Consider the following 237,295-nt stretch of genomic DNA (forward strand, 5'->3'; position numbering starts at 1 on the left):
AGTATGCTGGGCTCACTGAAGTCTTACCTTTGAACGTGCCGAGCAGTAGAACGGGAAAGGAGGGCCCGAAAGAAGCCGAGAAGTCAAGGGCTAATTGTGTGGCTGCTCCTTGGAGTCTGACTGTAGCGCAGAGACATGAGACAAAGACAACTGTCGCCCTCCTGTGGTTGTGATGGGCATAACTAGACTTCTCTGATGGCCCCTGAAGAGCTTGATCACCTCAATATTACTTGAATAGACTATGAAATACACGAACGGTTGAAAGTTTAGGACAGAATAAAACAGAATGTATTTCATCTACATAAAATGGAAAGTTCTCTACACTACACTGTACAAAGAACACAAAAAAACTAAAATAATTCATCTCTTAAAGGTGCAGTGGGTAAGATTTAGGGGATCTATTAGCAGAATATAGTATATAGTAAACAGAATATGGAATATAGTAAACAAAACCATGTTTTCATTACTGTATAATCACCTGTAACTATGAATTGTTGTGTTTTCATTAGCTTAGAGCAAGGTCTTCATATCCACATGTGAAGGAGCTCCTATTCCAACAGAGGCCGGCGGTGTGTTTCTACAGTAGCCCAGAACAGACAAACCAAGCACCGGCTCTAGAGACGGCTTTCACATTTTTACATTGAAGCGGCAGCTTGAATTTGGTGGCGCTGTAGTTCCAGTCGGAAGACGCCGAAAGAAGAATTCGTGGTTGCTGCCGGTGCTGGCTGACCATTCTGTGTTGGGAGAAGTTTGAGAACCTGAAAAGCGATGGAGGGAGAAACCTCACTGTCAAAGAAGCGAGAACATAAAGAAGCATGATGAAACCAGGACAGGTGGCATCGGCAGAAAAGGTAGGGTCTACCACATGCTTGGAAAGGGAGGGGTGAGGGAGGGGGACTCAGTTGGTTGCAATCTCACCACTAGATGCCACTAAATCTTACACACTGAACCTTTACAATGCATGAAAGCAGCAAAAATCTGCCAGAAAAATAATAACAATAATAATAATAATAATAATAATAATACGAAGAAGAAGCTTGTAAATCAGACAATAATAGTGTGCACAATGCACAATCACTAAGACAGTAAATGAATCTCTACGTTGTTGAGGAGTAAGCAGTTGGCGATTTAGCCATACATGGTCAGAAGTGACCCGCAAACATTAATGATGTAACCGATTTGTGAACGTAATTGGAGGGTCAATACATTAAGTCACTGAAAACCATGTGTACCTACACCTGAATGGCCTAACGTCTATCATACTTCCTGATCTGTGTTTGTGTTCTCTCTGTTAAAGTTAATCCACTAATCTTGCCTTCTGCTCTGACTCTCAGCTCTTATGCAACCGTGTAGATAATAAAAGGCCCTCGACTGTGGTGCAGTAATGACATTAGTCAAGTAAGAGTGATTCAGTGTGGAAAGTCCCTCCAGCAGGAACGGCCTCGGGACGGGAACAAACCACAGGGATCTGAGGAGGGAAAAAGCCACTTGTAACCAACGATCGGTTTCATTTAATCAGTAATGATGGCAACGTGCAATGGACCAGCTGTCAGGGTCTAAAAGTTAACTTGAAACTACTTCTTTTTAGAGCCCGAGGGGAGTGAATCATCTTTCTCTGACGCGAAAGAGAACACGGTTAGTTCGGTCTGCAAGGAGTCAAACGCAGCACACTCTCAGAAATGGGCCCAATCCCATTTATATTTACCCCTACCCCTTGATTTCGAGGGTCATCTTGCCCCTTGGAACTTAATTACAAGTTGGGTTGAGATCTTCCTTCTGAAACGGGACCCCCAAATAAAGAGCATCACTTCATTATCAGCTACCAGCGCCGCTCTGTAGGCGACCCTGCCCGTCTGCAGGGACAGCAGAGGAGGGGAAAGTTCAGCTCCTCACTGCTGGGCTTTAGTTACATTTAGGGATCATGCGCCTTCAAAGAGGGGGGCAGTTATTCATGATCACCCACCCCTAATTCTTCAGTGATGTGAAGCTGAAGTCGGATATTCTCCATGTTCTCGTTCGAATTTTCCCGTTCCACCTTAAATAGAGCAGCAGGTCTGAAGCCTGAGGTGCCAGAACGTAACTGCTGCACCATTTAAGACGGAGCAGATGGAAGTAAGCTAGCTGGCTACTGAGACTTCAGCATATTATTACCGATTTTTCTGCTCGTTATGAAGAAAAGGACCATGACACACTGAAACGACGTTAAACTAAGATAAATCGATGGTTATTTTCATTGTTTAACAGAGAAAATTCTCACGTTTGAGGGCTTCTGTGGTCTCTTGTGCTCCATCTTGCCGTTTTTTCTGAGTGAATCTCTGAACTCTGGGGGGCTTTGTAGCCCCAACACTTCTCCCTACCCCTCTATCTCAACAAGAATCGGGACACCCTACCCCTAGACGTGAATGCACAAACTGGTAGGGGCGAGGGGTGAAATGGGATTGGGCCTTAGTTGTGGCTGTCACAACTGGTTTGATCTGATTGGTCTAACTTATCTACAGGTACTTCACAAGCTCGGTGTTATTAGGTTAAATTTGAAAAGTAGGCTACAATTTTTAAAAATGCCGCTCTAGTGATCGTGTTAGCCCCCTAAATGGCCAGGGCCCACCAGCAGATCCAACGTTTTATTACATACTTACTTAACCTAAGATCAGTTCAGCCTGTTTGCACTTAAATCCCTGTAGTTACTGAATAATACGTCTTAGCATGGAACAAACCTGGGATTTTAACGGTTTAAACTCCAATTTCAATATAAAAACGATGAATCTTTCAGCCCTAGTTACACTCGGCTTGATCTAACCCTTCGTTTTCTGTCTGACAACCGTTACCAGGCCTCATCCCCTTCTGGATTTCGCATCATGAACAGCTCTCGGACCAATCGGGGACAGCCTACTGACAGAGGTGGAGCCCTCTGTCTCTGATAACCCAGCTTGAGAATCTGAAACCTGGATTAACAGAGACACTGCCTTCGTAAAACGAGTTGCGGTTCCATCAGGCCCCGCGAGCACGCAGCTCCAGAGGTCTGACTCACAAAGCAGGTTCAACTTAAACAGGGTTTCTAAGCTTCAGCGTCACAAAACCTAAAAAACACAGCTGTGATTGACTCATTTCACGACAGCAGTTAACGATTTTCTCTGTTTTTCTCAGATTTAGATACTCAGGCTCTGATCAATCCTCTTGAAATGGCCACATGAAAGTGTGACCTTTATGACGAAACAGCCAATCGCGCAAAACATGTGGAACGTATGTAAACACGCAGAAGGTGAAGCCTTCATGATAAAAGCTGCACTGCCACCAATAACAGCGCATTAGTGTTTACTGCGGTAATAACTGCTTTATATGCTGAACATCTGGTACGATTTCCTTCCTCCTTCCTACCACAAACATCCCTGATGAGCCAGCACCTCAGAAATGATCGATCCAAGAGCTGTTTATGATCAGAAATCCATTCAATTTGTAAAGACCAGAGGTGGACGAAGTACACAAACCAAGTACTTGAGTTAAAGTAGAGACCCCCAAGGTAAAATATTCCTCCAGTAAAAGTAGAAGTTCCTCCCTTTAGACCTCCACTTGAGTAAAAGTACTAAAGTATTTCCCTTCAAATGTACTTAAGTATAAAGTAAAAGTACTAAAAGAGTAATTCTGGCTCTGATCTGGTCCTGTTATCATTTTTATAACCAGACTGGCTTCATGAACTCATTTCAGGTGAAAGTCCTCCAGCGTCTCTCTTGGTAAACCAGTCTTTTAATAGAACGTCATTAATTAGTGACGCTGACGTCTATTAAAATGATCAGAAGCACAAAACACTGAAGGTAAACAGTTTCCATCAGGGAGAACCGAGTGGCTCTGAAATCACTTTTTACACACAAGCAAAGTTTCAGTTTCAGATTTATTTACAACTTAGTTCCAAGTTTAAGTTGAATAAAAACTGGCTTTAAACTCAGGATCACAGATGAGCTCCTTTACTATGTTGATCTGTAGGCGTCTGTTCATAAACATAAACCAGCCCAAACTCATTTACTATAAAATGAAATGGTGTTTGTAGAAATTCAGAAAAAAGCCGCGTCAGTCTCGACTGCATATGTGGACATATTTCTATATTGAGCTCTATTTACACAAAGTTAGGTTAGTTCATCATTTATGATGAACAGACTCTCCCAAAGTTTTACGCTGCTGCGCTGACGTTGAACCGCGTGCTGCACTGGGTCGGTATGACCAACAGGTCAAAACCAGCTCTAAACAAAGTGACCGCTGGGCCCTGATTGGTGCTCTGGCTTTGCGCTTCTTTCGTTTTGACATGTTAGGAAAATGTCAGATATTAGACTCTGAAATGTAGTGGAGTGAAAGGAAAAAGTCCAGAACAGAGAAACTTCAGTACAGATACACCAAAAATACTAAAGTACAGAAACTAATTACATTTACTCAGTTACTCAGTTACTGTCCACCACTGGTAAAAAGTGACCCAGCATCATGAGACAGAAGATCGAGGGTCAGACTGAACTAATTTAGACTGAAGCTCTGACTAAACACTTACCTCGTCTTTACAAATACGGAATAAGAGCCGTGATCCTGGGAACGCGTCTGTCTCACAAAGACACAACATAGCACACAAAAGCACGGGTCAAGCACTCGTATGAATCATCATTTATTGATTATGAATAACTCACAGGTCATGATCACCCATACTTACTGTAGTGCAAGAATAAACTTCAGTACAGCTTCTCACTTGCATTTCACTAATTAGCTCCTTGCACAAAATTATTAGTGAATTGTTGAGTGTTAAAAAAAATATTTAACATTATTTACAAAATGTGAATAAGTCTATATAATAGAGAATACAGTACAGGTGGAACAATCACCAGGCTAGAACCGATGAATCACTCCATACATAACAGTCCACAGTAACGGGAAGGATCTTCAGAGCATATCAGCACTTTGAGTAACTTCGCTTCCAAACTCATCTGTTCACTTTTCAGGGGAAAGAAACTTAATTATATGCTTAAATTAAATGGATTTACATTTAAAGATCTAAAAACTTTTTTTTCACTCAGGATTCCATTGATCCATTCATCTTAAAAGGGACTGCCTTACAGCATTCATTAACTCGCAACTTCCATCGTGCGGTAAAGTAGGCGCGTCGAATTTTGCCGCGCGTCTGCAGCGGCCAGTGTGCAGTTTAAGTTTTGTCATGCTGATAGAAATGAGATTTCACAGGAGCCTGTATTGTTATGTTTGTCCCACAGGCATCCCTTACACAACATAGTATCTGCATACCTGTCTACCTAAGAAGAAACTTTGAAAAATGGGTGGGATTGCCCTTTGACTTTGGCGATGCATTCTAGCAATGTATTCTACGTTAGGAGTTCAGAGGAAACCTTGCCTGACTGGGTCTAACTTACGTCCAGCTTTTTATCAAGTAACTGTATCTCCTTCTCCAGCTTCTTCATCTTCAGCTGCCGGTATGCGACCTCCTGTCTGAGGTACCGCTTGTACAGGGAGGTCACGTCCTCATCGCTCTGAAAAGGCAACGTTTCCATCAGCATCAGGGTCAAGCCGGCATTAGGTCACTGTACAGTACAAGTTTGGGTCAAATGTTCTGTTGACCTTCTAAGTGAAAATACACACGACTGTGCATTCAGTTTAATGTACACTCTTAAAACAGATTCTTCAAGGGTACTTTAGCAAAGAAAACACACACACACACGCCACTTTATTAGGTACCTGTTCAGTTGCTTGTTAACACTAATAGCTAATCAGCCAATCACACGGCTGCAACTCACTGCATTTAGGCGTGTAGAGGTGGTCAAGACGACTTGCTGAAGTGCAGACCGAGCATCAGAACGGGGAAGAAAGGGGATTTAAGGGACTTTGAACGTGGCGTGGTTGTTGGTGCCAGACGGGCTGGTCTGAGTATTTCAGAAACTGCTGATCTGCTGGGATTTTCACGCTCAACCATCTCTAGGGTTTACAGAGAACGGTCGAAAAAGAGGAAACATCCAGTGAGCGGTCAGTTGTGTGGACGAAAACGCCTTGTTGATGTGAGAGGTCAGAGGAGAACGGGCAGACTGGTTCCAGATGATAGAAAGACAACAGGAACTCAAATAACCAACCAGAATCTCTGAGGAACGTTTCCAACACCTTGTTGAAAGTCTGACACAAAGAATTAAGACAGTTCTGAAGGCAAAAGGGGGTCCAACCTTTTACTAGCAAGGTCTACCTAATAAAGTGGCCAGTGAGTGTATATGTCACTGTTGTCAGAGCAAAACCTCATATCTCCAAAATGCTAACCTTACAGGAGAAGGAAAAAGCCTACTTTACTTTTAATGTAAGTCAATGGAACCAGACGTTTTTCCAGGTTGATCTGGGTCGTTTCTTTTAGCCCATTCATCATGAAATTTACACACAGTGTAAAGGGCGAACGGCGTCTTCAAATCATGTCAAAAACTGAAAAACGAAGTTTTGTTCCAACAGTAGTGATACAGAACCTCTACAGCACATTCTCCACAATGCAAAGAACCCATTAGCCATGCAAAGGGTTCTTTGAGTGGGCACAGGTCTGTATAGAACTATTATCTTTACTAAAGACCCCTTGAGGAGTGTACAGTTACTGTTAGTTTTCCAGCATGTTAAACTAAACAGAAATGACTAAATGACTCTGAAGTTGAAAAGGATGTGTTGAACTGGGGGGTCCAAACTTTTGCATACAACTGTTAAATAAATAAATAAATAAATAAATAAATGAATGAATGAATGAATGAATGAATGAATGAATAAATAAATAAATAAATAAATAAGGATGATGACGAAGAAAAAGAAGATGAAGATACCTCCTCATCAGCATGTCGAAATGGGCCTGAAGGACCAGGTTCCTCATGGCCTGTAAAGGCATCATTCCCCTGAGGAGAGGAAAGGGTTCGGACCAGTGTGAACGAAGTAATAAACTGGCAGTTGTAGAAACATTTTAAGGGGGGGGTTCACACTGCATGCTGAAAAAAGTGAGGAGCACCGGACAGTCTTCTTCTTTTTCTCTCTCTCTCTCTCTCTGTCTTGCGGTTTCTGGAGCGCTGGTTACAGCTGTATAAATGTTTGTAAACTGAGGCCTAATCCCATTTCCTATTTTTACCCCTACCCCTTGTTTTCCAGGGTCATTTTGACCCTTGGAACCGAGTTATAAGAAATCTTCCGCTATAAAATGGGACATCCCTGCCAGAACCCCCCCACACGTCATCAGCTACTGTTCATGGCTTTTACACAAACAGATGTCGTGAGTTCTGACAAACATTTCCAGCCAATAGGCATCCATAGGAGGGTGTCTCTGAAAATCCTTTGTTTGGAGGGCCACGCTGTAATGCTTCACATTACAACAGCTACAAAATAGGCAAAATAGAACCTGTTGTGCTACATCTACTAATACAATAATAAGAGCAATAATAATAATAATAATAATAATAATAAATATAGCCACTTCAGAATTTGGTTCAGTTAGTTTCACATTACAACCGTTAAAATGCATCAAACTACACACGAGGCTGTTCGGCGAAAACTAGAAATACAGACACCTACGGCACGGGCAGCACAATCAAAACAAACTACTTGATATCTACGTATGACGTATGGTTTGTCAATTTGAGTGTAACAAATCAGGTCCCTGCTGATTCACACTGTATTGTTTTGCCATTGTTTCAATGCTCGTCCACCGTTATTAGTGGAAGGGACAATATGAGCTTCTATGAAAAGTGAGATCTGGCAGATTCTGAGGACAGGACAGCGCTGGTGTGCTGCTGGAAGAAGGGAAAAAGACAAGTGCTGATGTTGATGTCCCTCACCTGTAACGACAAACCTAGAGACCTAAAGAAAAAGCTCTACAGGGCCGCGCCAAACGACGACGTGTGTGAATGCGGCCTCAGAATAATTTGAATTCATGAAATCAGACGGTTCTGGCTCCTAAATGACCGCGACCGTCACTGACAGCTCCCCTTTCTTTTGATCCCTTTGGTCAACACGGATTAAAAACGCTGAAAAGGCCACTTGACCGCTTGCAGTTATTTCCAACTCAGGCTGCGTTAAACAGCAAGCGGAAAAACATCCGTCTTATTAAAAATGATCAGAACAACGCGCCTCTGTCCTCATAAATGAGTACAATGTGAACCCCCCACCCAGTAAAAACCTAAAATATTACCTCTTCAGAATGAGAACACACTACTATGTTCTTCTCATCATGGTCTGAATCAGAGTGCTGCCAACAAACAGAACATCTGTGTTAGGAGCAAAATCTCAACTGAGCCTTTACGTGAAAAGAGAACGAGCAGCATCGTCTTACATCAATGGGCTCTTCTGCGCTGTCGATAATGGTTGGCACTGGCTGTATAAGAGGGCCTGAACTTTCTGCCTCTGCAAAACAATTCAACAGTCAACACTGTTAGACTTACAAAACAACACTTATCAGCAGTAAGATCACTGTGCACGAGCTCTAGGGCTGCCCAGTATGGAGAAAACCCATCAGGTAGCAGTTAGAACTCCAGACTCCAACACTGATGCACCTTACAGTGGTTTAGAGTCCTGCTGGTGTCTGATGGTGACATAAAATACGATTGGCCTGCCTTGGTTTTATTAAAAGGTGCCTTGATACCATCAAAAGACCCACTGAAAGGTTCTGAGATTAGTCAGGACATGCCCTGCATACAATAATAAGATGTAGTGATTTGTCACAATGCTCATTTGCATACTGCAGCCTCCTGCAACATACCTGAAAAAGTGGTTCTTCGAGGGTTCTTCAACAAAGGCAGTGGCTACATATACCCTTTGAAAGTGGTTCTTCAAGACTTCTTAATCAAGGCAATGGATTTATATAGAAGCACGACATTTTTATGTTCATCTGATTTCAATTTGACTTTTAATTATATGGCATAGAGGTGGGCGATATGGCAAAAATGTTATATCATGATACTTCAAGATATTTTCATTATATATGATGGACATCGTTTTTCATTTTTTCTTAGATTAGTAGGTTGAAACAGACAAAATAGAACCCATTGTGCTGCATCTAAAAAAATACAATAATAAGAAGAAGATGAAGAAGAATAAATATAGCCGCAAGCGGCAATCTGCGGGGTCAAAGCACCATAAGGTTAATGATGGCTTATGTGTTGGCCTTTGGTCGTAGAAAGGAAATAAAAGGGTTGGGTTTTTAAGAAACTCCACAATTTCTTATGATTAAAGATTGCGTAATCATATGTCCATTAGAACGTATACAGCGCCATCCACCATCTATGATGGGGAAATCGAACCCTGGACCTTCGTGTTCAAAGGCAGATGCTTACACGGTGAGCCACAAGTGGCCCATGTACTTTTTGGGACAATTTATTGGTATGGATGAACAAGAAACTAGGCACCATTTTAGGAACTAGTGCCCAAATTTCAAGTATTGTTATTACTGAGTCATATATTTTAAATTAATTTATAATACACTCTCAATTTGCCATTTTGTGCACGTTTCAAATTTGGTAATAATCAGGCAATCATAGATCAATCTGATTTATTTTTAACTTTTTCGGGGCAGTATACGGCAGGTAACACCGATTTGGTCAAAACTTGCGACCACCCTGTGTTTAAAACTCACGATGCTGCACTTGCAAACTTGTCAGGCTTGGTGGAAAGCACAACTCTCAGGAAAGCTCTTGTGCTGTGGCTCCCACTGGTGGCCAAAAAATATATAACGTCTGATTCTGTGTTCAACATTTGTTCAGACGCTACAGTGCTTGGACCCCTAACACTAAACCTACAACTAAAAGGATTTTTATCTGATGTTTCACAAACTCCACTGCACTAAAGTCAATTAAACGAGCCTCATTTGCCACTCATGTAGTTATTTAAATACTGAGAATATTCCCGATATGCTCAGAATTGAATACCGTGAAATGATTTATCACAATGATAATAAAATATTGCCATATCGCCCACCCCAATTTCAAAGCCAAAACAGCTCTTTGCAGTTGTGTATCTGCTGTAATCCTGGTGTATGTGCTTCTTCAAATAATCGTGTAAAAATATAGCACCAAAAAGGGTTCCGCTTTTGTTCACGGAACCTTTTCTGGGACTACATAGAACCATCTCTGCTATGAATGAACTATTAATACACACACACTGTGCAGCCCTCGTTTGGTTTCCTATTCTAAAGGGCTATGCTGGGCGTGAGTGAACTACCTGTGGAACTGGGGCTCCTGACGCCTAAGCCAGCCTGCTCAGACGAACCGGCCCACGCGATGCCATCCAGCACGGGCCGCCCTCTGATCTGCCAAAGCGCCAGCTCCTCAGCGGGGGTGAAGCCAGACGCAGGCAGCCGCCCCCCACTGAGCATCTGCTTTTGCGCCCTCTTCCTGTTTGCTGAAATCAGAGCACGCGTTTCACATCAACTGCTTCACAGAGCACTCCGCCAAAAAAATGGAAACACTTACCACATTGCACGATGTTCTTGTACTTGACTTTGACCTGCTGCCAGGTCCTTTTGACGTTATTGGGGTTGGAGCTAAAAACGAGGCAAACCAAAACACAGAGGAGTTACTACAGTCACTCCAGTGCAGCGCAGCCGACGTTACGCCGGCCAAGAACCGTTGAAATGTGTCTTTAGAAATGATTACAGCAGGAGGAACATACACTCACTGCCACTCTATTAGCTAGTAAAAGGCTGGACCCCCTTTTGCCTTCATAACTGCCTTAATTCCTCATGGCAGACTTTCAACAAGGTGTTGGAAACGTTCCTCAGAGATTCTGGTTGGTTATTTGAGTTCCTGCTGCCTTTCTATCATCTGGAACCAGTCTGCCCGTTCTCCTCTGACCTCTCACATCAACAAGGCATTTTCATCCACACAACTGACCGCTCACTGGATATTTCCTCTTTTTCGGACCGTTCTCTGTAAACCCTAGAGATGGTTGTGTGTGAAAATCCCAGCAGATCAGCAGTTTCTGAAATACTCAGACCAGCCCGTCTGGCACAAACAACCACGCCACGTTCAAAGCCCCTTAAATCCCCTTTCTTCCCCGTTCTGATGCTCGGTCTGCACTTCAGCAAGTCGTCTTGACCACCTCTACACGCCTAAATGCAGTGAGTTGCTGCCGTGTGATTGGCTGATTAGCTATTTGTGTTAACAAGCAACTGAACCTAATAAAGTGGCTGGTGAGTGTATAAAGCTACAGTTGAATGTAAAAGTTTGGGTGAAATTATTTGTTTTGTCGATATTCTAATTGAACATCCACTACACAGAACACGCTTCTGCACAACGTGACGCACAGTTACCGTTTACTCGCTGACTTTCATTTAATGGAAAAAACCTCTGCAAAAGTGGCACAATTTCATGTTTTTATCGTTTCCCGTTTTTTAAAACTCGGCGGAAAACAAAGAAAACGTGCTAAAATCGGCAGAAAGATTACATTTATTTATATAAATCAACAAAACGTGTAATTTGCCTGGGAGTGTTTAAACTTCTGCATCTTGTCCACGTCTTCAAGGGTTTTAAGCTCCTCAGAAGAACTCAAGATTCAAGACCTCTGTTTTACGTTATCCAGCTAACTAACTAACTAACGATTCCTGGCTCTTAAAGGGGACTTCCACCATTTTTTCTAAATTTCTGAATTATTCAGTCTTTCAGATGTAAACAAAGTCATTGAGAGTGGTTTGACATCAGCTCCAGATTTCTTTACAGCGGTGGTGACGTGTGTAATGTTGAGGATGGTTAAAAAAAGTCATGAATCTAAAAAAACAAACAAACAAACAAACAAATAACCAGTTTTCTTTGGGGCACTATTTTGCCTCAAAATGAGGAGCTTTTAGAGGTGGACGTCTGGTTCCTATCACCACCACTGTGAACGGTTCTGACTCGGTAAGCTTCTCTAGAACAGAGCAAACCGCTCTGAATGACTCATCTCTACCATTTAGTTATGCAGAATTCCGCAAAAATCGGTGGAGTTCCCCTTTAAACATTCCTACCCTTCCCACCTCATAATTAAATGGAACATTATGAGCTCTAGGTGCTCACGCAGGACATCCGAACGGAACTCACGCGTTCAGCCTCTCCGCTATCTTCTGCCATGCTTCCACTCTGGATTTGGCAGCAGCCGCTGTGTTGCATTTAGCCGTTATGATGGCTTTGTACTCCTCGAAGGTCTTCAGGATGATCTCCTGCTCAAACTGGCTAAAGAAAGCTGCTCGTTCCCTGGCCATCTCGGAGGGTTCTCATCGTTTCACGCCTCCTGCTTCTGCACCGAGACAGAAAAACGAAGCAGGTTACCTCAGCCTGGCGTGAACTACCCTTTACCCTCCTGCACGCTTAACAAGAGGGTTCCTCAAGGGTTCTTCAGTAAAGAAAGTGGTTCTATATAGAACTATTTCATGTTTAAATGGTTCTTTCCACAGTGAAATTGTTTCTATGACAGATTGATAGAGATTGTGTTCTAAATGGTTCTATACAGAACCTTTTTGAAAAGGGTTCTATTTAGAACCTTTTTGAAAAGTGTTCTATGGAGCACCCAGAAGGGTTCTGACATTGTTTACAATGTCAAGCTTGTACCAATAGAATAAGCCTTGGTTCTGTATAGAACATGAGCCTAAACAGAACCTTTTTGAAAAGGGTTCTATGGAGCACCCAGAAAGGTTCCATCATTGTTTACAGCGTCAAGCTTGTAACAACAGAATAACCCTTGGTTCTGTATAGAACATGATCCTAAACAGAACCTTTTTGAAAAGGGTTCTATTTAGAACCTTTTTGAAAAGGGTTCTATGGAGCACCCAGAAAGGTTCTGTCATTGTTTACAGCGTCAAGCTTGTAACAACAGAATAACCCTTCGTTCTGTACAGAACCTTTTTGAAAAGGGTTCTATTTAGAAATTTTTTGAAAAGGGTTCTATGGAGCACGCAGAAAAGTTCTGTCATTATTTACAATGTCAAGCTTGTACCAATAGAATAAGCCTTGGTTCTGTATAGAACATGAGCCTAAACAGAACCTTTTTGAAAATGGTTCTATGTAGCACCCAGAAAGGTTCTGCCATTATAGGATATGATCTTATATGGTCCCTTTTCGAAAGTGGTTCTAAGCAGCACCCAGAAGAGTTCTGATATTGTTTCCAAAGCCATGATTGTGATGACAATAGAACCTCTGGTTCTAAATAGCACCAAAAAGGGCTCCACTATTGTCACAATGTCAACCTTGCAGCAACAGAAGAACCTTTGGTCCTATATAGCACCAAAAAGGGTTCTACTACTGTCACAGTGTCAAGCTTGTAACAATAGAAGAACTATTTTTGGTCCATAGAACCCTATTCAAAAAGGTTCTAAATAGAACCATTTTCAAAAAGGTTCTGTTTAGGATCCTATTCTATACAGAACCAAGGCTTATTCTATTGTTACATGCTTGACATTGTAAACAATGGCAGAACCTTTCTGGGTGCTCCATAGAACTATTTTCAAAATGGTTCTAACATTATATAAAACCATAGACAACACATTCTCCAAACTGAAGAACCATGGCGTGAAAAGACTCTCTACAGAACTCATGGTTCTATATAACCATTCCCTTTATTAAAGAACCCTTGAAGAACAAGCAAACGAGGCTGAAGTTGACCTGCTATTCACCAGCTTCTTGTCCAAATTTCCCGGTCCACCTTAAACGGTGCAGCAATTACATTTTGGCGCCTCGTTTAAGGTGGAACCGTTTAAGGTGGAACGGGAAAATGGGAAGGAGCAGCTGGGGAATAAGCGGACTTCAGCTTCGTTAGCAACAAAGACAGGCTTCACATATCTGGTTAACCGTATCGGGCTAACGCACGTCTCCTCCGCTCAAACGCGTCTGTTAGACGTTACAGCGCGCAACTCTTCTCTTTTCTGATAAATTCACCATTTTTATCGGTGGTGAAAATAAAAACGCTCATTAACTCGGTTTGGCACGGACTTACCTCAAAGCGGACAGGGCAGAGGGTGTCAGAGCAGAAGCCCGAGAGGCCACGTGACCGAGGAGAAGCCCGAGAGCGCCGCGCTTATTGGTGGAGAGCTGGCGTGACGTCGGCAAATCCACAGCGTTAACGGGATTAAAAAATCTGGTTAAATCTGGTTTGGGTCTTTTTTTTATTTATTTTTATTTTTTTCTTGCGCTTTTCTCTCCGTGCACCGCGCCCATTTATTTATTTATTTATTATTTTTAAAAAATCGCTTATTTATGTTGCTATTACTGTATGTAGCAACTCAAGAACCCCGTTTTTTTTTCAAATAATAATAAACAAATTGTTATAATAAAAAATTTATATAATAAAAAGCAAATTATACATACATTTCTACGTCGTGGTGGAAAAAAACTAAAAACAGTCACCTTAAAACTTTTTTTATTATTATTATTATTATTTTTTTTTTTTTAATTCGGACTAGTTATTTAATCAGCAGCCAAGATGGGCTTTAAAGGGCAACTCCACCACTTTTTTCAAAGTGTCTGAATAGTCCTTGAGATGTGAACAGGGCGATTCAGGGTGTGCGAAATGATTGGGCTGATTGTAGAGACTCAGATTTGTTTGCGGTGGTGGTGATGGGAACCAACGCAAATATAGCCATTTTATTTACCATCCAAAACCACCACGTGTCATATAGAATGTTGACGATGGTAAAATAGTCAAAAGAATGAAGATAATGAGTTCTTTGGGGGCAGATTTACCTTGGAACATTTTTTTGTACTGCATGTATCGATCTGCCATGAATGGGTTAAAAGAAAAACATTTTAAGCCTCAATTTGATCACAAATCTATCATAAAACCATGCGTCAGCAGACATCAGGCAGTGGATTCATGGCCATTTAATGTAGGGACTTTCTGTGAGGGAGCTTTTAGACACGGACGTCTGGTTCCTATCACTACCGCTGTGAACAGTTCTGACATGGTGGGTTTCTCTAGAACGGAGCGTTTCACACCAAACCGCTCTGGTGCTTTGTTTACATCTCAACAACTGAATTATTGAATTTTTTTTTTTTTCAAAAATCCGGTGGAGTTCTCCTTTAACTACGTCTCCTGGTCAACTGCCTCCTGCTAACGTGAATTTACAGATAATGTAAGCACGTTTCGCGTTAGCCTCGACGTTATGAAAAGCGATATTTTTCAACGTGAAGAAAACGATGAAGGTTTTTTTATCACGCAGACAAAAACACGAAACGACCACCAGCACAAACGTGAAGTGGGCGAAGTGTGTCAGACGCCTGTGAGATCATGTGACGAAGGCGAAGCCTGAGAGCGCTTCGCCTATTGGTTTAGCGCCTACGTGACCACGCCCACCACGTTATCTGGTTATCTGGATTTTTAAAAGCATTTTTTGGTATTTTTATTATTTTGCTCATTTTTTGGTCTTATTGAAGAACGATTCAGTTTATCAAACCGATTCTCTCAAACTGTTCATTTCAATGAACCGAGAATCCGATTCAACTATCCAAACACAATATAAACAGCCTTGTGAATCAGTTCACTGGAAAGAACCGAGTCATTCACAAGTTAGGCATCGCCCTTAGTGGCTTGGCACGTACGTGATCTGGATTTTACAAATCTGGTTAAACATTTTTATATTATCATTTTTTTATTTAACTGTTGATTTATATCTGTATATACCAAACGTTATTTATATCTGTTATACCAAACGTTAATAACCCAGAAAATCAATTCAGTTTAACAAACCGATTCTTTTGAAGTATTCATTTAAATGAACCGAGAGTTCGATTCAACGATTCAAACACAAACACAAAAAGGCTTGTGAAGCGGTTCAGTGAAAAGAGCCGATTCGTTCACGAGCCGGGCATCGCAACTGTCAGAGCCCAGTTTTAGGCAGCTGAGCGATTATATTCCCAGTTTATTAAAATTTATTTGATTTAAAATAAAAACAGCGGAATAGAATGAGGATTAAAACAAGGAGACGTGAATTATAAACCGTTCGAGATTTTAAAAAATCCTTTCGTTTTTGTTGTCGCTTCGTTTCGTCCTTGTCTTTTTTTTTAAAAAATTAACGGTCGTTTTGTTTTAACCGACCGCTAGACTGCGCTGTCCGAGATGCCTCAGATTTCGGAGCCGGGTGTGTTGTTTCCTCCAGCGGGATAAACCAGCCCTAACCCTCCCTCCCTGTCCTCAGCATCCCCTTTCTGCATTGAGGAGGAAGGAGAAAGAGAAAAGAGAGAGATAAAGACACGAATGTAGGATTATGAGCCGTCCTTTCACCGACCTCTGTCACCGTAACGGTATCCCTCGTCCTCCTTGCTCCCGAAACACAGCGGAATGAGAAGCTGCAACCATGATGGAAGGTAAAAAAAACAACCAAAACGCTCTAATTTGACCATAATATCACACCTTTGCATCTTTTCCACGTAGAGAAGCAGCTTATGGTCATTCTGTGAGGAAGCAGCGGCGTGTCCTGTATGTCAGCTACGATAGGAGAGAGATAGCCTGCATGTGTATGTGTGGGTCTTCTCTCTGAGGTGGTGTGGTAACCTAACCTACATGGCCACTCTGTCAGGCAGCTATTCTTGTATTTTTGCCCTTAATTCATCCTTTATTCATTCTTAATTCTGCTCACATCCCTTCTCCGTCTATATTAAGGCCCTGAATCGTTCCTCTCTGATCCAGGGCCCTGACAGAGGCCAGATGAGCAAAAGACATGACAGAATTAAGCGTAAAACTAGATGTGATGCAACCTGTGTGTTGACCAGATGTTAAACGTTAAAGGAAAATTCCACCAGTTTTTCAAAACGTCTGAATAATTCAGTCCTCGAGATGTAAGCTCTGAAACGGAGTAGTTTTGACATGAAGTGGTTCATCACGGAGAAACTTGGAGACTCAGATTTCTTCACAGTGGTGGTGGTAGGAACCAGCATGTGTACAGCACAAATATAGGCGTTTTACCTACTATCCAAAAACACCAGTGGACCTGCGTGAGCCTTCTGAGCTTTTATATGGAATGTCGATGATGGGAAAACAGTCATACATTTGGAAATGATGAGTTTTCTTCTGGTAGAGTTTTGGTTTTAAGCCAAAGCTTTCTCAGAAAACTATCATAAAACAGTGTCTCTGGCATCAGGCAGTGAGTTCATAAACATTTCATGTGGGCACTGTGTGCGAGGGAGCTTTTAGAGGTGGACGTCTGGTTACCGTCACCCCCACTGTGGACAGCTCGGATTCTAAAGTTTCTCTAGAAGTGAGCGTTTCCCACCAAACTATTCGGAATGGCTTTGTTTACATCTTAGCCGTTTAATTATGTAGAATTATTGGAACAATCGGTGGCGTTCCCGTTTAATGTTCCAGCCGTACCTCGGTTAGTGCTTTGCTTTTTCGGCCTGGCTCCTTTTCCCCCCTTGTAGGAAAGTGCCTCTCACCAAAGCTCATGCCAGCCTCCTCCAGGCTGTGGATTCTTCTGTTTGGAGGGACTTTTTTGCACGATGCCAAGACCTGAGGGTGTGTATCTTGTCAGAAAAGGAAAGCAGAGAGCCAGAGCGAGGAGGAGGCCTCAGGCTTGTCCGCCCAAGACGGACGGCAGTTGTTGAGGCAAAAGAAAAGACCCACTTGTCACTTTTGGTGACTTGGTGCTGGTCTGAGGAGGGCGATTACGTGCTCTGTAGATGGGTTTGCTCTTTTGGCTCTTGCGTGTCCACTTCAACTCCTCTGTCTCCGTCTCTTTTCCTCAGGACTGAAAAAGCGAACCCGAAAGGCCTTCGGGTTACGCAAGAAAGAGAAGGACACTGACTCCACGTGAGTATTTCCAGTAAAATGGACGTGGTCAGCGTTTCTCAGAAATAATAGATAGGAGGAAATTTGAAAAATTAAAAATGACATTTGTACATATAGATTAACCGATTTAACCATTTGAGTTTTTTATATTTTGCAGTGCATTAGAACAAATATAGAACTGTGCAGTAGTGAGAAAGCGCCCTTTATTTATATAATTACCAGTAAAACCGCCGTTAAATACAAGTTATTCATTTTCAGGGGATATTGTTGAGAATTTTGGGTGTAATATAATACACTTGCACAAGGAAGAGAAAATAAGAGGGGGGAAAAAAAGCAGGAATTTCTAAAACTAGAGTTTTTAAGGTATAGCAAGGAAATGGGACTCCTAACAACCACCTGGAAGACCTGGTAGACGTCAAAACTGTCCCCATCAGGTAAAACAGCACGTAGATCTTTCATCTTTGTGAGAGAGGAGAATATCAAGCTTCTTCAGATCTGGAAACGGTGGCAGGCCAGACCTCATCTCCCACCCCTCGGACCCCCAACCCCCAAGGTAGCTTCTTTTCGTCCAGCCACAAACTCACCTGTTTAATTCAGTACGCTTTCTCGCTGTAAACAAGATATAACGTCCTTAACAGTAGCTCCCCTCATTGGTTACCTGGCTAGCATTAACGCATTACAACGAGCAAGTAGCAAGGCTTCCACAGAGTAAAACAGCTGACCAGTTCCTTATGACCCACTTTACTCACATTTCAGACCACCACTGTCTACAAAAGTCCATAAAATATACAACTGAACTTAGTAAAACTGCATAATAAGGTCAGCCCAACCTCCTCAAGGTGTGCTAAGTTAGCCAGTTCACCTGCTTGCTGAAACAGTTTGAATAGTCCGATCTGATGAAGGACGTTTCATTTGGCACTTCGACTCAACTTGGCTCTGACTATAGTGGTTGGTATGGTGTAGTGTAGTGGGTAACACCTCTGCCTTCTACGCTGTAGACCGGGGTTCAATCCCCACCTAGGTAACCACCCTACACTACACCAATAAGAGTCCTTGGGCAAGACTCCTAACACTGCTTTCGCCTACCTGTGTGAAATGATCAAACTGTAAGTCGCGTCAGCCAGATGATGTAGATGTAAAGGTAAATCGTCCTCGCAATGTTCCTCCACTTCCGGTAATCATTGTTCCAACTTAAAAGTCCTTTGTGCAGTTTTGTAATTGCAACTTCCAACGACATTTCATAAAATTCTAAATTAGTGGAGGCGATAATTTTGGGGAAAAGAAAAGAAAAAAAATGCACACATGTTTTTTTTTTTTTTGCCAGTCTTTCTGAGAAATATACATATAATATATAAAATCTTAGAAAGACTGGCAAATTGACACAAAAGATCAAAGAAGAGCATCTTTAGATCAATGGACTGACCACCCCAGAGTCCAGACCTTAGCACTGAATGTGTTTTGGGTTACTTGGATACTTAGAGAAGCAGTAATGTGAAACCGAGGTCTACGGCTGACCAAGGTGTGGAGAAATATCCCTGCGTATTCCTTTGAAAACCCGAAAGCGAGTCTCCCAAACAGTGGAAGCTGTAATGAAGGCAAAGGTTGAAAAATGGCTTGTACTTAATGGTTGTTTTGACAGGGAATGAAATAAATGAAGGGGGTCTCTGACAGTTGCACTGTACTGAATCATCATCATATCACACAATACACCGTGTGTATTGGGAATGAGTTTGGGTTCTGCGTGTGGATGTGAGAAGTCGAGGTAACTGATTTATTTGTGACCATTAAAAACATGCTGTTCACCAGCAGTGCTTTTTATTTTATTACAGGGGCTCACCAGACAAAGACAAATCAGTAAGTGCAGTATAGAACGTTCATCTTAATAAGCCTTTCCGTGTGACTGAACAAAAAAATAATGATTTATTTTCATTCCTACGAAACAAGATCGATCTTGAGTTGGTTTTGCTTTACAACCTGTTTTTTTGTCTCTCGCAGAAAAAGGCCAACGGAGCTCCGAACGGTTTCTATGGAGAGATAGACTGGGATCGATATGTAAGCATCTAAGCTCTCAAACGTTTGTGAAATGTTTGTAAAGACATGAGAAATGTTGCGTTTGTTCGAGTGAGATGGGTGTGGATGTAACAGTTGGGTGTATAATGTAGTTTGTGGTTAGTGTTTGGTGCTACTGTATTAGATTGTGGTGACAGCATTAGACCAGCATTAGACCATTAAACCCAGATTTTGTTTCATATATTGTACGTTTATAATGTTGAGTGCTCTAATATACTCATTATGGAAAGAAATTAACACATAAATGCAAGGCACATTTTCAGCCACCCCTTATTTTTGCTTGAATAAATTAATTGATACTTTTTTAATCCCACAACCGGGGAAATTCCACCTCCGCATTTAACCCATCCGTGAAGTGAAACACCACATACACACTAGTGAATACACACACACACTAGGGGGCAGTGAGCACACTTGCCCAGAGCGGTGAGCAGCCCTATCCACAGCACCCGGGGAGCAGTTGAGGGTTAGGTGTCTTGCTCAAGGACACCTCAGTCATGTGCTGTCGGCCCTGGGGATCGAACCGGCAACCTTCCGGTTACAGGGCCAGTTCCCTAACCTCCAGCCAACGACTGCCCCCAAATAGAGAATAGAGATAAAATTATACTTTATCGAATTAATACTGTGAATCAATACAACCCTAGGTTCTGGAAACAATTGAGACTCATGATTATATGTTCCTTGAGTTGGTTCTGAGACACATAAGCTGGACGTCCGTCCCACCGCCGTCTTTTAAAGATCAGAGCATGAACTTCGTCTCCTCTGCAGACCAGTTTCTGCTCCACCGTGTTGAACGGTATAAACTCTCACTGTGACGCGACGCACATGCAGAACGGACTTAAACTTTCCGATAGGGAATGTAATCGGATACAGACATTTACACGGATATTGTTCTTCTGTTTAACGGATTATTTACAGGATTACCCGCCTCGTTGAGTCGGATAGACATTGAGGCCATTCGGAACACAATCAGACTAGGATATTTTAATTGAGGTGTTTACATGGACGTATTCTCTTCTGATTGGGCTATTAGTCCGATTATTAACAGGTTATTAGGCTGCATGTAAATGTGGCTATTGTGCTTCAGCTTTTAGAGGGGATTTTATAGAAAAGTCATTCTTAAAAATATGCGTTTTGCTTGTGAATGTAGCCTGTATACCTTTTGACAACAATCTACAAAAAACAATAAAATTAGGAGAAATGATCTAAAAGTAAATGCAATATTAAGCATTTGTAGAAAGACGTGATGGAAAAGTCTGTTTTTACGTTCTGCATTGCCTAATCAAATACCATCTCTCTCTTTTTTGTTCCCAGAATTCCCCTGATGTGGATGATGAGGGATACAGCATTAGGCCTGGAGAGCAAGGGGGGAATATCCTTTAAACTGATACACCGCCTTGTGCACACACGTCATCACTAAAGCGCTTTAAAGGAGGATTCTTCTTATTTTTAAAATGTCTGCGTAATTCAATCCCTGAGACGTAACCAAAGGGTTGCAGAGTGGTTTGATGTGAAATGGTTCTTTGTAGAGAAACTGACTTATTTCTTTACAGTGGCGGTGGTTGGATCCGTGAGTCGCAGCGTCACGTTTGTTATTCACTATCCAACATGACCAGTGAACTGGCCCGTGTTGTCCGGGTTATTATATGTGATATTGATAATGGTAAATCATGTTTTCTTTAGGGGCTGTTTTGCCTCTCAACACCTTTTGTGCACCCCCTCCGCCATGAACAGTTAAAAAATATATTTTAGGAAAAAAAAACTCGTATCATAACCCAGTGTCTCAGATATCAGTGTATTCAAGCCATTTCTTGTAATAATTGTCTGTGAGCAGCTTTTAGAGGTGGACGTCTGGTTCCTATCACCACCACTGTGAACAGCTCTGACAAAGTTTCTCTAAACAGAGCGTTTCACACCAAACCACTCTGAATGACTTTCTTTGCATCTGAACCATTGAGCTATGCAAGAATTTTGAAAAATCTGTAGAGTTCCCTTTGAAGTTGTCTGGCTCTCATGTCCTGCAGTGCTGTTCATGTTGATATGGTTACCTGTGACATATTGTACACTATGCTATTTTTTCCACTGTAGTAAATGGTTTAACTGTACAAGAAATACTGGAAATCAGCTTGTGTTGTCACTTGGATTGGTAGGTTGAGGTTGGTTAGTGTAGTGGGTAACACCTCTGCCTTCTACGCTGTAGACTGGGGTTCAATCCCCACCTGGGTAAGCATCCTACGCTATACCAATAAGAGTCCTTGGGCAAGACTCCTAACACCGCCTTCGCCCACCTGTGTAAAATGATCAAACTGTAAGTCGCTCTGGATAAAATGCCGTATATGTAATTTAAGTTTGTTACTCCCACTCAGATTTACAGTGTTACTGATTAACTTATCACCTTTGGTGATATTAAGACATTATAATGAAAAATATACCAGACTAAATGTACAGAGGCTTCTGTAGACTGGACATGAGGAACGCTGCTTCACTGTGTCTGGCAGTGTACAAACGTTTTGAGAAGAGGTTGGAGGGACGTGAGAAGATGTTTTTGCGTCTTAGTTTTCGAAATGTGAAAAACGAATAACGTTGGTTTGGACCGTCATAGACCAGATATTACACACTGACCAAGACGGATGTCAAACCTTCCACTTTAAAGAGTAACACAAGCTCTTGGGACTCTTTATGAACATTGTGAAAGGTTTGGATCTCAGAAAGAATCCGAAGAATAACAGTTTGTTGTAAATCACGCAGACTTAGTTTAAATGCATCATTTGAAATAGTAAGGAAGAAAAAGAACAAAGAAATAATAGCTCCTTTAAATGGAAAGGTTCTGCATGATGCGCCAGGACTTGGATGACTTGTTTGAAAGATATGGACCACCCTTCGTCAAAACGAGAGGAGCAGTGTGTGGGGTTGTGTACTGTCTGCTGTATAAATATATATATTGTTGAGAAACCGTACAAATAAAGCAGTTAAACACGATGTAAATGTAGTGCTGTTGAGTGGACTCTGAGTCGCATGCACTCTTAGGCCAGTGTTCCTCAGTCCAAGTTTTGAAAGTCACAGCTCAGTCAGCAGCTGCCTACTGCTTTTCTTGGCTGGCTGTAAATGAATCCTCTTTCTGTAATGTTTCCCTTGTCTAAAAACATTTATTTATATTTATATATATATAAATGTGCAACTCACTGCATTTAGGCATGTAGAGGTGGTCAAGACAACCTGCTGAAGTGCAGACCGAGCATCAGAACGGGGAAGAAAGGGGATTTAAGGGGCTTTGAACGTGGCGTGGTTGTTGGTGCCAGAGGGGCTGGTCTGAGTATTTCAGAAACTGCTGATCTGCTGGGATTTTCACACACAACCATCTCTAGGGTTTACAGAGAACGGTCCGAAAAAGAGGAAATATCCAGTGAGCGGTCAGTTGTGTGGACGAAAATGCCTTGTTGATGTGAGCGGTCAGAGGAGAATGGGCAGACTGGTTCCAAATGATAGAAAGACAACAGGAACTCAAATAACCAACCAGAATCTCTGAGGAACGTTTCCAACACCTTGTTGAAAGTCTGCTACGAAGAATTAAAGCAGTTCTGATGACAAAAGGGGGTCCAGCCTTTTACTAGCAAGGTGTACCTAATAAAGTGGCCAGTGAGTGTATATGTTATATGTGTTTATGTTAATTATCAAAAGCCTTATTGAGTTGAAGCAGGAAAAGCAGTCTTCCTTAACAGAGCTTCACCAACCCTGAGAACCAAAACCTTCTACTCATCCAGCGAATCGGAGGGTGAGGATGAGCAGGGGAAGAAGTTTAAGATTAAGATCAAACCCTTGGCGCCGGACAATGGTACCGTGCCCACCATGGATGAACTGAAAGCCTCTGTGGGCACCTTGGCCATCTCCCCATCCCCACTGGTAAGAGCCAGTTTCTCTCAAGTCTTTCTGGCTATATTCACACATGGTGTCTGTCTCAAGTGATCACACTGGTATCTTGGCAATTTAAATGATTTGAGTGGAGTTTAAATATTTATTTCTCATTTTGATATTTTTAAGCTTATTATAAAGTTATTTAATGTGTACTTCATTTTTTAAATTTTCTAGATATGTTTTACTTGTTGTCAAGTAGGATATATGTATGTATGTAGGCTTGTTTTAAAGGGCCCATAATCTTAATAATATTTCTTGTATATTTTTCCCTTTTATGTACCAAAAATGGTCATAATTCACTTTTACATGACCAGTTTGCAGTCCTCTGTTTATCCTGTAGAAATCCTGTTTTTTGATACTTGTCCTGGTGAGCTATACGAGCCCTGTTCTGATGGGTTGTCTGCTTTTTGTTCCTCATTGAAAAAACAGACGTAAGAACTTCAATATGAGTGGGCGGGGCTAAATTGCTATAGGCTGAATAGTTAGATGTATGTAAATACCTTTGTTCTTATTAAAGAACAGAAATGAACTCCGAATGAGCCGTTTTTGCAGCTTACTTTCCATATATCGGCAGTATGGACTGGGTAGTGAATGGTACGTTTAGAGACTTTAACAATACTTACATGTTGTCTCAAACTTTTTAACTTTAAAGTGAAGGAATTTCTTTGTATTTTCCATGATGAGGGCCCTTTAAGAAATATGACTGAAACAAGCAGAATGATCTCTCAATGTAGTAATTTCACTTGTAAAAATGTCTGGAAATATGTTGATTAACCTCATTAAAAAGCGTTTCGTCGAAACGAGAACTAGTAGGTATATTAGCTGCGACAACTAAACTTAGGATTATATGCCAAGATGCCATTGTTTTGCAGTGCTGATCTTAAATGGACATCAAAACATAGTGATTTACACCTGGGTCTTGTGCACGTCTTCTACATGTGATTGGATTCCTTCCCCGAAGGAAGGGACGGCGAGTCCGTGTGTGATTGTTCGATGTGTCCACTTATGATTTAATCACCCGTAACGTCAGGTGTAAATGGGCCCTCTGTCTTTTCAATTCAAATTCTCTCATATTCCTGCTTTTCCTCTTACTGGACCTTGTTAACATGCATGAAATCACTAGATACAGTGGCCAGTGGTCAGAAGGACTAATGTTACAGTGTCACTCCAGTGTCTTTATTTTGGCTTTCTCTGTTTTTCTCTCGCAACAGAGGAGAAGTCCGGTAAGTGTGATGGTCTTCTGATATCTTGAGACACTGACGCATGACGTGAAACATATTTTTGAGTTTTACTGTGCGGTTGCATTAGCATGTTTTATTATTGTCTATGTGCATTAAGACTGGCTTGAATTCCATTTTACAGGCTTTGAATACTCTGTGGTAATTCTCAATATGCAAATGTATGGAGAGGAATTTGTGCCAAATTGAATTTCTCATAGAAGTTTTTCTTTTCATTATTGCCGCTATAGGACAGTAATGTGTGTGTGTGCTTTGTATTTCACTGTTTTCACTGTGACAATTGCATTTTAATGGAAATACGTTTAAAACACTGCACAATACAAAGCAATATAGCCTTTATTACACTTCAAAGTGCATAGTATTCAGATTTGATATGAATTCAGTTTACAATGCAAATGATTTTTTAGTAAAGTGACATGTAAACAATGTAACAGCGTAACATTTGGGAGCGATGAGGAGGCGGACGCATACGCAGAGATAAGCGAGGTTTATTCGGGGCAAATCCAGATTCGGGGTCAGAACAGTCCAGGGTCAAGGAGCCAACACGGAGAGATCGGGGTACAGACATTAAAAACAGATACACAGAACTACACGTCAAACAAAGACCAGCAAGGGACTAGGTGAAAAAACACAGGGCTTAAATACTACAGGGATAATGATGGTTAACAAGACACAGGTGGAAAACAGGTGGTTACAATCAGGGGCGGAGTCAAGAAACAAGGGGGCAGGACAGGGAAGAATCAAAACAAAGAAAGCACATGCACAAGTAAACAAAAGCACATGGATGACCGGGAAGGGCCAGTTGTGACAAACAGAGGGTTTCCGTATGTTCCGATTGACACTATGGAAAAATGTCATCCATGTATTGATTTTCATGGTTTTCCACTGTTGCTTTTTGCTTTTGCCCAAATTCCTCTCCATAAAAGCGTTCTCAAATAACCCTTAAAACAATAATATTTGAACTGGGTGTTTTTTGTTTTTGTTTTCTCATCTATCTGGTGGAAGAGAGACACTAGACGTTAACTAGATGCACGTTTTATATGTCATTTTCACGCACTCTTCCTTTCTATGGTGCTCTAAATTATAATCAGAATAATCATTTACTAAAACGTCTTGTTGGTGTGAGAGATGCAGAGCAGCTCCCACGCTGTACTAAGAGTGTGGATAAGACTCTTCTCAGATACACTGGGAAACGTGTGATTTTCTGGAAATAAACATTTTTATTATTTAGTGCTGTCACGTGAGAGACCGACAGGATATTGGACGGTCAATATGTTTTGGCTCATTAGGCCTTTGCTATTTGAATCTATTTATGGCTTAAAAAGGGCGATGCTTCCAAATACCGAAGGCAGCAACGTAACAGACGAATACTCAAGCATTCAGGTTATTTACAGGCATTACAGCATCGTCTGACCTTACAAATCAAACCGCCTCACTCAGGTTTATCCACGTAGAAATTCCCAACTGTTGAAAAATATTGGCTTCCCTTTTTTCCTTCTTTTTAATCATCAGATTTTATCTGAGAAAATATTTAACATGGGGGCGTCCTCTCCACCAAAGTAAGAACGCCGTTGCCGTTTTGGTGTCATAAAGCTGCTGTTACATGTTTTGGGGCAGTCGTGGGCTGGAGGTTAGGGAACCCCAGCACTCACAGTCCATGACTGAGGTGTCCTTGAGCAAGACACCTAACCCCCAATTGCTCCTCGGGCGCCGTGGATAGGGCTGCCCATCACTCTGGGCAAGTGTGCTCACTGCCCCCTAGTGTGTTTGTATTCACTAGTGTGTATGTGGTGTTTCACTTCACGGATGGGTTAAATGCCGAGGTGGAATTTCCCCGTTTGTGGGATTAAAAAAGTATCAATTAACTTAAAAGAAAATGTCGCAGAAAACCAGATCTGTGAATTTTTTTGTTTATGACTGTGACCGTTGTCCTGCTACTGTTTTGCTTTTGCCTGACCAGATTCAAATTTTTTTCTTAACTGATTTGTCACTCGCTCTCTGACCAGGTCTCTTCTTTCTTCCCTTTTGCCGATCACAGAGGCGCAGTCCAGTAAGTTTGCATTTTGTATTTGCAAAATAAATACAAATAAAGGTGTACATGTTAGCACGCTGCTGGATGGGAACTCATCCTGTCTAATATCTGCTGCATAAAACTCTCAGACCACATGTGTCATGGAGAGCTTTGTCTTGGGCCCAATCCCATTTCACCCCTCGCCCACACCACTTAATACCATACCTCCTCGGTTTTGCGTGTTCAAGCCAGGGGATAGGGTGTCCCGATTTTTGTTGAGAGAGGGGGGGGTAGGGTGAAGTGTTTGGGCTGCATAACCTTCCAAAAGAAGTGTTATGAGAAAAAAATCTAAAGAAGGCCACACAGGCCACCAAAGAAACCCACAAATGTGACCATTTTCTTTGTTAAAAAATGATGGTAAGCGTTTTAATGCTGTTTCAACGTATCATGGTCCTTTTCTTCATAACAAGAATAACGAATCACTGGTAATATGCTGACGTCTCAGTAGCTAGCTAGCTAAATTTCCAGTTCCACCTTAAATGGTGCAGGAGGTACATTCTGGCGCCTCAGGTGTCAGAACTGACTGCTCCAGTTAAGGTGAAACAGGAAATTTCAAACAAGAAGCCGGTGAATATCTGACTTGAGCTTGAGAAGAATTAGGGGGGGTGATAATAAATAATTGCCCCCCTCTTTGAAGGCGTATGATCCCTAAATGTAACTAAAGCCCAGCAGTGAGAAGCTGAACTTTCCTCTCCTCTGCTGTCCCTGCAGACGGGCAGGGTCGCCCACAGAGCGGCGCTGGTAGCCGTTAATGAAGTGAGGCTCTTTTTATGTGAGGGTCCTGTTTTATAGAGGAAGATCTCTACCACTACACCTTGTAACTCCGTTCTAAGAGACAGGACTTCCCTCGAAAGCAAGGGGTAGGGATAAAAATAAGAACTGGAATTGGCCCCCAGTTTTTTGTTCTTGTAGAATTCTTTTCTGCATGCGTGGTAAAAACGGTCACCATGCTGCAGTGGGGTGTTCTGTTGTAGACTGAATGAACACTGCATGATTTGTATCATCTAGTGTATCTGATACTGTTGCTTGTTTTTATGTATCTGTTACCTGCTCCTCTATTCTTCTTTGCAGTGTCAGCTGAAACGAAACCCATCAAGTAAGTGTGGTGCACAGAGATATGTGTGTGTGGGGGCCCATAATTTAGCTGTGATGTGCTGTTTTTGTAGAGTACGCATAGAAAGAAAGTGGCTCCTAAAGTCACCCTTAACCACAGTGTTCTGTATTCATTCACAATACACTTCGTTTGGCACTTTTGTATTCCAGGTGAGGACATCTCCAGGCCTAGACGTTCCACTCCGACTCCCACTCCAACTCCAGGGCCCGGTCCCGACACCCCCAGGTTAGCCAGGCACTAGCTTTTTATGGATTCCTGAGTTAAAGAGGAATCTGAAGGACTTGCAATGCCTATAAATACCTATTAGTGTTTGTGCTAATACTTAATCTTTGTTGTTTCCTTTATGTTCCTCAGCAAGAGGTTATCGGACAATGCTTCAGCTTTCTTTGGCCCTCCATTTGAGACAAACTTCGAAGCACAGAATTCCGAAGGTAAAATAAACATTTAAGACTTACATTTAAAAAAATCACCTCCGTCTTACTAAGTCAATGACCTTCACATAAGGTGGGTTCTGCATTTGTATAAAATTATAGATACAAAACACAGAAATATCCAAAGATTAAAATACATGCTGTGTAACTTCATGTAAGCCATTAGCATCTAAGCTGTGATTGCTCCTTGTCATATTGATTATAGTATTTATCTGGGTTTATATTTAAGTCTCAGAATACACTGACAAAGTCCTCTTCCCATATTTAGTCTTCATAGTGGAGCCAGAGCTTTGGTGTCAGTCAACTCCACAGACCACCTCCCCGTTGAACAGACCTTTCCCCACAGGAGGTAAACGGGCACTGATTGAGCGTTCCCACAAAGCTATTCTCTCGCTTATGAAGGCGACCGTTTTGTCTGATCGCTAACCTTTTCCTACAGCTCCACCTCCTCTTCCTCCAAAGAACATTCCTGCCACTCCATCAGCCTTCAGCTCCAGCTCTCTGGAATCTTCTGGTAAGTTGCACCAATTTCATAATGCCATAGGTAAGATTGTGCGTTGTGCAAAATCAAGAGAGATCAGCATCTTTTCAGGTATTTGTCCTGGATTTTGCTTGTTAGTCAAAGGACCAGGGGTTGTCATATCTCCCATCTTAATGCTGCCCTCCTGTGTTATTGAACAAAGCAGGCTGTGGGCTTCTGAATGTGCCACCCTGGATGTGTGAAGTTGCTGTGTAAAACTTGGAACTATCCTTTGAGTGCGTGTTTTGTGTTGTTCATAATAATGTGCACATCAAAATTTACATCCACATGGAAGTGTCTGTCTGGTCCGACCATATTTAGTTCTCAGAGACATTGTTCTGATATCTAGTACGGCGGCAAAATGAAACTGTCAATGGAAATATCGGTAGCTCCTTTCATGAAACTTTTCTAAACTGTACATGATTTGTCATAGAAGGTATTGTTGCTGACGTACACTGAATAATTGAAAATGCCAAGGAATTCAACACGTTTCACTGTTTACAGCAAAGCCTTTGACTATGTCAGCCACATCCAGTTAGGGAGTGTCCTCAGGAGCATCTTATTGCTCTGTTGAGGCATCTCCGCACTGATCAATGCAGGTTCCATCGGTAAATGCTGCATGCTATCGCCATACTTGTTCAACCCCAATGCTGAGAGAAGCAGGACTGGAAGATGATGATGATCAAGGATTCAAGATTGGTGAAAGAAACATTTATAACTTTCAATATAAGAACGACCTGACACTCAAAGCGAAAAATCAGAAAGACCAAATGGCCGTTATAAGAATAGACCGCGGTGGAAAGACGGGACCTCAGCTCAATATGAAGAAAACAAAGGTTATGACAACAGAAAAACTGCTGACTTTACCTTTAGTGAAGATGTAGAAGTAGCACCCTTTTTTGCCTACTTGGGTCAATTATTAACAGCAGACGATCCAACAGTCAAGAAATACAACACGGGTTTGGCACTTGGCAGAAAAAAGGATGAAGGAACTTAAAAAGATCTTTAAACGTAATGATGTGTTTCTATGAACAAAGAAGTGAATTGTCCCAGGTGTGGTCTTTCTGTTGTTCTTTCTGGATGTGGAAGCTGGACAATAAAAGCAGGACAGAAAATATATTGATGCTTTTGAACTTTAGGGCTGACAAAGTCTCTTGAAATCAACCCTGAACTCTCACTCAAATCCCAGATAACCAAACCGAAGCTCTTATTTTGGACATATTATTAGAAGATCCAATGCACTGAAGACTAATGATGAATCTTACCTGCTTAGATGTTCATACATATATTCGTTAAGCTTATGTATGTGTTGTGATTCACGTTTATTACTGATGTCCTGTCTTTTGATATAGACAGCCAGTGCAAGATGAGTAATGTATTCCAGTGGTGTCCATTTTCAGTCATAGAGGACCGTAGTCCAACCCAGATCATGTCCATCTACAGCCTCTTGCTGCCACTTATGTGCTTAAAATCCATGCTGTATTTACATTTTTTGGACAGGTTACTACAGTGTTGTTCCCAGCGTGAGAGGAGAGGGATCATCTTCTGCATATCAGGATGTCCTGTTATCAGACACCACAGGAGGGCCAGCCATGCCTGACCTGGACAATGTCTTCGGGCCTGCTGAAACCCCCAAATCTGGAACAGAGATGGTGCAGTCCAGCTGGGTCAGCTTCAGCGAAGGATCCCCTTCCAGACCTCCACCCCCTGATGAACCAGCGCCTTCTCCACCTCTCTCATCTTCCCCTGCGGACTCTCCCCCAACATCGCCCCTCAATCTGCCTCCTCCAGACTCGCCTCCTCCTCCACTGCACCCAATCCCACCTCCAGACTCTCCTCCGCCTCCTCCCCCCTCAATTTCTCCGCCTCCAGACTCTCCCCTGGCCCCACCCCCTGAGGAGCCAGCCCCACCTCTGCCTTCCACCTTTCATCTTCTAGAGCCAAGCATCTCCCCCAGCACCCCTCTCACTCCAGCCAGCCCTGGCCTGCCTCCACTACCCGCTGAACGATCTGTATATGGGCCCGTCCTGCCCCTGCGAGACGAAGCCAGGAGGACCCCGGACTCTGCAGGGCTCAGAGAGGAGCTCCTCGCTTACTCTGGTTCACCCAAAGACCTCTGCACAGGAGGCCTGCGAGGCACTCCACCCCCACTGCCCCCTCCCACATACAGGAGCGTGGTGGCTTCTCCAGGACCTGGCAGTGGTGAGTTTTCTGCCTCTTCATAGTTTAAGTTTACACTGATTTATATATATTGTGAAGATATACATGGATGTGTTTGCATACAGACACAGAGAATGCATTTTGACCTGTAATGTGTAAACAAATGTGAATGTCTCTGGAAACTTTGACCAGCTCTTCATTACTCAGAACATGTACTGCTGCTCGTAGTACCTTCTCTTGTTTTTAAAGATCTTGAGGTATGTAACCGGTTTGTGTTGTCCTCAGGTCCTTCCTCGCCTGCACGTCCTGGCACGCCACTCTCAGCGGGCAGTCCGATACCACCGCTTCCTCCCCGACCATCCTCACGACCTAAACTCCCACCTGGCAAACCAAATGTTGGAGAACTGGTACACTAAACTTCACTCAGCCGTTCCCGTCTAGTTATGCACCAACTTGGAGTTTTATTTTTCTGTATCTTGAAGAGTTAAAATGGAAGGGTCTTTAAATGGGCCCTCACTGTTTCCAGAGTGAGCAATTCAGATTTCTTTCAGTATGTTGTGTCAACTGTCAAGAAAATCCTCAAGGCTTTTAACAAGTAGTCAGTCAATGATTGTGCTGTGATAAGTTTTATGTAAGCACACCTTTAGAAAAAACCATCTATGTCTCTCTGAGTCTAATCCAGCAAGACAGTTATAGTAACAGTATTATGGCAGTGCTTGACCCTTGTTCCTGTGTGCTGTGGCTTCACAGGCTCGGCCCTTCAGTCCCCCCATCCACTCATGGAGTCCTCCTCCTTTCGCTCCTCTGGCAAGAGCAGAGAGCACCTCCTCCATCTCCTCTGTGACCTCCCTCAGTGCCGCCTCCACGCCCACGCTGGGCCGAGAGCTCAACCTCTCTGTCTCAGGTGAGCTCTCCAAGACCTGCTCCTGGGTCCAGTTTCTTCTGAGGAAGGGGTATCAGTCTCAAGTACTGGAAGGCCAAACCGCTGCTGAGTTTAGTGTTTACCCTGCCCTGTGGGAAAACACTAGACTATGCAGTGAAGGTCCTTCAAGCTAACAAAAAACAAAAAGCATTGGAATGTGCCTTTTTTTTGTTTAGGATTTCGTGAGGTTAAGTGGCTTTTGATAAGCTGTAATATACTGAAAGATTTGGATATATAATGTGTGATGATGGTTGTCCTGCTTTGTGTTTTAGCTTGTTCCAGAGGGCCGAGTCCACTCACCATGGGCCCACAGGACACACTGCCCGTTGCAGCTGCCTTTACGGAGACCATTAGCGCCTACTTCAAAGGAGCTGACCCCAGCAAGTATGTGCAGCACTGCAATGTAAACCTCCAGCAACAACAGATGAAAAATATGAGCCTAACACTGCTAGAAAATAATGTATAGAATGCAAATACACAGAAAAATATCTTGCCTATCATTTTACAGTAAGTGAAGGCAAGTGCTTGTAATAGGATTGCTGTAGGTTTTGTACTACACTCAAACTACAAGCATAAGATAGTATCTCAATATGTTTTTACAGGTAAACCAAAAGCATCAGTGATTTAAAACTATGCTTGTGTTTTGTAAACCCCCAGCAATGGAGCTGGTCTCCACTGAATGCATTATTCATCTCTCTCCAGTCATTTGTGTTTCTCTGTATTCGTGCATATTTTCCCTTCTCACATATTGGATTGTGTGGCTTACATTCCCTTACTGTGTGTGCTGTAGGTGTGTGGTGAAGATAACTGGAGAAATGGTGCTGTCCTTCCCAGCAGGCATAACGAGACACTTCTCCAATCACCCCACTCCACCCGTCCTGACCTTTACCATCAGCCGCTATAGCCGACTGGAACAGGTCCTCCCAAACCCTCAGCTCCTCTGCTGGTAAAATTGTCCCTAGCGCTGCTTTTTGTATCTTGTAAACTCAAATGTGTTCTCAAAATTGTTGCCTTAATATGGTTAAGTTCATAAAATTTAAACTCAGAAGTTTGTAGAACTTAGAAGTTTGGGGATAGCTACATATATACAAACCATATGGCCAAAAACATTTGGATACCTCTTCTAATTAATGGCTTTGGCAATTTAACAAACACTAATTGCTAACAGGTGTATAAAATGAAGCGTACAGCCGTGCAACCTCTATGGAAAGGAAAGACTCACAGTAGAATGGGCTGAGCTGCCCTAGGTAACTGTAAGTGCTGTTACTATAAAGTGAAAATGTCTAGCAGCAACAACAGAAGATCTAGCCAACAGAAGATCTAGTCAGTCAACTTCAGTGTTCAGAACTGCCTCTGGAAGCAACGCCAGCAAAAGAAGTGTCCATCAGAGCTTCATGGGTTGGTTTTCCATGGCATGGCAGTCACACAAGTCTTAGATCGCCATGCTGAATGAAAGTGTTGTGTGTAGATGAGATGTTTAAGTGTCTACATACTTTTGGCCATATAGACCATTTTAAGTGCACAGTGCTTCAAGTATAGAAAAAGGTCAAATAAGTATTTCCGGTTGATTCAGCTCAGAATTCACATTGTATTTACATTGTTCAGTGCAGTCAATGCAACTGAACTGTTGAAGTAAATACAACTCGAGCACTGATAAGAGTTAAAATTATACCGAAGACTACTTAAGTATTTTACATCAACTCGGTGCTTTAAATACGTTAAGTACTACTGGGAAAGAAATCTTTGGAATGGATTTGCATAACTAATATGATGTCGAACACAATAAAAGTAATAATAAAAGTATGTAAAAATGGACTAAAGTGTGATTATAAAGCAGGATATCGGGGCTTGTCGGCAGGATGTTCACAGCATATGTTGTGTCATGTGTGCAGTGACACCATGCCAACTGTCTCCGACTGTAAAGAGTTTTGGGTGAATATGCCCAACCTGATGACTCATCTGAAGAAAGTGGCTGACCAGCGACCCCAAGCCACATACTACAACGTGGACATGCTGAAATATCAGGTGGGGTCGTAACCTGACAATTAAAAAGATGTGCTAGCTACAGTATGTTCTGGTTCACTGGTATATACTTTGAGTGCCTTCAGATATAATGTGGTCTTTTTCATGCGAGTCATGTGTTAGTTTGATGGCAGGTAGTAGCCCTCATCAGATATCTATCTATTTCAGCAGGTGTGATACAGAATGTGTTTCCTCATCCAGGTGTCGACACAGGGCATCCAGTCCACTCCACTGAACCTGGCAGTGAGCTGGCGTGGAGACGTTAACAGTACAGACCTCAGGATAGACTACAAATACAACACAGAGGCCATGCCCAGCCCCATGCCCCTCACCAACATCCACTTCATGGTGCCTGTGGATGGTGGCGTGATGAAAGTGCAAGCCATGCTGCCACCAGCCACCTGGTGAGAGCCTACCATCAATAATTAAGAGTTCATTCATTATTCATAAGTCTCTAGTGGAAACCAAAGGGACGATTCATAAAATATTCCACCATTTGAAAGGGGTTAGCATGTGTAACTCAGGGATTACAGCAGCTCTGTTACATGAGAAGCGCTCCAATGTTGTCAGCATCTGGCACATGCTTCAGTGTTTCCTGCATCTGAAATTCTGCATCACTTTGCCTGCACTTCTTTACACGTGTAAGGTGCTTATGTAGGCGTGTAACGGTTGTGCATCAAATGACCGAAAAATGAAAACATCTCCGATCATTCAGATGAAAGTAGTGAGGAAGACAGGGCAAATGTCATTTTAAGTAATCTTCATGTGCTTCATAGTGCTGTGTTTGTTGCTTTGTCTTTTAAGGAACCCAGAAACCCAGAAGATACTGTGGAAGATATCTGAACTCTCACAGAAATCAGAAAACGGAGGTAACTGTGCTCTGGAAATGTTAAAAGGCCTATTCTCTTTGAAAAAATTGTAGTTATTTTTGTTTTTATCAACTTACAGCCAGTTCAGAATCTAGTAGCTAATATTGAGAATAGTACTGAAAACATTGTTTGATTTATTCACCTTAAAAATTACCTTGGAAAGTGAAATCATCTTAAATCTAGTCGACAGATCTTTGTCATTTTGAGATTGTTGTAAGAATATTGTAAGACTGTTTATCTTATTCCTAGTCAGTTCTTTTAGAGAAATTATTTTATTCTGTTGATAGATGTATCTAAAAATGTATCTACATTGCCTTCACCGTCAATTATCTGCCTGTAGAATTAAACATTTTCTGTAGGTTAAACTAAAATTCATAAGATAAAATAGTAGTATAATGTTCTTTCAGCAATCTTATGATAAATATTAGATATTTTAACTAGATTTGTAATGTCACTTGCCAAGATATACTTTTTTGCAGCATTTTCCATACAGAGCACATACTCTAATTGAGAAATACCTTAGGTGTATGTTCATGATTCATTGACATTTGTCATTTCTAAGCAAAATTTCAATTATCAGACTATCGGAAATTGTCACTTATTAAAAAAAAAGGAATTTGTACACAATTTTTTGTGAGTACAGTGATGTCACCTCCAGCAGAAAGAAGCAGTAGTAGAGATTTTTGGTTGTAGCTATAATAAAGTGCATGTCCTGTACAGTTTAACCCAAATTAGATCTCACGCCTCTCTCCGTTTGTCTGTCCGTGACTCAGGAGTGGGGGCGCTGCTGGGTCGTTTTCAGCTCTCAGAAGGCCCCAGTAAGCCGTCCCAGCTGGCTGTGCAGTTCACCAGCGAGGGCAGCACTCTCTCCGGCTGTGACTTTCAGCTGGTGGGAGCGGGCTATAGACTCTCTCTGGTCAAGAAGAGGTTCTCTGCAGGTATGTTTTACTAGAAGTGTTCTCAGGGAACATCGTGTAAAGTATTACAGTTGTTGACGTGGTACTGAAACAGACTGTTGAGCTAAATAGAATGTCGCTGTTGTCAGAACAAAACCTAATTTTTCCAAAATGTAAAAAACATACTTCTTTTTTTTTTACTTTACCCACAACGTACAGAGCACCAGGCATTTTCAAATGAGGCCAAAAACTGGAAAACGACAAAAATGGACATACGTGGTTTTGGACCAACAGCAGCGATAATAAATGAAGAAATAGAATAGACTTAAAATGGCTCATTTTAATGCGTAGCAGTACTTAAAGAAGGAATATCAGATCCTTATCAGTCTATACTCAACAGACTACAGGCAGGCGGATCAGTTTGGTTGGTTATGCTTGCAAGGTTAGCTTTTGTTCACCAAACTGCTGCACTCAGGCTCGAGGAGAGGGAGGTGAACAGCTGTGACCTTGTGGTGTGCTAACCAACCTCTACTGGAAAGATTGGAAAGTTATTCTTAGGACATACTTTTCTACGTGTGTGTGTGTGTGTGTGTGTGTGTATGTATATGTGTGTGCATATATATATATATATATATATATATATATATATATATATATATATATATATATATATATATACACACTCACTGGCCACTTTATTAGGTACAGTTGTTCACTTGATTGTTAACACAAATAGCTAATCAGCCAATCACACGGCCGCAACTCAATGCATTTAGGCATGTAGAGGTGGTCAAGACAACTTGCTGAAGTGCAGACCGAGCATCAGAACGGGGAAGAAAGGGGATTTAAGGGGCTTTGAACGTGACGTGGTTGTTGGTGCCAGACGGGCTGGTCTGAGTATTTCAGAAACTGCTGATCTGCTGGGATTTTCACACACAACCATCTCTAGGGTTTACAGAGAACGGTCCGAAAAAGAGGAAATATCCAGTGAGCGGTCAGTTGTGTGGATGAAAATGCCTTGTTGATGTGAGGTCAGAGGAGAATGGGCAGACTGGTTCCAGATGATAGAAAGACAACAGGAACTCAAATAACCAACCAGAATCTCTGAGGAACGTTTCCAACACCTTGTTGAAAGTCTGCCATGAGGAATTAAGGCAGTTCTGAAGGCAAAAGGGGGTCCAGCCTTTTACTAGCAAGGTGTACCTAATAAAGTGGCCGGTGAGTGTATATATTGTGTGTCCTTAAGAGCGAGAAAGAAAGAAAGCACAGATTTAGGTTCCCTGGAGCTTTAAAGAGCCACTTGTGTTTTAGAAAACAAAACCAAAAAAAGCAGTTGTGTCTGTTCTGGTTTGCTTCGTCTACCGTCCAGTTTTATTGTGTCTGCTTTCCTCTGACATAGTTTCATCCTCTACTTTGCAGGTAAATATTTAGCAGACAACTGACACTGCTGTTTCAGTGACAGACAAAATAATGGCGTCTGGAATGGATTGAGGTGGAGGAGTGAGGACACTTTAAATTTGCCACTGAAGAAACTTTTAAATCTGTTTTTAATCCTTGAAGGACAAAAAAAAAAATCCACAATAGTTTCTTTTTCGGTGTAAGATATCATCAGTGTGTTTGTGTGTATGTGTGTAGTAGCAAATATTGTATGTGTATACAGTCAATTTCAGGACAAATGCAATATGCAAGAAGGCAGAGTTTCCTTTTTGAGTGGAATGCACATTGCCTCTGCCCCCCGAATCAAGCGTGCCCAGACTGTGCACAGTCACTGATATCCTGTACTGTTGAAACCAGGGTTTGCTTTAGAGCAGAGATAACAGAATTAGTGAGGCCTCTTCATTTAGCAGCATATTTTTTCTTATTTTCTGCAAAAACCAATGCTCATAATATGTGATCTCTTTGAAAGGTGATCCTGAGCTTGAAATAACTTCTGATGGTGAGAAGAACGGTGGTAATTAGGGGTGTAACACACACACACACACATACACACTCACATTGCCAGGTACAGGTTTTGAATTTGATTTTGATTTTTGCTATTTTTTTATATTAAAGTCAAGATTCTGCAGAACTGTAGTTCTACACTAGGTCGATTGGTTTGGCCGGTCATAAACAAAATAAGCTAAAATTCTAAGCCAATTCAGAAAAAAGCCCAATGGGATGATCAGCCCCGCACACTTTAGGCTGCTTCAGTGCACCCAGATGCCTAGCTTTGATCATTATCAGTGGTTTCCACAAAAGATGAGAAATGAGAGCAGCCTGGAAGATACCAAGGGGCATGTTTACAAGACAACCAGGCATTATATCCTTTATGGTGATGGAATGCCTGGTTGCTTTGTGGATGACGTTAATTTTCTGCGGACAGGAGTACCTGAAGAGATGGGTGCCTTAGTGCCAAGCATTTGGCAATATAGTGTTCAGCTGGATTTAAGGGAACTCTCTCCATTGAAATACAGTGCAGTGCAAATCCAAGAGAACACTCTGTTTATTTCATTTCTTGACAAAACGGCCATTAAGTACAAGTTGTTCCTTTATAATGAGATGAGAGAGAAGATAATCTGCTTACATAAAGAAGGAGAAAGTCAAAGGAAAGTAAGTGGAACAAAAAAGCTACAGAGAAAATGGGCCTCCTAACAACCACCTGGAAGACCTGGTAGACCCCAAAACTGCCCCCATCAGATAAACAGCACTGAAAGCTTTCATCTATGAGAGAAAGAGAGGAGAAGATCAAGCTGCTTCAGATCTGAAAACGTCCACAGGTGTGGACAGGTGTCCATCCTTCCACCGCGAGAAGACCACTCAGCGCTGTGGGTCTGAAAGGACATGTAGCCGATCAAGAACCTCACTGAGAAAAGGAAACGGATACACCAAACAAAGAAGCTGAACGATGGACTGACCGCCCCAGAGTCCAGACCTCAACACCACTGAATGGGTATGCTTTTGAGTCTTCTGCTTAAAATAACTGCTTTGTCTGACACTGAAAAATGAATAACTTGTACTTCAAAACCGTTTTGACTGAAAAATAAATAGTGACAGCGGTCTCTGACCAGATTTAGTCAAGACCTGCTACAAATAAACAAAAAAAAATATAAATATAAGAAAAGTGACCAGTGTAAAAGCCTAAGCCCCACTGTTGCTCCAGCCGCTGTGCCCTAGCAGTATGAGATTTATTTTGTATTCATTTTATTACACTTTTAGTATGTCTGAGGTTAGAGAGTTCATTTGGTTGAACTGTGATGCTGACAAGACACATAGCTAGATAAGAGATGCTGGTACAACTCTGGAATTCACTTTTCAAAAGCAGCGCCTATTCGTTTTCTTATCACGCTTCTTGAAACAAATACTGATACATTGACTGAAACACGTTTGAATAAAAGTCGTTCCTTAATGTTAGATGCACTGTATAAAACTGTTCTCCGTTTCGGTTTTCCACAATGTGGATTTATTTATTTATTTATTTATTTTTACATTTTTCCTGTAGCAATATTGAAGAATAATGTGTATAAATGTAACATAAGAATTGTTATATGTATATCCGAATGGATATAGAGCTTCTATGTATTATTATTATTACTATTATTATATTATTGTTATTAAGATGTGTTTTTTTTTTTTTTGTTGTTGTTTTTTACATTTCGTTCTCACTGATGGTCTTTAAATTCATTACAGCACTTTATTTCAATTTCACACTTGTTTTTGTTTGTTGTTATCCTGTGAAAACTCTAACTCTGCACATTATATAAACATATTGTTATGGACATTTTTTTTATAACTGAAGCCCAAATCACTTTCCAGTCGCTCCTGGCTAGTACTGTACAACGCTATGGCATATTTTAAGCATTTGTTGATTCTCGAGTAGTTTGGAAATTAAGAAATCGGTTGTCTCTATTTACAGTGCTTTGTGGTTGCAGTGCTGTTTAGACCATAAACACAGTACCAAGTTGATATGTGGATCATTTGCTTTTTGAATGCCAGCCACTGTCCGTTCACTGCATTGTGTTAAAGGAATGGTTGATTTGCACAACTTTCCTCTCACCCCAAACGCAGTCAGTCGGTCCTGGTATGTTGGGTGTTTGACGTTCGCTTTCTTAGCTTTGCGCTGGAGACACAAGGCTAGTGTAATGGAAGTCTACAGCTGTGTCCCAATTCAGGGGCTGCATCCTTCAGAGGTTGTATTCGGAGGCCGATTGCGTCACAGCAGCACGGCTGAGCTGTCGCATTTCGAAGGCTCCTTCATATGCGGCCGAGAAACACGTCCTTTTCTATCAGAGCTGGTTTATGAGGAGCCTGGCCACTTCCGCTTTCCCCCATTATATCAAAAATAAGACTGCTAAACAGCAGAGGGCGCCTGCGAGACGGTCCTCAATGAATGGGAGTAAATGGAGCTAAACAACTAAAAACTAGTTCGACTAGTTTCTAATCACTCATTTTCATGTATTTCACTAAAAGAGAAATAAACCTCACCTGTATGTTTCATTTTTTTCTACCGCAAACGGGTTTTGGGCAGCAGGACGCTGGCATTACTGCTACTGAGTGCTGATTGGTTGGCGAGCGGAGCAGCTCACTGGCTGTTCATGCTCACTGACGTACATGAGGTGCTGTTTAAAAGCTGCTGTAAAAGCCTTTAAAAATATAACAGCTGAACAATCTTTAAGCATTCATAAATGATTTTACTCCATTAAGTGCTCCATATTAACCCATTCATTTTGAACTCGCCCAGGAGCGCCCTCTAGTGTTTGAGAAACCTGGAAGACATTAGAAAGTGGTGATTTTCTCCACAAGATCTGTTTTCCATGGCAACAACCAGTGGATCCTTTGCCAGCCAACATCTCAAGGTTCATTGTGTGCTGGCGAGGAATCAAGAGCATGGCTGCGTTAGCAGAAGAGCGAACGGCGGCTGAAGAGCGAACGATGCAAATGTTAAAAAAGCCAATGTGGTCTGAAGCAAATCGTTTTGTTTTGTTTTAGGGAGCAAAGAGCCGACAGAGAGCAGCATCTCCAGCTCTGATGAATGAAAAATTAAACTAAACTAAACGTCTTTCAAGAACTTTAACAGAACTTGACAGGAGCTGCGTTTCATGATGGACCGGTAAGGGAGCACTGGTGCTGTGATGCGATCAGGAAATCCGCCATAGAGCGAACTCATTTCGGTTCAGCCTTTACAGGGCACGCCTTCGTAGGCCGCGTCCTCTGAAGGATGCAGCCCCTGAATTGGGACGCAACCTGTGTCAACCAGAAAGATTTCCATTACCTGTTAGCTCCATTAGCCTAACAGCTAAAACCGAATGTCTAAAGTGATCGGACTGTGTTTAGCGTAAGAGGAATGAACTTGTACACGAAAGCCTCAAATAATCACTGTAATTATGAATGCGAATTTTCCTGGCATGGACAGAACGTTCTTCACGTTCTTGACGATGAATCTGGGTTGTTGGGGAACTGTATGCTGTACAATGGCTGTCATGGAATTAAGTGGACTTGATGATGTTTTTCGTCGGCCTTATTTGACCTGAAAGGGGACTTTTCCCTGTGGACGATCCGTGCCGCTAAAGTCATGTACGTACCATTCCGCAGAACCGTCCTGTGTCCGTTAAGTTTTCATCCCAGAGGTTTCCTCCGTGCGTGAGAGTTAATACTTGTATTTGTCGGCTGGTTAACTTGCATCGTGTTCATCACAGAGAAAACGGAATATGCAAACATTTCATGTGTAGGATATGTCCTTCCCAGGTTTTAAGACAATATAAAGGTCGAAAAATGATAGGTATATCAAAAGCGGAACATTATGTAATGTATCGACACAAAATAAAAAAAAAAAACCCAAACATAAAGCACTTGTCTTTCAGTTTATCTTCATGCTTTGTACGTTTGCTTGTCTGTTCAGGGCCATCACTACATTGGCTCTGTTTAAGGATTCCACTGTGAAATTATTGGTGTAGCCACGTAATCAAATTTGGACAGTCGTGGGCTGGAGGTTAGGGAACCGGCTTGATTCCCAGAGGCGACAGCACGTGACTGAGGTGTCCTTGAGCGAGACACCTAACCCCCCCAAACTGCTCCCCGGGCGCTGTGGATAGGGCTGCCCACCGCTCTGGACAAGTGTGCTCACTGCCCCCTAGTGTGTGTGTGTTCACTAGTGTGTATGTGGTGTTTCACTGCACGAATGGGTTAAATGCGGCGGTGAAATTTCCCCGTTGTGGAACTAATAAGGGTCACTTCATTAATTGAAAAGCTTTAAAACTTTGAGTAGAACACAGATACTGTATTTGGACTTGGTTATTTGGACGTCTATGTAGGATCCATATATTATGAATATACATTCATAATATGTCAATATGTAAATTCACAATTATTTGACATGTATATTCACACCGTGTGTGTGTGTGTGTGTGTACATATTCCCCTATATCAGAACCAGAATCTAGCTTTATTGGCCGGGTCTGCTTACCCATACAAGGCATTTGGTTTTGGGTGCAGGAGGTCACACAGGACCGGACAGACGTTCACATGTAGCGAATAAAGTAAATATAAAATAAAATACACAACCAAATAAATAAACAAACACATGGCCATATGCCAGATTTCTGTATGAATGCAGAAAGAAATTCAGGGGGAAAAAAATCCAAGTTATTTATTTATTTTTCTTGCACCGTTTGGCGAGAAGAGGCGGGCAGAGCACTGTATGCAAATGAGGGCACTGTGAATGCGCGCTTGGGTTGGCTAGGAGCTCTGCCGTTCTATTCTATTCCCCGGTGGAGGGTCTTATTAGCCAATCCTGGCGCGGGAAATGGGGTCAAACTAACCAATCGTAGCGCAGAGTTCGACCCTTACTCTATTTGCATACTGCTCTGGCCCCTCCCTCTCCCCCCCGCCGTTGCCAGGGCAACACGGTGCGACAACACAGGCTCGTCGCGCTGCGGGGTCAGTTGTTCAGCATGTCTGTGTGTTTTTCTCAGCTCTTGGGTTTATAAGCGGTTAGGCTTAAAGCAGCAGCGCTCAGACCGCGTCTGGAAAGTAAAGCCGGAGATTAAAGATGTCAGACCTGGCTAAAGAGAAGGCCGCCCGCCTGCTGAAGAAGAGAGGGAGCGTGTCCTCCCTGGGCAGCCATGAGGTCAGGGCCAAGGAGCCAGTTGGCAGAACCAAGGAGTAAGTTCTTCTCGCTCTTGATGTTCTACTCCAGATATCACGAAACGCGTTATTTCCCATACATTTGAAGGTACTCTCAGTAAAAGTGGTTCTTAAAGAGTACTTTAGGATGGGATGGTTTTCTTTAGATGCATGGTGAGTTCTGTGTAGAACCACCTGCATGCTAAAATGTTCTGTGTATGGTGTAGAACCTTTCTGGAGAATGGTTCTGTGTTGCATCAAAAGTGGTTCTTCTGTTGCGATGATGTGAAGTCACTCGGCTGCCGCTCTCCAGAGCGACTAACAGTTTCACCGTTTTACGCAGGCAGGCCAAGGCGGTGTTAGGAGTCTTGCCCAGGGACTCTTATTGGTGCAGTGTAGGGGGCTTGTCTAGAACCCCAGTCTGCAGCGTGGCGTAGACAGAGGCGTTACCCACTACACTACACCAACCACTGTCACAGTAGAAGAACCCCTTTTGGTCCCATTTTTAACACGGTTCTATATGGAACCATATACAACCCATTCTCCATCAATCTGAAGAACCAGTTCACCACACGAAGAACCTTTTTAGGCATGAAAATGGTTCTACGTAGAACTCCATCCATCTTTTTAAAGGGTGTAGAGCTGCATTTCTCTTTTCTGTTCTCTTAAAATAACTTGTTTGCACGATATAGGTAATATAGCACAATATGTACTATATGTATGTATACACCATGTGGACAAAAGTATTGGGACACCTACACATTACAGCTGCAGGAGCTTTTTTAAATTCCAATCTAAATCCGTAGGCATCAATATGAAGTCGGAAACCCTGCCGTGAAGCTCCACAGTGTGTGTGCTGATGTTGATGGCATAGGAGGTTTGAACTCCGCAGTTATTGATCAGCAGAGCGTTGGTGACTTTTATGCCCTATGCTCCTCAGCATTCGGCGACCCTCTCTGTAACGTGTTTACGTGGTCCGATACTTCATGGAGTCGCCGTGGATCCTAAACGCTCCCACTTTTCAGTAACGCCACTCACAGTTGATCGTGGAATATTTAGCAGGGAAGAAATTTCTCAAACTGACTTGTTGCAACAGTGGCGTCCTATTACAGCACCACACTCGAATTCACTGAGCTCTTTAGAGTGACGCATTCCAATGTGTGTGAGGGGAGACTGCAGGGCTAGAAGCTTGATTTTATACACCTTTGGCAATGAGACTAAATGAAACACCTCAATACCTGAATTAGGAGGTGTGTCCTCCCAATACTTTTATCCATATAGAGAGTAAATATATATATACATATACACACAACCCCAATTCCAGTTGGGACATTGTGTAAAACATAAATAAAAACAGAATACGATGATTTGCAAATCCTTTTCAACCTATATTCACTTGAATACACTACAAAGACGAGATATTTAATGTTCAAACAGATAAACTTTATTGTTTTTTGCAAATATTCACTCATTTTGAATTTGATGCCTGCAACACGTTCCAAAGAAGTTGGGACAGGGGCGTGTTTCCCACTGAGTTACATCACCTTTCCTTTAACACTCAATAAGCGTTTGGGAACTGAGGACACTGATTGTTGAAGCTTTGTAGGTGGAATTCTTTCCCATTCCTGCTTGATGTACAGCTTCAGCTGCTCAACATTCCGGGGGCTCCGTTGTCGTATTTTGCGCTTCATAATGCGCCACACATTTTCAATGGGAGACCGGTCTGGACTGCAGGCAGGCCAGTCTAGTACCCGCACTCTTTTACTACGAAGCCGCGCTGTTGTAACATGTGCAGAATGTGGCTTGGCATCGTCTTGCTGAAATAAGCAGGACGTCCCTGAAAAAGACGCTGCTTGGATGGCAGCAGATGTTGCTCCAAAACCTGTATGTACCTTTCAGCATTAATGGGGCCTTCACAGATGTGCAAGTTACCCCTGCCATGGGCACTAACACCCCCCCACACCATCAGAGATGCTGGCTTTTCAACTTTGTGCTGAAAACAATCCAGACAGTCCTTTTCCTCTTTGGCCTGGAGGACACGACGTCCATGATTTCCAAATGTGGACTCGTCAGACCACAGGACACTTTTCCACTTTGCGTCAGTCCATCTCAGATGAGCTCGGCCCAGAGAAGCCGGCGGCGTTTCTGGGTGGTGTTGATATTTGGCTTCGCTTTGCATGGCAGAGTTTTAACTTGCACTTGTAGATGGAGCGACGGACTGAGTTCACCGACAGTGGTTTTCTGAAGTGTTCCTGAGCCCATGTGGGAATATCCGTTACAGAATGATGTGGGTTTTTAATGCAGTGCCGCCTGAGGGATCGAAGGTCACGGGCATTCAGTGATGGTTTTCTGCCTTGCCGCTTACTTGCAGCGATTTCTCCAGATTCTCTGAGTCTTTTGATGATATTATGGACTGTAGATGATGAAATCCCTAAATTCCTTGCAGTTGCATGTTGAGAAACGTTGTTCTTAAACTGTTGGACTATTTGCTCACGCAGTTGTTCACTAAGTAGTGAACCTCGCCCCATCCTTGCTTGTGAACGACTGAGCCTTTCAGGGATGCTCCCTTTATACCCAATCATGACACTCACCTGTTTCCAATTAACCTGTTCACCTGTGGAATGTTCCAAACAGGTGTTTTTTGAGAATTCCTCAACTTTCCCAGGCTTTTGTTGCCCCTGTCCCAACTCCTTTGGAACGTGTTGCAGGCATCAAATTCAAAATGAGTGAATATTTGTGAAAAACAATAAAGTTTATCCGTTTGAACATTAAATATCTCGTCTTTGTAGTGTATTCAGATGAATACAGGTTGAAAAGGATTTGCAGATCATCGTATTCTGTTTTTATTTATGTTTTACACAACGTCCCAACTTCACTGGAATTGGGGTTGTATTTATATCGCTGCTGCTGGAACAAAACCTCATATTTCAAAAAATTGTAACTTTACAGGAGAAGGAAAAAACACGCTGTAATTTTAATGTAAATCAATGGAACCAGATATTTTCAAATATATCAAAGTCATTTTGGGGACCGTTTCTTTCGGTCCATTCGTCATGACTTTAACACAGCAGGGATTTTCAAAATATGCCAAAAAAAGTTTTTTTCCGACAGCAGCGATAAATATATATATATATATATTACACAGTGTATGGTCTCTATCTTTCTCCCATGTAAATATCATATTAAACACTGGAAGAGTATTAAAGCTGTTGCTGCAGCTGTAGAAAATGTTGCCTGCTATATTAAGTTCCATTTTCGTGCTTCAAGTGCATCATTGAGATGGTGTGTTTTGATAAACATGAATTAAAGCCGCAGTTTCCTGTGTCTGTGGTTTCCCTCTATAGCTCCATCAGTACTGTGTCCTATATCGATGAGCATGGTCACCATGATGATAACCCCCGACCCACAGTGCAGATGGAGAACACCTATCAGCTCGGTGAGGCCTATTTCCTTTTCCTCTGAATGTCTATAACTTGCCTGTGGTGTATTGAGGCATAAGTCCAGAGAAATAGACACTGTATATTTAGTCCCTTTTAGGGTCCAGCTCAAGTAATCATGTGTGTGAGATGATATCACGTATACACTCTCTAGCCACAAGTATGGACACCTGAGCATCACAGCTGTATGAGCTTGTTGGGCATCACACTCTAAAACCATGCATTAGTACCGAGATGACCCCGACTTTGTGGCTATAACAGCCTCCACTCTTCTGGGAAGCATTCCAAAAAATTTTGTGACCCTTATTATCAGAGGTGGACGAAGTACACAAATCATGTACTTGAGTTAAAGTGGAGACACCCAAGGTAAAATATCCCTCCAGTAAAAGTAGAAGCTCCTCCCTTTAGACCTCCACTTGAGTAAAAGTACTAAAGTATTTCCCTTCAAATGTACTTAAGTATAAAGTAAAAGTACTAAAAGAGTAATTCTGGCTCTGATGTCCTGTTATCATTTTTATAACCAGACTGGCTTCATGAACTCATTTCAGGTGAAAGTCCTCCAGCGTCTCTCTTGGTAAACCAGTCTTTTAATAGAACGTCATTAATTAGTGACGCTGACGTCTATTAAAATGATCAGAAGCACAAAACACTGAAGGTAAACAGTTTCCATCAGGGAGAACCGAGTGGCTCTGAAATCACTTTTTACACACGAGCAAAGTTTCAGTTTCAGATTTATTTACAACTTAGTTCCAAGTTTAAGTTGAATAAAAACTGGCTTTAAACTCAGGATCACAGATGAGCTCCTTTACTATGTTGATCTGTAGGCGTCTGTTCATAAACATAAACCAGCCCAAACTCATTTACTATAAAATGAAATGGTGTTTGTAGAAATTCAGAAAAAAGCCGCGTCAGTCTCGACTGCATATGTGGACATATTTCTATATTGTGCTCTATTTACACAAAGTTAGGTTAGTTCATCATTTATGTTGAACAGACTCTCCCAAAGTTTTACGCTGCTGCGCTGACGTTGAACCGCGTGCTGCACTGGGTCGGTATGACCAACAGGTCAAAACCAGCTCTAAACAAAGTGACCGCTGGGCCCTGATTGGTGCTCTGGCTTTGCGCTTCTTTCGTTTTGACATGTGACGTTTTTATACACACAGAAATCAAAAGGAACGACAGATTTCTCAAAATGTAGGAGGAAAAAGTCGGATATTAGACTCTGAAATGTAGTGGAGTGAAAGGAAAAAGTCGCCCAGAACGGAGAAACTTCAGTACAGATACACCAAAAATACTAAAGTACAGAAACCAATTACATTTACTCAGTTACTGTCCACCACTGCTTATTAGTCCCACAAGGGGGAAATTTCATCTCCGCATTTAACCCATCCATGCAGTGAAACACCACATACACACTAGTGAATGCACACACAAACCAGGGGGCAGTGAGCACACTTGCCCAGAGCGGTGGGCAGCCCTATCAATAGCGCCCGGGAAGCAGTTGGGGGTTAGGTGTCTCGCTCAAGGTCACATCAGTCACATACTGTCGACTCAGGGGATCAAACCAAGGCTGGTTCCCTAAGATTACGATTAAGTGATTCTTATTTGGAGTGTGTCTGTGGGAATTTGCGCATGGTCAGTTAAAAGAGCATTTGTGAGGTCAGGCTGATGTTGGATGAGAAGGTCTGGTTCACAGTCAATGTTCCAGTTTATCCCAAAGATGCTCATTGGGGTTAAGGGTCAGGGCTCTGCGCAGACCACTGGAGCTTCTCCACACCAAACTGCTCAAACCATGTCTTTATGGAGCTGCTTTGTGCACAGGGGCTCAGTCATGCTGAAACCAGAAAAGGGTCTTCCCAAAACTACTGCAACAAAATTGGAAGCCTATAATTGTGTAAATGTCTTTGTTCTGTATCTTTAACATCATCCTTCACTGGAACTGAGAGCCCAAACCCTGAAAAAGAGCCCCAGCCCATTATCCCTCCTCTACCAAACTTTACTGTTTATACTGTGCATTGCGGTAGGTGGATGATTCGCCCATCAGACTTTCAGATAGTAAGGCGTGAATCGTCACTCCAGAGAACACATTTCCTTTGCTCCAGCATGCTTACCACCACTCCACGGGGATCTTAGGCTTGTGTGCAGCTGCTCGGCCATGGAAAGCCATTTCTTTGAGCTCACGATGCACAGTTCTTGTGCTGTTGTTGCTTTCAGAGGCAGTTTGGGACTGTGCAGTGAGTGATGCAACAGAAAATGGGGTATTTTTACTTTTACTTTGCATGGTGGCTGAGCTGTTGTTGGTCCTAGACGCTTCCATTTCACAATAATAGCACTTACAGTTGCCCGGGTTCAGATCTAGCAGGACAGAAGTTTCACAAACTGAGCTCTTCAGTACGACCCATTCTACTGCCAGCGTTTGTCTAGGAAGATTGCGTGGCTATGGGCTATACCCCTGTTAGCAATGGTTGTGCCTGAAACACCTGAACGCAGTAATTAGGCTGGGTGTCTATATATTTAGTGTATGTGTATTTAGTACATATTGCAAAACCTTAGCTTTGAGCTTAACCCAGCTTTCTTTGTTCTTGTTTCTTTATGCCTCGGATGCTTGTGAAGGCCCCGCAAAGCGCTTTCCTGTGCTGACGGTGAAGGAGATCCTGAAGGACGTACTGGCCAACTACCTGCAGGAGGAGAAGTATGAGGCAGAGTTGTGCAGACAGATGACCAAAACCATATCAGAGGTGCTGTGGTTCTGCCTTTCATTAGAGTGGCATCAAAACATATTTGCATCATTCTTCCTTACTCCAAACGTAGGTGACCAGTCACATTTGGCCTCCAGAGGTTGCTTCATGAGACAAAGGCTACGTTCACGTATCCAAGATAGCTACTTTTGTTTTTAGCTATGCTGCATACTTTTGGTTCAGTTCATAGATAACAATAGCCACATTTATATGCAGCCTAATAATCCGACTAATAGCTCGATTGGAATAGAATACGTCCATGTAACCACCTAGACTAGACTATTCCGATTGAGTCCGTTTGGAATACAAATTCTGTCCGATTGAACGAGGCGGGTAATCCTGTAAATGATCAGTTAAATAGAAGAATAATATCCGTGTAAACGTCTGTATCCGATTACTTTCCCTATCGGAAAGTTTCAGTCCGTTCTGCATGTGCGTCGCGTCACCCGTTCAACACGGCGGAGCAGAAACTGGTCTGCAGAGGAGACGAAGTTCATGCTCTGATCTTTAAAAGACGGCGGTGGGACGGACGTCCAGCTTATGTGTCTCAGAACACGACGTCTTCCTCTCGACCTTCTTTAATAAGGACACGTGAAGGACGTTTTCCTGAGTCTGACGTCATTTTAAAGTAGTTAAAAACACAAACACTGCTCACTGCTGCTCATCTCACTCTGACTGGACTCGTGATGCTCGCTGTCATGGTAACGTTTACTCTAAGCGTTCCTCCACACACGTGTGTCATTTTGCATCGGATTACTTGTAGTGAGCATGTAAACAAAGACTTTCCATCAGTTTGTTGAATAGAGTGAGAATAAACACCTCAGTCTTCATCTGTAATCCAGTTGTCTTCAATCGGATTGGCAAAAGTCTTTGCATGTAAACACAGCCAATGTCAGAAAATACACAATCAAGTCTTACTTGACGCAGTTTTAGGCAGGTGTGTGATTTTAACGTGTAGTTTGTTTCATGCTAATTGGCCCCCCACCTTCCATATGTCCATTACGTCGTAGCTCCATTAGCCTCATGACTCCAGTGCAGCATTAACGAATCAAATTTCAGACACTAAACATGTCTCAGCATTGGGGCTATGGAGGAAAGTGACTCTAATTCTGGAATCATCACCTCTGACTCAGCTGCTTATGAAGCTCTTCTTGTTTTGCTGTTTTTAGGTGGTGAAGGCTCGAGTGAAAGACATGATGATCCCTCGCTACAAGATCATAGTGCTGATCAGCATCGGTCAGCTGACGGGCCAGAACATGCGCATGGGGAGCCGGTGCCTGTGGGACGCAGCCAGCGACACCTTTTCCTCTCACACGTTCAAAAACAGCTCACTCTTCGCCATCGCCAACGTCTACGGCGTCTATTTCGAATGATGGTTCTTGGCTCGATGCTCAACACGTCAAGCCTGTGAACATCATAACGTCCATATCAGCGCAACATTCAGCAGCCTGGAGATTCTCTAAGGAGTGAGAGGTCTTTAAAGGGCCCCTATTTTACATTTTGGGCTGTTTGGGGCTTTTAAAATGTTTTTTTTTATTATTATTATATATATTTTTTAAGTTAGATCCACTTATAACATCTTTTATGGTTTGTACCAAAAACAGTCGTAATTAATTTATACATGACTATTTTCCAAATACTTTGTTACTGTGCCTTTAAGACTGATATATGTAAATGACCTCAGTTAGGATTGGTTGCCCTCATTCAAGAAGCAGTCCAGGCTGAAACACATCAGTGCAAATGGGTAGGGCTAAAGGGCTGTAGGCTAAATTGGTGTTCATGTGTAAATGGGCTCATGCTTGTGACATCACAACCACAATGGACTCAAAACAGTTTTTGCAGCCTCCTTTCCATACATGGACGGTGTGAACGCTGGTATGATATGTTTTCAAACTTTAAATGCTTACATATTACATCAAACTCCTTAATTTTAAAATGAAGGAAAGTTTCTGTGATATAGGCCCTTTGAAGATTATCAGCTGGGCCATGAGGGGTGGAGCCTTCTTACTGGTTTCTTGCAGAGCCCTGCTGACGTGTAGGCACCTAATAATGTGGGCTTTGATAAAAAGCATGGCTGTGTCCAAAACTGCAGACCGCTATAGTCAGGCCTGGAGCATCCAGTGGGTGTTACTGGTGGGCAATTATGAGAAAATCTTACTAGTATTTACTAATATTTCTCATTATGAGACCTTAGAGAATAAATGGTTAAGTAGTTAAAAAACTATTCAAAATTTTTGTTTTAGCCCTTTTACTGCATTACTACTACTGAGTGCTGATTGGTTAACATTACTACTACTGAGTGCTGATTGGTTAACATTACTACTACTGAGTGCTGATTGGTTAACATTACTACTACTGAGTGCTCACTGGTTAGTGTTACTACTACTGACTGCTGGTTGGTTAACATTACTACTACTGAGTGCTGATTGGTTAACATTACTACTACTGAGTGCTGATTGGTTAACATTACTACTACTCAGTGCTCACTGGTTAGTGTTACTACTACTGACTGCTGATTGGTTAACATTACAACTACTGAGTGCTGATTGGTTAACATTACTACTACTGAGTGCTGACTGGTTAGTGTTACTACTACTGAGAGCTGATTGGTTAACATTACTGCTACTGAGAGCTGATTGGTTAACATTACTGCTACTGAGTACTGATTGGTTAACATTACTACTACTCAGTGCTCACTGGTTAGTGTTACTACTACTGACTGCTGATTGGTTAACATTACTGCTACTGAGTGCTGATTGGTTAACATTACTGCTACTGAGAGCTGATTGGTTAGTGTTACTGCTACTGAGAGCTGATTGGTTAACATTACTACTACTGAGAGCTGATTGGTTAACATTACTGCTACTGAGTGCTGATTGGCTAACATTACTGCTACTGAGTGCTGATTGGTTAACATTACTGCTACTGAGTGCTGATTGGCTAACATTACTGCTACTGAGTGCTGATTGGTTAACATTACTGCTACTGAGTGCTGATTGGTTAACATTACTGCTACTGAGAGCTGATTGGTTAGACTGTTACTGAGTGCGGATTGGTTAACATTACTGCTACTGAGTGCTGATTGGTTAACATTACTGCTACTGAGAGCTGATTGGTTAACATTACTACTGAGAGCTGATTGGTTAATATTACTACTGAGAGCTGATTGGTTAACATTACTACTACTGAGTGCTGATTGGTTAACATTAATACTACTGAGTGCTGATTGGTTCGGAGAGGAGCAGCTCATTGGCTGAGAGAACATATATGAGGTGCCATTATAAAGTTCTGGAATTAAAAAATGTAAGCGGTGTTAAAATGTTTTATGCTCTTGTTCAGGAAATGAAAGCGTTCCTGCTGCACCATGTTAACCCATTAACTCCTTCTGGACTTGCTCAGGAGCGCCCTCTAGGGTTAGACAAATCTGAAACACATTACAGAGTGGCAGTTCTCCCCTCTAAAACCTCAAACTCAGTTCCAGTTTTCTGGTTCCAAAGGTTCCAGTGAAAAAAACACCCTATTATAGCAAAAAAAAAGCCTTTAAAAACAAAGGTTTAATGTTCAATAATATTATTTACATAGTCGAAACTTTATTTATCACCTATTGTTTCTGCAAACGTGGTAGGCTTAGCTGTAGTTTGTTGGGTGAAATCATGAAGTGGTGTCATTATGACGGTAAAATATAATGTAGGGAAACCTGAAAGTTAAAATACTTCTTTTTCATGGGATAAAGGGATATGGAGGCCCAGTTATTTTTATATGCAGCCAACACGATTTTGTTCAAATTGCAAAGACGAAATGTATACATGTTTTTGTCCCAGCACCTTTAATGGGTTAGAGCTTAATACATTTTTAAAATCGTTATTTTAGGAAACGAGAGAAATGTTTCTAATTTATCTGACAATCAATTTGCTGCATGGTTTCTTTCTTCTTTTGAATTAAAAGCAGATATTCGAGCCTCCTTTGTATTTGTGTATGAGCATCATAATACAACTCCTTTTTTGCATACATTTCAGTAAATTAAAAGAAAAAAGAAAAATTGTATCAATAATTGCCCTGGACAAGTGAAAGTAGCTCAACAGAGCCTTTGGTTTTATCATTCAAATGAAACTAGTGACCGCATGTTCACTTTACAGCAGCACAGTGAAAGGGCAGTGTTTTTTCTCTCACTGCGACCTCTGAACATCACCGAGTCTTTCATATTATTATTCACGTTATTTCCGTTTCTCTCTTCAGCACATGAGAGCCAGGTCGTTTTTTCGACAGCCAACATTGCAGCACACCGCCGGCAGCACCGTGTCCAGACTCCTCCTGAGTCGCCCCGTTTCCATGGTGACCTCTGACGCCTGTCCGGCATCTGGATCAGTATCTGTAAAGAAAAGTTTATGTCTGAATTAAAGCATCTAAACGTATTTTTGTCGTCACCTTTTAAAGGTATAGTTCAGCCACCTAAAAACAACACAGCATGCTCCCTTAAAGCTCTTAAAGCTGCACTGTGTAAGATTTGGGGATTTGGAGACCTCTGTGGTGGAAATGTGTAACTGCACGCAGCGTGAGGAAAAACATTTTGTAGCAGGGGCTGTGCTTCAGCCCCCTTCCCTGAGTGGATGAATATGATGATTGAAAGAGATTTCAAAGAGAACAACTTGGTGAAGGACCGTCTTCCGAGGATGTGAGTGAATTATCTGCCGTTGTCATCAAATCTTCGTCAGTATAATGTCTCCTTGACATTTGAGGCCTAAACATCGAGTCAGGCCTTCTTTCTGAGCCTGTGTGCGTGACGTTAAAACGTAAAGACGTAGTAAAACGTGGTTGGTGACGTGCAGCTGAGACATGTTAAGTGTCGTAAGTATGCTTATATACTTGAGCAACGAGGCTAATGCATGAAGCCAAGAAGTAGATCCGTTTGAACCGTCAGCGGAGCTCAAACTGTATGTCTAAAGCAACACAAGCTCGCCTCGATCCGTGTTGAGTCGTAAGAGAGGTAATCCACAGATTTTTCAAAAATTTCGACATAATTAAACGGTTAAGATGAGCCATTCAGAGAGATCTGGAGAAATTCATAGTAAGAACTGTTCACAGTGGTGGTGATAGGAACCAGACGTCCACCTCTAAAAGCTCCTCGCAGAAAGTTACCGCATGAAGTGGTTAGTAATACGCTGCGTAATACATGAGACATTGTTATATGATATTTTTGTGATAAAACTTAAAATGTATTCGAAACCATTCATGGCAGAGGTGTATATGCAGGGTGTTGTGAGGCAAAATAGTCCCCAAAGAAAGCCTTATTTCCGATTGATGACTGTCCACCAGTAGCACACACACATACATCCATCCTCTAAGCTGCTTCTCCCTCAGGAATGCTGGAGCCTATCCCAGCTGTCATTGGGCAGAAGGCTGGATACACCCTGGACAGGTCACCGGTCCATCTCAGGACAGACAGACATACACATACACACCTAGGGGCAATTTAGCACGTCCAGTTGACCTGACTGCATGTCTTTGGACTGTGGGAGGAAACCCACACAGACACTGGCAGAACATGCAACACAGAAAGAACCCTGGTTGCCCGGCCGGGGACTCAAACCCAGGCCCTTCTTGCTGTAAGGCAACGGCGCTACCCACCACGCCACTGTGCTGCCCCCACCATTATGTATAAACACTCAGAAGTCATGTGTAGGTTCTCTGGTGGTTCTGAATGGTAAATAAATTGGCTATATTTGTGTTGTAGTCATAGCGACCCCTGGTTCCCATCACCACCACATGACTGAGGTGTCCTTGAGCAAGACACCTAACCCCCCCAACTGTTCCCCAGGCGCTGCGGATTGGGCTGCCCACCGCTCCGGGCAAGTGTGCTCACTAGTGTGTATGTGGTGTTTCACTTCACAGATGGGTTAAATGCGCCATTGTGGGACTAATAAGGGTCACTTAAACTTAATCTTAATGGACGTTACTGACCAACTCCACCCGGTTTGTGAAGATTTAGTTAGCGTGATGCTAATTTGTGGGTGTAGGCTCTCATTACATGTATTAGCCTAGTAGCTCCAGTGAACAGTAAAGGAGCAAATTATTACATTTTACCATTTTTTTATTTTGGCCAAACTATTTCTTTAAGCTTTTTCCGCTGCATGGGATTACGCTAGTGCTGTTCCCTGTAGAGCATGTGTTAACCCACTCAACAATACATGCAGTTTGACTGGGGGGGTTTTCCAGCTGATATGGCTGTATAATGACCACCAGGGGAGGTGGACCTGGCTTCGATTTGCTGGCTTTGTGTTTTGGTGCTGTGGTCAATAAGTGGTCTGGAGGCTCCCCATTCAACGCTCTTGGACATCAGGCCTCAATTCCACGGTGCTCTGAAGTTTCATTGTACAAAAGTATTTACACGAGAAAACAAAAACACAAAGCTGTAGCCAGACGACTCCACTGACTCCGCTGACTCCGCTGACTCCAATGACTCAGCATCCAGCAGCCATTTGTCTCACACACAACTAAAGCGGCTCTGTTGCTTCAACTCCTCCATTGTCCCCCTTCCCTTTTAACCTGGTATCTCCTCCCACATTAATTCTGGGTGGGTCATACCATTATTCAGTCTAGGGGTGACCATGGAACAAACAATCCACACATTAATCACCAATATTCATACAATAGCCGTTATCTTTATATATATATATATATATATATATATATATATATATATATATATATATATATATATACATATAGGTGCATGTTTAACTGCTAAGCTGGCTGTATTTAACATTATATGTTCTTCTTTCACAGGTGCCAGCGACCTGGATCTGACCTCACCTGGATCCCCCTGGACCTCAGGTAGTGGACCGCAGAAGTTTAAATTAATGCCGTTAAGTGTCCGTCATAAAAAAATTCACCACAGTATTTATTGAGGAAGGTGAACTGCAGTCTTGGTGATGTGTTAGGGTAACCTGACATCATCACACTGTAAATTTACAATATTTTACTAGCAACTCTACTTCCAGTAAATTACTGTAAACTGCCCTGTCTAGTATGTTGCTGTAAAGCGTTTACAGTAACTGGCATTTTTACTGTAAAATAGATGCTGTAAATTTACAGTATTACATCTTATTTTCTAAGCCAGGAGTGTCCAGCTCCAGTCCTGGAGGGGCTTTAGTCCTTCACCAAACTGCCCAGGCCTGCAACTGGACACAGCTAATCTACACACTTAAAAAGATGGTTCTTCCCAGGTCCTTTAGTAAAGAAAATGGTCCTGTATAGAACAACGAACACTCAAAGAACACTCCAGGAACGCCCATGGTTGCACATGGTTCTATATAGACCCCTATTTTGGAGGGAATTTTGGAAAAGGTTCTATATAGCACCAAAAAAGGGTTCTTCTTTCTTCTATTACAAGCTTGACCTTTTAGCAATAAGAGAACTGAACTGTTTCTGGTGCTTTATAGAGCCCTTTTCAAAAAGCTTCTATATAGAACCATCTACAGCACATTCACCATCAATCTAAAGAACCTTTTCACGATGCAGTCAAGCAAAGGGTTCTTTAGGTGTCCATGATTCTGTATAGAACCATTTTCGTTACTGAAGAACCTGGTAAGAACCATCTTTTTAAAGAGTTTATGCGTTCCCTATGTTAACTTGAAACCACCAGCACGGTGTAGTTCCCAGTTGATGATTACTGACCCTCTGCCGAAAGCTCGGACGGGACCCTCCTCCACCTGGACCCTCCACAGGTGTAGACGACGGCCCTCAGGAACTCGCGGCCGCACAGCCGGACGGCGTTCTGGGACCGGGCCGTGTCTGGACACAGCGTGCAGACCAACAGCAATGCCAACAGCAGGGCCTTCATATCTGGAGACTGTGGTCCTACACCTGCCAAGCCTGAGAGGTTCTGGGCGTCTTGGCTGTTTTCCTCAGATCCCACAGCGTCCATTCGTTCTTTTTATACTATATTGGACATACTGTTGACGTGCATGCTTGTTTTCCATGACCCTCTAAATGAGGCTGTTTTTGCTAATGAAAGATAACACCCACCCCAGTGGAACATCCACACTTCCAGTGGGATGGGATTCTCCTCCACAGTTTCACGCCTTCCTTGTTTATCTTTGCAAAAAATGCAATCCGTTTTTGCCTTTTTTGAAAGATCCGTTTTCCTGTTTTCCCTAATTCGACAGGTGACCTCATTCTAACGACGGGGGTTTTTATTGCCGCGCGCTGCGAAAGTGGGTCGTAATGAGGCTTTAAAGACGCCCTCCAGGCCCAGGCCGTAAAAACATGTACGGCGTTTGATGAGAGCCCATTTGAAAATGGGCACAGTGTCATTCTAGCATAATGGCGCCACTTACCTTCCATGAACCTTGTCAACATCCCCTAAAATGATGATCACCTTACAAAATGGCTTTAGGTTTGGCGGGAAGACACTTTGTTGCCTATAGTTTCATGACCCAACCTCGCTTCATAAACGCGCGAGAGGCCCATTTGTGAGATTACAAAGCTCGGTGTCATCAACACCATTGTTTTCAAAAAAAAAAGAAGAAGAAGAAGAAGAAGAAGAAGAAGAAGAAGAAGAAGAAGAAGATCCGATCCCTCCTTACACAAAGGCCTACGGAAAACAAACAACTGCTGCTGTTTGTTGAAACCAGAACATCTGAGTCAGCTTCTGGTCATGGTACAACATCACGCAAGTCTCCTGCTGGCCCTTAAAACGGACGATAAGCATCTGCTGCCGAAACTTTTCCACGGAAAATAGTCATTTGTCAATGATATTATAGGAAAACCTCAAAATGACTCTTTTTAAAGAGCCCTTAAACAGCAAAACCTCTGTTATGTTGGTATGCGCTAAGACTATGTCAACCAGCTTGCATTGTATTCCAGGTGGTTACTAATAATAAGCCTCAGGCTTGGAATGATTATGGGATTTTAACGTGAACGTGCCATCGCATGCAGTTATCCTCGCCGAGGCTCTTCTTTTAAAGGAGAAAGCCACTGATTTTTCAGTGGTTTGATGTGAAATGTACTACTGTAGAGAAACTAGAGTCACAGTGGTGGTGATAGGAACCAGACGTCCGAACAGTTTAATGCCTCGCACGGAAAGTTCTTACATAACCTGGTCCTGACTGTGCAGCCTTTTATGATAGTTTTGAGAAGGATTTGGCTTAAAGTGTATTGTTTTACAGCCTATACACGGCAGAAGTTACACGCAGGGTGCTGTGAGGCAAAATGGCCCAAAAACAAAAGTTGTTTTATTCGAATTTATGACTATTTTATCACTTTAACATTAAAACCTCAGAAGACGTGTGGGTCCACTGGTGGTTCTGGATGGTAAATAAAATGTCTATATCTGTGTTGTACTCATGATGACGTCTGGTTCCCATCACCACCACTGTGAAGCCGTCTAAGTGTGGAACATCAAACCACATCGAATGGCTCTGTTTACATCTCAGCGATTGAATTAGGCAGAATTTCTCTTTAAAGGGACGATATGGGACGTCTGGTTCCCATCACCACCACTGTGAACAGCTCTGATTCTAAAGTTTCTCTAGAACTGAGCGTTTCCCACCAAACCACTCGGAATGACTTTGTTTACATCTTAACCGTTTAATCTTGCAGAAATGTTGAAAAATCGGTGGCATTTCCCTTTACGTCAAGTGCTGCTTTCTCAAGAGATCCAAGGGAAAGATGTTGAAGAATTCATGGCTCTGTCCAGCAGGGGGCACTTCAGAGGCAGAATCCCAGCTTGAGGCCTTTCCCCTCAGTGGAACTCTGTTTTGCTCACATTCCTAACAGTCATATCCTATCACCCCTCCCTCCAGCTTCAGCAGAGCTCGTTCAGCGTGGAATTCCAGAAGAGGGACACACCAGGGCTGCAGTCATGTGTTGCTAAAGGAATTTTGCTTACATGAACTTCACAGTGAGCTCGGAGATAACACCTTTTAGATGTGTCACTTCCCAACTGCTATCTGCTCTTATGATCCAAAAGACTGGACATTTGGATTGTACTGACCGCCACAGTTAAATGTGGCTATTATTTAACATTAATCACATCATTATTAACGAGGGGTCGTTATTGTAATCGTGAATTTGTGAATATTTGTATAGGATTTTTTTTCTTTTGACTATATTTAGCCAAAAAAGAGCAAAAAGAAAATGATAATCATCTATTTTATACCGAGCCCCTCTGGGGACATCTTGTATAAATGGCCACGATTTAGTAAGGCATGATCTTACTAAGTTGTGTCCTTGACTTAATTATCTCATTCCCACACCTTACTAAGTTGCGTCCACAACTTAATTATCTCATTCTCACTTCTTAATAAGGCGTGGGCACGCATTATTTTTATTTATATGGAGTATAATTTTACCATCATCAACATTACATATTAAACTTGTGTAGGTTCACTTGTACGGAGCCCTGCTGGTGACATCTCGTGTAAACAGAAATAACACATGGCCACGACTTAGTAAGGTGTGGGAACAAGATAATTAAGTCATGGCCACAACTTAATAAGACATGGAAACAAGATCCTAATATGTGGCCACGACTTAGTATGGCATGATCTCATTCCCACACCCTACTTAGTTGTGGCCACAACTTAATTATCTCAATCCCATGCCTTACTAAGGTGGCCACAACTTAGGTTCATTTGTACAGAGCCCTGCTGGTGACATCTCATGTAAATAGAAATAACACATGGCCACAACTTAGTAAGGTGTGGGAACAAGATCCTAATATGTGGCCATGACTTAGTACAGCATGATCTTATTCAAACACTTTACTATGTCGTGACCACAGCTTTATTTCCATGCCTTACTAAGTTGTGGCCACACATTAGGATCTCGTTCCCATGTGTTAATAAGATGTGGCCAGGCATTATTTTTTATTTATATGAGTTGTCACCAGCAGGGCTCCGTACGCCGGAGGTTCTGGATGGTAAATAAAGTGTCTGTATCTGTGTTGTCGTCATGGTGACGCCTGGTTCCCATCACCACCACTGTAAAGACGTCTGAACCATTTTAAATCGCCTCCGTTTGGAATATAAACCATATGTCATGTTTGTATCTGTCTCTTTTCATCACTAAGGAACGCTCACAATGGCACAGCATTAACTTCAAGTTTAAAGCACCCATATCACAGCGGAAAATGTCCTTCAATTTTCTGAAATAAATACAAAAGTACCGACTGATGAACTTTTAGGGCGAAGTGTGTAAATTTGATTTGTCTCCAAACTGTAGTTTTAAATGCCTTCAATGCGATTCATTAGATTCCAATAATTCCAGTTTTTTGTAACTAAAAACAGATTTTCCTTCCTTGTCATGTCGTATCACCCACACACAGCATGCCAGCAGTCATGTGTTGACGTGTCATGTGAATTTTGCCTACATTATCTTCACGATGAGCTTGGAGATAACACCTATCTATCTGACGAGAGGTTGGACAGTTGTTCTGCCAGTCATGAGCAGTCCTTTCACTCTCCGCTTAAAGGAAAAGGGGGGTGGGGGGGGGGGGGGGGGGGGGGGTGGGGGGGTCGTGGATGTTAGAGAGTTGGCATCTAGGGTGGCCATTAATCCTGAACTGGAAAAAAGTCCTGAACTAAAATCAAGGCTGCTCTTCTTTTCCGCCCCTGAAGCCCTAACCAATAGGAGAGCTTGCTTAGGTATATCTACCTAGATACCATGGAGAACTGATTGGCCAGTTTCCCACAGGGCATTCCAAGAATTTGACCCTTTTTTCCATCCAAAACTTAACAGACAAAAGTAGAGCTGTAATACTTGCAGTTTATATACAAGCCTGATTTGAAATAAACGTTCCAACATTTTTCATTCGCCAGAAATAATTAGGCCTTCTCTGAAGGCCTAGAGGGCCCTGAGGGCTCCCCACTGCGGTTAACAGAGTGCTAACTGATGTAAATAAGCTCTAAGTCATTGGCCTTGTAGCTCCAGGGCAAACCTAAAGAAGCAAATGTCAGACACCAAACTTGTCTAGGCTGACTGACTACAGTTGGACTAGGAGGGGAAACAGTGTTGGGTGGGACCGTGAAGTTGCACATCAGGAACTGTCACACTTCAAAACACGGCCAGCTTGCTCTGCTTGGACGCACGAAAAAGGCTTTCATAATGCGTCAAATCTTCGGTCCGCACTTTTTCCCATGAATCTGAGGCGTAGCAGCGGATACTCACGCTGGGGTTGTGGGAATGAGGGCCGTTCAGATCCTGAACACAGCTGCCCTGTGGCCTGCTAAACCTCTAAATAAGCCACACCAAATCCCCGCACAGCGGCGAAGATAATCTGGAAAAAAGAAGGCCCCGCCAGCAGCTCAGCTCATGATTCGCACAAGTAACAGCGAAAACAGAGAACACGGCAGATCTGACCCTGACCTGCTGACCTTTTCGTTTCTCCCTTCGGAGCAGATGAAGATGCCCAAATCTGCTGTTACGAATCATTTTTTAAAAAATCCACACCGTAGTTTTAGCTGAATTTTGAAAGCTGGCCTAGTCGGAGGCTTTAAAGATTAAGAGACCCTTATTAGTCCCACAACGGGGAAATTTCACCTCCACATTTAACCCATCCGTGAAGTGAAACACCACATACACACTAGTGAATACACTCACACTAGGGGGCAGTGAGCACACTTGCCCAGAACGGTGGGCAGCCCAATCCGCAGCGCCTGGGGAGCAGTTGGGGGTTAGGTGTCTTGCTCCAAAAAAAAAGCAGTCACAATTCATTCTCATTCAAGAAGCAGTCTGGGCTGAATCACTGTGAATGGGCGGAGTTAGACACATGTAAATTTGTTAATTTTTGTGACTTCACAGAAACAATGAATTCAAAATGTTCTGATTTTGCAGCTTAGTTTCCATTTCTGGACTGTATGAATTATGTCTTGAAAAGGGTTAATATGTTAGATTAAACTCTTTTAGTTTCAAAAAAGCAAGGACATTTAGTTGATATAAGCCCTTTAATAACCGGTAGAGGTGTATGTAATAACATTAAAGAGATCTGGCCGATATAAGCCCTTTAATAACCGGTAGAGGTGCGTGTAATAATGTTAAAGAGATCTGGCCGATATAAGCCCTTTAATAACCGGTAGAGCTGCGTGTAATAACGTTAAAGAGATCTGGCCGATATAAGCCCTTTAATAACCGGTAGAGGTGCGTGTAATAACATTAAAGAGATCTGGCCGATATAAGCCCTTTAATAACCGGTAGAGGTGCGTGTAATAACGTTAAAGAGATCTGGCTGATATAAGCCCTTTAATAACCGGTAGAGGTGCGTGTAATAACGTTAAAGAGATCTGGCTGATATAAGCCCTTTAATAACCGGTAGAGGTGCGTGTAATAACATTAAAGAGATCTGGCTGATATAAGCCCTTTAATAACCGGTAGAGCTGCGTGAAATAACGTTAAAGAGATCTGGCTGATATAAGCCCTTTAATAACCGGTAGAGGTGCGTGTAATAACGTTAAAGAGATATGGCCGATATAAGCCCTTTAATAACCGGTAGAGCTGCGTGTAATAACGTTAAAGAGATCTGGCTGATATAAGCCCTTTAATAACCGGTAGAGGTGCGTGTAATAACGTTAAAGAGATCTGGCCGATATAAGCCCTTTAATAACCGGTAGAGCTGCGTGTAATAACGTTAAAGAGATCTGGCCGATATAAGCCCTTTAATAACCGGTAGAGGTGCGTGTAATAACGTTAAAGAGATCTGGCCGATATAAGCCCTTTAATAACCGGTAGAGGTGCGTGTAATAACGTTAAAGAGATCTGGCCGATATAAGCCCTTTAATAACCGGTAGAGGTGCGTGTAATAACGTTAAAGAGATCTGGCCGATATAAGCCCTTTAATAACCGGTAGAGGTGCGTGTAATAACGTTAAAGAGATCTGGCCGATATAAGCCCTTTAATAACCGGTAGAGGTGCGTGTAATAACATTAAAGAGATCTGGCCGATATAAGCCCTTTAATAACCGGTAGAGGTGCGTGTAATAACATTAAAGAGATCTGGCCGATATAAGCCCTTTAATAACCGGTAGAGGTGCGCGTAATAACGTTAAAGAGATCTGGCCGATATAAGCCCTTTAATAACCGGTAGAGCTGCGTGTAATAACGTTAAAGAGATCTGGCCGATATAAGCCCTTTAATAACCGGTAGAGGTGCGTGTAATAACGTTAAAGAGATCTGGCCGATATAAGCCCTTTAATAACCGGTAGAGGTGCGTGTAATAACGTTAAAGAGATCTGGCCGATATAAGCCCTTTAATAACCGGTAGAGGTGCGTGTAATAACATTAAAGAGATCTGGCCGATATAAGCCCTTTAATAACCGGTAGAGGTGCGCGTAATAACGTTAAAGAGATCTGGCCGATATAAGCCCTTTAATAACCGGTAGAGGTGCGCGTAATAACGTTAAAGAGATCTGGCCGATATAAGCCCTTTAATAACCGGTAGAGCTGCGCGTAATAACGTTAAAGAGATCTGGCCGATATAAGCCCTTTAATAACCGGTAGAGGTGCGTGTAATAACGTTAAAGAGATCTGGCCGATATAAGCCCTTTAATAACCGGTAGAGCTAGGTGTAATAACGTTAAAGAGATCTGGCTGATATAAGCCCTTTAATAACCGGTAGAGGTGCGTGTAATAACATTAAAGAGATCTGGCTGATATAAGCCCTTTAATAACCGGTAGAGGTGCGTGTAATAACATTAAAGAGATCTGGCTGATATAAGCCCTTTAATAACCGGTAGAGGTGCGTGTAATAACGTTAAAGAGATCTGGCTGATATAAGCCCTTTAATAACCGGTAGAGCTGCGTGTAATAACATTAAAGAGATCTGGCTGATATAAGCCCTTTAATAACCGGTAGAGCTGCGTGTAATAACGTTAAAGAGATCTGGCCGATATAAGCCCTTTAATAACCGGTAGAGGTGCGTGTAATAACGTTAAAGAGATCTGGCCGATATAAGCCCTTTAATAACCGGTAGAGGTGCGTGTAATAACGTTAAAGAGATCTGGCTGATATAAGCCCTTTAATAACCGGTAGAGCTGCGTGTAATAACGTTAAAGAGATCTGGCTGATATAAGCCCTTTAATAACCGGTAGAGGTGCGCGTAATAACATTAAAGAGATCTGGCTGATATAAGCCCTTTAATAACCGGTAGAGCTGCGTGTAATAACGTTAAAGAGATCTGGCTGATATAAGCCCTTTAATAACCGGTAGAGCAGCGTGTAATAACGTTAAAGAGATCTGGCCGATATAAGCCCTTTAATAACCGGTAGAGGTGCGCGTAATAACGTTAAAGAGATCTGGCTGATATAAGCCCTTTAATAACCGGTAGAGCAGCGTGTAATAACGTTAAAGAGATCTGGCTGATATAAGCCCTTTAATAACCGGTAGAGGTGCGCGTAATAACGTTAAAGAGATCTGGCTGATATAAGCCCTTTAATAACCGGTAGAGCAGCGTGTAATAACGTTAAAGAGATCTGGCTGATATAAGCCCTTTAATAACCGGTAGAGGTGCGTGTAATAACGTTAAAGAGATCTGGCTGATATAAGCCCTTTAATAACCGGTAGAGCAGCGTGTAATAACGTTAAAGAGATCTGTCTGGTTTTCGTCAGTCAGAGCCAGAGAGACGTTTGGTGTGTGAGGCTTGTGTCTTTAGCTTTGTACTGAAGCTGTGCAGCCAAAGTTCCTAACAGGTTCTATAACACGTGTTTGTATGTGGTTTATAACACAGATATTCTACTATGAATAACGACATGGACAAAAGTGCTTAGCTTAAATTGCGAATAGACAGCAGCAGCAGCCGTCCACAGTCCTGTCCACAGTCCTGTCCACAGGACACACTCGTTATGTAACACAGGCACGGGAATCTCTCAGATGCTAGATTACAACAGCAATCTTAACCTGAGCTTCCCTCAATTCTCCCTCCCCTCAGTGCTGCCCAGTGAAGACTCCTGCAGGCCTCTCACTGACCCTTGGTCAAAAGATAGCTCTGCTAATAGGCTCCGCGTGCTAAACTTGTACATCTCGAGGCTAAGGACAGCTGAGGTCTAGACATTCCAGCACTGCCCTCAGTCCTTAACTGCTCTCCAGGTACTAAACACCTTTTGGAATGCAGGTTGGACGAGGCTCAGAGCCTGGACTGGACAGGCCATTCATATTTCAGCTGTCTCAGCAGGTGCTAAAGGCTAAGCATTACCTAAGGGGCTGAAGCCAAGACTAACTTGTTAGCAGACAGCTTGAACTGGGTGGTCACGGTGTGTTAAACTAAACTGAGGCTAAAGGAATATTTTAATATGTCCATCTTATCAGCTCCACTTACTGTATAGCTGCACTCTGTAGTTCTACAGTTACAGACTGTAGTCCATCTGTTTCTCTGATACTCTGTTACCCTGTTCTTCAGTGGTCAGCACCCCCATGGACCCTCACAGAGCAGGTACTGTTTGAATGGTGGGTCATTCTCAGCCCTACAGTGACACTGATGTGGTGGTGGTGGTGTGTTAGTGTTACTGCAGTGCTGAGAATGATCCACCACCCAAACAGTACCTGCTCTGTGAGGGTCCATGGGGGTCCTAACCACTGAAGAACAGGGTAACAGAGTATCAGAGAAACAGATGGACTACAGTCTGTAACTGTAGAACTACAGAGTGCAGCTATACAGTAAGTGGAGCTGATAAGATGATGAAGCGTGCATTCAGTGTATATATATATATATATATATATATATATATATATATATATATATATGATACGATATATAGTCATTCTTTTTGACATTTGGCCCATAAAGCAGCCAAAGCTGGAGCGTATTTCCCTGAGCATGTCCCCTTAAGCTGAAGGGGATTACGCAGGAGCTGCTAATATTGTAAGTGGTTGTATTTTAACTTCAAGTTCTGTAAAATAGTCGCTGATCGGCCGAGTCAACAGTTCTGTTTTTAGAGTTTTTGGAAAAGAGAGTAGTTCAAGGAAATGTATTCAAGGAACTGGAAAACACTGACGTGTGTGTGTGTGTGTGTGTGTGTGTGTGTGTGTGTGTGTGTGTCTCAGTGATGAAAAAAACATGAGCATGTCGTGGTTTGTGGTTACTTCTGGCTGCTCCCCACAATGAAAAACAAAATCCCAGAAAGCTGCAGGTTTTTAAAGGACATAGGCCAAGGTTTGTGTTTTGGTTGCTGGTATACCTTGAATAACAGTGGACGTAAACACTGTTAAAGCTCCCGGCTTCCCAGCCCATGCAGAATATAGAAACTCACCTGCAACACCTGCCATGTATGAATTCACTGATCTTGTGATGTCACAAAAACAGTAGTTCGTCCCCACCTGTTCATACGGAAGTTATAAGGAGTGTTTCAGCTGCAGCTGCTTTCGAATCGGACACAATGCACAGCAGCCAATCACATCAGCGTGATTTACATAGTCGCAGGCCCAAGTTTGGACACTCCCAGTGAAAAGACACGTTTTGTTGGCTTTCTAAGTTAACATAAGTTAACACCCCCTCTGTGGGAAATGCACTTAAATGTGACATTTTTCTGCTACGTTTATTGCACAATTGCTGCTTATTCATCATATCGGAAACCATAAAATAACCTTGGCACAGGCCACATTTTATTTTTTAATTAAGCAAATAAACAGTAATTGTGCGTTAAAATGTGCAGCAACGTAGATTTACGACATTTGGCTTATCCAGAGCGACTTACAATTTGATTAATTTACACAGGTAGGCAAAGGTGGTGTTAGGAGTCTTGCCCAAGGACTCTTATTGGTATAGTGTAGGGGCTTGTCCTGGTTGGGGGGGTTAAATCCCAGTCTACAAGGCAGAGGTGTTAACCACTACACTAACCGACCACCAATGTCTCTGTAGAGGATGTGTTCACTATATATAGCCCTGCGATGGACTGGCGACCTGTCCAGGGTGTATCCTGCCTTCCGCCCGAAGACTGCTGGGATAGGCTTAAAGGCACAGTAACAAAAAACAGATATAGAGTGGTTGGAACATTAGCAGCTCTGAGAAAGACCTGGAAACTCCCCTCAAAGACAGGAATACACGTTAGCCTGTGTGTGAGTGTGTTTGGCCTTGACCACAGTCTAAAGTGACCGTTCTAGCTTTACCTCCTGAAGAAGGTTGCCAGAGGGAAGAAGTTCACATTTCCCCTGTGCAGGGCATAACAGAAGGTAATTAGGTTAATGTGGGGAGAGTGAATGCTGTGTAGAGGTCAAGCCGTAAGGCGGGCAGTAAAACAGGCCTGCTTCACTGGACAACACACTATATAGACCTGATGTACTTCATAACACAAGTGGTCAATATGACGATAGGTTATGCTGCGTTATCATCGAGAGGAATTCTAAAAATGTCATAAAAAGTCTGAAGGATGTGTAGACAGTGTGTATTTAGCAATAATAAGTGTGTAGTAACTGTATGAACTGCATACAGACAGTAAATGATTGGGTAAAAGTGTCTATTCTCACCAGGTGGAACATCACGTATGTTTATCTTTCCCTCTTTCTTCTGTATGTCAAAAAGATTGACTGAACATCTCTAAATAACGGTTCTCATTATCTTGAAATTTGAACTTACTATGCCAAAATAATGACTTTCCCCCTAAAATATAGATTTTTTATCAAATTAATTAATTAATAGATCAAATTAATTAATTTTCTAAAAATGTTGTTTTACTATGCCAACATAATTTTTCTAATTATTGACTTTATATCAAAATAATGACTGCTTTTTGCAAGATTTCTGTGTAATATTATGCTGAAATAATTATCTGAAATTTTGACATAATATCTCAAAATAATTACTTTTTTAATGATTTTCTATAGAAATAATTACTTTTTAGAAAAAACTGACTTTATATAAAAATAAAGATTTTTTTAATGTTGACATATATATTATACTTAATTACTTTTTTAAAATACTGGCTTAATATTTCAAAAGAACTTTTTTTTTGCAAAAATTCAACTTATTTTATTACGCAATTATTATTTTTTAAATATTGACTATTTTAATTATTGAATATTGATATCTCAAAACAATTCCTTTTTTCCAAATTTACTTTATTTGAAAATAATGACCAATTCTCTTGAAACTTTGACTTATTATGTCTACATAATTGCTTGTGTTTTTAAAATATTGACTTAATATCGCAAACTAACGACCTTTTTTTGCGAAAAAATTACTTTGTATCAAAAATTGTATCTTATTATGCCAACATAATTGTTTTTTTCAAATACTGACCTCATATTTCAAAAGGATTTTTGCATAAAAATATATTGCAAATATAATGACTAATTTTCTAAAAATGTTGAGATATGATGTGAAAATAACTTTGTTATAATAAGTCGTTATCACAAGACACCTAAATTATTAAGTGACAGAGTAAGTCAATATTTTAACATATTAAGTACTTATTTCAAGGTACTAACATAATTTACTTAGAAATTAACTTAGAAAGTCAAAAATGTTTACAGACTGGTGACAGAGAAAATAATCTGATGTGATTTATTTGTCCTTTACCTGCTGGAATGAGCTTATTTTTGCACATGTGGAACATAAAAAACACTTTAATGGTGTTTCAACTTGTTTACAAACCTCAGAAAAACAACACAAAGTTGTCTGAAAAGTTACCAATATAAAGTGATTTATTCATTTACTGTGCACCAGTCACTTAGCTTATAAAGTGAATATAGGGCAAAGTGCGTAACTGAACATGTCCAAAAGAAAGAGTGACTGGACCATCCTGAAATACTGCTGAGAGGAGACACAGTTGATGATGTTTTGACTGACAGTGAATGAGGCCATTGCGCAATTCATTACAGAGACAGTTTGTACTTATAACTTATATGTGAACTAATAAACTCGATTTGATGATTTGACCTGCGTATAGTCATTAGTGTTACTGTTGCCACATTGAGATGGCCTTACTCTCAACTTTTAAGTCATGTGGTAAGTTTATATTTGTTCATGGTGACCTGAACATCCTGTGATTTATCATGTAAAGTTTGCACTCATCACATTATTCACTGTTAGTAGGTTGAATTCTGTACAAAACCGCATCGAGCTGACAACAAAACCACAAAGGCTACAGAGAATCATCCAAAATGACACACCTTTTCCGAAGAATGTTGTGGTTTAATTATGGACACGATCCAAACTCTCCCATGAATCCACGTTTTCAGATGAAATCAGAATTCCTCCAGGCTGCCATTTATTCAGAGTCAGTGAGTCAGTCACCTTCAAAGGTGCTAAATATAGAGGCTTTTATCAATGCTGTTGGTTGGTTGTTGGTTGGCAACAACAACACCGCATTATTTATTTATTTACACTTAGAATTCAGATTTTTATCGCTGCAGCTGCTCGGGTCCATGTTTTCCGCGTTTCTGGGAAACAACGGTTTATTAAAGCAAGTTCAGCCAAAATATCACATTCATTCCATTTCCTTTTTACCCCAAATGCAATCGATCAGGTAGGCCTGTCTGAAGTTTGGCTTTTGAATTTCACGCTGAAGCTCAAATTCCACTAATTCTGACAAATGTCGGCATAATTAAGTCGCTGAGATGTCAACAAACTCATTCAGAGTGGGTTTGGTGTGAAAAGGTTCAGGTGTCTTCACAGTGGTGGTGATGGGAACCAGACGTCGCCACGACTGCAACACAGATATAGACATTTTAATTACCATCAAGAACCACCAGAGAACCTACACGGGTCTTCTGGGCTTTTATAGGAGTGATAAAGCCAAAGGTGACCCATGGCTGTTAGAGCTAGACCTTCAGTTAAACAATGCTCATTCTAGCCCCTCTATGGCATTTCCAACTGTGTGTTAGCACCAAGGCAACACTTGCGTGCTTAAAACTGTATCGGCTGTTTTAGATTAAAGAGGCATTTGAAACTTGAAAAAGACATTAACCTTTACTTCACCTTGTACTTTGTACTTTAAAAAGACTTACACAATCTTAAATACACTTGCTTATGCGGTTTTGGACACTGTATGAGTCATACAGTGTCAGAAAACACATATGAAAGTCTGTTTGAGTACATTTGGAATGAAAAAAGTAAATGTGATTTATAAATCAAAATTTTCAGATTTTTATTAATTAATTTTATTGATGATTAATGAACCCACTGAAGTACACTGATCTGCAATCAACATCTTAATTGTTGCTCCAGGAGAGCTGAGATTCTAGTGGTGGTGAGCTAACTGATGGCACTTTGAGGGTCAATTAGGGCACTGGTCTCAGTAATCAGGTCGCGGGGTCATACTCTGGACTTTACAGAGGGATGGGGAAATCCAATAGAAGACACAAGATATTTGCTCCCTGGTAAATATCTTTCTAAATAGGTGCCTCAGTGTTAAAAAACCACCTGAATTATACACTCTGTGGCCAAAAGTATGTGGACACATGACCAACACACATCACTGAGCTTGTTGGACATCCCAGTCCAAAAATATGGGTATTACCAGTGAAGTTAGCCCACCTCTCCCCCCTTGGCGGCTTCTGTGGGAAATTGTTCTTGTTCAGTCAAAACAGCATTTGTGAGGTCAGGCACTGATGTTGGACGAGAGGGCCTGGCTCACGATTAACGTTCCAGTTCATCCCAAACTGAAGTTGAGGTCAGGGCTCTGGGCATGTCTTTATGGAGCTCGCTTTGTACACTGAGGCTCAGTCATGCTGGGACAGGAAACGATGTTCAACAAACTGCTGCCACAAATTTGGAAGTATATAATTGTCTAAAATGTCTTTGTCTGCTGTAGCATTGACATCACCCTTCACTGGAACCCCCAAAAAAACCCATCTTATTATCCCTCCTCCACCAAACTTTCCTGTTGGCACTAAGCATTGCGGTAGGTAATGTTCTCCTGGCATCCACCAAATCCAGACTTGCCCGTCAGACTGACAGATAGAGAAACGCAACTCATCACCCCAGAGAACACGTTTCCACTTCTCCAGAGTCCAGTGGTGGCGTGCTTTAGGCCACTCCAGCCGACGCTTGGCATTGCGCATCGTGAGCTTTGGCTATGTGCTTGAGTTTATACGGCTGTTAGCAATGGGTGTGGCTGAAACACCCAAACTCAATAATTAGGAGGGGTGCCCGCATACCTTTGGCTATATAGTGTATATGGTCAACAGCACTGCTGTGGTCAGAAAATGACCAAAGGTGAATGGGGTAGAGTGGGCCTGATAAACTTTGCAGCAACAGACAGACTACAGTCTGTAATTGGTGCTGTAAGGTAGGTGGAGCTCATCAAATGGGCAGTGAGAAGAAGTGAATGATAGGGGTTTATGATAAAGTGGACGTAAGTGTGTATATGTAACAGACGGCCTCTCTTTGACTCCGCTGTTATGCAAAAGGCTCTATTACCCAACTGCTTCATGTAAGAGCACCATTATGTGTCCTCATGATGTCCCTGCAGGCGAAACACTGCGTGGCCCACTTTTTCACCTCTGAGAACATAAGGCCAGCTTTCTTTCTGACTAAGACTGAGGACAAAGCACAGGCCAACAGAGTCTCCCCACTGGTCAAAAAGCTTGTAGAACTAAATAGATTTGTGTGAAAATAAAAGCTACTGATGTTTCATTAAGTCTGCTGATTTCAGCCAAGCCATGAATCTCATATGTTTGAATCAGTTTTTTCACATGAACCTTGAACCTTGAGAAACCCTCAAGTTATGTTTGTACCAAAAACAATCAGATTCCCAGCCTCCCTGTATCCCTTAGAACAGGGGTCGTTACCCAAGTGTTAAGAAGAGCCATTTTGCCCTTTCATCAAACCTTGGGAGCCACATTTTATGTCCGTCTTGGCTGTAAATATGCCTCAGTGTGTGCTAATGTTCTCTACAAGAGAAAAAACCTAATAGAAATGAAAACGCAGACTGACTTTGCTCTGCTTGAAGCTTCAGCTCAGCTATAGTCACTTTTCTCGCATCTCCAGCAGGAAACTTTTCCGCAAAAGTGGAATAGTTTCTTCTAAGATGTCTCTCAATGTTCAACCTTTTACAAGGCCAAAGTCGCTTCCTATTCGTCGGCTTCTTGAACGGATTTCCCCGTTCCACCTTAAATGGTGCCTGAGGTGCCAGAACATTTAAGATGGAGCAGGAACTTGAAGCTGGTGAAATTGAAGGTGGTGACTGAGAAGCTGTTTTTAAGCCTTGTGACAAATTGAATGTTGAGAGATTTTTTTAAGAGCAACTGTTCCACTGTTGCAGAAAAGTTTCCTGCTGGAGATGCGAGAAAAGCTGAGCGAAAGCTAGAAAAAGAAGCCGGCGAATGAGAAGCGACCGCCGCCTCGCAACTTTTTAGAGTTTCAGTGTCTCGTTGCAGATTAAACGTGTCAGGAAACCAGCTGGAGTGATTATAAACTTATGAACTTAAAAATTTTCGACAATCTCTCTCTCTTTTCCATTTCATTGGCTACTAGCTAGGCCGGATTGTTGTCTGTGTTGCTATGGTGACCAGCAGCCTGCGCACCAACCTTCAGGGTTAAAGGGTGAACTGGCAGTTCTACATGAACTCCGCAGATTTGACTGGTTTCTTTTCGTTAGCTTTGAACCCGTAGCGTCATCAGAAAATCATGTTTATCAGGCATAACAGGTCACGTTTGCTCACTTTATTAATGTGTTCAAATTGTGTGTTAATGATTATAAGGTATTTATGACTTTATTAATAACCATCAATAAACTAACATTAAACCATTCATACCATTCATAAGGGCAGCCTTATTCTTAAGTGGTACCTTTCGGATGAAGAGTGGCTTTAAGAAGTCCTACTTCGATCCGAAGTTTCTTGGACACAGTGTCCAGTTTCCCTGCCGAGCCCAAGCTCCCTGGTCCACTGCTCGGAATGACTTTGTTTACATCTTAACCATCTAACTACGCAGGAATTCTGAGAAACAAGCTTTAGTTAAAAACATCGTAGTTGTATTAGTATCATCGGAGTTCAGTATCGATACGGTAAAAGAGGGGGTATCGTGCCGTCTCTAGTCGCTGGGTTTCCTGAGGATAAGTCCAAAGTACCCTCTACTGTACAGATAAGTGATATTTTTATGAATTTCCCCTCAGTTCAAGGCTGTGTGCTCTGTATTGATCAGAACCTGAGAGAACCAACACAAAGCTGCACACATACAGGTTCAAAGCACTGCTCCACGAGTCATGATTGGGCCTTGTGTGCAGAATTGATCCTGTCCTAAGTGAGCACACACGTGTCGAGGAAGGCCGATGCACTGTCAGGGTCAGCCGAGGGCAGTTAGCCGGGCTGTTAGGCCACGATGTTAACTGAGAAACAACCCAGAGCCGAAAGAGTCCAGTGGCGAAAGTTGAGGTTTGTGGAGCTTCAAAACGGTTGATAGAGTCAGACACAGGTTTCTATTCACATTTCCAGTCCAAGGGAAAGTCCCAAAACAGCTGTGGTTTCATCTGCTGGTATTTTCTCAGCTTCAGCCGTCACGTACATGCCTGTGCAAAAGTCAGAGACCAGCATTTGTTTACTTGGTGTCCAGTCAAAATGCTCACTCACTGTCCATTTGATCAGCTCCACTTACTGTATAGCTGCACTTTGTGGTTCTACAGTTACAGACTGTAGTCCATCTGTTTCTCTGTTACCCTGCTCTTCAGTGGTCAGGACCCCCATGGACCCTCACAGAGCAGGTACTGTTTGGGTGGGGGGTCATTCTCAGCACTGCAGTAACACTGACGTGGTGGTGGTGTGTTAGTGTGTGTTGCGCTGGTATGAGTGGATCAGACACAGCAGTGCTGCTGGAGTTTTTAAACACTGTGTCCACTCACTGTCCACTCTATTAGACACTCCTACCTTGTCGGTCCACCTTGTAGATGTAAAGTCAGAGACGACAGCTCATCTGCTGCTGCACAGTTTGTGTTGGTCATCCTCTAGTCCTTCATCAGTGGTCACAGGACGCTGCTGGCTGGATATTTTTGGTGGGTGGACTGTTCTCAGTCTAAAACTGGAATTCCACTGAATAATTAAGGGATTCAGAAATAATTGTAAACAAGGGGACGCATTGCAATGCAGTGCATGCTGGGAACCGTAGTGCAGTTCAAGGTGAAATTGGCTAATATTAATAGAAAATTGAAATAATTTTGTTGGGGCGAATGTGATTGTGCCACAGGCCTGACTTGGCCCACGGGCCTTGTGTTTGACACATGGGTATTAAATAATGAAAAAAATGGATATTCCATTTAGCCGTTTAGGTTTCGCATCTTTTGTTGTTGTTTTTTTTTTTCAGATGCTAAAAATATATAACTTTTTGTTCTTTTACTGGAAATGAACTAAATAAAAGTGTACTCTCCAACTTTTACACAGCAGTTCACCACCATATGCATGTTTATTTACCATTAATCCCCTCTCCTCTTCTGCGTACTAACCACAGCTGTAGACCCTGATAGACTGGAATAACTGGTCCTTCCCAAAGAAGCACACTTTCCCAGCACTTAAACGGAAATTCCCAACCACTTAATTAAACAGGAAAATATGTTCTGTTGTTTCAGTGCTTTAAACCAGTGTTGGCGTTTCTCTGTTGCTGGAATGCCGAAATTTACTTGCATGTGAGCTTCAAGCCATTAAAGTCGCATAAATGTTTTACTCTACCAAGCCAGCCTTTTCATCGAGGAACGTCTACGCGACTTTAATGGCTTGAATCTCACGGGCAACTCAAGTCAAATTTCATCTCGTGTGATATTCAAGCAACTTAAGTTGCATCAACATTTCATTGTGTAAAGCCAGCCTTTTTTTGGAGTACTGTTTCACTGCTGGCAGTGCCGAGAGACAATTTCCAGTCACATTTACATAATGCAGAAGTTCTTTAAACTTTCAAGAGATGATTCACTGTGACATCCTGTTTACACAATGGTTCTCCCAAAAAACAAAGACATTTTTTTAGGGAACCAAAAAAATGTGGCTCCTCTACGGCACAAAGAATCTATTTTGGAGCCTTTGTTTAGAAGAGTGTACCAGTATTAAGGCCCTGGCTTGCCCTTAAATAGCCTAGTGTTGTTGTTTTTTTTTTGTTTGAAGGGCGAATGGCACACCAGAGGTCAGTTCCTCTTCTAGGAATGAGGAGCGATCCAAGAAGAGAGGAAAAAAACATCTGTAAAGCGTGAGGCACAGGGAGGAGGGTTAGCGCTGGACACACCTGAGGAGCAGGTAGCTGCATTGCTGCATTAGCAGTTGACCGTTTTGTCTGATTTCAGTGATTTTGTGCATCGTCTACACCGGACCGTTACATTGAGAAATACAGAAGATTGGAAGGGACTTCAGTGTCTGGAGCTCAGCATGCCCTGACGCCCAGCGGCTGTAACTTTGGTGACACCATGGCACCGGAATGCAGGCTTGACCTCTGGCTTGTGCTTGGCAAGTCTTGTAGTCACTGAGTTCTGGTAAGCTTTATGTTTTAAAGCTCATTACAAGTGAAGAGCAGCGGCGAGAAAGTAAGGGTGGGCGATATACATCAGCAAAAACTATCACAGTACTTGACATTTGGCCATCGGAATATATTGCGTCTATGAGGTTTTGCAAATGCAAAGTGTGCGCAGTTACTTATTTGAAAAATTTGCATAAGAAAGAAATGTTCATTTGAAACAAATGGAATAAGATGATGTCATAATGGCCTGACAGCCAATCAGCTACTTTCTGCTATGCAGCTGTTGTTGTTTACACCTGTAATTGGTCTTACTCATGATACATGCAACTACTAAAGATACCTATACACTCGTACCGCAATGCGTGGCATGGTTTTGCACGATAGCGATAACTCGTCTTGTGTTACTGGTGCCGTTAGCTGGCACACTAAAACCTTAATCCATTGAATTTTCACAATTCAGACGTGTACAGAGGTGACTCATCCATTTAAGCGCAATTAAATACTGCTTAATAAAGAGAAAATGGAAAAAATCAATACAAACATGCTTCAGAATAGTAACTCATTGTCTTATATTTCATAGGTCTAAATATTACAAAATAATATTATATTTGTCAAAACAGCGCAAACTACTGATTAAAAATATAACTGCATTGAGCAAACCTTGTTTAAACCTTGGTTAACCTTGTTTAAACCTGGTTTTAACCTTGGTTAATCTTGTTTAAACCTGGTTTTAACCTTGGTTAATCTTGTTTAACCTTGTTTTAACCTTGTTTAACCTTGTTTAAACCTTGGTTAATCTTGTTTAAACCTGGTATTAACCTTGGTTAATCTTGTTTAACCTTGTTTAAACCTCGTTTAAACCTTGGTTAATCTTGTTTAAACCTTGATTAATCTTGTTTAAACTTTGTTTAAACCTTGGTTAATCTTGTTTAACCTTGTTTAAACCTTGTTTAAACCTTGGTTAATCTTGTTTAACCTTGTTTAAACCTTGGTTAAACCTTGTTTAAACCTTGGTTAAACCTTGGTTAATCTTTTTTAAACCTAGTTTAAACCTTGTTTAAACCTTGGTTAATCTTGTTTTAACCTTGTTTAAACCTTGGTTAATCTAGTTTTAACCTTGTTTAAACCTTGGTTAATCTTGTTTTAACCTTGTTTAAACCTTGGTTAATCTAGTTTTAACCTTGTTTTAACCTTGGTTAATCTTGTTTAAACCTTGTTTAACCTTGTTTTAACCTTGGTTAATCTTGTTTAAACCTTGGTTAATCTTGTTTAACGTTGTTTAAACGTTGTTTAACCTTGTTTAATAATCACATTCTTTATTTTGTCACGCACAAAGTCGGTTTCAACATCACTCTGAAAGTGTTTTGTCACCATCCTGCTGGTGCTGTGTTAAACGCCGCTTGCTGATTCTGCTACATCGCTGTTTTAGTGTATGCGCAGACTGAGAACAATGAAAGAAATCAGAGTAAGAGTTTACCTGCATATACTGAGCTGAATAAATCTACATTCTAAATCTAAATTCTTACAGATGCAGTGTGTAAGATTTAGTGGCATCTAGCGGTGAGGTCGCAGGCCGAGCCAACTGCATCCGCCTCCCTCACCCCTTCCTTTCTGTGTGTAGCAGAACCTACGGTGGCCATAATGTATTTGAATTTGGGTCAAAACCAATCTGGGTTTCCAAACTTGGGAACCGCAGGAACCACCAATTCTTCTTCTTTCTGCATCTTCCAACCAGAGCTACAGCGCCACCAAATCCAACGTAAGAACGTGAAAAGTGCTCTCTGGAGAAAGTCTTTGGTTTGTCCGTTCTGGACTACTGTAGAAACGTGGCAGTGCGACATGGTGGAAGTGGAGCCGCTCCCTATGTGGATATGAAGGGCTCATTCTAAACTAATGAAAATTCATAGTTACAGGTGATTATAAACTAATGAAAACATGGTTTTAACGTTCTATGTTCCATTTCTGCTAATAGGTCCCCCTAAAATCTTACACACTGCACCTTTAATTGGATTTTTAGGCCTCAATCCGATCTAAGAAATCAGAGTATGCTAATTACATGACTACACATGTAGACACACTCCTAGTGACCCGACGCATTTCCCTTTTTAAACCTGAAAATAAAACGATGGTGTATAAAGCATTTATAAGCTATAGCAGTAAACCACTTTGCGTAACATTTCAAAACCATAAGATTCGATTTGCTGGGCTTTGGGTTACACATGACTGCTGATACGACTTCTTCACTGCACTCTGCTAGCTGGCTCGTAGGCATGCCAAAGGGGCAGTCGTGGGCTGGAGGTTAGGGAGCCTCCTGTGACCGGAAGGTCACTGGTTCGATCCCCTTGGCTGATGGTCCATGACTGAAGTGCCCTTGAGCAAGACACCTAACCCCCAATTGCTCCCCGGGTGCCGTGGATAGGGCTGCCCACTGCTCTGGGCTAGTGTGCTCATTGCCCCCTAGTGTGTGTGTGTGTGTGCTCACTAGTGTGCATGCATGTGGGTGTTTCACTGCATGGATGGGTTAAATGTGGAGGTCTAATTCCACAGTGTGTAAACACAGTTGGCTGATGGTTCTAAAGGCTACATAGCTAACAATAACAAAAAGAAATCGGTATGAATAATCTGCTCCTCGCTGTCCTCTCCTCCACTTCGGCCAAGAGTGGCCACTTGAGCAACGTACATGCGACGCACGTCCAAGTGGTGAGTTGAAGTGGGCGAGGAATCAGTTGAAGAATTGAAACTGAGACCTTGTTAATTATGTGATTTCCTTCTAGTGCTAAGTTCAAAGTCTTTGACTGGACAGTCGACACCTCAGTTCCTCCTCTTTTCAAGTGCCAATCACTGCTAATCCTTACCTGAATGCAAAACGCCTGACTTGCGATATCCCGACAACCCGGAGGATGGAACTGCTTCTACTGCATTCCTGAAGCTGAAGAAGTTTAGGATTAAACTCTGAGGAAGGCCAAACTCCCAGCACAATGTCAGAACAAGCAGCTCTAAGGTGCACTAAACTTTATCCAAAACTTTATTTTAATATAATATCTAACAATAAATAATGTTACAGAGGTTTACAAGACAGTAGTGCGTCCTGCTATGATGTTTGGTTTGGAGACTGTGGCTCTGTCTAAAAGACAGGAGGCTGAGCTGGAGGTGGCGGAGATGAAGATGCTGAGATTTTCATTGGGAGTGACCAGGATGGACAAGATTAGAAATGAGCAGATCAGAGGGACGGTGAAGGTGGAGCAGTTTGGAGATAAAGCCAGAGAGGCCAGGTTGAGATGGTGTGGACATGTGTTGAGGAGGAATAGTGGATATATTGGGCAGAGAATGTTGGAGATGGAGCTGCCGGGTAGAAGGAGAAGAGGTAGACCTCAGAGAAGGTTTATGGATGTAGTGAAGGTGGACATGGAGATGGTTGATGTGAATGTAGAGGAGGCAGTGGATAGGGCAAGATGAAGGCAGATGATCCGCTGTGGCGACCCCTAAAGGGAACAGCCGAAAGAAGAAGAAGAAATAATGTTACAGAACAATGTTACGATCAATATCGGGCCTAGTAAGTTATATCCTAATAACTTAGCTGATGAAATTAGCTTGATAAATGAAGTTAAACTTAAAATGAACTGTGCAATTAAGCAAAAACATTATGAACAAAGATAAATACAGATGCACTCGTATGTGTGCCCTCCTTTGCATTGCTGTCATCGAGGTCTCATACAAAAAACTTTCATATAAAACATGTTCTCAGCATAACGCTGCACTGGGTAGCTCTAGTGTTAGCTTTAGTATTAGCTGGGTTTACACTGTGAAACTTAGTTACTAGTCGCATATGAGTTGCACCTGCAACACCATTTTCATGCAACTTGACAGTCACAAGAAGCCATTCCAAAGCAAAGTTGCAGGCAAGACTTTCAATTACTCCCCTAGTTCTTCAGGCAGTTCATGTTTTGATTCATTGCGCCGCTCTCGCCATAAAGTTGTCAATCGCCGTCATCTCGTGATGCGTTATTGCCATTTTATGAAACTGTGTTTCATGAAACTGATTCCCGTCACATGCCACTTTTGCGGCTGAGTTTCAAGCGAGTTGCAGGATGTTTTACCTTATGCAACTCAAGTGCAATTTAGTTTCGTGTCAGTTTCAAGCAAATGTGCATGAGAGTTTCATCATGCAAAGTCGGCCTTTTCCATCTCATCACGGAATGAAACCCTCTGGTTTCATTAATGTTATCATGGTTTCCACTTCTTTTTTTCTGTGTTTCACTTCGCATGCATATTCACATTCAGATTTTTTCTGTTCTCAGGCACGGAACATTTTGTACATGCAGATCGTTCATGATGAAATGTCTTCATATGTACACTGTAAAAAATGATTCCGTTGTTAAGAGTAAGCAACGACGTTAAAAGCTTGAAGTCACTAAAATTCAACAGAATGTAAAACACAGATTATTATTCTGTTGACTTACTATTAGAAGTTCAATCAACTCAAAATTCGAAGGCAACCAGGTTACTTACTTTTTCAAGGTAAAACACGGAATCATATTTTTACAGTGTGCTGTCAATTTTTACAGTGTGCTGTTCTACCGGCTTTTAGTGCATAGACGCTACAGGCTTCATGGTCACACAGTGCTTAATACCCAAAACTGACCTCCAGCCACCACTGGTACATAATTTCCACAAAATGCATTACATAATAAAATACATGCTTTTTATGTTGATGTATGTTATTCGTGGGTCACTTTTCAATATTAATGTTAATGTAATGTAATTCCAAGTCATTTCAGAGCATTCGGCCAAAAAACGGACCCAAAATTTTAACAAAATGCAAATGGACAATGGCTTTTCCATAATTTTTGTGAAAAAAAAACAGCAAAAAAAAACAACGTAACTTCGGTAACACACTATTTAAAGGCTCCCTACATAGAGATTACACAACACCCTGAATAAGGTACTGGTAAAGCAATTCTCATGTACGCATGAACAGTTTACGTCAGCGTTTACGAGACAACGTCAGATCTTTATCACAAAAAAAGACATTGTCCTGACGCTGAAAGAGCCCTTGGGCTAATGTAATAGACATTTATTCCACTTATAATGCCCCCAGACTGAAGCTACACTGGAAAATTTACAGGAAAATATGCATGAATATGCATGAGGACATCACAATCTTCCATACAATTGATACATGAGGTTCTTAGCTAGTTGTAAGTTCAGTTGCAAGGGACTGATTCTTCATCTCAGTGTAATAGAAGTGTACAGATGTCCATCACTGTGGTTTAAGGGCCTTAATGACAATACAACGTCATTTACTTCATTTTACATCATACTGACCATTCATAAAAACAAGTATTCCTTCTTGTTATGTTATGAATTCCCTGAGTCGGTGGTCTTCAAATACAGTGCGCTGCAGCCTGTTCTGCCAGCTGGAGCCTCACTGTAACGTCACTTCAGGCACAAGACGTGAACAAACCTGCCAAACTGTAGTGCTAAACGTATAAGTCCATTTTTGGACTCAGTTCAAGGATTACAGGCTGAAGTGAACCCACTACATACACACCGGGTCACTTACGGACACTGCGTATCTCCCAGGTCAGAGCTCATGAGTACAACGGCAAATTCTGGACTGAGGGTACTTGTGGGCAGCCGCAGCTTTGTCCGCTAGATTAGCAAACACTAAAGAAGGCCCAGAGAGAGAGAGATAGAGAGAGAGAGAGAGAGAGAGAGAGAGAGAGAGCGAGAGGATGAAAGAGGCCCTTGGTGTATCTGCTGTTTGGTGAGTTCCTTCGCTGTGGGATGAGGGGATTGCAGTATATTAGTTATTCGTCAGATTTTAGAAGACCTAACAAATCATTGCTGTCGGAACAAAATCTCATACGACTAAAATTGTAACTTTACAGGAGAAGGACACAACCTTCTCAACTTATAGTGGATGTTAATGCAGCTAGATTTGTTTTGACATCATTTTGAAGCGTTTGTATTGGCCGGTTCATTGTGAAATTTGACACAGTACAAAGAGCAACTGGAGTTTTCAAATTACGCAAAAAAGTAAAAACTGACAAAAATTGAGGTGCAAGGTTTTAGGATGCCAGCGAAGAAGCACAAGTAACAAGAAGCCGACTTGTTGAGATTTTGCCTCCTGTTCCTTCCGAACCGTTGATTTTTGCAAATGTTGAACTTTTTTCAAAATCATGTAAAAGCCATAGAGTTTTTTGGCAGCTTTTTCAAGTGCTGCTGTTTTGCTGGACCTGGTTGGTTCCAACTTTGCAAACCACGGACTGGTGAAAATATCCTGATACATGTCAAAACTTGTATCGAAATCTGTGATGTAATGTTACTATTCAAGCCTTCTGTTCTGCCCATGAATCAAAACCTTGGTCATGCATTCCTCTGCGTCTTCCCAAACATGTTAGCTAATCTGGCACATTAGGCCTTCTGTTCAGCTCCTGAAGTCCTAACCAATGAGCCTAATTCCCTGTATCTATTTAGATGCCACAGCTTAGACAATGTTTCATTTCAGGCTTTAACCCTTTTGTTTCCAACCAAAACTTTATAATAAAATAAGAGTATTACTACAACTCAGTAGGATTCAAATGCACATAGTAATAATATATATTTAACAGAAATTATCAGGCCTTCTGTGATTGACATATTTTTGGCATATCATTCACTCTTAGAAAATACCATATATGGCTAGTTTTGTGGTTGCTTAATCTGTGAAAAAGCTGTAAATTGCACGTATGAAATTATGTTGTATAACCATAATGTGAAAAGAGTCAAAGATTAAAATTATTACTGCCAGCTGACCATAAAACAAAGCACTGACAAGTAGCATAATATTCATTCTGAATCCCACATAATTTGGAAGGTCTTTCATAGATTATCTACAGATGCTAGCATAGTTAAGAAACTCAACTGATTCTAAATAGCACTTGAATTAGGTTCAGGTTTTGGATTTAATGTAAGGTTATAGTTTCCAAGAAAAAGTTAGAGAGTTCCAAAAAAAGTTTGGACAGTCTGGATTTGTTAATTCTGTTAGTGTAACGGGGAGCGAGGAAGCGGATTTTGCAGTTATTCAAGTATTGAGCTGTGCAACCATACAGGGCCTACGTTGTATTTTGAGCTTAATAAGAAACAGTTTTTCAACAGTAGACAGTTCTGGACGGCAAGTAGGTCAGTCTAGCACCTGCACTCTCTGATTACACATCCATACTGTTGTAACATGCGCACAGTGTTTCTTGGTGTTGTCATGCTAAAATACTGAAAAAGACGTCGACTAAAAGGCAGCATGAGTTGCTCCAAATTGTCTTCAGCATTAATGGTGCTTTCCTAGATGTGCAAGTTATCCACTAGTACCCCCAATTACAGTGACAGATGCTGGCTTTCGAACTTTACACCGGTAACAATCTGGATGGCCCTTTTCTTCTTTTGCCTAGAAAACACAATGCCTATTATTTCCTTTAAGCAATCTGAAGAGTCGACTCATCAGACCACAGTACGTTTCCACTGCATATCAGTCAGTTTCAGATGCGCTTGAGCTCTGAGAAGTTGGCAGCGTTTTCTGGGCATTGTTGACATATGGCTTCCACCATGCACGGTGCAGACTTGCAATTGTGGAAGCAGCAACGGACTGTGGTGCGTTCCCAAGTCCACGTGGTGGTATCCAGCACAGAAGCATGCCAGTTTTTTTAATGCAGTGCTTGAAGGCCTCAGATACTCAGTTGTGTTTTTCGGCCTTGACCTTTACACACTGTTGGATTATTTGCTGACGTTGTTTTTGGCAAAGTAACAAGCCTCGACCCATCCTTGCTCATAAAGGGCTCGTCCTTTCTGTAAAATGATGCACCTTTTACAGCCAAGCATGATTGCATCACCTGTTCAAGATGTTATTTTGAACATTTCACAACATTCCTGGTTTGGATTGGCCCTGTCCCAACTCATCAGTTTCAGAATGAGTGGATGTTCATAAAAGCCAGTGAGGTAAAACTGTGCATATCATGTCTTTGTATTGCTTTCTTCATTCCACATACCTACTCTCACAACTTTTCTTATATGTCTGCAGTCATTAAAGGCACTAACGAGCCAATGAGCAGAACAGAGTTAACCAGCTAACAGGGCTTAGCGCCTCTGCCGTTTGTCCCTGGTGTCCGAGAGAGTGAGGCAGCACTGACGGCACTCGAGTACGAAACGAACACTTTCTGCTTCCGAAGAATGAGGAAGTGTGCGTGTGTCAGACTGTGTGGGAGGGGGGAGGTTGCACAATGGAGTAAATGAGAAATTGATGACATGCCCATTTAGAAAGAAATAACTTAGAAAGCTTCCCTGGAGGGAGGGGGGGGGGGGGGGGGGGGGGGCTGTGTCACAAGCATGTGAGTAAGCTGTGAACTTCCCAGACCACCTTCAATGTGCTCTGAAGCCTTGTTGGAGTTTAGGCCTCTTAGATTTGGAATGACACCCAGCAAAAGCCTTCTCCTGATAGGCCAGGCTCACGGCAGGTGTTCCACAAAGCGGGATGTCTCCTGTAAACCGGGTAACTTACAGAACCCATAGCATGGAAGAGCGGATTTTCAGCGCCTTTTTGAAGTAGAAGAGTTTGATTTAATACGTAAACACTCACTGCCCAGTCTGTTCAGTACATATATGGACGTTCAGCTGGGTAAACGGCCCATTATGAATTCGTTCTTGGGATGTCATGAAAAGAAACACCCTTAGGTGCATCCACGTCCACAGCCCTACAGCAGTTTAGCTCCGCCCACTCACACTGACGTTAGAAGAAACGTCTCAGCTCAGAACAAAATGACCTACATCAGCCTTAAAGTAATGATCATGTTTGAAAAGTTGAAAAAAATTGTCAAGTAAAAACGAATTATGACTTTTTCAAAATTTTTTAAATGTAAGCGAACTTTAGGGAAAAATACAAGAAAAAAAAAGGAATGGGTCTGAAGTGTACACTGAAATGCTCTAAACTACAATGCAAACCGATCGTTTATTTGCTACTGAATGTATTTTGAGATCAATCTGAAATGATAACACTAAAAAAAAAGTAAACATTATTTTAATTAATTAATTGATTAATTAATTAATTATTCTGAACGCCTATGTGATCATTCACATTTGGCCATCACTTTTCAAAAATAAGGCACTTTGGATCTTTATTTTATTATAAGTTCATTGGTTTCTTAGGTTTTTACAGCTTCCAGTAAACTGTTCGTTTCATACATGTACAGTACTGTGCAAAACACGAAGACCGCCCTTCGTTTACTTCTTTCCAGCCAAAACCACCATTAAATACAAAATACTCATTTTCAGCATCAGGAAAAAAAAAGCAGAAAAACATGTTTCACAAATATTACACAGAAGCCTCCACCACTAAATGCAATATATATTTTAAGAAATCTGCAGACACGCGTCCAAAGCTCAGTCTTAGAAGCTGGTCGGTGATTTTCTGAAGTGATCGAACCCGTTCAGTGGTGTTGAGGTCTGGACTCTGCGGGTCTTCTCACAGTGGGAGGATGGACAGAAACACCTGTGGATGTTTTCAGGTCTGAAGCAGCTTGATCTTCTCCTCTCTCTCAGAGATGAAAGCTTTCAGTGCTGTTTATCTGATGGGGCAGTGTTGGTGTCTGCCAGCTCTTCCAGGTGGTTGTTAGGAGCCCCGTTTTCTCTGGAGCTTTTAATCAATTTTTGAACTCCACTTTTGGAAAGTCTGTTTGCTTGCTTTCTTTCGTCTAAGACATTCCTTATACAGTAAACACCTGCTGAAACTGAATAAGATGCACTGACTGGCCATTTTGACTAGATGTTACATTTCTGTTTTTTGCATAGAGCTTTATCTTTAATACTGGGTTGACATTATTTAAAACAGTGATGTAAAACGTTTAAACAGTAGTATATAGTTTCTATGACACTGTTATCTATAAAAAGGGACAAAAGTACAGACACAAAAAACTAAGCCGTCGTCTGCTACTGTTTTAGTTCATCTACATAATGCTACCCATGTGTACAGATAACGGTGTCAGAAACCACATTACTCAAGAGAGACTGAGGTGCATGTGTGATGATTTAGGCCTGCAGGTTACCATGACGCGAACTGGGGTATAAGGTACTTGAGGTTAGCTACATTGGTTTTGCAGCTTCACTGCTAGCTGAGCTATAGGCCTGTTCTCGGGGTGCTAGTTGCCACTGTGGAACGCTTGAGTGCTGAAAACATTCAGAAGCTGTGGAAGGTCTGAGATCTGAAATCTGCATCACAATCCAGTCAACAACCAGATTACTTTCATTCAGAGCATGCTGGGAATACCATTTCCACCGGAGCTTGACATCTAGCACCTGCTGCAAATACTATAAAGCAAAAGCAAAACCAGCCAACGTCTTTTCCTCGTTAACTTTATGTATGCCAGTTCAAACCATGCCTAGTCTTAAGCTCTGGTTTTTCGAGGGGTGTTTAGTACAGCCAATGGTTCTACTTAGAGCCATGAGTTATATAGAGAGCCATTCCATGCTTAAGTGGTTCTTTGCATGGTGAAATTGTTCTTCAGATTGATGGAGAATGTTTTATATGTGGTTCTATATGGAATTTTTTAAAAAAACGTTTATATATTATATAAGGGGATAGGCTCTTGCCTCAAGTGGAGGAGTTCAAGTATCTCGGGGTCTTGTTCACGAGTGATGGTACAAGGGAGTGGGAGATTGACAGGCGGATTGGTGCTGGGTCAGCAGTGATGCGGGCTCTTTACCGGTCTGTTGTGGTAAAGAAAGAGCTGAGCCATAAGGCAAGGCTCTCGATTTACTGGTCGATCTACGTTCCCACCCTCACCTATGGTCATGAGCTTTGGGTAATGACCGAAAGAATGAGATCGCGAATACAAGCGGCCGAAATGAGTTTCCTCCGCAGGGTGTCTGGACTCTCCCTTAGAGATAGGGTGAGAAGTTCAGTCATCCAGGAGGGACTCGGAGTAGAGCCGCTGCTTCTTCACGTCGAGAGGAGCCAGCTGAGGTGGTTTGGGCATCTGGTTAGGATGCCTCCTGGACGCCTCCCTCGGGAGGTGTCACAGGCGAGTCCACCTGGGAGGAGACCCCGGGGAAGACCCAGGACACGCTGGCGCGACTATATCGCCCAGCTGGCCTGGGAGCGCCTCGGAATCCCCCTTGGAGAGCTGGTGGAAGTGGCTGGGGAAAGGGAGGTCTGGGCTTCATTGCTTAGGATGCTGCCCCCGCGACCCGAACCCCGGAGAAGCGGAAGATAATGGATGGATGGATGGATGGATATATATATATATATATATAGCACCAAAAAGAGTTCTGCCACTGTCACAATGTCAAGCGTCTAATAATTTAAGAACTCCTCTGGTGCTATAGAACCATATACAACACATTCTCCATCAACGTGAAGAACCATTTAAGCATGAAATGGTTCTGTATAGAACTCGTGGTATACAGTAATCTATGCCATGCAGTTTTACTCCCTGTTTAAAGACTAGCAAATCCACCTTCTGCTGATGTAACTTGGAGATGGGAGGAAATTTCGAGGAACTACAGTTCTTTTATGGTGGATTTTGTGGGTTGGCCTTTTGGATTTGGTCACCTGGTGGATGCAGAAGAAAGCTACACAGCTAATGTTAGTCAGGAATCTGAAATTCTTGTTGCAGCTAATACACTATATTTAGACTGCTTCTACAGACATTAGTGAAAGAATGGGTCGCTCTCAGGAGCTCAGGGAATTCCAGCGTGGGACCGTGATCGGACGCCACCTGTGCAGCAAGTCCAGTCGTGAAATTTCCTCACTACTAAATATTCCACAGTCCACTGTCAGTGGGATTATAACAAAGTGGAAGCGATTGGGAACGACAGCAGCTCAGCCACGAAGTGGTCGGCCACGTAAAATGACAGAGCGGTCAGCGGATGCTGAGGGGCATAGTGCACAGAGTTCACCGACTTTCTGCAGAGTCAATCACTACAGACCTCCAAACTTCATGTGGCCTCCAGATTGTATGTCACCTGATACACAGATCACAGCATGTTAAATATCTCTGCACCTTATTCCACTACTTTATGCCCAGAAATGAGTGCTGTGTCGGTGCTGCAGTGTCCTGTCTGTTTACCGTGTCAAGTGTCTGTTTAATTTATCGTATTTATTATAATGTTTTTAGCTTAATTTTTTTGTTTGCACACGATGTCTGCACGTTCGTACTTTGTACTTTTTGTTCCCTGTTGCTCTGTGTTGTTCCTGGAGGAACGTAATTTCACTCCACTATGTGCTTGTACATAGATGGAATGACAATAAAAGCCTCTTGACTTGACTTGACTTGACTTGACTACATCACCAAGCGCAGTGCAAAGCGTGGAATGCAGTGGTGTAAAGCGCCGCCACTGGACTCTAGAGCAGTGGAGACGAGTTCTCTGGAGTGACCAATCACGCTTCTCCGTCTGGAAATCCGATGGGCGAGTCTGGGTTTGGCGGTTGCCAGGAGACGGTACTTGTCTGACTGCATTGTGCCGAGTGTAAAGTTTGGTGGAGGGGGGATCATGGTGTGGGGCTGTTTTTCAGGTTTTTCAGGCTCGGCCCCTTAGTTCCAGTGAAAGGAACTCTTAAAGCTTCAGCACCAAGAGATTTTGGACAATTTCATGCTCCCAACTTTGTGGGAACAGTTTGGTTCCAACATGACTGTTCCAACATGACTGCACACCAGTGCACAAAGCAGGTCCATAAAGACGTGGATGAGCCAGTTTGGTGTGGAAGAACTTGACTGGCCTGCACAGAGTCCTGACCTCAACCTGACAGAACACCTTTGGGATGAATTAGAGTGGAGACTGTGAGCCAGGCCTTCTCGTCCAACATCAGTGTCTGACCTCACAAATGCGCTTCTGGAAGAACGGTCAGAAATTCCCATAAACACTCCTAACCCTTGTGGAAAGCCTTCCCAGAAGAGTTGACCCTGTTATAGCTGCAAAGGGTGAGCCGACATCATATTAAACCCTATGGATTAAGAACGGGATGTCACTCAATTTCACATGCGCGAAGGCAGATGGCCGAATACTTTTGGCAACTTGCTGTTTTCTTTATGATTTTGTTTGAGGACAGTGCCGCACTAATGCTAGCTTGGTTGTATTTATAAGCACATTGATATTAACATATAACAGTCATAAGTCGATAACACAGGGATTCCCAGTGGTTGTTTGTTGTATTAGCACAATGCATGCTGGGTATTGTAGTGCAGAAACACTGACTAACATAAGGGACTGATAAAATTAGTCCATTTTGTAACATAATTCTAACAGTGATTACTGAAGAATCTCTATCGTTTGGGTCTGGGCTCATTGCGATAGCAGTTTTCACTCAGCTTAGCACTGACTTAAGGTCACTTTTGCTCATTAAGCTCCACCGTTTTCCCAGGACCCCTCGGCGTAGCTCTGAAATGAATCGAAACATATGATTACATAAACTATTCATGGTACAAATTAGGCAATTACTGTAAAAAGGAGCGTGTTGAACAAAAGGACAAGAGCACAAGTGTGCGGCATCCGGTACGGCCTTATTACAGATCCGTAAAGGGAACAGCCTGTGCGTCCTGCATTTGGGTCCTGAATGGCGGCTTTGTTGGCTGCCAGCATACAGTCATAGCCTGAGCGGTCATGTGTCTGAGAGAGGGACAGATAGAGAGATAGAGGGAGGGAGAGATAGAGACAGAGACTGTGCAGTAAGAGGTTTGAGCCGTGTCACAGTGTCGTGTTCGCTCACCCTGTTTGACCTACATGTGTTAGCTTGCGCTAACTAGCTTAGAGAGCTAGCCCCCTTTGAAAAAAGCCTCCTTATCGCTTTGTTGCCGTCTCACGGCCGCCCTCTGGTCAGGCCCTGACCCTAAAAGCTCCGGGATGTTGTGAAACCTCAGCATTTCAGCGCTTCAGGCCGCGAGGCGAGAAAACTGTGTCAAACTTGGTCAGTAAACCCTCTGATCGGAGCACGGATTCGATCACAAACGATGAGATTTGTCATGCTTAGCATGATCCCAACGCTATTCTGGCAATCATCTGCCAAAATTTTAAGCTGGGCCGTGGCCTAAAGGTGTTCAAAAGTTTGGGGACGCTATTTTGAATGGCGTAAAACCTCGCAGGTTTCCAAAAAAGATAGAATCCAGATTGTACTTTTTTTTTCTTTATGATGATGAACGGCGTCGTTGATGATCCCCTAATAACTGACCCTATGATTATGACCCTGTTATTAATAATATCGAGAATAAAATCCACGTCCATGCTGTATACTTGAACGGTGGTGAGCCAATCTTAATCAAATCGCTGCTCATAGTACTTTCTTGCCAAGAAACCACTACACGTAGATCAATACCGTTCATCATGAATTAACATTGAGCACTATTTGATAAGATTTGCTGCTATCTAATGTGTCATTAACGTTTTTGCTCTTCCCACAATATTTCTGAAGTCTGTGGTTTAGTGTCCAAATCATAACGTTTCGATCCACACGGTATAAATGGCTACTGCACAGCGGGAGTTAACATAATGGGCGATCCCAAACTTTTGACTGGCAGCGTAATTTACACACAGGAGGATCAAACAACTCTGGACGGTCTCAGTAGCAGTTGTATACAAAATTACATATATTTTGTATGTATATACTATATGTATATACTATATTACAATAAATACCACCTTTATTACAGATATATAAGAAAACGGTCATTCAGAGGTGGCTTGACCGTTCACAGAAGTGGTGATAGGGACCAGATGTCTGGAGTGTTTAATGCCTCTAAACACTCCCTCACAAAAGGTTATTGCCTGAAATGGTTATGAATTCACTGCCGGGTGTCTGAGACGCTGTTTTATGGTGGGTTTGAGATGAGGTTTTGGCATAAAACCTAAAAAATGTCATTCATGATGGAGAGATTTAAGGTGCCATGGTCCACAAGTTTCTATATTGAATCCACAAATTAATATAATGAGGGTACGAATTAATATATTGAGCCCATGAGTTATCATATTGAGGCCACAAATTACTATATTGAGCTCACAAGTTTCTGTATAAGTTACTACTATATAAGTTACTATATTGAGGCCACAAATGACTATATAAGTTACTATATTGTGGCCACAAATTAATATATTAAGTCTACGAGTTACTATTTTGAGGCCACAAATGGATATAATGAGGGTACAAATTAATATATTGAGCCCATGAGTTACCATATTGAGGCCACAAATTACTATATTGAGCTCACAAGTTACTGAACAAGTTATTACTATAAGTTACTATATTGTGGCCACAAATTACTATATTGAGGCCACAAATTAACATACTGAGTCTACGAGTTACCATTTTGAGGCCACAAATTAATATAATCAGGGTGCAATTTAATATACTGAGCCCATGAGTTACCATACTGAGGCCACAAATTACTATATTGAGTCCACAAGTTACTGTATAAGTTACTACTATGTAAGTTACTATATTGTGGCCACAAATTATTATATTGAGGCCACAAATTTATATAATAAGTCTATGAGTTACTATATTGAGGCCACACATTTTTATATTGAGGGCACGAATTAATAAACTGAGGCCACAAGTTAGTAAAACCCGTCACCTCAGCAGGAATGAGTTTGAAGAGCTGCTATTGTTTGGTCTGCTCGTCCTTGGCCTTCAGTTGAGGTGACGCCAGGGTTTTTTGTAAGGTGAAAGTTGATTTGCCCACCCAAAGCAGTCTTTGGGGACTTCCGAGCAAGTGACCGCTCGTTTCCCTCAGCTTTCATTCACACTTTCTGAACTCGGGCTCCATTTTGTCTGTAAAAAAAAAAGAAACAGCTCGTCAGAGCCGCGCCACCATTTATGAGCCCGAGGCCTGAAAAAACACAAGCGACTTTGCGTAGTACATGACCGCCAGACTGGAACAGTCCATTGTGCAGGGAACCCACAAGCACGACTGCTATAACCCGGCTCGAAACTGTGAACCCGAAGACTAACTAAATAGGACGTGGCGTTTTATTTTCTTAAATGACTTACTCTCCCGAGTTTGGCGTTTGATGACAAGTACCAGATCCCGGACGCTGCCAAAATACGGCACGAGTCAGGCCGCCGCCCCCCATTCGGCCATGAGATGGTTGCGACCGATGGTGGAATTCCGAGAACTGAGAGCCAAGTGTTCGCAGAAGTCTGTTTCCAAGAACCGAGTCCGGACCGGCACTTCCAGGAAAATTAACACACACCAGGTGACTTTCTCCTACCTGTCAGCGCCTCAGCACTGCCTTCGGATACTCGCGAAAATATCTATAAAACTTTCTGATATCGATATTTTCTCTCGGCTACTTTATTGTACATTTTGTACCAACGGCGAGACTGAAGTTAGGCTTCGTATTCGCCAGCTTCTTGTTCGAACTTTCCCGTTCCACCTTAAACGGTGCAGCGGTAACATTGTGGCGCCTCAGGCCCCAGACTGTAACTGCTGCACCATTTAAGGTGGAACGGAACAGTTCGACTCAGAGATGAACTCAGCTTTCCGAATAGCGGAATAGCTGAGCTGTTTACTTGTACAGGACGTTTTAGGTTAAATTTAAGGCTGATAAATGTGTATTGTTTACAGTGTTTACAGTGTTAAACATGTACAGGCGTTTGTCAAGTTTGGTACACAGCAAAATAAGTCATGTTTTTCTGTGCGCATGTGCGGGTTTTTTACTCATATGCTGAGGAGGAGCCTTTAAAGAGGGGGAAAAATTGTTAAAATGATTAAAAAATGTATTTAGGGCTTTTCTGACGCAGCTTAAGGACAGAGGACTGGCCTGTGAGAGTTAGGCTCTCATAGAAGTGCATGGGAGAGCTGTCATTAGGATATAAATAACTCGGACAGCCTGGCTGGGTTGGGTTTAACCCACTTGTTTAATTAATTCATCTTAATTGTGGCTGATAAGGTGATTGTGTTTGTGAATGAAGTCCACCTCTCAGTCTGGTGCTGACGGTTAGTCACATCACAGTTATGAATTTGTGAGTTCATTCTGGTGATGTACAGGTGTGTGGTGAGCTTAAAGGGGAACCCCACCGATTTTTCAAAAATATCTGCTTAATTTAGTCATCAAGATGTAAACAGCGTCACTCGGAGTGCTTTCATGTGCGGTGATTCATTGTAGAGAAACTTGCCAACTTAGATTTCTTTACAGTGGAGGTGATAGGAACCTGGGGTCAGCGTGTATATATACAATGCCAAATAAATAAATAGCTTTTTTTTTTTTTTTGCTATTCAAAACCACCAGAGAATCTATACGTGTTCTGATATTTTATGTGTTGGTAAATCTGGGGGGGATCTTTGCGAGCTATTTCGTCTCACGTACCTCAAAAATGTGTTTTCGGCCAAATCTGTTCCACCAAACGTTCGTTTTAGGCATCAGGCAGTGAATTCCTAACCATGTGGTAACTTTCAGGGAGGGAGCTTTTAGAGGTGGGCGTCTGGTTCCCCCTACCACCACCACCACCACCACCGTGAACGGGTCTGGAAGTTTCTCTTCTCTAAACAATCTAATTCTGCAGAAATGTAGAAAAATTGGAGCTTCCTTTCATTTTCCAGTGTAAATTTGGGGCTCAGGGTGGTGGAAACGAGGCAGATGAATAGGTAGAAACGGATTAAAATGTGCTTTTTTTTTTATTCCATTAACAGAAATAAACTTTTTAGCACTTTTTCAGGTTTAATAGGGCAAACAGGACCAGTTAAGCTAATGGCATGAGCATGGAAAATAAAATGGTCAGACAGATGAGCACCTGTTGTGGTGTCAGGTGGATTTACCTCGGCGCAGATGGACTTGTTGTGTGGAAAAAGTAACATTGTGCGCCGTATGTTTGCTGTTTTCGAGTTGAGCTTTAAGACCCGGATCTGCTGACACGTCCAAACAACTATTACATAACTCTATAACTTAGGAACGACCCGACTAGTTTGCACTGTAGTCTATAAAAAGCCTTAGGATGCAGTAAGCCTGTGAATTCAAGGGGTTAATAGACTAGACTACCTGTTGACACAACATTGACTGTGGGCACCATATTTTCGGACGTTTTGGACCATATTACTGTCCTCTCTGCTAAACTTATTTGCTTTGAGGTGAGAATATTGTACCTTGTGTTGCCCTCTAGTGTTCATAGTGGGATTTGAGGAGGGCCGTTTAGCTTGCAGAGGTCTGTGCAGTGTGGTGCTTCGGTTTCTGTGCTAGAACTCGGGATTTCGTTATCCCAATGGCTGTGTATGCATTGGCCTATTGCATTCTGGGTATTGTAGTTTGTAGTGAGAACACTGATGGACAAAAACACTAAAAATAGTGAGGCTGAGGGATACAGTGGTGTGCTTGTGCACAGTAAATGCATGTTTTAGGCCAGATTGTCCCCTTAAAATTGCTTCAGAGGGAACCTGTGTATTTCTACCAGCATGGCAGCAGGAAATATGGAAATAACACAGTGTTAAGTTGTGAAAATAGTGCTCACTGTGTATCACTACTGCTAGATAAACATCAGTACTGCTGAATACTGGAATAGATTATATATCACTTATTGCTATTAAGAGACATATTTTGTCTTTTATAGTCCATTTGGGCTGAACAATGTATATTGTTATCTTATTATTATTATTATTATTATTATTAAATTATGTCACAGTACCGTATGCTTTTCTGAACATACCATGGATGTCGTCAGTGCTTGTCAGTCTGAACTCTGACCAACTACATGTTTTATTATAAAGAGAGCAAAATTAGTCCTGTTTAACTGTATTTAGCGCCAAATATGAAATAATTTTTTAAAAATAATATATCGCTGTTGTCAGAACCAAACCTCGTATCTCCAAAGTGGTGACTTTACAGGAGAAGGAAAAAACCTACATCACTTTCAATGTAAGTCAATGGAACCAGAATTTTTTCCAAGTCGTTTTTGGCCGTTTATTTTGGTCCATCCTTCATGAAATTTACACACAATGTGAAGGTCAAAATCCGTTTTCAAATTACGTCAAACACTGAAAATCGACAAAAATGGAGATACAAGGTTTTAATGTTAAAGTAGCACTGCTATTTCTTGAAGTATCACAATACTAATCTTTTGCCATATCGCCCACCTCTACAGTCCATGCACATTCATCAGTAGTATATCGCTTTTGTCGGAAGAAAACCTCGTATCTCCGTTTTTTGACGATTTCCGTTTTTTGAGAGAATTTACAAACACCCGTTGTTCTTTACATCGTGTGTAAATTTCGTGACCAAAAGAAACGGCCAAAAGAAACGGCCCAAAATGACTTTGATAAAACTCTGGTTCCATTGACTTACATTAAAAGTGGAGTAGGTTTTTTCCTTCCCCTGTAAAGTTAGCATTTTGGAGATGCGAGGTTTTCTTCATTTCTTCATATATGGGCTGTTAGTAGTATATATGGCCTAAATGTGGTCCCAAACTGCTCGAGTTGCTTTTATGGCTGATTCTTTGATTTTGACGGCCCTGAGTGTTTCATCCACTTTAATTAGTCAATCTAAGACACGGCTGGAGAAGCAACTCTAAACTGAGGGATCCAGGAATTGAGACCTCTGACAAGAATTGAGTACAATTGAGCTGGACTAGCCAGACCAGCACCACCAATAATTTTCAACATGACTAACAGGATGCCACTATAAAGAGCTGAACTGGCTGTATCTCGGCGAACGCTTTGATGACGGTGTCTGTGAGAAATGTAGAACGTTTCGGTCTGAGTCAGGCCTCCGTTCCGGGTGTCGCGGTGGCCTGCGGTTCATGACTGTGGGCAGTGCTGCTGTCCCAGACGAGGCAGCGGGAGAAAGTCTGTTTACACAGGCAACTGCTGACATTTAACAATGCCAGACTTTTTTGAAAACCAGCGAATGAGAAAGTCTCACCTCACAGAAGCCCTGATAGCATCATGAAATGTCAGATTTCACCACAATTCATTTAAGTAGATGTGATTCAGAGTTGGCTTTAATAATACACCCGACATACAGACGTACCCGGAGTGGCTGTTAGTGCCCCAGCAGAGTCCAGACAGTAACAACTGGGGCCGGGTCTACCTGGATCAGCATTAAGGAGAAATAAAACATCTATTTCTGTGGGCTTCCTGATGCGGCAGCATGCAGGTTTCTAGTGCATCATCAGATACAGATTTGAAATTTCAGATTTGACATCCTATATAAATCAAAATAATGCGTGGCCACGCCTTGTTAACACACGGCACCCAGATCCTAATGCATGGCCACGGCTTAGTGAGACGTGGGAGTGAGATAATTAAGTCGTGGCCACCACTTAGTAAGGTGAGGGAACGAGATCATGCCTTACTAAGGTTCCCATGCTTTACCAAGTCTTGACCATGACTTAATTATCTTGTTCCCATGCCTTACTAAGTCGTGGCCATGCATTATTTTTGTTTATGCAGGGTGTCACCAGCGGGGCTGCGTGCAAATCTAATTATCTGGTTAATTTGTTTCTACTGACAAGCTCACCAGGTCCCTTTGCATCCTTACTGTTTGTTTGTTTATTTATTCATTTATCTATTATTTTTCATTGTTTTTACTTTACAGAATCATAATTTCTTTATTCATTTGTCCATTATTTTAAATTATTTTTACATTAAAAAATCATAATTTATTTATTCATTTGTCCATTATTTTAAATTATTTTTACATTTAAAAAATCATAATTTATTTATTCATTTGTCCATTATTTTAAATTATTTTTACATTAAAAAATCACAATTTATTTATTCATTTGTCCATTATTTTAAATTATTTTTACATTTAAAAATCATCATTTATTTATTAATTTCTTACATTAAAAAATAATTATTTATTTATTCAACTTTTACATTTAAAAATCATAATTTATTTATTCATTTTTACATTAAAAAATCATAATTTCTTTATTCATTTGTCCATTATTTTAAATAATTTTGACATAAAAATTGACGCAGTTGAATCGCCACTTCGCCAATCGATGTTTTTACACCTCTCTGTTTTTTAGTAAACGAGCGCACGTTGAAAAATCTATATAAAATGTATTCATTTGTTTTTGTCCTTCCACAGAGACAGTTAGCATGAGTAGCGCAGCAGACGGCTGCATCCAGTTCACTCGCCATGCAGGTGACGTGCTCTTCAACTTCAACCGCCTGCGGAGCAGGAACATCCTCGTGGACGTCACCATTCGGGTCGGAGGGCAGGAGTTCCACGCGCACAAAACGGTGCTCATGGCCTGCAGGTGAGCGGAGCTTAGCGAGCGAGTCCTTACTGGAGCTTTGTTGTTCGGGATTAGCTAAAGTGACCGCTGAGGTTTTCTGTGTAATAAGACCTGCTCCCGCTGACCACTGCTCAGGTTTTCCTTCCCTGGCTCCGAAGAATTCATCTCTGGGGTTTGACCTGTGGTTTGGCCAGAAAACAAAACAGAAAGAGAGTAACGAGTATTGGCAGATTATCTGGAATCAATATCAGCTCAGTTTTATTATCAGTTCAGTTTAATTAAATCAAGTTCACATCAGTTCGTTTAGGTAAATTGTGCATCCTGTGTAAATAAAAAATAATGCGTTTACATACGTTACGTATAAATTCCACACGTTAAAGCATAAAAGTATATTTAACCGCTTAACCGGCCAAACTCCTGTGACACGCCTCAATAGCATGAAGAATAACTCGGCTATTTTTCAATGTAGTCCATGTAGTTACTGAATAATAAGCTTTATGCTGTCACTTTAGGAGGTTATTGTGATTTTTGCATGTTATAACTCATCTTTGGGTTCCTCTTTGTTTTCCTGCAGTGGCTTCTTTTACTCGCTGTTCGTCAACACCACCAAAAGTGACCCTACGGTCGTGAGCCTGGACGCAAAAGTGGACCCCAATGGCTTTGCTATACTCCTAGAATTCATGTACACCTCCTGCCTGAACCTCAAAGAGCGCTTCATCCTGGCCACCCTCAACACAGCCATGTACCTGCAGATGGAGCACATGGTGGAAACCTGCCAGAAGTTCATGGAGTCCAGGTAGCTTAAAGGCTCCAGTATTAGGGAAAAACGCTTGTTTTTTTTAGCCGTTGCAGATGTTTAGAGCTGTTTTTAAGCCGTTTCGATGTTTACATGTGATTGCAGATGTTATCTCGTGATTTATGTTGACGGTTAAACCATTCTGTGTCCTCCCACAGGGGCCTGTCTGTGAAGCAGCCCAGAGAGGAAGTACCAACCAGCCCCACATGTTTACCTCAGGATACTATCTTCAACTTCAGCGACGTTCCTAGGAGCATCTCATCTAGACCTAACGGGATGGCCCTCGGGTCTCCGGTCGTTCACTACGCGGTCAGCACGTCTACCGGCAGCCCCACACGCTTCTACAACCACCTCTCTGATGCAGGGGGCTCCGCCTCTAGCGTCAAACCCCTTTTCTGGCAGGTTCCAAGCAGCAGCGTCATAACACAGGGGCCGCGATCCCCTCCTGGAGGAGAACCATCCATTAAAGTGGACAGCACCAGCATCTCCCCGGTCTACCACCCTGTCCGCTCATCTGTGGTCCACCAGCTGGGCCACAATCAGGGGGACAGAATGGGCTTCACAGGTATGAAGGTGGAGCTGGAGGAGAACTTTGGCCATTCTCAGATTAACGGACCCCGCAGCCCTCTGAGGTCAGACTGCCAGCCCAATTCCCCAGCCGAGTCCAGCGGCTGCAGTAGAGAGGCAGCTTCTTCTCAGAGAGCCTCAGCCAGCGAGGCGAAGGTCCACAACTGGAAGAAGTACAAGTTCATCGTTCTGAACTCAGCTGACGGCTCGGAGAACCCCTCTCAACCAGCGGTGGAGCCCACCACCAAGAGTACCGATCAGACGGCCACAAGCCACTTGAATGTTAACAGCAGGTTGGTAGCAAAACTGCTAATAACTGTTTTTAAAGGGTGTAAATATCTGACGTCAGTGCGAATCACTTTGATTCTTTATGAGATGATTCAATAAATCGTGAAGTCTCCGTTTTCACCCCAGTCACTTTGATTCTTTATGAGATGATTCAATAAATCGTGAAGTCTCCGTTTTCACCCCAGTCACTTTGATTCTTTATGAGATGATTCAGTGAATTGTGAAGTCTCCGTTTTCACCCCAGTCACTTTGATTCTTTATGAGATGATTCAGTGAATCGTGAAGTCTCCGTTTTCACCCCAGTCACTTTGATTCTTTAGGAGATGATTCTGTGAATCGTGAAGTCACCGTTTTCACCCCAGTCACTTTGATTCTTTAGGAGATGATTCTGTGAATCGTGAAGTCACCGTTTTCACCCCAGTCACTTTGATTCTTTAGGAGATGATTCTGTGAATCGTGAAGTCACCGTTTTCACCCCAGTCACTTTGATTCTTTAGGAAACGATTAAGTCAATCATGAAGTCTCCATTTTACCACAGTTTGGATAGATTATTATTCTTTAGGAAATGTTTAGTGCATTATTGAAGCCTAATGTTCACCACAATTTGATTCAGTTCTGATTCTTTTTGTCCTTGCAAAATGTGTTTTTTTTTTTTTGTTTTGTTTAATGTTTTATTTAATGACACGTTCAGAAAAAGTCCACACATATCCTGATATAAACAGTCATAATAGGCGCTCAGTTCTGATTCTTGTGGAAAATGATGCAGTGAATCATGACGTCTTATTTTTATTGATTCAATTTGAATCAGTTATGATTTTTTAAAAAAAATACATCATGAAATTTCATTTTCACCATGATTTGATTTGATAATGATTCTTTAGGAAATGATTTGGTGCATTATTGAAACTTAATATTCAACACAATTTGATTCAGTTCTGATTTATAAGGACAACAATTCAGTGAATCCTGAAATCTCATTTTTTCCCACAATGATTCAATTTGATTCAGTTCCGGTTCTTATTCAGAAAATTACTCAGTGCATCATGAAATCTCCATTTTCACCAAGATTTGATTTGATAATGATTCTTTAGGAAATGACTCAGTGCATTATTAAAACCTAAGATTTAATTTAAACTAATTTGTTACTTATTTTTGTGTGAAAACATCCTGAGAGTTTAACTTCAGCCAGAAAATAAACATACTATGTTATTAAATAAACTTTATTAACAAAAGAATAGTCATATACACCCCTGTTCTTTTCTGAATGTTAGCAGTTCACTAATACAGTGTCATTTGTCTTGTTTACAGATCTGTGGAAGAACTCAGTCAAAGAGCATGTGATCCCACATCTTTGTCAACCTCCACCCACATTCTGAGAGAGGAGAGCAACATGAGCGGCTCAGAAATAGGCCACGGTTGGTGTTTTCTATGTATTTTCTATATTAAATCCCCTTATTTTCACACACTTATTCCTCCTGTACATCAGTATTAGGCTCCGACTGTTAATGTGGTGAAGTTCAGGAGGTTTGCCAACTTTCCAGATTGAACAAAACCTCTGTTTTCCTTCAGAGAGCAGCAGTTTGGTCTGCAGCGAATGCGACTCCAGAGTTGAGATGAACTCTGAGAACCATCAGCGCCTTGAGGACGGCAAACCGTACAGGTGTGACCGCTGCCAAGCCACGTTCTCCTGTAAAGGAACCCTCAATAGCCACAAATCTGCCCATCCAGGTAAATAGAATGCTTTTCTACCTGTATTAATAATGATAATAAATAATAATAATTCCTTTATATAGCATATATAGCTATATAAAGCTATACAATTGCATTAACGGTATATAAAATGCTTTAACTGGTAATAGTAGGAGTGAATAAGCCTGATTTGGTCTTATAATGTGTAAAGGTGCTGAGCATTAAGAGCTTTTAAGCCAGTGAAAGCTTTCAAAAGGTCTTGCGCCTAACTGCACGTTCTCTCTCGCTGTTTAATGGTATCACAGTTGAGAAGCCGTACCGCTGTAACGTGTGCGGCGCTCAGTTCAACAGACCAGCCAACCTCAAGACCCACCTGCGCATCCACTCGGGGGAAAAGCCATATAAATGCGAGACCTGCGGCTCCTGCTTCGTCCAGGTAGGTGCAACCAAGAGCCTTACCTTGATCCTTCAAACGATCGTTCTAAAAATAGCAATCGGCACATTGGCGGACCCTTCTAGATCATGTTGTGGTGCACTTACCAGCCATGTAATGGTGTTTCATCCTCACCTGGAAGAGAAATGTTTCCTAATAATGTTGGAACCCAAATAAACCCAGTAGACTAAATCAGAGTTTATATTCAGGTGTGAATATAAAGGTTGGTATTTCCAGGTGGATCATTTGCGTCTTAATATTCACCACAATTTGATTCAGTTTTGATTCTTTTTTCTTCTCAAGAAAATGTAGTTTTTTTTTTCCATGATTTATTTAATGAGACGCTGGAGGAAAACGATGCAGTGAATCGTGACACCTCATTTTTTCACAATGATTTGATTCGACTCAGTAATGATTCTTATGAAAAGTACTCAGTGTGTCATGAAATCTCATTTTTACCATGATTTGCTTTGATACGGAATCTTTGAGTTTCAATAATGCACTTTCCTGTTCAACACAGTCAGATTCAGTGAGTCATGAAATCTCATTTTGATTCAGTTTGCTTCATTTACATTTACGGCGTTTGGCTGACGCTCTTATCCAGAGCGACTTACAGTTTGATCATTTTACACAGGTGGGTGAAGGTGGTGTTAGGAGTCTTGCCCAAGGACTCTTATTGGTATAGTGTAGGGTGGCTGCCCTGGTGGGGGATTGAACCCAGTCTGCAGTGTAGAAGGCAGAGGTGTTACTCACTACACAACATCAACCAACAGCTTCAGTTACAGTTCTTGTGAAAAATACTCGGCGCGTCATGAAATCATTTTCATGATGATTTGGTTTGATAGTGATTCTGTAAGAAATGATTTAGTGCATTTTATTGAAACCTAAACAAATAAACTCAGGCTGTTCTGTGAATATAAAGATAATATAACTTGCATCCAGTCCGTGTGAAAATTTACAGTAAACACAGATAAAATATTGGTTATAGCGGTAAAATCTCGTGTTGAAGGCGTTTTCTAGTTTTCAGGTAGAAATTATCAGGTAAGAGCTGCTATAAGTATTAACCACAGTGAGGAATCCGGTCTTTGATGGCACTTGCATCTGAAGTTAATGGGAATTTAGCAAATCCTTCAGGTCAAGCAGCATTAAATGACCACTAAAAACCCCAGAAGGTAAACTAGGATGGTAATGTTTATGTTGCTTTTTTTAAAATTGTTATTATAAGATTTATTACTCTGTAGTACCACTTGCTGTATGTGCAGCACTCGCTGGGTGGGCACAAAAGTGGGCAGCGCTCCCTGGTAAAACTAGCCTTTAGTCTAACGTCCACGTTAGAGGGACGTACCAGACACGCCTATCGGCTGCGCTCGGTCTTGGCCGAAGCTCGTCATGCAGAAGTTGAAAGCATGTGATCCAGCGCTGTGAGTGCGTCACACATCTGCGTCACACATCTGTGAAAGCAGCTTTTATGCTGAGGGGAAAAATGTTGTCTTTTAAACACTTCCGCTCCCCCTCATAGACAAAGCCGGTGGGCGCGGCAAGACTGGGCTTGTGTTGTTATACTGTATCTCTCTAAATCTGACTCTTTGTCTGGGTGCAGGTGGCTCACCTGAGGGCCCACGTGCTGATTCACACCGGAGAGAAGCCGTACTCCTGCGACGTCTGCGGCACCCGCTTCCGCCACCTGCAGACGCTGAAGAGCCACCTGCGCATACACACGGGCGAGAAGCCCTACCACGTAAGTGCTTCACTCGCCCTAAACCACCAGTTTAAAGTGGCACAAATCCACGTGACTCAGATCTGATGTTTTCAGAGCTGTGTGGACACTCAAATCTGAATTTTTCAAATCCAACCTGAGCCACTTTCTAACGTCGGGGAGCGATGATGAGGCGGACGCATACGCTGAGAGAAGCGAGATTTATTAAGGGCAAATCCATAATCAGGGTCTAGACAGTCCAGGGTCAACGCGCCCACTCGGAGAGAGATCGAAGGACAGACGTGACGAAAATGAACACAGGAAAAACACACAACGGAGGCCGGAAGAACGACGCTGAACTATACAATATAAAGACCAAACAAAGACCAGCGGCCTAACAGGGGAAAACACAGGGCTTGAATACAGCAGGGTTAACAAGACACAGGTGGTTACAATCATGGGCAGGGTCTGGAAACAAGGGGGCCGGACCGGGAAGAAACAAAACAAGGAAGCACGTGGACAAGACTAAAACAAAAGCACATGGAGGACTGGGAGGGGACAATCGTGACACAGTTTTATATGTGGTCCTAGATTGAACAGAAGTTAAAGCCTGTAAACTGTGGAAAAGCACTGACAATCGCTGACACTGGCAAACTATCCTAACTGTCCTGCTGCCTTGCGCTGTTGCGACTGAACGGCTAGACTTCTTCTCCCGACTGTCCAGCGAGTAAAAGATGCACGTAGTGTACTGAAATAGCAGCTGTTCACAGTGAAGTCCTTTGCTGCTGACGCTGTACTGTAGAACAGAACATCAGTTAATCAGAAATACCTCAAAAACGCACTGAAGATCAAAGTTTTTGCTTCATTTAAATAAATTTAATTCAGTTTCAATTCGTCGTATGCCTCACTTTAACCAGACCTCCGATTTCTCTCCCCTCAGTGTGAAAAATGTGACCTGCGCTTCCGCCACAAGAGCCAGCTGAGACTGCACCTGCGGCAGAAACACGGCGCAGTGACCAACAGCAAGGTCCAGCGCTGACCAGCCGTAACCTGCTGAAACGAGCGAGACAGAAAGAACACAAACGCAGCAGCTGAACCAAAATGCATACTGTAACGCAGAGGTACATGTACAAAGTGCCGGGCTGACCCACGACTGACCAGCGCCAGGTACTTCCAGTGGACGTGCGGAGATCGGGCACTAACTGGGACACTTTCAGTGTTAGATTGTTACAGATTTGATAGCTTTCCTGTAGTTGCTCTAACTAGCCCTCAAAGTTCAAGCACCACTGAAACGGTTTGTATTATAGGGAAGGTAATGTTTATATATTGCAGATGATTATTTTTGTGAATGTGAAATCAGATAATGTTTATTTTTGCAAATGCTGAAAGGTACGTTGGGGTCTTAATATACCTTAAGTTCTATTTATAGGTCCTTCAGTAACACTGTACAGTATTTTGATACAAAAGAGGGTCAATTTCTTGGAATAAACTATTTTATATCAGAATTTGCTCATCTTCATTAATGCCGTTGCGAATTGTTGCCACTGCCTCACTGACTACACTGGCAGAGCTGACTAGCAGTTGGATCCACATGATTACCAGAGGAAGTTTCACTCAATTTGTTGAACTGTGCTGCCACCGTCTGGCTAAGGTGTGGTACTGCAACAGGATTACTACAAATCTACAAGAGTGCAGCCACTAAAATGTATGTGTGTAAAACGTGTATAGTAGTTTTTCCACTTTAAAGAGCCCGTATACTATATTTTTCTCACATTTTATGTCTTTCCTCCGAAGTCCATTTATGATGTTTGTATGTTTGTCTATCAAAAACATAATTCTTTTACTCGGAGGTGGACGAAGTAAACAAACCATGTACCTGAGTTAAAGTAGAGACACCCAAGGTAAAGTATTACTCAGTAAAAGTAGAAGCTCCTCCCTTTAGACCTCCACTTGAGTAAAAGTACTAAAGTATTTACCTTCAAATGTACTTAAGTATAAAGTAAAAGTACTAAAAGAGTAATTCTGGCTCTGATCTGGTCCTGTTATCATTTTTATAACAAGACTGGCTTCATGAACTCATTTCAGGTGAAAATACTCAAAATGCACAAAAGGAACGACAGATTTCTCAAACTTCAGTACAGATACACGACAAAAAGTACTCAAGTACAGAAACCAATTACATTTACTCAGTGACTGTCCACCACGGTCATTTATACATGACTCTTTTGAAACCTCTCTTTATGCCTTAAACAGGCTGTCGTTAATGTATCGTTAACACTGATGTATGTAAATGAGCTCTGTTCTGATAGGCTGATTCAAAACGCAGTCCAAGCTGAAACACTCATCATAACATCAGCATGAATGGACCGGGCTAAAGTGCCATGGGCTGGAAAGGGCAGGCAAATTATTACATCATTATTACTGATGTCATGAGCTACAGCCTATAACTGTAAACCTATACAGACGAGCTACAGGTGTTTCTAATAGTGTCCTATATGACAAAATTCATGGTAGTTGTTTCTGATAAAGTGACCAGTGAGTGGAAGTACAAAGAGGGTGTTTCTAATAAAGTGGCCAATAAGAGAAAACAAGGTAGGTGTTTCTAATAAAGCGGCCAGTGAGTGGAAGTACACGGCGAGTGTTTCAGATAAAGTGGCCAATAGGAGGAAACACAAGGTAGGTGTTTCTGATAAAGTGGCCTGCGTAATAGTACAAAACGAGTCACAAAAGTAAGAGACGTTGTTTTCATTGTATTTTTTCAAATGGACGTTTATTTCTTCAGAGTGGGTGACACTGATATTCCATTATGTAGCTATTAGAGTGCTTTGTACTGCTGTGTGGACACCGACCACAGCATCTCTGACCCAACGTTACAAGGAGAACTCATAGATGATCCCACAGATGTTCACACTGGTAACCCATAAGCCCCCATACTACTCATCTTAAAGCTTGCCGTATGGGTGGAGATATGGCTGGAACTTAACATGGACCAGAGGCATTTAGATACCATTAAAACAAGAGGTCCTACATATGGCTATCATATCAGTTGCCTGTTTTTACTCGACTTAAGTTAAAAATGACAACAGGTTGCAAACTTGCGGCGTTTCCCAATGTGTTCCCAGCTCTAGCCGTGCAGCCCAAATTCACGATTTTGTGTTTTGCTATTGAAAAAGTCCTTTTTGGACCAATTCTGGTGTGTCAAAGCAAGAAAATATGAAATCGCACAACCGGTGGACTACACTTCTACAGCTGCAGCGATGTAACAGTTCATGGAGACTGTATGGTCACCATTCGGGTGCAGAAGCTTTCTACAGTCAGTGCTTGGCCCCCTCAGATTGCTGCCCTGGCCATTTGACATGGTTAATAATAATAATAATAACAATAATAATAATAATAACGGTATGCCCTCCTTCAAATGACATATTCCTGGTTCTACATGTCCCTGTTTGATCACCATAAGATTATAAAAACTAAACGAGCAGCTGCTGTATACCATTCCCAAAGAAAACTGCCTTCTAACAGGACTACTGCTCCATTCCCACCGGTATTGTTCCTCTCCAGCATATCATTACGCAAAGAATGGATGCGGAGTGACAATGTCCTGCTTTCTCACTCGCACACACACCCATACGCCACTCAAACACACACACGCGCATTCACACAAACGAGAAAAAAATACATTTAAATGAGTAAAAAGATAAACGTAAATAAACGAAGCATAGTGTTGCTGACATCGATAAAAAGAACATTTAGCGCTGATGGCAGTGGAGAGTTCAGGAGCTCTAGCCCTCTTTGTCGAGGATTTTCTTCACGTCAGCAAAGACCTGAAAAAGAGACGGAAGAGAGGAAATTAGAGGGAGAGGACGCACGGCAGCCCAGGGCGCCTGGGGTATGTAGCCTCTTCAACTTCTCGGGACCACCGGTGGGTCCAAACCGCACTTGGTCATGTTCTTCATAGCGTTCATACTCCATAAGCTCCATTCAGAAGCTGGGCGTCGTGTGAGGCTGTAGCTCTTCTCTCCAGTCTAATAGACGGTGACGTCATTTTAAACCCTTATAATAAAAGAAGCTTAACTTTGTTTTTCTACTGAAAGTCGACCCGTTTTTCCCCAAATCTGGGCTCTAAACTATAAACAGACGGCGTCTCTTCAGTGATCTGATCTGGAAACATCACTTTTAGAAAGTAACACAAAGAGCGGCGCAGATTTTTGGCCTTCAGCAGTAAATTGTGAGCGTATAGTGATATGTGGAGATCATAAAACACACGTTCTGTTCAGTGATGTGAAGCTGAAGTCAGATATTTGCCAGCTTTGTGTACGACTTCAAGGAGGAACAGGAAATTTGTTAAGAATTCAGTTCCAAGATTTCATTTTCACTCCACCATAATAAAATACAGCACTGTGAGAAAGTTTTAGGCGTCTGAGCAAAGTTTTAACCAGTTGACCTCAGCAGTGAGTTTATCACCGTATCCATGAGAATAAAGTCGTATTCATAATTCAAATAAACAGAAAAACAATCAAAGGTAACAAGAATTTCTCGGGTCCATATTTTTCCTGGACGCCTTCACAGCCGCCACAGAGACTCGTTAATATCATCAATGACGTCATGAAGCTCTGATTGGTCAAACCAGCAAATAAACACAAACTACACAAATAGATTTGAAAACGTGTCTTGGGTGCCTCAGACTTTCCCACCGTGCTGTATGTAGCTGGAAGGTGTTAAATCACAGTTAAATCATCCTAATTATTCTGTGCGCCTCATTAAAAGTAATTACTACCATGCGTGTCCTTGCTGATGCTGATGGGCGTCTATATAGCTCTATTTAGCAGAGGGCAGTTATTTCAGTTTTGAAGTCGTCACTGTGGCTCGGTTTCGTGCGGTGAGCTCACCTCGTCTACGCAGCGCGAGGCGTCAATGGTGCGGACTTTACCCTGCTTCTCGTACTGCTCTATGATGGGCCGAGTGGACTGCAGGTACGTCTGGATCCTGCGAATGAAACAAACGTGGTTCAGCCAGCGCCAAGTCCCAAAATTTGCATCCAGTTTTGACCTAAAAATCTAAAACTTTATCCAAGAAAAAAGAACAACCCCCCAAAAAATGACCAAAGGTATTTAATCAGCCAAGGCAAACTCAGTGTCTTACGTCTGCTTCTTCAGTTCTCGGCTGGAGTTATGAGGTTAACGCAGGTAATGATACTAAGACAGTATTGATACTTTAGGGGGACTGAAAAAAGAAAAATTCATTTTATCTTTAGATTTAGATTTTATATGCCAGTTGTTTTAGTCTAACAGTGCTTCACTGACTGTTCTGGATGATCACAATTCTTAAACTCCAATAAAAAGCAGATGCTCATAGCCCTAATCCACTGTAGCCCTGGAGTGTGTTGAGCTTTTGGTTTTTCATTAGTTCTCTTGATTAAAAACACTTTTTTTGTGTTATTTTCATGCTAAATGTTAGTTTCGATGCATCTGTCTAAGGTTCTGCCTTAATTAAGAGACTGTGAGTTTGAATCTCGCTGGTGTGATTACGAAATAAAGATTTTAAATGATATTATCGCTGTATCGATATATCAGTCCAGCCCTTTAAGCAAGCAGCATTGCACCAACTGCATGCCTAAATCATTACACACTTGCCTCAAACTGCATCAGTGAAGCTGAAGCCTGAATGTTTCTCCAGATGTACCACCAGCACGCAGTTTGTGTCTCCAGCAAAAATCTAAACAAGCAAACTTCAGACACCGAACTTGGCTTGGCTGATCTGCTGCAACTGGGGGTGACGGGGAAAACTACTTTTGAATTTTAGGTACTTTATTCCTTTAAACGGAGCAAACATCTGCATGGGACGGACCTTTTCTCCAGACTCTCTCTGTTGTCGTCTGTGCGGCCGCTGCTTTTCCCTCGCTCCAAACACCTGTCGATGCAAACCTGGATCAAAAATAACAACAACGCAGCTGTAACACAGACCCGAAACCCCGAAACACCAGCAAACAAGCAGCCCTCTGTGACCTCACAGGTCATTAATATTAATAAATGTATTTTAGCATTTAAAGAAAATAAACTCTGGACTCTAATTACATGTTTAAGTCATAAACAAATAAGAAGTAAATAAACAGGCGAATACAAAAAAAGTCCGGAACGTGTCTCACTTCGTTACTGCAGTCGAAGAACAGGACAAATTTGACGTCTGCTTTGCCGTCCATGACCGTCGTCCAGCCTTGCAGGTTGTCCTGGTTTCGAGGGAAGCCGTCGATAAGGAAGCGGAATTTCTTCTCATCGGCCTTCATGGTCTCCTCCATGGCCTAGAGGACAGAAAACGATAAGAAAAACAGCTAACAGGCCAGGAAAAACAACCAGGAGAACACAGAAGTGTCAAATAAATAAATAAATAAATAAATAAATAAATAAATAAAATTTGCTCAGGGAGCAAATATGGGGCAGCCATGGGCTGGAGGTTTAGGTAACCAGCTTTGTGACCGGAAGGTCGCCGGTTTGATCCCTAGAGCTGACGGCACATGACTGAGGTGTCCTTGAGCAAGACGCCTAACCCCCAACTGCTCCCCGGGCGCTGTGGATTGGGCTGCCCACCGCTCCAGGCTACTGGCTACTGCCCCCTAGTGTGTATGTGGTGTTTCACTTCGCGGACGGGTTAAATGCGGAGGTGGAATTTCCCCGTTGTGGGACTAATAAGGATCTCTTAATCTTAATATTTACAGAAAAGATTTGGGTGACTATTGACTTCTATTTTAATTTTGATTCGCTCTAAAATGTAGAAGAGATTTAAAATGACCCCCCAACACACACAGGCACACGTGTCCAGAGTTCTGACCGGAACTGTATGTGAACTGCAAATGCCTACAGACCACAGCCAGTAAACAACCTGATCCAGACGTCAATAACGTCCAACAGCATCTCAGAGACGAGCATCGTAACACCTTGATAAGACTAATACTCCGCTAGACGTCGTCTGGCAAGGATTAAAGGTACAGCTGAGTAATAAAATTTACAGTAGAAGGACGAGGGACGGAACGAAAACACTGAGAGCGGGACGAAACGGTTTTATCAGCCAACCGTGAAACTCTCCGTCCATGAAAAGGTGCGTCGGCTTTTAGACCATCCAGAATGCAGTGCGTTGTAGACGGTACAGGATTCATCTGCTGCACGATGTCCTTGAACAGGCCTTGGACGCTGATGGCGTCTTACTGTTTTTGACTCTGGTGGCAGCAAAACTGATAAGACACTGAGGGACACTTACAGCTCCGCCGTCCAACACACCGAGAAATATTAAAAGGGAGGTCCACTGATTTTTTCAGAACAAAATGCATAAGATGTTAACAAATGATCGTTATTGTGGTTGAGAAATGCTCAGATCTAGAGAAACCTCCCCAGACACCCACCTCCCTCATAGAAAGCTATTATGTGAAATAGTTAGGAAAACATTATTTACCATGGAGGGGCAGGATTGTGAGGCAAAATAGTCTCCATTATTTTTCCAGATTTATTAGATTAAGATTAAGTGACCCATCCGTGCAGTGAAACACCACATACACACTAGTGAGCACGCACACTAGGGGGCAGTGAGCACGCTTACCCAGAGTGGTAGGCAGCCCAATCCGCAGCGTCCGGGGAGCAGTTGGGGGTTAGGCGTCTTGCTCAAGGACACCTCAGTCACATACCGTCAGCTGTGGGGATCGAACCTTCCATGGCCACAGGTGTATAAAGCCGAGCCCCTAGGCCTGCAGACTGCTTCTACAGACATTAGTGAAAGAATGGGTCGCTCTCAGGAGCTCAGTGAGTTCCAGCATGGTGCCGTGATCGGACGCCACCTGTGCAGCAAGTCCAGTCGTGAAATTTCCTCACTACTAAATATTCCACAGTCCACAGTCAGTGGGATTATAACACAGTGGAAGCGATTGGGAACGACAGCAGCTCAGCCACGAAGTGGTCGGCCACGTAAAATGACAGAGCGGTCAGCGGATGCTGAGGGGCATAGTGCACAGAGGTCACCGACTTTCTGCAGAGTCAATCACTACAGACCTCCAAACTTCATGTGGCCTTCAGATCAGCCCAAGAACAGCGTAGAGAGCTTCATGGAATGGGTTTCCATGGCCGAGCAGCTGCATCCAAGCCTTACATCACCAAGCGCAATGCAAAGTGTGGAATGCAGTGGTGTAAAGCGCCGCCACTGGACTCTAGAGCAGTGGAGACGTGTTCTCTGGAGTGACCAATCACGCTTCTCCGTCTGGAAATCCGATGGGCGAGTCTGGGTTTGGCGGTTGCCAGGAGACGGTACTTGTCTGACTGCATTGTGCCGAGTGTAAAGTTTGGTGGAGGGGGGATCATGGTGTGGGGCTGTTTTTCAGGTTTTTCAGGCTCGGCCCCTTAGTTCCAGTGAAAGGAACTCTTAAAGCTTCAGCACCAAGAGATCTTGGACAATTTCACGCTCCCAACTTTGAGGGAACAGTTTGGGGACGGCCCCTTCCTGTTCCAACATGACTGCACACCAGTGCACAAAGCAGGTCCATAAAGACGTGGATGAGCGAGTTTGGTGTGGAAGAACTTGACCGGCCTGCACAGAGTCCTGACCTCAACCTGACAAAACACCTTTGGGATGAATTAGAGTGGAGACTGTGAGCCAGGCCTTCTCGTCCAACATCAGTGTTTGACCTCACAAATGCGCTTCTGGAAGAACGGTCAAAAATTCCCATAAACACTCCTAACCCTTGTGGAAAGCCTTCCCAGAAGAGCTGAAGCTGTTATAGCTGCAAAGGGAGAGCCGACATCATATTAAACCCTATAGATTAAGAATGGGATGTCACTCAAGTTTGTGTGTGTGTTTTATATATACACTAGCAACACACTAACAATATAAACACAGAGATATATAAACTCAGAAGACTCGTTTAGGTTCTCCGGTGGTTCTGGATGGTAAATAAACTGCCTATATCTGTGTTGTAGTCATGGTGACCCCTGGTTCCTATCACCACCTCTGTGAAGAAATCAGAGTCTGTGTTTCTCTACAAGCATTTCACATCAAACCACTCTGAATGACTTTGTTTACAGCTCAATGACTAAATTAGGCAGATTTTCTATTAAAAATAAATAAATAAATAGAATTAAAAAAGGGTGGAATTCCCCTTTAAGAGAATTAAAGGGCTAAAGAACTGCCTATTCAGGGGTCGTCAGTTAATGAGTTAATGTGGAGGCCTCGCTGGACCCTATTTATGCCCCTGTAAAATGTTGCTGTGTCCCAATATAATCACAGAGAAGTCAATACTCAAGCTTTGGAGTGTCCTCTTTAACCCTTGAGCTAAACTAAATAATGCAGACCTTAAAATTGTGTAAATTCATTAGACACTACATTTCCCACAATGCCCCTTCTGAACAAATTCAGTTTCCATAGACAGGATATGCACAAGCTCAATATGTCTGGATAATTCAGTCCTTAACATGTAAACCGAGAGATTCAGAGTGGGTTTGGTGTGAAATGGTTCAGACGTCTTTACAGTGGTGGTGATGGGAACCAGACGTCACCATGACTACAACACAGATATAGACATTTACCATCCAGAACCTCCAGAGAACCTACACGAGTCTTCTGAGCTTTATATGACATGTTGATGATGGTAAAATAGTGATGAATCTGAAAGAATAAGTTGTTTTGTGTAATATCTTTCCGTGAGGGAGCTTTTAGAGGTGGACGTCTGGTTCCTATCACCACCACTGTGAACAGTTCTGACTCGGTGAGTTTCTCTAGAACGGAGCGTCCCACACCGAACCGCTCTGTATGACTTTATTTACATCTTAAACATTAAATGTGCGGAAAGTTTGAAAAATCAACTGACTTCCCCTTTAACAGCACATCTATACAAATGTTTGTATGTGCACCTTTAAAGGCAGGAAAACCACGAAGCAGCCCGAGCTAGAAATTCTGAACTGAACGAAAACAATTAAAAATAATGAGAAACAAAGAAACAACAACAATCAAATCACATCAAATTGAGGCACTGAATCATTCCCTGGTACTCGTACCTTCCTGAGCAGTTTGATGGTGATCTCCACGGGAACGATCTTGCCCTCTTTGATGAAGCTGTCGATGAGCTGGCCGAACTCGGAGCCCTTGCGGTTGCGCTCCTCTCTCAGCAGGTCCCCGGCGGACAGGTGGGTGAAGCTGTAATTCTGACACAGGAAGGGGGCGTTAGAACCGGACACTGCTGGACACGCTACGGCACTCAGAAATACAAGACGGTGCATAGGTCATCTGCACTATTACAGGTAATAGTGGTCAATGCTGAAGTATGTCATAACACACCAATAGACACAGCAGTGCTGCTGGAGTCTTTAAACCACCTCAGTGTCGCTGCTGGACTGAGAACCATAAACATCCAGCCAACAGCGTCCAGTGGGCAGCGTCCTGTGACCACTAATGAAGGACTAGAGGATGACCAACACAAACTGTGCAGCAGCAGACGAGCTGTCTTTACATCTACAAGGTGGACCGACTTTCTGTGAGGGAGCTTTTAGAGGTGGACGTCTGGTTCCTATCACCACCACTGTGAACAGCTCTGACACTCTTAAGATGAAGCACTTCACATCAAGCCGCTCTGAATGGCTTTACACCTTCACTATTTAATTATGCAGCAATTTGGAAAATTTGGTAGTATTCCCCTTTAATAAAGGGCTCTCCACACCTTCAACGTCCAGCAGTGACGGGTTAAACCGGCTCTTCTGGGTGTGTAAGCTACTGTTGAAGACAGACAGCAACTTACATAAGAGAGAGCAGAGATCTAGGAGTGGATCTGGTTGTTGTGGTTCTAGTTCGGGGGGCACCAAACCTGCTTTCTAACCCACCGAGTGGGTCGGAGTGGTATTTCATTCCACATCTGACACACTGTGCCACTGCTTGGCAGCACCACAACAACACTTCACAGTGGTGGTGATAGGAACCAGACGTCCACCTTTAAAAGCTCCCTCACAGAAAGCTCCTACATGCGATGGTTATGAATTCACTGCCTGATGACTGAGACACTGCTTTAAGACTTCTTGGGCTGTATATGTTCCCTGGTGGTTCTGGATGGTAAATAATGTGTCTATATTTGTGTTGTAGTCATGGCGACGCCTGGTTCCCATCACCACCACTGTTAAGATGTCTGAACCGTTTCACATCAAATTTTTGGAAATTCTGAAATTTGGAAAAATCAGTGGGATTCCCCTTTCAGACCATTCAGCAGGAGCGAGACGATCTCGGGAAATAAGGCAAAGCGGCCTGCCGCCAGACAGACGTACGCCGTGTTATTGTTATGATCCAAGTGGACTTTTCACCCACGTCCACACGTCACGCTGTTGCTGAACGATGAGTAAGCTGAACTCCAGGCACAGGAGGCTAAAGGGGAATGCGGATACAGGGAGGGTGGGGTTGTTTAAACAGGCATCACCAGGATGTATGAATAGCGCTTTATATACGCAGGCAGGCCCAGCTGACCACAGCTGTGCACCACTGCACACACAGGCCTGCCAGGTCATCTGGCCGGTTTAAAGGGCCCATATCCCACACTTTGGCTCTGTTATTTTCCCCCTGAGGTCCACTTGTGACACTTCTGTGCACCAACAAAAGCCAGAATTTTATATAAAACATTTCTCTACTCCTTAGAATTAAACAGGCTGTTTGTGTTACTGTTCCTTTAAAGGGCTCATATCACTGAAAACTGAACTTTCCTTTTTATTTGTATTTTTTACTAAACAAAAGCCTGACGTAGTATGTAAACGTTGTTAAAGTTTCAAAACACATCATTCACTCCATACAGGCCACATATGGAAAATAAGCTGCATTTTACATTCATTGTTTCTGTGATGTCATAAAAACCAACACATTTGCACACAACAGCCTATTCAGCAGGCTCCACCCACTCACACTGAAGTTATAAGGAGCGCTGCAGCCTAGATCACAACACAGCATAGCCAATCAGAACAGAGCTCATTTACATAAAACAGCCTTAAAGGCACAATAATAAAAAACGGCCTGTTTAACCCTAAAGGACAAAAAGGGCTGGAAAAATAAAAACCAAGCAAAACGTAGGATATGTGCTCTTTAAAATGGATATATGTATATGAGCTCTGTTTTGATTGGATGCAACACCCCTTATATCTTCAGCAGCTGCTGTAGGCTAAATAGGTGGAGTTATGTAAATGAGCTGTTTTCTTTTGACATCACAAAAACAGCGACTTCTACACGGGCTGCTTCGGCTTTGTTTCCATATATGGGCCGTATGGACACTTTAACCCCGTTCACACGCTACATCAAACTCCTAATTTAAAGAACCATGAGTTCTATACAGAACCATTTCCATGCCTATACGGTTCTTCAGATTAACGGAACACGTGCTGGATATAGTTCTATGTAGAACTCTTCAAAAGGACGGTTCTTCAGAGGTTCTTTAGTAAAGACCGTGGTTCTATTTAGAACCACGAGTTCTACGTAGAACCATTTGCACACATACACAGCTCTTTGCATGGTGAAATGGTTCTTCAGACTCATTGAGAACGTGCTGTATCTGGTTCTAAATAAGATCCTTTGAAACCGGTTCTACAAACTCTCAGAAAAGATAGTTCGTCAAGAGTTCTTCAGTTACGACACACAGCGCCAGAAGAACCCCATAAACACTCCATCTGAGTGGCTGAGCGTCTTCAGATGATGCTGAATGTGCCGTATACAGTTCTATAGGGAACCTTCTGTTGAAAATGGTTCTATACAGCACCAAAAAGCGTTCTTATACGGTTTACAAGCTCGATATGATAACAGAGGAACTCTTATTGGTACTACACAGAAATATTTTCAAAAAGGTTCTATACTGAACTGACGGTTCTAAGCAGAACCATTCTATTCACTGGAGAACCCTTAAGAGCGCACAGACACGAGCTTATTATAGAGAATGAGCTAAAAAAGTAGAGCCATAGAAAGAAATTCAGTCAGAAAATAAACAGGAGCCTTCATTAAACTGGACTGGACAGTATCAGGGTCTAATTAGCATAAAGTACATTTGCATAGCGAACCGCCCTTTAAGGCTGGATGATGAACTCCAGGAATGAACGAGTTAAAAATGATAAAAGGGATGTTTGGCAGGAGGCTGTCCGGAAGTACGGCTTCCTGCGTGAATTTTCCCGTTCCACCTTAAATGGTTAGGCGCCAGAATGGAAGTGCTGCACCATTTAAGGTGGAACGGGGAAGTTCGAAAGAGACGCTGGAGACTGAGGAAGGCTCGTCTCTCAGGTCAGCCCCGCTGACTCACTGAGCCACACTACCGGTCAGTGCGGTGATTCTGAGGGCGGTAGGTCAGAGAATCGCCCTGGTTACCTGCACTATCCGCGCGCACTGGGTGCCTTTGCCCGCGCCCGGGCCGCCCAGCACGAACACCACCTGCGGCTTCATGGCGAGCGCGATCCCACGGACGGCGCTCGAGACTTTCTCACGCGAGCTGCGGAGCAGGCCGACGATCATACACCGGCGCGGGGAGCCCGACCGACCGAGCGACCGACCGACTGACTGACCGAGAACACCGGACTACCGGGACGGAGCTGCGTGGCGAGGAAGTGCCGCCTAGCCGATTCCCCTTCCGCTGCACAAGCCTGCAGCCAATCAGAGAGCAGAACGGGCATAAGCCCCGCCCCCGAGTCTCACACGCCGCCTCCTGCTAACGTCCTTTTTGCGAATGTTAAAGGGGAACTCCACCGAATTATCAAAATTTACATAGCTAGCTAGATAGATAGATAGATAGATAGATAGATAGATAGATAGATAAACAGATAGATAGATAGAACGCAGCACAGTAACAGTAATGAGGGTGTAGACAGTATAACAGAAGGAATAAATGTAAAGATCCACAGGCAGATAGAAAAACACAGCAGTCTGAAATCAGATCTATCACCTGAGATGAAAGTCGCAGGGCAGTAATGACTGTAGAGGGAGGTAATAATGACCACTGGATGAAAACTGAAATCTCTGTATAATTCAGTGGTCACTGTGTAAAACCGTCCAAAGTGGTCAGAATTGTTCACAGCGGCGGTGACAGGAGCCAGACACCCGCCTCTACGTTCACAGGTTTTATGAAGGCGCTGCCTGATGTCTGAGACGCTGTTTCGCGACAGTTTGGGCTTAAAATGTATTTGAATCTGTTCGTTTGCGTTCATCCATGGCGGAGGGGTACATGCACGGCCACAGGCTTCCACCAAAACGCATATTTCCACTATTTTACCGTCATCAACGTCACATGTATATTGCTATATACATACATACATACGTATATGTATATGTATATATATATATATATATATATATGTGTATATTGTGTCGTGGAAAGAAATCTGAACCTTTCCACATCAAACCACTCTGAATGGCTCTGTTTACATTTTAAGCAGTTAGTAAAAATATATATATAATTTTTTTAAAAATTGGTGAATTTCCCCTTTAAATTCAAAGACATCCGATCCTATTTTCCTGACACGAAGGCGATTTTCAGCAGCATCGTGTACAAAATGTGTATTTATTCCCACAAGCCCCGCCCTCCTCGCTCTGATTGGCTAGTCGTTCCAGCTCACAAAGGCTGTGTTCCAATAGTGTAATGAACCCTCCTTTCCTATTTGGTCGTCTTGCTTCGATCTTGTAGCTTTATTGTTAAACCACGTTGGCCCTCTCTGCTGAAGCCTTGGGTTACAGATCGGGCGGAAGCAAGTAAAGCAGATGGGAAAGAACGTTTCATTCACATATTCGGACACGGCCAAACAGTACGCCAATTGCCGTGTTGTCCCGGCAACGGCGGACAAAATCGAGAGGCAGAGTATGCAAATTAAAGCTCAGAGTTGTGCACTACGATTGGCTAGGAGTGTCGCCAGTCCTGCACTGCGATTGGCTAGTAGCTCTTACTCAGGAGCAGCCCGCCGATTGGACAGTTGAGGAGTTGTTCGCATCACCGTAGCAACTGTAGAAAAACAGTGGGTCGCCTGTTCGCGTGTGGGCCCAATGAGTTGACGGGGGCGTGGTTTATTCAAATTAAACCGCGCCCACTAATGTGATTCTGAGTCCTTCAGCTGAGTCAGTGGTGGACGAAGTACACAAACCATGTACCTGAGTTAAAGTAGAGACCCCCTAGGTAAAATATTACTCCAGTAAAAGTAGAGACCCCCAAGGTAAAGTATTAATCCAGTAAAAGTAGAGACCCCCAAGGTAAAATATTACTCCAGTAAAAGTAGAGACCCCCAAGGTAAAGTATTACTCCAGTAAAAGTAGAGACCCCCAAGGTAAAATATTACTCCAGTAAAAGTAGAGACCCCCAAGGTAAAGTATTACTCCAGTAAAAGTAGAGACCCCCAAGGTAAAATATTACTCCAGTAAAAGTAGAGACCCCCAAGGTAAAGTCTTACTCCAGTAAAAGTAGAGACCCCCAAGGTAAAATATTACTCCAGTAAAAGTAGAGACCCCAAGGTAAAGTATTACTCCAGTAAAAGTAGAGACCCCCAAGGTAAAATATTACTCCAGTAAAAGTAGAGACCCCCAAGGTAAAATATCACTCCAGTAAAAGTAGAGACCCCCAAGGTAAAATATTCCTCCAGTAAAAGTAGAAGCTCCTCCCTTTAGACCTCCACTTGAGTAAAAGTACTAAAGTATTTCCCTTCAAATGTACTTAAGTATAAAGTAAAAGTACTAAAAGAGGAATTCTGGCTCTGATGTCCTGTTATCATTTTTATAACCAGACTGGCTTCATGAACTCATTTCAGGTGAAAGTCCTCCAGCGTCTCTCTTGGTAAACCAGTCTTTTAATAGAACGTCATTAATTAGTGACGCTGACGTCTATTAAAATGATCAGAAGCACAAAACACTGAAGGTAAACAGTTTCCATCAGGGAGAACCGAGTGGCTCTGAAATCACTTTTTACACACAAGCAAAGTTTCAGTTTCAGATTTATTTACAACTTAGTTCCAAGTTTAAGTTGAATAAAAACTGGCTTTAAACTCAGGATCACAGATGAGCTCCTTTACTATGTTGATCTGTAGGCGTCTGTTCATAAACATAAACCAGCCCAAACTCATTTACTATAAAATGAAATGGTGTTTGTAGAAATTCAGAAAAAAGCCGCGTCAGTCTCGACTGCATATGTGGACATATTTCTATATTGAGCTCTATTTACACAAAGTTAGGTTAGTTCATCATTTATGTTGAACAGACTCTCCCAAAGTTTTACGCTGCTGCGCTGACGTTGAACCGCGTGCTGCACTGGGTCGGTATGACCAACAGGTCAAAACCAGCTCTAAACAAAGTGACCGCTGGGCCCTGATTGGTGCTCTGGCTTTGCGCTTCTTTCGTTTTGACATGTTACGTTTTTATACACACAGAAACCAAAAGGAACGACAGATTTCTCAAAATGTAGGAGGAAAAAGTCGGATATTAGACTCTGAAATGTAGTGGAGTGAAAGGAAAAAGTCGCCCAGAACGGAGAAACTTCAGTACAAATACACCAAAAATACTAAAGTACAGAAACTAATTACATTTACTCAGTTACTCAGTTACTCAGTTACTGTCCACCACTGAGCTGAGTTGAGTTGTTGTTATTGTTGTTGTTGTTTTAATTTTCTAATTTTTATTTTAAAAATAGAAAAGCCAGTGATGTAATAACTGGAACAGTTGTGGAATCCTGCGACGAAGCATTCGGCCAAATGATCATACACTACCAAACCTTGTTATCCAGTTAAAGGGCAATGCCACCAAACTGCCCAAAATCACTGCATAATTATTCAAGCCTTAAAGGGGAAATTCATTGTTTTTTCGATGTTTCTGTATAATTAAGTGGTTAACATGTAAACAAAGTCATTCACAGTGGTTTGGTGTGAAACGCTCTGTTCTAAAGAAATCTGAGTTGGCAAGTTTCTCAACAACAAACCACTTTTTAAAATAAAATTCCCCTTTAAGTTTTAAGGCTGTGGCCTTATATATATATATCCATCCAATTAACTGAATCCAGGTGTTCCAGTCACTTCCATGGCCACAGGTGTATAAAGCCGAGCCCCTAGGCCTGCAGACTGCTTCTACAGACATTAGTGAAAGAATGGGTCGCTCTCAGGAGCTCAGTGAATTCCAGCGTGGTGCCGTGATCGGACGCCACCTGTGCAGCAAGTCCAGTCGTGAAATTTCCTCACTACTAAATATTCCACAGTCCACTGTCAGTGGGATTATAACACAGTGGAAGCGATTGGGAACGACAGCAACTCAGCCACGAAGTGGTCGGCCACGTAAAATGACAGAGCGGAGTCAGCGGATGCTGAGGGGCATAGTGCGCAGAGGTCACCAACTTTCTGCAGAGTCAATCACTACAGACCTCCAAACTTCATGTGGCCTTCAGATCAGCTCAAGAACAGCGTAGAGAGCTTCATGGAATGGGTTTCCATGGCCGAGCAGCTGCATCCAAGCCTTACATCACCAAGCGCAATGCAAAGAGTGGAATGCAGTGGTGTAAAGCGCCGCCACTGGACTCTAGAGCAGCAGTGTAGGACAGTTAACTAGGGCACACTACCTAAGGGTTCTAGAATGCAAGTATGCCCTAGTTAACTGTCCTAGAACATGTATGGCCCACCTAAGTGTTCTAGAACATTTAGGTAGGGCACACCTGTGGTCTAGAATGCTTATCTAGTGCTCACTTGTATTCTAGAATGGTAGTACATTTTTGCTACTGAATATAGAACTGCACACAATAGAGAGTTTAGAATTGTATAGAATGGAGTTCTAAGTTATAATTAAGCAGTAGAACCCGAGAGGGAGTGTGTTCTCCTGAAATGACATCCGGCTGTGATCTGGTGGCTGTAGATCATCACAGCCGTGATGTTAACTTTACACTTGAGAAAACTCTACACTCGAGAAAACTCTACGTTCAAGAAAACTTTACACTCGAGAAAACTTTACACTCAAGAAAATTTTACCCTTGAGAAAACTTTACACTTGAGAAAACTTTACACTTGAGAAAACTTTACACTTGAGAAAACTCTACGCTCTTTATATAAATCTGCTTTTGCGAGAGTAGAAAACAGGTTGGAAACAAAGTGTCCATCAGTTTGTCCTTTCAGTGCGGGGCCCCTAAGGTGACATGGAGATTATTATTCATTTTTTTAAGGTGTGGCCACATATTATTATATTGAAGCCAAAAATGATCATACTGGGGCCACAGATTAATATATTGAGGCCATTAATTATTATACTGATGTCACAAATTGTTATATTGAGGCCAGAAATTAATATATAGAGACCATAATTTACTATATTGAGGCCACATATTCGTATACAGAGGTCATAAGTTACTATATTGAGGGCACAAATTCATATATAGAGACCACAAATTCATATATAGAGGCCATAGGTTACTATATTGAGGGCACAAGTTAATATACAGAGGCCATAAGTTACTATATTGAGGGCACAAATTAATATATAGAGGCCATAAGTTACTATATTAAGGGCACAAATTAATATATAGAGGCCATAAGTTACTATATTGATGGCAGAAACTACTATATAGAGGCCATAAGTTACTATATTGAGGGCACAAATGAATATATAGAGGCCATAAGTTACTATATTGAGGGCACAAATTAATATATAGAGGCCATAAGTTACTATATTGAGGGCAGAAACTAATGGATTGAGAAGTATAAATATAATAGAAATGCATCTTGTGGTCTCAGTATAGTAATTTGTGGTCTCAGTATATTAATTCGTGCTCACGCATTATTATCGCCTCCCTTTGAAGTGACGCTTTGGAACGACCCTACAAAATGTCTGCCATGAGTGCGCTCCCTCCGTAGTGCCCTAAGTAGGGCGCACCCGTGCCGTTTGCTCCGGGCTGCGCGCGCATCGCCCCTCGTGGGCGCGCAGGACCAATGAGCGCGCAGAGGGAGCGTGTCTGCAGCCCGAAGCCACGCCCCCCCTCCCCCCCCCCCGCCCTGCTCCAGCTTCAGCACTGCTGGAACTGAACAGCGACCGTCCGCGATGAAACGGCGCGGCTCCGCGCGATCAAAGCCGCTCGCTCGCCTTTCCGTCCGACTTAACACCCCGTGACTGTCGACCTGGGTCCAAAGGACCAGCACGCGGCGGAACAACGCGGGGAAAAATGTGTCGCGAGCGTCCAGAGGGTCTCGGTCCAGTAACCCGTTGTGCTTGTTTGTCTCGCCCTCCGCTCGAGCGGGATGTGGCTGTTTAGGGGATGGAAACGCACAAAGGACGAGAGTGAATGAAGACAAACAGCCGGAGCCGCTGCTTCTGAACTGGATCTCGGAGCTGGAGCGGATGTCTCGCCAGAACCACACAGGCTTTCCAGGTTTTCCATTGGAGCTGCATTGCCACCGAGGTTGGGTTGGGCATGTCAGCAACCCCAGCGCAGCGCCTGCCTCCCCCTCACCACTGACATGAGCACAAAGACGAAGAGGAGCAGAGGGCTCAGAGCTGCAGCGGGACGCGGGAGGTGGTGGGAGAGCAGAAGCAGGGGGACACGGGCTGACCCCGGGGCGTCCGGGCTGCGGGAGGCCCCTTCAGAGCCGGGGACGAGCTCCAAGGGCAGTGCGGCACCGGGGCTCCTCGCACTAGGGCAGGAGGAAGTGGCCACACACCCTTCCCCCAACACCGATATACGGTTTCGTCCACAGTTTGGCCCTCCCTCAGCAAAGCCTGGCTTGACCACACGTCCTGAAGCACACCTATGATGTCTGTGTTGGCATCTCAAGACTTCTGATGGTCCAATGAACATACTGGTGAGGTGTCTCCTCATCTGTCCATCGCTGGTCACCGTACTGACGCTCTTTATAGCCAGGGCCATGGGTTGCATCCAGAGCATCGCCTGCAAGCCGCGGGTCAGGCGCGAGAACATCGTGGTCTACGACGTCTCGGCCTCCATTGACCAGTGCCCGACGGTCATCGAGGAAAACTCGCCCATCGTGTTGAGGTACAAAACCCCTTACTTCAGGGCTTCGGCCGGGATCGTCATGCCACCCGTGCCCAGGAACGAGACGTGGACGGTGGGCTGGATCCAGGCGTGCACACAGATGGAGTTTTACAACACGTATGGCGATGTTGGCATGTGAGTAGAGCTGGACCTTGTCCCAAACCGTTCTCAAGAAACCTCTCCGCTGACCGACCCAACATCCTTCAACAAACTGCAAAGTTGCTGGCAGAGAGCTTAATACTGATCTACCTTGACCATCATTCTCCAACACCACAACTCTCCACCAAACATCAACTTTTTTTAGCAACAAGCTACCATACACCAACATCCTCCAACAAGCACCACCATTCTTCACCCAACAAACACCATAATTCTCCACCAAGAACCATCATTCCCCGCCAAACACATTCATTCATCACCTAGCACCATCATTCTCCACCAAGAACCATCATTCTCCGCTAAACACCTTCATTCATCACCTAGCACCATCATTCTCCAACAAGAACCATCATTCTCCGCCAAACACCTTCATTCATCACCTAGCACCATCATTCTCCACCAAGAACCATCATTCTCCACCAAACACCATTATTCTCCACCAAACACCATCATTCTATAAACACTACCATTCTCCACCAAACACCATTATTCTCCACCAAACACAATTATTCTAAAAACACTACAATTCTCCACCAAACACCATCATTCTACAAACACTACCATTCTCCACCAAACGCCATCATTCTACAAACACTACAATTCTCCACCAAACACCTTTATTCTCTACCAAACACCATCATTCTACAAACACTATTCTCTACCAAACACCATTATTCTCTACCAAACACCATCATTCTACAAACACTACCATTCTCCACCAAACGCCATCATTCTACAAACACTACCATTCTCCACCAAACGCCATCATTCTACAAACACTACCATTCTCCACCAAACGCCATCAATCTACAAACACTACCATTCTCCACCAAACACCTTTATTCTCTACCAAACACCATCATTCTACAAACACTACCATTCTCTACCAAACACCATTATTCTACAAACACTACCGTTCTCCACCAAACGCCATCATTCTACAAACACTACCATTCTCCACCAAACACCATCATTCTACAAACACTACCATTCTCCACAAAACACCTTTATTCTCTACCAAACACCATCATTCTACAAACACTACCATTCTCCACCAAACACCATCATTCAACAAACACTACCATTCTCCACCAAATGCCATCATTCTACAAACACTACCATTCTCCACCAAACACCTTTATTCTCCACCAAACACCATCATTCTACAAACACTATCATTCTCCACCAAATGCCATCATTCTACAAACACTACCATTCTCCACCAAACTCCATTATTCTCCACCAAACACCATTGTTCTACAAACACTACCATTCTCCACCAAACACCATTATTCTCCACCAAACACCATCATTCTCCACCAAACGCCATCATTCTACAAACACTACCATTCTCCACCAAACACCATTATTCTCCACCAAACACCATTATTCTCCACCAAAGACCATCATTCTACAAAGCCTGTCATTCTCCAAGAGACATCATCATTAATCATCATACTGTTTCAGAATTAGAACTGAGAAGCCACATAAACCAGAATGAATTGGAGGAGAACATTCTAGACCCTCACCTACAGGTATGGCGCACCATCCCAACGTTTTGTTTGTAAGCGTTTGCTGGAGGCAACGTTGGGTTGGTGTGCTCTGGGCTCAGGGCAGAGCTGATGTGTTCGCTCTGAGGTGTTAATTAGATGGTGAGTGAACTGGGTGGAAGTGCAGCAGAGAAAAAACACACATCAGCAGTACAGCAGAATAAGAGAAGCTTAGAAACTGACTGTAAAGCGCTGCAACCAACCTCTAAGACTTTGGAGGTGAATACTGAAAATACTTTTGTCGTTTTTCATTTTTTGACATAATTTGAAAGTACCTGTTGTTCTTTACATTGTCTGGTCATTTCCTGATGACTGGACCAAAGGAAATGTCCCAAAATGACTTGGAAAAACATCTGGTTCCATTGACTTACATTAAAAGTAAGGTATGTTTTTTCCTTCTCCTGTAAAATTACCATTTTGGAGATACCAGGTTTTCTTCTGACAACAGCGATGTTTTCTGCATTATTTCTAGACTTAAATTAAGTAAACGAAGGGCACTCTTTGCACTTTTTCACAGATGGCTTCGGCTTTGGCTGAGTACTCTTTCCAAACGCAGTAACTATTGGTAAACTGACCCGATACAGAGAGATACAGATGGACAAAGAGTCAGCACGGAGAAATAATGAATGAAAAGAAGAAAATAAGACAATATGACTCATTTCACACACAGAGCAGCTCCAGCTTCAGTTCATTTTTCATTCAGGGTTTTTTTTTACAAGCACTTGAATGAAACACTCTCTTGTTTATTCACCAGTCGTTTTTTATTTGAGTGGTCATCAGCCAATGGTACCTGCATTGTGCAATGCATTACCTGAACAACACCTGTGTCCTCTGGGATGGACCAGTACCAGCTTGTTCTACTAAACTGAACTGGCACCAGAGAATGTACCTGTAAACTTGTGTGCCTTGAAACTTACTGGAGCTTACCACCTCTAATTACAGCTACGTCAGCCATTCAAGTGCAACCTCCTAATGATAAACTTGGAAGTCCTCATGTTTTGTTGAATAAATGCAACACCATGCACAGTACATCACATCGGAACACTGTAAAAGGGGAATTTTATATTTAACATAATTCGGTGTTTGAGTCATTCAGAGTGGGTTTGGTGTGAAATGGGTGATTGTAGACTCTGATCTCTTTAACGTGGTGGTGATGGGAACCAGGGGTCACTATGACTACAACACAAACATTTTATTTACTATCCAGAACCACCAGAGAACCTACACGGGTCTTCTGAGCTTAATATGTAATAAGCATGATGGAAAAATAGTCATAAAGACTTGGGAAATTTCTCTAGAACGGAGCGTTTCACACCAAAACGCTCTGAACCATTTAATTGTTCAGGAATTTTGGTTCGACTTCAACCATTTTTTACCATTAATGTGTTTACCTATTAGATGAACAACTATTGTTTCTAGTTCCCTGATGCTATGAAAACGAAACGGATTAAGCATATTCGAAATTATTCAATGTTTTCTCCTTTTACATTTTTATTTTTGTTCCTTGTACTGATTTAATGCCCTGGCCCCTTTTTGCCTCCCTGCAGGTCCAGCTGGGAGCTGCCAGAGCTCCGTGAAGGCCGAGTAAAGGCCATCAGTGACTCGGATGGCGTCAGCTACCCATGGTACGGAAACACCACAGAGACAGTGACCATCTCAGGCCCCACATCCAAGCCCTCACGGCTCACTGTCAGCATGAATGACAACTTCTACCCCAGTGTGACGTGGGCCGTTCCTGTCAGCAACAGCAACGCGCCCATGCTGACTCGCATCACGCGCGACCAGAGCTTCATCACGTGGCTAGTGGCGCTCAACAACGCCACCAAAGAGCGGATCGTGCTGCAGACAGTGCGCTGGCGCATGCGGGTGGACATCGCTGTGGACCCTTCGATGCCTCTGGGCTCCCGGGCTTCCCTGGTGGGCCGAACGCACCAGGAGCAGCCCCACATCCTGGCCAACAATGAACCTATCCCACCCAACGCTCTGGGACGGCCTAACGCCAACGACGCCCAGGTGTTGATGTGGAGGCCGCGGAGGGGGGCACCCCTGGTGGTTATCCCCTCCAAATAAAGACTGTCCACAGTGCCTCCCAATCACAAATAGATGGTAAAAACCGTTACAATGAAAGTATTCGTAGGGGCAGTGAACTGAGGGGAATAAAAAAGGGGGCCCTCTTGTGGTCAACCTTGGACAGTTCACAATGCCTCTCAACCAAAACAAAGAAAGATAGCAAAATACGATTAACAAGGAGCACTGGACCATGAGAAACAGTGACGCTGGAGGCCATCTCCTCCAAAGGACTGTTAGTGCCTCCCAGCACTAAAAGACACTTACCGTAAACGTCTGCCCTCTATGTTGGAGCTTTGGACCATGGGGAATGAAGGCAATGGAGGCTGGGGCCTGCACCTTCTGGCGCTCCTCCATGCTGCCTTGAGAGAGCGGACTTCTCTTAGATTCAGACTGATCCAAACCACTTGACCGCCTTTTCCAATCACTCTCTGGTTCTTGACCAGCCGTCAATCGATCGTTCAGGACTGCCTCACGCTGGATCTCACTGAAAACGCCACATACTGCATGAAGAAGAATTGTAGGCTACATTTGGTGCCATGTGGCACTAATTGGGTTGAAGTGGCATCAAAACGATGACCGTTACATGAAGCTGGGAGATTCACTCTTTAGCATTTTAGGACAACCAGCACAAAAGCTTTGAAGCTCACACACCACACAGAAAAGACCCTTGAGGCTTGAGGCTGTAATGGATGTTAGCTGAGATGTTTTGCTAGATGCGAAGTGGACGAGGGAAGCAATCTGAGCGGTGACCGAGGAGTGTCAAGGCGACAGTTTCACAAAAAATCGAATTTATGAATGTCTGAATTTGGCTTTTTTTAGTTTTCTTCGGTAGCTATGAGTCTAATTTATTGTTGTATGCAAAAGTCTGAAAACGTCTGGTCAAATGACACGTTTTGCTGAAGGGAAAATAAGTTAACACATCTGCGCATTTCAAGTTCAGTTTCTATTTATTCGCTGGATTTTTAGGTTTTTTTCTTTCAGTATGTTAAGTTCAGCAAATAAAGAGTAGATGTGCATTAAAATGTGCATAAGTGAGCTTTCTGTAGAGCACGTTAACTTATTTAACCTTAAAAAATCAACAAAATTGTGTCGTATGATCAGAGGCATTTTACGTACAGTTGTATCTAACAGGTAACACAAGAGAAATACCCCACCGATTAGCACTGTGTTAACTACATTTTGTCTGTTTTTACAAATAACAGAATGTCATACAGCAGGGATCATCAAATAGATTGACCTTGAGCCAAAATCTGGCAGAGCAAATATTCTTTAGGCCAGGCCTCCCACATAATTCTACCTGAATGCCATTTATAAGCTTTCTCAGTCCATATGTTACAGTAGAGCTGCCTTGAGTGCTACGAAGCCTAGTAGGGTAGTAAATGTACACCACTATTAGCTTACATAACGTTACAAATCTCATAGAAGAGCTAGCGGAAATCAGCCTTCAAAATGGGAGCACTGGCGTGAACCAATAAAGCACGGATTGAGAAATACTCAGTTATTATATACGCTGGATTGCATAGCCAACCTATCTAATCTGTAATTAAACATTCACTAATATAAAAGAAAACAGCAGCTCATGTTAGCGTATTCTCCATTATGCCTGTGGTCTGCTAGCACTTCTATGGGATTCAGTGCAATTAGGCCTAGGAGTTACATTAGGGGTGGGCGATACAGCAAAAAATATTGCGATGTTTCAAGACAATTTCATGATACATGTTATGAATTTCAATATTTAGTTAGTATCTATAATAATAAACCTACAATTACAATAAATTGTATTCAATGTTTCACAAACTACACAGCACTAAATCGAGTTAAACAGGGCTTATTGTGCTCACTTTGCAACGAAACACGTAGTCAGTCAGTGTTCTTTAAGTACTGCCGATGTCCACGATATGCTTAGAAAAACATATTGTGACATAAAGTATCATGATAACGATAAAATATTGTCATATTGCCCACCCCTAAGTCACAGTTTTCGGCCATTCCCGATTTAACGCTGGCATTTGAGGCTTAGACAAGACATCTCGGACTATATTTAAAGTTTCCATTTCTAACATCTGACGGAAACCTTTGGTCAGGCTACCACTCATATTCACAGCCAGTGACGTATCTAGAACTTCCAGAAGGCCCACAGGGCTGATTTTTCTCAAAAAATTGGTCCCATTGAAAAATAAAAACAAGATTCTTATCCGTTCCTAATTGTGTTAGTAGGTAATGTAAAGTGTAAAGCCTTCAGTTCAGCTCCTGAAATCCTAACCAATGGAAGCGCTCGCTTGGCTGTATCTGCCTAGATACCACGGAGAAAACAATCCTGATTGGACGATTTTCTGAGAATGTAACCTTTTTGTTTCTATAACCTTCCCAATGAAATATGAGTATTACTACAAGACTTGTAGAGTTTAAATACAAAAGCATGATCATTTTTTAAAACTAAAAATTTGCGAAAAATTTTAATACATTTTTAGGTTCCTAAAAATGATTAGAAGGCCTTGAGGGTTCCACCCTAGAAAATTACATTTACATTTACGGCATTTGGCAGAAGCTCTTATCCAGAGCGACTTACAGTTTGATCGTTTTACGCAGGTGGGCGAAGGCGGTGTTAGGAGTCTTGCCCAAGGACTCTTATTGGTATAGTGTGGGGTGCTGACCCAAGTGGGGACTGAACCCCAGTGTACACTACACCAACCACAATCCCCTATGTGCTCATGTATTTCAGGAGCTGTTGGTAGTAGAGCAGAATTCAATGCTTTATTCCTTTTTTATGGATTCATCATAAAAGTAATAGAACCAAACAAATGTTTTGATCCGTTGGAGCTATTTGATGATCCCAGTCTCAGTTTCTGAAACCAGCTAAGTAAATCTATTTGAGATTGTCCGCCTTGTTACTTGTACTAGCTGCAGCACTAAACTAAGGAAGCCAACTTCAGACACCAGTCATGTCTTGGCTGACTGACTCTGTTTGGGCTAAGGCGAATAATGTGTGAATCTGATTTTTTGCCAAACGGTCTCTTTAATTAGCGAGGTCTATAGGTCACGATGCTGTGGGTCTGGAAGGCTAGTGTCCTCCACTCGCAGGCGTGCTGACCCGAGAGAGCTGGTGGGCGGGTGTTTATCCTCGCGCACGAGTCTGAATGAGTTCCCTCGCTCGGCGGGCGCTGCACCATAGGCATTTTTCAGATTAGTCACATGCCATACGAAACTCCATCTGTGCGGCTCTCCGTTCGGCCCTTTCTCTCTCCTCCCAATCTGTCTCGCCCTCTCCTCTCCCACTGAGACTCCGTAGGTGCTTATTACGTCTCTGAGACAAATGTTCCACCTCTTACGTCTAACTCAGTCCAGCTCCTCAGTGTGCTTAATTCTGGAATTGTTGGGCAAACCCACAAGTTGGCTGCACTGCAGGCCAAAAAGTATGAAAACAGTTAAAAATATTTTAAAATGTGAACATTTGCCAACAACCACCACAACATGTTTATTTACATCTAGTTTAACCTGGAAAAGGTTCCGTTTCTCTTATATATTCTATTGGGAAAGCCTTGTTAAAGCGGACTTCCACCATGTTTTTTAGAATTCCTATATAATGCAAAGTCAATTAGAGTGATTTGGTGTGAACGCTCCATTCTATAGAGTCAGAATTGTTCACAGTGGTGGTGATGGGACATCTGCTTGTTTAACGACGTTTAAAGCTCAATGCCTCTTAGAGCTACCTCGCCGAAAGTTATTACACAAAATTGTTACGAATATGCTGTGTTATGCACAAAATCATATTTCATGATAGTTTTGCGATAAGCTTTTGGCCTAAAATGTGACTTTTAAAGGGCTCGTATCATTGAAAGCTGCATTTTCCTCGTTTATTTTAATAAATGGTTTCATTTAGTGTGCAAACATTTTTCAAATTTCAAAACATACAGTCCACTTCACAGTCAGTGCAGCCCATATATGAAACAAAGCTTTAAAAATGACCACTTTTGAATTCAGTGTCACGAGAACAAGTACATTTACGCAAATCCGCCTACTCAGCCTATAGCCATTTAGCCCCGCCCACTCACGCTGAAGCTATAAGGAGTGTTTCAGCGCGGGGTGCTTTTTGAATGAGGCACAGTATAACGTAGCCAATCAGAACAGAGCTCTGATACATATATCTGTCTTAAAGGTACCAAAAATAGTTTAACTCTAAATGACAGAGGCTGGTAAAAAGTCACGTAATAATGTATTATGACTGTTTTTAGTAAATAAACCCGCATAAAGGTTGTAAATGGACATCAGGGAAAAACAGGACACATTTTTTATGATTTATCACTTGTTTACCATCATTAACACTATATGTGAAGCTCAGGAGACATGTGTAGGTTCACTGGGTAGTAAATAAAATGGCTATATTTGTGTTGTAGGCATGGTGACCCCTGGTTCCTATCACCACCACTGTAAAGAAAATCAGCTTTTTTTATATCTAGACTGCTGAATTTTGCAGAAATTTTGAAAAATCAGTGCAATTTCCCTTCAACAATTTCTTACTGTGCATGATTTTGCTGCACACATTTAGGAACAAACCCATCTGCTCTGGTTTAGCGAGCATTTTATCGCTTAACTAATAATGTGCAAACGTGCTGTTGCTTCGTTTTTGGCCTGTAGTGAAGCAAAGGCCGAATGAGCGAAGGCCGTCTAGCTGGACGGGTTTTAGAAAAGAAAGGGTCTGGCTAGTTAGGGGCTTGAATTTCCACCTACACTTAAAGGTTTTGGCTGCACAAGTTTAAGGTGACCACAGCTGTTATGACTAAGCAGAAGAGTAATCAACGTTTATTATGTCTACTGCATTATTTGTGTGGAATGTTTTGTCTCTCCTACCTCAGATGGAAAAAAACCTTCTCAATGTGCCTCAGCTTGATATGGAAGCTCATTTCTGACCGTTAGAGGAGAAACAGCTCGCATGTTTCTCCTTCTTGACTCTTTCTGGCAGCATTTTTACTTCACAATCCCGGAACGATGACCAACTTTCACACATTTCTCAACACAAAATAATGACTTACTATGTCAAAATAATGACTTACTACATTTCAAGAAAGTAAGTCATTACTTTATTATACTAAATTATTATTTAAGGATGATAAGTCAGGATTTTGAGAAAATACGTCACTATTTGACATAGTAAGTTGTTTTGAGATACTGCAACATTTTCAGATATTAAGTCATTATTTTGAGATACTAAATCAAAGCGCTGAGGAAAATAAGTATTTCGAGATACTTCAGTCAAAATTGTGATAAAATGCCATTAGTCAACATTTTGAGGCAATAAGTCATTATTTGAAGATACCTTGAAGTCAAAAATATAAGAAAATAAGGCATTACCTCCGGATACAATGTAAAATTTAGGGAAAAAATCATCATTTAAAGACACTTAACTCAAAAAGTTGAGAAAACAAGTCATTTAAAGACACTTTGGTATCTTAAATTATGGGAATACATCGTTATTTGAAGATACTAAGTTAAACATTTGAGAAAAGTGAGAAAATAAGTCATTATTTTGAGATACAAACTCAAAATGTTCAGAAAATAAGAAATTCATTTAAAGACGGTGAGTCAAAAATACAAGAAAATGTCATTCAAGTCTAAATTTTGAGAAGATAAGTCATTTAAAGACGCTTAAGTCAAACATTTGAGAAATCGTCATTGTTCAAAGATGTTTAAGCCAAACTTTTGGAAAAAATGTCATTACTTTATATGAAGAAACGAAGCCAAAAATACGAGAAAATAAGTCATTATTTAAAGATACTGAGTCATTTTTAAGGTCTTAAGTTATTTACTGCATGACGTTGTTTTGACTCCAAATTTTGAGAGAATGCTGCCAGAAAGATAAAACATTGAAAAACCGGAATTTTTTTCTCTATCTGGCTGAAATGGGCCTCCTAGCTAACAGGGCTGAGGTTTAGATGAAGTCTTTAATGTAATGAAGCTCTAAATGATCCTCCTTTTAGCCAACGCTTCTCAGCACCGCCCGCTCTTATCCTTTCAACCTTGAAAACGAATGTCCGAATGAAGATAAGACACTATTGTTTTGAAGAAACAGGGAATGGACACACCAGCAGTGAATGTGTGGTTTGGAGACGCACCTGAGAGGCGTTTATTCCAGCATTTCAGTCTCGACCGATGACGTTTCAGCGTATGAGGTGACATTTAGACATGTTCTTCTTATTAAGGAACAGAAAAACTTTTAAGCGATCACTTTAAATGTATCGAAACTTTTGATAAGGAACATTATGAGAAAAGATTTATGAAAAATGAACACAATTATCGATTCATCCTGAAAAAGAGCTTGTTCACATATAATTTACCATTAAAAACAAGTCTATGCAATGGCAGAGTATTAGCAAACTGTGGCCCATGAGCATGGAAAGACCTTTAAGTCAGTGTGTGCAGCGGCGACTGAAGAGATGTTTTTCCTTTTTCTTGCATGCAAACTTGTTTTTTGCATAAAAAGCAGACTGTGACGTGACATATATTTCTGTTGAATGCCCAAGCTAAGAGCGGTGAGCTCGGATTGGTCACTTTTTCCCCCTCCAAGCTTCTAATAAAAGAACACTGAGCATCTCTGAGAAGGTCGATTTCTTTACTTCAGCAGTTCTCAGAAACGCCACTAGGGGGAAGGCTTTCATACAGGAAAGCAAGGATAAAGCGGTGTCCCTGGTGAAGTGAGTCACTGAGATGCTTCTACACTCACTGGCCACTTTATTAGAAACACCAACCTGCACTTCCTCTTACTGGCCACTTTATTAGAAACACCCGCCTTGTGCTTTTACTCACTGGCCACTTTATTAGAAACACCCGCCTTGTATTTCCACTCACTGGCCACTTTATTAGAAACACCCGCCTTGTATTTCCACTCACTGGCCACTTTATTAGAAACACAAACCTGCACTTCCTCTTACTGGCCACTTTATTAGAAACACCCGCCTTGTATTTCCACTAACTGGCCACTTTATTAGAAACACATGTCTTATATATCAACTATATAGTTGCACAGATACAGACTGTAGCCCATCTGTTGTCCTGTGCTCTCTACCCCATTCATCACTGGTCAATTTCTGACCACATTATCATTGCTGACCAGACCTAATTTAGGTGGTAGTGGTATTTTTGGCCTTTGTAGGCACATCTGCGTCACTGCTGGGTTAAGAATGGCCCACCATCCAAAAATATCCAACCAAGAGCAGCTCTGCGGTCAGAAACTGACCACTGATGATGGCCTAGAGCAGCATTTCCAAATCTTATGTGTCAGCTGAACCCCTTCAACCTACATTATTTGCCTCAAGTGCCCTTTTAAAGAGGTTAAGTAGACCAACCTTAAATAAAACATTAAAAAAGAGAAGTGTTTCGTTTCAGGTTTGCATTTATATTTTTAAGACTTTTGACTTCAGACTTTATTTAAGAAGCTGCTCGAAAGTTAAGAAATTTAGGCCGTTTTGCCATGAAGAGCGAGGCTTCTGTTACTTTAAATCATAAATTAAAAAAGCATCACAAATGTAATCATTACAACTGAATATACTTTTTTTTCAGTGTTTTATTTCCACTCTTTCCCTTCATTACAGCTTCTATTCTTCTCAGGAGACTCACTTTCAGTTCCTCAAAGAATCTGCAGACACACCTCCAAAGCTCAGTCCTAGACGTTGGTTGATCATTCAGTGGTGCTGAGGTCTGGACTCTGGGGCGGTCAGTCCATCGTTCAGCTTCTTTGTTTGACGTGTCCGTCTCCTTTTCTCAGTGAGGTTCTTCTTCAGCTACACATCCTTTCAGACCCACAGCGCTGAGGGGTCTTCTCACAGTGGGAGGATGAACAGAAACACCTGTGGATGTTTTCAGATCTGAAGCAGCTTGATCTTCTCCTCTCTCTCAGAGATCAAAGCTTTCAGTGCTGTTTACCTGATGGGCAGTTTTGGTGTCTACCAGCTCATCCAGGTGGTTGTTAGGAGGCCCATTTTCTCTGTAGCTTTTAACATCTTCTAAACATTTTTATTAATTTTTTTTCCACAATTGTCTGTTTAATACTCCCAGCTGGAAAATGAATAACTTAACTATCCATTAATTATTCATACTTAATGGCTGGGATATTAAATAAAGAAAGGGTGGGCTCTAACTGTACACCAGCAAGGTGGTGCTAAGAGGGAGGGGTTTCTGATAAATTGGCCAGAGAGTGAATCTGGCAAATATTGTTTAAACAGAATCATAACACTGAAAATGCTCTTCCTTGAACATTTAATGTAAACCGTAAGTGAGAACGTCTTTACAGACGAAGCTCCACTTTGACTGAGTTGGCTCTTCATGCTGTCTTTGGTTCTTTGGCTGTAACAGTTCTTCACATCCTGCTCACTGCCCATTCTCTTCGCTGTGTTGTCCTGCTCTGGTCAAGGACTCTGAAGCTCAGGCGACGGCTCCGCAGCTGCTCCACTATGTTGTCATCGGCCACCCTTTATACTTTACTGGGGCTGACCACAGGTTTCCTTTCATAGCCGTAGAGAAAAGTGGCTGCGATGACCATCACTGCCCCCAGGAAGAACAGCCTGCAGCAGAAAAACACACTTTTAGGAGAGGCTTGTCTTCAAATCATTTACAATAAAATTTATACCAAGAAAACATTTCTATTAAAAATAATATCTAGAGAAAAATTATTTTTTTTCAGAATGATGTTCTGTATCCAGAAAGAATTTCTAAAAAAAAAAAAAAAACATCTAGAATGAAGTGCTAAAAAAATGTATGTCCAAAATGATTTTCTAACACAATTAATACAAAAATAAAATTATATTTTAGAATGAAGGTCTATAATAAAAATCTGTAATTAATTACTAACAAAATTAATACAAAAAATGTTATTAGAACAAAGTATCTAGAAAAAAATACTAATAAAATCAGCAATCAATTTATAATACAATATTCAGCATATTCTAATAAAATTAATATTATAAATGAAGTTCTAATAATGTGTATGTATAAGAAAGTGATAATAAAATGTATATCCAGAATGAAGTTTTAATAAAATTAACATCCACTAGGAAATTCAAGTAAAATATTCTAATATATTATAATAAGAAGCTCTAATAAAATGTAGATTTATAATAAAGCTTTAATAAAATGTTCTAATGAAATGAATATCTAGAATGAAGTTTCAATGAACATAATATCCAGTATAAAATTCTAATAAATTAAGATATAAGGATATAATGAAATATAGCGTATAATATGGTAAATATAGTAGGATATAATAAAATATAGGAAAAAAATAAAATAATTAATATCCAAGATGAAGTGTTAATAAAATGTATATCTCTGCATTATAAAATTGATAATTAAATCTCAAGGCAGTTAAAAATACCACAATATAGTTGCAGTTTATTATTTTATTATCATTTTTATAACTTTTTGTGGTACCCAAACTACCTGACATATGAAATAAAACATCTAAAAATGTATGGTGTCCAGTTCATAACATTTCATAACATTAAACTGTATATGATAATGTGTATTAAGATTCTGTATGAAGTAATAAACATCATTAATATGACAGGTTAAAGCTTCTGAATGCCAGCTTGTTTCAGTAAATCATTTGCAGGAAGTACCTGGTAGGATCAAAGTCATTCAACCAGAAGTAAGAGATGAAAGTGGACAGAATGATGGACAGCGACGTGGCGAAGCCTTTCAGGATGTTGTCAGCGTATTTAATGACAGCTGCCACAACCAGCCCACCCAAAGCCTAAAATTCCAAAGTAAGAAAGAGAACAACAAAGTTAAACACCTATCAAAACCTCAGACACACCTTACTAAATGTATCCTAATCTTAAATATAACCTCATTTCCAAAAAAACAGATGCGGTGCAAAACGCTAGGTTTAATTGAAAATAGTACAAAGACAGCTTATCAAATGTTGAAACAGAGAAATTTTGTTTTTTGAAAAATATATGTCCATTTTGAATTTGATGCCAGCAACATGTTCCAAAAAAGTTGGAACGGGGGCGTGTTTACCGCTGTGTTTCATCACCTCTTCTTTTAACAGCACTCTGTAAGCGTTGGGGAACTGAGTAGACAATGCTGCAGTTTAGAAAGTGAAATATTTTCCCATTCTTGCTTGATACAGGATTTCAGCTGCTTAAGGGGTCTCCTTTGTCATATTTTTCATTTTATTATGCACCAGATGTTTCAGTGGGTGACAGGTCTGGACTGCAGGCAGGTCAGTTTAGCACCCGGACTTTTTTAATGCAAAGCAATGCTGTTGTAATACATGCAGAATGTACTCAAGGCCTTTCCTGAAAAAGACGTCATCTGGATGGCAGCATATGTTGCCAAAACATGCATACAACATTCAGCATTCAAGTCACCCATGCCATGTGCAGTCTTTCACAGAGTGGTGAACCCCTCCTCATCTTTACTTCTAAGGGTCTGCCTCTCTGAGATGCTCTTTTATTCCTTGTCATGTTACTGATCTGTTGCCAGTTAATTTAATTGGTTGCAAGTGTTTGCACCAGCTGTTTTTTAGCATTACACAACTTTACAGCCTTTTCTTGCCCCTGTTAAAACTTTTTTGAAACATGTTGTTGGCATCAAATTCAAAATGGGAATATATTTTTCAAAAAAACAACAAATTTTCTCTTTTTCACCATTTGGTATGTTGTGTTTGTAGTATTTTCAATTAAATACAAGGTTTGAATGATTTGCACACCATTGCATTCTGTTTTTGCACAGCATCCCAACTTTTTGGGAAATGAGCAGTGGTGGACGAAGTAAACAAATTATGTACCTGAGTTAAAGAAGAGACACCCAAGGTAAAGCTTTACTCCAGTAAAAGTAGAAGTTCCTCCCTTTAGACCTCCACTTGAGTAAAAGTACTGAAGTATTTACCTTCAAATGTACTTAAGTATAAAGTAAAAGTACTAAAAGAGTAATTCTGGCTCTGATGTCCTGTTATCATTTTTATAACCAGACTGGCTTCATGAACTCATTTCAGGTGAAAGTCCTCCAGCGTCTCTCTTGGTAAACCAGTCTTTTAATAGAACGTCATCAATTAGTGACGCTGACGTCTATTAAAATGATCAGAAGCACAAAACACTGAAGGTAAACAGTTTCCATCAGGGAGAACCGAGTGGCTCTGAAATCACTTTTTACACACAAGCAAAGTTTCAGTTTCAGATTTATTTACAACTTAGTTCCAAGTTTAAGTTGAATAAAAACTGGCTTTAAACTCAGGATCACAGATGAGCTCCTTTACTATGTTGATCTGTAGGCGTCTGTTCATAAACATAAACCAGCCCAAACTCATTTACTATAAAATGAAATGGTGTTTGTAGAAATTCAGAAAAAAGCCGCGTCAGTCTCGACTGCATATGTGGACATATTTCTATATTGAGCTCTATTTACACAAAGTTAGGTTAGTTCATCATTTATGTTGAACAGACTCTCCCAAAGTTTTACGCTGCTGCGCTGACGTTGAACCGCGTGCTGCACTGGGTCGGTATGACCAACAGGTCAAAACCAGCTCTAAACAAAGTGACCGCTGGGCCCTGATTGGTGCTCTGGCTTTGCGCTTCTCTCGTTTTGACATGTTACGTTTTTATACACACAGAAACCAAAAGGAACGACAGATTTCTCAAAATGTAGGAGGAAAAAGTCGGATATTAGACTCTGAAATGTAGTGGAGTGAAAGGAAAAAGTCGCCCAGTAACGGAGAAACTTCAGTACAGATACACCAAAAATACTAAAGTACAGAAACCAATTACATTTACTCAGTTACTCAGTTACTGTCCACCACTGGAAATGAGGTTAGATGTTTTGATCTAAGTTATGCTTAAATGCATTAAATGTGTTTCTATGACGAATGCAAACAGCGAAGTTCTTGCCTTTGTATTCATTTTGTTCAGAAAAAAGTACTTTTAAAAAAATACAGCAAAACCTGATATCTCCATCTTTTTAACAATTGTCATAAATTATTAATAAAGTAGTTAAGTTAATTCTAATTAAGTAAATCTTATTATAATGAGTCGAGATTTTGATAAAATAATTTCAACATACCAAATCAAAACTGAGGAAAAAAAGTCATTAATAAGAGCAACTAAAAATTATTAAGAAATTAAGAAATGCTAAGGGAAAAGTGTTTGACAATATAAATATCAGGGGTGTCTATTTTAAGATACTAGGTCAAAATTTTGAGGAAAAGTAAGTAATTAGTATGAGACACTTAGGGGAAAATGTTTAAGAATATAAATCAATATTTATATGCCATTATTTTGAAATATTACATCAAAATATTAAGAAAGTAAATTATTTTAAGATACTAAGTCAAAAGTCATTCTTTTGAGATAAAAATCACATTTTAACAAAATAGGTTATTATGAGCTGTTATGAGATATTAAGTCATTATTATGAGATACTAAGTCAAAATGTGACAAATGTAAGTAATTATGAAAAGTTAAGCTAATTGAGAAAATAAGTCATTATTTTGACATATTAAGTCAAAGTTTTAAGGGAATAAGTCATTATCTATTAGATATTAAATCAAAATGTTGATGTACTGCTGCCAGCAACAAAAAGAAAGAATCGCAGGTGAAAGGGCTTCCTGATGATCTTTAAGGGGATCCTGGTCACAAAATGTGAAGCAAAAAATGACTGAGATGTTATACCTGTAGAAGCACCACAGCCCAGCTCACGCTGTTGTAGCCCTGGAACATTCCATCCTCTAGGACCTTTTTGCCATCATACGCTAACATCCCAGCCAATCCGAAAATCAGCCCAAACAAACCTGCACGGAGAAGCAAACAGAGACTTCAAACTACAACCGCATTTCCAAAAAAGTTGGGAAATACCACAGAGACAACATATCAAATGTTAAAACTGAGAAATCTTATTGTTTTTTGAAAAATCTGCCCATTTTGAGTTTGATGCCAACAACATGTTCCAAAAAAGTTGGGACGGGGGCCTGTTTACTACTGCGTTTCATCACCTCTTCTTTTAACAACACTATGTAAGTGTTTGAGAACAGAGGAGACACAGCTGTAGTTCTGAAAGTGAAATGTTTTCTCACTTTTTCTTAACATAGAATTTGTCTCCTTTGTCACATTGTTCTTTTGATGATTCTTTTGATAGTTTTGTACTGCAGGCAGGTCAGTTTATTACCCGGAGTCTTTTAATTTGGAACCATGCTGCTGAATGTGGTCTGACATTGTCTTGCTGAAATAATCAAGGCTTTCCCTGAAAAAGACGTCATCTGGATGGCAGCATATGTTGCCAAAATATGTATATATCGTTCAGCATTAATGGTGCCTTCACAGATGCACACGTCATCCATGCCATGTGCACTAATGTGCCCCTAAACTATCATGAATACTGGCTTTTGAACTGTGCACTGATAACAAGCTCAGCGGTCTTTAGCCTGGAGGACACAGTGTCCACGATTTCCAAAAAGAATTTGAAATGTTGATTTGTCAGACCACAGGACACTTTTCCACTTCCCCACAGTCCATTTTAAATGAGCTCGGGCCCAGAGAAGGTGGCAGCATTTCTGGATCCTGTTCATGTACAGTTTTATCTTTGCATTTTAGAGTTTTATCTTGTATTTGTGAATTAACTGTGTTCACAGACAATGTTTTTCAGCAGTGTTTTTGAGCTCATGCAATGATTTCCACTATAGAATTATGTCTGTTTTAATGCAGTGCCGCCTGAGGGCCCAAAGATCACAGCCAGTAAATACTGGTTTTTCGGCCTCGTCCCTTACATGCAGATATTTCTCCAGATTCTCTGAATCTTTTAATGATATTATGTCGATGTATAGACGATGAAAAGCATACATTCTTTGCTATTTTATGTTGAGAAATATTATTCTCAAATTGTTGCTCTATTTGATCGTGCAGTCTTTCACAGAGTGGTGAACCCCTCCTCATCTTTACTTCTGGAAGACTCCGCCTCTCTGAGATGCTTTTTTATACCCAGTTATGTTACTGACCTGTTGTCAATCAACTTATATTTTTTTTTTAGCATTACACAAGTTTTACCAGCTCTTTGTTGCCCCCGTCCCAGCTTTTTTGGAACATGTTTTCGGCATCAAATTCAAAATGGGAATACATTTTTCAAAAAACAACAAAATTTCTCAGTTTTAACACTTGATGTGTGGTCTTTGTACTATTTACAATAAAATATAGGGTCTAAATGATTTGCAAATCATTGCATTTTATTTTTATTTACAATTTGCACAGCGTCCAACTTTTTTGGAAATGGTCTTGTAACTCCTGACCAATGGTTTGTCCAGCATTTGTCCTTTTGTTGAACTATAGGAGCTGTCGTGACATAAAGTGACACCAGTCACCCAAGCTGGACTATTTGCTAAACAAATGACTTTATCTAAAAGTCTTATGTATCACTTGGTCGAGCGAGTATTCTATCTCACGTTTTCAAAGAAGACTTCAGACGCTGGGCTCAGCTGGAGAAACAGGCTTGAGTTTTTATTGCAGGCGAAGTGCTTCAGCCTGGGCATCAGGCTCTGGACCCAAATGCGAAGACAATGTACAGAGTTCCATGTTTTTATACACCTTTCAGAGATGATGCAATCCCCTCTCTTGCTCTTGAAGTGTCATAGCCTGTTTTGCTCATCAGTAAACCAAAGGTTCATCACTTATTAGACCCCATTAAATTCGACCCATTAAAAAAGGTCAAGCTGTCTCTTTCATATCTACTCATTAAAAAGGGAAGCCGCATCTTTGGCACCCGACAACTCCTTTATTAGTATCAAATACATGTTTATACACTGGCCTTAAGGTTTAAGGTATAAAGGGCTCACTTGGAGGCCTCTGCTGCTTAGAAAAGTTCAGGTATTTTCCAACACACAGACAAAGGCCCAGTCCCATTTCACCCCTCGCCCCTACCACTCAGCCCTTAGCCCTCCGTTTTGTGCGTTCATGTCTAGGAGTAGGGTGTTCTGATCATTGTTGAGAGGGGTGGGGTGAAGTGTTAGGGCTACATGACCCGCCAAACAGAGCTTTTTCAAAGACTCCAAACAGAGAATTATGAGAGAAAAAGAAAAATGGCAAGACGGCTGAACAAGAGATCAAAGAAACCCAAAAAATGTGAGAATTTTTCTCTGTTAAAAAATTACAATAACCACTGTTTTATCTTGGTTTAATGTTGTTTCAGTGTATTATGGTCCTTTTCTTCACAACAAGCACAAAAAATTGCCAGTACTATGCTAACGTCTTGGTAGCAAGCTGGCTAAATTTTCCGTTCCACCTTAAATAGTTCAGCAGTTTTGACACCTGAAGTGCCAGAATGTTACTGCTGCTTGATTGAAGGTGGAACGGGAACATTCGAACAAGAAGCTGGAGAGTATCTGACTTCAGCTTCATATCACTGAAGAATAAGGGGGGGTGATAATAAATAATTGCCCCCTCTTTGAAGGCGTATGATCCCTAAATGTAACTAAAGCCCAGCAGTGAGGAGCTGAACTTGGTGACGGTGAAGGTGACACTCAAACAAGGGGTAAGGGTTAAAATAAGAAGTGGGACTGGGCCAAAGTCTCAGGGGCTTTGCTCTTTTATGTATACTTTCCAACATCCTATGTATATACCTTTTATTAATGATGCTCTTTTTAATCATCACGTTAGAAATATTGATTTTATTCCTTCGGAGCAAAGAAATGTGAATATTAGCTCAAGTGGTGAGCAAAAAAAAAAGAAAAGACAAAGCAGGCCTGCAAACAGTCAAAGGCAATAAGCAATGCTTACCCAGCTGAATGTTACGGATCCAGACGCTCTGCTTGGTCTGCTTGAGGATCTTCTCGAAGTAAACGCCGGCAAATCCGCTGGAGAAGCAGGCCACCACCACGGCCAGCAGTCCGACAAACTGAGAGCCTGTGGACAGCTCCTGTGTCTCAGGTCCTGCCGCAGAATCTGAAGGCCACTGTTGGTTTAGGGCACAGGAACAAGCAGTGGTGAGATCAGAAGCTTTTCAAAAAGGCTTTCAAAGTTACACTGTTATAAAAAGGTTCTTGGACGTGTGGTTCTTTACATTATGTGAAGGTTCTTTACACTTTAAAAAGGTTTTTCGTGCTTGTACATCTCATCTACAAAAACAGTTCTTCTCACAGTAGCCATAAGTGCTGTTTCCGCCAGTGTTGGTTGTCCCTCAGTTGAGCATCTCAACAGGTCAGCAACATTAATTGGAAATGTGTATTGTTTATAAATCAAAGCCAATTGGATTTTTGTCTTCATAGACGAAGAAGCAAGTTAACACTTCTGAAAGTGGTTTTATTGTTTACATACATCTTCTAAGCTGCTTCTCCTTCTGGGTCAGGTTGTGGGGGGGACTGGGGGGTGCTGGAGTCCATCCCAGCTGCCATCGGGCGAAAGGCAGAACACACCCTGGACAGGTCGCCAGTCCGTCGCAGGGCAGGTTTTATTGTTTTTTGAACACTATTTTCTTTTATTGTGGCAATAGCGTGTGCTGTAGGTTTGTTTGTGTGTTTATAGGTTATTTCGACCCTCATTGCTCGCTAGCAGCTCAACACAGAGTCACAACACTTCACACACAGAGACAACAGTGTCCTACTTCATCTGATAACTCAGTTATGATGACTAATATTTTGTTTGTAAATCTGAGTCAATTTCCATTTTCCTAGAAGCTCAAGGGGGCCTGCAAAAGATGTTAAAGAATCATCCATTAAAAAGTTGTTCAAGGAACCCAAAAGTGGCTCATCTCTCCAAAAAAACTTTTGAGCACCTTAACTTTTAAGACTGTAGCATGTGTAGCATGAGGTTTCATTGCTGCTCTAGTCCTGGAGTATCTCTCTTCTAAACATTTCAGTGTTTTCCTGCTAACTCTTGTCATCCACTACACCAGGGGTCAGTAACATGTGGCTCCGGAGCCACACGGCTCTTTTACTGCCCTGCTATGGCTCCACAGCTGAATCAGATCAGTAGGTAATAATAAAATACGCTGGAGATAATGTAGAACTGCTGATTCACCCTTTAACCCTGAAGATCAGCGCAGACAGCTGGTCACCATAGCAACACAGACAATAGTCTCGCCCAGCTAGTAGCTACGAAACAGCAAAGACAAGAATAAATGGAGATGAACAAACAATGCGCTCATTTCCATTCATAATCACTCCAGCTGGCAAACTGACAAACACTAAAAAGTCATGAAACTGAAGTCAGTTTCTCATTTGCCAGTGTCTTGTTTGAATTTTCCCGTTCCACCTTAAATGGTGCAGCAATTACATTCTGGCTGCTCAGGCATTATTTAAGGTGGACCGAGAAAATTTGTACAAGAAGCTGGCGAATGAGAAGTGACTTCAGCCTCATAAGAAGTCGAAAATTAAGAGACAGTTTACAAGAAACTGCTCCACTTCCGAGGAAAACTTTCCTGCTGGAGATGCGGGAAAAGCGGCTATAGCTGAGCTAAAGTTTAAGCAGAGCAAAGTAAGCCTGGATTTTTGTTTGCATTATATTTTTTCGCCTATACTAGTACATCAGCATGTACTGAGATGTATTTACAGCCAAGATGGTAAAGCGTTACTGCAATAAAAGAAGGGTTGTGACTCCCAAGGTGGTTTGATTTCTGTTGAAAAGGGTCACAATGGCTCTTAACATTGGGTTGCTGACCCTTGCACTACACCTATGAAAGGGCTTATGTATTGTTATGTTCATACAGGCCTCACGAAGCTGAACTTGAATGGCATATAAATTTGTAAATATGAGTCCCATTTTAGGCTTGGATGATCAACTTTAGATAAACCCCTATCATATGCAGAACTACTGTGATCCAAATTGATCTTTCATGTTACTGGGGATACTAGGGTTCACCTGTCAGGACCTTTTCTGATACCACAGCAACACAGTTGGAGTTATATGAGATGCTTCTGCTTGGTTGGAATGAAAACCTGCAGCCCTTTGTCAGAAAGATGGGTGAGCCCATATTGTTAGGAGCTGGTATTACCTGTACGAATGCTACGCCCATCATTAGTACGAGTAAAGACAGCCACTGGTAGACACCAAGTTTCTTGCTGAGCATAGATACGGAGAAAAGAGCGGTGGTGAGAATCTTCAGCTGATACGTGACCTGAGAAAGGCAAAAAAAAGTTGGACAAAGTTTAAAACCGTGACTTTATCAGAAAACACCCACTTTGTACTTCCACTCACTGGCCACTTTATCAGAAACACCCACTTTGTACTTCCACTCACTGGCCACTTTATTAGAAACACCCACCTTGTACTTCCACTAACTGGCCACTTTATTAGAAACACCCACCTTGTACTTCCACTAACTGGCCACTTTATTAGAAACACCCACCTTGTACTTCCACTAACTGGCCACTTTATTAGAAACACCCACTTTGTACTTCTGTTCACTGGCCACTTTATTAGAAACACCCACCTTGTACTTCCACTAACTGGCCACTTTATTAGAAACACCCGTCTTGTACTTCCAATAACTGGCCACTTTATTAGAAACACCCGTCTTGTACTTCCACTAACTGGCCACTTTATTAGAAACACCCACTTTGTACTTCTGTTCACTGGCCACTTTATTAGAAACACCCACCTTGTACTTCCACTAACTGGCCACTTTATTAGAAACACCCGTCTTGTACTTCCAATAACTGGCCACTTTATTAGAAACACCCGTCTTGTACTTCCACTAACTGGCCACTTTATTAGAAACACCCGTCTTGTACTTCCACTAACTGGCCACTTTATTAGAAACACATAGCTTGTATATACACTCACTGGCGACTTTGGGAGCCAACCTCTACCCCATTTAACACTGGTTAGCTGGACCGTCAAAAACTAACCATTAATGACGGACTAGAGGATGACCGACACATGAAAAATAACCGAATCATCAGTACGACCCATTCTAATGCCAGCGTTTGTCAAACAAGACTGCAAAGCTATGTGCTTAATTTTATCCACCTGTTAGAAGTGGGTGTGGCTGAAACACCCGAACCCAATAGTTATTGTCCCAATACTTTTGTCTATATAGCATATTTTACCAATAAGCAGTGAGAAACTTACTATTTTAGGCCTCATTTACCTGGTAGGTTGCAGCGTCCAGGTTGGAGAGAGCCACGTAGAGCACATTGTTCTGCAGGGTGTAGATGCCTGCCGGGATGGCCAGCTTCAAGGTCTCCCAGGGCTTGTTTATGATCTCCTCCCTAAGGACCAGATTCAGGGCCTGTACGCTGAAACCTGAAGAGCACACGGGAAGTGACAGGCAGTAGTTTTTAATTAGACAATCAAAGAAAAAAACTAAGGAAGTATTTGCAGAGTTCTACTCCTAAAAGATGGTTCTTCAAGGGTTCTTTAGTAAAGGGAACAGTTCTATTGAGAACCATGAGCTCTATATAGAACTGTTTCATGCTTAATTGTAAAATGTGTTCAATCGTCCAATCATACTGGGCCCTGTAGTCCGAGAGTCCCTTTACAGTGGAATTCCAGTTTTTCATAAATTCTGCATAAGTGTTGTGTCGAGATTCAGAGTGATTTGATGTGAAATGGTTCATCGTAAAGATGCCATTACAGTGATGACAGGACATTTTATTCACTGTCCAAAACCACCAGTGAACCTATGTGAGTCTGCTGATAAAACAGTCATGAGTCTAAAAAAAATAAGTCTTCTTTGGGGTCTATTTGGCCTCACCACACCTTATGTGTACCATGAATGGAAAAAACAAACAAACCAAAAAAACTGTAAAACAGTTGGCAAACAGTCTCAGGCATCAGGCAGCGTTTTCACAACCATTTCATCTAATAATGTTCCGTGAGGGAGCTTTTAGAGGTGGACGTCTGGTTCCTATCACCACCACTGTGAACAGTTCTGAATCAGCAAGTTTCTCTAGAACAGAGCGTTTCACACCAAACCACTCTGAATGGCATCTCAACCATTTCATTCTGCATAAATTTTGAAAACACGTGACTATTGGACTCCTCGTATCATTATTTCTGCTATTGGACTCCCATGTTTTTTTCATGATGGCCCCATTGTTTTGTACTGAGGCCCCTATGGTCCTAGTTGCCACTGCGACTCACTGCCATCTTTGAAGACCAGCACGGTGCAGGTGATGATTTTGACGACTTCGGCGCACACCACAGCTGAAGAGGCCAGATACCTCGGCCCCTCGGTCGGCAGCGTCCGAGAGTAGCGCATGGTCAGCACCAGAGAGGTGGTCTGCAGCACCAACACCCCCAGAGACACATACTTCAGCTTGGCGGATGCTGACGGTCTGGACATGCCAGGCACTTCAGTAGCACTGATCTGAAGGTGAGAGGGGGGTCAGACAGTATATAGTTAGTTAGTACAGAAGTAAATAACAGTTGTTAGTACAGAAAACCACATGAATGTCGATAGCAGACCTCAGAGGGGGAAAACAAAACAGGAAGAATGTAGGATATGGGCCACATAATAAAAATTCTGTACTTGATAAAGTATCCCTTACGCTGTATGGAGGTTTTTTCACGGAGACAGGCTTTTTTCTTCGCCTGGCAGAGAAAAGTGCGCTGAAGTTGGTCAATAACTGATAATGTAATGACACTTGTAATGACCGTATGCAGTGCCTCATTACAGTATTGGAAATGCATTGCATTTCAAGTTGATCATTTTTGCTCTGATTTGTTCTCTAAATGGATGATGTGACACTTTTAAGATCAGTTACCAATAGTCTCCTACGGTGCTTTTGTGCTGTACATGGGTATCAACTCAACCTGGAATGAGGGGAGCAGCAATGAGGCAAATTCTCATTCATTGTTGCTTCAGAAAGAGCCTAAACTTCTAAAACTTCTCGCAAGACTGGCTCTGCTTACCACTTGCCTAGTCCAGATAAAGTAGTAAAGTCTTATTAAAATCAACAGAAATTCGGACAGAAAAAATCAAATCTGACTGGAAAACAACCAGAAGGCCGGCAGTGATACCTTCTGTTCTTGTCAATACTGTAATAAGGCATTACATATAGTCATGAACCTGAAAATGTAACAAATTCCCAGTAATATAGTAGGATGTTACACATGCTGTCTAACCTGCATATCCACCCGGGTCACGGGGGTGGCTGGAGCCTATTCCAGTGCTCACTGGGCAGAAGGCAGGTAAGATCATTTTAACATCACCGATTGGCCTGACTCCATGTCTTTGGACTTTTGGACTCAGACACGGGGAGAACATGTAAACTCCACACAGAAAGGACCCTGGTTGCCCGGCTGGGGAACTGAACCCAGCTTCTTCTTGCTGCAAGGCGGCAGCGCTACCCACTGCATGTTACATTATTAGACAGGTTACTGGGTTTTATTACATTTTGCACTAAAAGCTATGACGTTTCTGGCCTTGATTACATTAAGCAGACAAAAGAAAGGCCAGTATAACCACAGGCCTAAATAAAAACTATAAGACCATAGTTACTCTTTTTCTACATCCAGAATAAAATACTTTTTTATTTTTACCCGATTTTCTCTCAAATTTAATCGTCTAGTTAGGACTCGCCCAATCACATGATGCCATCAGTGCTAGGTGGGTGAAGGCAGCACAGGCTTCCTCCGAGACCTGTGAAACCAGCCACCGCATCTTTTTGAACTACAGCTCTCGCAACATCACGGGACAGCCGAACGCGCTCGGAGGAAGCGCCACCCGGCAGATCTGTTACGTCAGTTAACAGACGCCTGCACTGAGTGATGTGGGGGGAGAAGGGGGGCCATCCTGCCCACCCAGAGAGAGCGAGGCCAATCGTGCTTTCTCGGACTCCCGGCTACGGACGACTGTAGCATCACCAGGGATCGAACTCGCAATCTCCTGATGACACGACCAACACTTAGATGGTTGCGCCACCCGGGAGCCCTAAAATACCTCTTTTGATAAAAGCATGAAAGGCCTACCTGCTCCCGTCCACTCAGCATGACTGACGGCCTGGTGTCCTTTCTTCAAGAGCAATTCTGAATCTCTCCTGTTCAAGTTGCAGATCACAGCATTCCACTGAGAACTATAAACTGCCCTGAAGACAAAACAGAGTCATTATTGACATTATGAATAATCTGGGAACCATTTTTCTTATTTATTTACAGTGGAGTGAATTCAGTCCTGAGTACTTCAAACAAGCACAGGAAACGAATCAGAATCTTGCAATTAGGTTGGAGTGACAGGCAACACATCCTTGTATCAGGGTTGAGACTTGTTGCCATGGGTTTACAAACCAACAGATTTTTTTATGCTTATACAGACTATAGAAATTTAGTCTCATCATTAGGTTTCACTGTAGTTAATGAAAGGAAAAAGCCCTGTGCGCTAGCATACATTCACTCACACACATCGGGATGGTTAAGAAAAGCAATGTGCTGAACAGCCAGTACGATATCAGAACCAAAAGCAAAGAACCTTCAACCTGTCATATTTCTGTAGAAGAATATCCCCTTGACTTTGTGGCGTGCCTCTGGTGTATGTCTTCGGCCCTATTCTCTTTTAAAACATCAGCAGTTCAACCTGACTCAGACTGTTTAACACTTGTACAAAAGGTTACTGTTGTACAAGTCTGCTTCCTCCATAGGTAATGAATATGAAAATGCAACCCCATTTCCAAAAATGTTCAGACACTGTTGCCAGCTTCCTGAAATGGAAATGACAGGGGTTTGTGGTCGGACTACTGACCTGTAACAAATATAATGCATTCGTTAAAATTTATTTTGCAGTAGCTTGTTGGTAGTTCAACTATATTCATATTTCATATTTCATATCAACTATATTCATATTCAGTATAGAAATATGTCCACATATGCAGTCGAGACTGACGCGGCTTTTTTCTGAATTTCTACAAACACCATTTCATTTTATAGTAAATGAGTTTGGGCTGGTTTATGTTTATGAACAGACGCCTACAGATCAACATAGTAAAGGAGCTCATCTGTGATCCTGAGTTTAAAGCCAGTTTTTATTCAACTTAAACTTGGAACTAAGTTGTAAATAAATCTGAAACTGAAACTTTGCTTGTGTGTAAAAAGTGATTTCAGAGCCACTCGGTTCTCCCTGATGGAAACTGTTTACCTTCAGTGTTTTGTGCTTCTGATCATTTTAATAGACGTCAGCGTCACTAATTAATGACGTTCTATTAAAAGACTGGTTTACCAAGAGAGACGCTGGAGGACTTTCACCTGAAATGAGTTCATGAAGCCAGTCTGGTTATAAAAATGATAACAGGACATCAGAGCCAGAATTACTCTTTTAGTACTTTTACTTTATACTTAAGTACATTTGAAGGTAAATACTTTAGTACTTTTACTCAAGTGGAGGTCTAAAGGGAGGAACTTCTACTTTTACTGGAGTGATATTTTACCTTGGGTGTCTCTACTTTAACTCAAGTACATAATTTGTTTACTTTGTCCAGCACTGACAGTGATTACAGAATGAAGCATGGCTTCAGAAGTCCATTGACAGTAAGGATGCTAATTGCTGCTTAATTACAGGGCTACAGACGCAGCGCTCTCAGAACATTTCCCCAAGTTTTTTACATCTTAGAAAAAATAAAAGGAACAAAATTCCACATACTTCACCGCGTTGTGGCCGAACCTGAATAACTAGACAGACCGCATTTCACATCCGACTGACTGGCGTACACAGACTCTCAAAACTCTGAAAAAGACAGAAAAGTCTAAGGAGACATAGAGTGAGAATGATATAAGAACCCAACCAAGGCAAAGGCCCAAAAGGATGAAGATTCACTACTCACCAAGGGGACTGCCATCATCATCCTCATCATCACTCAGTCAAAAACATCCAAATGTCCAAAATTCCCTTCACCTATCCAGCTCCGTCTCCTCCCTTGAAGGTAAGAGCTGGAGAGTCAAAAGGTCCAAAGGTCCAGCACCTCCTCTGCATACACTTCACTTATTCAGCTCCTTCTCTTCTCATGCCGGTAGGAGCTCCTGACCAACCTTCTCTTCAAACTACTGTCAACGCTGCACCTCAGCCACACCCACTTAAGCACACTATCTGCATGGAGTAGAATACGCTGTGGTTCTGCAGTCGCCCGTCTGGTCTGAAGCAATGCCTCCAATGCCTGTTTAATGTTGACATACCACTACACGTTGACGTTTGCTCTGACTGAAAGGCACACCTTAAGGAGGCCGGACAAAAAGCCCTGGCGTTTCAGCCGCCTATATCACATCCAAATGGAGCTGTAAAGGTTATATGCTGGATTTGGAATTGAGGGTAATTCTAGTAGAAATGGTAGGGCGTGGGGGGGGGGGCGGTGGGTTCAGTCCAGGCGGGCCTGAAGTGGACGGAAAGAGTGGAATCAGAACGCACAGTGACTGCCTTATGCTGGCAGGTCAGTTTGCTGCTTCGCTCTTTTTTTGCGGATGGGGGAGAGAGAAGGCCAAACAATCCCTCTCTCTGTGTGCAGGGTGCAGACTCACAGGCCAGAGCCAGCTAAGGAGGTGTTCCCTTCTCTCCACCCACACTCGCCCTGCCACATGGACATCATGCCGGGCAGCCGCTCTGACACTGACTTTCAGAAGTCCAGACGTTTGGTATCGTCATATTTATAACTGTGATTCTGTTCAATAGTAATGTATACACTGTATATATTACAAAAGGTGTTTTCATGTTGAATATTTCACTTTATTAAAGAATAATAAGTTAATAAATGATCAATAATACACTGGATTCATCAGTTCAAAGCAATTTCTTGTCTGAGTTGTCTGTCCTGGGATTAACTTTATTCACTCTAGATGTTAATTTCATTGTAACTTCATTCTGGATATGAATCATTCTGGATATTCCTTCACAATATCAATTGTATTCAATATTTTTCTGCATGTTAGAGCTCCATTCTGGTCCCATACATTGGTTTAATTTCAGCTTCATTCTGGGTATTAATTGCATTTGAATTTCATTCTTTATACTGTCTTGTAAAAACATGTTTCTGGACATTCATTTTCTTGTCATATCTGAACCGGAATTTTATTCTCATTTTATTCTGGCTGTTTATTAGAACATCTTTCTGTGTACTGACTTAATTAGAACTTTACTCTGTATATTAATTTTATTTTGAGCACATTCTGAATGTTCATGTTATATGCCCCTAATTTTGGATACTAATTTTATCCAAATTCATCTGGTTAGAACTTTCTTCTTGAAAGTTTTGCAGTTTTTTTTTTAACGGTTCTTAACTTTTACACAATTTTCTGCATGAAAAATTGGTTTAATGTTTTTGAAAACGGTGATCTCAAACTTCTGAATGGTAGCGGGCACAAACCCGCGAACAGATACACACAGTGTTGGGCGGAGCCGTCACTCAGCGTCCTGTTTGCCAAACACCCACAGGCACGTTGGATGAAGTCGAGGGCGGAGTGGGCTGTTTTGGCAAGCTGCCCTGGACGAGGCACTGACTTAGGTTGCCTTCAGGATTTAAGATGTCAGTTGTACGAGGAGCACAAGATTCCAGCACTGTAAGATAAACCAGTGTTCTCTTTCACACTGTGTCTGTGTCTCAGTAGTCTGAGCTGAGATCCCCCCAAACAGGGTCTGCTCTGTTGGGTCCATCTGCCACGTAGTCTTACCAGGGACACACACTGCCTGTTTCACTACCAGCCTTGTCCACTTGGCCCCACCATTTCTCCTCAGAGGAACCCCTGATGATAACTTCAGCCCCCGTTCCATTACTGGATGTGTCCTCGGAGAGGTGAGGGATCAAGTGTACATAAATGTCAACTTCAGCAGCAGAACTTGCTTGGAAGACATTGCAATCTGACACCTTTCCCCCTTTTCAAACCTGGAAACAACGGCAGACAAAGCTGTTCTTAAACAACGGAAGCAAACTGGTTTAAATTGGGTAAAGCTGCACTATGTAAGATTTGGGGATTTGGAGACCTCTCTGGTGAAAATGTGCAATTGCACACCACACGCAGAAGAACATTATATAACATCTACAGCATTTGCTCTTATCCAAACAACTTATAATTTTGATCGATTTGATCATTTTATACAGGTAGACGAAGGTAGTGTTAGGAGTCTTGCCCAAGGACTCTTATTGGTATAATGCAGGAGGCTTGTCCAGATACTCCATTAGTATATTGCTGGTATTGTGTTTGAGGCCTAAACATCGAGCTGGACCTTCATTTTAACCTGTGAGTGTGACGTTAATACGTGAAGGCTTATGATGTGGTCTGGAAAATTCCTAACTTGATGCCTTTGACTTTTAAATGCAACAATTTAAGCAACAAAAATATATTTCCTATAATTAATAAACTATTAGATCATTATTCCATTGCTATTTACAGAGGCCTCTTACAAGACACTTTAGTTTCGTAACTTTAGCGAGTTCCAACAAACTGACTCATTCAGTGTGGGACACGTCAGAAATATGTTGGCTGGAAAAAGAAAACACTCTTTTCATTCAGATCCTCTGGAAAGCTGAACTGACGAAGGCTAAAACAAAGCAGTAGGCCACTTAGGCTGGTTTAACCAACAGGTCCAGTTATTCTAGTTTTCCTTTACTATGGTTTGCTGTTGTTCAGGATCAGACAATCCAGAAATGTTGATAAGAACTCATGACTTGAACACAACAGGCACTCAAGCCTAAAACAACCCAGATAGCAGACGGTTTTGGGCCGATTCTGGCTTTCTCGTGTGAGTGTTGGTTGACTACCTGGTAGATGTTAGGCATGCAGGCCAGAACAGGGCCAGATCCTGGACAGTTTCATACCATTTGATTTGTGGGACAATTCGGGTATGTATATTGTGAACCAACAGTGTAGTTGGGCCAGATTGGGACCAGATTTCGGTCATAACCTTTAGTTCTACTCACTTTACACTGTGTGGGCCAGATCTGGGCCAAGGACCCAGCTGTATACTGGGCCAGAACAAACCAAGGATGTGGCCCACAAGTGAGCCAGACCAATTTTGCTAACTGGGTAGCATTTAATATCTTATTTGTCATATTATGTAGCAGTTTGTAGCTACAGTCATTACATTGGAATCCCTTTGGAATTCCACATGAACAATCAGCATGTACGCCACAAAATCCATTATACAACCATTGGGAATCCCTGCGGTGCTTGACCAGGCCTGACTGCTAGCCTAGCCACTGAGCTGTGGGCTAATAAACATAGATTAGCTGGGATTATTGTAACCTTTACCTCTTGTGGAAGACAGTTATGAGAAAAGCAGTGATTTTATCTTTATTCAGCACAAAATGACAAGTTTTTACCCTTTCAGCCAGTGATAGAGATCCAAGCTGAGCTATATCTTATCCTACCTCTAATTAATGTGCAGTATCTGCTGCTGATAGATGGTACAAGTGCAATACATACGGAAGTTCTGTGTGATATCCAGTCATTACCTGCTCAGAAATGTGCAATATCCATACAACTGCATGTGTAAACTGTACATTTGTACAGTTTCTTAATTCTACTTTTATTTTTTATATTTTTCTGCTAACAGACGCCTTGTTTATTGATTTATTTCTATAGTATATCTTATATTTTGTATTTTGTATGAAGCACATGTTTGTCTGCTTACTGTGTATTTCCCCCAAATTTCCCCCAGTGGGACAATAAAAGTCTATCTTATCTTATCTTATCTTATCTTATCTTATCTTATCTTATCTTATCTTATCTTATCCGTATATCTTGCTCCGTTTCTCATATGAGAAACTCTCTCTGTTGTAGTGATGATTTAAAGACATTACCTATCTGCCTTCTTTGTGCACATAAGCTAATAAAATGAATTAAAAATAGTTTTAAAACAGCCATACAGTGGGAATCCCTGTGGTTAACCTTTCACAACTGCTACTGCCTCTCTATTTTCCGTCTTTTCCTAGTTTCTAACCCTGACACCTCACTGTAGAGACTACTATGAGGCCACTGTGGGAGGCGAGTAGACTTGTTTACAACAGCAACGGTTACATTTTGATTTTTGGCCAGAAAAAAGGGCCCAAGGTACTGGACGCTTTGCAAAGAAGGAAAGAAACAGGTTTGAATAAACACCTCGTCTTAACTGATGAACGCTGAAAGCTGTATGCCACGTAGGCTAATTTACCCGTCAGGTCCAGTTACTCTAGTTTTCCTTCAGGGAAGCAATTTGGTTTGCTGTTGAACAAGATCAGGCAAGCCATAAACGTCAAAACAATAAGCTCTACATTTTTGTAGGCCTTTATCTGGACAGATATACATCTCCCCTACAGCTCACCGAAAACGACCCTGATGACACTGAATCTCTCAAATCTTTGGAATATTTTGAGTCCATCCATTAAACGGCTATGAGCAGTTTAACATACCGTTAAAATGCAATGCTGCTAGAAGGAATTGTGTAGCAACCAAGCTATAACTCTGTGGACTGTTTATGCATTTTATGTCCTAGTATTATTGCACTATTCATATTTCCACAGCCTATTACTGCAGTATTCATATTCGCGCCAGCAGTTACTGTACAAGTTTACTCTGCGTGCTTATCTTTTACATATCGTTGCTGTTGGATCAAAAGCTTGTATCTCCAGTTTTTGTCAATTTTCAGTTTTTGACACAATTTGGAAAAGGATGTTGGCCTTCACATTGTGTGTACATTTCTTGAAGGATGGACAAAAATAAATGGCCTAAAATGACTTGGAAAGACGTCTGGTTCCATTGACTTACATTGAAAGTAATGCATGTTTTTTCCTTGTCCTGTAAAGTCACCACTTTGGAGATACAAGGTTTTGTTGCGACAGCAGCGGTGTGCTGCTCTCAGAGTGCAAACTACCTACACTTGTACACTCTCCACCCACTCTGTATATATGTACGCTGTATTTTCATTTGCATGTCTATATTTTTTGCCACTCTAAGCTCTTGCTGCACTTTATGTAAATAATATTGTATTTGCACCTCTGGTTAGTTACTAACTGCGTTTCAATGGCTCTGTACCTGTGCTCTACACAATGGCCATCTAATCTAATCTAATCTAATCTAATCTAATCTAATCTAAAACAACTGTCTCTCAATCAGAATCAAAATCAGAATCAGAATCCTTTATTAATCCCAGAGGGAATTTGTCTGCATTGAATCTGCATTTGTTACAGTTGCAACCATTTATGTAAAAATTATAACGACAACCCGTGGTTGTATAGTGTAGTGGATAACACCTCTACCTTCTACGCTGTAGACTGGGGTTCAGTCCCCACCAGGGCAAGCATGCTACACTATACCAATAAGAGTCCTTGGGCAAGACTCCTAACACCACCTTGGCCTTCCTGTGTAAAATGATTAAATCGTAAGTCGCTCTGGATAAGAGCGTCAGCCAAATGCCATAAATATAATGTAGCCCATAGCTATAGGTCAGTTTCTAGGCCTAGGTGACATGATCCTGTTAATAGTCCTCCTGGTATTTTGTTCCAACTGCCTGGACAGCTCTGCGGTTTGTGTGATCTAACTAGGGAAGCCAGCCTGTTGGACTTTCTGGACCTGAACTTTACACCTCTGCCTGTTATTCTACTTTCTTCATCGCTTTTTAAAAATTGGCCTTAGGGATTTTAGTGGATGGTATTTGTGGATGGTATTTCTTTTTCTTTATAAAAAAGAAAATCATTATTGTGAGACACTTTCTCATAATTATGAGATACTAAGTCGTAATTATGGAAAACCTTCTCATTATTATGATGACGTACACCTTCCACTGGCGGAAACGGGCGTCCACAGAATTCCTCCGAGTCGCTAGGAGGCAGTGTTTCAGAGCACAGCGTTGCGTTTCTCCACTAAGCCATGTGTTTAGTGAGGTTCTGGACAGCCCCTTACACGTGAGCTAATATAGGGGTTTATATTTGGGCTAAAATCGGTCATTTTAACATTTTTCCTGATTAAACAGGGACTTTACGTGACTTTTATTTTGCCTGGTTTTCCGGGGTGCTGGTCAGACGGGAGCACCGCGTGGTCAGTGGGTGATAAACGGGCCTTGTTTTGGTTTTTGTTGTGGTTTTCTCGTGAAAATGGTCCGTAAGCTGAAGTTTCATGAGCAGAAGCTCCTGAAGAAAGTCGACTTCATTAACTGGGAGGTGGACAACAATCTGCACGAGGTGAAAATCCTGAGGAAATACCACATCGAGAAGAGAGAGGACTACACTAAGTGAGGAGTCCTGATGGTTTTTAATGGTTTTGAGTCTTTGTGATGTTCATAATGTATCAGCTGAAAAACTGAATTTACCTCAGATTCCCGTTTCTTCTTCCTGTAAAACCGCTTTGTGCTACTACGAAGCTGTTAAGATGACTTGGTGATTATTTTTAATAAGACGTCGCCACGAATTACTATGTTGAGGCCACGGTTCACTATATTGGGGCCACAAATTACAACCTTAAGGTCACAAATTAATATACTGAATCCATTAATTAATATATTGAGGCCGCAATTTATTAAATTGAGGCCAAAAAATGACTACATTAAGGCCATGAATTAATATATTGAGGCCACAAGTTAATATTTTGAGGTCACAACTCACTAAGGCCATGAATCAATATATTGAGGCCCCAAGTTAATATTTTGAGTCCACAACTCACTAAGGCCATGAATCAATATACTGAGGCCACCAACTAATATATATTAATATAATACATTTCTCTTAACTCGTGGCCTTTAAAGGGGAATTCCACCCAAATTTTCACAAAGTCTGTAATTTAACGGCCAAGAAGGAAAACGAAGGCATTCAGAGCGGTTTGGTGTGAAATGCTCTGTTCTAGAGAAACGTGTCAGGTCGGAATAGCTTACAGTGTTGCTGATGGGAACCGGACGTCCACCTCTAAAAAGCTGCCTTGCAGAAAGTTATTATATTAAATGATTATGAATTCATTGCAACGTTGTTTTATGATTTTTTTTTAACAACTCATTGCAGAGAGATACATGTAAAGCAAAATAGTTCCCTTAGAAAGCTTCTTCATTATTAATTATTGACTATTAAAACAATTTAAAAAGCCTTTACAAGAGTAAAGTGGTTCCCTTTCTTAATCTATTCAGGCTTACATTCAAGGCATGCTAAGGTAAAGTAGTCCCTACAGACTAAAGGCATCATTTCAGATTTGCCTCTACTTACCATTGATAACGTTACATATAAACGGTTAAGACGGCATGTGGAGGTTCTCATGGTTCCGGTTGGTAAATAAAATGTCTATATTTGTGTTGTAGTCATGGCGACCCCTGGTTCCCATCACCACCACTGTGAAGAAATCTAAGCCACTTTACACCAAACCCACTCTGAATGACGTGTTTACATGTTTACATCACAACCACTGAATTATGCCGAAATCTTGATAAATCGCCGTGGTCATGGTCGTGAAGGATGCTGCAGCCTTTCTATCGATTTCAGTGAGTAATTCAGGTGTGATGGTGTTTCTTGCAGGTACAACAAGCTGAGTCGCAACATCAGAGATGTAGCCCGGAAAATACGCGACCTGGATGAGAAGGATGGGTTCAGAGCTCAAAGCACCTCCCAGCTACTGGAGAAACTGTAAGTTCCGTTTTAAACACCAAAAGAGGACAGATCCCTTTAAACCTAAACTATGCAATGACTGAAAAATGATCAGGTTCATTAGAACATCTTGGGAGAGGAACATGAGGTGGACATGTGCTCTGATAAGTATCTCTCTCATTAACAGCTACAGTGTTGGCTTGATCCCCACCAAACAGAACCTGTCTCTCGCAGATAAAGTCACCGCGTCCTCTTTCTGTAGGTAAGTGCACTTTTCGTTTAGTTCGTCATGGAAATAAAGTGATGTTGGTGCAAGGAAGCAGAACTTGGGGCACCTGTATGTTTAAATGTAATGTAGAGGTCGATATAGTGCAGGGATACGACTGGAATCTCAGCGCAGCTCAAGGTCAGAAATTTGAGGAGGTTTGATGTGGTGTGTCGAAGATATAACCTCACCTCCTCACTTAATGGGAGAACAGACACGTTTTATGTTGTGTGTGTATATAACAAAAAATTGTATTAGTGAAGTATTTTAGTGCCAAAATATATTGTAATGTTAACAAAACATAATTGAAAATGCTTCCGTCTTAATTTGTGCATTGTTCTGTCTTTTTGGCCCTCGATCCACCACAGACATTAGCCACGTTTCCATGCAGCCTGAGAATCTGTAAATAGTCAAATGGCTCAATTAGAATAGAGTACGTTCATGTAAACACCTCAGTCGGAATAATCTAGTCCGATTGAGGATACTCCGATTACAATCTCTGACTGAGCGAGGTGCGTAATCCTGTAAATAATCAGTTAAATAGAAGAATAATATCCGTGTAAACGTCTGTATCCGATTACATTCCCTATCGGAAAGTTTCAGTCCGTTCTGCATGTGCGTCGCGTCACAGTGAGAGTTTATACCGTTCAACACGGCGGAGCAGAAACTGGTCTGCAGAGGAGACGAAGTTCATGCTCTGATCTTTAAAAGACGGCGGTGGGACGGACGTCCAGCTTATGTGTCTCAGAACACGACGTCTTCCTCTCGGCCTTCTTTAATAAGGACGTGTGAAGGACGTTTTCTTATATAAAAAGACCCTGTGTGTGTCAGTGTGGGGGGTTTTTATATGGACTGTGTTTGTTTGCCTAACTGTCAACGCTCTCCTTGGCTTTTCTCTCATCTCTGTCCTGTAGGAGGCGGCTGCCCTCTGTCATGTTGAAGCTGCGTATGGCTCAGAACTTGAAGACCGCCATCACTTTCATTGAGCAAGGGCGTATCCTTCCTAATCCACGTTTATAGGACGGGTTCCGTCTTTCGTTTGAAAGGCGTGTCGCTTGTCACACTGTTTAATAATAAGAGGCTGGCAGCTCAGGGCTACATAAACATATGACCGTGAGAACAAGGCCTGAAAATGTCCCAGATGTGGCAGCAATACAGATTCTGTAGGGCTGAAGTAATTATTAGTGACCAACGGGCAAGTCCAGGGTTTTTTGCTAAATTTCTACGCAAGTTATTATAGGGTGATATGTATAAGTACATTGTATTGTATTGTGACATAATTAGTCACAATATATATTATCGCCCAGCCCGAAGTCATTAGACCTTGTAACTGTCTTCAGTCCTGCAACTATCGCGGTTCCTTCACTGTATGCCAGATATTCGTGTTGGACCCGACATCGTCACAGATCCTGCTTTTCTTGTCACAAGGTCAGTTCTAACTTATATTCATCAGTTTTAAGTCATTTGGAGAATTTGCTACACTTAAATACTTTTAGGCTGCATTCGCGCCTGCTATTAATGCCCATTTCTATTGATGTGAACATACATGGACAATGACCGATTTAGTTGTTTTAGACGGCGACAATGTTTTAGGCCAAAATCTTCCATCACAAAACTATCGTGAGATAAACCTGCAGGAATCAGGCAAAGTATTCATGCCCGTTCCATGCAATAGTGTTCTGTGTGGACGCCTTTTAGAGGCATTCGCTTTGGACGCCAGCGGCCGTATTACAGAAACTTCCTATTTGGGAATCTTGTCTTACAGCAAATGATCTCATCTCAAGTTAAGAAACTTAACTCGACTGAAGTCGACAATCAACTGTCATGTCTGTTACCTAGCAACCCACCGTATGTGCACAGCTGAGACGTAAACATGTAATCAGGTTAGTTAGCCAGACAACTAACGTTAGCTACTGTTACGGAGGTAAAAAGGTCAAATAAAACTAAAGCACGATGAACTGATGGTTAATAATGTCGTGCCAGTGCTTCGTGCTGTTTATCAGAGCAGTACAGTCTCCAGTTTCAGTCTCCATTTCCCAAACGTTATTCCTCCTAATAAAGACACACGTTCAGCTCCGTCCACCACCATCGCTGTAATATTTTATCTAACATGTTTTTGTCAAACAATAACACCCGAATGTAAAAAGAGGGGATGGTGGGCTTTTAATCGCTGTTAAAATAGATAAATAAACACAAGTCAAGGCACCATTTTCAGTGTTCAAGACCGTTTTCTAATCTGGAAATAAGATTATAGATTGAAGAACTGTTGTTCCGTAATATCTTCTGTCCTAACTTCAGTCTTACCTGAAGTTGCCATGACAACAAAGCAGATCTCAGACATAAGAATTTTCTGTAGCACGGCCCCTGATTCTTACCATCACCGACTCGGCAAGTTTCTCTAGAATCGAGCACTTGACATCAAACCACTCTGAATGACTTTGTTTGGCATATATAAATAATCAGAAATTTCATTTTGTCTCTACGAGTGAGGTTTCTCCAGAGGAAGAGTCGCTGGTTCTAGCTTTTTAGCATCACCTTCAATAAAGATCTTGAGTGGATCAAGTTGTAAATTCCTGTTTGGTTACTAACGACACCTGATCTTCTTCTTACAGGAATATGGAGGATTTTGTGACCTGGGTGGACTCCTCCAAGATCAAACAGCATGTCATGAATTACAATGAGGAGGTACGAAGTGCTGCACGCTGTGATGATGCTAATGGGATTTCTGGGCTTTCTCCAAGTCACTTTTGTCCAAAACGGGGCGTTCGTGCCTTGGCAAATCCCATCAAACTGCCGGGATACTCTGTTGAAATGCCAATGCCAGTTAGATCCAGTGGATCATTGTTAAATGGTTGCCTATCAAAGCAGACGTCCGCTGATGATTGGAACCAAACATGGCCTTTTTATTTAGTGAACACTACTTGTGTCTTCTGAGTTTGTATGTAATGTTGATGACGTTAAATGGTCTGAAACCTGGCGGGGTGGTGGAGGGACCACAATGTTCTCAAAATGTTCTCAAAACGCTCTCAAAACGTTCGCCATAATGTCTCGGGCATCAGGCAGTGAATTCATAACCACTTCATGTAGTAAATTTCTGTGAGGAGCCTTTAGAGGTGGACGTCTGGTTCCTATCACCCCCACTGTGAATAGTTCTGACTCCAGTTCCCCTTTAAGGCCGAATGCTGTGCATTGACTGTTGAAATGTGCAAAGGTCTGGTCATCTTGCATGTAGTTTGTAGGCCACTGTGCCCTGTCAGACTATTTTAGGCCTTCAAACAAAGTTCTAGGCTGTTGGAGCAGAAATAGCCTGGCTCCAAAGCTGAGGTCCTCTGGAGCTTATGGGATAAATCATGGATTGTGTTTTCCTTTCTCCCCCAGCGCGACGATTTTGATCTTGTGGTTTAAAGCTGTCGGATCTGGAGTCGTCCATCCTGAGAGCCGAAGGAGAGTTCAGGGGCCGCTCTGGATCTACGCTCAGCAGAATGATGCGGAAGAAAGGCAGATGCAGTGTGGACGGTCACGAACGTGACTCTATCCCCACCTTACAAACCTCTGTGATGGCAAATTGCGTGACTGCGTTGCTTCGTGAGATAAAAGTATCTCGCATGTTTAATATCCACTTCCACTGAGAAGAGTCATTCTGGTAGATCTTCGTTTGTCAGGGACTTGCTTTGTAACAGAAAGTGTAGAGCTGGTGAAGAATCTTCACTTTCACGCCGTGTATTTCATCTTTTTAATACTCCAGCATCTTAGCTGCTGGTTTGCCAGCAGTCCAGCTGGAGGAGTAACTAGAAAGAAGTAATAAAGCTGAAAAAATAAAAAAGAAACGCATTTCTGTCGGGCGTTATTCACATCACCATAACAACGCTGAGGGGTTTAACTCCAGCGGCACTGCTGTTTCTGATCCACTCAGACCAGCGCAACACACACTAACACACCACCACCACCACGTCAGTGTTACTGCAGTGCTGAGAATGATCCACCACCCAAACAGTACCTGCTCTGTGAGGGTCCATGGGGGTCCTGACCACTGAAGAGAAACAGATGGACTACAGAGTGAAACTATACGGTCAGTGGAGCTGATAAAGTGGACAATGAGCGCAGAAACAAGGTGGTCAGAATAAAATCCTATGTGAGCGTGTGACATGGTAAACCGTGCACCGTGATTGATGTCTGATCCACTCCTACCAGCGCAACACACACTAACACACCACCACCAGCACCATTCTCAGTGCTGAGAATGATACACCACCCAAATAGTACCTGCTCTGTGAGGGTCCATGGGGGTCCTGACCACTGAAGAACAGGGTAACAGAGTATCAGAGAAACAGATGGACTACAGTCTGTAACTGTAAAACTACAGAGTGCAGCTATACAGTAAGTGGAGCTGATAAAGTGGACAGTAAATAAAGTGTATATATAATGTATATCTCAACAGCCAATCCCAGCCATTGTGTCACATCCAATACTCTCCGATAGGGCGCTGCTGCCCCACTCTAAGCGTTCCTATTCTAGATTGTACTGTGGTTTCTCAGCGCTCTGTGGCTTTTTTTAAACTCTCCTTAACCATTTAAACCTTTACTGTCTGAATACGTTCGATTCATAAATCGACCAGCTTCGCATCACTACTGTTTACAAAAGGCTTCTGTTCAAACCTACAGGGACGCATTCACGTTCTCGGTAAGTTTGCTGGCTAGGCGACCGACCGCAGCGTTATTTTATTCAACAAACCTTGTTTTTATTTTAAAATGAAACTACAATAACCGGCCGCCGCTGTTTCGCCGAAAAGCGTCCAGGGTGGAATAAGGCACCCCCTGCGTCTTTGTTCTCTCGCTCGATTGCTAATGCCTGGCTGCGATTTCCATGCAGGACACGAAGCTCCTCGCTCCCGCTTTCGCCGCTGATCGCTGACCATAAACATCAGGTTTTCACAAAGGTAGGACCAGCCCGGCGGTTCCGAGCAGCCCAGATGTGGAGCGGTTAACCCCGTGTCTGTCCTCGTTTCAGTGCTGTTACGTTACGTCCCCTAAATAGCTGTTTTGTTGGCCATTTCTATTGTTATTTGTCTGCGTTAGCGCCGCCTCTTCGCCAGCTTCTTGTTCGAATTTCCCGTTCCACCTTAAATAGCGCAGAAGTTGTGTTCTGCAGCATTTAAGGTGGAACGGGAAGAGCCGAATAAGAAGCTGACTTGAGCTTCGTGCGAAACTGCGGTATCAGAATCCACCACGGTCGGAAGTCTGTGTGTAAATCTGGGGTAAAAGCAGTGTTTTGGTTTTAAAACCTCTTTTTCTTTCGCTTTGCTTTAGTGCGGCTCGTACCGCCTTACTAGGCCGTGTTTTGCCACCAGCCAATGGAAAAACAACAGCGGTCTGTGGACGAAGCTGAAGTTCGAATTTTCCGTTCCACCTTAAATGCAGCCCCTGCTGCGTTCGCGTGTCCTGGCTCTAGAGTGGAAACGGCGCGGTTTAAGGTGGAGCGGAAAATTCCGAAGAGCAGTGAATATGCTACTCTTACGACCTGGTTCCTTAGTAAAGAGAATGTTCTAATGTTGCGTTCTAGCTATGTAGAACCATTTTGTGCTTAAATGGTTCGTTGCATGGTGAAATCGTTCTTCAGATTGTTGTACATGGTTCTGTCTAGCACCAAAAAGGGTTCTTGTCTTATTACAAGCTTGACATTGCAACAGTAGCGTAACCCTTTTGGTGCTACATAGAACCGCTTTCAAAATGGTTCTCTGTAGGACCATGTGCAACACGTTCTCCATCAGTCTGAAGAAGCGTTCTACCATGCAGAGAACCTTTTAAGCATGTCAACGGTTCTTTGTGTGTTCATGGTTCTATATAGAAGCATTGTCTTTACTTAGGAACCCTCGAAGAACCATCTTTATTAGGAGTGTTGAAGAACCCTTTTTGGTCTTACGTAGAGCCATTTACATAGAAAGGTTTCTATACAGAATCATTTACAGCACGTTCTCCATCACATTCAAATGGTTCTTTGAGTGTTCATGGCTCTGTATAGAACCATTGTCTTTACTGAAGAACCATTTTTATTAGGAATGTGGAAGAACCCTTGTTGGTCTTATGTAGAGCCAATTTCAAAAGGTTTTTATACAGGTTCTATACAGAACCAATTACAGCACGTTCTCTATCACATTCAAATGGTTCTTTGAGTGTTCATGGTTCTATATAGAACCATTTTCTGTACTAAAGCACCCATGAAGAACCATCTTTATTAGGAGTGTGGAAGAACCCTTTTTAGTGTTACGTAGAGCTCTTTTCAAAAGGTTTCTACATAGAACCATTTACAGCACGTTCTCCATAACATTCAAATGGTTCTTTTGAGCGTTCATGAGAAGCATTGTCTTTACTAAGGAACCCTTGAAGAACCATCTTTTTTTAAGAGTGTAGAAGAACCCTTATTAGTGCTGTGTAGAGCCATATAAAACACATTCTCTGTCAATCTGGGGAACGTTTTCATCAGGCAAAGAACCATGAAATGGTTATAAATAGGACTCCGGGTTCCCTTAAAGAACTCAGCTCAGCATTGCTGTGGTTCTCTCGAACGTCCGGGTGCGGATGTGCGTTCGTCTGGAATCTCAGCTTTTCTTTTTCGTGATTCACTCCAGTTCGTTTTTGAGTTTAGCTTCTCAGTCAGAACCAATTCAGCTCAGAGAGTCATTCCCAGTCATCGGACTCAACGGAGCTCATCCGGGAAAAGCTCCAGTATTCCATGCTCTAACCCGTCCATCCTACTCGGGCTACGTCTGGAGGGCCAGTGGATTGGAGTAAATAGTGTCTGTTGACCTCTTGACCCCCTGTTTCCTGTGATAGTGAGGGGCATCTTCAGTTTTTCCCCCAGGTTGTGTCGGAAGTCTGCAGGGCTTCACGTCTTGCTCCTCTTACCTGTTCTAGCTCATCGTTCACCATCAGACGTTCCATGGGGGTGAAGTGGGAGTGTTGGGGCAGAAAGGTCACAGGTACACAGGAGCCCTGATGGAGATAACAGGCCGCTGTCTGGCTTTGTTTTATTGGCTGACGCTCTTTTACAGACCGGACCCTTATTGCACTGAACCTACACCCACCGGCCACTTTATTAGGTTCAGTTCAGTTGCTTGTTAACACAAATAGCTGATCAGCCAATCACACGGCCACAACTCACTGCATTTAGGCCTGTAGAGGTGGTCAAGACGACTTGCTGAAGTGCAGACCGACCGAGCATCGGAACGGGGAAGAAAGGGGATTTAAGGGGCTTTGAATGTGGCGTGGTTGTTGGTTCCAGACGGGCTGGTCTGAGTATTTCAGAAACTGCTGATCTACTGGGATTTTCACGCTCAACCATCTCTAGGGTTTACAGAGAACGGTCCGAAAAAGAGGAAATATCCAGTGAGCGGTCAGTTGTGTGGATGAAAATGCCTTGTTGATGTGAGGTCAGAGGAGAATGGGCAGACTGGTTCCAGATGATAGAAAGACAACAGGAACTCAAATAACCAACCAGAATCTCTGAGGAACGTTTCCAACACCTTGTTGAAAGTCTGACACGAAGAATTAAGGCAGTTCTGAAGGCAAAAGGGTGTCCAACCTTTTGCCAGTGGCCGGCGAGTCTATAGGCCAGCTTTGGTTCACACGGAGGCTTAAATGTTCCCCAATTTAACAATTTGTTCCCTCGGTTTAATAAAACCATCCCTTTGTTTGACCTCTCATGCTTGTGGGTATATGTTGGTTTGTCCATTCAAATTCACATCGTGAGGTGAATTATTCAGTAACTGCATGAAATAAATGTACATTTTTATTTCATTTATTTATTCTTGTAAAATCTCCCCTCAAATTAACAGAACGTGTGTTCTATGATCTCCACACATCACTACATGCTTACAATTTACTGCTGAAGGCCAAAAATCTCCGACGCTCTTTGTGTTGTTTTCTAAAAGTGATGTTTCCAGAGCAGATCACTGAAGAGACGCCGTCTGTTTATAGTTTAGAGCCCAGATTTGGGGAAAAACGGGTCGACTTTCAGTAGAAAAACAAACTGAGTTCAGCTTCTTTTATTATAAGGGTTTAAAATGATGTCACCGTCTATTAGACTGGAGAGAAGAGCTACAGCCTCACACGACGCCCAGCTTCTTAATGGAGCTTATGGAATATGAACGTTATGGAGAACATGACCAAGTGCGGTTTGGACCCACCGGTTTTAAAAATTGTAAAATTATGACCATGTATGTGTATTGTGGATCATAAAAAAACACTTCACCAATAATCCTAATTTCTGCTGGAGCGATTAATAATCTAATCAAAATCGGATGTCTGCAGTTATCTGATTATTCAAGTGGTCATATGAACAGCACACTCCAGTTTCTGAGGTCGGAGTGAGGTCTGGAAGTCCAATCAAGAGGCTGGATTTTAGCTCAGGAGTCAGACTAAGTTAAGTGATACTTTTTTAATCCCACAACCGGGGAAATTCCACCTCTGGATTTAACCCATCCATGAAGACCACATACACACTAGTGAATACACACACACTAGGGGGCAGTGAACACATTTGCCCAGAGCGGTGGGCAGCCCATTCCACAGTGCCTGTGGAGCAGTTGGGGGTTAGGTGTCTTGCTCAAGGACGCCTCAGTCATGGACTGTCGGCTCTGGGGATCGGCAACTTCCCAGTCACGGGGCCGGTTCCCTAACCTCCAGCCCACGACTGCCCCTACTCAGTTCATGTAACTCTTACTCTGATTTCTTTCAGATTTCTCAGTCTGAGCATGTGTGAAAACAGACGGCGGCACTGGAAATAAGCAGCGAGACGCATCAAGACACTTTGGAGTGACGCTGAAACCAGACACATGCTTGACGAAATAAAGGATGTAAATATTCCTCGTCTTCTAGATGGTGTTTGTTCATATTTTCAGGTAAAGCGACGTGATGTTTTAATAAAAAGCTGTGGTGTTAATTTTGAGTTTTACGTTACGTTTACGTCACGTCATCTTCTGCGAGCGTATTGGCTGGTTGCAAAGCCGAAATCTGATTACCGTCTGACTCATGTAGACCCAGAGTTTTCCCATTATCCGATTACTCAAGTGCATGTAAACGCAACGTTCGGATTACTGACAAATTCTGCCTTTATTTAATGCACTCAATTAGTCTTTGAGTAAAGAGTCCTGGCTTAGAGCTGCCGCCGCTGTTTACCATTCCTACAGCTGGAACCTACTACAGTTCTATTCACAGTGATGTATCTAGAACATTCAGAACTCACTCACTCGAGTCTCAGCGCTCATCATAATGCACAGATCTGATTGGCTGAGTAGCGTCAGGTGTGACATTTACAAAATATCTGATTGGTCTGTGAAAAGCTACGCAGATCAAAATATTTTTCTGTCATTTCCTAATTATTTGAATTATTAGGTCAATAATCTGACGTGTAAAGCTTCTTTCACACCGAATGCAGACGTTTTCCCTGCGGTGCTTTCAGACACAAGCCTTTAAGCATCCGAATGGTTCTTTGAGTGTCCATATCGCCCACCCCTAACTGTATTGAGACATAACTGGTAATACTAACAATGTCATATTGCCCGGCCGTATACAATGTGTTCATATGCTTTTAGTAATCGGATAACTGTGGAAAATCTGATTTTGTCTGTAATCCGATCAACACGTTTACATGCACTTGAGTAATCAGAGGGAAACTCCAGGTCTACAAGAGTCAGATGGTAATCAGATTTCTGCTTTACAACCGGCCAATAAACTCAGAAGAAGACGTGACGTAAACATATCGTAAAACTACGTGCTGTGGCTTTATATATATATATATATATATATATATATATATATATATATATATATATATATATATATATATATATATATATATATATATATATATATAACATCGTGCCAGTTTACCTGAAAATATGAACATACATCATCTAGAAGAGGGTTCTCCGGTTTCCTCCCACAGTCCAAAGACATGCAGTCAGGCCAGTTGGACGTGCTAAATTGCCCATAGGTGTGAGTGACTGTCTGTGTCTGTCTGCCCTGCGATGGACTGGCGACCTGTCCAGGGTGTATCCTGCCTTCCGCCCGAAGACTGCTGGGATAGGCTCCAGCACCCCCCACGACCCTGACGGAGAAGCGGCTAAGAAAATGGATGGATGGATGGATCATCTAGAAGATGAATATTTAAATCCTTCATTTCGTCTCGCTTATTTCCGGGGCCGCCGTCAGTTTTCCCACATGCTCAGACTGAGAAATCCGAAAGAAATCAGAGTAAGAGTTCACACTGAGAAATCTGACTACTGAGCTAAAATCCAGCCTCTTTATCAGATTTCCTAATCAGATTTCTAGACCGTGCTCTGATCTAAGAATGTGTGCTTTTACACGACTAAAGCTAATCGATAAGCTTGACTTGTTGGCTACGTCAGCCTCGCAGTTCCAGCGTAAAACTAAAGAAGCGAACATGTCTTGACTGATTGATTCATCCGGGGTTAAGCTGGAACCGGTGTCTGATTGTTTGCCGACCTGTCCCTAACACTGGCCTGTTCGGCAGATCGGCGCAGCGACTGAATCCTAGGCCTCGGCTCGGCTCGATGTGTATCAGCAGTATTCGGTTGGTAACTGAGCATCAGCTCTGCTTGTCGGTGAATACTATGAGACCTGAGCTGCCTCGTTCCAAAAATAGGCCACAGTTTGGTGACGTGTTGGCCATTGTCCTCTGTAACAGAGCATCCGGTGTCGTATTTAGACTCACGTTGGACAATAGCTGATGAGGTGACGTCACACAGGAGAGGTGGCTGGGGATGCAGACTCTCTGACTCGGGACAAACCTCCTCCTGTACGCGTTCGACTGTACAAGGAATACAAGAGCGCAGTAAATCAGTTTTTAAAGGGAAGCTTTTCATGATTTTCCGTGATTAAGTGGTTGAGATGTAAACAGTCAGTCTGAGTGGTTTGGTGTGAAACGCTCAGTTCTAGAGAAACCAGAAGTGTTCACAGTGGTGGTGATAGGAACCAGACGGAGGAACCAGGAGTTTAATGCTTCTCTCTCTCCGTCTGTCTTTCTCTCGCTCATTTACACTCTTATTCTCTCTTCTTTCTCTCTCTGTCTCTCACTTATTCTCTCTTTTTGTTCTCTCTCTCTCTCACTGTCTCCCTGTGTCTCTTTAACTCTCTCTTATTTAACTCCTGTGTCTCTTTAACTCTCTCTCTCTCTCTCTCTCTCTGTCTCTCTCTCTGTCTCTCTCTCTCTCTCTCTCTTATTCTTTCTCATTCTTTCACTCTCTTTGTCTCTTTCTCATCCTATCTTTCTTTCTCCTTACACTTATTCTTTCTCCGTCTCTTTCACTTTATCCCTCTTTCTGTCTTGCTCTCTCGTTCTCTGTCTCTCTCACTATCTTTCTTTCAGTTTTTTGCTGTCTCTCATTTTCTCTCGTTTTCTCATTTACACTTCTTTTTTTCTTTCTCTCTGACACTGTCAGGTGCTGTAGACAGTACGATGCCGGAGGTGGCGGTGAGGCAGTGAGGCGATGGGCTGCACCTCTGCCAAGCCGTTATCAGCCGTACCCGGAGACGAAGAGGGGCGGAGCAAAGCTTACAGCAATGGAGATGCCTTCTCCGGTCAGTCCTGCGTTTTGGTCATTTACAGTGATGGTTGGGTCAACAGTAGTGGCCAGGCAGACTCATCCACTTGTTGACTTTACTGCTCGGTGTTGACGCTTTAAGCTTGATGTCGACAGTCACTGATCAACTGAATATGACATTAACAACATGGGCAACAACCTCAGAGAAGACAGCAGGTGAGGAGCCTGGTGGTTTCAGGGTCTGTATCTCCGGTTCCCGGAATGTGATCCAGGGCTTGTTGGAAAGGTCACATCACGCTGTACTGACCTGTAGATCGTGGCTCTCGGGACCTCCACTGGGGGCGAGCGTCTCAGCAAGGGCGTCTACGGTGCGTCTAAGTAGGATGCAAATGTGCGAGATTCCGGGGACCGTATCTCCGGTTCTCTGAAGGCTCGTTCCAGGGCTCGTTGGAACGGGCACATCACGCTCAGTGGAGCTCGGCTTTGTCACGTATTTTTAAAGTCAGATTTTCAGAGTCGCTTATTGCAAAACGTTCTTTTCTCCTGTGGCTCTATTCATGACCTGAAAAGCAATTAGTCAGCATCAACGTCTTAAAAATGATGGTTGTTCAAGGGTTCTTTACTAGAGAAAACAGTTCTGTATAGAACCATGAACACTAAAAGAACCCTTTGCGTGGTTAAGAGTGCTTTGCTTGGTGAAGTGGTTCTTCAGATTGATGGAAAATGTGTAGTAGATGGTTCTGTATAGAACCTTTTTGAAAAGGGTTCTGTATAGCATCCAGAACAGTTCTATTATTACAACCTTCATAACGACAGAAGAACCCTTTTTGGTTCTCTTTTCAGAATGCTTTCATGTAGAGCCATCGACATCTACAACACTTCTTCAATCTGAAGAGCCATTTCACCGTGTAAAGAACAATTTAAGAAGGCAAATGGTTCTGTGTAGAACTCGTGGTTCTAAATAAAACCATTTCCTTTACTAAAGAACCCTTAAAGCACCATTCAGCAGCGCATCTGAGGAGAAAAAAGATCATATGCTTGTCATTTATGGTCAGCCTTTCCACGTCAATCCGAGAGTCCTGTCCTGTGAAAGCGGCGATGATATCTCGGTGGAACCTGGACCGAAATAACCTTCAGCTGATGGACAGAATCCCAACCAACCTTAATGGAACATCAAAGCCGTGTTGAACCCATTGAAGTGTCTAATTTGGGAATTGACCGTTGTTGATTAAGGCTGTGTCTCCTAATGAATGTGTGTGTTGGGGGGTGTGTTTCTCTTCAGATGAGTACAAAATGAAGGGAGTTGAGAAGGTGAAGTACGCGCATGGAGAGGAGGAGCGAATGAACACGCGCAACCAGGAGAACATGGTAATGTAAACACACACAGTTTATTAAGGAGGAGTTCCATCGGTTTTCCAATCACAGTTTCTACATAGTTTTAAGATGTAAACGGAGTCGTTTTGAGCGATTTGGTGTGAAATGCTTTGTTCTAGAGTCAGAATTGTTCACAGTGGTGGTGATAGGAACCAGATGTCCACCTCTAAAAGCCCCCACATAGAAAGTTATTACATCAAACGGTTATGAATACACTGCCTGATGCCTGGGACGTTGATAGTTTTGAGAAGGTTTTGGCCTAAAACACATTTTTAAATTTAAGTTCTATGGTAAAAACCTATGTTTTTAGACTTCCCACTATTTGACCATCATCAAAGTTCCGTATGAAAGCTATATAAACTCAGAAGACACCTGTAGGTTCACTAGTGGTTTTGGGCAGTAAATAAAATGGCTATATTTGTGTCTACAGTGACCCACTTCACACCAGACCACTGAGTGTCTGCAGAAAATATGAAGGGAAGATTAAACAGTCAGTGATATTGTCCTTTCATTTGCAAGGGAGTCGAGAACGCCTTAATCTGAAGGTGTCGTGGGATTTGATGCACTGAGTCGTTTCCTAAAGAATCATATTCGAATAAAAGACGTTGTCTCTCCTACTCGTGACCCTCTAGAGCAAGGGGTCATATTAACTGGCCCCCAGATTTACTGAGATTATTTTTTATTTCATTTTTAATTAACGTTGTGCTGTAACCTGAACTGGCCATGCAAGAACTTCAGCAGTGTAATAGACACTTGTAGTAGCCTTATTATAGATTTGACTAATTATAGTAGAAATATTACATGAAAACTTTGAAATTTCCTAAATGACCCCAGGAGCTCAGTCTTTTTACGCCTACCTGTTTGCTTGAACTTGGACCCCCGGCATCCTTTCTTTGCCACAAGATCAGTGATACTTCGGCTCAGTTTCTGAGCTGCTGGTGCAGATGTTGAAAGAACTGCAGCTGAAATGCAGCTAATGTGTTTGGTGATACGACTGCTGTGGAACTGTGTAGAATTGAGGTGTAGCCACTGTCCCGTAGATTCTTTTTGGGGAACCAGAGTCAAAGGCACACGTTACATTGCAGTGCATGCTGGGGACTGTAGTGCAGCACGTTGTGAAACAGGCTGATAGGATCGGATTGTGTCGTGAACCTGATCCGGCCCTCCGGCCTTGTGCGTGACCCGTGGGCTCTAGAATGTTCATAGTCAGTTTTGTTTTGTGTTTCAGGAGAAGAGCACATTTTTGCACAAAGGTAAACACAAAGATGCCGGTGGAAACACTAATAAAATAAGGTGAGTGAAGAACACAGCATGCATCATATGAACTTTAGTCTGTGCACTGAAATATAAGAGAAGAAGATATATATATATATATGTGTGTGTGTGTGTGTGTGTGTGTGTGTGTGTGTGTGTGTGTGTATGTGTGTGTGTGTGTGTGTGTGTGTGTGTGTGTATTTTGGTGGCTGTCAGACCTTGCATGGCAATTTTCCTTTTGCCCTTTAAAGTGTGTTCATTTCATGATGAATGGACCAAAAGAAACAGCCCACCCAAAGTGTGTGTGTATATGTGTGTATGTATGTATATATATATATATATATATTATCGGGTCAGTGGCTTAATGGTTTACGTGTCTGACTGGGAATCAAGACATCCGCGGTTCAACTCCCGTTAAGTCGGTCGCATAATATGGTGACGTTTCTTTCTGGGCCAGTCGTGGGCTGGAGGTTAGGGAACCAGCCTCGTGACCGGAAGGTCGCCGGTTCACTCCCCAGCACCGACAATCCATGGCTGAGGTGTCCTTGAGCAAGACACCTAACTGCTCCCCGGGCACCGTGGTTAGGGCTGCCCACCGCTCCATGCAAGTGTGCTCACTGCCCCCTAGTGTGTGTGTATTCACTAGTGTGTATGTGGTGTTTCACTTCATGGATGGGTTAAATGCGGAATTTCCCCATTGTGGGACTAATAAGGGTCACTTTTATATATATATATATATATATATATATATATATATATATATATACACACACACATATATATGTATGTGTTTCTTTTTTCTTTTTTTTTTAGTATCCATTCCTCAGAGAGCCAGCAGGAGTTCTTCAGGATGCTGGATGAGAAAATTGAGAAGGTGAGTTACACCCAGTTGTGCTGGTCTCGTTTAGGCCTGTAAAACTAACAGAATATTTCAAACAAAACAGGTTTAGAAGCTAAACAACGTCTTTTTGGCTGCTAGAGTGAAGTCCTCATAATCACATTGTTTATTCAGCATGAGTGCACACACCTCCTGAAACGGCAGCGCTGATTGGCCAAAATCCAAATCGCCATTTGCTTGTTCGGAATAACAATCTGCCGATTCCAGCCTTGATCATCCCAGCAGGAGTAGACTAATAATGATAGTTATATTCCAGATGCTTCTCACACATTGCGATCTCATTTTGATTTCTGTACAAAGGGTCGGGACTACTGCTCTGAAGAGGAGGACGTCACATAGCGCCATTCTGCTCAGCTCGGCCCAGCGGAGAACCCGTCCTGCCCCGGAGTTCCTCACATCGCTCCTTTCCTCGTCTTCCTGTTCCTCAAGAGAAAACACCACGTGCCAGACTGAACCCGGATTCTCTCCTGTTTACATTTTTACCACGGTGGGGTTCACAGGTTAGGTGAGTCTTGGCAAGGAAAGGAACTTCCGATGAGGTGAAAGGAACCAGGACACGGACCGGATTTCCGACGGACTGTCCTTTATCGCCCCTGCCTTACAGCTACCCCAGCCCATAAATAAGCCTTCTCCTGCTCGTAGACTCGAAAGGAATTGGACTGAGCCATCGCACAGGCTGGCCTGGACGTCTTTTCATCCAGCCTTTTGAAGAAGACGCAGGGATGGACGTTACGCTCCCTCTTAAATAGCCACGTCTTCTGAGAACGAGAATGAAAGTGTGAGATTAGGAAAAGCCATGTGAAGTGCTGCGCCCGTTCGGATGGCCTGGTGACGGATCTTGAGCAGATGGACTCCAGCGGACTATTCCTCACATTCCAGGAGTCTGTGTTTTTTTTTATATGTTGGTAATTTTTGTTCATTTTTGATTTTGTTATACAAACTTTTTTTTTTTTTTTTTTACTTTTTTCACAACAATTTTTTTTATTTTAAGTGTAACACTGCTCAGGACTGTAGTGCTGTTATTTCTGACTGTTAGGGGGGCGACGCACTTGGTTAGTTTCTTTTTAGGACTCGATGGGATGCTCTCTTGGATTTCACCATAGCTGAATGACCGATGGATGGACAATATAGCATTTAGCATAACCGTGTTTAGAGGGACCAGTTACAAAGCATCGTTATGACGTCATGTAGATTCAAATGCATATTTCCGTGTTTCTGTAGTGCATCGATGGTTGAATATTACAAATCTGCTAGATGTCAAATGTAAGATTCACAATCTTGACTTGGCGAATGCAAGTTGCCCAACAGAACGTTTGTCCAGCGGAGGAGATCAGACACTACGCAGTAGGGATGCACGATGATACCCCAATCGCATCAGCATTTACCGATATTTCAAACTGGTATTTATTGTCCCCAGAAGAGCAGAACTTTCAGGCCACGCTGGGTTACTGTGACTAGAATATCTGTACTTTATTCATTTCACTGCATTTTTAACTCCCTACAAATAAATATTATATTTCTTTGTGATTTATAATCTGGCTGGATCTCATAAATAACAGAGTGCATCATCAGATAAATACCAGCGGCCGTATTACAGAAACTTCCTACAACCCCCCCCCCGTCTTAAGATCTGACCAGTCAAGATGAGATTTTACACAAATTTGTATAACAGAAGGAAATCTTATCCTGATTTAGGAGTCTTATCTTACAGCATCTTAATTCACTCCATCGAAGTGGACAATCAACTGCCATGCCTGTTACCTAGCAACCGACCATACGCACAGCTGAAACATGAAACGCGTAATCAAAAAAGGAAAGTTAGCCAGATAGCTAACGTTAGCTACCTTTTACTGATGTAAGAAAGGTCAAACAAAAATAAAGTGATACTTTAAGGTTGTGAATACTGTGAGAGCACCCCCTGCTGTTTATCAGAGCGTCGCCGCTCCTCAGTTTCAGTCTCCATTTCCCAAATGCTTTAGCTGAGCGCGTTAACGCTACTCCTCCTAATAAGCAGACACTTCAGCTCCGTCTCCTCGTTTTTCACCACCATCACTGTAATATTTCATCACCAACATTAACACAGGAAGGTGATCAGAGGGGCGGCGGCGTTTGAGTCGGCAGCATCCGAGATGTTTAAAACGCAGTTAGAAAAGAAAATCATCTCCCAGTGAAAGCCGCGTTTTACGGTAGAAATAAAAGGAGCTCATTATGCTGGTAGTGAACGACGCTGCCTGACTCAGCCTCAGAACCAGAGAAACGGACCTTAAACAGAAGTTAGGACCCTGTTGGGGTTCATCCTAACTAGACTAAACCTACACTCGCTTCTTAGGTAATCTAAAAGCTAGGGCTGGATTTAGGAGGTTTAGTCTAGTTAGGATGTTTGTGTGGTGCTGTTTTCTTGTCTGGAGTTAAGAGCTTCAGTCCTAACTGAAGTCGTCATGGCGACTCAACAGATCAGATTTCCGAGTGTTGAGGTTTCTGTAAAACGGCCCCTGGAAAATATCGAATAGCAGCATCAGCCCATAGTTCCCACATCAGTGCATCCCTACTGAGCACGTACGTACTGGTTCGTTCACGCGGTGAATTCAAACAGCCGTCGAAACACTCAACACTCACTGCTTCTGAGCTACACTCGCTTCTTAGGTCCCTCTGCTGCGCAGAATCTGTTGGCAAACTTGCAGACCAGACTTTAATCTGATTTAAACAGAGAAACGTACTATTAGCACAACGCACAGCAACTTTTGGCTACATATAAGTGCCCCTGTTTCTTGCAGCTGTCCATTCACTGCTTTCAAATGTGCAAAAACTAGAGCCTGACTGATTTCTGGAACTGATGCATAAATCTAGCTGCTATTAGAGTGATGATCGCTGATTATATACACAGTCACGTCAGTCTCTGACGGCTAGTTGCTTAATTAAGGCCTTCTTCGTTCTCCATAACGTCCCTCATCCAAACCTGGTAACCAACGTTTGTAACACACTGTGAAAATTCCAGCTGGGGGTGGACGATAAAACCGGAAAATCGGTTATCACGATACCTAAATAAAATTATGATACTCGATACGCGTCACAATATTCTGACGCAGACAAAATGGGCTACACTCTTAAAAAAGACTGTGCTTCAAAGGGTTCTATATAGAACCGTGAACACTCAAAGAATCGTATGATTAAAGGGTTCTTTGCATCATGAAAGTGTTCTTCAGATTGATGGAGAATGTGGTATAGATGGTTCCGTATACAACCAAGCTTGTAACAACTGGGATTCCATTAATCCGAAGAACCTTTAATCGAGGGTTGTTTGAGCGTTCATGGTTCTATACGGAAGTTTTCTTTGCTAAAGAACCATCTAAAAATAGTCACATAAAGAAAATTCAAAAACTAAAATACAATGATTATTATTGATCTTACATTCTATACAGCCCTGTGTTCAGTAATGCATACCGTGTATGACAATGATAAAACATATCGACCGTCTCTAAAACCAGCTGCCCTTTATGAATGGATTAATAAAAATGGCCTAGACTTATATGGAATAATAATATGATTACATTAACATGCAGCCGGGTCCAAAAGTTTGGGAGCACTGGTGAAAATGCTGTTCGCGTTCCTTTCTAATTTAATACAAAATTACAAATGATCATTATTACAAATTATCATACAAATTTATTCAAATTTTAAAGGTAAAACACTCGAGCTGGACTCCCCAAGTTTATAAGCCACGGATCAGTAGATCGAATCCACTTCAGAGACTGAAAACGAACTTTAACGGAAAAAAAAACAAACGTTTTGGTAAAAAAAAAACAAAAAAAACAAATTTACTTCAATTTGAATTGTGACCTAAAAATGTTTAAGATTTTCACGATTCTAAAAACTTCCCACGTAACAGGGAATAACGTGCCGCCCCCCACCAAAAAAGCCAGCACTGATTCTCAGTGTCGTCTGGACTTTTGGACCCCACTTTACCATCAAGTTAAGAACCTTCGCACCTTTTTTCCCCTTACAAAGTTCCTCTTTCACGCAGAGTTTTGTAAGGAGAGCGACGATCGGCCCAGTGTGTCTGTGAACCGATATATCGGTCAGGCTCCAGTGAAGAAACACAAAACTGTAACGACTGGACATCAAAACTGTCCACCGTGTTCTCTTTGCTTTCCTTTTAGGAACTCATACCACGTGTATGATAAGTGCCCGATACTGTCTGTTCTGAAATATTGCCAAAATGAAAAATTCAACATTGACCTTGTGGTTTGACCTTCACTTGTTATGACATGATTCTAACAGTAGTCCCACAGCACACCCAGTAAAAAAGGTACTGGACCGTCACTGGGCTGGTCCCCTCAAGGGTTCGTCTTCAGTACCTTTACCTGTGGACCACTGTACCATATTCCTTTGAAATTGGTAAGTTGTATTGGCTCCACACATCCTGTATTGAACCCAGGCTATTTTTGTTCTGATTTAAAGCATCAGGTTATGAAGAGGTATAATATACGTAGCTTCTTTTCTGGGTAAAGCTTATTTAAGGAACACGACTGGACCTTAAAACCATTGTTTTGGTTACAGTACTGTTTTTACTGACCATCTACCGTGGAGTGCACCACTGTCAGTATGAACAAGTTTGTAGACAGAGTAAAGAGAGACCACCAATCACAGTTCAGTTGCTTGTTAACACAAATAGTTAATCAGCCAATCACACGGCTGCAACTCACTGCATTTAGGCATGTAGAGGTGGTCAAGACGACTTGCTGAAGTGCAGACCGAGCATCAGAACGGGGAAGAAAGGGGATTTAAGGGGCTTTGAACGTGGCGTGGTTGTTGGTGCCAGACGGGCTGGTCTGAGTATTTCAGAACCTGCTGATCTGCTGGGATTTTCACAATCATCTCTAGGGTTCACAGAGAACGGTCAGAAAAAGAGGAAACATCCAGTGAGCGGTCAGTTGTGTGGACGAAAATGCCTTGTTGATGTGAGAGGTCAGAGGAGAATGGGCAGACTGGTTCCAGATGATAGAAAGGCAGCAGGAACTCAAATAACCAACCAGAATCTCTGAGGAACGTTTTGAAGGCAAAAGGGGGTCCAGCCTTTTACTAGCAGCTTAAATTATTGGCCAGACAGACATCCTGCTGTGAAATGCCCCTCAGGAGAGCACTGTTGTGTGAGATCAGTGCTTCTGTGACTGTTTTGATGAGTCAAGGTGTTCATGTAATCCAACGAAAGTCAATTATTTTGATCAAAATTGTCCAAATCAGCCTTCAATAATGACACGAGACTGGACTCAGAAGTGGATCTTTAATATGTTGTAAAGTGTATCACAGTCACGATACATACCAGTACATTCACACCTCTAGTTTTCAGTCCATATCGTGCAGCCCTGTTGCTCAACATGGCAAGTCAGCAGCGAAAAGCATGGATACAAATGTGGTAGTGACCACTGACCCTCGTCTGCACAGGTAATTCAGTCAGGCTTCACGGAAGCTGAGGAAAGTAGCCCTTTATAGCAAATTCACAGTGCCTGTCTCAGTTCTCCTCACGTTTGGAGTCTTCTCTTGCGGTGCTGTCGACGGCCCTGGTCCTGGATGCCCACCGGTGGCTCAGGGGTCAGCAGGCCGTCGCACAGCTGCTGGTACACCAGAGTGGAGTCTGAGGCGACCGCGCATAGCAGCATGGGGTGTCCTCGGTCCAGTATACACCTCAAGCTGAAACAAACGGACGAGAGTCTGACTCGATGAGGAGAGCGTGTTCTAACGGAGTTTGTGGAGCATGTCGGTCGAGGTGAACTATTACTTCTGCTCATATATCAAAACTATAATGCAATCCACATACTTTAAAGCACAGGTTCCCAAGCCTGGTCCTGGAGAACCCACTGCCCTGCACATTTTAGTGCTTTCCTGGTTTGCAACACTCCCGTATCAAGTTGTAAAGGGCTTGTTAATGAGCTGATTAGTTGGTGTATTAGCAGGGGAAACACTAAAATTGGAATTGGAGCTACATTAGGAGTGTTAGACTAGGATTGGAGCTACATGGATCCAGGAGTGTTAGACTAGGAGTGGAGCTACATGGATCCAGGAGTGTTAGACTAGGAGTGGAGCTACATGGATCCAGGAGTGTTAGATTAAGGCTGGTGCTACATGGATCCAGGAGTGTTAGATTAGGGTTGGAGTTACATGGATCCAGGAGTGTTAGACTAGGATTGGAGCTACATGGATCCAGGAGTGTTAGATTAAGATTGGTGTTACATGGATCCAGGAGTGTTAGATTAAGGCTGGTGCTACATGGATCCAGGAGTGTTAGATTAAGGTTGGTGCTACATGGATCCAGGAGTGTTAGATTAGGGTTACATGGATCCAGGAGTGTTAGACTAGGAGTGGAGCTACATGGATCCAGGAGTGTTAGATTAGGGTTACATGGATCCAGGAGTGTTAGACTAGGATTGGAGCTACATGGATCCAGGAGTGTTAGATTAGGGTTGGAGCTACATGGATCCAGGAGTGTTAGATTAAGGTTGGTGCTACATGGATCCAGGAGTGTTAGATTAAGGTTGGTGTTACATGGATCCAGGAGTGTTAGACTAGGATTGGCGCTACATGGATCCAGTGTTATGGATTGGCGCTACATTAGACCTTGTTCAGACTGCCAGCCCAAATCGGATTTTTGGCATATCCAGATGGATCGTTTATATTCTGGACAGCAACAATACACATGAAATCCAATGTTTGCAAATCAGATCCAAACCACATTTGGAAGGTGGTTTGAAATGTAATTCCAGTCAGATTTTTACAGACTGCTCCATTCAGATTTCAAAGGATTGGAGAGCTTACCTCCAATCCTAGTTTATCACACCTGATCCATGTAATTGAAAGCATCTGGATAGAGTCAGGTGTGCTGGATCTGAACTCTCCAGGGTGGAAGATCTCCAGGACCAGGACTGAGCACCCCTGAAATAGTGTGACCAAACTTTGGTTTTTGGAGGGAAAAAAAAGGACATTGGGGGCAGGAGGGCAGCAGACTGTAGAAAGCAAACATGAAAGTAAAGTTAAATCCAGGAAATTTAGAAGTTTTGGATGCATCTTTAAGTCCCAAATAGACCCTAATGGTCACTCTAATTGAAAGACTAAGGAAAAAAAAACCTGATGACGTATCTCGAAGGTAGGACGAACTTCTGAAAAACTACAACTGCTCTGGGTGGATTTCTGGGGATTTGGAGATAACTGGGGAGAGTGGTTGCCTCAAAATGGCTTGACAGATGAGCAGAACATCGAGCATAAAGCTCACAATTGCAGGGCAGCCAGCTATCTAGATACCTCAGTTTGGCTCTTTGGTTAGGAATAATCAATGAATATCAGAGCCTTCATGTTTTGGCCACTTACTCTTTGTGGCTGACCGTCCTATGAGCAGGCAGTGGATAGACCACTCGGACCAGTTCTCCTTCCTTCTCACGGCCTTCCAGCAGAACCACCTGCAGCTCCGGGCAAGCTACTCCCACCACATCCTCCCAGCCACGAACTGCAACACATTTCAGCCTTGACATCCTGGTTGCAGTGAAAATACTGTCACATCATTGCAGAACACTTCGGCCGTCTCTCACCTTCGGTCAGGTTTAGGTAAACCAGGAATGCCGCGTAAACCTGAGCACCATCACCCACATCCAGATTCATGAGGTCTTCATACTGAAAGGGATTCCAAAATATCAGAAGATACACACAGATACACACGAACTGACCACTTCATAAAGTCCACCTCATTGTTTCTACACTCACTGTCCACTTTATCAGCTCCACTTACTGTATAGCTGCACTCTGTAGTTCTACAGTTACAGACTGTAGTCCATCTGTTTCTCTGATACTCTGTTACCCTGTTCTTCAGTGGTCAGGACCCCCATGGACCCTCACAGAGCAGGTGCTATTTGGGTGGTGGATCATTCTCAGCACTGCAGTAACACTGACGTGGTGGTGGTGGTGTGTTAGTGTGTGTTGCGCTGGTGCGAGTGGATCAGACACAGAAGGGCTGCTGGAGTTTTTAAACATCTCAGTGTCTCTGCTGGACTGAGAATAGTCCACCAACCAAAAATATCCAGCCAACAGCGTTCTGTGACCACTGATGAAGGACTAGAGGATGACCAACACAAGACCTTACACCTACAAGGTGGACCGACAAGGTAGGAGTGTCTAACAGAGTAGTAACTCGTGGTCTCAGTGTAGCACGCTGTGGCCTCGATATATTAATTCGTGACCACGCCTTATTAAAAAAACAATCAGCAAGTCACTTTAGTGGCTCAGTGTAAGCTGTGTACACTAGATAGCCAAGAGATGAAGCCACCTGTACCACAGAAACTAAAACTGACCACAGGGTGCTGTTTAATCCAGCTTGAATGACCCGCTGTGTTGTCTTCGTCCATCCCTGCTTCTCTCGGGGGCGCCCTGCACAGACGCGGCTGTGTTCCAATTAGCGCACCTGCGCCCTACATGTAACGTTAAACGTCGCACGTCAGGGTCTCTTCGCAGCGCAGTGGTCTCATTTATAAGAGCACCCTATCAAGACCTTCTAGGGCTCGAGTGCGCGGATTGGAACGTGGCCCTGCGTTGCCGTCTGTTGTTATGCTTCGTTTAAAAACTCGCCGTGTGGAAACACGCGTGCAGGCCAACGGTTCCGAAGCTATACAGTTGTCATCTGCATATTTTATGCGTTATGATTGACTCTTAATTAATCAATCAATCAATCAATTATAAATGAATTCTTGTTGCCTGTATTTGCATAATGCCTAGCGAGTATGTTACAAAAAATAGCAAATAATTCACAAAACACTTTATTTAAGACAAATACAATTAATAGATGGGAGGACATAGGGTGATATGAAAAATCATACTCATGTACAACTGTATTTGACCAAATCTGGCAAAAGAATTTAAATAAAAACAGAAACATACAACCAAATAGATAACACTCTGAGCTTAGCACATATACAATACCAGTCTCTTTCAGCCTTGCCACAGTGAAAGGTCTTTTAGAAAGTTGACACTAAATGCCAGTTATACCCTCTCGTAGTCTAAAATACATCAATTTCTTATCAGTAAAAGCAGTTGTCCACTGTCATGTGCAAGCATGTGTCATTTTAATGACATTATATCAGAATATTTAAGATGAAGAGGCAATGGGCACAACTGTCCACTCTTTTAAAAAAGATAGTCCTTCAAGGCTCCATAGTAAAGGCAATGGTCATGTTCAGAACCACAAGTTCTATACAGAACCATTTCATGCTGAAATGGATCCTCAGATTGACGGAGAATGTGTTGTATATGGAACCATTTCAGCATGCAACGAAGCATTTAAGCCTACACAGAACTCATGGTTCTAAAGAGAACCATTTCCTTTTGCAAAAGAAACCCTGAAGGTCCACCTTTGTAAAGAGTCTAGTACATTCAGACATTGTAATACTCTGAACATCACAGCGAGGGTGGTGTCGAGTCTGAGGAGAGATCGTGCAGAACTGCGCCATCTGCTGGTCGCGTTCAAAACACTTTTCATCGCCGTTCGTTTTGCAAACATTTTTTGACAAAGGATTAAAAATCGAGCCGAAACGTCTGTGAAACAGTCAGTAACTTCTGTGGAACAACATACAATCGCAGCAGCTACGTGTACAATATAATAGCAGAATCCTCTGCTGGTGACATAACTGTGACGGTACGATACAACTGGACTACAAATCCCATGGCTCGGTACGGGCGCCGCATCGTGGGTTGTGATCACGTTGACGTCATCGGCGCGCCAGACTTTGTAGTCCGTTTTGGGGAAACGCTTGTAGAAACTGTATTTCTGTCTTCACTGTCATTAAATCGTTCAGAACATCAACCTAGTGTAAAATATGAGTGAATATAGGGGCGCAGTATTTTTTTCAACTGGTTATGTGCATCAAATTAAACTCTTTTAAATTCAGATAGCAGACAACGGTTTTTTCCCCGATATATGACAGTCAAACTAACAGGTACCTAAAGGGGCCCCGCTTAAAAAAAACGCAGCTTAGATCAGCAAGCATTTCATGCTGGTTTAAACTGGTTTATGCTGGTCTGTTGCTAGTTTAATTGGTCACTCAGCACGATCATGCTAGTTGACCAGCACACCAGCATCCAAAACACAACATATGATGGTTTGCTGGTGACAAGGCATGCTGTGGGGAGTACTGCCTCACGAGTCTGTCATAATTCACAATTTTGTCTCATCCGTTTGTGTTCTGGTACTACAATACCCAGCATGCATTACCCAAACACATGCAACCATTGGGAGCTCAACAAATCCTGACTCCTTAGCCACGGATCTAATTGCTAAAATTACATCTGTTAGCAGTGATGTAGCATAATTATTACTAAATGAACAATTCATGTGAAGAATTAGCAGCCAGCATAAAAAAACAAAAACAAAAAAACAAAAAGCCCACTCCAATGACCGACATGTAGTCAAAATGTGCTTCCATCTTCAAGTTACATCATCAGAAGGGGCTCTACTTGTACCATAGTGGTTGGGATAGTGTAGTGAATAACACCTCTGCCTTCTATGCTGTAGACTGGGGTTCAGCCCCCACCTGGGTAAACACCCTAGCCTATACTGATAAGAGTCCTTGGGCAAGACTCCTAACACCACCTTGGCCTACCTGTGTAAAATCATCAAATTGTAAGTCGCTCTGGATAAGAGCGTCTGCCAAATGCCGTAAATGTAAATGCTTGAAAAATAAGAGCAGGCGTGTTTACAACAGATGTAGCAATGGATATATTCTTTGTTTTGCCTATAGCGTCACTTTAATATTTTATATGCAGATGGTTTGCCTAAGCCAGAGGTCTCCAAGGTGGTCTTCATTTTATCCTCCTGGAAGTGAAAAAGTATACATTATTTTAAAAATGCATCATGAGGAAAATCTGTAGAAACATTCACGCATTACAAACTGACCTTCTCGTCTTCTGTAGGTAAAGCTGCACGAGCCAATGCACAGCGAAAGGCCAGACGAGCGCCAACGCTACAGCGATAGGAGACGTGTCCAGTGGCCACCAGTGAAGTCTCTATCAAAAAGACAGATAAATAAGCAAAGAAACGTGTTTACTGTTAAATACAGGAATATTAGATGGAAATGAGCAGGTGAGTCACGATAATCAGGCATGATTTGTGAGAACACTGGAGTTTGTTTTACAGCACTGTTCCTCTGCCGTTTCAAGGTTGGGAACTCGTGTAAACCAGTTTGGAAGTTTACTGCAGCTCAGCCGTACCTTCTTCACTGAGGCTGAGTGAGGATCACACTCCAGAGGGAATGTTTCAACCTGAGAAAAATAAATAAATAAATAAATAAACTGAATTTCTTCTTGTTAAGACAGCGTCTCCAGAATAGAACTGAAAATGAAGAGTTGGAGGCATTATTCAGACGTCCGTTCTAGTAGCAAAATATCAAAATATCTAATATGATGCTGGAACTCTCATTAGTAAGACATCTTAGATGTTTCCGGAATGATGAACAGAACTGTAGAAGATCCTAAAGTGACAGAAAAAACACTAGAACACCATGAATGTTCTAAAAAACAAAAAGAACATCCACTAAAATTAATATTCAGAACAGAGTTCTAAAAACAAACATCAAGAATAAAGTTCTGATCAAATTAATATCGACAATGAAGTTCTCAAAAAATAATATCTAGAATGAAGCTCTTAATAAATTACTATCCAGAATAAAGTTCTAAAAATGTAATATCTAGAATCAAATTCTAAAAAAAACCTAGAACAAAGTTCTTAAAAAATTATCTACAACAAAGTTCTAATAAATTAATATCTAGAATGACGTCCTTAAAAAATAATATCTAGAATGAAGTTCTGATACAATTATTATCCAGAATGACAATCTTAAAAATATTATCTAGAATGAAGTTATAGTAAAAATTAATATTCAGAATGAAATTTAAAAAATATCTAGAATGAAGTTCTAATAAAATGAATATGCAGAATATATTTAATAAAATATATTTCCGGAATAATTATTATAGTAAAATAATATCTAGAATGAAATTCTAATGGAATTCATTTTTAAGGTAAAACTTTAAGAAAATTAATATCTAGAATGACGTTCTACAAAATGTATATAGAGTGTGAAATTTAATTTAAATGAAAATTAATACCCAGAATAAAGTTCTAATAAAATTCATATCCAGTATGAAATCATAATAAAATTAGTATCTAGAATCAAAAATTGCTAATTATATCTAATTTGATGTAATCATTTCTTGTTGCTTTTAAAAACCTTGAAATATTAAGTAAAACAACCGACCAGACGCAGATCGGCTCACCTGCGCTGCAGTCCGAGTCTCCAGCGTGTTCAGCCTCTGCAGAACACTCCGCATGTCGTCCTGTAGTCGTGACAACGCCGCCGCAATCTGTGTGTTTACACAGCACTTATTTACCACCGGACTCGTCTCCACACACTGCGTGACGTCTTGACCGCTTAGTGTCCCAACAGCATCACAGATCAGACGAGTTCCTGCTGAACTGCATCCTGAAACTGGTGGAGAGGCAACATCCAGACATATTATGATTGCTTACACAGAGTAAACAAGCAAGCTGTGCATTCTGGTAATAATAAATATTTATTAGGCAGCATATTTACAATATTAATTTAAAATATATGCTGCAGATTACAAAAAAAAAAGACCAAAAACATCCTATTTGTTTTTATATTGCAGTATTTAATATTACAAAAACAACAAACAAATTATTAATTTTTTTTGTTGTTGTTTATTCAGGACACCTTTCATCAGTCAAGTTTTACGTAAAGCAAAATTTTAATTCAATTTGAAGCTTAAAGTTAATAAAAAGTTATTTTCTACTTTTATACTGTTGACCTCAGCGCAGCTTTCAGCAATATTTCTCATGATTTGATACTTTCTAATACTTTAATACTGATAATGTTGGACCTTGCCCTGTCTTGGGTTTCCTACTATCTCAATATTAGTCAGCAGCACGTCTCTATTGAGAATCATAAGTGTTCTACTGCGTCTATTGGTGTCCCACAGGGCTCCGTTCTAGGACAGCTACTGTTTATCATATACATGCTGCTACATGGACATATATTAAATGCTGCTATTGCTGAAGTTTTCCATGTAACACAGACAACCAGTTTGAATTATACCACCCTGTAGCTCTGTAATACTGCACTCTTTTGGCTAGTGCTGAAAGATGAATCCTTTTTATATCAAAATCACAATTTGAGAGAGTACAATTTTCAAATTTTCAAAGTAGTTTTAATTATGGCCTATATTATTAATATCATCATAATTATCTACCCCAATCTATTTGGGATACCTTTCATCATTTAAAAAATGATATACACTCACTGGTGTTCAGTTGCTTGTTAAGGTTTGTACCTAATAAAGTGGCCAGTGAGTGTAACTGCAAGTGAACTGATCTTAAATCTGGTTGATATATCTCACTTTTCTCATTTTGAAATTGTTGAATGTTTCATTTTATGTAGTAAAATTACTCTGTTGGCAGATAGCTTTGCTTGTTTTAAGCATTATTCTGGATAAAAGTTCAAATATTTTAAACGAGACTTAGAAATAAAAGCCTCCTAATAAGAAATAGTAGAAATGTTGAATACATTTCAGATGTTTTTAATCCAAAATCTTGTCTGATTGTAATTTTAATGTATAATAATATACATAATTTATATATATATATATATATATATATATATATATATATATATATATATATATAAAATGTATGTGTGATAATATACATACATTATATATATATATATATATACACACATAAGCTCTTTTACAGTAATTTATTACAAAACTAGGCTTACTGTGCATGGTGAACCAGCCTATAGTGAGTATTTGGGGTACTAAGACTCTTGCAGACCATCTAAACATCACAACACAGATTAATCTTACAGTAATTTTATATTCAGTGCATAAGGCTGTGCAGTGGAATTAGCTATAGAGTAAATACAGTCAGTAAAGGACAACTGAATAGAACATTATTGACAAAAAGGAGACCCCCACCTCCTCCTCTGCTTACTGAGACCCTTTCAGACTGTACTGGTCCAGCTGCCGCTGGGTTTGGGAGAGAGGTGTCCTGCTGTTTTCCATCCTGGCTCCCTCCTGGCTCTGCTGGCCTTTTGGCTTCAGCCGCCCTGGATGCTGCCAATTGGACCCTGGAAACCCCTGAACCCTGTAGGGACCATCATAAACCATCACACACACTCATAAACCCTCACAGTCCCTCATTTATATCACTCTCCCGTGTTACGACGTCGTAAACAAGTCTCACTCTCTCTGTCTAGGAAGAAAATCACAAGACCTTTAAAGCTGCCCAAGTAATGGGTCATTCCTTGTTTATCATTCTGCCAAGTGTCTATCAAGAGCCGTATAAATAAGCACCCTGGCTGACTCTAAGTGAGGTTTTTTTTTATTTATTGACATCAAAATAAAAACCAATGGCAAGAAGGTGCAAAGTGTAATCTGTTGCTCTGTATAGTTTACACTGCTCTTCTTAAGGTCACCAATGATCACCTTTTTGCTACTGAGTCAGAAGCTTTTATACTGTTGACCTCAGCTCAGCTTTCAACAATATTTCTCATGATTTAATATTTTCTCTTATGCATGTTACTGATAACATTGAATGTGCCTTGTCCTGGGATTCATCCTATCTCAATGACAGACAGCAGTATAAGAATCATAACTGTTCTACTGTGTCTATTACTATTGGTGTCCCTCAGGGCTTCATTCTAGGCTCACTACTCTTCATCATATGCATGCTGCTACATGGCCATATATTATGCTGATATTGCCAAAATTTTCACTGTGACGCTGATGACCAGTTCAGAATATACCACCAACTTCCAGTTCTGTGCATTCGGCAAGCGACTATGACAAATGACATTTTGTTGATATTCTAAGCGAAAATAACTTGCAGTAAAGTGGTTGCTATGGCATTACAGGTGGTTGCTAGGGTGGTCACCCTTGGGGATTGATGGGTTATTGCTAGGTGGTTGCTATGGTATCACAGGAAGTTGCTATCAGATCACAGGTGGTTGCTATGGGGTTGCCATGGTGTTCCAGGTGTTTACTATTGTTTTGCTAGGTGGTTACCAAGGAGTTCCAGGTTGTTGATAAGATATTGCTAGGTTGTTGCTATGGTATTGCAGGTGGTTGCTAGGTGGTTCCTGTGGTATAGCATGTAATTGCTACCAGCTCTCAGGTGGTTGTTATGGGGTTGCTATGGTGTTGCATGTGTTTACTGCATGTGTATTGCTAGGTGGTTGTCGCTAAGGTATTGTTGCTGTGGTTTTATGGGTGGTTGCTAGGGTGTTGCAAGGTGGTTACTGTGGTAACTCCTGGGAATTCATGGGTTGTTGCTAGGTGGTTGCTACAGGAAGCTGCTTTTAGATCTCAGGTGGTTGCTATGAGGTTGCCATGGTGTTCCAGGTGTTTACTAGTGATTTGCTATGTGGTTGCCAAGGAGTTCTAAGTTGTTGTGAAGCTATTGCTAGGTTGTTGCTATTGTATTACAGATGGGTGCTAGGGTGGAGCTAGCTGGTTGCTCTGGTATCCTCAGTGGTTGCTAAGAAACTTTGGTTCCTGGGTATCATGATGAAGCGGTTAGTCTTTTCAAATTTTTCCTAGACATTTTTGTGCACACTTTCTATTGATATTTTTCTATTGATATTGCTATTAAATCTGCTACAGTTTTTGCACACGCAGCCAATGTAACTAATATATCTCATGTTGAGTTTGTAGCTCATTTTAAGACTAATAACTTATTGATTTCTACACATTTTACCAGTTTTAAGTAATTTATCAAGTAAGGTGTCTCACTATATTGGTAGATGTTTGCTTGTTTTAGGGGATATGCTTAAAATGAAAAATATCTGGCAGTATAGTGAGATAATTTTACTGGATAGAATGACTCAAAACAAGTAAAAAACATTTGTGTGACGAATCAGGAAGCGAGAAAAAGGGTCTGCTGGCGTATTCCGGGAGTGTTAACCCATGAAAGCATTCCAAGGCTTCAAAATCCACACGAGTAGGAATTCTGTGGTGACAATCGTTTGTTCCAGGCGGCGTCTGATACCTCTCTGTCTGCTGGATGTTCCAATGAATCACTGTAAACGTCACTGATGGAGTCATCGCTCTGCTGGCTCTGCTCGCTGACATCATCTGGTGGGAAATACAAGATCATCAGTGAGGTCATCACTGAAAATGCACAAGTTATACTGATGACCGGACTTCCCCCCCATGTTTCCACAAAATTCATGTTCCAGGTGGTTGCTATGTTTTCTACACTCTTACAAAAGATGGTTCTTCAGACTGAGGGAGAATGTGTTGTACATGGTTCTATTTAGAACCTTTTGGAAAATGTCTGTATATCACCAAAAGGGTTATTTTATTGTTATAATGTCAAGTTTGTTACTTTATAGAATAGTTGGTGCTTTATAGAACCCTTTTCAAAAATAGAGAACCTTCTACAGAACATCCTCTATCAATCTGAAGATTCATCTTTTTTAAGACAGCTTAAAGTTTTGTAAACATGCTCTGGTACACTCTTAAAAAAGGTGGTTCCTTGTGGGTTCTTTAGTAAAGACAACGGTTCTGTTTAGAACCATGAGTTCTATAACACACTTAAATGTTTCTTTGTGTGGTGAAATGGTCCTTCACATTGATTTTGAATGTGTTCTACATGGTTCTATATAGAATCTTTCTGAAAATGGTTCTCTACAGCACCAAGAAGGGTTATTTTATTGTTATAATGTGACACTTGTGACACACGATAGCAGAACCCTGGTACTCTACAGAACCATAGACAACACACTCTTCCTCAATCTGGAGAACGTTTTTAACATGCCAAGAATCATTTAAGCATGAAGTGGTTCTACGCAGAACTCATGGTTCTAAACGGAACCATTGCCTTTACTAACAAACATATATAGAGCGATCTTTTTTAAGTGAGCAGACAGTTTGAAGTTTAGAAAACATGCTATGGTACAGTCTTAAAAAAGGTGGTTCCTCATAGGTTCTTTAGTAAAGACAGTGGTTTGATTTAGAACCATGAGTTCTATAGAGAACCATTTCATTCTGAGATGGTTCTTTGCATAGTGAAATGAGTCTTCAGACTGGTGGAGAATGTGTTGTACATGGTTCTTTATAGAATCTTTCTGAAAATGGTTCTGTATAGCACCAAGCAGGGTTCTTCTATTGTTATAATGTCAAGCTTGTAACAATAGCAGAACCTTTTGCTATTCAGAACCATATGTGACACATTGTTCGTAATTTTTTCACCACGCAAAGAACCATTTAAGCACGAATTGGTTCTCTATAGAACTCATGGTTCTAAATAGAACCAGTACCTTTACTAAAGAACTCTATCTTTTTGAAGTGAGTAGGCCTTGTATGTAACTCTGGAGGTGCTTGTTTATGGTAAACAATGATCTAGTCTTGACCTAATCTGGCTTTACTATACTTAGAACTGCTCTACTATCACAGCATGTTGTTCCTGAAATCCATCCACGCTTGTCCTCCTTTACCAAGAGCAGAGTGTAATAGAGCGGTCCAGGTCAGTACCAGTGATGTGGTCAGCACAGGTATAAAGGTCAGAGTCCAGGCTGTTTTCTCTGCTGCAGGCCAGCTCCTCCTCGTCCTCCTCCGTGTTCAGGGAGCTGTGTGTGCTGCTGGTTTGAGAGGAGACGCTGTCTGTGTATGCATTGCCATTACAAACCAGCAGTGACCCTGTACCGGCCTTTTCCACCACCACTGACCTGTTCACGTCTGGAGAAAAGGGCAGAACTGTGGTATATTCCTATAGATCAGCGCTGAAACCACGAATAAAATTAGACGTTTTTTAATTGCAATTACTGCAATTAACACGTTTAACGTTATCACAGCAATTACAGCATTTTCAGTGTTTATACAACAAAAATGACCTCTTTAATTTTAAATAACCCATAAACAAAAAAAGTCTCAGAGCATAAACAACCACCTGGCTTCAACCAGCCATTACTATATAAACTGTAAAAAGTTATGAGGGTTTTGCTAGGTGGTCGCTATGTTAACCCTTGGGGATTGATGGGTTGTTGCTAGGTGGTTGCTATGGTAACGCAGATAGTTTGCTATCAGATCTCGGGTGGTTGTTATGGGGTTGCCATGGTGTTTAATAGTATATTCCCATGTGGTTCCTAAGGAGCTCCACGTTGTTGCTAAAGTATTGCTATGTAGTTGCTATAGTATTACAGGTGGTTGCTATCAGATCTCATGTGGCTGCTATGGGGTTGCCATAGTGTTCCAGGTGGTTACTGGTGTATTGCTGGGTGGTTGCTATAAAGTTTGAAGTTGTTGCTAAGGTATCGCAGGTAGTTGCTATTAGATCTCAGGTGGTTGCTATGGAGTTGCCTTGGTGTTCCAGATGTTTATTACTGTATTGCAAGGTGGTAGCAATGGAGTTCCAAGTTGTTGTTAAGGTATTAGTAGGTGGTTGCTGGTTGTATTACAGGTGGTTGCTAGTTGGTTGCTCTGGTATCCTCAGTGGTTGCTAAGGCACTTCAGTTCCTAGGTATCAGGATGTAGCGGTTAGCATTTTCAAACTTTTACAAAGTGGATAATGTCTGAGTTGGAATAAGAGGTTTATATAAATGAGTTATTCAATTTCAGGATGTCAAACATTCCTACATTCATTTTTATGAGAAAAATGTGTTTTGGATGAATGCTGTATAAAAAAAAATCATACATCTGATTCAAAGAGCACAAGTATAGAATAATGGTAATAATAATAATAACATTATTAATAAGCAGAAGAAGAAGAAACACTAAGTTTTCCCAACTTAATTCCCTATATAACTAGCGATGTAATTTATTATGTCATTGTTTAATAACAGACTGATAATTATGCAATGTAAACTGAATGTATAACAATAGTAACTGAAGTGGTTAATTTCAGACCTTCACTACTGTCCTCCAACTCCACATCATCTTCTCCATCTTCATCACCCTCCTCCTCCTCCTCCTCTTCATCACTTCTCTCTGCTTCTACAGTCAAACAAGATAAATCTTTCAGTTTTAAACTAAAGTCTCATTTTCTCTTGTGGCTCAATACAATCAAATCCTCTCAGCAATGTTCCAATATCTAAAGCCTTCCCAGAAGAGTAGAGGCTGTCAGTTTAGCAAAGGGGGCAAACTCGCTATTAACACCCTTCATTTCAGAAGAAACACCAGGTGAGCAGGTGTCTACACACTTAAATAAGAAGTACAGTCACCAATTGCCAATAATGCAGGTCTGCTGGTCACTTCATCGTCCTCATCTTCCACTACTTCATAAAACGGTTCGAGCTCGTCCAACAGTTCAGCTACTTCTTCTGTAACCGGCATCGTCTCCAAGATCTGAAATGATGCAGTGAAGTAAGTTTATTCAAGTATGATCTACAGTTAGACTGCTGTATTCCCTGTTAGCTGCGTCCTTCATCTCTGCATTAGATTAATGATATACAACAAACACCTGATTCAGTACAACAGAGCCTTTAAAGATATATACAATATTACAACTTACAGCTACTCAAACTACTCTACCAAACATCTCACCAGCTGGATTTCCTGAACGTATTCCTTCATGGCTTGTTCCTTTGTCATGTCTCCTAAAGCCTTCCATGCATCCCTATGTGTATATACACATATCTAGAAGTTACATAGATTTAACATTTACAGTTGCATGCATAAGTTTGGGCACCCCTGGTCAAATGACACATTTTGTTGATTTTCTAAGTACAAGATAAGTGAACACATCCTTGACAGAGAACACTGAAATATGGTATTTTTGCACATTTTAATGCATAATTTCTAATTATTTGCTGTGTTAAAAAAAGTAAGACAGAACATATGTGTGAAATGTGACTTAACTCTTGTGGAAAAAAAGGGTTTTGCTAGCTGGTTGCTATGGCAACCCTAGGGGATTGATGGGTTGTTGCTAGGTGGTTGCTATGGTATTACAGGTGGTTGCTAGGGTGTTGCTATGTGGCCTCTATGGTATCGCAGGTAGTTGCTATCATATGTTTATTAAAATCTCTGTAGAGGACGCGTTCACTTATGGCATTTGACCAGGGGCGCCAAAACTTTTGCATAATGACTACACAGTCCATTAAGTTAACACACAAACAAAAACAATGACTCCCTCTTTGGCTTTACCAGTCAAGGCCCATACATACTCAGGTTTCCCAGGTGGTTGCAAGTGTTGCAATTGCTGGGTTGTTGCTAGGCAGATATCTCAGGTAGTTGCTATCCGATCTCTGGTGGGTGCTATGGGATTGCTAAGTGATTGCCATGGTGTGCCAGCTGGCTACAAGAGAATAGCTAGGTAAGTGCAATGGAGTTTCAAGTAGCTGCTGAAGTATCGCTAGGTAATTGCTATGGTATTCCAAGTGGTTGCTAGGGTGTTGCAAGGCAGTTGCTACGGTATCTCCAGTGGTTACAAGGGTTTTGCTAAGTAGATGCTATGGTAATCCAAGTGATTAACAGGTTGTTGCGAGGTGGTTGCTATAGTATCGCAGGTGGTTGCTATGTGGTTGCCATGGTGTCTCGTGTTTATTAATGCATTGCTAGGTGTTTGCAATGGAGGTCCAAGTTGTTGTTGAGGTATTTCTATTGGGTGGCCATGGTGTTCCAGGTGGTTGCTAGGGTATAGCTAGGTAATTGTTATGGAGTTTCAAGTAGTTGCTGAAATATCGCTAGGAGGTTGCTATGGTTTTGCAAGGCAGTTGCTATGGTATCCCTAAGGTACTTAGGTTCCTAGGTATTATGAAGACCTAAGAGTGGTGCATAAACTTTAACAAAATGTACAATTTCAAAGGGTTGAGCTTTCCTCCATTCATTCTTAAAAAAAATCTATGAATCCTGTACAAACATCATACATACATCCACTTGGCACCCAAACTTTTGCATATGACTGTATCACTGTGCAAACACAGTCCATCAAGTTAATACACAAGCAAAAAATGACTCACCATTTAGCTTTACCAATCAAGTCCCATGCGTTGGGTTTCGCAGTGTTACACGGTCCGACTGTTGCTTGCTTGTAGTAACTGTAAAACATAGCCAGCATGTCTTCAGACGGCTCGAAGGTACCTGTGGAGAACAGAGAGGGTGACTGAACTGCTGACCCCACCAACAGATCCTGACACTCCAACAGCCTCGAGACAGCTGGTCTGGTGTTAGAAAGTCACTAAAATCCCTGTGTTCAAGGCCAAAGCCTCAGCGTCAGCCTCCACCAGCACCCTTATATGTGGGTCCTATACAAGGGAGACCCTTTAAGTCTCAGATTGGCCCCTAAAGCCTCCTCCGGACCCACCGTTCCCACTCCAAACAGGGCAACCCCTCATTTTCTCAAAATAATGTTAATATCTCAAAATAAATGACAATTTTGTCTCAAATTAATAAAATGCTTATGGTTTAGTGCAGTAGCCCAGCGTCATCTGAACATTCTGCTCTTCCAAAGACAATAAATATACCACCAAATATCAGTTTGAAATAAGGGATGCAGCGATACCACTTTTCCCTTCCTATATCGATACTTGATCCTTGAGAACCTTTGAAGAACCATAATTTTAAGTGCAGAAGAACCCTTTTTCGGTGCCATAGAGAACCATTTTCAAAAGCATTCTATATAGAACCATATACAGCATGTTCCCCATCAATCTGAAGAACCACTGCGCCAGGCAGAGAACCATTTAAGCATGAAAATGGTCCTTCAAGTGTTCATGGGTCCATACAGAACCACTGTCTTTAATAAAGAACCTTTGAAGAACCAGGTAGTGCCAAAAGGGGTTTTTCTGCACTTTTAAAAATCTGCTTCTTCAAAGGTTCTATACAGGACCGTATACAACATGTTCCCCATGTGTATAAAAACAAGAATAAAGTTGAAGTTATGATTGAAATAGAAAGGCTCTATGAAAACAAATTTCTGGGTGTGATAATTGATCATAAATGATGTTGGAAACAGCACATAAATAATGTAAAAACAAAAAAATGTCTAAAACTATTGTGATATTATATAAAACTAAAGATATCTTGAATCAAAATTGACTCTATATACCGTACTGCTCCTTCGTAGTTCTGTGGGGTGGTATGGGGGACACATATAAAACCAACACCAAACCATTTTCATGCTATGAGAACTCGATCAGGCAGTTATGAACCAACCAATAAACTATTTATTCAATTACATGCTTTAAATTCAGTGATACAGTCAACCTTCAAAAAACCCACAGCAAGGATGAATATAAAAACACATGTATATCTTTCAAAGGCGTTTGTTTGTGGAATAAGTGTGATAAGGAACTAAGACTGTGTAAACGTTTAAAAAATAAAGTGCTAATGATCATTATTATGTATGAAACGGTCTGAAATGTTGATTTTCTTTCTGTTGTGATGTTACTCTGGATTGTTTAAATGCAGGATTGTACCTCGTATCTCCAGAATGGCAACTTTCCAGGAGAAGGAAAAAACCTAGTTTACTTTCAATGTAAGTCAATGGAACCAGACGGATTTTCAAGTCATTTTGGGCCGTTTCTTTTGGTCCATTCATCAAGAAATTTCCATACAATGTAAAGGCCAACATGCATATTCGAATTATGATAAAAACAGAAAATTGATTTAAAAAATGGAGATACAAGGTTTCGTACTTCCATTTTTGTCATTTATTCGTTTCTGGCAAAATTTTAAAATACGTGTTATCCATCTCAAACTATTTATTGATACAAAAGCCAACAGCAGTGGCGGGTAAACCCCAACAAAACATCTCAATGTCTCAATAACTCGTCATGCGCCCTTCAGCATCAATTCCAGCTTGACAACGACGTCTCCAGCTGTTCACCAGTCGACTCGTTGTCTGCTGAGGCACGGCGTCCCACTCTTCTTGAAGTGCGGCCCTCAGGTCACTGAGATTCTGGGGTACAGAGTTACGAGCCTCTACACGGCGACTCAGCTGATCCCATAGATTTCTAAGGGATTCAGGTCTGGAGAAAGTGCAGGCCGCTCCATTTGAGGTACCCCAGCCTCCAGCAGCCATTCCCTAATGATGCGACCTCGATGAGCTTGGAGCATCGTCATCCATGAAGATGTGTTGTTCGTGCAGAGGCACAATGACTGGATTAATGATGTTCTTCAGTAGTTTGGGCTCGTCACTCTACTGTTCTCAAAGTGTAGGGCAGTTCTGTATTGACTGGACACACCTGCCCACACTGCAACACCACCACCACCACCACCTCGCCGTTAAGCTCCTTGTTAGAGAACAGCAAGTTGTGCAGAAAGTACTGAAACACTGAACAGCTGGACATTCAAAAGTTTAGAGGAGGTCACGTTAAGTTCACCTGTAGCCAAACATCCCTGACTTTTTGTGAGTAGTGTGTATATACATACACATTTAATGCAAGCATTCAGATTTGAATGTATTGGTTGTATGTTATCAGTCAATGCAGTGCCCCAGTAATAAGTCAATATTTTGAGAAATGATTCAGTATTAGAGGGAAACTGTAAATGAGATGTTTCCTTTAAGGTGGCCTATTAGTGCATTTGAAGTTCTTACCATCTTCAGGCAAACTCCTCATCACTTTAACAGCTGCTTCAAACCTTCTCTCGTCAACGGTTTTATCATTTTCCATTGCCAAACGACACAAAGTCCATCTGGAAGAAAGGAGACTGACGCTGACACGCAGCAGCCAACACCTGATGCTAAAATACATTTGTAATAAATGTCTTACTGCTCTGGCAATAGTTTATAAGCAAGTATTTAGGTTGTTTGCATAAAGGAAGGAAAACTAAGGGAAATCTGTTTTCTCCAAATGTTTTAATGTCTTGGTGTAAAAGGTAAAATTGTTCTAAACGGCATATAAACAACTCACCACCCGCGCGTTGCCCATTTACTGCAAAGCCGGTGTTTGGAACGAGGCACTGGATTAAAAACGAATGGCCTCTTGGGAAATGTAGTTTTATTTTCACGGCAAGCGTCCACGATGCGCAAGAAAACGGGGAGCTTCGCTCCTACAACACCCACAGCGCCTTGCGGTATGGCCGCCCACGACCAGCCATACAGACAAATCCCACAGATTACAGCAGGTTTATTTATTTTTTGTTTATTTTACTGACTGAGTAAAATAAATAATACGTCCTTTTGTTGTGGTCATTTACTCTAATATCACCAATCATGCTAAATAATATACATATTATTATTATTATTAAATATTTGTAGTATTTGTTTAATCTGGACTACAATAATGATTTTTTTTACTTTCATCGGTGTTTTTTCCTTGTTTTTGTTTTTTTTTAATACTTTCAGGTTTAATATTTTCCCGTTTTATTTAAGGCCATCCTTAAACGCCTGCAGAAGTGCTAACGGTCACAAATTTAACCAATTTTATTTTTAAAATAATGAATAATACACTTTAGTTTTGTTTAAATGTAAATAAATAAGTAAATAAAGCATGCTACTGGACCTATGTCAGGAATTAGTCGTTTTAGGTCGATAGAATCCCTAAAATGAAGGATTTAAAAATAAAGAAATCGCCAGGTCACAACGCCTCCAACCCAGCGTTGCTTTTCCCATCGCTGATCGCAGCGCGCTCTACTCTTATTGGACGAACCTAACGGAGCAGCCAATCAGAGCGCAGCGCGTAGGGCGCCGCGTTGAGCAAATGGAGAGTCCGGCCGGTCTGTAAATGAAAGCAGAGGAGGAGGAGGAGGAGAGAGACAGACAGAGAGAGAGAACGAGGGGGAGAGAGGGAGAGAGAGAAAGAGAGAGAGAGAGAGGAGCGGAGACGGAGGGATGTAAAGATGGCAGAGCTACAAATGCTCCTGGAGGAAGAGATCCCGGCTGGGAAGCGAGCTCTGCTGGAAAGCTACCAGAACCTCTCCCGGGTCGCCGAGTACTGCGAGAATAATTATGTGCAGGTAAGGATTCGGGTTCTGGTTCGGGCGTCCGCGTATCCCTGAAAGATGTTGCTGTTCGCTGCTCTTCTTCGCCTCACAAGCGATAATTGGGCCCGGGTATTATTACATTAGACCGCGTTTGCATCGAATCGGCACGCCGGGTTTTGTAGCTCGAGCTCGGATTTGGTGGAGTATTAACACCCCTCAGCCCCTTCCATGCTCTCTTTCTCTCTCTCTCTCTCTCTCTCTCTCTCTCTCTCTCTCTCTCTCTCTCTCTCTCTCTCTCTCTCTCTCTTCTCCTTTTTCTCTTTTTTCTCTTTCTTTCTCTTCTCTTTCTCTCCTCTCTCCATCTCTCTCTCTCTCTCTCTCTCTCTCTCTCTCTCTCTCTCTCTCTCTCTCTCTCTCTCTCTCTCTCTCTCTCTCTCTCACCCTCCATGCACACACAGCAAAGCTACAATGCTACCCTGAGGGTGTGTCTGTCATTCTTTCTGCACTGCATGCAAGCCGAGGCTGCAAAACATGGAAAAAAATCCAAAATGCAGCACAGCATATGTGCCAGGTTGGCTCGCATCGTGGTTTAAAGGTAAATGCAGTCGCCTGGTGGTGATGAGCACGGCTCATTTGCAGGCAGCAGCTGGGAACTGGTACTGCAAGTCATAGCACAAGCTCATTTCTGCATGGCAAACAAGCCCTGGCTGATGCTTACAGGCTTTATTATCATAACCCCAGCCAACATCAGCCCCCCCCTCCAAAAAAACGCCCATGTTCACGCCTGGCACCCCTTTACGCTGTGGGAATGTGGGAGTGCAGTGGGGTGGCCATGCAGATGACCCCAGCCAAACTTGCACAGCGGATAATAAAGGCGTGTGGTAAAGGGACTGGGTTGCATTTGGCATGCATCAGCTCATGAGCCCTCCACGCCGAGCCCTGTGGGTAATGGAGTCTGTCAGCAGAGCTGTGTCATCGCCGCTGTGCTGGTTGCTCGGTATCCTGGATGCCCAGCCGTGTCGTAATCTGGATTACACCTGTCTGGATTGGAAGCCGTCATGCAGTCAGAGGAGGTTTACCTGTGACCTCCTCATGTCTGAGAGTCGCTCAGATTACGCAGGCAGACTTGTGTGCGTTGGCTTGGATGAGCAGGCGAACACACTTACAAAGGATGGTTCTTCAAGGGTTCTTCAGTAAATGCGATGGGTCTGTTCAGAACCACGAGTTCTGTGCAGAGCCGTTTCGTGCTTAAATGGTTTGCATGATGAAGTGCTTCTTCGTAACAATGGCAAAACCCTTTCTGATGCCATAAAGACCCTTTTTTTTTTTAAAAGGTTCTATGTAGAACCGTATACGGCACATTCCCAATGAATCCGAAGAAGCACTGCACCAGGCAGAGAAACGCTTAAGCATGCAAATGGGTCTTCAAGTGTTCATAGATCTATGTAGAACCATTGTTTTTTTAATAAAGAACCTTTGAAGAACCAACATTTTAAGTGCAGAAGAACCCTTTTTTGGTGCCATAGAGAACCATTTTCAAAAGCATTCTATATAGAACCATATGCAGCATGTTCCCTATCAATTTGAAGAACCACTGCACCAGGCAGAGAACCATTTCAGCATGAAAATGGTTCTTCAAGTGTTCCTGGGTCTACACAGAACCACTGTCTTTAGTAAAGAAGCTTTGAAGAACAATATAGCACCAAAAAGGGTTCTCCTGCATGCTTAACAAATATGCTTCTTCAAAGATTCTATATAGGAGTGTATAAAACACCTTCCCCATCAGTCTAAGGAACCACTGCACCAAGCAGAGAACCGTTTAAGCATAAATAATGAAGAACTTTTGAAGAACCAACATTTTAAGTGCAGAAGAACCCTTTTTTGGTGCCATAGAGAACCATTTTCAAAAGCATTCTATATAGAACCATATGCAGCATGTTCCCTATCAATTTGAAGAACCACTGCACCAGGCAGAGAACCATTTCAGCATGAAAATGGTCCTTCAAGTGTTCATGGGTCTATACAGAACCGCTGTCTTTAATAAAGAACCTTTGAAGAACCAGGTAGTGCCAAAAAGGGTTTTTCTGCACTTTTAAAAATCTGCTTCTTCAAAGGTTCTATACAGGACCGTATACAACATGTTCCCCATCAATCTGAAGAACCACTGAGCCAGGCAGAGAACAATTTAAGAATGCATATGGTTCTTCAGGTGTTCATGGATCTATGTAGAACCATTGTCTTTAATGAAGAACCTTTAAAGAACCATATTTTTTAGGATTGCAGAAGAACCCTTTTTGGTGCTGTATAGAACTATATACAGCACATTCTCCATTAATCTGAAGAACCATTTCACCATGCAAAGAACCATTTACAATCATTTGAAATGGTTCTGTATAGAACTCATGGCTCTAAATAGGACTATTGTCTTTACCAAAGAACCCTTAAAGAACCATGTTCTTTAAGAGTGTAGGCTAATGAGCAGCTAAAGCCCTGCTTTTCAAATACACAGTCCTCATATGCTTTAATGTAGGGATGCTCGATGATATCGGAGTCAAGCGATGGATATCGGAGTCAAGCGATGGATATCGGAGTCAAGCGATGGATATCGGAGTCAAGCGATGGATATCGATGTTTAGATTCGGACGATATTTAAACTGATATTCAGTGATGTATTTATCATACTCCACAAGAAATGATGCTCTCTAATTCTAATCTGGTTGTGTGCAAACGTTTTGGTGCCCCTGGTCAAATGGCGTTGTGGACTGGACTTTTCCAACTATGTAAAAAATAAAGAATGACAAAAATAGAGATACAGGGATTTGCATGATAGAGAATATATATTTCCATATATTTTTCAAAAGTGTGTCAAGTTTGTAATACACTGTCTGACCACTTTATTAGGTAGACCTTGCTAGTAAAAGGTTGGACCCCCTTTTGCCTTCAGAACTGTCTTAATTCTTCATGGCAGACTTTCAACAAGGTGCTGGAAACGTTCCTCAGAGGTTCTGGTTGGTTGTTTGAGCTTCTGTTGCCTTTCTATCATCTGGAACCAGTCTGCCCATTCTCCTCTGCCCTCTCACATCAACAAGGCATTGTCGTCCACACAACTGACCGCTCACTGGACATTTCCTCTTTTTCGGACCGTTCTCTGTAAACCCTAGAGATGGTTGTGTGTGAAAATCCCAGCAGATCAGCAGTTTCTGAAATACTCAGACCAGCCCGTCTGGCACCAACAACCACGCCACGTTCAAAGCCCCTTAAATCCCCTTTCTTCCCCGTTCTGATGCTCGGTCTGCACTTCAGCAAGTTGTCTTGACCACCTCTACATGCCTAAATGTGCTGGGTTGTGGCCGTGTGATTGGCTGATTAACTATTTGTGTTAACAAGCAATTGTACCTAATAAAGTGGGAAGACCTATCCGCAGCACCCGGGGAGCAGTTGGTGGTTAGGTGTTTTGCTCAAGGGCATTTCAGTTACATACTGTCTCCTCAGGGGATCAAACCGGCGACCTTCCGGTCACAGGGATGGTTCCCTAACAATCACAGTTTCTTTTTCTGTGATGTTTCTTGTCATTATGTGCTCAGATGTTCCAGATGAGTTTTTGAGGATGTTCTGATGGATCAGTGCATTCACATAACTAGGTTTGGGTAAAACAGTGCAGGCCAGTGTTTAGACCTGTTGTATCTGGTGTTGTAGTCTAGTCTGAAGTAGTGACTGTATTAAAAAGTCCTTATGGGGAAGTCTATCCATTCACCAGCAACAGAGTCCCTGTGCAGTTATTCCAGTCATATAGGACCAGGATACTATCCACCTATACTATACTATACTATACACCTGAAACTGACAGCCAGTCTAAAAAACAATCGAAACCACATAAATAGTTTGCTAAGAAAGCATTTTTCTTGTTGTTGCTACAAGCGCACATCTCCACAGCAAAAGAAGCCATCAGGCTAAATGGTTCGTTTCATTGAAGGGCGGAATTTCTCATAAAGCCACCACCGCATTAGGGGTTACTATGACAACTATTGAGATCACTATGACATCAAAATATTGGAAGTTGGAAATATCAGAAGATATTTGCCCAAAAAATGATCAGCACTGGGCAGACGCTTAGATTTGACTGATATTTGAGACCAATATTTGATGATGTATTGATTGTCTCTGGGAGCGCAGAGTGTTCAGGCAAGTTATATCTCCACTAAAATATCTGCATTTAATTTTTTTTACTTTTATGACAATAATAAATTATACTTCTCCCTCATGCTAATCAAAGCACATGTGTGTTAAAAATGTATATCAGCATCAGCCCAGAATTCCCAGTGATGCATCCCTATTCATGAGCTGTTTGAGGGGGATGTATTCAGATGGAGTTCACAGTGCCAGCTCAGCTTTCACTGGGCTCCACTGAGACATCAGTCCTCCTCCCTTTCACATGAAGTTTTCTGGGACTGTAGTAACTGTATGGAGCTTCAATTTAACCCAGGCTCTGGCTGATGAGGTATTTTAGAGGAAGGGATGAGAAACAATGATACCGATGTGTAACAACAGACAGCGTTAGACACATTATTACCAAACTGACCGCTTCTGTTAGACTGACTACTGATAACCCGTATAAATCAAAAGTTAATACCATTGTTACATAATATCATAATTAAATTAAAGAGTATATTCACTAATGAAAAGTTTAAGCTTGTACGTAGGTGGTTGCTGTGGTATTCCAGGTGGTTGCTAGGGTGTTGTCAGGCAGTTGCTGCAGTATCCTAAGTGGATGCTAGGGTGTTGCAAGGCTGTTGCAATGGTAACCTGGATGTTGCTAGGTGGTTGCTATGGTATCTCAGATGGTTGTCGTAGTGGGTACTATGGTATCCCAAGTGGTTGCTAATGTGTTGCTATGAGGCTGCTGTGGGATCTCAATTGGTTGCTAGGGTTTTGCAAAGCAGCGGCAGTGCAATCCTAAGTGGTTGGCAGGGTGTTGCTAAGCTGTTTCTATAGTATCCTAAGTGCTGCTACATGGTTGCTATGGTATGCCAGTGGTTGCTATGGTTTTGCTAGGTTGTTGCTGGGGTATCTCAAATGGACACTAAGGAGTTGCTAGGTGGTTGTAAAGGTATCCTAGTTATCCTTGCATTGGATAACGATACCAAATAAAACATTAGTTACTTTGTAATTTATAATAACTAATTACTCAATTACGTAATTAATTACATTGACATTCAGTCTAACTTCTTCATCTACAGGTTTGAGTCTGCACTAAAGTGGGTGAACTTAAGTAGGGGAAAAAGAGCAAGCAGTAGCAAATACACCTCACAAACAACCAGCATGAAGGCGCTTCAGCACCTTTGAAGCTACAAACTAAATACTAACCAGAATGAACACCAGGCGACTTCATTACTAACAGGTGCGATTCATGTTCTTTGGGTTAAAAATGAGATCAGCTTAAAAAAAGTTACATGAATTGAAATTTCTGGTCACACACGGACCTGAGACACACAGCTGATAACGTCCTGTCTGTCTGAACCCTCGTCTTTTCGTCGTCCTTCAGGCGGGCCGCCGGGAATCCAGCTGGGTGCCTTTCTGGCATTTCAATCATCTTGGCAGCTCTGCTTGTGTTGCATTTTTATATCTTGTTTTTTGGTGAGATTCATGAACTGATTCACTTCTATTTACACTTTAAACTCAGAGAGTCTTCAGATGCCTGTCATCACTTCATTATTCACTGGCAAAACCGCAGAATATCCACCTCAGTTTCATAGGAGATACATAATAAATAATGGTATGTATCGCTGCTGACGGAACAAAACCTCATGTCTCCATTTTGGTCGTTTTTCAGTTTTTGACATAGTTTGAAAATACCCATAATCCTATATATTGTGTGTAAATTCCATGATGATCGGACCAAAAGAAATCACCTAAAATTACTTAGAAAAAATTCTGGTTTCATTGACTTACATTAAAAGTAGAGTAAGTTTTTTCCTCCTCCTGTAAAGTTACAGTTTTCCCATGCTCTTTAGTCGTGGGCTGGAGGATTGGGAACTGTCCCTGTAACTGGAAGGTCGCCGGTTCGATCCCCAGTGCTGACAGTCCATGACTAAGGTGCCCTTGAGCAAGACACCTAACCCCCAACTGCTCCCCGGGCGCTGCGGATAGGGCTGCCCACCACTCCGGGCAAGTGTGCTCACTGCCCGCTAGTGTGTGTGTGTGTGTGTGTGTGTGTATTCACTAGTGTGTATGTGGTGTTTCACTTCACAGATGGGAGGAGGAATTTCCCCGTTTGTGGGATTAAAAAGTATCACTTAAAAACCCACTTTTCTGGTGACCTGTTAGGTGAGAGGTAAGAGGCAGTAGCAGTAACTCTGCCTGGTTCTGGTTCTGTTTAATGTTCCGTGAGCGCACAGGCACACTGTAGAGTGTCTCCAGAGTGTCAGATGAATTAACTGACTGATACTGATGCTCGGAGCACACAGCTCATTAAGAAGTGCGCTGACCCACTGACCCAAACTCCATTGTCTCTGAGCGACCTACTTGGCACGTAGCACAAAATCAGGGAGTATGTGTTTGATTCGCACCCTCGCTGACGTTCGAGGCCCAAAATGAGAAGTAAGTGCTGGACGTCTAACAGAGCGGTGCTTTTCATATACATAGTAAAAGATCTACAGTGCACAGTTCAGACAGAGCTGCCTTCCTGATGAACCTCTCAGCTTCTGTAATTACAGCGTTTGGTCCTTAATTGGGTTTATGCCCATGTCACATTTACTTACACTGTTAATTGGAGCGAGGTCAAAGGTTAACTGTTTCACTGGTAATGTAACGCTTAAGTTCATGGAGGGCACGTGCCTGTAAATGTACTGGGGTAAGTCATGATTAAGATGTTTTTTTTGGAAGTTGGATATGATTTTCCCAGATGATTGCTATAGCAGTTGCTACGGTGTTGCTAGGTGGTTGCCATGGTACCCCAAGTTGTTGCTGTGGTGTAGCTGTGAGGTTGCAGTGGGATCTCAAGTGGTAGCTAAGGTGTTGCTAGGTGGTTGCTATTGTATCCCAAGTGGTGTTTAGAGTTTTACTGGTTTGTAGCTGGGGTATCCCAAGTGGTTGCTAGGGAATTACTAGGTAGTTGCTGTGGTATCCCAGTTGGTTGCTAGGGTGTTGCTAGGCTGTTGCTTTGGTATTCCAGGTGGTTGCTAAGGGTTTGCTTGGCAGTTGCAATTGTATCCTAGGCGGCTGCTAGGGAGATGCTGAAGGTTGCTGTTGTATCCTATATGGTTAATAGGGTGTTGCACATGGACTTGTATTGTCATGACATAAGCAAGTGCACAAACTTTTCCTTCCTATGGGGAAAAAATTGTCATCTAATGATGGTCCTACGAAAACACACATACATTGAATCAAACAGCTGTGTACAGGCACACTGTTCCCGTTCAGACTGAACATTCCGGACTTTTTGTTTTTTGTTGGATATGGTTTTCATTTCTGAGGTCAAAATTAAAGAAAATTTTATTAGCATTTTCAAATTTGCATTTGTATTTGAAAAAAGCCATGATACAGTAACAAGTTTAAGTGTGTGTATATATACAACACAATATTATCAGTATACTTCTTTTTACATCGAAATACATCAGTATGCTTAATATGCTTCAATCATTAGATCAAGTAATGTTAAAAAACCGAATAGATGCAGTTTGAAAGTGTACATCTGTCCAGCATGGTGGAGGTAGTGTTAAGGCATGGGCATGTATGGCTGCCAATAGAACTGGTGCCTTTGTATTTATTGATGATGTGACTGCTGGCAAAAGCAGCACAATGAATTCTGAACTATATATACTGACGCTTTCTAATGGCTTTAAATGTTTAGCAGAGCAAAGCTGCTCCACTTTACCTCTATCAGACCAGCCATCCCACTGTGGGGAGGAAATTCTTTGTTGTTTTTAAAGCGTAACTGCTCCTCAGTTCTTTGTCAGATGTTGCGATCAGCAATGTGACAGTACGGTGCATTTTCCTCTTCCATCAAAAAGCAAAAGAGGCTAAATATAGATCTGAGCACCTTAAACTAAATGACGTAGGATGGCAAACTCGTCTGGGGTGTTGTGATTGTGCAGTTTTAAAGACTGTAGAAAATATCTCCAAATCTGTTCGAGCTTCAGGATATCAAGGGGCCAGTTTCACAGCCTCAGGTTTGACCTAATTAGGGTTTTTAGTGGTGAATCGACATCTCCACTGCTACCCATGTGTACCCTCTGGTACACCAGCTGAAATAGTTCCTCATGTCTGAGTTATAGCGATACGCCACAAATAAGTGCAGATATCAAGGGCGTACAAAAGTGTCTCGGCGCAATTACTTCAGTGTCTGAGTCAGGGATGATTTATTCACGTTTCAAACAGAAATGAAAACACAGCAGACCCTCCGTCACCTCCCACTGTCTAGTCCATTACATCTGAAGTAGTCCACTTTATATTGGAGGCTGCGAACATAGATGCCCGTGGAGCAGCTGGTACTGAAGTACAGCTGGGACATCATTTCCAAATTCCAGCAGTGCCTGATGGTCGGTGGGGCAACTGTGTGGTGACGCATGTATGAGACAAATAGCTCGAGAGATGTGATGGACCTGAAGTCGGCTCCTTATTTGGATTCGAAGTTCTACCTTAAATGGTGCAGTATTTACGTTTAACCAAAACGGAACTGCTGCCCCATTTAAGGTGGAACGGAAAGCTGGCGAATAAGAAGCCAGAAACTGCATTTCACCATTTTTGCCAGGCCTTTGATGTGTTGGTGTTGATGTTTCTCTATATATTGTTCCGCTTTACTTTGTTTGTTAATAATAATAACAATAATATAATAATTAATGTTAGTAATAAGCCACTGCTAACCTATTTGGTACGATGTCATTGCCAAGCATCCATGGACCGTCGATAGAGGAGAAGACTGTTCGGCCCATCGCTGTACGTTGCGGTCATTTCATTAACTTTTTAACTATTTGTCGTCTAACAATGAACAGATGATAACACAGCACTGTTTAATGCTGTATAAGTAGTTTTTGGTCACCTAATCACTCCGGTCTTCTCACACTGAGGTTGAATCTCAACATCTCCCTGCTCCCTGCATGATGCACTACGTAGGAGTTAGATAGATCCTGAAGCCCACCGGTGCAAAATATAGCTAAGAAATAGTCATTTGGGACACATCCACACTCGATAAACAATGCACTGTCTGGCTGTAGAGACTGGAATTTCTAAATGTCCATATCTAGCACGCTATTTAGGGAACATGAAGCCGGGGATTGACGCATCTTCTGACTAAAAGATGGATTTTTGAAGCATGTAATCTATTCAAGGGACATTCTTTAGACTTTTATACTGTCCTTTTACAGTGAATCATATTGTAAGTACTTTGATTCAAGCCATGTTTTGATTCCCATCACCTCTGTCCTTCAGAGTCTTCACTGGTTGCCACCACGTTCCGCGTTCACTACAAAGTTCTCCTTATAACATATAAAGTTCTGCACAGTCTGGCTCCCCAATGCTCGGCAGAGCTTCTTCATCTATATGTTCCATCCCATACTTTGAGATCGCAAAATCTAGGCCTTCTTCATGCTCCTAGATTTAAATTGACTTCTATGGGTGGTCGATCATTTAATGTAGTAGCTCCCAAGTTATGGAATACTCTCCCGCAGTCTGTACGGGATGCAGCCTCTCTGTCTTCATTCAGATCTCTGTTAAAGACGTACTTGTTGTATACTTGAATGTTTACCTGTGTTGTCCTTTTGTTTAGAGTGTTGTTGGTCAATGTGTTGATGTTCTGTGATTGTAAAGCATCCTTGAGCATGGCAAAGGCACTACATAAATAAAAGCGATGATGATGATGATGATGATGAAGCCTGTGATATAAATGATGGAGTTGTTTAGGCTGTTAGGCTACTGCGGCTTAAGACTAGTCATGCCTGGGAAACGGCCACTAAGGCTCCAGACCCTTCCTCCGGCTTCACACAGTTCAGTTCAGACATCTGAGAATCGCAGACATCGTTTTGTTTTTTCAAAGGAACGTCTGTTCTGGCTTGATCCATGTTGGTGTTATCTCATATTTAGGTTCTGATGGCTTCTGGTCCCGGGGGTAGATTTACAGGCATATCACTTCAACCATCTCTCCCTGTCTCTGCTCTCAGGCGCAGGATAAGAAGAAAGCCTTGGAGGAGACCAAAGCCTACACAACCCAGTCTCTGGCCAGCGTGGCCTACCAGATCAATGCCTTAGCCAACAACGTGCTGCAGCTGCTGGACATCCAGGCCTCGCAGCTGCGCCGGATGGAATCCTCCATCAACCACATCTCCCAGGTCAGCCTGTCGCCGTCGCCATGCCAACGCTACCACAACAAGCCAAATGGCTCTTCCCCCGAGGCCTTGGGGGTGTCTTGGGGGCTTTTGGTTTGAATGACTTTCTTATTTCCAATGAGTTAACTTGTGGTTTGTATTCACACTGTGCTGTCATGTGAGCTTGTGAAGATTCTTAGTTTGGAGAGAATGACTGAAACTACTTGTTTCCTTCAAATCTAAGCATTTTTATGATGAAATAAATATCTCTGCTAGCTAGGCCAAATAAGCACGTCCGTTAGAGGTTACCAAACAGCTCCACACGGTTTGAGGCCAGAGTTAGCTCAATGCTAATGGGTGGGGTGTAAGCCTCCGTTGTTTTTTAGCTATATTAGCCTTGTAGCTTCAGTGCAAAACCACAGAAGCAAACTTCAGACACCAGACATGTCTTATCATTTACGTTGGTGTAAGGTAGGAAACTGTTAAATGGTATTAAAAATGACACTTTATTCCACGTTATCTTAGACATCAATTAGGCCCTCTTCAGGAAAATGAACAGACAGCACCATTAGCAGAGAACTTGTAGAGAGGAGAATTCCCACTCTGTAATGTCTTCTGAGTTTCTCAAACACTAGAGGGCGCTGCCGAGCGAGTCCAAAATGAATGGGTTAAGATGGAGCATTTGAGCAACTATCTGGGAATAGTAAAAGTATAAACGTTCAGGCTGGGTGGTGTGACAACATTTATCACTACCATGATAAATTAGCCCACAATTTTGTACCACAATAGACTTTTCAGAGCATATGAGAGATATCATAACTACTCAAACACTTGGAGGGCAAAGACTCTGTATTCAATGCAACTCGGTGTGTGAAATGTTGAATACAAATGATTGTATTCACAGTTTTTAATGAAAAGTGGCCTTACTTTACCTGTTCTAACTAATCACAAATCAGGATTATTAATATACATTAATCAACGAATAAATATTGTAACATTGTGTATTTTGAAAACCTCTTGAAGTATCACGCTATGACTGTTTTGCCATATTCCCGTTTTTCCTAACTCTAATACAGATTATCATACAGTTGGCTTGGCCTCGTCTTCATGTGCAGGTGTCAGCAAACGTGAAGGATTTGATTCATTTATTTTTTAAGTTTTGAACGGAGACAAAAGCCACTGCTTAAAGCAACAGCTACGGCACAGCAGCAGTGAAAAGGGCTGGTCGACCTGCTGAAAACTGGTCCTCTTTTCTGGACCAAACAGGAACGTTCTCATGTGCCCTCCCAGGACGTCTAGACATGACCGATCGAATCGCAACAGGCACTTTCAGAAATGTTAAGTTGAATCTCTTGATAATTCAGAGACATTTGGTTGGCATTTCGTGCTCTGAGCTCAGGGACGGCGGGGAAGTGTTTGCTGAGCCCTTTTCCGTTTGAGATGTATCTAAAATCTCTGTTGGTCCAGCAGATTGTGCTCTGTGTGAGCATATAGTCGAAACTTTCCCATCACTTTTTCTTGGGGATGCATAAAGAAATTGAATATTACGAACCAATATTTGATAATGCATTTATTGAGAATTTATGTAGAAGTGCAGGATGTTTAGGTGATTCCTGGGTTACTGGGACCCACATTTTATTTGTTACACTCCATTTCGCTGCTGTCGGAAGAAAACCTTGTATCTCCATTTTTGTCATTTTTCAGTTTATGACATAATTTGAAAATGCCTCTTGTCCTTTACATTCTGCGTAAATTTCATGAAGAATGGACCAACAGAAATGGCCCAAAATGACTTAGAAGGATGTCTGGTTCCCTTGACTTTCATTTTGGAGATACGAGGTTTTCATCCGACAACAGCGATTTATATCCCTTTCTAAATAACAGTTTATTTCTCTGTAAGACTAATTCAGCAGATCTAGTCCTATTTTTCACATTTTATAAATGCATTCGCCCACGAATCGCATATTGATGCCGCCCTGCTTTGTGCCTCTATCAGTAAATTCAGTGTTTATTGTTTGACCTGTATACAGGTCGATAAACTAGAGTTAAAGTGGGTAACTGTCAGAAATTTTCGGGCTGGCCAATTTTGATGCTCGAGTATGTGAGGTCAGGTGCTGCTGTTGGTCGAGAAGGCCTGGCTTCGATGTTCCAGTTCATCCCAAAGGTATTCAGAGCGGTAGAGGTCATGCCTCTGTGGAGGGCACTGGAGCTCCTCTACACCAAACTGGTCAGACCGTGGCTTTATAGAGCTCAGTCATGCTGGAACAGGAAAGGGCCATCACCAACCTGCTGCCACAAAGTTATAATTGTCCAAAATGTCTTTGTTTGCTGTAGCATTAACATCACGCTTCACTGGAACCCTGAAAACCAGCCCCAGCCCCTCATTATCCCTCCTCCACCAAACTTTACTTTTGGCACTATGCATTCTGGTTGGTAACATTCTCCTGCTATCCACCAAACCCAGATTCATCCACCAGACTGCCAGATGGTGGAGCATGATTCATCACTCCAGTGAACATGTTTCCACTGCTCCAGAAACCACTGGCGGTGCTTTACACCCCTCTAGCTGACACTTGACGTTACGCCTAGTGATCTTAGGCTTGTGTGCAACTGCTCAGCCTTGGATACCCAGTTCATGAAGCTCCGGATTCGCAGAATTTGTGTTGGTGTTGCTTCCAGAGGCAGTTTTGAGCTCTGTAGTGAGTGATGCGACAGAGGACAGGCACAGTACATGCTTCAGCACTTGGCAGTCCTGCTCTGTGAGATGCATACCGCTTTGTGGCTGAGCTGTTATTTCACAATAACAGCACTTACAGTTGTCTGGGGCAGATCTAGCTGGACAGAAATTTCACAGACAGACCTGTGGCAGAGGCGGCACCCTATCGTTTAAAGTCACTGAGCTCTTCAGTATGACCCGTTCTACTGCTTGTCCATGGACATTGCAAGGCAATGTGCTTAGTTTTAGCAAAGGCTATGGCTTAGAAACACCGGAGCTAAATAATTAGGAGGCTGTACAGTGTATATTGGCTGTCTTTATGGCGTAGAACTTGACTGTTCCCGTAGACATGTCTTGCACTGGCCTTGCAATACCAATGCAGGAGAAGGCTGCAGTATGCAAATGAGTGTTCTAACATATCCCAGTGTTTGTACCGTGTGCTGTGAGCATCAGTCATCACAGTTCTAGAGCAGAGCTCTTGTTGAATTTCTTGTAATTCAGCAAAACCCAAGCCAGTCTTTAACCATCATATCCTTGATTCATCAGTGTTCTTTTAACATATAGCGAGGCAGTCCCAGTGTTTAGAGTATAATTACTAGTATGTAGGCCATATTGTGCAGCTCGAGCACAGACTAATTGTGTTGTGTTTATTTTATCGAATGCTCTGAAAGACATCAGTATGGTATTGCAGCGTGTGTGAACTCTGCCCACATTCACATGTGGCTGACCCATTTCCTGTGTCCCTCTGTACACACATGCAAAAGGCCTATTTTCACAGTGATGTGGTGAGTGACATCTGCAATCATGAGCCATAATTATATATAGAGGAGCAGGTGTTGAAAGCAGAAACGTGGGGGAACCTAAACCCAGAAGTGGTGGCTAAGTGGTGCAGCTGCATTTTGTCTTAACAACCTAAACACGATTTCCACAGAATTTCTGGACATGTAGAATGGTCAGAGTGGACTTGACGTGAAACATGCCGTTAAAGGCAAACTTACTTGCTGCAGTGGTGGTGATAGGAACCAGACATCAGCCTCAGGGCGTTATAAGGCAAAAAAGTCTTCGGAAATACTTAAGTTTTTAGATTTAACACTATTTTACCATTGTCAATGTTATGTATAAAAGTCAGAGGACATGTAGGTTCACTGGTGGTTTTTCATTGCCATATATTTGCAATGTAGGCATCACAACCCCAGATTCCAGTCACCACCACTGTAAAGGCATTTAAGCTGGTAAAATTTCATTTTAAATGGTTTTACATCTCACTGTTTGAATTATGCAGAAATTTGGAAAGAATTTTCCTTTAATGTCTGTTAATATAACTTCTGAAAAGGATATAGTTTCTCCTGCTCAAGAGACGCCTGAAATTGTTCATAATAACCATGATTAATGGTTTGTTGCTCGTTTTGGTTGTTTTTTGTTGTTCTGTTGGCTTTAATTTGGCTATTTAGCTGTCTTGCATATATCTACCGGTTCCTTGCATATATCTACCAGTTCCAGGAAAGCTGGAAAACTGGAAAAAGTAACTAAAATTCATTATGTACTTGGGTACATTTTGACTTCAAATGTCTTCTGTTTTGTTTGTATTAATTGCAGTTGATTTAAATTGATTGCGGCTTGCATGCTGACTAGTGCTGGGGCACTTCTGATTCGCATGTTTTTAATAAGCATGCAGTCAGCTACTGTGTTGTACCCAGGACAGCGTGTACATAACCGTCATAAGCAAGTTATACACACTTTTGGCAAGAGGTGGGCCATACAGCAAAAATTTAATATCACAATACTTTAAAAAGTTTGCACAATATACAGAAAGTCACTATTTTAATTTTTTTTCTGACATCTGATAAGTTAGAATAGAAAAGAAGTTTTTTTTTTTTTTACGTTTTATTGATTTTCTAAGTGAAAATATGTGGAACAAAATTAAATAACAAATTCATGTCGTCATTTTTCTGTTAGTGTGTTTAGTTAGATTTAGTTATGTGGTATGACCGACCCGGAGTAGTGTCAGGAGTACATGATTGGGCGCGGCGTACCTCAGGGATCAGTCTTAAGTCCGTTTGTGTCCTTTAAAGAACAGACAGCTATTTGTAGGTACTGAATTTAGGTTCACTAGTATTGCTTCAGGTACAGAGATGAATAGCTATTTTTTCGATATCTGCTAAGATACAACAGACAAAGAAGTACTATGTTTAAAAATTACTGTCAAAAACTATGAATACAATGATTATTATTCAACATTCCACACACTGCGCTGTACTAAATGCAGGTGGGCAGCATTTTTAAGTACTTACCATGATACTCTCAGAAAAGAATATTAGAGCATATAATTTATCGCAATAACAATAAATATTGCCATATTGCCCACCCCTGCTTCTGGTTAAATTGCATGTTTTATTGATTTTCTAAGTGAATATATGTGAACAAAATTAAATAATAATTTTCTGCAAATTTTACATTTTATGTTACAAATTAGCCAATTTTAACATATTGGATGCATTGTGCATTAAAATGTATGTAGAAATGTGTTCTCTGTAGTTGATTCCCACACACAAAATCAACAAAACACATCATCTGCCTTTTGTTTATGACAGTATTCTAACATATTGCCATATTATGCTCCGTAAATCACTTCAGTGTGTCCGCCTAATAACTTTATGCTAAGATTTGGCTCATAAGTGTGTATCAAACTACTGAGAAACGTTTCCATCTTTGCTTCTTTCTCTGTAGACTGTGGACATCCATAAAGAGAAAGTTGCAAGACGAGAGATTGGGATTCTGACCACCAACAAGAACACGTCCAGGACCCACAAGATCATTGCCCCTGGCAACATGGAGCGGCCAGTGCGTTACATCAGGAAGCCCATAGATTATACCCTGCTGGACGATGTGGGCCACGGTGTCAAAGTGAGTGTGTCATGTGGTCTTGTTTGGAATGAAAGAGAGAGGCACAAATGGATCTTTAGTTGTTGATCATCTGACAAAATTCTCCTAAAATGCGTATACAGTACTGTACGAAAGGTTTTAGGCATCTAAGTACATTTTTAAACAGTTTCCCTCAGCAGTGAGTTTATCACAATATACATTAGAATAAAGTCGTATTCATAATTCAAATAAACAGAAAAACAATCAAAAGTAACAAGAATTTCTCGGGTCCATATTTTTCCTGGACACCTTCACAGCCGCCACAGAGACTCGTTAATATCATCAATTACATCATGAGCTCAATTTACTGAGCACTGATTGGTCAAACCAGGAGCTGCTTTTTAACTACATATAATACTGGGCTTCCTCCAGGAGAGGCTTGGAGATGGGTAAACAAACACACCAACATCCAGAAAATCACTATTTATTATATATATATATATATATATATATATATATATATATATATATATATATATATATAATTATTAATTAATATTCTATTAATTTTGTTTATTCAAATATATATTACAAATATATATATTTATTTATATATATATATATATATATATATATATATATATATATATATATATATATATATATGTGTGTGTGTGTGTGTGTGTGTGTGTGTGTGTGTGTTGTGTGTGAATATTTTTGGTGAAAGTGCTGGAATTCTTGTCACATTTAACGGGATTTACTTTGTCAGTTTAATCTCTGTATTCCATTCAGGTAGACCTACTTTAGATTATGCAGTCCATCCCTAATCCTGTTCACCCAGAGGTCATGTAGTAATAGTGTCTCCTAGGTCTCATTTGAATGCTTTGTCAGGCCTATTTACCCCATGGGCTCCCCCAGACCACGAAGATGCCATTAAAGCGTTTGACCTGGTGCTCATCAAACGTGGCCCTCCTGCCAGTCAGTTCCGAGTGACATCCTCACCTCAGCTATTACTCATTCGGACAGTTCTGCGCTTAATTAGATACTGGTGTAGCTTCCCTGTGCTCCCCACGATGCATGTAGTCACCAGTTATTATGCATGCTGGAGTTACGTCCTCATTTTTCTGTTTGTAAAGGATAGCTGTGTTTAGTTAGATTCAGTTATTCAGGGTGACTGACCCAGAGTAGCATCAGGAATGCATGATTGGGTGTGGTGTACCTCAGGGATCAGTTCTAAGTCCATTTATATTCTGAAAGTGGAGAACAATCCTGCTTGGATTTGTGTCCTTGAAGGAACAGCTATTTGTAGGTACTAAATTTAGGATTGCTAGTGTTTGCTGCTTCAGGCACAGAGATGAATAGCTGCAAAAACGTTTTTTTGCCACCTTGGTTTAACCCTTTATGTCTGATTTCTGAATCCTGTTGTTGCGTTTATTTGGTCACTGAATGCATGATTGGGCGCGGTGTACCTCAGGGACCACTTCTAAGTCCATTTATATTCTGAAAGTGGAGAACAATCCTGCTTGGATTTGTCTCCTTCAGGTACAGAGATGAATATCTATTTTTCGTTAATTGGATTCAAATGAATTGTGTATATTGTGGCTGCACCATCATACTACATGTATTGTCTGTACAGTTAATCTGTCATATGAACTAAATTAAGTTATGTGACATGATTAATTAAAGGGCAGAACCACATTTGTCTCGTCGACAAAATAAATGTTTCTCTGATACAAAATTATAATTCCGAACAAGTTAGTCAAGCAGCTCAGGGCTTCCAGACAATTCGCACTGACATTTATGTGTTTACTCCTTAATTTTATTTCCAGTTCGCTCTGGCATTTTAGCTGCCTCTTTCCTTAGGCCTCGTAGCCCAGGAAGGTCTTAGTGCTTCATCATGATTAAAAGGCTTTTGTGTCGCTCCTCTTTACTCACTTTTCCTCATTAAGTTGAAGTTTTGAGTAAACATGTGTCTCTTCTCTTTCTCACTGCACTCGCTTAGTGGCTAAAAGCAAAGGTAAGTGCATTCTTACATGACTCATAGTGTTTTGAAGCTCCCCAGCCGTCATCTGCTGCAAAGCGTTTTTGCCACCTTAATGTTTCTGAATCCTGTTGTTGCGTTTATTTGATGTGTAAACTGTGATCCAGCAAAGAAATTCTACTAAAAGGTTCCAGTTTTAGTCACAATCCACCTTTTTGAACAAGAAAATGTGTGAGTATTTGGATGGGAAACCATGTCACAAGGTTGCGGGGCTTGAAAAGATCCTTAAAACCTTAGGCACAGTTCCAAAGGTCAGTATGTACATTTATATAGTTGACCTCAGATTAAATAAAACTTTTCCCTTGTGATTTCTTAGATTTTTACTTTTTTTGTCCTGTCTCATAGTCTGCATCTGTAAAGCAGCTCATCACAAAGCCAATTTTCAACATTTGAGAAACCATTTTTAATATAAAACATTCATTTTAAGAGGTTAAATTTGTATAAAACAGATTCATGTTTGGTTTTCATATCATTAATATTAATATTATACTACATTTAAAATACAACCCCATTTCCTAAAAAGATGGGACTCTGTGCAGAATGTAAATATAAATAGAATGCAATAATTTATATCTATATTTCAAAAAACAGCAAAAAAATCTGTGTTTCAACATTTGTTATGTTGTTTTTGTACTATTTTCAATTAAATATAGGGTTTTCATGATTTGTATATCATTGCATTTTGTTTTTATTTGCATTTTGCACAGTGTCCCAACTTTTTTGGAAATGTAGTTTGTATGTATTGTGTGTGTTTTATTAAAAAAATTCATGTGTCACAGGATTTTGATCACTGGTGTTATCAGGACTCTTATGTTACGCTCTATTAAACTGCTTCTTTGGGTCGAGGCTCATCAGAGAGGAAGCATCTCAAGGCCTCCTTACTATATTTCATTAATTTATGAATAATTTTTTTTATTAGGCAGCTCATAACTAACATGCGTGTCGTGTTATGAGCTTTAATGGCTGGGTAATTATTATTTTGTCAAAATAATGCCAGATTATCGGTTTTATTACTGATGCTAAATAGTTGCACAACTTTGCTCCCAACTTTGTGGACGGCCCCTTCCTGTTCCAATGTGACTGCACACCAGTGCACAAAGCAGGTCCATAAAGACAGGAATGAGCGAGTTTGGTGTGGAAGATCTTGACTGGACTGCACTGAGTCCTGACCTCAATAGATACACCTTTGGGATGAATTAGAGCGGAGACTGTGAGCCAGGCCTTCTCATCATACATCAATGTCTGACCTCGCAAATGCTCTTCTGGAAGAACGGCCAAAAATTCCCATAAACACTCCTAACCCTTGTGGAAAGCCTTCCCAGAAGAGCTGAAGCTGTTATAGCTGCAAAGGGTGGGCCGACATCATATTAAACCCTATGGATTAAGAATGGGATATCACTCAAGTTCATATGCGTGTGAAGGCAGACGAGCGAATACTTTTGGAAATATAGTGTATTCTAAGGTTTACTACAAGTGGCCATATTTTGATGCTGTTGCCTTTTGGGCATATTTTAAATAAACAATGGCCAGTTTGAGGTTGAGTTTGACACCCCTGATATTGACCATCATTTTTAAATTTAGCTAAATGGCTGTTCAGTACTGCATAGTAATTGTCATTATGAAAACAGTTTAGAGTTGTCATTTTCAGAAGAAGCAAATTCCCATTCTTAAACAAGATTCCAATTGTTTCCATCACAACACTCATCAGTTCACTTCCTTTGTAATCGAATGATCATCTTAATGGTTTTCCAGCAAGGGAACAGCCAGCCTGCCAGGGCAGGGGCAGGGACTTTATCAAGGACTAATCCGCCCACACAGAAACCACCAAGCCCACCCATGGCAGGGCGGGGCACCCTGGGGTAAGTCATTTCTGCGACTGATTGTCTTTCTATGTAGCAGTGGAGTAGTTTGCGTTTTAGCTGCTTTTTAGCAGCGAACAGTTGGGTCCAGGTTCTATTTTTACATTTTATTTTTCTAATTTACAGGGAAATTACACAAATTTTTTTTATTATTCAGTGGCTAAGATTTAAATGGAAATTATTTGGACTATTCTGATGTGAAATGGTGCATTAATAGAGAAGCTCAGTGATGGTGATAAAGTTTTTCATTACAAATCATACGGTCAGCCTAGAGGTGGGTAATCCAGGTTCAAAAAGTAAAAACCCTTCCCAGGATTTTGTTCCAACTGCTTTTTTGGAACAAAATCCTGGGGAGGGTTTTTACTTTTTGAACCTGGATTACCCACCTCTAAGCATGACAGTGACTGAAAAGTAGGATCTTTGAAATACTTGCATGAAGTTTCAGAATTTGATAGTTGGGTGTCCCCGTTTTGCTTTCATGACAGTGTGCATTTGAGCTGGCGTTAACTTTAGGAACATAGGATCACCCTTCTCCTTTAAAGCTACTGTTTCAGAGATACAGTATCAGAGGTATTTTACAATACGGTGTACCTCAGGGACCAGTTCTAAGTTCATTTATATTCTGAAAGTGGAGAACAATCCTGCTTGGATTTGTATCCTTAAAAAAACAGACAGCTATTTGTATGTACTAAATTTAGGTACGCTAGTATTTGCTGCTTCTGTTACAGAGATGAATAGCTATTTTTGTTATTTGAATTTAAATTAATTGTAAATATTGTGGCTGCACCATCATGCTAAATGTTTTATCTGTACAGTTAATCTGTCGTATGTAGTTTGCACTTGAGCTGGCATTAATTTTAGGAACATAGGGCCATCCTTGTCCTTTAAAGCTGATGTTTCATTGACATCAGATATCACAGATATTTTACAAAATTGACAATATATAAAATGCATATATTCAATACATTAAAGACTGGGAATTAAATATATGTGTATTAGATGAAATAAGCCAAAATGTCCTGTGTAGGATGAACTCTCTAACACTGTAGTTTTATTAAGATAACCTGAGGTATGTGTGTCTCTTTCAGAAGGAACACGCCCTATAAAACTCTGGAGCCTGTCAAGCCTCCGGTGGTGCCTAACGACTACATGACCAGTCCAGCTCGGCTAGGAGGTCAGAACAGCCCTGGACGCACAGCCTCGCTCAACCAGAGACCCAGGACACACAGGTAGATTATATAAAAGCTACACACTGCATATTATTATAACCTTTATTGATCAGTTAAACTTGTTAAAACAGATAAGGTACAGTTGACAGTGTAACATACAGGCAGAAGCTATATCTGAGCATGAGCACTCAAATAACCCTTTTAAAGAGTGCCCGCAACTTTACCAAAGGTTTCAGTAGTGACTGTTTCGGTAGTGACAATTTTAGCTCCTTTTGAGCAGAACTTAGAAATGCTAGCCAGAATGTGACCAGCAAACACAGCTTTGAACAGCTGTTTACGCATAAAATCAGGAAAAAACTTGCAGAAAATAAGTTTTTCAGTAGTGACAGTTCTTAATGTTTCACACTGATTTTCAGAATTTGGACACATTTACCTCAAAACAGTGGGATCTAACTGTTTGTGCCATGTGGCCATGAGGAGCAGGGATGCAGCCTCACTTCCTGCTCTAAAATGTGGGGGCATGGCTAAAACAAGGCTCCTCCCACAAACTAAAACTCTTTGCATTTTGGTAGTGACATGAAAACATGGGACAGCATTTGTGAATAAAGTTTTTTTGTATTATTATTTATTTATAATCCAAACTTATAAATGTAGTTCAACTTCACTTTAAATGATCTTTATAAATAAATAAAAACATTTTTAAAAAAACAGCATAGTAAAAAATATTTTTTAAAAAATGATTATTTTCACAATGTCACGACTGGCACCTCCCAGTCATCCATGTGCTTTTGTTTTGGTTTCAGTCATCCATGTGCTTTTGCTTTGTTTTCAGTCTTCCATGTGCTTTTGTTTACTTGTCCATGTGGTTCCTTTGTTTTGATTCTTCCCTGTCCTGCCCCCTTGTTTCTTGACTCCGCCCCGATTGTAACCACCTGTTTTCCACCTGTGTCATGTTAGCCATCGTTATCCCTGTTGTATTTAAGCCCTGTGTTTTTGCTGGTCTTTGCTTGATATGTAGTTCTGTGTTTCTGTTTATTATGTCTGTACCCCGATCTCTCCGTGTTGGCTCCTTGACCCTGGACTGTTCTCACCCCGAATCTGGATTTGCCCCGAATAAATCTTATCTTATCTTATCTTATCTTAAAAGCTTATCTCCGCATATGCGTCTGCCTCCTCCTCAGTGTCCAGGAGTGTTCGCTGGTTAGCTTGCTAACAATGGATGGAGCATCATTTGTATTTTGATGGTTTCGTTACTGTAGGTGTAGCAGTGATTTTAAAATGCCAGTTACTTTTTCCCTCAGAGAAAATCTGTGTAGATTCATAGTTCCTTATCTGGACATAACACTGACCAGAGGCTGACAAGACAACTTTAGAGGTCCATGAAAGCTTTTTTCCTGCCAATTAGCATCTTAGCCTATAAAAAATCTAAACTCGTCTATAAAAAGGCGGCTTTGACAAACTTTGATGGTGTTAAACTGATGTTGGCAGCATTCATAACCGCCGGTCAGAGATTTGGACCTCGTCCAGCGAGTCCTCTTGGTTATAGCCGAGTGGTGGCCATGAATTCCATTCACTGCCGTCTTCCGTCTCCCTGTGGGCCCATTCATTACAGTGAAAGAGGGAGGAAGTCGATATGGCCTGAGTGGACAGTAAACCCTTCTATGCCTTTGATTACAGACTGCAGTGCTAGTGACAAAATGCTGGTAATGAATATCGGTGGTAAACGTACCACAGCAGCGTAAACAATTCATATCTTAATGGCTCCTCATAAATATTTAGCATTTTACAGTTGGAAAAAAATACTATTGTTTTCTTCCTTGCAGTGGAAGCAGTGGGGGCAGCGGTGGCCGAGAGAACAGCGGGAACAGCATGGGCATCCCTTTGGCTGTTCCAACACCCTCCCCTCCAAGCATGGCACCAGGTGAGAATGCCAACTATGCATCATGCTAACAGAGCTCTGGCACATTTTAGCAGGTATGTCTCGATTTTACCTTCGATGTTAGTGAATTTTTAGGTGTTACGGTTGGAATTCGCAAAAAATAAGTCAGCAGCTACAACTACCCAGGTAGCGGCTTGCTTGATGAGGTCGGCACCCTACTGACTGCCACTGCTGGTCCACCCTCGGACCATGCAGATCACTGTCATGCATAAAAGTTTTAACTAGTTTTTAATCTCCTCAAACAGATTTTAAATGCACACAGACTTTTATTTTGGAAAATAAAACATTACAAACAAATGAGGGGAAAAAAATCATGACTAGGCCTAATATATGATGGTTATATAGAAAATGTTGCTGACGCTGTGCTGGATTCAAATTACTTGTTAAACTAATTTTCAAAGTATAACTAAAAAACTACAATCAGTAAATCGGACTGTGAGGGAAAGTGAGAGATGATAACCGTTTAACCCCCCGGTGGGCCGCCCACTTTCTTTTCCCTCCCAGTCACTGCTTAGCAACCGTTACGCTATCCGCGATTTCCCAAGCAGAGTCAAAAAATCTTTACGTCAACATTGTCAGTGCTAATCTGTGAACTGTCTACTTCCACATAAAAAGAGGTTGAGGAAAAAGAAAACTTCCGGTTTTGTATGTTTTAGCTTGACAGTTTGGGTTTTTAAGTTTATGCGATTTTGTTGTCTCGATTATAAGATGTGCACTTATAGTGTGATATGGCCAACATTGCGGTTATTCTGTGTAGCCCAAATGTAACCTGCTATGATATCCTAAAAAATTCCCAGAACACCCAAAAAGATCAGCGAACATGCCCAGGGGCTGATAACTTGATGATCCGGGCCTTGACATGATTAGCTCTACTGTTGCTTTCAGCAGCTCAGCTCTGTTCGTCAGAGGACCAAAATAAGATGTTCAAGGTGTTAATAAAGTATTTGTTGGCTTAGCAGTGATATTACCTGTATGATTCCTGTATTTATTTGATCTCTAGCCAGTTTAACTGACCCTTTTCCCTCTTAACTTTGCAGTGGTTCCCCAAGGTCCTGGTCTAGGGCCAGTTCCGATGTCCCAGTTCGGCACCATCTCTCGGCAGATTTCCAGGCACACCTCCTCCTCCACCTCCTCCTCTGCCTCCATGGTGTCGGCCACAGGCACGTACCGCAGAGCGCCCTCCAGCTCTGCCCAGTTCTCCGTGCCCCAGCCACACCTCAACGGGGGTCCCACATACCCCCAAAACACAGGTGAGTGCCTTTCAGTGTTGTAGTGTTGAGAAATTAATATCACGTTGCGATTTGTTTTTAACATGTCAAACTAGACATTTTTAAAGTAACACGTCTTCCATTTTGCTTCTTATTGGGGACAGATCACAATTTTGACCCCATCCCTATCTGTGCCAGCGGCTTCATGACTTTCTTGCCATGACCAATTTTAAAAAATTGAGATTACTAAAACATGTTTTCTTTTTTTGGGGTATACGAACAGCGAAGCCTGGTTGAATAATTAAAAAGGGACACAAATTATTTAATTGTGAAATTAGTTTTTAGTAACATTTTCCATTTGAAGGGACTCAGTTCTCATTTTTGCAACGCAGCAGGATTTTAAGATAAATCTGTAAATAATGTGGGTTTTTTTACATTTTTTTTCACAATCTGTGTACTGTTGTCAGACTAAATATGTGAAAGCTAATTTTTTACATATATACACAAAGTACTGTGCGAAAGTCTGAGGCACCCAAGACACGTTTTCAAAATTTATTTGTGTAGTTTGTGTTTATTTGCTGAGAAAAGTGTTAATATTTGACTAGAATATTAATTAATAAGTAAAAAAGTGGCAAAAACCCTTTTAAACATAAAAATCTTTACAACAATGCTCATTTCTATTAGCACTCCTATGGGATTCTAGTAGCATATTAGCACTAAGCTAACAGCATTTTACATGAACATTCTTTGGCCAAGTTAAATACTGAAATTTGAAGCTTGTAACTAAAATTAAAATATATTTGACCTTGTATGTAGCAGAATCCGAAAGTGCAGCGGATATTAGTGTTTATCCTCGTCTTGCGCTCTGAATTCACTTAATGAAGATCTTGCTAATTAGCTGATGAACTGAATCAGGTGCATTTAATGAGGCTGTGTGCCAGAGTCTGCACGAGGACTGGACACATTTGTTCTACAAACTTGTACATCGCTGGTGTTGGAATAAAATGAGAACTTTCCAGGAGAAGGAAAAAACCAACTTTACTTTTAATGTAAGTCAATGGAACCAGACTTTTTTCCAATATATTTTAGGTCATTTCCTTTGGTCCATCTACCATAAAATTTACACCCAATGTACAGGACAACAAACATTTTCAAATTATGTCCAAAACTGAAAACCGATAAAAAAGGAGGTACAAGGTTTTCTTCCGACAGCAGCGATATACATTTTCAACATATTGGAGACGAATCAAACATAAAATATTAAAAAACGATTTCGCTTATTTCACTTAGAAAAGCAACAACATGTGTCACGTGAACAGCTGCAGCCAAACTATTGTATACAGCTGTGTGTTTCCCTAAAAACCGCAGCTTTTTCACAGGTTTCTGCTGCGTATAAACTGCTACAGGGTTGATCATCTGCAGTCCTAACAACAGAAGCCGCGTCTGCTCTCCTGCTTTGACTTTGCCCTTAAAACAACTGCAAGCAGCTTTCAGTGTTCTGCTGCGTGTTCACTCTTTTCCCTGTTTGTCATTCTGTGTTTTCTGTTTGTCTGTGTGGTGGCGTTTGTGCATGTATGTGTCTGTGGGGGGGGGCTGTGTGTTTGCGTGTGCCGTCCTCTGCTGTCCGCAGTGTCTGTGGCCCAGCCGCCTCCCCCCATGGTGCAGCTAACTCCCCAGATTCCTCTCACTGGCTTTGTGGCCAGAGTTCAGGAGAACAGTGAGTATTCCTCATTTACTTTTATCTCACTTTTATCTCACACCTGGTCGTGCAAGCCAGACGTCTGAGAGTCTAGTGCATTTTGTCCCTTAACGAGGCCAAGAACTGCCTACTTTGACAGGAAGGGGCCGTTTGACTGTCATACAGAATAGCTTGCCAGGGACTGTTGTTGCGCTAGAGCAAACAATTTTCAAAACAGGAGGAAAAAATAAGAAGTAAACACGCAGGAAACACATCAGAATGGTTCTCTGCCCAGGCACACCACACTATACCTTGGGCAAGACTCCAAACACTACATATGCCTTTCTTCGTAACATAATCAAACTATAAGCTGCTCTGGACGAGAGGGCTGTAAATGTAAGGATAATAACTGTTTGCATTCCACTAAACTATATTCGTACCAGCTTTGCCCACTGTGTTTAGATGTGTGTGTGTGTGTGTGTGTGTGTGTGTGTGTGTGTGTGTGTGTGTTCCCTTCTGGACACTCATCTCCAGCTCTTAAGCGGAACTTCAGCTGTTTAATTAAGCAGTACGTGGTGCCAGAGTTGAAAATAATTGAACAGAAATGCCCGTTTTTGTTTTTGGGACCTTTTACCTGGTTGTCCAGGCCTTAGAATATTGTCTATCACTGATTTGTAAGATCATTGTCAACATAGGCCTGGGCAATATTATAATAATAATAATAATAATAATAATAATAATAATAATAATAATAATAATCAAACCAATAATGAGTATTTGAGAACTTGATCTGGTATTAGCAGCAATAGCTTGGGCTTTCAGTTGCCACTAGGTGGCAATGTGTGTCTTTCACTTGCTACATGTAGTAGAAGTCTACCCATTCCCTTACAACAGCACCAGCAGTGGGGCAGTTCGCTTATATATACTTCTATTATGTATGTATATATGTATGTGTGGTATGTTACCTGGCCTACTTGACTTCTAACACAGTCCGGCCTTTCTGCTGTTTCTTTAGTATCAGACAGCCCCTCCCCTCCCCCGCCCCCACTCCCTGAGGACACGCCCATGTTTGAGGAAGCGGCCCCGCCCCCTCCACCTCCTCCTGTGGACTATGAGGAAGAAGACGCCTCTCTGGTGCACTATAATGACCCTTACGCTGACGGCGACCCTCACTGGGCCCCCAAGTCCTACATAGAAAAAGGTGGGCCTCCTATTCCCTTGTATTATAGTATTTTCCACACTTTCTCTTGGTCCAGTGAACAATAGTCTGTAGAAATCTATAGTCACACTGTAGGAAACATAGTCAGATACATGGACAGAAACCTCAGCTTCTTTAGTCGAACACGCAGTTTGAAGCTTATTGATGTCTCAAACAGGACATGTATCTCTATCATATTTCAGAAGAATATAACCTCTGATTTTCCGTCTGTTTATCTGTGAAATCTCTACTAGGACTTTAGTCAAAAATGACCGAAAATTCTTAAAGGCCTTGTTAGCTGCGAAGCAATCACTAGAAAATAGCCATCCACTGTGTCCATTCGATGGCATGACTGCAGCGACATAGTATGAACTACTACATACTAATAGTATGAAATGTTTTATTATGGAAAAACAAATTCTGCCAGTTTTGGTGAAATGGTCCAAGTTGAAAACACATTTAGGAATTTACATGTGTGTGAATGAGAGGGAGGCAGGTGGAAAGGTGAAGATGCAAGGAGTAGAGGTCGTAAAGGTGGATGACTTCTAATATCTTGGGTCAACCATCCAGAGCAATGGACAGTGCAGAAAAGAGGTGAGGAAGAGGGTGCAGGCAGGATGGAGTGGGTGGAGACGGGTGTCAGGGCTGATGTGTGACAGAAGGATAGCAGCAAGAGTGAAAGGGAAGGTCTACAAGACAATTTCCTTTTTTAAAATGTGTGAATTTTATCCCATGAATATTGTACCCATTTATTTATTTTGCAAGATATTTCCAATAACAGTGAAAGAAGTCAGAAATGTGTTGGCAGTGACGTCTTCAGTGTGAAATGGTTCATCTTTCTATCTGTTAGTGGTGGCCATCTACGACTACACCAAGGATAAGGATGACGAGCTTTCCTTCATGGAGGGCGCCATCATCTACATCATCAAGAAAAACGACGACGGCTGGTTCGAGGGCGTGTGCAACGGCGTCACCGGCCTGTTCCCCGGCAACTACGTGGAGTCCATCATGCACTACGCCGACTAACAAACACCGACTAACCATCAAAAACAAACATTTACGAAGTGCATTAGGATATGACCGAATGTTTGTTTTCGTCCGACGTATTTAAGTATTTGCTGTGCGTGTCGAGGGACTGAGCGAACACAAAGGTGAATGCGGAAAGAACAGCAGCAAGTCTTCGCTTCTTTCTAGCTAGGTCTTTTTGTTATATATATATTTTGTACATACCGTACTGTACGAAGCTGCCTGTAGATCGTTAACTAGTGTGTTTTCGTGCGTGTTTCGTCAGTGTAGCGAGGCCAGTCTTTGCAGTATGCCAACTTGTCGGCTAGGGCTTGTTTTTATTCAGAAGTGCTCGTTGTATTTTTTTCCGTAACTTACTGCCAAACTCTTCCCTCGTGTCAGGGAAGACGTGTTCTGAATGTTGTTTCTTAAATGTGATTCATGCCTGGCTGACGATCAGGCGAAAACCGGGAAAACGATCGTCGTGACTTTTTTTTTTTTTTTTTTTTTCGGTCTGTTTTTCCATTTTTGCCTCCCATCTTCGCCTACACTGTATTTTAATTCCACCTTCATTGCTTCGGCTTGGCCGAGACTGAGGAAGGAAGCAGTATTACTTAGAAAACTACTCTACTTGTTTATGTGGCTTAAGGCTACACTGGTATCAGACGAAGGCACTGTTGGATGAGCGAACCCAGTGTTCCTCACAGTTCATCTCTTAAGACTACTCAAAAAACGAACAGCTGTCCACTACCATGAAGATCATATCACTTCCACTTTGCCCATGTAATCACGTCATTATTTGGATCGTTGGCTTATTTTCCTATTTTTAGTCACTTTCCCTTCCACCGTGGGTCCGAAAGTGTCCAGATACCCGCTCATTTAATAGTACCCAGGATTATTAGCGAGTTTGCTGCAGGAACGTCTCCTTTTCATCTGAGGAGGCTTTGCTGAAACGTTGCTTCTGACAACCCAGAGGCTTTTGATTGTGCCCCATCACTGCAGTATGGGTTCATATATTTTATTTTATTTGATCCGTTTTCCAGTGATAACATAGTTTTATTTGTTCTCTCAAGATCTTGAGCCATTCGTGCGATTATTCCAACATAGCAAATGTTGGTCTCCCAAAAACAAACTAACCAAAAGTTTATTTTACAGAACGCAACAGAAAGTCACAGCTAACATGGTGCTTGGATTTCAGTTCAACCATCAGCCTTACTGAACCAATCAGCCTGCAGACAGAAAAACAGATAAAATGGTCCACAAAGTCAGGAGTTTTGGCCCGAATGGAGCATTCCTTAAGTTTAATGACACAGGATTTCAGCATAATTCATTCATCTGGATTCCCACAAAGCCATTCAGACTGGGTTGATGTGAAATAAATCATTGCATTTTTATGGCCTTAATAATCTGATAACTAAAATCAGATTTTGTCAAATGCTGGTTGCTTTTTTTCCAGTACTTCAGTCTGTTTTCACACATGCACAGACAAAAACGAAAGAAATCAGAGTAAGAGTTCACACGCGCTGAGAAACCTGATTACTGTGCTGAAATCCGCTTCCCTTTATTGGATTTCTAGGAAATCAGAGTGTGACCTCTTGAATGATCAGAAAACTGGAGAAATCTGGATGATCAAATTATTAAGTGCATGTAAACACGCTCAGTGTCGAGAAACTTACTGTTACCTTTTTATTTCCAAAAAACACCAGTGAACCTACTACTGAGTGTTTATATGAAATGTTGATGATGGTTAAGTAGCAGTAGATCTGACAACATATAGATTTATGGCCGGACTCGTCTCAAAACTATCATAAAACAGCGTCTCGTGCATCAGGCAGTGAATTCATAATACTTTCATGTAGGAACTTTCTGTGAGGGAGCTTTTAGAGGTGGACGTCTGGTTCCCATCAGCACCACTGTGAGCCGTTCGACGCTCTAGAGCAGGAGCTTTTCACACCAAACCACCATGATTGACTGTTTACGTCAAAACAGTTGAATATTGCGCAAAATTTTGAAAATCAGCTCCTCTATAAAACCCGTAAGCAGACTGAAGAGTCGAAAGATGATCTGTTATTGTGAAGATAAAGACAGGAGTGAAAAATGAGAGCGCTTGTTATGTCGTTATCAAGATCTAGAAAAAAATGGTTGTCCTGAGATAAATAACTCAAGCTGTAATAGAACAAATAAAATACAAACGTTATCACAAGAAAACGGAGTGAAGCCCATGAACCTTTCAGGGCTTCCGTACTTCAAAAAACCAGCGAGGTAATCTGAGGAAAGAAATTAGGAAAAGAACGTTACAGGTGCAGAAACACCTCTAGAGGGCAGCAGTGAGTGATGTTTGTTTATTTGAGCTCATATTCCATCGTTATGGATTAATGCTGGAAACTATAGCAGCACACAGAACTACATGCTGCCATGCTGAGCAGTTTTGGGTGCAGCTTAACTTTATTAAATATAGGCCAGATGAAGAATTTTGCGAATTATTAGCGAATCATTTACTCATCATTCCAGATGACATCATTTCAGATGAGGATAATTCCAGGCTTCCTGACCACTGCTTCCTGACCACTAAGTGCGCCAAACTGTAAAATACAGCACTATGTTGATGTGTTCATTGCTATTTTTAGAGTTAGAACAAGTTTGCCAACCAATTAGAAAGGGTGTCTGGACACTTTTGAGCCTAGTGGTCAGTTTCAGCTGATTTTCTGGTCACTGTATGGAAAGAGAATGAGAAACGCTCTTTGGCTTGAATGCCAAGACGAGTCCGTGTGTCTCGACTGCTGTTGAAGGCTGTTTAGCCGTGTGAGGATTTTTCCTTTGGTTGTATTTATTTATTCAGATGAAGTATATGTGGGAATGTAACTCACTGAGAGCTGTCCGAACCATGACCAGTCAATGTTACTCATTGCAAGGCCTTGTCATAAGACGTGCAGATGATGCAGTCTAAATGTCCTTCCCTGAGGTGCTCTGCAATGACTCTTTCATCATCTTGTATATAATCTGTTTTCTCAATTTATGTACAGCCTTTTTTATAATAAAGCACTGTCCTGTATACCGTGATGCGCACGTGGTGGTTCTTTAAATACTGGCCAGGTGTGATGTCATCGTCCGCTTACTAGAAACCCCCTACCTTAACCTCCACCCACTGGCCACTTTATTAGAAACCCCCTACTTTAAACTCCACCCACTGGCCACTTTATTAGAAACCCCCTACTTTAAACTCCACCCACTGGCCACTTTATTAGAAACCCCCTACTTTAAACTCCACCCACTGGCCACTTTATTAGGAACCTTCCTTAAACTCCACTTATTGGCCACTTTATTAGAAACACTTACCTTGTGCTTCCACCCACTGGCCACTTTATTAGAAACCCCCTACTTTAAACTCCACCCACTGGCCACTTTATTGGGAACCTTCCTTAAACTCCACTTATTGGCCACTTTATTAGAAACACTTACCTTGTGCTTCCACCCACTGGCCACTTTATTAGAAACCCCCTACTTTAAACTCCACCCACTGGCCACTTTATTGGGAACCTTCCTTAAACTCCACTTATTGGCCACTTTATTAGAAACACTTACCTTGTGCTTCCACTCCCTGGCCACTTTATTAGGAAGCCCCTTCCTTAAACTCCACTTACTGGCCACTTTATTAGAAACACCCACCTTGTGCTTCCACTAACAGGTCACTTTATTAGGAACACCTACCTTGTACTTCCACTCACTGGCCACTTTATTAGAAACACCCACCTTGTGCTTCCACTCACTGACCACTTTATTAGAAACACCCTTCTTGTACATCCACTTAATGACATTACATGACCTCAAATAGCACTATTTTCATTGAATGACCCAAAGAAATCCAGCCAAGAGTGGTCATGTGGTCAGAAACGGACTGTTAATGAAGGACTAGAGGATGGTCAACACAAACTGCATTAACAGATGAGCTACAGCTTCTAACTGTACATCAGCACGGTGGAGCTACAAGAGAGGTGTTTCTGATAAGGTTCTGTATTTAGCTGCATGGATGCTGCATTGATACCAATCACTGCATTACACTGACCTTGTTTAAACATCTTGCCAGTATCAGCTGCTTCAGTACTGCAGGTAATGAGTCGATCAGGGAGTTTGTCGTGCCCCTGGCTTGACTGTAGGTCTAACCTACTGAAAAAAATGGCCTAAGAAAGAAGCTTAGTCCTTTAGGTTTGAGAACTGATTTTATCAGGTGAAGTGTTGATGAAGGTGTAAATGGAGTGAAACTATAAGTAACTATAATCTGAGAAGACAATGTGGTGTTCTCATCACATTAATGTGTCGCTTGCTGTTACACATGACGGCCACAAGGGGCTGCAAAGAGTATACAGTATAGTAAAGTCAATTTCTGAGAAATAAATAAAAATACAGCATGTACGAAAAAGTTTTAACACACCAGTCAAATGATGTTTTGTTGAAAATAACACGCCCTCTACAGGGTAAATACACAAATATGTCATTTTATGCAGATTGTAGTGTATATTTTCTGTTGATTTGCTGAGTTTAATGTGCTGGAAAAACATTACATATAAAATGGTCCATTCCTTTGGCACTTTTTCAATGTTAAATTCAGCAAATAAACAGTAATTCAGTATTAAAATGTGCAGTAGTGTGTTTTCTCTCTGCCCAGAGCACAACAGCATTCTTCAGTGTTTAGTATTTGGACTGTAGCTGATGATGGTAAATGTACTGTATTCTCTGTTCTAGCATAGCTGCTTTCTCTCACATCTCTCTCTTAACTGGCTGAATGGGGGATGAGTTCATGCAGAACATTGATCACACATTGTTGTTCGAAAGCCGGACGCTGCAGGCCTGCATTCCAGGCTCTTGGTTCCCATACGCTGGCACTGGATCACAATCTTTGTGGAGTCTCTAATGAGAAACAGTCATAGACTTACAAAGGACTGCCAGCCTGAATTGAAGACTTTGAGTGTTGTTTGGAGGCCCTACAAAATCCCACGGGCCTTACTAGTTTTTCTGTTGTTATCATTATGGTTATTTGGTGTATTGTTGTTAGTCCTATTAATGATAAGCTACATGCATTGTACTTTATAGCCACATCAGAAAAGTTCATCATAAAAAAATGTAGGATTCCCAAAATAGACAGAATCGAAATAGTTCTTAAGTTTTCATGACTTAAAAAGATGTTGGTCACCCATTACGTTTATCAATAGGTCACCAATGAATTTCCATTGAACTTTTAGCATTTGATTGGGCTGTGAGCTGAGAGACATTCACTGCTGTAACAGGGCTTTACTGGGCCACCACCTGGGAGATCTTTCACCACAGTAGCAGAGTTTGACTGGATCACAAGCTAGGGGAATTCACTGAGGTGGTGGAGTTTAACTATACCATGAGCCAGAGGAGTTTTCACTGCAGTAGCAGAGTTTTACTGGGCCACGAGCTGGAAGACTTTGCACTGCAGTAGCAGAGTTTGACTGGGCCACGAGCTGGAAGACTTTGCACTGCAGTAGCAGAGTTTGACTGGGTCATGAGCCAGAAGACTTTGCACTGCAGAAGCGGATTTTAACCAGGCTATGAGGTAGAAGACTTTTCACTGCAGTAGTAGAGATTGACTGAGCCTCAATCTGGGAGACTTTTCACAGCAGCAGTGGAGTTTGGCCGGAGCACAAATCGGAAGACTTTTCATTGCAGTAGGTGAGTCTGACTGGGCCACAAGCTGGAAGACTTTTCACTGCGGTAGAGGAATTTGACTGGGTTGCACGCCAGAGGACCTTTCTCAGTTGTAGTGGAGTTTGACTGGGCTGCAAACTGGAAGACTTTTCACTGCAGTAGCAGTTTGATGTGGCTGCAAACTAGAAGACTTTTGACTGCGGTAGCAGAGTTTGACTGGGCTGCAAGACTTTTCACTGCATTAGAGAAGTTTGACTTGGCTGCAGTAACAGTTTGACTGGGCCACGAGCCAGAAGACTTTTCACTATGGCTGCAGAACTTGACTGGGCCACAAGCGGATTGATTTTTACTTTGTGGTTGGGACAGATTTCTCTGTACCAGCTGTGGAACTTTACATGTGTGTGTTTTGTTTGCTGTTATTTAATAGTTTTGTCGTAATGGTAGAGCATCATTTGCTTCGACAATAATGCTATGTAACGTAAACTCAAAAACGTACCTTTTATTTGCTAGACTACAGTAAACTGACCATTGTTTTCGGCTCCTTTGATTACGATGATTGTGATTTTCTGGGCCTGGTCCATTCAGTGTATTATGGAAGAGAAATGACAAAACTGTAGGTAGCAGTGAAACTTTTCACAATTACAAAATGGTATTTTGGAGTATCTTGCGTTATAGTCCTATAGTCTTGCACTTTTTCATTTTCTATAGAGAATCTATACCATACAGAGCTGCAAGAGCATGAGGAAAACCATGGGTTAACTCTCGCAGAAACTTGAGGAAGACCAAAAAACCTGTTGCCAATTAAGGCAGTGGCACATGGACTTTACTACAGGATGCATAAGAGCAGTCAAGGCTGAGACTCAAGTCTCATTCTCTGATAAATACAGGTGATGTAAAGTGTTATTTTTTTTTATGATATTCCATTGAAGAAGATTCAAATGTTAAAAACGGGTTTGTAATGTAGCTCAGTTGTGGATTACAGGCAAGTTCCTGGGACGTCCAGGCTCATCGTCAGGGCTAAAAGTTACTGAAAGCTTTTCCCACCTCTGAAGTTCCAGATGGCGGTCACGGTGCTTTTTATCCTTGTGTGCATAGCGGGAACAGTGGGAAACCCGTCTGGAAGCTGCAGAGGCACACGCTGCCCAGGGCGTCCCATCGCCCCTTACACGATTGTCCACCCTCAACATGGCAGCGTACGGGAAAACCCAAGGACATTAACGGCAGAGGTGTTTGTCCCAGAATGCACAGGAAGAGGTTGCCGCCCGCCTCTTAATGGCACGGAGGGGTGCAAGGGCATTGAGTGCAGGCTGCCCCCTCTCAGTACGCGGGTCAAGCCCAGGCAAGGTGCATGCCACGGGGACAGATGTCCCACAGGGACAGACAGTGCAGGCGGCCGAGTAACGATTGTGAAAGCACAAGACAGAGCGGAGCATGTGCTGCGGGATTTGCCAGAGCACGAGGGATCTCCGTTTGGAATCCAGCTCACCTGTGATGTCAAGCCAGGTAAGAAAGAGCAGATGTGGTCCTCATTTTGGCCTAATGATCCTATAGTATTCAGAGGGTGGCCTGAGGTGGCCCAAAGGCCAAGTACATTCTACAGCGAATAGGAATGTATGAAATAAGGAATATTTTGTGTCTATTATTATTATTAGGAAAAACTAAAGACAACCAGATACTGATCAGGCATAACATGATGACCACCTCCTTGTTTCTACGCTCACTGTCCATTTTATCAGCTCCACTTACTGTATAGCTGCACTCTGTAGTTCTACAGTTACAGACTGTAGTCCATCTGTTTCTCTGATACTCTGTTATCCTGTTCTTCAGTGGTCAGGACCCCCATGGACCCCCACAGAGCAGGTACAATTTGGGTGGTGGATCATTCTCAGCACTGCAGTAACACTGATGTGGTGGTGGTGTGTTAGTGTGTGTTGTGCTGGTCTGAGTGGATCAGACTCAGCAGTGCTGCTGGAGTTTTTAAACACCTCACTGTCACTGCTGGAATGAGAATTGTCCACCAACCAAAAATATCCAGCCAACAGCGTCCTGTGACCACTGATGAAGGATGATTAACTCATACTGTGCAGCAGCATGACTTTACATACAAGGTGGACTGACAAGGTAGGGGTGTTTAATAGAGTGGACAGTGGGTGGACTGCTGTCTCTGATCCACTCAGATCCACTCAAATAAAATGTGTGTTGTGCTGGTACGAGTGGATCAGACACAGCAGTGCTGATAGTTCTTATCAGTCCTTTATCAGTGGTCACAAGACACTGTTGACTGGATATTTTTGGTGCTTAAATACTCCAGCAGCACTGCTGTAACATACATAAGTGAAATCAGGCTTTCTTGCATGTTCTAAACTGTCCAGGTTCCAACGAGGTGCCATCAGAGGATGCTCTGGTGCTACAGCTGCGCTTGGCAAAAGGTCAAGAGAAGCTGGTGGAGGAGCTCCAGGGCCAGCAAACCGAGATCAAGCAGCTCCAGAGCAAATTGGCACAACAGCAGAGCACATTGGTGGCTCAGCAAAGGGAAATCCTTGAGCAGCAGCAGAGGATGTTCGAGCAAATGGAGCAGGTCAAGGCCCAGTACAGCCTGCTCCTGGAAAGCGTCAGGCACGTATCCTTTCAGGACGTACACAAAGATCTTGAGGGCCACCTGGAGAACCTCAGGCCCCAGGCAAGAAGCCATGAACGGGAGGCCTACACCATGCACAAGGTGGACATGGACGCCACTGTGATGGAGGTTGGCAGAGCCCTGCCGGGTTGTGGCTCCTGCCACGCCGATGAATACTGTGATTTCACTGGCGAATGGGCTCACTGTGAGAAATGCACTGTTTGTCCTCCAGGGTTCTTCCTGGTGTCCCAATGCTCCATTCACACAGACAGAATGTGTCAGGTAATTTTTTTTTGCTTATTAATAAATAATAATAAAGATTTTTAAATAATGACAAATTTTAGAGCAAGTAATGTGATTAGAGTCTGTTTGTCCTGTATTTAATTGAAAGGATTACAAAATATGCAGTTTTCCACAATATCACAGCCCAAATCATAATTTTTTATATAAATGTGGCTTTTAATTTTATATATCTGATAGGATAGAGATGAGTGCTTGGAGATACAAAACCTATGTGGAGCGCAGAACCAGTGTCTCAATACCCCAGGTAAGTCAGACACCATTGTAGTATTTCTTTCTTGGGGTCTCTAATTGGGATCATGAAAGTAGAAACTCTGTATTACAGTCATAAAAACCATTATGCCCCTAATGTACTGTTATATTGTTTACATTGACCACCGAATGTACTGACTGATAAAGTAAGAACCCGGTTTTGTTTAAAGTGAGTGGCTGACAATTTTCTTAATGATTAGCTTAAAAGATAGCAAAGTAAACAGGCCAAAAGTTAGCCAACAGGCTAAACTGCTCATCCATTAATATTTAATTTTAGGCTTTGAATGATTCTCTGTACAACCACAAAATAAAAAGTAAAGAATATTTTACCTGAATGTCTTAAATGTCCTTGTTTTTTACCTTAAGTTGTATGAAAACAGATGTGAGCCACCGTTAGCTTGATGCTACAACATAACATACAAAATCACATTGAGGTCCCATTGGAAGTTAGCATTGTCTGTGCGGTGTAAACATCTGTAACGTGTAGTAAAATCACTGTAACACACAGTCTGTCATGGCTTATTTCTCTAATATGGTGTTTTATTGTTTCTTGAAAACAGGTGGATTTAGGTGCACAGGGATGTCTGTGAAAGAAGCAGCTGCCGGGATGTGTGGCCATGCGTACTTCTACAATTTGGAGCTGGAGGAGTGCCAGGCTTGCTCCGAGTGTGATTCCCAGACTGAGGTGTCTCCTTGTACAGCCATGAGTGACACCATGTGTGCAAGTCCCTCTGACACCGGACTGTCCATATCCTGGTCTGGCAATGTTACCTTGGCTCAAGGTAGTGAGTTTCCGAATATGGAACTTCACATCCAGGGCAACAGTGATGGGAGCCTGGTTTCCAGCACCAGTGGCCAGTTGGTTTTCCATCAGCATGGCCTTGTCTGGGTGGACCATAACCTTGCACTGAGACATGGCTGTCGGAGTTTTGTTCAAGCGTGCCTGAGGTTGAATGCCAGCGAAGAAGGCGGTCGGGACCTCAGCGGGGTGCGTGTGGAACAGAGGGAAGGGAAGTCTCTCCAGAGCGTCAGCGTGAGTGGGGCAGCTGCAGTGGAGCCAGGTCACATGCTATCCCTGTTTCTGAAAAGCGCCAGTCATCACTGCAACCCTGACAATGACAAAGTCCACTTGGAGACTAGCCTTGTGGCACCCTTCAGTTTGCTCTGGCTCTCCCATGATACAGGTGCGGTTGCTATGACCGCTCAGGCTGTGGCCTCGGCACACTTCCATACCAATTACCGCCCCACCTTCCGCACTTCTTCCGTCTCTGATCCCTACATGGTGAGTCTGACTCATGATAATCGTGGGGTTCGCTTCACAGAGAAAGGTACAGTGAAATTTGTCCTGCAGCAGGCAGTGTACTCAATGGGCCAAGCCTGCATATCTGAGGGCTTCTACCTGCTGGCAAACGTCAACCACAATGGGAGCAGTGCCGAGCTGACCCGAGCATTCAAACCTGGTGTTCATTACAGGGACACATCCATATCCTTGTCCGCAGCTGCAACTGTGGATGCTGGGGACACGCTCAGCTTTGAGATCCTAGCACCAGCGCAATGCAATGTCCGCTACTTTGGCGATGACTCTGGGATCAGCATGCTAAGCCTTGTGTGGATTCCTTCCTCTGTGTCATCCTCCATATCGGCCACCGTCTCCAGCAAGGGTCTGCCTTTCGGTGCAGTGCGGAATAAAGCCTTGCTCTTCCGTCAGACATCCCCATCAGTGGCGCAAGTAGAGCTTGCGGGCATGGGGCACCAGCACCCACACCGAAACTTCGTCTTCAAGGAGGCAGGGACCGCTAGTGTGGCCCTTGACCTGAGGTTGATCCACTCTTGCAGTATGATCAAGGTCAGCTTGCACAAGCAGGCTAGGCAGCAGGGATCACCGCCTACGACTGTTGCCCGGCAAGTTGGAGGTCAGATGCCTGAAGGGAGTGAATGGGCCACTGTAGCGCTAAGAGTGTCGTTCCTAGTGCATAATGGCACTGAAGTCTTTGCTACAGTGGACTGTGTGCGCGGTCGCCTCAACCAGATTGCCCACAATGTAGGGAGTAGCATTACTGTCCTCTGGACTGTTGCATGATGTAGGCATTAGGTTACAATCTTTTAGCTTAGCAATAGTGGTCCAATTTGCTGTCTTGCAGGGTCAGACGTAACATAACAGATGTCTGGGGACAATTATGTGAATGTTTCAGCTAAAAGAGCGTGGGAATATAGACTTGTTAGCAGTGGTGGACGAAGTACACAAATCATGTACTTGAGTTAAAGTAGAAATACCCAAGGTAAAGTATTACTCCAGTAAAAGTAGAGGTTCCTCCCTTTAGACCTTGAGTAAAAGTACTAAAGTATTTGCCTCCAAATGTAATTAAGTATGGAAAGTAAAAGTACTAAAAGATTAATGAACTTAATGCAACTTAGTTCCAAGTTAATTTGAATAAAAACTGGCTTTAAACTCAGGATCACAGATGAGCTCCTTTACTATGTTGATCTGTAGGCGTCTGTTCATAAACATAAACCAGCCCAAACTCATTTACTATAAAATGAAATGGTGTTTGTAGAAATTCAGAAAAAAGCCGCGTCAGTCTCGACTGCATATGTGGACATATTTCTATATTGAGCTCTATTTACACAAAGTTAGGTTAGTTCATCATTTATGTTGAACAGACTCTCCCAAAGTTTTACGCTGCTGCGCTGACGTTGAACCGCGTGCTGCACTGGGTCGGTATGACCAACAGGTCAAAACCAGCTCTAAACAAAGTGACCGCTGGGCCCTGATTGGTGCTCTGGCTTTGCGTTTCTTTCGTTTTGACAT

General features: G+C 41.9%; 12 protein-coding genes and 1 long non-coding RNA gene across 26 annotated transcripts; 8 read left to right on the plus strand and 5 right to left on the minus strand.

The window, feature by feature from the left end:
• Positions 1–4,618: 4,618 nt before the first annotated feature.
• LOC108430700 lies at positions 4,619–14,012 on the minus strand. Of its 3 annotated transcripts, none has more exons than XM_017703346.2 (8): positions 13,942–14,012; positions 12,054–12,249; positions 10,455–10,522; positions 10,201–10,380; positions 8,318–8,388; positions 8,177–8,233; positions 6,825–6,893; positions 4,619–5,513 (listed from the first exon to the last, which is right to left on the minus strand). In XM_017703346.2, the coding sequence occupies exons 2-8, from the start codon at positions 12,212–12,214 to the stop codon at positions 5,388–5,390; spliced, it is 732 nt and encodes a 243-aa protein (XP_017558835.2). In that variant the 5' UTR covers positions 12,215–12,249; positions 13,942–14,012; the 3' UTR covers positions 4,619–5,387. The 3 variants fall into 3 exon arrangements, with proteins under 3 accessions (XP_017558835.2, XP_037401346.1, XP_017558834.2); XM_037545449.1 differs by having other exon boundaries at positions 10,452–10,522; XM_017703345.2 differs by lacking the exon at positions 13,942–14,012 and adding an exon at positions 13,815–13,837 and having other exon boundaries at positions 10,452–10,522.
• Positions 14,013–15,841: 1,829 nt separating this feature from the next.
• On the plus strand, positions 15,842–37,587 carry sgip1b (SH3GL interacting endocytic adaptor 1b). The gene is made up of 23 exons (XM_017703409.2): positions 15,842–16,307; positions 17,685–17,748; positions 19,557–19,581; positions 19,723–19,779; positions 21,112–21,169; positions 23,525–23,697; positions 24,921–24,932; positions 26,986–26,997; positions 28,090–28,114; positions 28,282–28,357; positions 28,487–28,563; positions 28,832–28,912; positions 29,003–29,077; positions 30,584–31,285; positions 31,529–31,650; positions 31,994–32,147; positions 32,438–32,549; positions 32,956–33,111; positions 34,058–34,190; positions 34,389–34,591; positions 34,992–35,056; positions 35,830–35,994; positions 37,372–37,587. Exons 1-23 carry the CDS (start codon positions 16,298–16,300, stop codon positions 37,392–37,394), a joined length of 2,580 nt encoding a protein of 859 aa, XP_017558898.1. The 5' UTR covers positions 15,842–16,297; the 3' UTR covers positions 37,395–37,587.
• A 4,828-nt stretch (positions 37,588–42,415) lies between these two features.
• dynlt5 (dynein light chain Tctex-type family member 5) lies at positions 42,416–58,475 on the plus strand. Of its 2 annotated transcripts, XR_001858098.2 has the most exons (6): positions 42,416–43,089; positions 46,395–46,486; positions 49,101–49,225; positions 50,395–50,698; positions 56,009–56,056; positions 56,913–58,475. XR_001858098.2 is itself a non-coding variant. In XM_017703412.2 (4 exons), the coding sequence occupies exons 1-4, from the start codon at positions 42,977–42,979 to the stop codon at positions 50,596–50,598; spliced, it is 534 nt and encodes a 177-aa protein (XP_017558901.1). In that variant the 5' UTR covers positions 42,417–42,976; the 3' UTR covers positions 50,599–52,062. The 2 variants fall into 2 exon arrangements, 1 of the variants encoding a protein (XP_017558901.1); XM_017703412.2 differs by lacking the exons at positions 56,009–56,056; positions 56,913–58,475 and having other exon boundaries at positions 42,417–43,089; positions 50,395–52,062.
• A 16,841-nt stretch (positions 58,476–75,316) lies between these two features.
• Positions 75,317–103,745, plus strand: bcl6ab (BCL6A transcription repressor b). Of its 3 annotated transcripts, none has more exons than XM_017703415.2 (9): positions 75,317–75,597; positions 96,621–96,792; positions 97,346–97,567; positions 97,726–98,427; positions 99,731–99,837; positions 99,992–100,150; positions 100,417–100,547; positions 102,145–102,282; positions 103,181–103,745. In XM_017703415.2, the coding sequence occupies exons 2-9, from the start codon at positions 96,632–96,634 to the stop codon at positions 103,277–103,279; spliced, it is 1,719 nt and encodes a 572-aa protein (XP_017558904.1). In that variant the 5' UTR covers positions 75,317–75,597; positions 96,621–96,631; the 3' UTR covers positions 103,280–103,745. The 3 variants fall into 3 exon arrangements, with proteins under 3 accessions (XP_017558904.1, XP_017558905.1, XP_017558903.1); XM_017703416.2 differs by lacking the exon at positions 75,317–75,597 and adding an exon at positions 81,330–81,348; XM_017703414.2 differs by lacking the exon at positions 75,317–75,597 and adding an exon at positions 91,716–91,790.
• A 1,237-nt stretch (positions 103,746–104,982) lies between these two features.
• On the minus strand, positions 104,983–115,838 carry cmpk (cytidylate kinase). The gene is made up of 6 exons (XM_017703417.2): positions 115,588–115,838; positions 112,269–112,415; positions 108,386–108,538; positions 108,088–108,164; positions 107,130–107,226; positions 104,983–106,064 (listed from the first exon to the last, which is right to left on the minus strand). Exons 1-6 carry the CDS (start codon positions 115,729–115,731, stop codon positions 106,023–106,025), a joined length of 660 nt encoding a protein of 219 aa, XP_017558906.1. The 5' UTR covers positions 115,732–115,838; the 3' UTR covers positions 104,983–106,022.
• A 5,388-nt stretch (positions 115,839–121,226) lies between these two features.
• Positions 121,227–132,576, plus strand: fam78ba (family with sequence similarity 78 member Ba). The gene is made up of 2 exons (XM_017703348.2): positions 121,227–122,344; positions 125,466–132,576. The coding sequence occupies exons 1-2, from the start codon at positions 122,007–122,009 to the stop codon at positions 125,986–125,988; spliced, it is 861 nt and encodes a 286-aa protein (XP_017558837.1). The 5' UTR covers positions 121,227–122,006; the 3' UTR covers positions 125,989–132,576.
• Positions 132,577–134,221: 1,645 nt separating this feature from the next.
• Positions 134,222–150,003, minus strand: slc35a3b (solute carrier family 35 member A3b). 3 transcript variants are annotated; one of them, XM_017703349.1, is made up of 10 exons: positions 149,714–150,003; positions 149,533–149,616; positions 147,873–147,988; positions 146,043–146,268; positions 145,048–145,202; positions 143,950–144,072; positions 141,738–141,912; positions 138,648–138,766; positions 135,597–135,730; positions 134,222–134,543 (listed from the first exon to the last, which is right to left on the minus strand). In XM_017703349.1, exons 3-10 carry the CDS (start codon positions 147,891–147,893, stop codon positions 134,453–134,455), a joined length of 1,044 nt encoding a protein of 347 aa, XP_017558838.1. In that variant the 5' UTR covers positions 147,894–147,988; positions 149,533–149,616; positions 149,714–150,003; the 3' UTR covers positions 134,222–134,452. The 3 variants fall into 3 exon arrangements, with proteins under 3 accessions (XP_017558838.1, XP_017558840.1, XP_017558839.1); XM_017703351.1 differs by lacking the exon at positions 149,533–149,616 and having other exon boundaries at positions 149,714–149,727; XM_017703350.1 differs by lacking the exons at positions 149,533–149,616; positions 149,714–150,003 and adding an exon at positions 148,376–148,497.
• A 5,695-nt stretch (positions 150,004–155,698) lies between these two features.
• On the plus strand, positions 155,699–161,510 carry imp3 (IMP U3 small nucleolar ribonucleoprotein 3). The gene is made up of 7 exons (XM_017703352.2): positions 155,699–156,081; positions 157,346–157,453; positions 157,602–157,676; positions 158,594–158,673; positions 159,056–159,107; positions 160,292–160,364; positions 161,058–161,510. Exons 1-7 carry the CDS (start codon positions 155,945–155,947, stop codon positions 161,082–161,084), a joined length of 552 nt encoding a protein of 183 aa, XP_017558841.1. The 5' UTR covers positions 155,699–155,944; the 3' UTR covers positions 161,085–161,510.
• Positions 161,511–162,188: 678 nt separating this feature from the next.
• zgc:55943 (uncharacterized protein LOC406337 homolog) lies at positions 162,189–177,000 on the plus strand. 3 transcript variants are annotated; one of them, XM_017703420.2, is made up of 6 exons: positions 162,189–162,359; positions 169,138–169,276; positions 170,522–170,607; positions 171,842–171,906; positions 172,681–172,741; positions 173,066–177,000. In XM_017703420.2, exons 2-6 carry the CDS (start codon positions 169,186–169,188, stop codon positions 173,102–173,104), a joined length of 342 nt encoding a protein of 113 aa, XP_017558909.1. In that variant the 5' UTR covers positions 162,189–162,359; positions 169,138–169,185; the 3' UTR covers positions 173,105–177,000. The 3 variants fall into 3 exon arrangements, with proteins under 3 accessions (XP_017558909.1, XP_037387838.1, XP_017558910.1); XM_037531941.1 differs by lacking the exon at positions 162,189–162,359 and adding an exon at positions 162,491–162,615; XM_017703421.2 differs by lacking the exon at positions 162,189–162,359 and adding an exon at positions 162,812–162,933.
• A 1,027-nt stretch (positions 177,001–178,027) lies between these two features.
• On the minus strand, positions 178,028–181,343 carry tsen15 (TSEN15 tRNA splicing endonuclease subunit). The gene is made up of 4 exons (XM_017703353.2): positions 181,099–181,343; positions 180,343–180,424; positions 180,125–180,260; positions 178,028–178,453 (listed from the first exon to the last, which is right to left on the minus strand). Exons 1-4 carry the CDS (start codon positions 181,150–181,152, stop codon positions 178,285–178,287), a joined length of 441 nt encoding a protein of 146 aa, XP_017558842.1. The 5' UTR covers positions 181,153–181,343; the 3' UTR covers positions 178,028–178,284.
• A 2,148-nt stretch (positions 181,344–183,491) lies between these two features.
• Positions 183,492–196,776, minus strand: acbd5b (acyl-CoA binding domain containing 5b). Of its 2 annotated transcripts, XM_017703423.2 has the most exons (13): positions 196,666–196,776; positions 196,350–196,447; positions 193,771–193,891; positions 192,356–192,428; positions 192,034–192,157; positions 191,720–191,806; positions 190,349–190,552; positions 188,862–188,947; positions 186,791–186,959; positions 185,072–185,283; positions 184,007–184,057; positions 183,693–183,802; positions 183,492–183,611 (listed from the first exon to the last, which is right to left on the minus strand). In XM_017703423.2, the coding sequence occupies exons 2-13, from the start codon at positions 196,423–196,425 to the stop codon at positions 183,599–183,601; spliced, it is 1,326 nt and encodes a 441-aa protein (XP_017558912.1). In that variant the 5' UTR covers positions 196,426–196,447; positions 196,666–196,776; the 3' UTR covers positions 183,492–183,598. The 2 variants fall into 2 exon arrangements, with proteins under 2 accessions (XP_017558912.1, XP_017558915.1); XM_017703426.2 differs by lacking the exon at positions 190,349–190,552.
• A 728-nt stretch (positions 196,777–197,504) lies between these two features.
• abi1b (abl-interactor 1b) lies at positions 197,505–228,702 on the plus strand. 4 transcript variants are annotated; one of them, XM_017703427.2, is made up of 11 exons: positions 197,505–197,710; positions 207,832–207,999; positions 213,419–213,595; positions 215,556–215,570; positions 217,347–217,453; positions 218,542–218,682; positions 220,446–220,543; positions 221,599–221,811; positions 223,400–223,486; positions 224,463–224,648; positions 225,496–228,702. In XM_017703427.2, exons 1-11 carry the CDS (start codon positions 197,594–197,596, stop codon positions 225,669–225,671), a joined length of 1,485 nt encoding a protein of 494 aa, XP_017558916.1. In that variant the 5' UTR covers positions 197,505–197,593; the 3' UTR covers positions 225,672–228,702. The 4 variants fall into 4 exon arrangements, with proteins under 4 accessions (XP_017558916.1, XP_017558919.1, XP_017558917.1 ...); XM_017703430.2 differs by lacking the exon at positions 223,400–223,486; XM_017703428.2 differs by lacking the exon at positions 215,556–215,570.
• Positions 228,703–234,079: 5,377 nt separating this feature from the next.
• LOC119265760 lies at positions 234,080–235,171 on the plus strand. The gene is made up of 3 exons (XR_005131713.1): positions 234,080–234,216; positions 234,415–234,481; positions 235,047–235,171. It is a non-coding gene; the product is annotated as an uncharacterized LOC119265760 (long non-coding RNA).
• The last annotated feature ends 2,124 nt before the right edge of the window (positions 235,172–237,295 follow it).

This window comes from Pygocentrus nattereri, chromosome 2 (genome assembly GCF_015220715.1).
Source record: "Pygocentrus nattereri isolate fPygNat1 chromosome 2, fPygNat1.pri, whole genome shotgun sequence".
NCBI classification, from domain to species: domain Eukaryota; kingdom Metazoa; phylum Chordata; class Actinopteri; order Characiformes; family Serrasalmidae; genus Pygocentrus; species Pygocentrus nattereri.

Bases quoted from the DNA above. Each gene is read 5' to 3' on its own strand.
- LOC108430700 (XM_037545449.1), bottom strand. From the start codon at position 12,214: ATGGCCAGGGAACGAGCAGCTTTCTTTAGCCAGTTTGAGCAGGAGATC. The intron at 10,523-12,053 runs GTGAGTTCCGTT...CCTCGTTTTTAG, and splicing joins ATAGCGGAGAGGCTGAACGC to CTCCAACCCCAATAACGTCA. The intron at 5,514-6,824 runs GTATCTTCATCT...TTGCCTTTTCAG, and splicing joins TTCGACATGCTGATGAGGAG to AGCGATGAGGACGTGACCTC.
- sgip1b (XM_017703409.2), top strand. The intron at 19,582-19,722 runs GTAAGTGCAGTA...TGTCTCTCGCAG, and splicing joins CACCAGACAAAGACAAATCA to AAAAAGGCCAACGGAGCTCC. The intron at 31,651-31,993 runs GTACACTAAACT...GTGGCTTCACAG, and splicing joins AACCAAATGTTGGAGAACTG to GCTCGGCCCTTCAGTCCCCC.
- dynlt5 (XM_017703412.2), top strand. From the start codon at position 42,977: ATGTCAGACCTGGCTAAAGAGAAGGCCGCCCGCCTGCTGAAGAAGAGA. The intron at 46,487-49,100 runs GTGAGGCCTATT...ATGCTTGTGAAG, and splicing joins GGAGAACACCTATCAGCTCG to GCCCCGCAAAGCGCTTTCCT. The intron at 49,226-50,394 runs GTGCTGTGGTTC...TGCTGTTTTTAG, and splicing joins TGACCAAAACCATATCAGAG to GTGGTGAAGGCTCGAGTGAA.
- bcl6ab (XM_017703415.2), top strand. From the start codon at position 96,632: ATGAGTAGCGCAGCAGACGGCTGCATCCAGTTCACTCGCCATGCAGGT. The intron at 96,793-97,345 runs GTGAGCGGAGCT...GTTTTCCTGCAG, and splicing joins ACGGTGCTCATGGCCTGCAG to TGGCTTCTTTTACTCGCTGT. The intron at 100,151-100,416 runs GTAAATAGAATG...ATGGTATCACAG, and splicing joins CCACAAATCTGCCCATCCAG to TTGAGAAGCCGTACCGCTGT.
- cmpk (XM_017703417.2), bottom strand. From the start codon at position 115,731: ATGATCGTCGGCCTGCTCCGCAGCTCGCGTGAGAAAGTCTCGAGCGCC. The intron at 112,416-115,587 runs GTAACCAGGGCG...TTCCTGTGTCAG, and splicing joins AGTGCGCGCGGATAGTGCAG to AATTACAGCTTCACCCACCT. The intron at 107,227-108,087 runs GTCCGTCCCATG...TTTCATTCGCAG, and splicing joins AGAGAGAGTCTGGAGAAAAG to GATCCAGACGTACCTGCAGT.
- fam78ba (XM_017703348.2), top strand. From the start codon at position 122,007: ATGAACATACTGGTGAGGTGTCTCCTCATCTGTCCATCGCTGGTCACC. The intron at 122,345-125,465 runs GTGAGTAGAGCT...GCCTCCCTGCAG, and splicing joins ACGTATGGCGATGTTGGCAT to GTCCAGCTGGGAGCTGCCAG.
- slc35a3b (XM_017703349.1), bottom strand. From the start codon at position 147,893: ATGCTGAGTGGACGGGAGCAG. The intron at 145,203-146,042 runs GTGAGTCGCAGT...TGTGCTCTTCAG, and splicing joins GCTGGTCTTCAAAGATGGCA to GTTTCAGCGTACAGGCCCTG. The intron at 134,544-135,596 runs GTACTTCCTGCA...TTTCTGCTGCAG, and splicing joins AATGACTTTGATCCTACCAG to GCTGTTCTTCCTGGGGGCAG.
- imp3 (XM_017703352.2), top strand. From the start codon at position 155,945: ATGGTCCGTAAGCTGAAGTTTCATGAGCAGAAGCTCCTGAAGAAAGTC. The intron at 156,082-157,345 runs GTGAGGAGTCCT...TGTTTCTTGCAG, and splicing joins AAGAGAGAGGACTACACTAA to GTACAACAAGCTGAGTCGCA. The intron at 159,108-160,291 runs GTCAGTTCTAAC...TTCTTCTTACAG, and splicing joins CCTGCTTTTCTTGTCACAAG to GAATATGGAGGATTTTGTGA.
- zgc:55943 (XM_017703420.2), top strand. From the start codon at position 169,186: ATGGGCTGCACCTCTGCCAAGCCGTTATCAGCCGTACCCGGAGACGAA. The intron at 169,277-170,521 runs GTCAGTCCTGCG...GTTTCTCTTCAG, and splicing joins CAATGGAGATGCCTTCTCCG to ATGAGTACAAAATGAAGGGA. The intron at 170,608-171,841 runs GTAATGTAAACA...TTTGTGTTTCAG, and splicing joins CGCGCAACCAGGAGAACATG to GAGAAGAGCACATTTTTGCA.
- tsen15 (XM_017703353.2), bottom strand. From the start codon at position 181,152: ATGGACGAAGACAACACAGCGGGTCATTCAAGCTGGATTAAACAGCAC. The intron at 180,425-181,098 runs GTCAGTTTTAGT...AATCCCTTTCAG, and splicing joins GGATTAAACAGCACCCTGTG to TATGAAGACCTCATGAATCT. The intron at 178,454-180,124 runs GTAAGTGGCCAA...CGTTTGTTTCAG, and splicing joins AGGACGGTCAGCCACAAAGA to CTTGAGGTGTATACTGGACC.
- acbd5b (XM_017703423.2), bottom strand. From the start codon at position 196,425: ATGGAAAATGATAAAACCGTTGACGAGAGAAGGTTTGAAGCAGCTGTT. The intron at 188,948-190,348 runs GTACTGACCTGG...ATTTCCCACCAG, and splicing joins CTGTGCTGACCACATCACTG to ATGATGTCAGCGAGCAGAGC. The intron at 183,803-184,006 runs GTACGGCTGAGC...TCTTTTTGATAG, and splicing joins ACTCAGCCTCAGTGAAGAAG to AGACTTCACTGGTGGCCACT.
- abi1b (XM_017703427.2), top strand. From the start codon at position 197,594: ATGGCAGAGCTACAAATGCTCCTGGAGGAAGAGATCCCGGCTGGGAAG. The intron at 208,000-213,418 runs GTCAGCCTGTCG...CTTTCTCTGTAG, and splicing joins CCATCAACCACATCTCCCAG to ACTGTGGACATCCATAAAGA. The intron at 223,487-224,462 runs GTGAGTATTCCT...CTGTTTCTTTAG, and splicing joins GGCCAGAGTTCAGGAGAACA to TATCAGACAGCCCCTCCCCT.